Consider the following 288,358-nt stretch of genomic DNA (forward strand, 5'->3'; position numbering starts at 1 on the left):
ATAAATTTTTATTTTTATTTTAATTTTTATTACACTGTGTCCTCAGTTGCCTGCCATATGGTAATGGAATAACAGAGTGAGTTTAAATAATGTTCTGCTGCTAGAGGAAAGAATTGTTCTCTCCAGAGTTCCTGTAACATTTTGAGAACCATGGAATACCTGAGATCTTTCTTTCTCAAACTTTCACATCCAGCTGTTGCCTTTTTCCCTGCTCTTTCAGCATCTTATTTAGGATTTTTTGTTTGTTTGTTTGTTTGTTTTCAAAAAAACAAACTGGTGGGTTTTGGGTTTTTTTGGGGTTTTTTTGGTGAGGAAAAACAATTGTTTGCTTAAGATTTCTTTCATTTTAAGCTGGAATTTTAAAGTGTATTTCCTGTTCTTTCACTGGATCAGCAGAGAATAAATTTAAAGTGTATTTCCTGTTCTTTCACTGTACCAGTAGAGAATAAATTTAAAGTGTATTTCCTGTTCTTTCACTGTACCAGTAGAGAATAAATTTAAAGTGTATTTCCTGTTCTTTCACTGTATCAGCAGAGAATAAAACTGTGGGATACCAAAACTTGAGCATTTTTCTGTTGCAGATATTGCCAGAGGATCCAGGAGCAGGGAAGCTTTAGGGTTGGGTCAGATTTAGAGTTTGACTTGAGGATTTGAGGGTCTTTTCCAACCTAAGTGATTTTATGAGAGGTTTTTTAATTCATTTCACCACCTGGAATATTTAGAAAGTGCATTGAAGCCCTGGGGATTTTTAACTTTTTTTGTCACTTCTGAAAAGAAAGAAAAGTCTCCAAAGCAGAGGCTCTGAGACACCAGAGCAGGGAAAATAATCCCTCATCCTCATCTAAATATGGGCTGAACTTTTACTGCTCTTTAAATCCAGCATGGTTGCTTTTTGGAGAGTGAGATAATTAAGCAGATATGGCTTTTCTGCATATTTTTATTATTCTGAGGCAGTGCAGTAACAGGGCAATGCTAATTTAATGGGAGAGGAGCTTAATTTTAAAGAGGATAAAACACTAAAAGCAAAAATATATAATTTGTAGTTCATCAAATTTTGCAGTTTTGTTTCTCCTCTGTCCTTTTTACAGTGTAATTTCAACAGGAATAATAAAAAGTGAAGACAGGCACATGTGAGACAGATATAAAAGAAGAAATTGCTACCAAAATTAAGTCAATGTGCTGACTTTATGGCAGAAAATTGGGGAAAATATAAACATTATAATTCAGTTTCCCCACTTTGGGGCTGTTTCATTGTCTTGCCCCACAAGTGAGAATATTTGCCTCATTATAATCACCTGATTATTAATGACACAGCCCCTGAGCAATTGAATTGCCAAATTAATAAGTCCCACTATATAAAATTGATGTAATGAGTTCTTATCTTGTACACCCCAAGCAGGCTGGCCTTAAGTTTCTATCCCTTTTTTTTTTTTCACTTCTGATTGCAGAGTTATTAATATAAAATATAAATATGCAATATTTATATTTTATAAATATATAAAAATTATATGTTTCTAAATATAAAATATAAACGTGCAATATGAAACCTTTAATTGGAGGAAAAGGATATGATTAATGTGATATCTCCATCAGGAATAGTCAATAAATCACTAATAAATTATAATATAATATAATATAATATAATATAATATAATATAATATAATATAATATAATATAATATAATATAATATAATATAATATAATATAATATAATATATAAAATATGATATAATATAATATAATTAATATAATAAAATATGATATAATATAATATGATATGATATAATATAATATGATATAATATAATATAACATAACACAACATAATAATAATATAATATAATAATATAATAATATAATACATAACACATATAATATAATTTAATATGTAATTATATATATAATTATACTGTATATATTATTATATATAATAATTATAATTATAATATATAATAATATACATGATATATATAATATTATATAATATTATATAATATATATTATATATTATGTATTATGTATTATGTATTACGTATTATATATTATATATCATATATAAATATATTATATTATATAGTATGTATTATGTATTCTATATTCTATATTATATAGTATCTAGTATGTAGTATGTATTATGTATTCTATATATTATATAACTACAGTATATAATACAGTATATAATATAGTATGTAATTATATAATATATAATTATATTATATGGAATATAATATATTATTTAATATGTAATAAAACAATGTATAATATGATATATATTATATATTATATAAGTACATATAAATATAAATATATATTATATTATATATTATATATTATATATTATATATTATATATTATATATTATATATTATATATTATATATTATATATTATATATTATATATTATATATTATGTAATATAGTATCATATAATGATATGATATGATATGATATGATATCATATCATATCATATCATATATCATATCATATCAATAATAAATAAATCACTAGTAAATAAATAAAGCACACTGCACCTTTGTACATTTGTGTGCATGAATTGGGTGGCACCTCTCTTCCCTCCACTCCTTTCCAGTTTTTGTTGGTCTAGTTAATTATACTCTTCTGAAAAGTGAATTTCCTTCCAGCTCTGTGTTTGTGCACAGCCTGCATTAAAACCCCTCTGGTCCTGATTTGGAGATCACATTTAATTCAGTGAAAATGATGTTTGTGAAATGGGGAGAAGGCTCAGTTTGGAGCTGAGGCCAGGGCAGAGGTTCCAGGGCTGATTCCCAGGGCAGAGGTTCCAGGGCTGATTCCCAGGGCAGAGGTTCCAGGGCTGATTCCCAGGGCAGAGGTTCCAGGGCTGATTCCCAGGGCAGAGGTTCCAGGGCTGATTCCCAGGGCAGAGGTTCCAGGGCTGATTCCCAGGGCAGAGGTTCCAGGGCTGATTCCCAGGGCAGAGGTTCCAGGGCTGATTCCCAGGGCAGAGGTTCCAGGGCTGATTCCCAGGGCTCTGCTGGCTGCACTGAGGTGCTGCTCTGTTCCCACCCTCCTTGGCAAAACTGCTGCTCCAACGCCACACACGGATGGAGCTGCTGCTATTTACCCAACATATTGTCTGATAAATCATAATAAAATTACACAGGGCTTACGTGGAGATTAAATGTGTTTCCCCACAGCAATGTGGATATTGACTCTGGAAGGCTCTTCCTGCCAGGGCAGAAACATGCAATTTTGTTACAGCCTCAGAGGCAAATACTGCTGTTTGAACAGTGCTCAGAAGGAATAATGAAGTGTTTTAGTGGCCCTGTGCTTCATTTCTGTAGATTCAACAACTTCTGTGAGTTCTGATCGTGGAGAGGAAAGCTTTCTCCCCTCCAGAAAATATTCAGTGTTTAAAATGAGGGAATCCTACTGCACTGAAGATTTACGTGATTGGCTTCCATTTATATGGGATTCTTTAACACAAGAAAGTTTCAATTCTTGTTCAACTTTGACTGATATAAATTCTGCTTTCTTAAGAACCTGTCAAAAAAATGACAGAAACTTTATGCAGGTGGAACCTGGATTTCTCTAGGAGGAAAAAAAACAATCCCCAAAACAGTTTCCTTCCTCCACCCAGAGGGAACACAGGCTGGGAAACAAAGCAGGAAGAGTGAGTGGAAGGGGCATTAATAAAGGAGACAGGAGTTTCATTGCTGTTTTACACTAAAACATGTGTAAAATTTTATATATGTAACTAAATCTGGTACAGGAAAAATACACCACACAACTTGGAAGACACTGCCCTGATTTAGAGTGGAATATCCTGATATTTCAGAGCTGTTATCATCCTTCAGTCGGACACAGAAACCACAGGGAATGGGACAGGGTGGCTCATGGAGTAAAGCAGGGAATGGTCAAGGGCAAGAAGAGGTTAAAAGCAAGGAGAGCAGAAGATCCAGTGAGGAGCTGGGCACAGGGAAGATGCAGTGAGGAGCTGGGCACAGGGAAGATGGAGCTGGGCACAGGGATGCAGTGAGGAGGTGGGCACAGGTGAGGAGCTGGGAACAGGGAAGATGGAGCTGGGCACAGGGAAGATGCAGTGAGGAGCTGGGCACAGGGAAGATGCAGTGAGGAGCTGGGCACAGGGAAGATGCAGAGAGGAGCTGGGCACAGGGATGCAGTGAGGAGCTGGGCACAGGGATGCAGTGAGGAGTTTGGTACAGGGATGCAGTGAGGAGCTGGGCACAGGGAAGATGCAGAGAGGAGCTGGGCACAGGGATGCAGTGAGGAGTTGGGAACAGGGATGTAGAGAGGAGCTGGGCACAGGGGAGATGGAGCTGGGCACAGGGAAGATGGAGTGAGGAGCTGGGAACAGGGAAGATGGAGCTGGGCACAGGGAAGATGCAGAGAGGAGCTGGGAACAGGGAAGATGCAGTGAGGAGTTGGGAACAGGGATGCAGAGAGGAGCTGGGCACAGGGAAGATGCAGAGAGGAGCTGGGCACAGGGAAGATGGAGCTGGGCACAGGGATGCAGTGAGGAGGTGGGCACAGGTGAGGAGCTGGGAACAGGGAAGATGGAGCTGGGCACAGGGAAGATGCAGTGAGGAGCTGGGAACAGGGAAGATGCAGTGAGGAGTTGGGAACAGGGAAGATGCAGTGAGGAGCTGGGCACAGGGAAGATGCAGAGAGGAGCTGGGCACAGGGATGCAGTGAGGAGCTGGGCACAGGGAAGATGCAGTGAGGAGCTGGGCACAGGGAAGATGCAGAGAGGAGCTGGGCACAGGGAAGATGCAGAGAGGAGCTGGGCACAGGGATGCAGTGAGGAGCTGGGCACAGGGATGCAGTGAGGAGTTTGGTACAGGGATGCAGTGAGGAGCTAGGCACAGGGATGCAGTGAGGAGCTGGGCACAGGGATGCAGGCACAGATGTAAAAGAGCATCCCTGGTGGCTCTGTGACCTTTGGCAGAACATTTCTCATTCCAGGGCTGCTTCAGCTGAGGCTGGGGATTTCGGATTGTGAACTCACCAGTGTCAGACCCTGATCTCTTTCATGGCTGGACAGTCCTGTGCTCCCTGGCTCACTGCTCACACAGCCTGGGTCCTGTCAGGGAGGTAATCTGAGGTGCCTGTGCCAGGGGGAGGATGAGTTTGGGTCTGAAAGCTCTCAGAAACGAGGGAGAAAATGCTGCTGAGTGAGAGAGCTTTGTGTGGCTGGTGAAGGAGCAGGAATGTGTGCCTGGGTTTGTTCTGGGGGCTCATCCTTGTGGCAGAGTGTGTGTTAGCAGTGTCTGGCCTCAGGTGCAGGATACAGGGTCTGAGGGAGGCAGGTGTCCAGTGTTTGTCAGGGTGTCAGCAGCTGAAGAGAAAAGAAAGACAAGAGAAGTTCTTTCATTTTTCTGATTGAAAGACACAGATATGCACATTGTACAACTCTCAAACAGCATCTCTGCTCTCTACAGGGTGACAATACACCCAAACTGAGAGCAGAATTTAATTCTGAAACTCATTCTGCAAAATGATGTCTACAAGGAAAGAGAGCCCAGGCAGATAACAGATACAGGAGAACTATGTCAAATCATGTTCCAGAAGTGTTGTAGATAGAAAATTGTATCATAATATATTACACATGTTGCATGAAACTAAAAAAAGAAATTGATTCCACTGAGTTGCAGTGGGAATGTCCTTTAGCTGGAGCTCTGGGTACTTAATGCTGACCTCCAGCCAGCATCTTAAAAAAGGGGGCAGGAGAGTGGTGAGCAATATTTTTTAAGAATAGCTTTTTTCCTCCCCAGATTGAGGGCTTCAAAAAACAAAAATGTGTGTGCAAATGCATAGCAGCCCTCTCGTTGTTCCCCTTTCCTTGAACTCTGTTATTTTCAGGATTTTCAGAATCTTTTTCAGCAGTTGTGTCTTCAGCTTTTCTAAAGACTTCCTTATTCTGTTATTTCAGAAATAACCCCCCTGCCCCAAAGCTGCTTTTTACCCAGCTGCTGAGAACCAGAAGCTTCCACTGCTAATCCCTGCTTGGAATTATTTCCCTTTAGGGCCTCCCTAAAGCTTCCTGGGGTGGTTGATGCTCGGTTGTGCAGCCACGCTGGGTTTCAAACCAAAGAGCCTTTTGTCTAGGTGTGGATGGGAGAGGGCTGCTTCTCCCAGGGTGCTGCTGAAGATGTGGGGGCTCTCCTTGAGGCAGCTCTGACTGATAGAGGATGTGGTTAAATCCTGCTGCCTAGGGCTCTCGTTGGAATAAAGCTGCTGTTTGTTCCAGTGTGGAGTTTCCATCCTGTATAAAACCTGGCTGAAACTTTATTGGCTGGGTTCTGAAGCGCTGTGCATCCTCATGGGGGCACGATTTGCTGTGAGAACTGATGTGGGTGCCTCTCCTATATTAAATATTCAGTATGGAATCATGAAAAAAACTTTCTGTGCGCTTCAAACTGGAAGCAGAGACGAAACCACACGTTGGATTTACAGAAAGGGAAAAAACCCAAACCAACAAACCCCAAAACAGGCCCTGCAGCAATGGTGTGAGAATATCTGAGCAGCCCTAGGCCCTGCAGGGGATGATAAGGTAAAGCAGAAATAGCTTTTATCATGATTCTTTATTCCGCCCTTCTGTCATTAGATGCAAAGGTATCAGCCTGCTTTTGGCAGAAACTTTGTTATTTATGGAATTAATAATAATTATTGGATTTTTTTGTTTAAGAGGCATGTTTGTATGAAAAAAGCCTTATACAGGATACATCTGAGTGTCCCTTCTGTCCTAAAGATCAGTGCATTTTTGGCAGCCAAACTGGGAATATGACTGGGGCTGCAGCAAAAGAGATGATCCTTAGTCAGGATTTGACCAAATTTTTACTTGTATTTTATATCTGATTTCACTTTATTGTTTATCTTAAAAAATACCAAAAACAACAACAGAAAAGCCACTTTAGAGTCTAACAGCTTGTGTTTGTACAGTGCCTGGGACACTGACTGGAGCAGAGCTCTTTATTCCCTCTGCTGCAGGAGAAGGTCCCTGTCCCTGTGGGGAGCTGGGCAGCAGGGTGGGATGAGTGGCTGGGTGCCACCAGGGGACTGGGAACTTGTCTTGGCTCCAAAAATGCCTCTGGTTCGTGCAATCCTGCACTGGTGAGGCCAATTCCTGTGTGTGTTGAACCCATTCTGTGCAGACAGTCAGGTTTCCAACAAATATTTATTTTTTTTCCCAGACTGCATTGTTTCCTGCTGCTTTATGAGCTGAAGGATGAGGTGTCTTCACAGTCAAGTAAGATTTAACTACTGATGTGTGCACAGCACACCATGATTTTTGGAGGTAGGGTTACTTGTGTGCTCCTACACTGTCTGTGGAAGTCACAATATTTAACACTGTCTTCAAAACCATCAGCAAGTACCTCCTGAACCCTCCTTGAACAACATTATAACCTGCTTTTTCAAAGCCAGTCAACCTCTGAAAACGTTGGTAATGCCAGAATTCTGGATGTTTGTACCACAGCAGAGAGATTTCCACCTCTGCATTCTCAGTTTGGCAGGAAAAGTATTCCCTAATTTGCTTGGTGTGATGAAAGCTGCCTCATCTCTTCTGCAGCCTTCTGAAACCCGTGTCTGCAAAAGAGAACTCGGTGGGGCCTGAGATTCGGTGGTGCCATGGGCCTGGTGGCTTGAAATGGTTTTTCATTTATGCAGCTGTAATTCTTGTTGGGCAGTACTTGTGTGGTAGCAGCATTTAACAAATGCTGTGACAAATGGCAGTGGGGAGAGGACAGGACTTTGTTCTTCACGAGTTCAGGCTCGTGAGTCACATCCTGGGAGGTCCTGCAGCACCCAGATCATCCCACTGATGTTTGAATAAATATGGCTTTGCTGCACCCCTGCAGTCACAGGGGCAGCCAAAATCCCTGGCTGCTTTAAATTGCACCTCATTTCTCCCAGGGATGGAGAATTTAATGAAATTGGGTAGCAGATGAAGCATTATAGAGATCTCTTTAGACAAAATGAATGGCTTTAGCTAATACCGTTCTGCTGAGATGGGAGGGAGTAAGTGTATCAAAAAGCATCATGTTTAATCTCATCATTTTCCTCTGCTAAAGGCTTTCATGAGTTATTAGGTGGAGCTATTTGGATGGAAAACATGTACATAACAGATGAGGGTTTCACTCAAGTAAGTTATTTAGGTTTGGAGAGGCACCATTGCTTATGATCCTGCCCAAAATGATGGATGCACTCAAAGGGGTTAAAAGCCGCTGTTATGTGAATCACCCACCAAAATCCAATTGCCTTGGGAATGGGGGAAATGTGTAGAATGTGAGGATTCCCATGTGCTTCAAAATATGATCATCTGAGCATGTTTTTCTGTAGCACTGCAAGAGGCATTTCAGGGGTAGAGAGAAAACACAACGCCCTTGGAGCAGCAGCTGGGGAGACACGACAGGGTGGCTGGGCAATTTTTGACATCAACAAAACCCACTTTTCTGGATTTGGCAAGTGGAATTTCTGCCATTGCTGCAGCAGCTGAGTGCCTTAGCCTTGCAGCTGGTGACAGAGAGGGGCTGATGGCAGCAGGGGATGGAGGTGGGCACAGGGGGACGTGGCCCAGCTGAGCTCAGCACGTGTGGCTCACCAGCCCTGCTGCACCCTGATGGATGAGCTGATCAACACAAGCCATTAGGAGAGGCTGCCCTGTTTGATTAATTCAATAACAGGCTGGAAAAAAAACATATGGGAGCACTTGTGTGTGAAGATACAGACTTTGACAGAGGCTGGATATAGATACTCTGGATCTGACAGCCTGAAATCCATTAATGCTTTAATTAAAATGATCTGTGGAGCAGATGAGGAATACATCAGGACCACTCTCACAGGAGAAACAGCACCAGGATGTTTATAAAGCTGCTGTGGTTCAGATTCTGTTATTTTTAAATGGTTGTTTTATGCTCTTATATGGGGATGAAAATAAAATCTACAAATTTGTATATTCTCTTTAGTCCTTCCCTTCTCCCCTGCCCTTGCAGCACCTGAATTCTTTGCAAAAGGATAAAATTTTGCTCTAAGTGGAAACTTAAGGAAACTTATATATGGAAACTGAAGGAGATGAACCCACTACTGCCTGAATACACCAGGAGACAAATGGATAGGATCAAGTTTTATCTAGGATTTCAGACACCAGAAGAAATGCCTTTTTTATGGTAGAACTATGAGCTATTCCTTCGGTGCTGCCCCATTACCTTTTCCAGGGTTACACTGTCTCCATGCTGATATTGTTCTGGGAAAACAATTCTCCCTTCTCCCAGCTCTTTTTCTAGTAATGTACAAGTTGTGGTTCTGCTTTTAAGGCACTCAAGATTTGCCCTTAAACCTGCAGTTGCATTTGAGGAACCCAAGATTTCTTCTCTCCTTCCCCCTCTGATCATATGGCTGGCTGGGTTACACGCTCTTGTCTGGGATAAAAGCTAATTTTGTCTCACTGGTGACGCCAAGAACCACATTTACAGGGGTTTGGTTGTTGTGTGACATCATTCTAGGACAGCTTAAAAATAAATCCTGCCACAGATGTAGGTTGATGTCAGCCAGGGGAGGTCAGAGCCAGGGAGTGGGTGGCCTGAAGTGTCGACTTCTTGTGGTTCCATCACCTAAAAGCAGAACATCTCCACCTCCTCCTTCCGCAGACTCTCACCTCTCCACCTCTTCCTTCTTCTTTCCACTTCCCTTTTCCTCTGGAATGGCTGATTTTGTGCTATTGGACCATTAAATTATTCATGTTTGCTCAAAATTTAACGTGTTTATGAAATATTCAGGGTCAGAATATAGACTGGCAGAGCTGGCAAAAGACAGAAATGGGTGCAATGTATCAGTTCTCTAATTCTTAGCAGAATCATAGCATGGCTTGCATTAGAAGGGACCTTAAAATTCCCCTTGTTTTTTTGTGGGATCCAAACCTTGGATTTGCAACTCATATAAAAATGTTGTGCTGATTTTTATTTTTATTTTTATTTTTATTTTTATTTTTATTTTTATTTTTATTTTTATTTTTATTTTTATTTTTATTTTTTTATTTTTATTTTTATTTTAATTGTTATTTTTATTTTTAGTTTTATTTTTATTTTAATTGTTATTTTTATTTTTATTTTTAGTTTTAGTTTTAGTTTTAGTTTTATTTTAATTGTTATTTTTATTTTTATTTTAATTGTTATTTTTATTTTTATTTTTATTTTTATTTTTATTTTTATTTTTATTTTTATTTTTATTGTTATTTTTATTTTTATTTTTATTTTAATTGTTATTTTTATTTTTATTTTTATTTTTATTTTTATTTTTGTTTTTATTTTTATTTTTATTTTTATTTTTATTTTTATTTTTATTTTTATTTTTATTTTTATTGTTAGTTTTAGTTTTAGTTTTTAAAGAATGCTGTGGAACAGGTTGATCTTTGCTGATCTTCCACTGGAGTCAGTGAAGTTATGTCAGGAGACCAAAACTTTCTTTTACCTCATTGTGATGTTCAAGTCAAGGAGCCTTTAAACTGTCAAAAAAAACAAACAACAGCAATAAAAGCCCTAAAACAAACAAGAAAAAAACCCAAACAACCAAAAAAACAACCAAAAAAACTCAAAGAACAACAAAAAAAATCAAGTGTTCAACATTGACAATGAAATGTCCTGGGGTAGGAGGAGGATGGGAATGTAGAAGAGCAATAAAATCTCCTGGCCTACCTTAAATTGGAAAAATGTGAAAGAAATAACCCTTCTCCCCCCCAAAAAAACTCAGTGGATACAAATTAAAGACCTTTTTTGATTATGAAAGCTCTTTTTGTAGCCACCCAAACTGGTCAGGGTATAGAAGCAGATCATGGGAAGGCTCAGCTCCTGTGTAAAATAAAATCATCCCTGTGTGAAGTTTGTGCACAACACAACAAAACCAAAGCATCTCTAGAAAAATAAAATCAAGTGATTTCTGAGTAACAGCACGCTTTTTAAAAATTTTTGAAAAATATCTGAGTCATCCTTGGTTTTTTCCTGTCAAACCACTGGTGCAAGGAGATATTAAAATGATATTTATTATGCATTTGCTCTGTTTTCCCCAGCCATTTAAATTTGTTTTGTCACTTCTTTGGCTTTTGTTACACTTTTAGCCCTTTTTTTGCTGTTTGTTTCCAACTTTCTGGCCAACAAAAAATTTTGGATGATTGCTGTGGGGATCTGGCACAGATGGTTCAGATCCAGGGCTGTGTGAGAGGGTTGGGATGAGGGAACCATTCCATGGAAAATTCTCCTTCCTCCAGCTGGACATCCATAATCCCAGCCCTGGGAGGGCAGGAGAATTTGGGAGAGCTGCTTTTCCTTGGATTTCCTGCCTCTCTGCTCCTGCCAGCACAACCAGCAGCTCTTCCCCTTCCTCCTCCAAAAGAGCTGAGAGCCACCAGCTCATGGAGGGGAACATCTCTGCATCTTTCACCTCCAAATTCTTGTGGATAAACCCTGCAGGACCAACCAGCTGCATTTGAAACCTCCCCTTTTCCAGCACATAAAATGCAAAGTCCCTGCAGTGCTGCAGTGAGAACTTTCCAGGGGTGCTCACCTTTGATAAAAAACCACAGAAGAGGATTTAGATCAGCAAAACAAACCCATCAGTTTAAAAATCATGAGATTCACACTGGTTTTTTTGTACTGGGAAGGTTTGTTTATTTGTTTTATTTGTTTATTTTGTGTGGCTGTCAGCTGCTGAGATAAAGTCCTGTGGAGGAGGGGAGGGAAAATATCTGGGAAAAAAATCCAATATTTTTTGGTTTATTTTTTTGTTCTGCAATTTTGCCTGCTGTTCTCAGTTATTTATCTGCAAAGTCGTGAAATTCAGTTAAATCATTTTAGTCATCTCTTGGCCGAGGGAAATGTGTAACTTGGAGAGATAAAGAATCATGAAATTGTTAAAAACTCAAGTATCAGCCATGTGAATGTTACGTTTTTATACAATTTCTGCTTTTTTCTCGCAGCCAGACATACACTCAGTTTTATAGGGCTCCCAGAGAGGTTGATTAACATTTCTTTAAATATTAAAACCAAAAGCAGCAAGAGAGGATCCTGAAGAGTTTCTGAAAGAGGAAAGAACACCCAGGAAATTTATTTCCTCTTAGACATTGAAATCTTGCTGGAGTCACTGAGCAATTTGGCTTCCACAGACTCATGGAGGAAAAAGCACTGAACATTAAAGTTATGAACATTAACCCAAGTGTGGCCTGAGAAAACACCAAAAATTACCTTGAAAGCACCCAGCCATTATTTTTCTTGGTAAAATTTTTAAGGAAATATTTTTCCAGTGCTGAACCATCACATTCTTTATTCTAAAAGGGTTTTTTGGAGGGCAGGGAATGTAGGATCTTCTGCCCTCTGTGTGGTTAGAGCTGTGAAATTCCAGCATGTGGCACCAAAAACCAGCGAGCTGTTTGGTAAAAACCATCAGGAAATAATCTCTGTCAGGAAAATAAAACAAATTGCAGCTGTGCACAACAATATAATGCCTCAGAATTTAATTATGAGGTAAAACTCCTCCCTGTTCCTGTCCTTGCATCGTTCATTGGCATTGTTTCCTGGAGTAGATGGAGCAAACAGCTCTGGGGGTTTTGTTTATATGGAAATTATATTTTATATGGAAGCTTTATATATTTATATCTTTTATGTTTTATGTTATATTATAGATATGTTATGTTATAATATGTTATTTATATATATGTGTTAAGTTATATCTTATATATCATATATAATATATGTTATTTTATTTTATTTTATATTTTACAGTGTATTTTAAGTTATATTTATAAAGTATATATACATATATATACATATATAATATTATATATATACATATATGTGTATATGTATGTATAATATATACATATTATATATATCTATATATAATATATAATTAATAATATATAATTAATATAATATATGTAATTATATATAAATATATGTAATTATATAAAATTATAAATTATATAATAATTTATTATGTAGAAGTATAATTGTATAATTTAATATATAATAGTAAATATATATAGTTATATAAATAATATATTATAAATTATGGATTATAAATTATATATATGATTATATTAAATAATATAATTTTTATATATTTTTTTGAAAAAAATAAATTTTTATATGATTCTTCTTCTGCATGGTGGGTGCTGTCTCCCAGGAGCTGTGAAAGCCACAGCAAGGTGTTTTGTGGCAGGATGAGCTCAGGACTGTTGGTACCTCCCCAGTTTGTCTCTGCTCCAGGGCTGTGACCTGCAGCCCCCCCATTTTTGCTTCCACTTTAAGCCAGAGTGGAGCCCAGAACCCAATTTACCCCCAAAATTGCTGCACCAGGTGGGGTGGGCTGACAGTCAGACAAAAACAAGGAGGTGTCAAGGCCATCAAGGCTTTTTACCCACCCAGCATTTCACAACACAAAACAACAAGCTGAGGGAACTATTTCATAATTATATTGCTCATTAATAATATTCACAGCTGCATTTAATCCAGAATGAAACCCCTGCCATGCACAAGCCCCACTTAAAGGGCAGAGATGTTGAGCAGCTGAAGAGATGGCTCACATATGGCAGAAAATCAACAATGATTCAGCCAGAAACCTCTCCAGAAAATATTATGTGGCAAAAAAACACGCTATTTATTTTAAATAAATAGCATCACACAAATGTCCACTGTCCAGACCTTACACAGATTTAGCAGCCAGCACTTGGATGACTCCAGCCTAACTCAGTCTGGTCTTTAGAAAACAGATTTTGTTCTTTTGGCAAACTGGATAAGAATATAATAGCAAAAATCACCTTTAATGGCAAACATAAATTCAGAGTTACACATGTAAAAAGTATTGGGCATATCTGGAAATTAATTAACTGGGAGCATTGAAAGGATATGAGTGTCAGGGAGTGAGGCTGAAATGTGAACTTCCAGCAGCTTTTCCTGTGAGTTCTGAGAACATTTTTCCCCTTTTTTCCTTGGCTTTTGGTGATTTCTTAGTAGAACATTTCCCCCCCTTTTTTCCCCTTGGCTTTTGGTGATTTTAATAGAACTTTTCCCCTTTTTTCCCTTGGCTTTTGGTGATTTTTAGTTGAACATATTCCCCTTTTTTTTCCTTGGCTTTTGGTGATTTTTAGGTGAACATTTTCCCCTTATTTCCTTGGCTTTTGGTGATTTTTAGTAGAACATTTTCCCCTTATTTCCTTGGCTTTTGGTGATTTCTTAGTAGAACATTTCCCCCCCTTTTTTCCCCTTGGCTTTTGGTGATTTTTAATAGAACTTTTCCCCTTTTTTCCCTTGGCTTTTGGTGATTTTTAGTAGAACATTTTTCCCCTTTTTTCCCTTGGCTTTTGTTGATTTTTTATAGAACATTTTTCCCCTTTTCTCCCTTGGCTTTTGGTGATTTTTAGTGCTTCCAGAAGAAGTGGTGGACAGGTGTAACTTATCAAATGGAGAAGAGAACAACCATTAATCACAGAGCAGGAGCCAGGGCAGGGAGGCAGAGTGCACTGTCTGCCAAGCCCTTTTCTGCAGATTACTTGATAACAATATTAAGATTGATCACACACTGCTGATCTTTCAGGTGATGGGAGCTGACCTGCTTTTAAAGGGGGTTAATTCTCAATTTCACTGTACCAAACAGAGATAATGTAATGCAATTTGCTAGCAGGATTCCAAACATGTCTAACCTTAACCCTGTTTTGGGAAGAAAGTATGGCAAATTTGCTTTGTCAGTCCTCTTTTCTACAGGGAAAGATCCTTTTTTGCAGAGCTTTTCAGAAACTATTATTATTATCATTATTATTTTTGTTATTATAATTATTATTGTTATTATTACACTGAAGAAATGCACAGGTGTAAAGAAAAGTGTAAAGGCTTATTACATAATCTACATACCAGAGAACAATTCCTGATCCAACCCACTCCTATCAGGCAGGCAAAGGAAAAATTAGGAGAAGAAATCATTGACAATTACAAATGAATTCTTTACAAATGAATTCTTTACAAATGAATTCTTTACAAATGAATTCTCTCTGCTAAATCCTGAGTCCCTGCTACAATGCATGGTGGGGTATAAAAATTAATTGTGAGCAAAGCAATGCCTGTTGATCTGAGAGACCTTTTCCAATGTAAACAATTTAATGTTTCTGTGTTCTCATAAATTAATTATTGAAATACCTGAACAATCCTACCTATGTTTGAAATTGGTACTGTGACATAAAATCTTAGATTAATGCTCACATGATCAGAAAGTAGATTTTGAAGGGGGAAAGTGTCAAGGAGAAAGGGTGGATGTTAATTTATAGTAGTCATAGCAACCTAGTTCTTGCTTTTGTGGCACTCTGGTCTTGCTGGATTTGAGGGGAGGGAAGAGGGAACGGGTTTTGTTGTGTCACAAGCAGAGTTTGCTCTGCTGACACTGTGCTTTGCTCTGGTTTTTTCTGTAGTTCTGTCCCCCAGCTCCCACTTGCTCCATCATAATCCCCTCATGCCAGCAGGAGCAGCTCAGGGAAGACAATAAACCGAGAGGAGTGCTTGGAAAAGAGAGGGCTGAGCAATCCATTTCCTGCTGTTGTTTATGGGATTCAGTTCCAAGAGGCCTGGCTCTTCCAGAACACTCAGCAAGAGGTTTCAGGTGTCTGAAGCTGTGGGTGCAGGGATGTTCTGGGGGTCTCCTGCCTAAAGCTTCAGCCTGGCAATATTGATGGTTTTAACAGCTCAGGTTCTTTTTGGGATCCATTCCAAAGTGACTTTGCTGCAGAGTGCTGTGTTCATGAGAAGAGAAACCTTGCTCTCGAGGGATGTGGCGCTTTAGGATGTGTAAGGAGTCGGTTCCAAGTCAGAGCTGGGATCAGCATGGGTCTGAAGGGCTGCCCTGCCTCCAGCCCCATCCTCTCGCCGTGCCCTGCATCCTTGGGATTGCCCAAAAACATCGGTGCCAAAAGGGCTCTGCTCTTCCATGGGGAGCTCTTCCTGCTGCTGCTCATCCCCCAGCACTGCCTGAGCCTCTGCTGGAGCGTGGGAGGCTGGGGAAGAGCACAGCATCCTTTTTTTGGATGGAAAAGCTGCTCTGGTGCTGCCGCCTGCAGCTCAGCGCGGCTCCAGCCTGGGCTGGACACTCAGGCTGTGTTTGTCTGCACATCTCTCTCCTGGAAACAGCTCCAAGCTGCTCCTTGAAGGAATTCAAGGTGTTCATCTGAATTCATTTCTTTCCTGGAATGAATTAGGGGCACAAATGGTGCACCTTGGCAGGTACAGCTGAGTTGTCCCCACGTAGAGAAGGTGTTCTTTCTCCCCAGAATGCCAAAATCCATCTGAGAGCAAACTTCTTCAGGCAGGCAAACTGTTTATTACAAATGTACTTAAAATTATAGAAAATAGGAACACCAAGCTCCATACCCAATAATTTAATTAATTAATTATTATTTTTAATAGTACTTTAGAATAAATGCAGCATAATACAAAATAAATGTATTTTCTAGCAATACAAATTCAGCGATTCAGACCAATTTCCAAGGTGTCCTGTTATCCCCACAGCCACAAAAGAGTTTATGTAAATACAGCTCTGCTCACAAATTACTGCTTCAACAACTTAGCCCTTCTGGAAATGCAGGATGCTCTCTGTAAGCCAGTAAATAAATATTCAGCTAATGGTCTAAATATAAACTGAATAAAGAAATCTTGCTGAGAAATCTATTATTTTAAAAGAATATTGAATTGGCTGGCAGTTATATTTTTATATTTTAAACTCTGAAATAAGGAAATCAGCATTGTTTTGGTAGTTCTTAAAATAAAAATGCTAGGAGTACTCTTTGAGAATTCTGTGTTGTAATTACCAGTGAAAATTTGTATTTTAATTAGAGAGTCTTTTACAAATTAGAATTAGTTGTCAACAGGTACTTGGAATAATATATAATAACCTGTTGCTCCTATTGAAAATTGAAATTGTGATATTTTTTTTCCATGACTGACAAAAATAGAATAAATAATATTTAATAATTTATCTTTTTTAATAAAGAGCTTGAAATGCTCTGCTTTGTTAGGTGACTCATGCAGAAACCTTTTCTAAATTACATAAAAATAGACAAGGCTGTTGTTCCTTGACTTGTAAAACCATTCTAATTTTAAAATGTACTTTAGTGTGAATAAAGAGAAAAAAACCTGTTTTGAAATCATTAGCTCATGAGAAATTAAATAATACATTTAAACTTTTCCATTTCAGCTGCAGCAAAAAAGTTTCTAGATTGGTACTCACAAATGAAATTTTTTTTCAAGTTTTGTTTAACCTCCAAAAAGTTGAATTTTTTAAGGTTTATTTTCCCATTGCTGATTCAGAGCTATAAAAACTTTCAGGGAGCACTGTCCTAAGCCTGAAATCCCTGCTGGACACAGCCCAGCCTCTGCTCCCTCGTGCTTTGGTTCCAGCTGGATGTTTTGGATGGAATCCATGCAGGAGGGCAGGGAGCTGATCCCTCTGCAGCACTTGGACATGATCTGGATGGAACAAGCATTTCACATTTTCTTATTTTTGCATTATTTACAATAAAAGCAGGGGGTGTTTTGCTGTTTAATGATCATTGCACGTGGCACAGTGACTCCTCTTGGATGGTCAGAGGCACAGGACATGTGCCCTTATCTCTGATACCTGGCTCTGACACACAAGAAAACACTGAATTTCATATAACACCATGGAAACAATGGTTAAAATTAAATAAAAAAAAAAGTAGGAGTGTGAGTGTGTAAATTAGAGAGTTTTCTTAAGTCACTGGGTGAAACAGTTAAAGGTTTAAGCTCCTTTTAAAAACAAAAAGACAAGATGGATGATTTAAGGTGTTGTCTCTTCCTCCTTATTCTTCCTTCTTCATCTTCTCCTGGAGGTTTTTTGGGTAGCAATGAGTGATTGGATAGAGAATTATTCAGTGCAGCTCACAGGTGTTGGGTCATTGGGTCACTAAGGAAAATAATTTAGTTGGCATTTGTTAATTGGGTAAACAGACATATAAAAGACCTTGAAGAAGATCTTTGTTGGCCATTTTACACCTTTCTATCTTAGTGCACTCAGCTCCTTGTACCCTGTATATATGTAATATAGATAAGAGAAGAATAAATAATGAGTCTGAACAAGAGCAAACTGCCTCTCTCTCATCAATCTCAGTCCTGGGGAAAAGAACCCAACCACAAATGTCCCATCAGGACAGCTCTCCACAAACACAATGTTTCCTGCAAGCTTTTCAAGGAGAAAAAACCCCAAACTTTCCAGACCTGTAAGCTCTGAGCACAGAAGAGATTTTGTGTAGGAGAACTTTGTGATGGAGCTGCCCATTGAAATCAAATCAAACAGGAGAATGGGGCTGCATTTCCCTGCACAGGTTGTTGTGACTCCTTCAGCTTTCTTAGCAGTTCTAAACGCTTTCCACCTCAGAAATCCTTGTCTTTTATCAGGGAATAAAATAATGTCACCACAACTATCAGAGGTGCTTTGCTGCCTCAGCACAGGAAACCTTGCCCAAGAATAAATCAGGTGATGCTCTGCACACAGAGGTTCCTTACTTGGGGTTTATATTTCGTTAGGTTTTGTGGTTTTTTTGTTGTTTGGTTATTTTTTTACCCTGCACACAGCTGTCTGTGCTGGTTTCCAGTGCCATCTAGTGGGATGTGGTTTTATTTCTCCAATAAAGCCATTTCAAGGCTTTTTGTGTGTGAATGTGTTGCTTCCTCTCCGTTCGCTGCTGTGTCCTCCAGGAATGATCCATTTACAGATTTTTATCCTCATTTCTGAGCCTGTAAACTGGAAGCTGAAACGTAACAAAAAAATATGGAACTATATGTTGGCAAATAAATTGACAAAAGTTTCTTTTCCTTCAGTGAAGACATTCGAGTCAGAGTGCAAATATTTTGATTTTTTAAAATATTGCAGCTGCTTGTTTGCTCTGGGAGCACTTTTTCTATTCTTGTGCATCTTTCTTTCTGTGTGTCTTTTTATAAAATCCTATTTTACCATTCATAACCTTTCATGCACTTTGAAATCAAATTTTTCCATTTATAATCTATGTTTTCTAGATGCTGCTTTGGTTCCCTCACTGCCCAAGTGGTTTTAAGGATACTGTAACTAAAAATCTTTTTTTTTCCCCCCTTTTAACTTCTGACTTACATGGATAAAATCAAATGTGATACCTGCAGGTTTAAGAGTAAATTGTGGGATCTGTTTTTTATGTTTTCATCAGCTGTTGGCCCAGCTCCCCTGGCTTATCAAAAGGTATTAATCCTAACCCCAGCCTCATTAGCTGGATATGGGGAGGTTACTTAAGGAGACTTTGGAAATGCATATAAAACATATCATTAAAAAGACCTATCTCAAAAGAAAGAGATAGGCCTTTTTAATGATATGTTTTATATACATTTTATTTCCTTTTATTTCCTTTTATTTCCTTTATTTCCTTTTATTTAAAGTATATATACTTTTTATTTTATTATTTTATATTCTTTTTATTTCCTTTTTCTGCCATGAAAAGGAAGCAAACTGTGAGTTATGAGAGTTATAATTAATTAATAATATAATTAAAATGAAATTATAATTAAAATGAAATTAAAATTAAAATTAAAATGAAATTAAAATTAAAATTACATTAAAATTAAATTTAAATTAAATTTAAATTAAAATTCCAGTGAGGAAGATGAGGATGCTTTTGCCACCTACAATTGCTTTGTTTTGCAGAGCACCACGTGAGGTGGCTGAAAGTGTTGCAATAAAAATATGAAATGGGTTTGCACGTGGAGAAAAGAGCACTAAAGTGCTTTAAATGAAAAGTTATGGGGTTTTGGAATATTTCAGTTGCTACCTCCAGCTTCTCAGCCTGGTTACACTTCAGGTTTGGGATGGAGAGGTTTTTTGGGAACACTTTGGTCACTTTTAGCTGGCTGCAATTCCAGGTAATTGGATTTCTAGAGCAGCAGCTTTGCTGTTGGCCACCCTCACCTCCACCATTTCTGGGGGAAAAAAATGGAGTTTTTTACTCACAGCATCCTTAAAACCACTTGGGCAGTGAGGGAACCAAAGCAGTGTCTAGAAAACACAGTTAGGTTATAAACAGGAAAATTTGAAAGTGGTCTATGTCATGATTTCAAAGTGCATGAAAGGTTGTGAATGGTAAAATAGAATTTTATAGTACTTACCTAAAGAAGATACACAGAAAGAAAGGTGAACAAGAATTAGCAGTGGCACACTCAGACCAGCAGTGCCCCAAAACTGCTCTCCAGTAGCACAAAAGATCAGTTGAAAAATCTTCTTGAAAGATTTTATTTTTATTTTTTATTTATATTTATTATATTCGTATTTGTATATATTTATATTTATATTTATATTTATATTTATATTTATATTTATATCTATATTTATATTTATATTTATATTTATATTTATATTTATATTTATATTTATATTTATATTTATATTTATATTTATATTTATATTTATATTTATATTTATATTTATATCTATATTTATATTTATATTTATATCTATATTTATATCTATATCTATATTCATATATTTGATATTTGTATATATTTGTATTTATATTTATATATTTATATTTATATTTATACTTATATTTATATTTATACTTATATTTAAATCTATATCTATTTTTATATTGTATATATTTATATTTATATCTATATCTATATCTATATTCATATATTTTATATTTCTATATATTTATATTTATATTTATATCTATATGTATATTTATATGCATATTTAGATTTAGATTTATATGTATATTTATATGTATATGTATATTATTTGAATTATTTATATTTATATATATTTATATTTATTATATTTATATTTTTATTATTTTTATTTATATTTAGATGTATTATTTTTCCTTTCATGCACCACCAGGCTATAAAATGTGCTCTTTTAAATAGTTTATCTTTTATTAAAAAACCGACAAGGGTGACAAAATGCACATGAAAGTAATAATCAAATACATTCTGTGATGTTCCTAATTACCCTGTGATTTCAAACAACAAACTATTTGACAAGGACCTTGGTGCAAACAACTTCCAAGTGGAAAGAATGACTGGTTCTAGATATCCTGTTACCTTGAACAGGAGTAAAATGTAAAGAACATAACTCAAATTAATAATTTTATTTTTTTTTTTTGGTCTAGATAATCATATTATTTGAACAGAATCTCATACAGGTGTAAAATTCATAGTAAAGATGTCTTTATTCCAAAATAATAATAATAATAATAATAATAATAATAATAATATAATATAATAATAATAATAATAATGTGTTAGGCAGACAGCTACAAAACATCTACACAAGACTTTGGTAAGAAATGTTCATGGTAGCTTTTTCATAATTCCACAGCAAACAAAAACAACAAAGGAAATCTAAAAAATGCAATCAAACATAAATTTGTTTAACTCATATGTGGCACAAACAGAGTCCTACTGTACATTTGTTAAGCCCCTAACATTTCCTTTTTTTATTATGTGTAAAGATTCTATCGTTTGTATATTAGAAAAAAATTACACACAATGCTAAGATCTGGTAGTTGAGGTCTACAAAAAACTGGTGTGACATCTGTGCTTTGAGTTCAGCAGGATTATCCAGGACATCAGAACTTTTACTGACTGATAACCAGTGCCTATTTCACTACTAGAAACTTTACAGTAACAATGCAAGACTTCTACATATTTTATATCAGAGCTTTTATTTTATTTATTTTTCTGAATAGAAAATCAACCTCTTATTTTTTTCTGTTTGTTTTTCGTTCGTGTTTCTTTTTTTCTTTTTTCTTTTTTTTTTCTTTTATTTTTTTTTTTTACAAAATGTAACAAGCCTAAATGTTTCACTTGTATCAAGTTAGAAGAAAGAAAAGTGATCTTTAAAAGGCTTCAACAGCAACGCAAGTGTGAAAGAGCTGAATGCTAAGCAGGAGTGGTCACAAATTTTCTGAGCCTCTCATTTCATCTGTAACAAGGTGGGGGGAAAAAAAGCCATTTGCAACATTCAGAACTTTAATGAGCCAAAGAGAAATGACTGGAAATCACACTGAACAGCCTTCTAAGAGAGAAAGAAAACATGAAAATAAAAGGATGTGGAGAAGCAAATTAATGAGAAGCACAGAGAAAGGAATGCCAGATTGTTTAAATGGGATTTTGTTCAGAAAGGTGTTGTATGTTCTCTAAAAGTGTATTTGGACAATGTGGCCCTTGGCAAAGGGAGTATTTAGTAGACAAAACAGCTTGATGGATGGGAACAGATGTGAAAATGAAAATACAACACTGGGTTTCATTGATTATTTGCTGAGACAGGAGCGGTTTTGCAAGATAAGCTTGAACAAGTGCTAAGGGTTGACGAGATAAATCTGGTTCCTCAGCTCAGCAAAGTTTTTCCCTTCAGGAGAAACTTCTGCTCCCTCTTCCCCAGGCTCAAGGGCCTTTAAGGCCCTTCAAGGCCTTTAAAAGCTCTCTGGCACACGTTTTATGGCCCAAGATTACTTTTCTGAGTGAGTGGCCTCAGCTGGGACACCTTTGTCAGCTCAGATGTGGCTCTGCCCTGGCTGAGCCCCTGGCATTGCTCTTTGTGGCCTTCCTCTGCAGTTTCTCCACCCAAAATATGCTCGGCTGGTCACTCCCCCATTCCTACATCATTCAGCTGGGTGTTCTTTTGTTGGATTTTCTTTCTTTTTGGTCATAGAAGTGAAATGTGAGGTCCTAAATGCGTTAGTGAGGGACTTGCTGCTATGCTGTGATGGCAGTGCTGCAGAGACATAAACTGCACGATTTTGGAGCAGGCACAAGGAGGCAAACTATCTGAATTAACATTATTGAGTGAGCCAAGCTGTGCAAAAAGTAAAATGTTTGGTTTTAGCATTAAACCTCGTTGTACTCTTTTTTTTTCCCTCCTGGTTTGGTTGGCTATGGGTGTGCACCCGTTTCATTCAGCAGCAGCAGGAAAAGGCTGGCATTGCTGTTGGTTCCATTATTTCCTCGGCCTTTCCTTCATTCCAAACCCACAGAAAGCAGCAAAATATGTACAAAATATGGGATGTGATGGCTGTGGAAGTCCTGAGCAGCCCTTGCAGTGTTCAGTGGAGAAATGCTGATGGAATTAGTGCCAGCAGCCCAACGAGCCTGTTCAGGTACGGAGGATCCCCAGGGTGGTGGTGGTGAAGATGAACAGCTCAGAGGGTTGTGGTGCACAGCAATATTTCAAACCCAGCTGCCTCAGGGTAGTGACCAAGTGTTAAGGAAGTGAATAAATTACTTCAGGCTGCTTTAGAGGCCATTAAAAAAAAATAATTCTCTCCATTCATTTCTCTCAAGCTTAAGAGTCAGCATCAACAACCTTTATTTTCAGTGCTTTGTTCTTACTCCTGTAGAGACACAGGGGTATGCTGCCTTGCCTGGACCAAAAGGTAATCCATCACCTTCCCCTCTTAATGCTAAATTATTACAGGAAAATAAAATTACAAGAAAATTTTGTATTCCAATAGCAAGTGGGGCCCAAGGGTCTCCCTGATTACACCCGACTGTGTAGGGATGAGAGTTAAATTCTGCAGGAGCTGGGGTAAAATAGCAATTAGAAGAGTGAGAAAGTGTTTTCTATTCTCAGGTAGTCTTTTAATCACTGAAGTAGTCAGGGAGGACATTTAACCTGGCTAGGATAGCCACAAATGGGTAATTCTCACAAATTAAGTAATTTTTAGATTGCCCTGTACTCTGAGTAAAAAAAGACAGAAATGACACTGCTGTAAACGTATTCTTGTGCCAATCTATATTTGTTTATTTTTAAAAAGGCTGTCATTGTTTCCTTTCAGAGGCTAATTTCATTTTAAGGGATGCATGAGAGCCTGGCTTACCTTTGCTCTACCATTTTTGTTTTATTATAAACCTGTCTCCCTCTCCACCTGTGAATAAGATCCTTGAGAAGCTGGATCTAATTTTTTAGTGTCTCTCATGTGGAAGACGTCCTGTGGCAGAGCTGTTGAGATGGTCTGCAGCAATTTGTACCAGTGCTGTGTCCATTTTGGAAGGCAGTGGATGGACCCAGTATGGACTGTACACATTTTATGACATTGGCATGTTTGTTTTTCTTGACTGTGATCGTGTCAGACATCACTATTGAGCTGCAAAAATTATTTCCTTTTTATGTTTTGAAGAAAAAAGGATCTTCTTGCATGGACCACAGCATCCATGTGAAGAAAAGTGTTTAGGATTGTTATTATTATTATTCCAATAATAACTATCAGCTCAAGCCAATAGTGTAAAAAGATAAACATGCACCTTTAATGTTATTGAACCAGCATTACTGAAATTACTCCTTGGCATAGTTGTGTAATCACAGAGGCACTGCTTTGGATTTTCTAAATCAAATCTAGAGAGAAATCCTCCCACAGGTGAAACTTTCTGTCACTTGAACTTAGTTTTGTTAATATGCATGCATCCCATGTCTTTACAAGTGATATTTCAACATGGCTATTCCATGTCCACAGATGTTTGTGTATTTTAATTAAGTAACTCACCATGACTTTACTATTTTTATGCATTAAGGGCTAGCTGGAGTACCAAAGGTTTACTCTCAGCATAAATCCGTGAGGAAATATTTATAAAATATTTTTCTTGCCCCAGCAAGACTAAAAAGCAAACCACACTGCAAAAAAATGAAAACTAATATACACTTTATATTTTGTTGTTGTTGTTCTTAAAAAAAAAAAAACAAACCAAGGTTGACTTTCCATTTAGCTCCGAGTGCATCACTTGGAACCTTGTGTTTTGTTAACAAGGATGGACATTACACGCTCTTAGCTCCTTTTTGTCTTTGCAGCTGGTAAATTGAGTGCTTTTGGACCTCTTCTTTACCATCATGTAGCGCTCCTGAATTCCACCTCCACAGAGTGTAGAACATTCTGTCCAAGCAGTCCATGGTTTCAGCCTACAAACTGAATAAACAGAAAAGTGATTCCGTACATTTTTAGTTTTAGGAACCCCTGCTAAGTATAATCAAATTGAATTTGTCAAACACTTGGAAAAGTAAAAAGAAATTTAATATCTGCATTACAAGAGACAGGTAAAATTATGAAATTGTTAACTGTCAGACAAGCACATAGCAAAAATTCCTGTCCAGGTCATGTTAATTGTACCACAAGATTTGTTTTGTTGATTTGAGGAATCAGGACTTGATGATCCTGTCCCCCATTGGAAAAGCAGTTTGAGCAGAGATCTCTTGGAGCAGCCTGAGTCTCAATCAGGCTCCTGAGGTGGAAATTAGTTGTTTTGAAATTCAGAGTCAAATCCAGGAACAAGTATTTGAAATGTTTGAAGCTAATGGGCTGTGAGGATTTCCACCCAGATCTGCAGAAACTGCAGCTACACTTTTGCCAGATGTAAAGTTTAAATTTTTTCACACTTTTGTGTGGAATAGCTACAACATCTTTAGTGGTGGAGCACAGAGAGATGTGAGCCTTTCTCCATGGTGCCCTAAGCTTAGGCAGGGTGATTTTGGTAATGGGCAAGCACCAAAAGTGGCTGTGCTTTATTGCATGGCTCAAACCTTCCCTAGACTGAAGCCCTGAAGACACTCTCACAAATGCAGAAAAGCCATGAACATCCTGAAAGTGGTTTCACACTCACCTGGATATTGCTCACTATCTAAATTCTTCTTTGCTTGTTCGCTTCTCCTTTTCTCCCGGGCCTCCTTCCAGCGCCTTTTCTCCATCCCAGCTCCCCTCAGGCACTTCCTCACCCTGCATTTTGTACGCTGCACGGTCTCAGGGCAAGCTGCTCCCCCAAACTGGGGCTCAATTTTAATCATCCTCGTCCTGATCATGTGGCCCTTGCCACAGGAGGTGTTGCACTCGGACCACTGGGACCACTCCGTCAGCTCGCAGTCGATGGCTGCAGGGAACAAGAAACACCCAAAAAATGACACAAAATCCTGAACACAGAGTCAAAATGAACCTTTACACCCCATCTACACGAGCTCTACTAAAGCCTCCAATCTCCTCAGCAATTGTTTGGAGGCTGCATGTCAAAATTTTCTGAGTCCATTTCTAGCAGAAGTGTTACTTGACACACTCTTCGATTGCTTCCTCAAGAGTGGTGCTGGCAGATCACTAAAATTACAAACAACATATAAATAATTCTCCTGTGCCTTCTTCCATTTTCCCACCCATCTGTCTGTTTTGTAATGAAATGCTGTTGAAAATTGAGTTATATTTAAAAAGAATTTGCTACCTCTGAGATCTGAGCCTTGCTTTGCTGGCAGAGTTATGCAATAAGCCATATTCACTAATACCATTATAACTTGAAAGTTTTCATCTTTCGGCACTGCTTAACACTTACAGCCCCAGTGAATAATAATCAAAATGATATTTCACATTATTAAAGAAAAGCTGAATGAGCAATTACAGTATAAAAGCCTTTTTAACCAATACTTTCTGTGAAAAATAATGTAATTTGTGATAAAACTTCATAAACCAGCTGGCAACAGGATGCCAAAAGCAATCATATCTCATTCATTCAGCAGTGCCTTAGGCTATCACACTTCACAAAGACTGAAAAGCAACTAGAAATTTGTCCTACCCAAGAAGTGAGGGATTTTAATGGAGTAAGGTAAAAAAAATCTCTGCAGCTGCCTCCACACCCTTCAGCAGCAGGTTGCAAAATGGAACCATTCAGAGGTGTATCAAAGGTGGAAAAAGCCTCTTTGGTGCCCTTCCTGAGCTAAAACAATCACACATGTGATTTAAACACACCCTTCCTTCCTTCCTTCCTTCCTTCCTTCCTTCCTTCCTTCCTTCCTTCCTTCCTTCCTTCCTTCCTTCCTTCCTTCCTTCCTTCCTTCCTTCCTTCCTTCCTTCCTTCCTTCCTTCCTTCCTTCCTTCCTTCCTTCCTTCCTTCCTTCCTTCCTTCCTTCCTTCCTTCCTTCCTTCCTTCCTTCCTTCCTTCCTTCCTTCCTTCCTTCCTTCCTTCCTTCCTTCCTTCCTTCCTTCCTTCCTTCCTTCCTTCCTTCCTTCCTTCCTTCCTTCCTTCCTTCCTTCCTTCCTTCCTTCCTTCCTTCCTTCCTTCCTTCCTTCCTTCCTTCCTTCCTTCCTTCCTTCCTTCCTTCCTTCCTTCCTTCCTTCCTTCCTTCCTTCCTTCCTTCCTTCCTTCCTTCCTTCCTTCCTTCCTTCCTTCCTTCCTTCCTTCCTTCCTTCCTTCCTTCCTTCCTTCCTTCCTTCCTTCCTTCCTTCCTTCCTTCCTTCCTTCCTTCCTTCCTTCCTTCCTTCCTTCCTTCCTTCCTTCCTTCCTTCCTTCCTTCCTTCCTCCTTTTTTTATTTTATTTTAACAATACACATTTGATACCCTGCCTATCTAAGAAGTGGTGATAGAGGTTTGATCCATGGATTTTGACACACAATTAGCCTCCTCTTCCCAGGGAATTTTCCAAACTCACGGCATTCTGGCAGCATGCATTTCTCTGCCTGCTCCAGCTCCTCGTTGCAGTCTCCCAGCTCAGCAGCAGATTTCAGCATCCTCTGCCTGGTTCTCATTCCCTTCCCGCAGGTTACACTGCAGTCACTCCACTCAGACCAGGGAGAGAGCAGGCAGGGGATGGTATCTGGTAGGAAATAAAAAGTTTAATAATGAGTTCTTCTTATTGACTATTTCTCACTAGAAATAAATTATGAAGGCATACATTTTGAAAGTATCACAGGTGGAGAACGTGCTATGTTTTATCTGTCATCAGCCAGCTGTACTTTCTTGTCACAAGCTGAATGGTGCTGCTGAAGAAGCTGAGAAAACTTTATATTAAATTGAAAGGCTTGCTTGATTTAAATATCTTTGCTATCTTTTTCTGTATCTAAGTCATGTCTCGGTGCATCTGGGGAATAAGTAGTGTGAGGTGTTATGTTTCAATCATAACTCCTGTAAAAATAAAAAAAAAAGCCCAAACCAAAAAGGATTTTTGCAGTGAGCAGAACTGGAAGTCAACTTAATTTAGTCTAAATGGCAAAATTCCATATTTGATCTACAAAAAATATTTTTAAAATTATCTCTGATGAAAATTTAACATTTCCTAAGAAATTAATAGTGACAGAAAGGCTGTGGCACAAAAGAAACACCTCAATTTCTGAACTTTTCATGGGTTTAAAAGGGGAGGACATTGTTTTATTAGTTTTATTCTAGGCTGGTGGTCAAATAAAGCTCATATTGCACAACCTGGAGCTGTTCAGGTTTGCTCATACACATCACTGCATGGGTCATACAGCAACTGAACCACTGAACATTTCTTTTATTGATGCTCTCATCAATTTTCTAAGAATTTTCTCCTCATTTTAAGGAGGACAAGGAAAAGCAGCCTTGCATTCTGGTTTGGCTGTGTTTGTGTGCTGGGGCAATGTGTCAGAAATGATTCATTTTAGAGCAGGGGAGAGAGAGGAGCTCTCACTCACGGCACTCAGGCATCATGCACTTCTCTGCCTCAGTGGTCTCTGCCTTGCACATGGATCCATCAGCTGGAGTCATCTTGATCATCCTGTGCCTCCTCTTCATCCCCGTGCCGCAGCTGGCGCTGCACTCGTCCCACTCGCCCCATTCAGTGACGAGGCAGCTGCTGGGAGCTGTTCAAAGAGCACAGAAAAATGTTCATGGCTGTCACAGCATCAGCTGGTGGGAAGGGACCCCCAAGGGTCATCAAGTCCAACTCCTGGCCCTGCACAGGGTCACCCCCAAGAGTCACACCGTGACCCTGAGAGTGTTGTCCAAATGCTTCTTGAGCTTTGCCAGGCTTGGTGCAGTGACCACTGCCCTGGGGACCCTGTCCCAGTGCCCAGCCACCCTCTGGTGAGGAACCTCTTCTGATATCCAACCTGCACCTCCCCTGACTCAGCTTCAGGCCATCCCTCGGGTCCTGTCACTGTCACACAGAGCAGAGATCAGTGTCTGCCCCTCCTTTTCCCCCCAGCAGGAAATTGTCACTGCACTGAGCTCTGAGCCCAGTCTCCTCCTGTCCAGGCAGAACAGACCCAGTGCCCTCAGCTGCTCCTCACACGGCTTCTCCTCCAAACCCTTCCCCATTCTTGAGGCCTCTGCATGTTCTCTGCTACCTTTTTACCTTTTTTATACTGTGGCACCCAAACCTGCCCCAGCACTGGAGGTGAGGCTGCCCCAGCCCAGAGCAGAGCAGGACAATCCCCTCCCTTGCCCTGCTGGCCCTGCTGTACCTGATGTCTCCAGGACAGGGATGTCCCTGCTGGCTCAGGGCACTGCTGGCTCCCATCCAGCCTGCCAAGGACCCCCAGGTCCCTTTCCCTGGCACTGCTCTCCAGCCTCTCCTTCCCCAGTCTGTCTGTACAGGTGCAGAACCCAGCACTTGTCCTTGTTAAAATTCATACAGTTGGTGATTGCCCAGTTCTTTAATTTGTTGAGGCCTCTTTGCTTTTGAGGGAGTCAGCAGCTCCTCCCAGTTTTGGATCATCTGGGAATTTGCTTAGAATCTCTTCCAGTCTTGCATCCAAGTAATTTATTAAGGTATTGAAGAGTACAGGGCCTAGGATGGAGCTCTGTGGGACCCCAGTAAGACTCATATAAAAAATGACTTGGGCAGTTCTCCTGCTGTTGGCTGCTGATTTTATGGAGCTGAATGAAATACTTACAGCATTCCTCATTTACAATACACTTCTCAGTCTCTTCAGTAGGCACTTTGCACATGGAGCCATCCTCAGGGAACTGCTTCACGTATCTCTCCCTGGATCTCGTTCCCATCCCGCAGGAGACGCTGCAGGGGGACCACGTAATCCAGTCAGACATCATGCAGGTGGAACCATCTGAAACACAGAGAGCACTCAGGTGTGGGGACTGACAGAGCTGTGACATTTGGGTGCAGCAGCCCTTTTATGCTGCCCTCCACGCTGTCCTCTCCTCCACCCCATCCCTCGCTCCTCTCCTGCAGATCCTCTGCACCTCATGCCCTGACACAGCTGAGATGCAGAATTCACCACTGGCAGCTTCCACTCGTGTTCTCCAGCAATTTTCAGCTCAAGCCATACCACAGCAACCAACATGCCTGAGAACTGGAAAGGAAAAGAAACTCTACCAGGTATTCTCCTCCTCCTCCACCTTCCTCTCCTGGTTACCTTCATCACTGCAGCCCGGACCCATGCAGGGCTGGAAGTCCTGGGTGTCAGGGCAGGGCACACTGAGGTCCAGCTGAGCTTTCAGCATTCTCTGCCTCATCCTCTTGCCCTTTTCACAGGTAGAGGAGCTGCAGGCTGACCATGGCGACCAGTTTGAGTATATGCAGGTCTCAGGGGTGTCATCTGAAAAGTGAGGAAAAGCATCAAATGTTAAAAATGGTCTTCCATTTTCTTCCCTTTTCTTGGCTGATGATTACTTTAGATCCCAATAGAATCCATTATTTCCTTCTGCATTCTATTTTCTCCGTTCAAAGCCAGAAGAAAAAGAGAATTGCCAATTGCCAACTTTCTTTAGGGAAAAAAAATAAATTCAAACCCCAAAAATCTCTTTTATTGCCTTATGGTTATTGTCATCTCCTACATGCAATACATGCAATTTATTTTCTGTACAAGGGAAGGCTAATAGAAGAGACCAGAAGAGATGAAAAACTAAATCACTGTTTGACACTGAGTGGAATTTTTGCTCCTAAGTCAGTTTTGTGCCTTATCTACAAATGGCAGCAGGGAATGGAACAAAATATAAATTATTAGTAACGCACAAACTAATTTGAAACATACCTTCTTCTTTTTCCTCTGGTGCTAGATCTGCCACAATATCATCTATGTTGTCAGGAACGATATTGCACTGCTCCCCCTGCCAAAAAATGATTGTGAACACTAAAGAAAGGAAACTCATCCATGAGGGGTTAAACCAGTACCCTATGAGGCACCAAGGTGTCAGCAGCACCTCTTTATCCACAATTTCCTAGGCATACATAAAGAAAATCCCCAATTAAGCAGATGCAATAATTGCCAGAAGTAGGAGAAATAATACCTTAAAACAGTTTAAATTTCTTCTGCTGTTATCTTTGCTGTGGGTTGGTTAAGGAGTGTAGATTTGGAGGCAGGGGGTGAAAGAATTGATTGGTTTTTTTGGCTTACAAAGAGGATTTTTGTTTGCTTGAGAATTTTACTCATATGTGTTCTACCTTTCGAGCAATTCTCTCAATGACAACTCTGGCCACCAGCTTGATAGATCCTCCTTCTGGATCATAAAATGGGCTTTGAGGGTGATCCAAGCTTGTAAGAGGTCTGATCTTCTCCTGAGGTACTGTAGGTTTGTTAGGAGACTGCAATCAAGAAAGAAAAAAAATATGTTATAAAAGAAATTAATATTTTCTTAATTAGAAATTAATCTGCAGAAATTAAAACTTCTCTGAAATGTTAAACTGCAAAATTCCAATGTAAAATGAACTTGGTGCATTCATACTTACTGCTGTGGGGAATTGTTTTGGTTTTTTGTGGGGTTTTTTTTGGTTCATTTTGTTTTTTGTTGTCGGTTTTGTTCTGCTTTGCTGCAAGAGATAGTTGAAGTTTCCTGTGCCAAACAGAACAGTTGGATTGAAACAGTCCCAGACTGGAGCTGATGCAGCTGCTGATGGCACTGCTTTGGTGGGCACCTAAAGGCTTGGCTGTGACCAAAGCCCTCTGTTTATTCAATAAGTGAATTTAACAGGTGAACATAAATGAGAAATTCTTTACTGTGCTGTGAGCAAGCACTGGAATGGACCACTCAGAGTGGGGGCAGAGCCTCCCTTCCTGGAGATGTTCAAGAACTTCACAGGATCCTGGAATCTGCTCTAGGATGACCCTGCTTAAATACAGAGATTGGACTTGTGCTTCCTCCCAACCTTACCCATTCTCCTGTCATTCTGAATATTGTCCCACCAGTGCTGATGCTGAGGAGCCTCAGGCAAAAACAACCGACAGTGAAGTGTAGTTAAAGGAATTCTATTTCATTTTAAGGAAAATTTTTAACAGAGTGAAAAATACAAAAACATGGGTGGCACCAGCATGGATCAAACTGCCTTCTTCCACTGCTCTGATGTGGTATATCAGAATAAATTACGAGTAGTGCATGGATCAAACTGCCTTCTTACTTACTGCTCCATGATATATCAGAATAAACTATGAGTAGTGCATGGATCAAACTGCCTTCTTACTGCTTCATGATACATCGGAATAAACCATGGGTAATGCATGGATCAAACTGTTTTCCTACTCCACTGCTCCGTGATATATCAGAATAAACTATGAGTAGTGCATGGATCAGACTGCTTTCCTACTTACTCCTCCATGGTATATCAGAATAAACTACAGGTAGACATGGATCAGACTACATTGCTACTCCACTGCTCCATGATATATGGGAATAAACTACGAGTAGTGCATGGATCAAACTGCTTTCCTATTCCACTGCTCCGTGATACATCAGAATAAACTACAAGTAGTGCATGGATCAAACTGCCTTCTTACTGCTCCGTGATATATCAGAATAAACCAGGGATAATGCATGGATCAAACTGTTTTCCTACTCCACTGCTCTGTGATATATCAGAATAAACTATGAGTAGTGCATGGATCAGACTGCATTGCTACTCCACTGCTCCATGATATATGGGAATAAACTACGAGTAGTGCATGGATCAGACTGAATTCCTACTCCACTGCTCCATGATATATCAGAATAAACTATGAGTAGTGCATGGATCAAATTGCATTGCTACTCCACTGCTCCATGATATATGGGAATAAACCACGGGTAGTGCATGGATCAAACTGTCTTCTTACTTACTGCTCCATGATATATGGGAATAAACCACGGGTAATGCATGGATCAAACTGCTTTCCTACTCCACTGCTCCGTGATATATCGGAATAAACCACAGGTAATGTATGGATCAAATTGCATTGCTACTCCACTGCTCTGTGATATATGGGAATAAACCACAGGCAGTGCCCATACCTCATATGTGACTCCGCTGTCGGTGCCAGCATCCCAGGGGATCAAATCCTGCACCACTTTCTGGACCCAGCCGCAGTCCTTGGTGCAGAGATCCTCGGCAGAGAGCCCCACGTTCCAGTCGGGGCTGGGGCCCAGCATGGTGAGGAAGGACATCAGGTGTCGGTGGCGATCCACGGAAAACTCAGCAGAGGGAGCAGCTCTCCTGCAAATCCGGAGGAAGAGTGTGAAAAACTGAGCTGGGCTCGCTGCCAGAGGAAATTGAACCCAGAAAGCTCCAGCAAAATTCAAGGAGCTCTCTGCACTTTAAAGTATGTGTATATATATATATATATATATATATATATATATATATATATATATATAAATATAATATATATTTAAATATATTTTAAATATATTTTAAAAATATATAAATATATACATATATTAAATATAAAATATATATTTAAATATATACATATATAATATGTATGCTTTATAGTAATACATTAATACTGCTTTATAGTAATACATTAATACTCTAATAGAGATGTACAAATACAGAGCTGCAGCAGTGTGCTCATACTTTAGTGGGATAATAATAATAATAAAAACATCTGCCAAAACACTTGTAAAAATTAGGGCTAAAATAGCAGGAAATATCTCGGTTGCAGGGTTTCTTTTTAGCCCCCCCACCAAAAAAAAAGGTAACTATGCCAAAAATTCTTGGAAGTGCTACTGTGAGTGCAGAAAAGAACTAATTGATGGAGTTTTAATGCTCATGTAAGTGAGAGATGAGTGGTCAGTGCCAGCCCTGGAGGGTTCAGCCAAGATTTTTTTGGAACACCTCTGTCATTCCCTGGGGAAGGAATCTGCTGAACGACCCTGTGCTCTCCATGCTGACAGCAGCTCCCACATTCCTGTGCAAATGGCAATAAAATCAGCCCTGACTGGAGAAGTCTGGAAGCTTTCATAGCGTTTTTCTCGTGAGCAACAACAAATGCAGAGTTATTAAAGATCTTATTTTGGTAATTCTGTTCTAAATTCTGCTCTGATGTCTACGCAAATTTTGTCTACGCAAATGTCTTCAGCTACGGGACTTGGGTTAATACAGTCAAGTCAAGGATTTGTTGGTTTTTTTCCTTTTCAGTTTTATGCCAAAATACACTGGTTCAGAGCATCTAAAGACCACATTTATTTTAAATGTCAGACATTTTTACAGTCTTATTTGTCCTTTCTATTTTAGTTAGGTAACCAGTAATAAAGCCCATGCATGCTTAATAGCGCACAGACACTGTTCTACTGTAGTCATAAGGAGTTTGTTCTTCCTATAAACGCTTATAAAAATGTGGTATTTATTTGTGAGGTTTTATTCTGGCTCAAAGCACTCTCAGTACATTAAAAAAAGCAGAACAGCTGAAAGGCAATGATTTTTTTAGTAGTTATCACCAAGTTTCAAAAGTAAGATATCTAAAAGTTAGCGTGTTTATTTCCCCTTTAAGAGGCAAGTTAAGAAGGATTCGTTAATGTGTAAAATGTTCTTGCCACTTCTGTTCCAGAGCCTTTAGAAGTTGTTTCTTGCTGTGTAAATTATCTTACATTGAATTAAAGACTCTGAGTAGAAGAGTTGCTAAGTATTTGATGTCATTAATCCTGCCTTTCCCAGAAAGGAATGCAAATGACTCTTTTTTTCATTAGAGATAGAAGTCTGATTTCAGTTTGTCTAATGCAAAGTCATAAAATAATGAATGACGGTATCAACTTCCCTCAGTGAATGCAGTATCCTGATATATTTGTCGAGCACAGAGCTGTGATTAGTCTTTAAAAGCCTATTAACTGACTTCAAGTAGCTGAAGGATTTACTGCATTATAAGGGTTTCTACAAATTCCCTATAGGAATTCTATATTTCAAACAGGGTAAGAAACACACTCTAAAACTAACAGAGAGATGTGTGTTTGTGTAGCTGATCTTTAGATGGAAAATATGTCTAATATGGACATGGCAGAGCATAATATCCATCATTATATTAATATAATAAATAAATGTGTGTATTTAAATGATAGCTGTATCTAAATTATAACAATATCAGTGTTGAAATCCTGTTAAGGAACCCTTCAGTGTGAGAGTCACTCTGCCTCCATAACTTTGGATGTGTTAAATATCAATAAATTTGGGCCTGACATCATTTTCCAATTCAGGGCAATTTGCCAAAAAACACCTATCTTCTCCTCCTTTTTTAGGGCAGATAGAAAATATTATGAACATTTTACTGTATTTTATCCTGTAACGAGACAGAAATGTGAAAATTCATACAAAAGGAAACCTGTTCTCTTCTCTTCCTTCCTCCACTCCTCTGCAGACATTTTTATATAATATAATAACATTATTATAATATTATTATATCATAGAATATAATAATAAATTATATATATATATATGACATAATAATGTCAAATGCACACAAATTTGACAAATGCTTGTAAGGAGTATGGATACCAAGTTGAATTTGTTGTTTAATATTGCCCAGCATCCAAAATCCAGAGTTCTCCCCGAGCTGCTGTAATTCAGGGGAACAGGACAGATCAAAGACCCATAACTTCTACCCTGCTGTAGGGATGGGCACAGACTGGGTTTATACAAGAACAAACTCTGGGGGGTTTTGTTAGATTTTTAATTATCTGACAAATTTCAGCTGTTTCTAGTATCCACATGAATGACAGATTTATGAAGCTGGCAAGAACCTAAATTCTTCCTGCATCCCTCAGCAACACATCTGCCTCAAATACCCTTTTGTGGACCTCCATGAAGGAAACCAGTGCAAAAAATGTATTCAGCACACCCTAAACCCAACCTTTTTCATTTTTCATTTTTATATTGTGAACACTGTGGATAAAATAGGAATTTGGATCATCTTTTTGCTCTTTAAAAATTTTAGGAAGTATTTTTCTGCAACAGGTTGAGCACATCTGGTTGAGCCCACAGGAAAGCCTGAAGTGCAAATCATTTGTGAGTTTTCTGCAGGAGACAAACGTGTCCCTTTTCCTTGTCCTGCACAAATAAATGCCTAAAACCAGAGGGAAATGAGAGCAAATCCTGCACATTAAGAAAGTGCCAGGTGAGAGCCCCAGGAGCAGGGGAGCCCTGGTTCCCTGGTTGAAACAGGCTGTACTTTTCCACTCAGCAGCCTGCTGGCAATTCCTGTCACACAGCACAGAGTGGGATGCAGCATCCTGCATCCTAATGCTTCCCATCTCCTTTCTTTCCAGCCAGCTTCATTTTTTGTAGCATTTAGGATCTCCAGCTACAGGGATGCCATGTACTGAGCAGTGGAGGAAAATGGCCTTTTTTTTCCTCCTTATTTTTGTGTTTAGTGGTGTTTGGGACTGTGGCTTTTTACCAGTTTCTTCTTTTTCTTTATTTGTTTGGGGTTTTTTTTCCCCTTTTAAGGCTGAAAGAGCACAAACATGATTTTGCTTCACAAGTTTTCTCCCTAAGTGACAAGCTAGCTGCTATCACTGCTGGGGGTGGGGGTTAAGGAAGTCTTTGACAAACCAACAGAAAACTCAGCTTGCTGCAAGACACATTTTTGAGTGTTGAATCAATATTGTTGTGTTCTGCTGAGGTCCACCAGAAAGGTAAGAGAGCACACATGAGGAAGGTGGTTGTGTAGAGTTGCTGAATAAAAATAGCAAAAAAAAAAAAATTTTTGTCAGAATCAAACTTTGTGGTTACTTTTGGTTTAATATTTGATTAGCAAAGTAAAAGAAGTGATTAGCAAGTAAAAGAAGAAGCAAAGGGCAGCCTTAGCATATACTCTTTTTTTTTTTTTCTGGGTAATAAGACCATTTATAGGGTTGAGATTTTTACCCTCATTTGAAATTAAATTCTAATTCAGGCAGTATTATAGATTTTATGCAGGGGTTAAACAAAGCTGATGTATACCATGGACTGAATGACTCTGCAGAGTAAGTTTGGTGGAAATAGCTTACACCTCTTCAAATCTTTTCACAGAGTTGTGTTAAGGTAAAATCACCCTAACCCCATCCTTTGAGTCTGGATCCTAGATTTATTTGAGGGTACCAGGATCTGATCTCACTTGTGCCCAGGATGATGCAGCTGCGTTTTCAAATGGGAAGAAGAAAGTGGAAACAGAAACCATCCTAAGTCTGATCAGAGGCAGGGGGTTGAAATCTCTGCTGTCCACATTGCCACTGCTTTTGTCTCATGGGTCCTGATGATCAGAAAACACTTTTTTTTTTTTTAATGAAGTGTTTAGCTGAATTAAATTTTTAATTAAGTGTTAAACTGAATATTTTCACAGCTACTAAATGGACTTTCCATTCTTCCTCTAGTAACCAAAAGCAGCATCCTTCTTATTTTAGAGACTTGCACCACATCTACAATTTCCAGGATGAACATTCCTGTTTACTCATCTCTGGAACCTTTTGCTATTGATACAAATAACACTGAGAGCGTGGAACACACACTTCACACCCTTGAGCTTCCTACCAGCAGCACCCACACAACCTCTCCTCTGCTGAACACACATTCAAGTCAGAACACCCTGAAAAGTGAAGTAGCTTCTAAGAAAAGAAGAGAATTAGGATTTCAAACTGAATGGAAAACACTCTTAGAAGTCTGCAAACAGAAGAAATTGGATGGAATTATTATGATGGCATCATTTAGATGATGCATTACTGAGAAAACCATTTATGAAGTGATGGAAATCCCTGCATGGACAGCAAAGTTTTATGCACAGGGATCAACACCTGAACATAAACCCAGAATTTCAGGAGGGGGAGAATCTTTAGTTCTGACTAAATGCAGGGCAGCTAAGCACTTTAACCAATGAATAATTTAAAGATGTGTATGTCCCAAAAGGACCAGGGGAAGGAAAGCTACAATAACCTGAGCACTGAAATAACCTGAGCACTGAATCAACAAAATTTGATTGACATCCATACAAAAAGTTGAAAAGTTGAAAAGTTGAAAAGCACATTAATGCCAAGCTGTTGGTTTCTCTGAGCACCAAAACAGAGGAGGTGACAGTAGGAGTTTGGATATTTTATTTCATAGGGAAAGACTGAAGAAAGCCAGAAAACTTCTTATAGATTCTTATAGATTTAACATTTGGAGTATGAAACCCCCTACATAACAACCTCTTACCTTGCTGTGTGACAGCTTTTAAAGTGAGAATGTTGCTATAACCAGTTAAAAGGGGTGGATATGGAACCAAATACTGAACTAAAGGATTTTATCATTTAAACCACTCATCAGACCAAATGCTGCTCTAAAATATCATTAATCTGAGTGTTTTAAGAAAGCATGATGAAAGGAAGGGACCTGGTGCACACGTTTCAGGTGTTTTCATATTGTCCTCTAAGCATGCCTGGATTGCTGCTGCAGATAATAATGAGATATTTCTTCATTAACACATCAACTCTTTGATTTAGTGCCTTCATTCATCGATGGGCATACCTTGATGATGTAATTAACAAATGTGAGCAGGTTTTCCACACTGAAAGAAAACCTCAGGTACCTCAAGTTAGGACTGCAGCTTCTGAAACTGTGGACTTTTTGGTGTCCTTTGCAGTTTGTCACCAAAAAAAAGGTATGGCTATGGTGCTGGCAATATTTCCTATTGTTTAGAAGAACTTTGTGCCACTTCTTAAGTTATTTACTGTGCATTTACAATCAAGCCATGTTTCAGGAGTCACTGGACGGATTCAGGAAATTTCTCTTCGTTTCCCAGGAGCTTTGGGGCTACAAATTTTCTGCCTGGAGTAATTACAGCTGTATTTATTTCCAAAGGGGTGTTGTAAGAGCACTGCTGCTCTGTCTCTGTCTCCTTTTTCACCTGGCTGCCCTGCAAACCCTGCTTCAGAGCAGCTCTTCAACCATCCCAGCCTCAGCTCTGATCCTCTCCTCCCCCTTTAGCAGCACCAGACCAACAACACTGACCCATTTATGCCATGAACTCTGATTTGATACCAATTTAACTCACTCTGAGTATTAGATTGCAGCAAATACCTCTTTTCTCCAAAAGATTCCGTGAGGCTATTGATTGGAATGCCTAAAAAATGAGGATACTCCTTCAAAATCCCCTAAATAATTTTAATAATTAATTTTAATAATTTTAATAATTTTAAAGTAATACTGTCCTACTTCTCAAGGGCATTTAATTTGCAAATATCCTAAGATGGGAATTTCATTTTGCAATTCCCCCAGTCCCAGTGTAACCTCTGAAGATTCCCAGCACCTTAATTAATAAAATGAACATTCCAGTTTATCCAGCATTCCCCTCCATCCAGCCTTTGGGTGGCTGGAGACGGGAACTGGAGCAAACATTTCATTATCATTTCACTAATAACAAAATGCTAAGGGGTAACAATTAGCAGCTTGGGGTTTTGCAAAGAGAGTTGTGCTCAGCAGAAATTGAAGTGGGAAATCACCCCAGATACTCAGAGGGTGTTTACACCAGGATGGGGAGGCAGGATTAGAGAGGACACGTGGAATTGCATGGAAATGATGCTGATGTGATCACTCACCATATCACAAAGGGAAATTATTTTGGCTCAAGGAAAGACAGCAGATGGTTGGGAAATGGACATAAAACTGTAACTACCAATGGGAGGAACATGTAGAGAATGAGAAAAAAGCACGGGATGGGATTCTTGCAGAACGGGATGAGGAAGTTTGGATTAACTGAATGGTAATTAATTTCCATGAACAATAGAACAATAAAGTTCTTGCAGGGATTGCTCTTAGCTAAATCTTTCCTATGGTTTAATACTCTACTTTTTCCTTGCCTAGTGACATTTGAATTTTAAGTAGAAAGTAGATGGTGACAGAAAATGCCATATGTGCTTGCTCTGACAAAAAAATCATCGGTACAATTTTTTTTTCTTTCCCAACAAACACATATGTTCTTACCTAGAACTTTTCTTTCCTTGAGATTGGATTATGAATTTCTTAACGTGGGTGTCAGACCATCTGTCAGACAATGAAGTTTCCCTAGGTCTCTTACCCATTCCACTTAAGACAATTCTTTTTTTTTCATAAGTGTGATGTAGTTCTTGGATTTTTTTTTTATATAAATGGATATAAACTTTTATAAAATTTATATTATTAAAAATTTATAATTTTTTTTAATAAATGGATATAACTCTAAATGGCACTCAGCTGACATGGATTCAGGTAACAGGTCACAGTAGCGTGGGAATGGATGCCAAGAGAGGCAGAAATTTGTCACCTTGAGCTGCTAAAACTCAACTCAGCAGTGTTTTGTCCTGATGTCTGGGAAAAAATAAGAGACTGGGTTATTTTCTCATTTAAATGGAGCTCTGTGGAGACATTGAGATGGAGCAAACAAGTTTTGAGGGCAGTGAGTGTTGTTGGGTTCACTCATTCCTGTTAAGTTCCTGAAGTATCAATAAAATGGGAATTCATATTAATAAAGGTTTTATATTCCATTAATTATCCAAATATATAGACACACTTAAGGCCAATCTCACCCTCTCTCAAATAAAAATGCTTGCTATTCTATAGGGACTTTTAAAAAATGTGTTATCGCTGAGATATATCACTGAGATTTTTGGGTTTGGTGTGAGAGATATATCTACTTTGTGGGGAAAAAAATAGAATTTATATTTAAATAAACCCCAAAAAACACAAATAGAATTTATTCTTTTCAAGATGAAAGAACATTTTGAAGTCAGAGCCTTTTAAAACGAAGGGGCTTTGATGAGGTTTGCTGATGGATGATGTGTTCATCCAACAAAAACTTCTCCTGCATCAGCCCTCAGGGGTTCAGGGACACACCTAAAGCTTCCACAGACAGGTGGGGACCACCTGGAGGACAGGACAGGGTGAAGGAATGAGATGCAGCAGGAAGGAAGGATGCAGCACAGGAAATTTTTTGACATAAAATACAGTTTAACCATGGGCCAAATGCAGAGCTGGAGCACTCAGAACTATTTCACAGCTCCAGAGAAATTCATGTATTTTAATTCACGTTATCAATAGTCACAGCTGACTTTTCCCCCCGTATTTTGGTGTTTTTTATATTGGATTGTCCTTTCTGCATTACTGTCTCTGATTAGATTGGGGGTTAGCATTCTATTTTTGGCAAATATTAAACTCCACTGGACGAGTCCCAGCTATCAATAAAATCACAAAAGGAGAAAATAGCTGGGCCAGACACATCATTGTGTCACCATAGAAACACCAGGCTCTGTCTGGCCTCCTCATTCCTGTCATTCTGTACACAAAACCTCCAAACTTTGAAAACTGCTACCATTTTGGGGAAGGAAATTTCATTTCCAGCGGGATTGACAGATCTCTTACCCCATTTTAGGGTAGGCAGCACGATGTGACAGTGGGAGATGACAAGATGGGGATTCCTGGGGGGGAAAAAAGACCCTCCAGAGATTTAATAATAAATAAAATATATAAAATAATAAAATAGAATATAAAATGATAAAGTAAAATAGAATAAAAAATAAAGACACAGGCCATAGTGGCACCATTGAAACAAAATGTTACCTGGCAAGAATAAAAACAGCTGCTCGATAGGACAACAGAAACTGGGGGAAAGCAACAGAAACCTTTGCAGGAAATCTTAATTATTTTAAGAAACAACTAAAGTTAATCTGACTTTTGATGCTCCAATTGTACATCCACATTCATAAAAGGTTATATTAGAAAGATCAGAGCTGCCAGAACATCATATTTCCATTTTTTCCTGACACATCCTTTTGTGGGAGCGGGTACCAGGGAAGGACTAGAAAGTTCTGGGAGTATTCATTGTGGCTTCCTAAGCTTGTGTCTAACTAGATCTGTTGAAAATCCAAAGCCAGAAATATATTTTTTAAAGATTTCACTCCTGTTCCCTTCTGAGGAGTTGATTGTGGGACCTGAGTTTTTTAAAAGACAAAGCATTTTCATCATCACATGACACCTGGTGAAGAAGCATTTTTGCCACACAGCTATGACAAAAGATCTCACCCAAAAATTGAGTACACAACTCTGAACAACATTTTTACTTTAGTTGAAGTACTTTTCTTTTTTTTTTCTTTCCTATAGAATGTATTTTTCCTCTGATAAATGTCTTCTTTATGCCTTTGTTATATTTTCTGTGAATGCTTTTACTTTAAAGAAATTAGTTTCTGTGGAAATTAGCTTGAATTTATCTTTTTTTTTTTATTTTTATTTTTTTAGTTACAGGGCTTCAAGATTTATTTCTTTTTTTACTTGTAATTGATGTAAGGAAAAATCATTATTGTGATAAAGAATAAGGTTTTTCACATTTACATCTGTTTATGTATTATATAAATTCACGTCTTGATTATGTCTTGCAAGAATAATTCTGCCAGCTGTGATATAGAGTTCAAATGGCAATTCCCATGTGCTGCTTCCCTCCATTTCCTCCTGCAGTTTCACCAAAACAGCTCACTTTAACCATCAGAAATCGCTTTTTATTCCTGAAAGCTTCAAATGTCTCCCCCCTCAGCCTGAGCTCCGTGTCCTGATTTAGTTCTCACCGCGTTTCTTTGGATTTCCCTGTGGCCTCTGCAGAATTTGTGCTCATCCAGTGATGGCATCCCAGAGAAAGTGATTTTCTGAAGGAATAATGAGCTACCAGAGGTTACCAAGCAATCACAGGAACTCAGAGATCTCTGAGAATTCGTTAAACTCCGTCAGGTTTGGAGGAGTTTTTCAACTCATTGATCGTCGAGTCATTTTTCCAGAGGATGGCAACACAAAACCTCAATCAATAAACAGCTATTAGAACATTCTAAACACAAGTCAAACGTTGTATTTTCCTCCAGCTTGGCATGAAAATTTCAATCAAAAACATGTAGGGGTTTAAGTTTGGACAAGACATACAAAATCTTTTTTTAAGTATTCCCAGAGTGCCTTACAGAGTCCCTTAAAACACAGAATTACCATTTTTATTCTTGTAACAGGGTAGCTGGAATTGGAAACAGCCACTTGGGGAATTTAAAAAAAAAATACTTTCAAGCATCTCAAAATCTAAATCAACTCATCTGTCAAGAGAAAAGCCTATCATAACCCTTCAGAAAAAAATATAAATAAAATAAAAAGGTGTTTTCTTTCAGGATAACATCAATCCAGTGAGGTGTCAAATCCAACTACATTTCACTCGTTACAATGGCGAGCCACTGAGGGTGAATTTGCAGCTCAGACAATTCATCAGCCTCTTCCTCCTTGCCATTCCTCACTCCTTTCATTTTGGTTTTTGTTGTTCATGTTGTTATCACTTGTGCAAATGGCATTTCATATGTTTTATATATATATTAAACATATTTATATATTTATATATTTATATATCTATATATTTATACATTTATATATTTATATATTTATATATTTATATATTTATATATTTATATAAATATATATTTATATATGTATATATTTATTTATTTATCTATTTATTTATTTGTATATTTTATATATGTATATATGTATATATTTATATATGTATATATGTATATATATGTGTATATATATGTATATATGTATATATATTTATATATTTATATATAAATATATAAATATATTTTTATATTATATATATTTATATATTTATATATTTATATATTTTATATATTTATATATTTTATATATTTTACATATTTATGTTTTATTTTTAAATCAGTTGTTCCGTTTTGAGCTGTTCATGCTGCCCGCTTTACCCTAGGGACTGATGCTGTTGCTTTTACAGCAAGAGGTAACACTCTTTTTTTAATTAAAAATAACTTTATACATTAAAATAAATTTTAGTTAAAAATAACTGTTCACCACGGACACACCATGAGGTGTGCAATAGGTTAAATGCAGCTATGGAAGAATAGAAAAAACTTGGAAGGCAAGAAAATGCACAAGCTTTTTACTATTTTAAAAGAATTTTACTATTTTACTATTTTAAAAGAATAGTGGAAGTTGAAACCAGATTAATGCAGAAAATGTCTAACAAGTAGCATGAAAAACAGCCTTTATAAGGAATATAAGAAGGAATAATAAATAACAATCTTCCTTATTTTTATGTAACCCTCTGCTGACTCAGTCACACCAGAAAAAAATTACCCATGCCTGATTTATTTTTCTAATCATTGTTTATAATCAATTAGTATAACCAAATATTAATGACATCCAGTGCAGAGATGATTAAAGGACTATGATATGAACTTTTCTTATCCCTTTAGAGACAACAATAAATATCATTTAGACAATGCCCATTACAGCTGCTTAATTGAAGTTCATCTGTATTTTGCCTCTCTGAATGCCATTTAAACCCAAATTCAAGTGTTCATGGTCAAATGTGGGCTTTTGTTGTTTGCTTTTAATCTCAGCTGGGTGGTCTGAGGACAGTGAATTGAGCAACTGGATAACTCACTCATTTCTGTTGTACATTTTTATGGATTACATTTTGATACCAATACCACCTGTTTATGGGCAGCTTTTTATTTCTGCAAGCCAGGAAATAATTTCATCACCCTTAATGGGACAGGACAAGGGTTACATCAACTGAAAACGAGCAACCAACCTCAGAATTTACTCCCCCAATGCAAAACCAAACTTTTGCCACTTCATAATATTTTAAAATAAATAAAGGAAATTTTCAGGTGTTTTAAGGGGATGGATAGGAACTGGTGGGATTTTTTTTTTCCAATGAATTTTAGTTTGCAAGCTCTGAGGAATTTGGTGTGAATAGTTCTATCAATCCTTAATAAGACCTTCTAGGGAGATTAATTCCCAGAATTAACTTACAGACATTGCCAGGTGTCCAGTCTGCAGGGCTCTGGGTAATTCATCTCTGTTTTTTATCTAAAGCCTCTCTGTTATCAGAGATGAAAGGTGCATTGCCTTAAATCTTCCCCTCTCAAAGCTGATTAAAATTTAGTAGAGACCAGCACTCATCCCTGCCCCTGGGATTGCGAGGGGGAGACAGCAAACATCTGGCTCCAGGGGAAAACAGAGGGGGAATTTCTGCCTGGGTTTGGTGTCCCCACACTGAGGCAGAAAATGAGGCACAGCAGCTTTGGGTGGCTCCATGTCCTACGGACACACTCAGTGTCCCTCTCTGGAATTCATGGAGCTCCTAAACTGTTGGGGTCAGAAATGCAAGATATATACTTTTATCTAACTCTGGCACCCAAGAAAGCTCTGAATTCCACACAGCACCATGGGGACAACTGCTAGAGTTAAGTAGAGAAACTGAAAATGTGTGTAAATTAGAAAGTTTCTTATGTCACTGGGTGAAAAAGTTAAAGTTTAGAGTTTAAACCACTTTAGAGAACAGGAGACAAGGTGGAGGATTTAGGCTGTTGTCTCTTGTCCTTCTTCATCTTCTTCTCCTGGAGGTTTTTGGCTAGCAATGAGTGATTGGATAGAGAATTATTCAGTGCAGCACTCAGGTGTTGGGTCATTGGGTCACTAAGGAAAATAATTTACTTGGCATTTGTTAATTGGGTAAATGGACATGTAAAAGACCTTGAAGAAGATCTTTGTTGGCCATTTTACACCTTTCTATCTCAGTGCACTCAGCTCCTTGTACCCTGTATATATGTAATGCAGATAAGAGAATAAACAACCAAGTCTGAACAAGAGCAAACTGCCTCTCTCTCATCAATGTCAGTCCAAGGGGAGAAAGAACCCAACCACAAGAGTCCTAACGAGACACTCAACATCCAAACAAACACCACAGGCTCTGAACAAATCCCTCTGGTCCCACCAAAAGTGTCCTGTCCCTGCAGAACGTGAAAGCAGCTCGGTGGGAAGGTCACTCAAGGTACATTTCAGCACAAATCAGCATTATCTGACACACCTTAAAAGATGTACTGGCATGAACTGCTTAATTATCTGAGCCTTGGCATTGGTAATAAGTAATTCTAGAAATAATTCTAGAAATAATTAGATATCTATCTATAGCTGTATCTATATCTATATCATCTATATCTATATCTATATCTATATCTATATCTATATCTATATCTATATATCTATCTATATCTATATCTATATCTATATCATCTATATCTACATCTATATCTATATCTATCTATATCTATCTATATCTATATTTAATCCATATCTATCTATATCTATATCTATATCTATATCTATATCTATATCTATATCTATATCTATATCTATATCTGTCTATATCTATATCTATAGATCTATATCTATATCTATTTATCTATATCTATATCTATATATCTATATCTATATATCTATATCTATATCTATATCTATATCTATATATCTATATCTATATATCTATATCTATATCTATATATCTATATCTATATCTATATCTATATCTATATATCTATATCTATATCTATATCTATATCTATATCTATATCTATATCATCTATATCATCTATATCATCTATATCTATATCTGTATATCTATATATTTATATCTATCTATATCTATATCTATATCTATATCTATATCTATATCAGATCTCGATCTAGATCTATAGATATAAAATATTAATATATAAAATAATATATATATTATATAAATTATATAAATACATGTATAATATTAAATCTATATATATAATTATATATCATTATAAATAAATAAATGACTCTCTCAAAATTAAAACACGATGCCAGGGAATAAGCAGCTTGGTTTTTACCCAAATCTGAGGCAGCAATTAAACAGGGAGACAGAGGAATCTTTATTTCCCTGCAGTAAAATCACTGATCAAGGCCACAAATCCACTCTGTACATCTGTTTCTTTTTCCTCCAACAGTTTCCACATGGATCTCTCCAAAACAAATCACTCCAAATGTAGGTACAAAAACAAGGTACTGATTTTGATTTCAGCCTACAAATATTTTTTTTTTTTAATATGGGTCTTATTAAAAGAAAAAAGCCAGCTTTATTTGTATTTTATATACATGTATTTTTTTTGTATTTTATATGCATGTATTTTACCCACACATGCAGCTTAGAGAGAAATAGATAATTAACATAGATGAATTGGTAAATTAATTTCTCTAATTCTGCAGACAGACAGATATTCACATCAATTACCTAAAGCCTGAAAAATAAAATTAATTCTATCAGATTTTCTGTAAACCTGAAAAAGATTCCTCAAATCACATATTTATGTTTTAGGACATCACAAAAAGAAATGTCTACTTGAAACTTTGGTTCTAAAGAACTACTCCATTTATTTTGAATTTTATGCAAATGTTGTAATTTTTTCCTATTTTCAGTGGAGAAAAATGAAGTAATGGCAAATCAATTTCAACTAGACACAAAAAAATTACAATTTACTTTAAATCTTTGGTTGAATGGCAACTTTGTGTATTTTTAAGCTGAATTCAGTAAATAAGAGTCAAAAAAAGGAGACAAATCTAAGTGTTTTCTTTTCAAATTTACCTAATTCAAACATTCTGTTTTAAGTGCTGTAAAGAGAGTTTAGAAGGAAGAAAAAGGTGGAAATAGAGCAATTTCTGCTCTATATATTCTATATATTCTGTATATATTCAGGAACAGAATGTGGTGCTGTTGGTTATATTTTTACAAAGATATAATGTGATTAATATCTATTTTAGTATTTAAACACCTCAGGAACTGAATTAGGTGTTTACAGCACAATAAATGGAGCTGATTAACAAAGATGAGGAGAAGGAAATATTTAATTTCAGAAGACAGTGAGGAGTTCCAGCTCTGACCTGGGACATTTTCTATCCAACATCCAACACACCACTCATGGATTTAAGTGTTTTAGGGAAGAGAAGTTTTATGGGCACAGGACCAGCAGCAAATTACAGTGAAGTAAGAAATAAAGAAATTAAAATAAGAAATAAAACCAGCAAAAGTTAAAAATGTGTGCAAAGTAAAAGTAAAGTGAGAAGCAAAGCAGCTCAAAAGCCCAAATATGTTTTTCTTTTTTTTTCCATCATCTTTTCTATAGATTACTCTTTAATTTCTGGAAGAGTTGAAGTCACATTACCTATAAAAATGCTAAAAAAACACACCTAGGAATCTGCTGTCCCATTTCCTGATCTCCTCCATGCAAGCCAGGAAAAACAGCCCTAAAATCTTTGTAGTCAGAGAAAAGAGATCACAGGGATGCAAGACTTGAAATGAAAATGGGATAATTTTAAGGGGTGATGAGGTAACTGTATTAACCTAGAAAATCTGGACTAAATACTTCCATCCATTGGAATTATAAAGGACCAGGCCTCCTTTTCTTTCAGCTAATCTCAAAATAAAGAAAAGTGGGAAAAAATGGGAAAGAGTTGCTGAAATGGCTGAGGAAAAGAGTCAGATGTGGGCACAAGGGGAAGCCACAGGACCATGATAACCCACAGAAATGGAAATGGAAACAGGAGGGGCAATAAGGAAGGAAAGGACAGTTTTTAAACTTCAGATAGCTCAGAATGATACTAAAGAAAACTCCTTTCACTTCAAGGTACATTGATTGTAACTAAGAATGGACTGAGGTAACAAAAAGGTTGGAAAGAAAAAGAGGTTTTGCATTAAAAAAAAAAATCAAGAAGTAAGAAAATTCTTGTGTACACTTGATAAAAGCTAACGTCTTTATGTGTCAGAGACTCTCACCATGCTGCTTAGCAAGATAAAATACCTTGAATTTTTACACTGAAATGTGTTTTCTATAGGTTGACCTACTAAACTTTAACATTTACATCCTGGAGAATGATTTCCATCCTGAGTGGGATCCATGTTTGTATTTATCAGTGGTAGGCTGTACATGGAATTTCAGATTCCACAGTTTTGCACAGGGCTGTGAGCTTCCCTGGCTTACAGGGAATATAACAAAGTGATTAGACAAAAGAATTACAATTCAAATACTTCTCCTTCTGTGTCTCAATAGTGATGCCCAGATTTGAAATAAAAGGAATGAAGGAATAACAAGCACAGCCAAAAAAAAAATAAATATATATATATATTTTGTGATTTTGGGAAAGGGAATTCGAGGCAAAATTTAAAAAGATGCTCTCTCCCAGTGAATTTGATGCATATTAGCTTTAAAAGTCTTGCCTTCTTTATCCCACATTTTTCTGTCATGGCATGTTTATTTTACAGGTGCCAGCTATGCAGATTTGGAGAGCAGTGGTACTATCAGGTTTTGATGTATTTTATCCTCCACACAGCCAAAGGCCAGTGATTTGCAGCTGGGTATGAAAATAAAATTTGACTCTGCCTGAGAAATGGCTGTGAGGAAGGGGAGCAATGAGCTGTGCACTTGTTTATACAAGAAAGATAAGAAAACCTGCTTTGATTTGACAGCTTGCTGGGGACTGATACCAGAGTGCTCAAGGAGGAATGCACCCCCTGTGAGTTCTTTCAAGTCAGAATTTCAGACACAGGACTTGGTGATTCAAACATGAGCAACAGCAAAATGTTTTATTACTCGGTCTGGCACTCATCCTTCTCATGCTGCCAGGGATGTTCCTTCACTTAGGGAGCCATAAAACCTGCACAAAAATCACCCAAAGCTGTCTCCTGTGTGGGAAAAGCTCAGGGGGAGCTTTCTGCAAGCTGGAAATTGAAGAATTAAGAAACTGAATTAAGGGTGGTGGAGATGAGTGGTGAGAATTAAAAATGGAAATGGAAAAGAGTGACAAAGAGAGTCCCCAAAAACCAGAGAGGGAGGTTTGGCAGGGTGCTGTCTCCACGTGGTGGATGGCATGGAATCATGAGGGAAGCTTTGAAGTGAGAGCAGGCTGAATTTTCCAACATTTGGCATTATAAACCCCCATAAAAAAAAATATTATGATGCATTTTCTAATTGTTGTGAAACCATTTGGGAGGGTTTTTATGCTGTGCTTATCATGGCACACTGTAATGCCACTTTGGTACTACTACCACACCCCATCATCCATTTGTATAACCAAGGATTATGCAAAAATTAAAATATTCATGACTTTTAGTTGATTCTTGATTAATAAGATGGTTGTTCTGTGTGCAACAATGGAAAAAAATGTTTATCCTGAGGAGTCATTACACAATACTTGCACAGCTCTTAAGTCCAAGAAGCACAATCCACTATAGAAAACGTGAAATTAACCACAGTGAAAGAATATTGAAAATTTTGTCCTCTTGTGAAGCTTAGATTGTATTTTTAAGTGGAATCAAAAAGCAAGCCACAGTGTCAAAATAAGATAATAAAAAATATTGTTAAAAAAAGACAAAAATCAAACACCACCTACAAAGTGAAGGGTTAGGGGAACCCCTGCAGAGCATTTGAAAGTAAAAAATACCAAGATTTATTCTTTTTGATGTTACTGAAAGGTGAGAACTGCCATAGAGAAAAGGTAAAAATTGACTGTAAAAACACGTGGAGGATGTTGCAAAAATATTTGCAGGCACATCTGTGAAAGAATAGAGAACATCTGAAGCTGCTCACCCTCAGATTTTTGCCAGGTTTCTTGGGGCTGTATCAAATTTGGAATCATGGTTGGGGCAACACACTTTAATTGGCATTAACTTTCGTGATGTGATATATTCGAGATGATGCATTGAGACTTTGGAGCAGGAGATCCTCTCTCCATCTTCCTGTGAGGAAAACACAAAACTGCTCTGTGCCAAAACCTCCCCAGCAGCCCCAGCAGGCAGTTCCAGTGGCATTGTTTGCTTTGATATCAAACATCAGACACGGCTCTTGCGTTAGGACAGAAGCTGGAGTGAGAAAATAAATGGTTGGTTTCACATTGAGGGCTCATCAGAGCAGAGCAATGAAAAAGTTCCCATTTTAAAGCCTTAATTTGGAGTGAGTGGAAGGAAGGCAGCAAGGAGAAAAGTGCTGTCCACAGCTGCAAGCACTACCAGATCCTGGGAACTTCCAGGATCAGCCCAGAAATAAGGGATTATCTATTATTATTTATTATTTACTATTTATTAATTATTATTTATTATTTATTATATATATTTATCATTCATTATTTATTATTTATTGTTTATTATATATTATTTATTATTAATTATTTATTATTTATTATCCATTGTTCATTATTTATTATTTATTTTCTATTATTTATTTTCTATTATTTATTTATTTATTCGTTATTTACGATCTATAATTTATTATTAATTATTTGTTGTTTATTATTTATTGTTTATTATATATTATTTATTATTAATTACTTATTATTTATTATTCATTATTCATTATTTATTATTTATTTTCTATTATTTATTTTCTATTATTTATTTATTTATTCATTATTTACGATCTATAATTTATTATTTATTATTAATTGTTTATTATTTATTGTTTATTATATATTATTTATTATTTGTATTTATTATTTATTATTTATTATTTATTATCTATTATCTATTTTCTATTAACTATTATCTATTATCTATTACCTATTAACTATTATCTATTATCTATCATTTATTATTATTACTATTATTATTACTATTATTAATTATTAATTATAATATAATTATATAATTTGTATTTTTAAAAATAATAATGATAATGATAATGATATTGATAATGATAATGATAATGATGATGATGATGATGATGATAATAATAATAATAATAATAATAATAATAATAATAATAATAATAATTGGTTTTATTATTAATATTTATTACTCTTGCATTACATGTGCCAGAAAAGCCCAACCTGCAGCTCCTGTACAGAGCCCACAAGACTTTCTCAGGGTTAAAATATATTCCAGTGAAGGAAAATCCATCTCATGCTCAGGTAAGCTGCCCTCAAGGTCAGTCACAGTGCTAAAGTCTTTTCCCAAACCATTTCCTTGCCATGGATTTCCTTAGCTTCCATGCTAGGAGGGATTTCACACTTTGATACTTTGGTGTTGGCTTTCTTTTTTCATTTGTTTGTTGGGTTGTGGTTTTTTTCTAGATTAAAGAGGGATCAGCTATCAGGAATCTTTTCACTATTTAAGCTGAGTTCACCTCCTAACCTCTTTTTTTTATTTTTTCCTTTGCAGAAGGGAAGGGATAAAGTGAATAGCTTAAGTCCTAAGCTGCTTAAGAGTTTCTAAGACCCTTTAGGGTAGGGGATGTTTTCTGAAAACTGAACTCTTTTGCAGGTTTGTTGTTGCTTTTTTTTCATCTAACCTTCAAGCTTTCACATACTCTCTGAAATGCAGCTGACCAAATCAGACACTGTGCTTCACTGACTGCTTCCAGGAAATAGGAAACAGGAATATTTTTCCTGTACAGTCTTGTAGTAAACTAATTTCCCTCCTTCTCCACAGATTTAATTTACTGTATATGTAAAATGAATTAATTTACTGTCAGCTCAGATCCTTTTTATTGTGTTCTCATCTTCAGTCACTTCCTGTAGGTCTCACTCACTTGGGTTTGGATAATGAGTATGAACCTGGGGCCAAGTGTTGATAAATTATCCAGGAGCCCTGAGGGGCCAGCAGGAATTTCAGGAGCATCCTCAAAGAGGAGTTTTCTCCCCTCTCCAGCTGGGTGCTGGAGAGCCCATCCAGGATTTTGGGAAGCAGATTTCTGTCTCACTTGGTGAAACAACCACATTTGTCTTACAGCCCCAGCAGGACCAGGAGGCCAGCATGGAGGGTTTCAGATTGGCATTTGGATGGATTAATTAATCCTCTGAGAGTTTTTTGTTGGTGGGTGAGGGTTTGCTGTAGCAGTGCATGGCACAGAGTGTGAGACAGGACACCAAAAAATGCTGCTGCTGCAGAACTACAATGCTCTGTACAACATATTTGTACATATTTGTACATTGTACAACTGCAGAACATATTTGAGAAGGCATGGATGGACCACTGCTGTGATATGATGATCACTGCTCATGTGGGGGACAAATTGTGCTTATGGCACAAACTCCATGATGGGACAGTCCTGCTGCCACACTGAGCCCACCAAAGTGTGTCAAAAACTGAGGATTTCCTAAAGAGGAAAGAAAGAGAGAAGCAGGAAAACAAAACAAAACGACAAACTAAACAAACACACCAATAGAAGAAAGAAGAAGAAGAAGAAAGAAGAGGAAGAGGAAGAAGAAGAGGAAGAAGAAGAGGAAGAAGAAGAAGAGGAAGAGGAAGAAGAAGAAGAAAAAAGAAGAAGAAGAAGAAGAAGAAAAAAGAAGAAGAAGAAGAAGAAGAAGAAGAAAAAAGAAGAAAAAAGAAGAAAAAAAAAAAAGAAGAAAAAAGAAGAAAAAAGAAGAAGGAAAAGAAGAAGGAAATAAAAAAGTTTAAAAACTCATCAAACTCATCTACCAACAAATTTTTGGGTTGTTTCTTTACTCAACACAAAGCTCTTGAGACAGACACTTCCCTACTTACTTACACATTCAGAGGTTGCCAGGCTGGCCACTGTGCCTTGGCCTTGATCACTGTCAGAACCTCATCGCTCTGTGGAGAGAGACAAAGGACATTTTTACAATGAGAGCAATATGTTTGACAGCAGAATAAAAAGCACAAAGCACCAGATCAGCCTGGGACTAGGAGCTTTAAACAGCAGCAGCAGCAGTTTGCAGATGGTGGTGGTTTGGCATCAGGAGCTGAGGGAAAGCTTCCAGCAGGAATTCACCTGCTTGATACCAAGCAAGGACAGAAAAATCACTCTTAATACATGACAGGTCTACAGATAAAAACTAGAGGCAACCCAGCACACCCTGTGATGTGTTATTTGTGTCTTGTTTATTATCTTTATGTCTGGAGGGATGTAAAGGCTCCGTGGTGGATGCACTGCGCTGGTTCCACGTTCTCTTTGCTCTCCATTGATGCCTGTGGAAATCACAGGGTGAAATGTAGCAGCCATCTGTGGCAAGCCCACAAAGCAGTGTACAAAGATCATTTCCTAAAGCCTGCTGTAATCCTTGCCTTGGCACTTTTAAACTTGATATTGCTACAATAAACTGGGGACAAAGGCAGGAGAACCTTAACAAGGCTCTGATGCCCACAAGACATGGATCACACTTCTCCAGAAGCGTGTTCCCCATCTCCCTCAGGAATCCACACCAGGAATTCTCCCTGAGGGACACAAAGTTCACAACTCACTGCCATGATTTCTACTGTCTTTTTAAAAATATTTCCCAATTAGACCAAGAAACCCCCTTCATCTGTTCCCAGTAATTGGCACTTCCAGCAGAGCTGACCTTTCAGCTCAGTGATAACAGTGCCATTTCTTGCTTGGTACCAATAGTTCTGACAGCCCAGAGCATCCCTGCTCCATACACAGCCCATCTCAAGGAAAACACCTTTCACTGCTTGTTTCCACCACCCTCAATATCCTCTCAGCCCCTATTTTTATCAAAGCAAGAGCATTAAGAGCTGATGGGCCCTCTCTGCTGACACAGGAGGCTTTCAGCCTCAGGAATATAAATGTGACATCACCTCCCCCTTAGCCTGGGTGGATGGAAAAGCCACTTTTTTTGGAAATCACTTTTATTGGAAAATCTGTACTGGAAAATCTCTTGTTTGGAAATCCATATTTGTATACAGATGTCTGGAAAAATCCTATAGTACATGAAGTGTGCTGAGCCAAAACAGCTGAAAATCCAACCCTACAAAGGCCAGTGAGTATAAAAATGTTTCACCAGGCTCCCACACTACTGATAGGGGTAGAAAAAAGAGAATTTTGTGATGGCAGGAGCAGAGCTATGGCAGCAGGCCAGGCACACCCTGGGTGAGCCCAACACTCTCTCCTGGTCCATGCAGGAGGGATTCACCAGGTTCATCTAGGGCTGCCCTCTTCTCACCTCCACACTTGCAAAAGAAGAGAGACATCTTTGCCCTCAAAGTGGTTTAAAAAGAAATATTATTAATATTATTAATATTATTGAGAATATTAATATTATTAATATTATTGAGAATATTAAGAATATTAAGAATATTAAGAATATTAAGAATATTAAGAAACATGATTAAATGAATGAAGTTAAAGGCTTGAAGTTAAAGGACATTGTCTTGTCCCTGACAATGAAATTTTCCTTAATTTTTAATTTTCCTTGTTTCAATATCCTAAAACTTTCCATCTTTATTTACTTGCCTCGAGATGAGATTTGGATTCAGAGTGTGCATTTTACATCCCAACAAAAGTCTGCCATGAGCACAGATGGTCACATTTATTAAATAATACACTGCATATCTAATAGCAGGCATTAATGATGTCACTAATATCAAACCCAGACATGTCTGAAAGCATTTCAACACGTGCTATTCTAATTAAAAATTAACACCAAGAGTGGATGAGCAGTGACTAACAGCTCAGTAGTAAGTGCAGAGGGAAGGGAGTAAGGAGCAGTGCATGGTGCATTCAGACATCCCTGAAATTTTAAGGGAGGTGGAAATTCAGATTCAAGCACTGAATTCATGGAAACCTTCTGAATCAAAATTTTAAAAAAGAATTGAAAAAAAAAATTCAAATTAAAAAAAAAAATAAATTAAAAATTACAGAATGTGGTGTTCTGTTGAGCCTGGAGTGAAAATACACATTTTTCATACATGGAGCTCCTTGACAATTACACAGGATTAAAAAACAACTTGATTTAAGTCATTACCGATATTCTAATTATTCAGGTGTCTCTGTCCTGCACATTCCCAGTGTTTCTGGTGAGTTCTGGCTCGGGGAGGGCAGCACCACCTGCCCCAGGTGTGGCCACTCTCCTGCACCTCTGCAGGCTCCTGCAGGGAGCTCCTCCAGAAAACAGTGACCCCACATTTCTGAGGATGAACGTGATCAATTCAAACAGCCCGGGGAAACTGATGTTCCCCAGGAATTCCCAGCCCTGGGAACGATCTGTGGATGGAGAGCAATCTATGGAAAAGGTGCTGGGCTTGGTTTTGCTGGCCAATGTCCACAGCTATAATTATTGGCAGATGGGAGAAGCTGAGAGGATGTGAAATGCCTGAAGAGAAACCCACAAATCAGGAACAAATAACAATTGATGTAACCCAAGTGCCTCAAATAAAGCAACTGCACAGACTTCACATTAGAGGCAAAAAACACCACTTCTATCTTAACAGAATAAAAACATAATTTTATTAACATTTTCTTAGTGCTTGCTGTCCTACATTTGTACCCATTCTACTCTTCTCTTTGCATCCCCAAAGTTTTGCTTTAATTAAAGTAATTCAAGTAAACAAAGTCTCAAATTCCCACCAAAATTTGGAAAAAAGAACTGGGATTTTTTTCCCACTGTGGCATGTTGCAAGTTGTCATCAATTTTGTATTTATCTTGGAAGAAATGACTCAAAGTAATGAAGCTCTTACATCTTGGCAAAGAAAATGTTTGCAAAATGATGGAGTGTCAAAATGTTACGCTGTCAGAAGTTAAAGGGAAGGGCACCAAGGCTCCTGCTTGGAGCTGGTGAAAATCCCTCAAGTGTGGTTAGACATAATCACAGACAAAACTTGGTTTTTCTCCCAAAGCTTCTGCTGCAATTTCAGTTTTATGGATGATTGTAGGATTCCAGCTTCCATTTGAAGAATGGAAGCTTCTCTACACAACCTTGCTCAAGAAGTCCAGAGGAGCCAAAGTGCTTTCCAGATTGACTTTAATCTGATTTGATTTAAAACACACAGAAAATTGCAAACAACTCTCCTTTTCTCCACAGCTCAACAGCTTTCCCCTGTGAAATCTCTGATCCCCAAAAATCCCTGGTGGCATGATTTTAAAGGGTTGATAATGTCATTCAGACACTGACAGCCTTACTGTCCCTCTGAAGTTGGTAAAAATTAATCCTTTGCTTTACATCCATTTGTTCCCCCAATGTATAAATGAATGCTCATGCAGAATAAAGTAATTAAATGGCAGCACACAGAACCCTGTGGCACAAAACCTCTGCAAAGTTAAAACCTTTCACTGTGCACCTGCAAAAGATTAAAAGCCTTCCCTCGCTTCAAGAACAGAAAGTGGGACATGGCTCAAAAAGGCAGCATTAAAGATAGAACTTGATTTGAAATCTTTCTCAGCCAAGAGGACTTAAAACAACACATTTGAAGGGTCAAATCCATTAAAAGAAAGTAATGAAAGCTTTCAGCAAAAGTTTTAAGTGTGATCTGAATACCTTCTGAATGAAAGAGAGATGAGTAGGATCTAGAAATCCCTGGAAGTTATTCCTTGTGCTCCTGCTACTTTTTGGTGACCAAGATGATCAGCATCTATTCCATACTATTTCCAAGCTTTTTTTCTGAAGTTTTATTACTATTTTTATTTTTTGTTTATCAAATGGCATTGATAAGTGTGCAGATCACTTAGCACTCTGCAGTAATGATAATATTTGGTTCAGCTAAACAAACTAATGTGTTATCTGACATCAAAATCAGAGCCAGAGCCAATGGAGTGTGGGAATGAAAAACACCTGGGCTGGGCCAGAGCTCAATTTCACTCATTTCATACTGCTGCTGCTTGGCATTCATCCCATTGTTATAGAATAAAAACCATTTAATTCCTTCCACAGCACCCCTCACTCTATCTGAACGCCTTTCCACAGTGGATTCATTTTCACAAGGCTCTCAAAAAAAGTAGAAAAAGCAACATTATCTTCAGTTCCCAGACGATGAATTGGATGTCTTCTGGAAACAAACCTACATATCTGAGCTCTAAGATAGCATCTTCCCCTGCAGGATCATCCTTCCCCTCAAAAATAATTTGTTGTTAAAGGAAAAAGAGATAAAATGAGCATGAAAAAGTGGATTGCACAGTTCTGTGGGGAACCAAGTGCTGTAAAAATTAGAATGATGTAGTGCTTTGGAGGGATTTTTGGGTGCTCTTAAAAATCTGATCAGTCTTCTAGGATTGCTATAAATTGTCCTTATTCCAGCTCCACTGTGTGCTCACACACAGAAATCACAAAGAAAAAAAAAAAAATCTTGCCTTTAAAGTATTATCTAATACAAAATATCTGGATAATTAATGCTCAACAAATTACAGACTCCCATTACACAAAGTATGGCAGGTTTCCTCCTGCTGGTAAAAATCTGTAGGAAACTTTCCTACCTCATTTTTGCAGATGTATTTGAATGAAAAGGGATGCTGGTGTAGGCTCATTTCTGACATTTGTGAAAACTTTGAAAGAAAAGGGAAGTAGGTGTCTTTTGTGTGGTAACAAAATATTCCTGGGATGAAAGCAGTGCTGAGATTCACTTCACAGGCAGAGATGTTTCTAGGATGGTGTGTACAACTACTGGATTTTTTTTTCCAGTTCTTTAAAAAAAGAGCATTTTTGAAAAGGTGAAGCTTGTAATCACAAATTGCTTCATTTGAGAGGGAAAAACACCCAGAATCAAAGAGTAATTTTTATCATTTGATGACAACTAAATTCTGTTTAAATCTATGGCTGATTTAGATTCAGGAAGATTATACTTAGAGCCAGGAGCACAGGTTTGGAATTATCATAAGCAACAGCAAAAATGCATTTCAGCCAGTGGAATTATACCAGGATTGTGTTTCCCATTTTACTTTGACTTCTCTGTGTTTATCACAGCAATTTTGTGGCAGCAGAGAAAACCACACATATTATAAGATATATAAACATGCCTGAATGGAATTCATTTTTTTTTTTGATCATAGAACCTACAAATTCAATATTTCCCTGTATAACTAGCCATTTCTTTAATTAAAAAGTCTTGTTTGTTTTCTTTGAAAAATAGGTAATGTCATTTCAGGCAATAGAAAATCTGAGTTTTTCAGCTCACTAATTATGAAAGTCTGGGGGAATTTCTAGGCTTTTCATAATAACCAGACAACTGCTAAAAACACAATTTTGGGTTTGAGATGGATAAAGAAATACTGCTGGGGTGAAACTGAATAAAAACAGAAGGAAAGCCAAGCATTTAAATCCATTTCTGAGCAGTTACTGCCTGAAAACATCCCTGTTTCTGGGAAGTAAATAACCCATTGCCTCAGACAGCCCCAGCTGAACTCCTGTGCTGTGCAGGAAAGATGCTTGGAAGTTTTGTGCTCACTTTTACGAAGAAAAACCTCTCTGTCAGGTAATGGGGCTGAGAATTTTCCCCAAGTGTGGGTGTTGTTCATATTTCCCAGAAAATATGGAAATGAGTGTTAAAGCTTCACCATTTGGGGACAGCGATTGCACAGATGTCAGCTGACATTGTGTGCTTTGAAATGAGCTTTCCAAGGGAATTACAGGAATTAGAACTCCTGACTTTTTAAGGAATTTCTGGGATGGGATGCAAAAAGAAGCGTGTTCATTGTTAATCTGAGTTTATATCCCAAAAGCACCGACTCTCTTTGCATTAACAACCTCCTGCCTCACCTGTCCTTCCTTTGGCTGGGGTGGGGATTTCAGGAGGTGAATGTGGGCTGAAATTGATAACAGAGCTGTTGCTGGGGCAACCCTAACCTCAGATGAGCTGGTTTCTCCCCGCCAAGGTGCGGTTACATAAGCTGGGGGATCCCAATAAAGCAATAACTCATGTTCTGCACAGCACAAAGCTCAGCAGCGCGTGCTAATGAGCCCTAGGTGTGCTCTGAGGATCTCAGCTCTCATTTTCTCTGCCTGAGCAGGGTCCTTGGGGAAGATTCTCCCTTGGGAACCCAGTTCATGTTGATTTTCCACTGCACGTTTTGCTTCGTTCTACATCGAACTCTCCGCTGTCTCTAGGACCAGCAGGAACATCCTGGGATCCTAAACCACCTCACCAAACCCAAGGGAAAATCCTTTCACTGCAGTTCACAGTGGCTACTTTTTAAAGCAGGGGATCAAACTGGATTTTGAAGCTGACCCTAAGTGGTGCAGCTCCCACCCTCTGCTTGATGGGTTTATCCAACACTCACCCTTTTGACCTCCCCCTGTCTCAACTTCCCCAGTTCCATCGATCCTTTAGGCTAAGCTAGACTTTAAACCTAACTGCTATAAAGCTACTGCTATTTTCAACTCTCCCAAGATTGGACACCAGAACAGAAACAGGGGGGAAAAAGCCCTAGATAACAATCCAACACAATAAAGCAGCTGCAAGTGGCAAGACAAAACCTGCATTCACTGGAGATAATGGTAAAACCGGTTTAAATCACTAGGCTCACTCTTCAGACTCATATTCAGGTAACTACAGCTTTTTTTTTTGCGCTCAGGCTCCTTGAAATAGTTTCAGAACAGTCAGGGGTGAAAGCAGTGGGACAGGCTCTTGGGCATGCTAGGAATAAGTGAAATTCAACTGCTTAAATCAGCAGGAAAGCTCAGGAGGAGGCTGGGTCTGCTCTGAGAAGCAGCCCAGGGAACAGGGGCACAGAACAATTCTGTCATCTGCTGAGTGCTGGCAGTGACACTCCAGGTGTCACAATTATTCCTCCTCATGCTTTGCTCACACGTTAGCTAAAAGTAGGAGCTTCAGCAGAGGAGAAATAATTATTTGGATAATAGCAAGGGGTTTTAAATAGCTCCAGCAAATTAGCTCAGGAGGTGGGGTGAGCTTTCCTGACCCTGGATAGCACTTTGACAAATCAATGTAAGGGTTTTATTCCATTCAGGATGTATAAATAAAATTTTCTAAGTTTAGAAAAATTAAAAAGAAAGAATTGTTTTAGGTGTACAGAGGCAATCACAACAGCTTAATTTCCTTTCATTAAAAAGTGTCTAAGCCACTCTTCACCAATTCTTCCAAAAAAACCCAAACCTAAACCAAAACTCACTAAAAAAACCAAAAATAAATATAGCTTTTTAGCAAATTAAAGTGTGGGGGGTGAGATGAAGGTTATTTAACTACCAGTACTTGAGCTTAAGGAGCTCCAAGTACCTTTACATCAGTAAATATGGCTTCACTTTACATGTGCCACTGAGTAGAATTAATATTAAAAGAGGAATTGCACAATACAGCATTGTATTAATAATAGTAATTATTATTAGAAAATAATAGTAAATAATAGTAATTAATAGTAAATCATATTAAATCACAGTAAATCATAGTAAATAATAGTAAATAATGTAGGAGATGCTGGCAGAGTGACAACTGCATTCGATATAATGAACGTATTAGGGAAGAACTATTAATTCCATTGTAGAAAGTACTGCTTGAGTCTCTATTTGCTGATTTAGAAATGCAAAAACAGGAGAGAAAACTGAGAGTTTAACCCTGGAGCCACGAGGCTGCAGTAGCCAGATAGAAATGGTTGATGTGGTCTCTGTAACAAGCCAGATATGAAGAAAGGTGTTTCTCTTAAGGAACATCCCTGAAGTGCTCTGGAAAAGCCCATGGACACCAAATTGAGAGCAGCACTCATGCAGTTATTTTATTATTAGAATATTTCTAAGTTAAAGGCCACAAACAGAGGCTTGCACTCTAAAAGTACAAATACAGGTATTTTCCATATTGCACTGTGTTCACAGTGTTAACTCTAAAAGTAGGGAATTAGTGAGAAACAAGCTCTGCAGTGAGGTCAGGATAAATATTTCAGTTTTAGCTGTGAGGTACCACAGGCTGGCAGCCCTAAGGCTGTTACCTGGGTGCACTGCTAAAATCTCTTCTTGTGAGGTGCAGCCTTTGTTCCTTCTCGTGGCTGTTTTGAAATCGTGTGTACGCTGTTTATGTGCTTATCTCTGAAGCTGGTGATCTGAAATTAGGTTTAAATTTCAGAGATTTGCTGTTAGCCATGTTATCATTAAATGACACATGCATCCTTATGCCATGAAACATTTCAAATACTCCATGGCACTTTTAGTCCTGAAAAAGTCACAGTAATTGTTTAATAAACCTTGCTGGTTCTCATTCCCATAGTAAAGGACATATTTCTGTTGTGATCATTTCATTTGTATTCCTTTAGGTCTCTAATAATAAACTCTTTTCTGGTAACTCTGTGATCAGGATTGGCCAATGTTAGAATTGTGCTCAGTTCTCTTAAATCAGGGGCACTGTGTACAGACATTTATTTTCCTTCATCTTTTACTTCCTCTCCCTCAAATCCTCTCTCACACCAGGCTCCTGCTGAGGGATTTCCAGAAGAACACTGAGCACCACCATCATTCACCATTTTATTTGCACCAAAATAAAACACAGGCCAGACTGGTCCCCACTGAATCCCAGGCTTCATTAAAATCCTTTGCTATCCCTTAAAATAAAATTAGGTTGTTTTTTTTTTTATTAATCCCTAAAGAGATTAGAACAGCCACGTTATTGCAGGGCAAATTTCCAAAGGGGTTAATGGTTGGAGCAGCAAAGCCTGGTAAATGTCTTATTACCAAGCTTGGACTCTATTCACTGGAGTGACTTTAAGAACCCATCACCCTGTGGCTAATCAGAATGAATGTTTCCAGCACTCATGTTTCTAATGGAAAAGCACCCAAAATTCCCAGGGTTTTCCCTTCTCCTGGCACTGAGACTGCACACTGAAATAAAGGGATGGAAACATTCGCTCGCAGCAGAATTGCTGAGTTGTCGCCCCACAGCAAAAGGTGGGAGTCGATTAAATATGCAATTACTGCTTCACTCTCTCAAGTCTTTTGAGCTAATTAATAGCACTTTGTGTTTTCATGGCACCTGGCCTCAAAGAATATTAAAATGCATTTAAATGACGGAGTTCAGGAGCTCTCCTGTTGGCACCGTCAGGGCAGGAACCACAGAAAAGCTGGCAGAACAAATACACCCCTTGCAGTTCAGAAAGGAGTTTTTTCCAGGCACCCTGGCAAATGTCTGTCTGTCTGTCTGTCTGTCTGAAGGCTCCAGCACTGGCCTCAGCTCCGTGATGACACTGCAGAACTTGCCAAAATGAGCCTGACAATGGCACTGTCCCTGCTCTGATGTAAAAACCCTGAGGAAGGGACACCAGGGAAAAGTGGGGACACCAAACTTTCTCTCCTCCACTGAGTGACCTGTTGCTCCACTTTCTGCAAACCAAAGCAGCTCCATGCAAACATGGCACCACCCACAATCAGTTGGAATTTGTGGGTAAAACCCTGATTAATCTGGCGAGCACAATCAAGTTGTCTGAGGAACAATTAACTACATTAATTTTCTGTAAGCTAGCAAACAAATAAGGGTAATTTATGGCTCCAACCATGCTTTTCTCAAAGCCAAAATCCATGTAAAAGCAACCTAAAAGGCACACTGCAAACCTGACCCTGAGCAGGCACAGCTTTGAAGAGCAAATGCATCTCCTTTGATATACACCTGGCTAGAACTGGCTTACAAATGAGGACACTTGTCTAAGGAAGGGACAGAAAAACTTTAAACAATTCCTTTTCCCCCAGTACCATCCAAAAAAGCTGGACACCTGCTATCTCTCATCCTGTCCTTGATTCATTGAGTTATAATCTATGCTTGAAAAAAAAAATTAAAAATAAATTAACAAAATCAACCTTCAAAAAAAAAATTCTTTCCAACCATTAATTCACCCTCATCCATCTCTACCCTAAAGTTAATTGACCTTTTGCCTCTCCATTCGGTCTTGAATGTCAAAGTTTTCTGCACACCAATAGACCTCCTACAGAGCTATTTGCTGCTATAAAATCCAAACAGAGCACATAACATTTCACATGAACTCTGCAAATGAAATGAAAGGGAAGACAGACTATGATCTAGGAAGAAATCCTGCAATCATTAAGAAAAAAAAAAACCAGAAGAGTGTCCATTAAGATCTGCTGTGATGGCCAGGAAAATCTAGAAAATATCTTCAAAGGCTGGGAACTCAGATCCAGTATTCTCTGCTGATGAGCAGTTCCTGCTGTCTCACGGGGTTTTCTCCCCCACCACCCAGCTGATTAGTTAATTAAACACACTCAGTGTTCAAACTTTAGAATTACCTGAAATTTTAAGCATTATCTCTTCCTGTAGACTTTCCTCCCATCAGAAAAACGCTTGTGAAAACTCTGGGAACAAAACCCCCTTCTACTGAGCCAAGGTTTAATGCTCTGAACCAGGCAGCTTCAATTTCTCCAAAATGTTCTGCTCCTTTTAGAAATGAAAGCAAATCTCCTCCTCACTCAAAGAACTGAAAAGATCCCAATTGCTCACAGACTTGCACCTTATCAATTATTCATTTTCTGAGTCAGAATTGCTCAGAATACAACAGGCAAGAGCATTTGAAAGGCCAGATATTGTTCATGAATAATGTTACTTTAGTTCTGAAATAACTGAATTATACAAAATTACAACTCTTTTTGATGAAGGAGCTACTTGCTGTAAGCATGACCAGGTGAATCTGAATTTAACACTTTATAAGATAACATCAGACTTCTGAAGTAATTAGGATTTTTTTTATTTGCCACCTGTTTTACATGTAGTTCTTTGTACATTTTCCAGGGGCAGGGATCTCTAAACTGCTCTGAATGCTTCTCTCTTCCTGACCAGACCCAACTGTATCAAAAACTTCTCTTAATCACCGCTTCCCATGGCTCCACAAGAGCTCACAAAAAGCCTTAAACATTTACAGTTCCTTTTTCTGCTTTCAGGTCCACATTTCTTCTGCTTTGTTCTGCACAACTCTTCTGCAATAAATGGCCCAGCATTATTGGTCCCATGTGGGTGCGTGCCTTTCATTTTTGTGAACTAAAATCCAACCATCCTATTGACTGCAGCTGCTTTAAAACACACTTTGGTGTCAGCAGTGATTTACTTTTTAATTATATTATTTTATTTTAGGTGAGTGGTCCTATAGTTTTCTTAATAGCTGCTTTAAAGTGTTCAAATAAATGAAACTTCAGCATCTGAGCAGGGAAAACAGGTTAATTCACAATCCCTTAGCAAAAGAATTTCCTACAATAACATTCCTGGTGAAATTATCACCACGCTTCCCAAATGTTTTACATTTCAGTGTGGTGATAAAGGGCAGCATTTCCCTGAAGTGTGTCCTGGCTGAGCATTCCTGGGAGATTCTTGCTAAAAAGACCCACAGGGATGGTACAAAGATAAGATTATTTTTGTCTCTCTTCCGAAAGCCTGAGAGACTGCTTTCCTGGTTTTCCATTTCAGCTGCAAAGACAAGTCCTGAATCAAATGCTCACCTAAATTAAAGACTGGGGATTGGATCTTAGGAGAAGGTCCTTTTTTTGGCCTCTGATATATGTATGCAATTTGTCTGCAGGAGCAGATTTATGTCTGCATCTGGGAAAATATTGAGCACACAGGTAAGCTGGAATTTCTCCAGGGAGAGATTGTAATCAGTAAAAACAAAAATATCACAATCCATTGCAAAAATGCACTCTGGGCAATGGAAATGCAAGAATTGGTGAATGTGGAAGGTAAAGGTTTATCCATTTTCTGTTGAGCTGATTTTAGGAAATGCTTTATGAAAAAAATATCCTGGCAATGAATGCACTGTATTTTGTTTCCTTCAAACTTACATGAAGCATCAGATATTAAAAATATTGATGCAAATCTATTAAACATTTTTATTACATGGAAACTTTATGACCACAAGGGATAAAATTGTCCACCAGCTCCAGGTGAGATCATTGCTCTCAGTTTCTATGCTGCTGGTATTGTTCATTTTTGCATCTTTTTCTTTTTTAATTAAATATGCAGAATTGAAAAGCAGCCAAACAAAATCTGTGGTCATTGTTTATTCTGATTCTGTGCATCTGCCAAAAAAAACCAGTGCAGCACAAGGGTAGCTTCACAGTGGGCTGTAAATTACTATTATTATTATTATTATTATTATTATTATTATCATTATCATTATCATTATCATTATCATTATCATTATCATTATTATCATTATTTTTATTTTATTTTATTTTATTTTATTTTATTTTATTTTATTTTATTTTATTTTATTCTATTCTATTCTATTCTATTCTATTCTATTCTATTCTATTTTATTATTAATATAATAAAAATAATAATGATAATAAATATTATATATCACATATTATATATTATTCATTATATATATTTATATTCTATATTCTATATTCTATATTCTATATTATATGTTATATATTATATATTATATATTATATATTATAATACATTATTATATATTATATATTATAATATTTTTAATAATAATAATGATGTTGATAATGATAATGATAATGATAATGATGATAATAATAATAATAATAATAATAATAATAATAATAATAATAATAATAATAATAATACCTCTTACAGAATTCAAACTCTGCATGTTTTGGGTTTGCATCTGTTTGTTTACCTAGGCAAGGATGGGGAGAGATATTTAGGATACCCATAAATATTAGATATTTAGGGGCCCCATCATTCTGCAGCCCACAGAAGGCTTTACACATGCTCAGTGCCAGCATTTCAGAATCTACAGCACCCACATTCCACTTAATTCCATTATCTTAACAACAACACTCGCCCTGATGCATCACGGGAGCCTCTAGGGCCTAGAAATGACTTATGAATTAATTATCTGAAGCATAATCATTAAAAAAATAAATTCCAAGCATCATGAATTCTCATTCTATTTCATTAATGTGCTAGAAAAAAAAAAAAAAAAAAAAGGACATTCAGCAAGTTTTCATGGCCATGTTCACAGATTTTTATGCCACTGAAGGTGAAAAAAGAGCTTTGTTTGTGTTGCACTGAATAGAGAATTTCAGTCACGTGGATTTATGATGAATACCATAATGCAGGGTCGTTTTAAGAGAGACAAACACATCAACAAAATGGAATTTTCTGTTGGTAGTGACACAAAGCCAAAGGCAGAACCCATCTCTGTGTTTGGAAAGTTCCTGGAGCATTTTGGGCTCCAAGCCTAACAAAATAAAATGCATTAAGCAGCTAACAAGTGTTTGCAACTTTTGTGCTTTTAGATGGTCAATCCCATCCACACCGTGGTCACCTGAGGTGTTTCAAGTTCAAAGAACCATCTAGGTAAATGTATGAGATGGAAACAGATTTGTAAGCAGGTTAAAGGAATTATGGCAGACCCTTGAAGATCACATCCTTTTCTCCCTTTTATTAAGCCACATCTGGATGCTCTGAGCAGCATTTCAAAATTAATATATATTAAAATAATATATTAATAATTCAAAAATAATTCATAATAATTCAAAAATGATTTCACCTTGATTCAGAGAGGGGAAGAAGAAAAAGGAAAGATTCAGGGAAGTATTGACGTTACTGCTGACATCTGTCTCAGGAAGCTTTAAAAAGCAGAAAAATAGTGGATCCATTCAGTTCAAAGTGATACCTGGAAAAATATTTGCTAGGGATTTCTGTGAGTCAAAAAAAGAAAGGGATTGGGAAAAAGGCAGAACAATCTTCAGCCTCTCAACTGGAGAGCCAGCTGCAGTGGGACATGCTTCCATCCATCAGTCTGACTTCCAGAACCCACAGAAGGCAAATAAAGTCTCAGAAAACACATCTAACAGGAATCACTGTTATATTCACTTAAAAATTTACATTTGCTTGTATTTTAGCATAAAAAGCCCCTGGATGCACCTTTGCTCTCTGGAGAAGCAAGTGGCCCATCTTGTTTGTAGAACCTCCAGTATTTATTGGGTTTTTTTCAAAAATTCAGGCTTTTATTCCAGGCTGTGAAAGTGAAAAGCCTGAGAAGGAATTTGGCCTTGGAAAACCTGGTTTTAAAATCAGCACAAGCTATTGCTGCTGCTATTAAGGTATGATTGAAGGAAGTCCAAGATCGTTACTAGCTTGCAATGCTGGAAGATGAGATTTTCCATTCTAGTGGGAGATAGCTTTTCTCAAAACAACTTCAGTGAAAATAATCAATTGATTATTCATCTCTGGAGCACCATTTCTCCTGGAATACATCAGAACTTCAGGAGTCCTTGTTAAACAGAGTGCCTGAAATAATCCCCTACTGAATTCATCCCACTGATTTCCATCTGCAGGACCATCTCCCCTCAGCAATGGCCACTGATAAATTAAATTAATGGAACTTGTTAACACCTTCTGCAGGCTTATCTTCTCATCCACACATTGCTTCTGCAACCTCTGCCTCAGGGGTGAGCTGCATTTTATCTCCTGGAGGGAAAGGGCTTGTTCTCATCAATGTGTGCAGCATTCCAGAGAACTGAAATTCAGTCAGAGCTTATTTATCAAAGTGTTTGACATTTCTTGGCTGTTTTGTAAGCGAGGAACCAAGCACAATAAAGAATATAACATTGTTATCTGGTAAGAACTTGTCATTTATTCATTATACTCACATATCTGTGAGGCAAAGTTCTTGTCATAAAGTTCTTATTGTCTGGGGAATGGAGAAGTGACTCCTGAATTACAGCAGCTCTTGTGCAGAACAATGTGCAGCACAGTACCTCTAACATATTGCCTCAAAAAGAAAATAACCATCCTAACAGCTTGAGAGATGATTTTAGAAGAAGCAGATCTCTGTTTAATGAAATAACAGAGCAGTAGCCATTAATAGTATTTAAAAGTTAGTGCTGCTGTTATAATTCAGGTGTTTTATATATAAAACATAAAATAAACTTTTCAATAACACATTTAAACCTGCAGTTAAACTGCTGTAATTTCCAACATGCGTTCAGCCAATCTACTTTATAGCATAAACATGTAATTTTATCAGGAATTATAGCTTATCTGAGGGCTTTTATTGAATTGTTTGTATAAATAGGGCTCTGTTTACACACACATGATGCTATTTCAAACAATAATGAATAGAAAATGATTGGCTTCCTTTCCACTATACTTCACATAAGCACTGCATAAATGTCTTCATTCAAGTATTTGCCTTTCTTTATTTATTATAGCAAGTTTGGGGTTCTTTTTTGCAAGCTGAACTTCTTATAAGAAATTCCTTTTTTTGCTATGGGAGAGTGCATGAAAACTGGAAGGTGAGTCTTTGTATTAAGTGAGACAGAAGAAGGGGTAGGCACGATTTTTTTACAGAAATAAAAAGGAGATATTTACTCAATGAACACAATGAATCAGTGAACATGGAGATTTTCTACTCTAAAATGCAAAGCTGCAGCTTGTGTGTGCACACCTCAGATCTGCAGTTCCTGACCTGGCTTCTGCACACCCTAAACCCACAGATAACCCATGCATGCAATGGAGGTGCAAAGATGCATTCACAGGAGGCACAAGACTGATAACTGAGGCTTGGAAATGGGTTTTTATCGCTGCTGGGAGCATTTTCCTGGGCTGGCACTCCAAGACAGGAGGATGGCACCACTGATCCAGCTCCCTGATTGCCTTGACCCCTCCATGGTTGTGCTGTCATGGAGCTCAGGGCTCCCAAGTGACTGAGTCGTGACAGCACTGCAGGAAAAAGGAAGACAAAGAAAAAAATATCCACTAATTACACTAATTGAATAAATGAGATGCAAAAAATTCATAGGATGCACGTGCCAGCGCTCTGAGGCAGAGTAAGAACCGAAGTTTAAAGGGTGCAGATCTCTCTCTGCTGCTGAACAAAGACTGGAGCAGGGATTTCCAGGAGGAGTGGATCTGAGCAGGGAGGCTTGTATAAACATGGCACATGTAGTGGTTATCAAAACAATGCTGTTAGCTGGAATTAACCCCAATAAATTGCACTGCCTTCATCTGTGGAGCCTCATTCCAAGCAGTTCTGTCAGCAGTCCTTTCTGTTTTGAATATGTGCTGCAGTGCAGAGTAAAATGAGATTTTCTGCTTTTTGTTTTAGACACTTCCAATAGCATTAACAATGCTGTCCCTGCTCCCTTGCCTCAGCTAATTAATACCCCAGAACATGATGAAAACACACCAGAGTGGATACATTAACAAGACGGTGTTTGGTGGGTCTACAATGCCCGATGCAAGAACAAGAGAGTCTTTTGTTAATGAATAGTCACATCCTAAGCACTAAAATCACTGCTTTATCCCATAATACTGCAGTGATTAACACTAATTAATTGTCACACGTGGTGTGACAATGAGAGAAATATGAGAAATCTCTCACATGAGAGAAAGAGCAACTTCATCTTCCTGTTTCAGCATTATTATTGTCTGGTTCTTGTACAGGTTTACCTATCTCATTACACCCCATATATTTTTAACACCCTGTTGCTTTTTGACTTGATAGCTGCCTAGGGCATGGGTTATCTCTGTCTTGCATGCCTATGAAAAACATAACACATCTATACCTAGAGGTCTTGGCCAGGTCTTTAAGGCACTGCTGCAACAGCAAAAATCAATAATACGCGGTCCGGCGGAAATGAAAGAAGGTTTCTACATGTGAAACCATTTAGGAATTAATGGCTTTGTAGGTATGGCAACAGAAGTTCCTTCCTAATTGCCTTGCTTTGTCCCTGTTGATGGTCCAAGAGGATTTAAGCTGAGGGGCAGGTGATGCTTTCTTTCTGCAGGATAAATCAGTTTGTGCACATCTCTTTGCTGCCACGGGCAACCAAGTTTGAAGCCAGTTTGGGGATCCGTGCACGAGGCTGTGACCACCAACGAGCAGGGGAGAGACACACAGGCCTCACCTCACAGAACCTGCCTTTGGGTCATCCTTAGGCCCTGACTAAATCCCTGGTTAAATTCCTGTGGGTTTGGAGTCATCTCAGGTCGTTTCAAGCAGCGCAGGGTGTGCCCAAACCTCTTGCAGAGGAAACATCTCTCCGTGCCTTATTCCCCACATTCCCCAGTCACTGCTCAGCAGTTCCCTGTGTGGACAGAGGGATTTTTTAGCCCATCAAAGCAGACCTTGTGCTGTAAAACACCAGCACAGAAAGGGCCAGCCACTTGCACAATAAACACAAGATTTTGCCATTTTTGTTGTCTAAAGCCACAAGCACCCGCTGCTGTCAGGAGTGACAAGTTCCCACCCCAGAATCATGAAGGCTGAGGCAGACAGGAGCACAAGGAGAGGAGACAGAAGAAGAACACGTTTTGATTCAGGCAGTACCTTAAAGCTAAAGGAAATATGTTATTATATATTACATATCCTTTTGAGGTGCAACCTGCTATTCCTTGTTGAGTGGGGTTCACAGCAGAGCAGGAAATTTGGAAAAAATGTCCCATACACTGGGTAAAGCAAGAGTTAATATCATTACAGCTGGATGACAATTTTCCAGTGAAACAACGCTAATTTGCTGAGACCAAAAGAGATTGTAGCAACACACATTTGTTTTGATGAAGCCCTTCCAAACTTGGGCAGCTTTCTGCTGGAAATACACTCGCTTTCCCATCTAGCAAGCTGCTTGGGAGCCTGGGATCTCATTTAATTTGCTCATGGCTGCTACTTAAAGGCCTGACAAATCCAGGAGCACACTGCATGTGCTCCTAGCAGGGACTCAGCTCCTCACTCAAGACTTTTAGGATTGTTTGGCTCCCTGCCCTGGAGTTGGAATGAGGTTGATTCCCTGGCTCTCCGAGCTGCCTGTTGGATGTGGCAGCTGCCCAGAACCGTGGGCTCCTTGCAACACTGGGAGCCTTGCCTGAATTTGAGGCTCTTCCATTTCCCTGGCCAATTTTTCTGGGAGTTGAAGACAGCCATTACTGTCTCACTTTATTTATTTTTTTGGAAAACAAACACCCAAACAAAAAAGCCCCGACAAAAACCAGCCCTGCAGAAGCTGAATGAATATTCCAATTCACTGGAAATACAAATACTGTGCTGCTGGACACCGATGTGGCTGTCTTGGGCTGCCTGTTTATTTCAGGCCGCTCTGAGTTGGAGGAGTATCTTAAAATGCTTCACACATTTTACAAAATCATGTAAAATAGAGTGCTTAGGAATGCCCCCTCTTAAAAAAAACACTACCCTGCCTCTATATATCCATAGCCTATTACTGTTGATGAGGAGATTAAAATGCAAAAAGAAGCTCTTATTAAACAGAAAATGTATTTTGGCTCCATCCCTTAAGCAAATTAGCACCCTAAACAGGATTTCTAAGTGCATTTTAAAGAGAAACAGCTGTTATTAAGCCACTAGATATTTTTGGCTTAAAATTGACTAAAAAGTAGGCAATAGTCTCATTTAAATAGCATGCAGAAGAGATGTGGGAGGCAGGATGATCATCTATATTATGCATGACTGAAAAGCAAGCTCCACTTCTGCCTCTTTGTGCATGTAAATAGTGAGGAGACACACAATTAGAGCCATGCACAAGGAGAAGGTGGGAGAAGGAGTGGTTTGGAAGCTCTGTGGGGTTTTTGAGGAGCCTGTGGCTCTGCCTCACAAAATGAGTGCCAAGCAAGTCCCCAGCCAAATTTCACATGTCTTTATCCAAATGATGCCAAGCTCATTTCTGACTGGGGCTTTTGAATAACCTCTACTTGTAAAAAAAAAATATAAAAATTGCTCTTGACTTCTGCTGATGAAAAATAGTACTTTCAGTACTTAAGCCCACAGAGCCAATTTCCTTGCCATGTTTGCAGTAATGGGGAGTTTATGTAAATGATGTTGTTTTTATGGTCAGGTTATATGTATGCATATGGCAGTCTAGTTGAAAATCTGTCCCTCAGAGAATGAACTAGTTAAATAAAAAGATGTGTGAACTCTGAGGTTGGGAACACAGATTTCCTATGAGTAAAAATCTTAGCGCAAACAGAATTTCACAATTTTCATGTTGGAAAATTTTGTACTGCATCCCTCTGCCATGAACAAATACAACTGTTTTACCCTGTTGGCCCAGACAGCAGAATTTATCACATTTAAATGCAAAATTACCCCAAAAGAGAAAAAATCAGGTTGAATGTTGAATAGGAAATGAGTTACATTCATAGATCCTAACAAATGTGTGCATGCTCGACGATGCGTTTTGTTGACAGTTTTTAAATGTGCAGTTCCCTCATTTGACTCAAAAAGCATTCTGCTCTCTGCAGAAAGGTAAAAATCATTCAACCCTTTTAGCCTGAGAAAAAATAAAATAGCTGAACTCTTCAACTTGATGCTTCTTTATTCTGACTTTATTAAAAACCCACAGAAAATTCTTTTGTTTTTTTCCACAGCTGGTCATTCCCAGAGTAACACAGCAGAACTTGCTCTGCTCTGTGACTGATGAGGCTCCAGAAAACAAACACTGATTATTGCTGTGCACAGTGCTCATCAGCACCCTTTCCCAATTTATCAGATAAATTTATCAATTTATCAATTTATCAGGCGGGGACGTGAGGATAAACGGCAGCTCACGGCTGGAGGTGCCCACAAATGAGATCTGTGTGCTCCAATTGGGCTGTCAATTAAAACATCTTGGATGCTTTCCCCTTGGCAAAGAACTGTGCTCAGTAACATGTTTATAAACAGATTTACATAGCTTTTCATATTCTGTTTTTTCCCAGATGATGCAGTGAACATTAAAATGCATTAGCGACGAGGCGTACATGCAAACGAAATAAACCTCCCAATTAAAAAAAAAAAAAAGGAGGAAAACAAACATAATTAAAAAAACAAAGGAGCAGAAAAAATAAACCAGCAGCCATATGTTGAATTAGAAAATATCTGACTTGCTGGCAGCTGCTGTGACTGCATAATTCCTCTGACCATAACGAAGCTCAGGGATGTTGAGCCTTGGTAAATCTAAGAGTGGAAAACTGCAAACATCCCCCAAAGTCCTTTTTCCCACATTTGTTCTTCTTTCTGTCTGGAATGTTCTTTGCACACTCAAAACTGTAACCAAACACTGAAAGAGCAGGAAGGTTTTGAGGTTGATTTGAACTGTATTCAACCCAGATCAAGTTTTATAGGGATTTTTTTAAGGTTATTTTTAGTCATTGCTTCATTTAAGGGCATTTTTCTTCAGAATTGCCAGTGACCTTAGGGTTCAGTTATTGCTGGGTTTAAGTGCAGCAGTCACTTAACCGTAATGTTGATTTTTATAGTGTTTATTTTGTTGTTACATTATATTTGACTGCTCCATTACAATCCCTTATTGTTTGTTGCAGCATTCCAGGAACACCCCAATGAACTAAGGCTGCTTTCCAACAACTAAAATAACCAAAGGAAGATGCTTTGGACTGTGGACTGAGACACCAGCCACAGACAGCACCCTGAAAAATATTTATAAATCCAAATAATGACAAAAAGCTTCCAGCTGTTGCAGAAAAGCTCAGCGGTGTGAGGAGTTTCCCTGTTGCATCCTGTGGGTGGAATTCTATTATATGCTAAAATACCTAGTTATTTTTTATATTATTTATATTATTTGCTACAAACCCTAGTTTGTACAATCCCTTAATCCCCCACATGGCTCTGCCCACTCTGAGGGTGCCAGAGCTCCTTTAGCAAGCTCAAGGAATGACCGGGTTTGACAGATTTTGCCCGGAGTTATCGCCGATTTCTCAGCTCTTTGTCAGTAACAGCTTCCATTAGCTCACCTCAGAGACACTGGATATATGGATATATGGAGTAATTGGGCCCTGGGGATTCTGATGGCCCTTTTTTTTTTGCCAGTTGTACTTGAAAAATTGAGTATATTCCATCTGTAGGGAGCAGATGGGTCAAGGATCGTTTTTTGCCTGGTGTTCCTACACGGAGCCCCCGTGAGCCTCGCCACAAAAAGAGGGTGAAAAACCTTTAATGGATGTGTCCTCACGTCTGGAAACATCTGGAATGCACACCCAAAAAAAACAACCCAACATTATCTTCTCACTTCTGGAAGTGCACTCCCTGGTTTCTTGTACACGAGGCTTTTTGAAATAAAATTTACATTTCTTGTAAATTGTTTTCGTGTAGGAGCAGCCCCTTCTCTTCCTGGGAATTAAAAATGACCTTTATAAACTGCAATCATGTTTGTTTGGAGTGTCTTTCCTTGTGCAATGAGCAATAAAACAGAAAAGCCTCTTTTTGATGCTCTGGAGAGTGCGAGGTCAAAGTGGAACAATTAAAAAAACGTAATTAAAAAAATATCTTCAACAGGGAAAAACCAAAGTTTTATACATCACCTGATGTATTTTCAAGCCCAGGAAAAGTAGGGCCTGGGAAATGTTAGACCTTGTACTTGCTAAAGATCATGTCAAACTGCACCTGTGTAATCTGAATATGATCATGATACAATTGTTAGATATAATTATTGTATATTAGATACAATTATAATTAGATATAATTATTGTATATTAGATATAATTATTATTAGATATAACATTAGGTATAATTATTGTTTAAAGAACATGAGGAACAATGTTGGGGGGTTGAGGGGGATCACGAGAAATCCATGCTTGGGTAAAATCAATGTATGCAATAGAACAATGTAAGTTTAATAATTAATATGTAAGTTGTATAATGATAGAGTATAAAATATGTTCAGCTCAAAACCAAGCTGGGTCATATTTGGGTTTGTGTACCTCTGACAGCCAGAGCCCTTTAATAAAACACCTTCATATAATAATTCCATGATGATGTGTGTTCCTGAATGACGACAGCAGGAAGGACAGGGAGGGACAGCCCCTGGCTGGGGAGCACAGGCTGGAGAAATGGGCTCTGCAAAGCCCAAAAAATGGAAATACCAAGTCCTGTGCCCCAGGAGAAAAAGCCCCACGCTCCAGAGCAGTGGCTGAGAGGCTGGAAAGGTCTTTTGCCAAGATCCCAGGGGAACTGGGGGACACCAACTTCACCAGCAACCAGAAACCTTGTGCCACAAGAGGAAATAATGGGAGGCATTGCTCAGAACTGCAGCAAGTCTCATGTACTCAACAGCTGAATATAAACCAGTGCTGCTGAAAAACAAAGGACACTCAAAGGCCTCAAATTCACACTTCAGCAACACAATTAATTTTCTTGTCAGCGGCAGGAAAAGTGACATCAACGCAGCTGCAAAAAGGTTACAGACATAGCTGGTGTCTTATGCTCATAATTAAATATTTCATTTACAGTTATTATCAAATCTTAACAGGAATATGTTTCTGTCAGCCTCCTCTAGGATTCCATTTAGCATGCAAAGCATTTCCATCAAAAAAATCGATTTCCATTCCATTGAAGACAACATCTTGCCTTGCATGGGACTGAAAATAATTCTTCTGGTGCTTTTAAACTCCAGTTAAAATTCTAGTTTCTGAATTTTTAACTAGTGTTTCTGAATGCCTTATTCCCATATCTCATGGATAGGCAGGATGGACAAAGATTACAGGTAGCCTGATTTTTTTTTTTTATTATTATTATTATTATTATTATTATTATTATTATTATTATCATCATCATCATCATCATCATCATCATTATCATCATTATCATCATTATCATTATCAATATTACTATTATTATTACTATCATTATTACTATTATTACTATTATTACTAATATTAATAATAGTAGTATTAATAGTAATAATAGCAATAATATTATTATTAGCTACAATAAATAATATATAATATTATTATAATTATAATAATAATAAAAATATTATAATAATAAAATATATACATTTTACATTTTACAATATATGCATTTACGTTTATATACAATAATAATTGTAATAGTAATAATAAGAATAGTAATAGTAATAATAATATTAATAATGGTAATAATGATAATAATGATAATAATGATAATAATAATGATAATGATAACAATAATAATGATAATGATAATGATAATGATGATGATGATGATGATAATAATAATAATAATAATAATAATAATAATAATAATAATTACAGTACAGTTACAAAGCATCTTTGTTCTTCTCTGCCACAACAAAGAGATCTTCATTGGATCTCAGGAGCAATGCATGGAGGAACTTTCACCAACAATCTGGTTCAATTTGGTGTGCAATTTGGGAATATTTTCAATACATTGAAGAGCTGTGAATTAGCTTTGATAACTCTGGTCCTCAGACAACCCAAATATAAAATCCAGCTGGAAAAATCAATCAAGTGTAACTCCTTCTTTAATTATCTTTAATCAGAATTAACTGTTGCTCCAGCTACAGGCAGAGGTTTGTACAGAAAAAAAAAAATTTGTGCTTTTTAAGAGCTTCAAATCTGCAATGGTTCTTAGTGGAATGAATTCCAGAAGATCCAAGAATGGCCATTGTCAGCTGGCTTTTATCTGAATTTATTTACATTGAGAAAAAACTGAAAGATCAAATATTTCTAGCAAACTAAATGAAATTATATAGAAATTTGTCATCTTGAGAATAAGACATAAATTGTAGGTACCCCAGGACAGCTGTTTCTGTTCACATAAAATTTAACAACAAAAGATTTTAAATGACTTTGTTTTATAATTAGAGGTTTTGAGCTGTCATTTCAGTGCAGCTAATTTATGAATTTTTAGTTCAATTTATTATATATTTGGTCTTTGTATAAAAGTTGTAAGAGTATTAATCACACCTAACAAATTACAGCTCCAATGGGCCAGAAAACTCATTGAAATGAAACTGGAATTGCATCTACCAGAGCTCAGGTCAATAAAATATTTGGAACTCTTCATTCTACCTCAATGTAATTTCTGTTATTACTCCCTATAAAACTCTGCTTGAACTTTAATGTGAATGAGTAACCAATACACATTTCTCAGAAAAGCCTCAGATTTCAAAATCCAAGAGCTTTAAAGTTCTCTGCTGATCCAGAGTAATATGAAAAAGAACTCCCAAACCAGAGCAGAGCTGCAACACCAGAGAAAAATGAATATAAATATAGATATAAACATAGATATAAATATAAATATAGATATAGATATAGATATAGATATAGATATAGATATAGATATAGATATAGATATAGATAGATATAGATATAGATATAAATATAGATATAAATAGAAATAGAAATAGAAATAGAAATAGAAATAGAAATAGAAATAGAAATAGAAATAGAAATATGTGAAATTCAGGTTCAGCTTCCCTGTGTTTGAAGGCCAGACCATCCTGCAGATTTAAATGTTGATTAATAGAGTGGAGATGATCCAGCCAATAAATGATTGACTTGGGTTACACATCTCCAGGTAATGGAATGTTATTTCAATCTCTCTTGTGCCTACTCAAAGGAATTCTCATCCTGCATCCATCCTTTGGATGAATGGATCCTTTGGAGAATGTCCTGTGGGGATGAGAATCTGCACAGACGTGGTGTGGGTGTCCCTCAGGGATGGAAAATCCTAAATTATCACAGCACTCCCAGCAGATTTCTTCTGAGAAATTACAAATATTACAAAAAATCCTCTTAGAACTCCTATTAGTTTGTTTCTGTGTCCTTTTATCCCTGATAAAAAGTAGATAATTTTTAGAAACCATAGCAAATGGGAAGCCACTTCCAGCCATCTCACCAGAGTGATGCTGATAAATTTCCTCACTACCAACATATTGTTTGTGTTCGTTATTTTCTGTGCCAGATGGCAGTTTTTAGGCTATTTCACAACATAATGATTATGGAGTACCAATATTTCAGACATGTTTTTACTCTAAAACTGGTTTTTCCACAAGAAGCAGCCATTCTCTCTATAGGTTCCACAGTGTTTCCTCAGAATGTTTCATGCTTTCATCACAGAAGACCTGAGAGGGTATTTGGTTGCCAAAGGAAAATTCAAAGTTTTTCATTCAAATTCAAAGTTTCAGCATTGATCACTCATGCTGGGATCAGCTGTTGTGGATTCTGCTCTCACTTCATGATCTTCCTCTAGAAAATACCCATATTTTCTATAGGAACTGTGCCTCTGACACAAGTAAAGATCATTCTGTTGATTTAAAAGGAACCATGAAAGCTCAGAAATTAGTGCAATCTGTGGGGAGGGGAAGCTTATGTTGGTTCCTTTGGTATTTTTCCTACTATGCTATCTTAAATCTTTAACTGCTGCTTAACAATGAGGTACTGATGCATGTGGACAAAAAAAAAACAACAAAAAACTGAAAAAAAACCAACCAAGCAACACAAAAACCCCTACACACACACCAAAAAAAACCAAAAATAAACCCAAACAAAAACAAGAAACCACAAAAGCCACCAAAAAGCAACTCACACAAAAAACCCCAAATAACCCTGAGATATCCATTTACCCTGAGAAATAATACTTCTGTATTTCCATTTACCCTGAGAAATAATACTTCTGTATTTCTCACAAATGTTCTGCCAGCCAGTGGGTGACTGTAGGACAACAATAAAGAGATAAAACAATAAAGAGATAAAACAATAAAGAGATAAAAAAGCCATCAACAAGCTGGAGAACACGAAAAGGTGGCATCATTTCTCTAATACCCAGTACATCACCAGCCCAGAGCTGGCAGCACCATTCAGAGCAAAGAAATAACTCAACCCCCAGTGCCAGGGGAGCCTTTGTAGTCCCAGAAAGCAGAACAGAAGAGAGAATGAGATTTGCATTGTGCATACTCGACTATTTAAAAATAAGTTGACATCAGCAACTCATTTTAGAGCAGAGAATTTGTGAATCTTCATTTGTGAAGAGCTCCAATTGCTGATAGCTGCCCATTTGAGCTGGGAGTTAAAGTGCTCTGACCCACTTCAGAAACCTTATTATCCTCCCAGTAATAATTAGAAATATTTATAGACACTCATGGGCTTAAGCTTGAAAAGGAGATATGATGAATTAGTGACTTTCCCTTTATTTTCTTGATAAAATGTGGGTTTCTTCAACAAATAAGTTTTGCCTGGTTTATGTCCACACCATGCCTGGAATCAGAAAAAGGATAAATCTCTGCTGTTCATCTCTGGGAGTCCATATGTCATCTAAATGGGCTGAGGGCACACAGAAACACCACATTATTTTACAATCAATTAACTAATTGTTACAATTAATTAATTGTCATGAGGGAGGGGGACACGGTCACACTGTTAATGCTCAACTTTACTCTTAATATTTAGAAGTACCAAGCAATTGCATGCAAGGCTCAGGCCAGACGTTTTCATTAAAAAATTACCGAGGTAAAAGATCATTTAATGCTGTAATTATACCTCTCTTTCCTGTTTTCTCAGAATTTATCTTAATGATTTAACTGCAGGGCCAGCACAGGCTGTGGGGATGGGGTGATTGTGGAGAGAAATCAGAGGTGTGAGAGAAACAAATGTGTGGTTAAGGAAAAGAAATTAAGAAAAAGAGAGAGAATCTGGAAAGCCAGTGGGGCAAAAGGGATATAAAACCTTTTTCCAACTGAGTTGGCAGGATGTCAAGGCCTGTCAAAGCAGAAAGTGCAGCAAAACTGAAATTGTCAGGCCCCGTTAGTCACTGAGTTCATGGGCTGGTGCTACTGGAAGCATTTAAAGGAGGTGTTGGCCTCTGCTATTTAAAAATTCAAAATGCAGCCCCCAGCCCACTGCAAGGCCAGCAGGAGTGAGGAAAACTCACCAGGCTGCTCCTCACTCGTGCCCCGTGGCTCTGCACACAAGGAGGCTGCTCAGGTTCTGAATTTTGGAACCCATGGAATGATGGCATAGCTGAAGAAAAGCATTTTTTAAAGGCCACAAAGAGATAGGACCATTATTTTGTATGTGGATATCTAAATCTGTCTTATATCATTCTTATTTCTAGCCTTTCTGATGCTGGATAATTTATTTCTAAGGTGTGTTATTCTCCTTGTGACCTCGCTGATGAAGACTTCTCAAAAGCGTGGATGGAAAAATAAAAAGGTTTTGAGATGCCACCCATGCCTGGAGCTGCCACTTATTGAGGATCCTACTCCAGTTTCAGTGCGAAAAAAGCTCTAAATAATGAAATATTTATCTAGGTAATAAAGCAGGGGTAGTGGGGTTTCCCTAGTAACAAGAGAATATGGAAATTCCTTAAAAATTGGTGCGAGAGACACTTGCACTTTGGCAAATTATCAATAAAACATGGTGTCTTTGATCACACTATTATTAAAATTAATATATAAAAATGTGTTCTCAAGCTCCATTCTAGGGAAGATTCTAATTTGCTGGCACAGACAACGTGCTCTGATGTGCAGATTCCCTCCCTCTGTGGATCAGAGGCGAGTTGGGAGAAAAATACAGGGAAATCTTGGTAAAGAGCTTTCATATCATGCAAAATTTGAATTTTGGCTGCAGAAAGTCAAGAGCAGAACAGCTGTACTGCAAGGATCACTTGTTGAGTTTGAATCATTCACTGCAGAGGTTTATAAATATGTTAAAATACAATTCCTGGGTTTTAGGAACAAAGGAATGCACAAAGAATGGGAAAATAATTCTGGAAATGGTTTAGGAAACTGCAACTTCTTAACAAAATTAAGCCATGAAGATTACTAATTCAGATTTTTGTGTATAATCTGGCAAATAACAAGCAGGAAAGGGAAATTACAGTGTTTGTCACCTCTCTCTGTGGACAAATGGTAGCACTGGATTCTACATGAAAAAAAAAATTAAAAAGTGGAAAAGGTGTGAGGGAGAGAATTTTTAATTTTTTTTTTTTTTTTTTAAATTCAAAAATATCCAGATAAGGTAAAAAGACCCTTGAAAGTAAAGATTTAGGGCACTAGATTTATCAAATTTCTTTGCAGAAATGCTATGGAATTAATTGGTTCCTGTTTTTTACACCTTAAAAGTGAAAATATTTCAAACAGCAGCTAAAATTATAATCTTTCTATAATTCTATATAATTATAATATAGAATATAGAATATATAATTTCTATATTCTATAATAAAAATTTAGAATCTGCATATCAGATTCTAAAATCTGATATGCAAAAAACCCCACCAAAACCCCACCAAAACAAACAAGATCCCACTGGCTCAAGTAAGAAAACCCTAATTATTAACTTTTGCCACTCTGAAACAACCTCTCCACCTCCAAATAAATTAAAAATGTAACTTTCTCACTTGCAGGTCTTTAGATTAGAAGGAAGTTTATGAATCAAGCAAGGAGCTTCTGGGTTAAGTAATGACAAAAGTGAGAGGGCATTTCAGGGACTGGCAGCAACACTGATGAATTTAAGTCATCATTTTTTTAATTAAGGCACTGAGACATGATGTTGCATGAATTATTGTGGTGGATAATAATCATTTGGAACTGGCTAGCTACAGATAAAAAGGCAGGAGAAGGTTTTCTGATGATGATAAACTATCCAGGATCAACATTAGCACAGGATTTGCTTCCAGGATGGGGTTTAAAACAGCTGCCAAGAGCCAGATGACCTCTGCTGGGGATCATTGACCAGGATAAATAAAAATAAAGCATCTGTGAGGAAAGAGAGGTTATGGGGGTGATTAAAAGTGTGGAGTTGAGAGTTCCTTGAGCACAGGCCTATGACAGGCCTATGACAGGCCTACCAAAGCTGGCACTAGAAAGGACAGGGGGAAAAATAATCTTTTAAAGCTTTGTAGGGATTTTTAAGGAGCTGCTCAGGTCTAATTGGGCAATCTCCATGTTTCTGGGCTGACCTTTTGGCCTGTGAGACCAATAAACCATTTGAGTGGATATATTCCTTCCCTCCCCAGCCAGATGTCCTTGGCAGCCAGAGGTGCCCATATCCTTTCCACTTCTCAGAGTTCAGTGTTAATTTAGATGTTAATTTAAGTTCTTTAAGGCATTTGGGTGTGCTGCTTTTCCCAGCCTTTCCTTTTTTTCCATGCCATTTCCTCCAAAAATCTCCTGCCTACTGCTATGACTTGGCTAATGAGTAAATCTTATTGCACAGAACCTATCTGACATGAATTTTTACATATTTTAGCAGAGGAAAAGAAATTAAAGCTCTTTAAATAGGAACAAATGAAGTGGGAGAACCCTCATTCCAAATCACCGTCCTGCAAGGCCTTTAATTTCAGCCATTGGATGGAAATCACCTTCTCCAAGAATTAAAGGACATAAAGCTCATGGTGCTGGGGTTCAAAATTCACAGAAAAGCCACCTGAATTATTTCAAACCTTTAAATCCTGCCACAGGATGCCACAGGACTCCACATGAAATCATTCAGGAGGAGAAAGGCCAAATCTATAGAAAAGGAATGAATGGAGGGAACCACACAAAGTTTGGGAAGTCATTGTGCTGAATATTTTTGTTTGTTTTGGTTAAATATCTGCATTTTCCTAACATTCTCACCCAGAATGTTATTCACTGATGTTGCAGTGTTGCAATAAAGGATGGGTTTTTCTGAAAAATATATGGGTTTGGAATTTAAAAGCAACAGAATAACTGCAATTGCTGTTGATGGATGGAGCACAACAACCCCTCTGAAAAGGAAGATAATCATGAATTCATCATGATTTCATCATGTGTAAAATGCAAAAATTTTACCAATGAACCAGAATATTCTCTAAATCCTTTTAAGTAGCAATACCTATTTGAAAAATCATTTAACCAAGAAGAATCTAGTGAAATTAAAGCATCTCACTATACTAAAACACTATTATTTTTCTTGGACAGCCATTAACCAAATTAATTACCTGGCTGCTGAGTTAATTAGGTAATATTAGTACATAAATACCCCAACTAATTATTCTAAGCTAATAAAAAGACAAGTGCAGTCAAACAAGTCTGACACAACCTGTATACATTGAATGTAAATTCTCCCATTTGCTTCCCAATCCAAATTTAATTAAAACATTATAAATATCACTCACTCTCATAAATGAGTTTTATGGCATCACAAGCTAATCATTCCAGGAAAATAAATGAAAAGACAATAATCCCTTGCATAATCATGATGCCAGCTAGAAGGAATGAGTTTAATAAATAGCTCATCAAGTTTAGAATTTTAACAGGCAATGTTTGCCAGCCAAACAAGTGTATCTGCAGCCTAATGGCCTGAAAATGAGCCCATAAAGATATGAAAGAAATATCATTTTATTGGTCTTCTAATTGCTCATTTGGGCTACTCCTTTCCTGTTTTCCAAGGAATCATTTTGATAGCAGTAGTTATTAATGCAGACAAATGTTCTGAATGAAGACAAATCCTGATTGCTGTCAGCTTTTGGCCCTCAATATTGTCAAGTTTTGGGGTTTTTTATTGTTTTGTTTTAAAAGGGTGAAGACTCAGTATTACTAGTTTTTGTTATTTAATGGCAGTGTGATTTACAAGATGAAATTCAAAGGTTTAGGGCAATGCTAGTCATAATTCAGAACTAAATGCACCACCTAAAAGCTTACAATATCGATAAGAGTTGATAATAAAAGCTTGACAAAGTATTTTTAAATGTGGGGGGGGTTATGCTTTGCCTTTTTCCAGTTAATTTGAAAATAAAGAGGGTTTTTCTGACAGTTGTATGTTCATAGCCAAGAGCATTAAAAACTCTTTTAGGAAGATATCTTGAAAGTTTGCAAAGAGAAAACTTTTTTCTTTAATAAAGATCCCATGTGGCAGTGTACAGTAGTTTGTTCAGCATATTTCTGCACCCACCATTTAATGAATTACACAAAAGGAAAAAAAAAACTTAAAAAAGGAAGAATTAGCAATGAAATACTATGAGAACTAAGGAAAATAAACCTGTCAAAAATACATTTTAAGAAACATTTGGAAATTCCCATCATTTCTGCTGGGAAAATATTAAACATGTTCAGCAAATACGTTCAAGATTTTCATTAGGAGTTTTAATTTCATTATCTAAATGAACAAACTATTGCTTCCATCTTTTTGTAAATTAAAACAATTTAATTCACTTTGAAAGAATAAAGTGAAATCCTTCTTGAGCTTATCTTCCTTATTTCTCCCCTTGTCTCATCAAATGCTATTTCTGTGATTCAAGAAGCTTAAATCTATTTAAAAGGCCAAACACATTCTCTGCTTGTCACTGACATAAACAAAAATAGGATTTAATTTTTCTGCCAGCGCTGCTGAACTTTTCAACTTGTGACCTAGTCCTGAAAGTTTTATTCAGTTTTTCCAGAGTGTGGCCCTGTGAGCAGGTTGCAATAAACCCCTTCTCCTCAGAGCCCAAACTCTTTGTTTGAAACCTTATCACAAACCCATCTTTCTGTGCATTTTAAGTCATTTTATTATTTAAGCAAGAGTATAATTTGCTCATTAAGGATCTGAGGATCAGGGGATCAAGCAGAAAATGGATGGTGGCGATATCAAGGCAGAAAGATGGAATTGTGGAACATGGTGCTGACATTAGCACACAAAAGCAGCAAGAAAGGGAATTTTATGTGCCAGGGTAGCCAGGTTTGAGTCATGAGTATTTATTGTTTTATTGTTTTTTATTTATTTGAGTTAAGGAGGAGTAGTGAGCCCACTCACTACTAATTAATCAAAGCATGTCTCCTCATGGGCCAAAAATACCCCAAATTTCATTTATATGTCATAAAGAGCTATCAATGAGACTGCCATTTGACCCAAATTTATTTGAAATGCATTCAAATAATTAATCTTCCCCAGAAGTAAGTACCACCTCCATTAATTTGCTTAAAGACAACTCCTAAACAAGCATCTCTGAAAGTAACCTGGAAGCAAAGAGATGACAATCAGAGCAAAATCCACATTTCCCAGACTGCAGAGCTCACCTTTCCAATCCCCAGTGTTCTCTGACATGAAAACCTCTGTGCTGGAGCTTTGGAGAGATGCCCTCCAAAATTCTGGAGCAGGAGTTGTTTTGCTCTTTTTCCAGTTATTCAAGGACTAAGAAAGATTTGCCCACTTCTGGTTTTTTCTGCTTTGTCACCCCAAGTATTTTAAACCCTCCAAAGGGGCTTTTACTTCTCCCACCTCTTTAAAAGAGAGAGGAAAAAAAAAATGAATAAAAATGAGGTGAATGGAAGGAATGGAAGGAGGGGAGGAGTGAAAAGCTGACTTTGCAACAAGAGCATCTCTTTGAGATGTCTTTTGTAGGCGTCCACTAAAGAGAGAGAGGAAAAAATAAGATTAAGACTCAGAGGAATCTTATTTTTTGCTGGTTTCCTGCATTCACTTTTGTATAAGTTTATGCCAACTTTTATATACATATATTTATTTATTTATTTATTTTTATTTTTATTTTTATTTTTATTTTTACTTTTATTTTTATTTTTATTTTTATCTTTATTTATATTTATATTTATATTTATATTTATATTTATATTTATATTTATATATATTTATATCTATATCTATATCTATATTTATATCTATATTTATAATTATATTTTTATTTATATTTATATTTATATTTATATTTATATTTATATTTATATTTATATTTTTATATTTATATATATATTTATATGTGTATATATATGTTTATATATATACACATAATATATAAAGCTGGAGGTGTGAATGCCCTGAATCCTGAACCTCATAGCAGGGGTGGGGAAGCAGAGGGGATGAAAAGGACATGTTTATTTCTCAGCACTTAAGCACAACCAGACTGCATCACGTCATTATTCTGACAAGAGGATCTGCCATGGAGCACTCTGACATTTCTTTGTGGAGCACGAGAAATACAGATTATTTCCAAACTGCTGTGGACAGCATGCTCCCGATTTTATTATAATATAATAAAATATATCCCGATTTTATTAGAATATAATATTAACTTATTATATGAGTTTATAGAGTTAAAAAAATAAATAAATGTAGCAGGAGATAAAGATCCCCAGAGTGTGGCAGCACCAGATTTAATGGCATTTCAGTGCCACTCACTTTTCCTGTGATTATCTCAAGCAGGCAGAGGTGGGGAGCCAAACAGGGAATCCATTTTCCCCAGGCAGATATCACTACAATATCTGCCCCACCATGTATTTATAAAAATCTCCCTGCTGCTCCAGAAACCACTTGAGCATGAAATAGCTGAGTTACAATAAGTTAGAATTTCTGAAATCCAGCTGTAACTGGCTGCAGTAAAACCCTTCTGCAGAAACTTGGTAAAAGAAAATATTCTAGCACAGAGCAAAATTAGCAGCTTTCATTTTGTGCTACTTCTAATACATCTTAAATGTTCCCAGCACTGCATCTGAAAACTATTCTTATATTCTCATATATGTGAAAACTATTTCTAATATTATTTTCTGTTTTCTAGTTACACATAAATCCTGTCTCTCTCTATATATTTTATATATATATTAATTATATATTATATTATATTATATTATATTATATTATATTATATTATATTATATTATATTATATTATATTTATATTATGTTATATTTGTATTTATATTTGTATTTATATTTGTATATATTTATATTTATATTTATATTTATATTTATATTTATATTTATATTTATATTTATATTTATATTTATATTTATATTTATATTTAAATAAAAATATAAAAAATATAAAAAAACCCCAAAATATAAATATAAATATAAATATAAATATAAATATAAATTTAAAGTCTTGAACTTTCACTTATGTGATTCAAAGTTTAAATCTAGAAAGAAAAGCAGCACCTGAAATACTTTTCCTGGCCAGACTCTTCAGCTGAGATCAGTGTGAAGCTCAGGTCTGACAGGATATATTGCCCCTATTTACCAGGCAGATAAGATTCACTGGGCACTTCTTAGTGGTGAAATTTAATCAGTAAGGACTAGAATGTTTGTCTTAGTGCTTGGTTTTATACAACTAATCCAAACTAAAATATCAGTCAGATTTCTATGCTACATCTGCTCATTAGTAAGGAGAAAACACTATTTTCCCATTAGCATTGTTCTTCTCTGAATTCATGAGGACTACAGGGGTTGGCATTGACATTTTCCTTTGAGAAAGAAAACTTCCCTTAGAAAACTCATTTATTTCTTCAACCAACAATCTTCTTCTTCAGTTGGTAATACTGGATATGCTGGTTTGATTGTTATAATCCTCTAAGAAATTCAGATCAAATACAAATGTGCTAAATAGCTTTGAACAGAAAATTAAAGGAGGAGGAGGAGGAGGAGGAGGAGGAGGAGGAGAAGGAGAAGGAGAAGGAGAAGGAGAAGGAGAAGGAGAAGGAGAAGGAGAAGGAGAAGGAGAAGGAGAAGGAGCTACTCTGGGCTGTTTCCAGTTGTCAAGCATCCAAAGGAACCGTGGCCAGCTGCAGTCCCAGCCACATCCTGGCTCCTTCCTCGGCCCTCTGGAGCATCTCAGGAGTGGCTGAGATCCAGCAGCAGCAGCACAGAGCTGCTTTCCTCTCCCCAGGGTTTTGTGGCAGTCACCACCCTGCAGAAACATTCATCCACCTGTCTGCTCCTGGCCTGGGCAGCCCTTGCTGCTCCCACCTTTGGGACAAGCAAGAGCCTGGAGAAATTGGAGCTGAGCAGAGCCTGGAGACTGCAAATCCTCACCAGCAGCAGAGACAGGATGGCAGCAGCCCCTTTCTTCATGCAAGGAGTGCGTTTGGGCACGTTAGGGACTGTGCCAGAACACACACCCCTGGAGATCCTCCTGGCAGAGCTGATTCCTGCCTTTCTGAAAGCTCTGGCATGCCTGTTCCCAGCTTTGGCCAAGGACAAAGCCTCTGGAGACACCCTCAGGCTCCCAAGGGATTCCATGGAAATCTCCTCCAGAGCTTTCCATCCTGACACCTGGACCAGTTCCCTTGGAGCTGGGATCAATGCTGGGTTAACATCTCTGCACAGTGCAGATAGTGGGTTTCTGGACATCAAATAAAGCCCAAAAACGTGGCTTATCCAATCTGGGCAAAAAAAAAAATATAAAGCCCAAAAAATGTCTGAAAGCTGTTGTGAGATAAATTCAGCTCTGAATTCAGCTGTAAATTTCTACCATTAGAATCTACCATATTAAACACGAGAATATCTCTGATGGGGCAGTTTTACTGGAACTTGAAGTATTTGGGTTATGATTATTTTTGTTCAAAGTCGAGGGTTTGGAAGATTCTCTGGGCTGTGAAAACAGATATTAAACAGGAAATAAGCTTTATATACATTTTATATTTTTATATATATTTTATACATATTTTTTGCTCTATAAGGATATCAAATCTTAAGTTAATTGTTATGGTAGGAGCTGTGCAGTGAAGGCTTTCTTCAGGTGAGATGAGAACAAGAGATATGAAATTGGGGCCTCCTGCTTCCCTGTTAGATTACTTCAGCTGTATTTATTCCATGTATTTAAAACTCCCTTGCATCAAGCCTTCTGTTGCCATCTGGGTGCCAAAACCCTCTAAGCCTTGTGCTCCACTGAGCTCTGGAAAACACAGAGACAGAATTCTGACTCCAGAAACTCTTCCCTCTACAGGTCCAAGTTACTGACATTTCTAGGCCTAAATATAAAATACATTCAGCAGCTATTACATCATATTACATTGCATTATAATGTTATTATGGATAATATTATTTCATCTTGCACTATAATTGATTATGTCATGATTTTTTTGCATGTGAAAGAAGGGGACCTGCCAGTCCTAAAGTTTGATTCTCACTGTTCCTCTGCCACCGACACCATTCCCAGAGGGTGGCCAGCTGAGCTGGGGATTTTATCGTTTCTTTATGCAATTCAGTTTTCCCATCTTAACTTTCAGAAGCAGGATGACTCTTGCAAGGCAGAGAAGAGTGTATCACCAGAATTTATTAAACTTTGCCATCTCCTCTGAAAGGCTGCCCTGGGCATTAGCTGTAAAGCTGTGGAGGTGGGTTAGGAATTTGAGGATGTAGAACCCATTTCTCAAATAGTTCAAATAGTTCTCATTTCTCATCTCCCAGCTGATGATGCACCACTTCCAGCATTTCCCAGCACTGCTGCCTTGGCTGGATTCCAGCTGGATCTGGGCCTGTCAGTGGTATTTGCTGTTTTATTTCAGTTTCCTCAGATATCCATCACCCCAATAACACAGTTGTCATTTAATTACCAGTCCCATGTTGTAACATTTCTGTATCATTTCTGAACCCTTTACACAGGCCATTTTACTTCCTATGTGGAAATCAAATGTTATGGCAGGCCAGATCATAGTGAGAATTTAATAGGGAAAAATATAGAAATTTTATAGAAAGTGTATCTCCCTTGCAAATATTTGCATTGCCATCCCACCCCAAACAGCAAATAATCAGTACAAAGGCAGCAAATATCTGCTTCATTTCCATTTCTATTTCCATTTCCCATTTCCATTTCCATTTCACATTTCCATTTCCCATTTCCATTTCCATTTCCTGCTTCCATTTCCATTTCCCATTTCCATTTCCCATTTCCCATTTCCATTTCTATTTCCATTTCCCATTTCCCATTTCCATTTTCATTTCCATTCCCATTTCCCATTTCCATTTCCATTTCCATTTCCATTTCCATTTCCATTTCCATTTCCATTTCCATTTCCATTTCCATTTCTATTTCCATTTCCATTTCCATTTCCCATTTCCCGTTTCCATTTCCCATTTTCCATTTCTATTCCCATTTCCCATTTCCATTTCCATTTCCATTTCCCATTTCCATGCCTTATTCTGCAGTGGCAATGGTGTTTCTCTGCCCTGCAAATAAGAACATAAACACTTGGAACATCTGGATGTTTAATGGGAAGAAGGAGACAGCGGTTCCAAATCGTTCACTAAGTGAATGTTATTCCAGATGCCAAAAATACTTTGACAGATCCCCTTGAAACATAATTTCAATTATATATGCCTCTGCTCTCAAGAGCTGAGCTGTAAACATCTGACAGCTTCACTCAGTGAGTCTGCTTCCCTGGGGAGCTCAGAGTCCAATCTCCTGATTGAAGAATTAAGAATGCATTTTGCTCATCGTTTCTCTTCTCTCAGTTAAAGGTCTGAGCAAACCTGTGCAAAATCTGCCTCTTATTAACAGAAACATTCACAAATTTCTTGTTAGATATCGAGTTAGCTGAACTAACAAGGGTTATAGCTCAGCCAAATCAGGGCCAAAATCTAGGAGAAAAATCAGATTGCTCTGAGTCAAGGATAGTTTTACTTAGGGGAATACGGGAATTAAAGACATGTGAGGCAATGGAAAGACAAAGCCTTTTCTCTACAGTTAGCACATATTGACACAGAAATCAATAACTGAGAACAAGTCCAGGAACCCATCCATATTTCAGAACACAATTTGATTTTAAAAGAATTTTGTAATAAAAACTTGCACAGTGGATGAATGGCAAAAAGACTGAAAACTACAAATACATCTGTGAAAACTGTTATAGCAGTATAACATGTGAACTATGAATCTCTGATGCCACTCTAGAAATTAACTCTCTTTTAAGATGAGTTTTCTCACTTAGATATTGTCTGTGGATAGAAGTCCTAGGTATGGCATGCCTTTCCTTTCCTTACACTTTCCTTACTCCCTTTCCTTACACTTCAGGTGTTTCTGAAATCCACTGAAAACTTCCACAAACCCATTGGAATTTTCTCCTAACACTCCAAATTAAATACATCGAGCTCTAGAGGCTGCTTGCAGAGTGCATGCAGGATGAATCCACTCCCAGAAAATATCGTTAAGACTTACACAAGGAATCTTCAGCAGTGACCTTCCTCCAAAGGCTGAAACATTCCTGAAAATATTCCTTTTTTAAGGAATAGGTAAGCACAAACATTCTTCACATGAGGAACTGCACTGAAAATGTTAATTACAGCCCAGCTGAACAAAAAATGAATATAAATCATAACAGATATGATTCTTCCCCGAGGTGGTTTTTGGGCTGTGCACAGAGGTTGGCCCCAGCATTGGATCATTCACATCCCAGAGTTTAGGACCCAAAACTCAGGCAGCAGCAAAGGGTTAAGGCAGCTCAGCAGGTGTTTGTTCCCAAGCTACAGGTTTTGTTTCTGTCTGCAAGGGGAGCTCTCCTGAGCCCCAGGCTGTTTCCTCAGCCCTGAGGTTGTTAGTTACCTTTGTTAGTGGACTCACTCATCCAGCAGATCTTTCAGAAATTTGTTTAATTCGGGTAGAATGGGTGAGGGAACAGAGGCAGCAAGAGTCCTGAGTCAGTGACTTCACCCTAACTAAATAAAAAGTCCCAGACTAACAAGGCACAGATATGATTATGGGAAGTTTTGTCACTGAAATATCTGCAGACAGTCAATATTGTGAATTAATAATGGGACCATAATGCAGCCTTCAACTCAGGGATACCCTGTGGGTGTGTGCTTTATCCTGTCACCTTGGCATATTTGACCAAGGGGCAAATACAGGAATTTTAGTGTAGGTACAAATGCATACATACATATTTTCATGCTCTGTAATGTCCCTCAGCATCCTTTTGACATCTAGCAATCATTTCTTGGTCCCCTCCCCTGCACACAAGTGCTTTACCAGGGTTAAATTTTACTTTTGAGTTTTCCTTACCCATGTTTAACATCCTTTTGGACAACTCCTGAGCAAAGGCCTCCATTCTGCTCTCACTAAAAACGTGCCAAAGTTTCATTTTTCCCCCTTGGTACTATTTTTACCTTTTCTCTGTGTCAGACTGCTGAAAGGAAGACAGGATCTGCTCTCTGCCTCTCCTCACCTGCTTTATCACACCTTCCTCTGCCCAAAACCACACTGTATATTTGTATATTTGTATATTTGTATATTTGTATATTTGTATATTTGTATATTTGTATATTTGTATATTTGTATATTTGTATATTTGTATATTTGTATATTTGTATATTTGTATATTTGTATATTTGTAAATATATTTGTTATTTGCCTCTATCACCTTGCCTTGCAAAGCAGAGATGGGAAGCACTGAGGCTGCACTTCTTACAATTTTTTTTATTATTACTATTTTTTCTTCTCCATCCCTTTTCTGGAAGCTAATTGTCTTTACCCTACTTCTATCACAGGGATTTATGTCTTAACTCCTGCCTTCCCTCTCTGTGATCAATGTATTGTGCATGGACAAGTTTGGCCACTTACAGGAAATAAAAAACCTGGAAAAACCCCCAAGAGCCCAAATTTTTACACTAGCTACTTTTGAGGACTGTAATTACACCCACACACTTTTTTTTTCCCTGTATAAACAGCAGCTAAAAGAGGCTGTGGAATCATTAATACAGGGAAAATGATATGTGGGATCAGAAAGAAGTAAAAAGGGGATTAGAAATTCAGGCAGGAGGGCAGAGATAAGTCATAAATAGCCTTTCCCATGGTCAACCCCTTGAAATGAGGCCCATGAAATGGATAAGACTGATTATGGATTGGCTTTTAATGAATTGCCACAAATAAAGAGAAATTAATAAGGAAAAACTTTCCATGTAAAGTGAAGAACATATATCTAGACAAAGAATTTGGGTGAGATAATTACCAATGTAATTTTGTTTATTGGGACTAAGGTGTGTATATACATATATATATATATATAAAAATATATATTTTTATTTATATATAATATATTTAAATATATATAATATATATTATATAATATAATATAATATAATATAATATAATTAATATAATATAATATAATATAATATAATATAATATAATATAATATCATATCATATCATATCATATCATATATCATATATCATATATCATATATCATATATCATATATGTAACATATAACATATAATATATATTCTCTAATATATATTCTATAATATATATTCTATAATATATAATATATATTCTCTAATATATATTCTATAATATATAATATATAATATATAATATATAATATATAACATATAACATATAACATATAACATATAACATATAACATATATAATATATAATATATAATATATAATATATAATATATGATATATGATATATGATATATGATATATGATATATGATATATGATATATGATATATACGATATATATGATATATGATATATCTATTATTCTTTTAATTTTTTTATTATTTTTTTTTAGAGAACTGCCATAAAAAACAAAATGTTATTTTTACTCGCAGAGAATCTCCCAAGTGTTCTCTTTGTACCTGATGAAAGACCATACAAGCAGCTTACTGAAATTCACTTGAAGGAATTTAAAGGCAGAATAATAACAAAACTGCTGGAGGGAGGAACAGGAGAAAGTCTGCTGTAAACATGAGAATATAATGGAAAGAGAGTATAAAAAAATCATGTAAGACTACTGTCACCTGGCTCTTAGAAAATGGCATAAAAATAGTAGTGATAGTGACAGGAACAATAAAATGAAACCTTTGTTCATTAATGCTCATTAAGACAGAGGAAAAAAGATGTTCTTCTTGCTGTTACAGAATATTTATCTGTGCAAAGCACATCTGCAAAGCATCATTTCAAACTGCTGCTTCTCCACCACCTATTCCCAAGGTCAGGCTGGTGCCCTCATGTCCCACTGGAGGAATAATCTTGGGGCTGCAACTCATGTTTTTAAATAACAGCTTGAGGGAAACAAGAAAAATCAGAATTCTGGGATATTGTGTACTTGGAATTTACACAGCCAGGCTGGTGAGTGCACTCGGTCACCCTAAGGGAAATGTCCAGAATTGATGCTTTTCCTGATTTTGTCTTTGTGGGATGGAAAGGCTGAAGGGTTGGTTATGGCTCCTTCTTTCTGCTGCTCTTGGAAGGAAACTTCACTTTCATTCCCTGTCCTTTTTTCCAGGAACAACTTCCTGCTCCCAGAGGTGACACATGGAAAATGCCAGGGACCTGCTGGGGGCTCCAGTGCTGGGGTGCCTGAGGTCTGGCTCCCCAGAATATATCAAATTATTGGGAACAAACAGCAAAATGGAGAATTAACATTTCAGGGAATTATACTAAATTATAGAGGAGTTATAATTGTACCAAGTTGTACCAGAAGTTATACATTTCCTCAGTTTCCATGATTTGTTTGAACTGTCTGCCTAAACTTTAGTGGCAATTTGGCTGCTATCTTTTTGTCTAATTAGAACTAAATGTAGGCTGCACTTTAACTCCATTAATTCCCTTAATGTCATTATCTCAAGTTTGCAGAGGTGCTCAGTAGCATCTACACTGGTGCCCCCCTTACATATTACTTTTCTGAGTAATAATGCAGGTTGAGGAGCCAAGGGGTTATTTAGTTGGAGCTAAAAAAGAATAACTTAAATTAAATTAAAAGGAGAGGCTTCTTAATTTGTGCTGCAATTTTTTCCCTTTATATTAGCACTGCTTTTCCATCTCTCCTTTAATAAGATGTCTCTCCCTCCTGGTAAATATCTGTCTGCTTGCAAGGACCTTTGCATCTGTCTCGTCATTCTATTTTTAGAGCACATCTGTTCCTGTTTTGACCTCAATTCTCTTTCATCTGGGGCCTAATTTTTTTTCTGAGTGTTCCCACTGCCAGCTCTCCTCACAGCTGTCAGATCCCTTTTTTTTCCTGCAGAGCCACAGCATTTCTGGTGCTGGTGAGTGCCTGGATCCCTCTCCTGGTGCGGTAGGGGAAGGAGGTTCTGCAGGAAACCCGTTCCACCTCCTTCACCCAGCCCCTGGCTCCCAGCACAGCCAGAGTGGGCAGGTTCCAGAGGTTACAGCCTGCTCTCCATTTCCTCCCTTGTGCTTTTTGTGCCTCCTTCTGTGCTCTTCTGATATCTCGGTGTGTTACGAGTGGAGCTCGTTGGCACGCACGACAACAAACACCGCTTCTGTTCCTTCCACAGGCCCTACCTCATTTTCCTTTGGATCAGTAATGAGGAAATTTGTTTTGTTCCACCTCACTCCTCCCCTTGGCAGCAGAGCTGGGAGCATCAGCAGGAAGATGCAGGGAGGTCTTTGCTCTTTTCCTTCGCGGAAGGAAGGGTTTGTCCTCATCCCCTCAAGCGCAGCCGTGCTGATGCCCCAGCGCTGCCCCAAAGCCCATCCCAGTGCCCTTGGGGATTCCTCCTGGCACTCAGCCCTGCCCTCCTGCCCCAGTGCCTGGGAGAAAGGCAGAGAGAGCCCTCGGCCTCCCCTCCTCATCCTCCCGAGCCCACTGATGCTGTTGTTCATTGCTGGATCTCGGGATTTCCAGGGCTGAGTTCTTTTGGGATATCCCTCATGGAGAGTTCCCCTTATCTCAGTTCTGTGTCAGCAGGGATGCTCCAAAGGGTCATTAGGCTCTTGTTTCTCCTGTTTATTAATATATTATCAAAAGACTTGGCAGGTCTTCCCAGGACTTTCTGCTCAGGTTCAGCCCACACCATTGCCTTATGTAGCTCTTTTATCTTTATAACTTATTTTCACTCAATTAACAATAGACACGTAAATTATTTTCCTTAGTGACCCAATGACCCAACACCTGAGTGCTGCACTGCAGCATTCTCTATCCAATCACTCATTGCTACCCAAAAACCTCTGGAAGAAGAAGAAGGACAAGAGACAAGACCATAAATCCTCCACCTTGTCTTCTGTTCTCTAAACTGGTTTAAACTCTAAACTTTAACTCTTGCACTCAGTGACTTAATAAAACTCTCTAATTTACACACTCACACTCTTAGCTTTTCTATTTAACTGTAACAGTTGTTTTCATGGTTGTTGTATGAAATTCAGTGTTTTCCTGGACATCAGAGCCAGGTATCAGAGACAAGGGAACACTCTGTGCCTCTGACTCTGAGAGTTGTTGCCCCATTTGTATAAACTGAGTGGAAGAAAGTCGTGGCTGTGCAAACAAGGATCAGCTAACATCAATATTTTCCCCTCTTTAGCTGATGCCTTCAGTGCCTTTGTCCCTGTCGAGTTCCCCTGCAGTTTCAGTGCTATTGAACAGTGGTGTAGCACCCAGACACATTAACATTTAAATAAGACACTCAGGCTAATATTTTTTTTTTTAAAATTTAATTTAAAAAACCTGCTCTGTACTCAATGCATTTTATGCAAAGGCCACATGCACCTTCAGCAAATTCAGAGTGAACATGTCAGTTCTAGAAATGTCTACCTCTAATTCCATGTAATATTTTAGCAAAGAGGAATTTGCACTGCAAGCACTGCTCAACAGAAGTGTTAAGAATTATCCCTTCTGCTTTTCCTCCCTCTTAAGGCACAAAGAGAATCTAATTAACATGCTCAGTGTCTCTCCAGAATTCAATTCAAACTCAAAGTATGCTATCAAAGGCTTGAACATCAGACAGAAATGATTTGGGATGACTGAGCTATCTTGAGAAATATATTTCTTTAACTCTAGTGGGTCCTCACGAAAAATGATACCAAATGCAGTTAAAGGACTCTACCTGCTTTTAAGAGAGAACAATGAAGTTATCAGGAATTTTCTACAACCTTCAAGCTCTCCTGCAATTGTTGAGTGTGCTCATTTGGCAAATGCAGCAAATCCCAGGAACTCCTGAGCAGGCTTGCATGTGACATTTTTCCTTTCAGCTGATCTTTTCTCACTGAAGAAAGTGTCCTCCCCACCTTGGGAGAGGCAGAATCTTTCAGGATCTGCAATTTTTTAGGTTCCCTCCAATTTCACCCAAGAGTGTCACTTACAGGTTTTGCACCCTCTTTTCCTTTTTCTGGAGAAAAAAAAAAAAAAAAAAGAAATTTTTGTGTATTGGATTTCAATCCACCCCGATAGCATTTCCCAGCCAAGTCATTCCTTTGATGCAGTATCCTGCACCTCTACCTTGCAGATGATAAATCAGGTTTTAGCACTGTTTATCACGTGCTCAGGGCTGGTGTGCCACTTCAGGAAATGCAGGAGGCTAATCAGCCAAATGATAAAGAGGAGGAAAAGGAACATAAAGATTTTTCTATCAAAATCCCCTTCTGGGCTGCTCTAAAGCAGACCCACCCACATTCAGCACAGAAAAGGAGCAGCTTGCTATCACCTATCAATTTTCTGGTTTATGCAGGCAACTTATTCTGAGCACATTAAAGCAATGTTGATAAGAGCAAAATGGTTTATTTTATTTATTTTTTTTAGTCTAGATTTCAAAGAAGTATTCTTAGGGAGGAAGGTATAACTAAGAAGCTGTGCTTTACCACAGCACTCCTATTAGCATTTCTTCAAAGATGCTTTCAGCTTGGTCCTGGCTACAAAGACAAAATCTGCATTTGAATAAAGATATTTTAAAATGGAGTTGAAAATTGTAGGAGCCTTACAGAAAAGATGGACATAAGCCATAAAGCTGAAATGCAGCAAGGGAAGAAAAGACAGTAAGTGTGCACAGATAAGCAGCTCTTGTGTGTTAGATGTGGCTTCAGGAAGAAGAAAAACATAAGGAGAGACTGCCCATGTTCCAGCAGCTTCCTGCTGATCCCAAAAAAGCAGGGAAATTTCAGTCATTTGACTTGTCACCAATTACCACCAGAGTAATTACTGCCAAGATGACTGGAAGAGAAATTCCAATATATCCAGCCCTGTGTGACGAGAGCCTGCTCCTTCACAAAAACACATAACAAACCCAGGGAGGATAATTAGGCAGCCTCTAGGAGACAATTTTTCTTCATAAGCACAGGCAATTAGGGTTCAAATCTCAGTGCTCTTCTTTTAGTCTGGGCTGTTTAGTTGGGCCAAATGTGTGTATAAAAATAAACATTCGTCACAGGGTTTGAGGTAATTTCTTTAGAAGGGGGCTTAGAAAGGATCATGGCAATGAATTCCACGTTTCCACCACAGGGATGAAAGGTTTGCCAAGCCCCACCACTCCTTTCTAACATTGCTTGTGGGCTTTCTTAGATATTATGTATGAATTAATTAATGATGATTAATTTCTCATATTAACAAAAAGCAAACTATCAAATAAACAAAGTCTTACATCATGTATAAACCTGACCCTTTCAATGTTTTTCTTCCAGAAAGGCAATGGCTCCTCTTATCCATTTTTTAAGCATCCTTGTGACTCCATTCACAGCTTTTCTGTTATAATTCAGGGACAATGATTTATTGTAATTTAGACACACCAATCAGTCTAATCTCCAGGATGTAATACTTAATATAATAAAGTTTCACATAAAATGCTTGCCAAGAATACATTGTCTTTATCCTGCCTGCAGGGAAAACCAAGGAAGAAACTTGGATCCATTTCAGAGGAAATAATATTCAGAGGACTCTCTTACAGAAACATATATTTACAATTTTTTTCCCCCATGTATTTACTTGTTTGTAAAATTCCTTATGAGTCCCCTTGGCATGTTGTACATTTAATTTACTTCAGTTAATGCTTCCATGGACTGCCATCCTTTTTTTTCTTTCATTCAGATTTCATTTTGATTCACTTAAACTCCCTGAGAATTGCATTTCATTATTTATCCAAATGTGTCGTGCTGGCTTTTCACTTCCATTCTGCTAGGGGTTTGCTCAGTTCTTGTTGAAAGAAAACATTAGAGCTCAAACATGTCTGTTCAAAAGGATTTTGTAGGAAAAACCTTTCAGACAGAGCATGAAAAAGATTTAGATGTTACAACCCGAACTAAACCTGTTGAAACATCAGTGGGGATAAGTGGTGAATTCTAAATAGCTTTAAATAAAATCTGACACTGTAAATCTGGCACTGACATCTTTAATATTTTAAATTTTGATTGGCAAGAACAAAAAAAATATCTTTTATTTTTTGGTTGTTCCCCACTGGAACAACAGAGAGCAGGACATTTAAGTAAATTTACTCTTAGCAGGAATAAAACTGTTTTTAAGTTTATTTGGGATCAGGCAGGTAAAACAAGCATTGTTTGTATCCTGATTTCCTAACTGTAAGGTTTTTGCCCACATTCACATATCCTTACACACCACTCAATGTATAAAAATTAAAAAGTTCATTATAAAAGTCCAATATCCATAAAAAATTCAGGCTTTAGTCTGCACCAGCTAAATATGAACGGGTCAGATTTACTTGGAATAGCACGGAATTGCACATCAGGGCAAGGCCAAACCAAAAATAATAACTTCATTTATCTGGAGAGCAGAAATTCAATGACTGGGAAACGCTGCACTACGACAGAAACCACTTGTAAAGATATATTGTTGTAATAGACAAGGCAGGAATTATCTTTGTCAAATTCCACCAGCCAACATTTTCTTCCTTTAAGGAGGTTGGGCTTTTTTGGAGAGATCTTATTCCAAGATATAACTCTGAACACGCTCAGGAGGTACCAGACTGCATGGCTAATGAAGGAAACAAAAGCAGGCAGGTTTTATCAAGGGGGAATTTACATACACAGAGATTATATTCTTACTTTGGTGAGGGAATCAGCATCACCAGTAAAATCCTCAGCCTCTGCATAGCCCTCCTTGGGCTGAACCATTGGCCTGCACTTTACAAGGCATGAACATCCCATTAATATCTGTATTATTGCTTTTTATGAGCTGCAGGGACAGATGATAAAGCTGCACTAAGATAAATATTTGTCACAAAACAAACTGTAACCAACATCATCATCATCCTCATATGCTGGGAGCTGCTGACTCCATCAAGCATTACAGCACCTGCTCTACATGCTTACAGAAAAACAGGAGTAAAGAACAGAGGGAAGAGCCACAATTCCTCTCTTGAGTTCTCCTCTTGTGGCTTCACACAGTGCTCACCTTGCTACCTTGTCAGGCTGCAGATAAATGGAGCAAGTGGGAGCTGAAGCCTAAAAGAGTTTCAAGCCTGGCTGTGCTCACACATTAAGAAATGTCTGGAAGCAGCCTCAGCTCAAGGAGAACAGAGCACTCTGAGAAAAGACATAACTCCAGAAAAACAGTGTACTCTCCAGCTATTCTTTTATTGTCTTTTTTTTTTTTCCCTTCTCCTGCTGTTGTTGAAATGTTAGCATCAGTTGGCACAATTTCTGCTCCCTTCCTGCCAACATTTCAGTAAAACACTGATCATTCTGATGAGAAAGACAAAAAAACCTATATCAGGTTCAAACAGAAAGTTGTATAAAGTTCATGCATGATTCAGTCTCCTGTAGGGCTTTTTAGTCTGCAGCATAAATCTCTAGAGCTAAAATGTAATAAAGAGCAAAAATAGTGGGGGAAAATGAGTCCTAAAACTTTAAAGACCAAACTTCACCTTTGTTATTCACACAGAGCATTACCTAATGCAGTATGGGGAAAAAAAAAATACCCAGCTCCTTTCAAAACAAGCAACAGGGAAAACTTGAGTATAGCACGAACACAAGTATTTTTAAAATGTCTGATCCCTGGCAATGCTGGACCTTTGGCACCAGAGATTTTAATTTCCTGTATGTTACAGTTCTGAGCGTGGGAGGTTTGGGTTTGGAAAAGAATTGGCCCCTCAACGTAGCAGGTGTCAGCTCAACCCTGCAACTCACAATTTTGACTCCCAGTGCTCCCTCCCAGCCCAGCCCGTGCACCCAGCAGAATAAATCTGGATTTATTCAGTGGGGCCCAGAATCCTCCTCCAGAAAAAGCCAGGAAAGACCTCTCCATCTCAAGGCAGAGGCAGCTCCATCCTGTGGCACTTTGTCCCAAATCCAAGGCGCTGAGAACTTCAGTGTCATTCACAAAATCGATTTTTAAATGGGAAAAAAAAAACAAGCTCAAAATAATTTAGAAACAGGAGGCATTGTGATCAGAAATGGCATAAAACTGTCTGATTTTCAATGAAAACATGACTTTGTTCAGCAAGTACTTTGCAGCTCTCCCACTCAGCTTCCTGTGTCTACAATGCAACATATTTACAGGTTTTAATAGTTTTTAATGATTTCCAAAAGAACTGGGCTGCAATGTGTAAACATTGATCCAGAAGTCTAAATCATAAATGGGAAACGCACTCTGAGGAAAGAAATTAAGAGAACTGAGTTTCATTTGTGTGGAAATCAGCTGCTGGTAGGTAGCTTGGTATCTGGCAAGTCAGATAATTTATTTTATTTAAAAACAAAATGTTTGCACAATAGTAGCAGATTCTAGATTTCTCTATTATTTTTGGGTGATAAAAACCTTTTCTGTGCCATCTTTGTCTATTGGAAATTGCACAACTTTAGCTTAGGAAAGCTAAAGAGCTTTTTTGGCATCTGTCCTATTAAGTAATGAAATACATTCAAATTGCAGTATTAAATGTTTATGTAGCTGTCTCTGTGTGTGTTGGGTGGCTAAATACCTACATGAAGCAGAAAATTAAAGAAAAGGAAGATGAGAAGCTCTAAGGACCAAGTTGCAATGTTTTATTCCTCTCAGACGACACAAGATAATTTAAAAAATTAAGAGTTTTCCTCACAGAAAAGCCATACCCCTCCATTTTCCATATGTCTAGTACTTCCTTATAAGGAGAGAAAAATATTCTAACTTTAGATTTCCTCAATCTGTCCTTGCCCCTTTCAAATATGAATGAATCCTATGGAGGAGCCTGTTATGTGGTGGCACCATACAGGTACTGGACACACCTTTCCAAAATTATGAAAAGAAATTATTTCTTTTCTTCAATAATGCAAATAAAGCCCACATTATCCAGCTTTGATGATGTCCTTCAGGTGTCTGAGAGGCTTAAATAAACCCCTCTCACCCTAATCTTTACCTCTCTATGGGTTTGAATAAATATATGAAACTCAAAACTACTTTTCTGCGTTGCACTGAGAGCTTTTAAAGCTCATTTTTCAAGCTACACCAAAAGTCTCTCATTTCACAGCCTACAATATCCCTTTTCTCTTTTTTTTTTACTCTTTTCCAAACCACCATGAACATCCTTAAGACCAAAGGCTGATGCTGAGCCAGCAGGACAGGGTGAGCTGCCCTGCAGGACATCCCCACGCCGAGCTGTAGCTGTCTGCAGCACCAGCCCTGCCCATTTCCTCAACAAAACAGCTGATTTTGGAAACTCCTCCAGGATAAGACCACTCCTGGCTCCACAGAGATCTGGGGCTTGTGGCTTTGGAGTGAAAAGTTCAGTGAAATACATCCCAAACATCCACCACTCGGATTTGCTCTCTGGTTTTGCCTGTGTTAAAGCAAAGCTTATGCCTGCAGAGGACCTCAGGCCTCCTTTGATATCCTCTGTGTTGGCAACAAAAGTTGCTGTAAACGCTCATAATCTAAGTAATAAATAATTAAAACGCTTTTAAAAGAAAAATAAATCATTTTAAATCATTCCTGCATGGGTGTAAGACCTGCTGCTTGCCTGAGGTATAAAACTCCAACCAAAGGAAAAACAATGCTCCTTGCAATTATGTGAGAAAGTTTATGGCTAGATATATAATTATATAAGAAAAAAGGACTATTTGAAAGGGCCTGGCTCCCCTGGGGAGGAGTTTGGCTCTGAGGGATTGCTTTAAGATGTTGGTGTGTGTTTGGTGGTTGATCTTGGATCGGTGGCACGCGTTTTCCAGCGAGCATCAAGGGCTGGGGCATCTCTGGGGACGCTCCCTCTGCTCTCAGCTGTGGGAAATGATTTCCCCCCAGCTCCGTGGCAAGAGCAGGCACAGTGAGAGCAAAGGCACATCAGAGAGGAAAATCCCAGCCAGGCAGAGCTGTTGGGCATTAAATCCTGTGGAAAACTCCCCAGTTCTGCAGGAGGGGCTTTGCAGCCCTCCCTGGGTGCCCGTGCCACCCTCGCAGCACCAACTAAAGCTCTGCTGTCCCTGCTCCACCAGCAGCTCCTCCTGCGCTGCTCAGCACCCCCGTGGCTCCTCTGAATAACTTCAGGCACGTGGGCAACTCTTCCTGCAATTAGGCAAGAAACATATGGCTGTTGGACTGTACCTGTCACCAGCTGCCACGCTGAGTTTGAGGAGCTATTGCTGCTTTAGGTTTCAGCTTTCCCATTTCCAGACCCTGCAGTGCATCAGTAACTCTGAACTCCACACAAAGTGTTCAAGTTCTCCTCACAGCTCAGGCACACACAACAATCCTTCTCCAGCCCCACAGCCAAGGACACCGTGGCAGCTCCGGGCCCAAAAAGCACAAGCAGCAGGGAATTGAGGAGAGCAATCTGGGAGGATGGGACTGCATCACCTGCAGCTGCAATTGGGCAATCCAGCCCAATGTGGAAATGGACCAGAACCTATCAAAGTGTGAAACTCCTGACCCAGGGCCCAGCTTGGGTCCATCTTGGGTGGATCCTCAGCCAGGCTCTTGCCCTGCCCAAGCTGCATCCTCTGAAACCTCTTTAATAAATCCACACTTTATTCCTTTCACTCTGCCCAGCCCCTGTCCCAGGGAGCCTCTCTGGGCATCGCTGTCAGCTGCACCAGACCTGACCCCTGTTTCACCCAGAATGGAAATGTTGAAACTTAATAGATCAGATAGACAAGAAAGTCTAAAATTCCCACTGTACTCCCCTTCCCCTTCTTCTTCCAATTCTTTGGTGTCAAGGCAGGAAAGGATTGTGAATTCCAAACGCCACATCCACGTGAGGGAATCTCAGGGATAACATCAGTGTTTTGGAGAGAATCTCAGGAAAATCACAGCCTCTGCTACTTATCTGAGATTTGCTTGATGGATCTAATAGGATGATTTTGCTCGTAGTGCATATCTGCTCCTAGACAGAAAATGTGATTACCCAAGGCTGGATTTCCACTGTAAAATTAAACTTTCTTTCCCATATGGCAGTAATTGCAGTACAGGATCGCAGTGGGCGTATAAAACAGGGAGCACGAGAAAGATCTATAGCAGAGGCAGGCTCTGCCAGCTCTGGAAACACTTCTATGCAAATTGCAAGCTAAAAGCAGAATTGTGAACAACACAAGTGTATTCTCAGGTTTGGGAATCCAAAGAAATGCAGGTATTTAGTTTAGGCCTATCTGTGCATGGAGCAATCATCTCATCCCTTATTTTAAGAAAATTGTGTGCAACGCAGATTCTAAATAATGCAAGATTATGCAAAGCTCAATAAATATTAAAGAAAACAACCCTGACTCTGTGAAGATATTGGTTATTCCAACAGGTTTTCTCTTCGTTCTTCATTTTGAGTCTTTGTGACTAGCAGCTAATCAATAAGGTAGAGCTCGAGGAATACTGAAAAAATATAATGAAAAGAAAAGGAGATTGGTGCAGTTGATTTTCCTGTTTTGAAGATTTTATGTCAAGAAACAAAAAGAGCAGTTGAGAGAGCAACTACTGAGTCTAGAATGACCAGAAAGTTAAGGTTTTACTAGGAAACAGTAAGGGCCATGTGAGCCAATATAACTTTTTTATGTGCAGTTATGATGAGAATTCTTTTATATATATAAAAACAAGGTCCATTTTTCATCTGGAGTTCTTCTGGGGTGGCATTTGTGCAATAAATTACTTTTTATTACTTCTCCTTGCTGTGAACACTTCAGTGTTACTTGAAAAATGAGAAATACTTTACTTTATCTCACATATTAACACAATTTTTAATAAATAAAGGCTACTACTGCTCCAAATGACGACATGAAGTCATGATACCAACAGTCTGAATAAGCCTCAAGTGATATTTTGGTCTTGGTGCCATTCTTCAAGAAAGAAGTTCAGGACACCATGGGAGTGCATCTTTCTAGCTAGATCTGTATTTATTTGCTAATAAAAGGCATGTGCCTGCTCTATGACCCACCCAGCTTTTCATCTAGTTTTGTTACCGGGTATTTCATTTTTGAAAGGTTAAGACAACATCCTGACAACATTTTTTCATAGTGTCTCTATAGATTGGGCTCCAAAATGATAGTCATAATCATAAATCATTGGGAAAATAAACCCAAAATACACTTTTTTTCCTTTAAATCTTGTTGTAAAATACTTAAAGATTTAGTATTCCTTCAACTCAGATTCTTGTCTGCCACAGGTTCTTTTTTTCACTTCAAAATCCTTTCAAAACCTTTCTAAATCACCATTAGTTTGCTCATTAGAGGTGGATGTTTCCTCCCTTAACTCCAAATGTTAAGATGTGAATCAGAAAGTCTGCCAGACACGAGATGCTGCTCAGACTGGGGATCCTGATCCTGAAATATTGATCCACAGGTAGATCTTTGTCAAGTCATGAACATAATGAAATTCTGTATTATTTCCTTAGAGATGGAAGGGACAGAGACTTATCACTGAATAATATTATGTGTTAAAAAACTCTTTGTTTTGTAAAATCAGAGCTTATCCTCCCTAATTCTAAAAATACAGATGTAGGAAATGCCTGATACAAAGGAGGATACTTCTGAATTGAAAAGATATAAAATGTTATTACCAATCTTCTCCTGCTTCTTTAAATCTTTCCAATACTGGGGAAAAAATGATGATCATTAAATGATGATTAAAACTATGGTTTTGATTCTTCACAATATAGGTTAATTCAGATCCTCCACCACAATTGAAGAGCTTGGAGTTCACCAATATTGTAGAAACACAAGTTAGTGTGCTATGAAGTAAGAAAGAAATAAATCACAGTGTGTCCTCGAATTCTGAAGCCATAAACTCTGAGCAAATGAAAGGCTTTCTGCTTCTCCTGTGTGCTCCTATGGACAGAGAAGTTCCTCCTGTGCTGTAAGAAAATCCTGCAGCAGCTGCAATCTGCCTTCCCTGTTTGCTGGAACAGACTTTGCTGGTTTAGAAACCACAGAAATCCATCCCTGGCTCTGAGAGTTCTGCCTGCTTGCAACAAGCTGGTTTTATATTGGCGCTGTTAAATTCATTTATTGAGACAGCTCCAGGCTCTACAAGCAGAACCTCCCTCCAACCTCCCCTCTGCAAAGTGAAAACAAAGATTAAATAACTCTGAGTGCACAACGAGGATCACAAGTACTTGAAAACAATTGCTGGTTAGGGGAGCAGCTATTTAAAATATTAGTGAATCAGCATGTGGCTCTGCAAAAGAAGACATTTACAGCCTCTCCCATTCCCTTCCTCATTTCTCATTGTCCTTTCAGAAGCAGTCAAGAACAGCATTTGTTTAGCATTAGGAAACAGCCCAGTTTAACTGAGAACCCAGGGAAACCTCAAGCCTAGATCATTTATGAATTTGGTGGGACAAAGAAACCTGTGTTTATCAATAATGGCACCTTCTGAAGAAAACTTCTCTTTCCTTTTTTTTTTTCATTTCCATTTTTGTAATAGATATAAACAACGTTGCAAAGTGAATTCTGAGATCTCAAGAAACCCCTCTGTAACTTGATATTAGGAACCTATTAGGAAAATGGGAGTATCAGTTTTTGGTGATATATAAATTATATTGTATATCATTTATATATATATTAATTTATGTATAATTTATATATATAATATAATTTATATATCACCAAAAACTGATACTCCCATTTTCCTAATAGGTTTATGTGCCACTCTTTAAGGCAGCACACACACAATGAGCATAAATTGTTTATACTGCTCTGCAAATCACTGAAGGAGTTCTATTTAATAAGGGAGTTATATACATGAAATTAACTTGCAAAAGGCAAGGCAAATATTAGAAGAATGGAACAGCAATGCAGAAAAATAAGCCTATTAGTACTGAACTCAGTAGAAATATCCCATTTAGAAGTGATTTAATTAATACCAGTCCCTGAATGCTTGTGGCAACTGGAACAAACAAACAGATTATGATGAGGTGCCAGTGTTTTCCAGCTTAAGTAAATTCTTACACGATTATTTATGATGTTTTAATTGTCTGGGAGGAGAAATTGTTACTTTTGATTTTACTACACACCCTTAATTTTTTCCTGACTTCCCAAATATTATTTCAGCAGTGATGCTGGTAGAGTAAAACATAACTTGAGGAAAACAGAGCTGCTGAGGGCATCTTCCAGAACTGGTGCTGGTGGTGAACAGCAATCAGATAAGAAACAGAGCCAGGCTGCACAAAACATCTCCAGGGCAAAAGATCAGACAGAATAATTCTCCCAGGCTTCTTCTTTTGAAAATAATGCTTTTATTCTCTGTGGTGAAGCAATTAAGAAACATTTTTTACTAATAGCTTTTTCCATCTCTTTGAGATTGCTGCTCTGCACAGTAAACTCTTTATAGCATAATTTCCCTCAACTTACTCATGATCTAACTTCTTAAATATGGCTCTACAACAAACTTAGCAACAAGCACTCTAAGCTGCAAGTAGAAAAATCTATTTTGATTAACTGGCTCAGTTTAATTTTTACACTGCACGAGGAAATATTGATTTCCAGCATGTCCTGCACATTTATATCATTCTTCCTCCATGGCAAAGTTTACATAGATGCTGCATATTTGTGAGCCAAACTCTAGCACTAGGAAGCAATTTAACCAGAGAATGCATAATTCAGCATTCTGGGTAGTCCCTATCAGGTCCCCAAAGTTCTTTGCTCACAGCCACATTACAAATGTTTCTTTGGATCTTTGATAGACAAGTGTGTTACTCCTGAAAATTTCCACGTGCACACAGATCTTTTACACATTTTCAGCACTCCCTTCTTTCTCCTAGGATGTTTTTATTTGGGGTGAGCTGTTCTTTACCACTTGCAGCTCTGAATTCCCAGCTACCCTGACGCTGAATCAATACTGGAATGATTTTCATACCAAGCTGGTCGCTCCCCCAGCAGGAGAAGCTGAGCTGTGTGAGATAAAAATCTGCTTGAACACCTTGGTCTTCTGAAAAACCCCATCTCTATCCCCAGAGTGCAAGCTCAGAATTCCACCTGCCACTGCACTCAGTGCAGGACAGTGGTAGAAAAGAGGCAGGCAGCAGAGACAAGAAGTTCTTTTGAGTCCATGGATGCTGGGATCCATTTTTCCAGCCTTCTCCAAGGGGGTTTCTGGGCAGCACCCCAGCAATTCAGCGGGCTGTACACGTATATATCGTGTTGGCTGGAGGTTTGGAGCTGGTGGATGGAGGTAAAGAAGCAGCAAATGATTCACTTCAGTTAGAAAATGGGACACAAGGGGAGCTCTCCTGAGTCCCAGTGAAAGCTCAGAGGTGAGGGAAGTTATCTGGGTTCTTTTGGATGCTCAGTTTATCAGCGCCTCAGAGGCGTTTTTAAGGTAATGAAACTCAAATTCCTGAAACAAGATCAGCATCAGCTGGAATGAAATCCAGCTCTAAGAAATGGGGCTGCTGCTCTGAAGATTTCCCTCTTGTTTAACTGAATGTTCACAGCTACTCCTCTACATGGGGCACTCCTGCTTATTAAGTACCAAGCAGAACAGTGTTCAGTGCACCCAGTTCTGCCAAGCCACCCAGACAAAACTCAGACTATTTCCCTGAGATCACAGGTCAAACCTATAAAATTTTCCTTTTATTCTTTTCAGGAGGCAGAGATTATATAAAACCCATCTATTCAGTTGGCACTGTCAGACCTCTGCAATACACAGGTGCTTGATGGATGGTTTTAGCTTTCCAGACGTTTTGATACCCTGTCATTCCAATAAGCTACTGAGATTGAAAAGTGAATTGAGAGGAGAGGAGGAAAATGCCTCCCCTCCTCTGACAGCCAAGAGGAATTTCACAAATGCTCTACTCCCAAGGAGGTATCAACAGATAAGCACAAGCTCTATTCCCATTCAGCTGGCACCTGCCCTGTGACAGGAATGAAGATGCATTGTCTTCTTGGGAGCAGCATGAGAAAATGTGTCAGAACATGAGGAGTCACCAAACAAATCTGCATGAACCTCTGTGGCTGTGAAACACTCTGCTCCTGCAGCTGGAGCTGGAGCCCACGTGGCAGTGCAAAGATGGGTTTGGGCACAACAGCAGCATGCAGCTCTTTAGAAGGGTTTCACATCTGGGTGCTTGTGCTCTATAATTATGTCTAGTGGATTAGATGCCGTCAGGAATCTTTGTTCCCTTATGAAGCTGCTTGATTTGAATTTTGTACATGGCTTGTGCTGGGCTGCTCTGTGCAGATTGCCCTGTTTAAACAAAAATGAGAATAATGTGTTTTCAAAGCTGATGTGAAGGTGGAAGCATTGTTTGGTTATCCCCAGCTAACTCAGGAGGGCAGATCCACACACAAACCACACTCAGAATAAAGTCCAGAGAGTCTCTGTGGGAACCCTGTGGTCACCTCAAGGAAATCTCTCAAGTGCCATCTGGGACCTGGCACAGGTAAAGTAACCCTGTCTTCTGAAACAAGCACACCTCAAAGAACCTGCCCCCCAGAAAAATCAGATTTTCATAATTTATCGTGTTGCCTGTGAAAGCTCAAGGTTTGGGTTTGAGCAGAAATTCGTTTTGACGGAATAAAACTGCAAGATGTTTTCCTCACACGAGGACAAAACAAGATTTTGCTTTGTATTTCTATTTTTTCTGGTTAAAGACGAGCAGAGGAGCACAGGCAGCAACAGGCAATGTCCCCCTTGGGCACCCTCCACAGGATCTCAAGGTGGAATATTTTACTGTAAAAGGTTTTTAACTCCTCTAGGTTATAAACCCCAGAACCTCCATCATCCTCATACTCCTCCACTCCTGATGAGAGCTGCTGCATGCCACAGCATGTGTATTCACAGGTTCAAAACAAAAGTAACTTCCTAGCAAAGAACATGGAAACTCATCAGCAGCAGAGAGAAGCAGACAGCCCAAAGAGCAAAAGGGAGAGCATGCAGATGTGAACTGTATCAAGACCACAGCTGACAGCTGAACAACTTGGATCCAACATGCAAGAGCAATGAACTTTAGGTTTCATGTGAAAGAGTGGGAAAATCGATATTGTAAAGCCTCATTTGTTAAAGCATGGTGTGAACTGTGCCAAGATTCAGAATCTTGCATGAGAGAAAAGTTCTTGAATATGAAGGTGAATCAAGTATCACCCTTGAGCTGCATCATTTTGTTGATCACTTTGTGATGCAATTTCACCTGCATCACTTCTTTTAGTTAGCTCAAAAGAAAGTGTACCTTATCTCAGTGAAGACAGACTTTTGTATAATATCCAATTTTTCTGTGTTAAAACAGAATGAAGACGAGATCATGAATGTTACTCCAAATCATGCTCTATACAAAGAGGCAACATCTTAGTGTAACCTTCTATCAATCTTAGTCACACCTGATTGTGAAGAGTTTGACTCATGAAATTTTAGATAGAGATTTAGAACAACTCAGCTTTCAATTCAAGTAGCTTCAGCAGAAACTTAAGAGCAATTAGATAATTGATACATCTACATGATACATTTTAGGAGAACACGTGCAGTGTTCACCTAAAATATCCTAAAAAAAAAGGGCACAAGTAATTTTTTGATGCTGAGCAGGGAGCAGGAAATTTGGATAGTCCCTATCAGAGCTGGTTTTAGAGACCAACCACCAGGGAAAGTTCCTTTTTTGGGGAAGTGCTGGGTTGGGGACTGCAGCTGTGGGCTGTGTGATGGGGCACCCAGCACCCACACCTCTGCTCAGAGCCCTGGTGGAGCAGCCCTCTCTGTTTGAAAATGCTGAATTAGCTCTGCCAATTGACTCTGCTGAGTTTCCCCTGCCCTGGCAGGTGGAGCCAGGGGGTCACATCTACCCAGGCAGTCGCTGCTTTGTGCCACTGGGGTCCCATTTGTCCCCTTTTGTTCCTTCTGAAGTAATCCTCCTCCCCAAGGATCCCCTCCCCAGAGGGAGCACTGCCAAAATCTCCTGGCTGAGCTGCAGCCAGCAGGATTAAATGAATAGGAATTAAAATGAGTTGCTGAGATTTTGGGAGGCAGAGCTGAGAAAAGAACAGAGCAAAGGAATGGGAATTTCCCTGAATTGGCCACCAGGCTCCAGCCCCCCTAAACTGCCATATATTCATTATCATGCAGGGTTTAATATTTCTTTGTTCTGCCAAGATGCTTTAGGCACATTTGAGCTGCTTTATGTCACTGCTGCCACTTTTCTTCACAGAAATTCAGAGAAACTTCCTTGGTGTTCATAGACTACAATAGGATACAGGGGAAAAACAGCTCAGTCCAGATAGCTCTGATGGGATAAAGCTCTCCAAATAAGCTTCCTGCACTCAGGCTAAGGAGAAATCTCCTTTACCTCAAGGATTAGGGCTATCATTCACTGAAAGGAAGCTGTTGACAATGCAGAACACTCTCCTGGCTATGGTCTGAAAATGGATTTTTCACCTAGTTACAAACAGAGCCTTTGGTCACTCGGCTGGTTTTTAATTTTAAAAACAGGAAACTGTGCCTATTAAAATTAAAAATTAAAAGTAAAAATAAAAATAAGAATAAAAATAAATAAAGATAAAAATAAAAATAGAAATAAAAAGAAATAAAAAAAGAAATAAAAATAGAAATAAAAATAGAAATAAAAATAGAAATAAAAATAAAAATAAAAATAAAAATAAAAATAAAAATAAAAATAAAAATAAAAATAAAAACAAAAATAAAAATAAAAAAAGAAATAAAAATAAAAATAAAAATAAAAATAAAAATAAATAAAGATAAAGATAAAGATAAAGATAAAAATAAAAATAAAAATAAAAATAAAAATAAAAATAAAGATAAAAATAAAAATAAAAATAAAAATAAAAATAGAAATAGAAATAGAAATAAAAATAAAAATAAAAATAGAAATAAAAATAAAGATAAAGATAAAAATAAAAATAAAAATAAAAATAAAAATAAAAAAATATAAAGATAAAAATAAAAATAAAAATAAAAATAGAAATAAAAATAAAAATAAAAATAAAAATAAAAATAAAAATAAATAAATATAAATATAATAAATTAAATATAGATATATAAATTATTTATATTTTATATAAATAAATAAAATATAAATATAATAAATAAATATAGAAAATTAAAATAAAAAATTAAAATAAAATAAAAATTAAAATTAAAATTAAAAGACAAGTAATTGCTTGAAAAAATCCCATAACAATAAAAGTTTTGTCCTTAGGTGCGTTGTTGATGCGTTATAATAAATGTGTAAATTAGTTTTGATGTGTTTTTATTAATTTAAACATTGCAATTGTGTGGCAAGATGAAATGGCCTGAACTGTCAGATCTACTCCTGCCAGATTTTCCTCTCTCTTACTTTCAACATATTTTCCTTTTTTTTTATTTTCTTCATGATATTTAAAAATATTGCATCAAATTTGGAGAATAATGAGAATGTGCTCCTTTTTCTTCCGCAAAATAAAATATAAATAATAAAAAATAATAAAAAATAATAGAAAATAAAGCCTCACTAGGACTAAAATAATAAACCTCCATCTTTACAGCATATTTAGCCTACAGAATTAAGCAGTTTTACTATCAGAAATTCAGTTGTTCACTAGATTAGATGCAGGGTTTGTCTTATGCTTGTAAAAATTTGATCAGAATTTCCTTTTTATTCCAAAAAGAAAACAATTTCTCACTTCCCTAGAGCATCCCCTGACAGATATCATAAAATTTCATTGATTCCACGTTTATTATTTGGTCATAAAATCACAGTTAATTCCCTGCATTGTAAAAATGTAATTAATACTAATTAATCCAATGGGTTTAAGTTTTTAGGAATTACCACACCAAATAGTTGGCATCTTCAAGTTTTTTCCTAAATATATCTTAATATATTAATCATTTTACCAGAAAGCCTAATCTACCAGAAGCATCCAACTGTACTGTTTTCCTAATATTTAATTAAGGATATTTTACCCAGATTTTTAATTAACAGTGGATTCCTCAGCATGTAACAAGCACCCCAAAACCAGAATTATCATCAGTTTTTTCTTCCAGTTTATTGCAATTAAAGCTTTAAATTTTATTAATTTAGTGATTTCTACTTACTGACACTCTTAGAAATATAATTTGGTTAAGCCTTAAAAGAGTTTTGACTATTTATTTCACAATTATTTAATTGACCAGATTGATTAATGACAAATGAAGAAATAAGGAACCACAGGGTTGGACTCAAAGTTTTTTCCAACCTAAATGATTCTATGGTTGTAGTTAAAATAAGAAAACAAGATACATATGGCAAAATTTCAGGCTACATTAAAAAAAACAAAACAATAAAAAAAGAGCAAAATGAAAAAGAAAGGATTCCTACTACATCAAATTAATCACATTGCAATTTTTACACCACTTTGATTATTTCTTGCCATGTATGGCTGCAATAATATCATTTATGACTGCATTAAGGTCTCCAAGCAATTAATCTGCAATGATTTCTTCCCTTGCAGGAGGGAAACAAAACCAAGTTATTTAATTTTTTGCCCACAACTTAATTAGAGAAAGCAAACTTGGGTTTCTTAGCACTGCTCCCTCATGTTCTCTTCCCTACCTCCAGATTTTCCTTGTCTTTTTAGATTTCCTGCTCAGACCTGCTTGGAAGAAACTGAGAAAGCAATGCAGGCTGTGAATATTTATTTCCATAAGTGGTTTTGCAAGAAAACTGAGTAAAAAATGTGAATTCTCAATGCACTGAGCATCAGTCTGGCAATCCCCAGCACCCTAACAAAAAAAAAAAAAGTTATTTTTGGCATTTGGGTTAATCTTAGCAGGCCTTCAAATAACAAAAATAAATGTTATTTCTAGAATATAAAGAGTGTCAATGCTAAATAAGTGTTTTGGAAAGGCATAAATGTGCATAAAAGCTGCATTTACAGGTAGTCAATAATCCTGTTAGATAAAGTCTCTGCTGTCTCTTCTAGAGAATCAGGATGAATCCCACCTTTAGTAAAGCACTCAGAGAAAAAACACCTTTATTTATTTATTTATTTATTTATTTATTATTATTATTATTATTATTATTATTATTATTATTATTATTATTATTATTATCATCATCATTATCATCATTATCATCATTATCATTATCATTATTATCATTATTATCATTATTATCAGTATCATTATCATTATATAATCTTATTATAATATAAATATTATATTATTTTAAATTAATCATATGATTGTCATATATTTATATATGTGTGTATATATATTTATATATATGTGTGTGTGTGTGTATTTTTATATATATTTATATATATGTATATATATGTACTCCAAAAGGAGAATTATGAAGACAGCAATAGAGCTTTTGTCAATTATTTCATACAGAAATGAAGCTTCACTGTGTTTCTAGAACAAAATGGGGTAATTGATATAAAATACAACAGATAAAACCAGGAACAAGATAGTTGCTATTCCTATGGATACTGGAGCAGGTAAAAGAGTGAAGGAAAAAATATTTTTTTAAAGGACAATAAATTTTTTTAATTTCTAATTTAAATTGAAATTGTTTTAAAAATTTTAAATAATTTTTTAAAGGAAAATAAATAGGATTGGTAGAGACCTCGTGAATATTAAATGGTGCACAGGAAAACCTGGTGTTTGAAAGTGTCATGGGCTCTCTAGGGCATGATTAGGTTAAGAAATGATCACTTAAAACCAAAATTTTAAAGCTTGTACAACGTGATGATGCCAGGAAAATAAAATATTTCCCATCCCTTTTTCAAGAATCTCTGATTTGAATGTTGGCCATAAGGACGGCAGGACAAGATATTTGTTTATTTCATTAAAAATGACGAGGAGCAGACCCAACACCAGGAGTGACACAATTTTAGGCATGCAGAATGGAAAGCAGCAACAAACCTGAGGTTCCACATTAATGACCAAGAAAGGAAAATTCAAAAAGCTGAGAAAATGAGCTTTCAGTAAGGAAATTAACAGGCTTATTCTAATGAGCAGCAACATTTTAGACTTAACCAGCAAAGCAAATCCTGGACTGGTTTAAATCAGTAACTCACCAGAGTTATATTTTTGCACTGAAACTTTGATCCCCAAACTCAACCATCTATAGGACAGCCACAATCCAGTCACTGGGGAAACTTAAATATTGAGAAAGATTACTGATGAATCTGGGAATTATAACATGACCTGAAAGTGCTGCCCAAAGAAACTCAGAGTTGTTGCCTGAAGCACAAGAAGATAATAAAAGCTGCGCTATGACATTAACATTTGGGGTCCATAATTCTGCATTTTTGGGGTCCCATAATTCTTCAGGAAAATGGGAAAAGTTTTGCTGGTGAGAATTAATGAAGCCAGGCAGTCATTGGCTTAATAAACCAAAAGTCACTGGCTTTAGTAAACCAAAAGTCACTGGCTTTAGTAAACCAAAAGTCACTGGCTTTAATGACCAAAAGTCACTGGCTTAATAAACCAAAAGTCACTGGCTTTAGTAAACCAAAAGTCACTGGCTTTAATGACCAAAAGTCACTGGCTTAATAAACCAAAAGTCACTGGCTTTAGTAAACCAAAAGTCACTGGCTTTAGTAAACCAAAAGTCACTGGCTTTAATAAACCAAAAGTCACTGGCTTTAGTAAACCAAAAGTCACTGGCTTTAATAAATCTAAAGTCACTGGCTTTAGTAAAACAAAATTCACTGGCTTAATAAACCAAAAGTCACTGGCTTTAATTAACCAAAAGTCACTGGCTTTAATTAACCAAAAGTCACTGGCTTTCGTAAACCAAAAGTTACTGGCTTTAGTAAACCTAAAGTCACTGGCTTTAGTAAACCAAAAGTCACTGGCTTTAATAAACCTAAAGTCACTGGCTTTAGTAAACCAAAATTCACTGGCTTAATAAACCAAAAGTCACTGGCTTTAATTAACCAAAAGTCACTGGCTTTAATGACCAAAAGTCACTGGCTTTAATGACCAAAAGTCACTGGCTTAATAAACCAAAAGTCACTGGCTTTAGTAAACCAAAAGTCACTGGCTTTTATGAACCAACTGCTTTATTAAACTGGTTTTAAGGCAGTTAAGGAATCCATATGTCAGTGGATCTCTGACATGAACCCAGTACCCATTTCATGAGAGCATCATCATCTGAACCAGCCCCATCCTTCAACAGAAAGACAGAAACCAGCAAAAGCTGAAGCATTTTCCTTTTTCAAAGATTCGAGTTTCATTAGCCAAATAAAAGTCTGAGACCCCTTTGGTTTGGCTGGGAGATGGGTTTATTTTACCTCAGTCCCTCTTTCCAAAGCCATTCCATGATGGGGATTCATCCTGAGCTGGCAGACTGCAAGGGCAGCAGCTGCTTCTGCATATCAGCAAAGTTCAGCATGAGATCCTGCCTTTATTTATACAGAAAATGGAGAGCAGTGGAAGATGTTCCAATGGCTCAAGCTCCACTTAGAAATACGAGGGGGGAAAAAGCAGGAATCCTTTCACTTCAGGAAAGTGTTTTATACTGTTCTGATAGGAAATATCAGCATAAGAAGTGGCTGAACATGACTCCAGCAAGAAGGCAAGCTCGAAGTTTGCCTCACCAAGTGGAGAGCCTAAAAAAGGAGCATCCCTCTGCGTGGTGCCCTTCTCTCAGAGGAAGGTATTTCATCTGCATCTTTCCCCTCCAACCTCCTGATTTATCTCCACCTAACACAAATTTGTTTCCACTTTCTCCCCTTTGCTCAGTAGTTTTTGGATTTGCAGCTGGGAGATGAGCAGCACAGTCACGGAAAGCGCAGTTTCTTAGGAAACCAATCTAAAAATGAACATCCAGGCTTTTCAGATATTTTAACCACAGTGTGGCGGTTCAAGAGCCCTGCTAAAGAGGAATGAGTGCTTGTGACAGAGCAAAAGAGACCTCCAGGTCCTCTGAGGAGCTGAGTTTGTGCTCCCACGGCCTCTGTAATTGAGAGCTGCAGAACCCAGCGCGTGCCGTGGGGAATTTAAAATCCAACAGCTCAAGGAAGGGGCCACAGAGCACTGAAGATAGATATATATAAAAATATATATATTAAATATTGCAGCCAGCAAGAGGCAAGCTGCTTCCTGGTCATATTTTACCCTAAAATACCTTGTGAAGAACGCAGGGGTCAGTCTTGGGTTTAGAGACTTGTTTAAAGAGTAAAAGGTGCAAAATGTGGACAGATAGGACGTGATACCCAGTTGAAAATCTTGCAGCTGTTACAGCTTTCAAGGTCTTACTCAAAATCTCAAAAGTTGGGTGACATTTAAAATTTTCTTTCATTTTTTTTTTTTAAAGAAAAATCCACTTCTTTTTATTTGTAGCCCAATAACTGCAAATATAAATGTGTAATCAAAGAAATGAACACTCAGAAAGTGGAAATTTCTGGTTCTTTTAAACCTCATTTTCCCCTCATCTTGCAAATTGATTTTGAAACTATTTTCATGATGCTGAATGTTTGGTTTCTTCCTTTTCTTTTCTCATTAAAACTCTATATTAGAACTATATGATTAAGGGTCAACATTAATTTGTTGTGGAATATACAAAGCAACAAATAGGTTTGGAAGATAGTTAAATTATGAAAACAGAGTTAAGGCATTCAATAAATAAAATTCTATTTATTCCAAGCAGTTCTATTTCAAACCATTAACATTTTTTTTCCATTTCACATGATCAGATAAAACCAGAAAAACCTACAATGGCTGAAGACAATAAAGAAATAAAGCCATGGGATCCCTAAATTACATGGCACAGTGAAGTTCTGTGACCAAATATTTCACATTGTTCCCCTGTGAATTATTCTGAATATTTCAAGTTAAGAAATTGAAAAGTGTAAATATTTCTGAAGGGAAAGCAGCTTCATTATAAAAAAAATATATATATATACATATTTATATATTTCTATAAATATATATATATATATATAAATAAAATAAATATATGTATTTATTTGTTTATTTGTTTGTTTATTTATTTATTATTTTAACATTTATGTTTTAAAAAGAGGAACTCAATGCTGAGTCCTCACATTTCACCTCACAGCCAGTGTTAACATCTGTGCTGTGATTTGCTGAAATGAAGAATCAGTGATACAAAAAAAGGACAATAACACTAATTCTAGCCAAAAAAACAGAAAAAAACCTGATTTTGTAAAGCACCTGAGAACTCTTTTTGAAATAAAAGAAGCAGCTTTTGAGGAAAATAAAAGGCTTCCCTGTGAATTACTCTGAATATTTTAAGTTAAGAAATCGAAAAGTGTAAATATTTCTGAAGAAAAAGCAGCTTCATTATACATAAAAATAAATATATTTATGTGTATATATATATATTAAATTTTATTTGTTTGTTTATTTATATATTTATTTATTAGTATAACATTTCTATTTTTAACATTTCTATTTTTAAAAAGAGGAACTCAATGCTGAGCCCTCACATTTCACCTCACAGCCAGTGTTAACATCTGTGCTGTGATTTGCTGAAATGAAGAATCAGTGATACAAAAAAAGACAATAACACTAATTCTAGCCAAAAAAAACAGAAAAAAACTAATTTTATAAAGCACCTGAGAACTCTTTTCAAAATAAAAGAAGCAGCTTTTGAGGAAAATAAAAGGCAGCAGGCATTGCCCTGAATAAAGCTGGCCATGTCTATAATATATGAATTTCAAGTATTGTCACGCAGCTCATTCTTGCAGCTACTTTTTCCTTCCAACTCCCTGAGTGGATTTTGTTAAATCAGGAAGAGCTGTGTCTAACTCAAAGGTTTATTATCCTCTGCTACGTTTTTTCTTGTAATTGAGGCTTTCTTCGCTTTTTGGACAAAATTCATAAATATTAAGGATGGCCTTAGACTGTTTCAATGTAGCTAAAATCACCATCCTCTGTTAATACAGAGTGTGTGACATGATGAGCACATCACTGCCTGAAAGTTGCTCACTCTCAGCCAATTTTTCAATATTCTCTGATAAATTATTGCATTTCCCACCCTCCCAACACAAGAAGCTGATGTGCACCAAGAGATCCCATTTGGAAAATCACTGCTGGGCCTTTCAAATTCATCCACTCTCTGTCCTGACACACCCAAAACACCGCAGGACTTCCCAATTCTGTTTATTTAACTATTTTAGGGAAAAAAAGTTGTGTTTCAGGTAAATAATGCAAAGCAATTTCAGCAGATTGAAGCATCAAGGCACGCTCTGTTCTGAGATAAAGCCAGAGCTGACTCAGGTGATTAAACTTCAGCCTAACTCCTCACTAGTTTTACATTCAAAATGCCAATTATTTCAAAAATAAGGTGGGTATAGCAAAAATCTAAAGAGTGAAGGCATAGATGGCATAAACACCTGAACTTCACAGTCACTTTTATGGTTCAGCATTTTTATGGTTCAGGCTGTTTCCTGGGAAATATGTTTGGAAAAAAACGAATATTCAGCAGCAATTAGGTCCACAGATTTCTGTGTGTTTAGAAATTCCCTGTCAAGGAGGAAGATAAAGTATTTGAGGTACAGACAGGTTCTAGCAGCCAGACAGAATGGGGACGGATAAAGGCATGAAAATTTGCTGAAGTCTTTTAAAATGAAGTAATTCCTCACCCAGTGGTGTTAATGTCCCACTGCTGTTAGTCTGCCTTGTCACCTTAATGAGGAGGGCACAGACAATCCTCAATCTGTAGAATAAATCCTGATGTATTAAATTTTATTAATATTTTATTTATATTTTATATTATATTATACTATATTATACTATATTCTATTCTATTCTATTCTATTCTATTCTACTATACTATATTATATTATATTATATTATATTATACTATATATTATATTCTATTATATTATACTATATTATATTATATTATACTATATATTATATTATATTATATTATATTATATTATATTATATTATATTATATTATATTATATTATATTATATTATATTATATTATATTATATTATATTATATTATATTATATTATATTATATTATATATATTTATTATTATATATTTATTATGTTATGTTATGTTATACTATATTATATTATATTATACTATACTATGTTATGTTATGTTATGGTATGTTATGTTATATTATGTTATATTATGTTATATCTATTAGATATAATAGATATTAATATATTATATATAATAAATATATATAATTTTTAATATATATTTAATTTATTCTCCCAACATGATGAGAAGGAGAGGATGAAAAATCTCTTATTTCCAAAAAAATATATACATAGTAGTGACTCAGTAAAATCTGAGACTACTGCCTAGTCCCAAACTGGATATCTATATTTTATTTTTCTATATTTTTCTATATTTTTTCTATTTTTCTATATTTTTCTATTTTTCTATATTTTAAGGACTTTCTTCTTAACCCCTTAAAACAACTGGGGTCTCCATGAGGTCAAATGGAAAAGCAGTGAGCTCATCTAAGAGGAAAACAAGAGGCAGCCACCAGGACTGCTGTCCAGCTCAAAATATCCCCCAGAATTCAGTTTATTCCATGCCAGCAGCAGCAGTGGGTCAGTAAAACAAAAAGATCAGCTGTAACCATTGAGATATTGAGAGTTTATTGCTTCTCTCAGTCCCCCACATTCCACAGATTTTGTTCTCAGGTGGAAGTTTGGGCTGTGGAAGGCAGGGCTGTGTTAGGTGGACAAGACCCAACCTCTTCCTCTACTAAAAAATTTTCCAGTATCACAGAACTCTATTGTTTTATATAAAGATTTATACAAGATTTTTGTGCTGTTTCATCAACCTGACCTGTGGCACTGAGGTAGGAAAAGCCACTCATTTAACTGTAATATTTTTTTTTGAGGGGGGTGGTGTTTGTGTTGCCATTTTTGTTTCTTTTTAAAGAAACACATGGGAAAAGTTAGAGGTTTTAGTTGCCATCTGGACACTCAAAACCTATTAGAAGTATATAGGAATTCATATCATTTTCTTGTAAATTTGACAGTATCTTTTTTCGGTATACAACTGCCAAAACAAACTGGAATGGAAACAAAAAAGCTGCTGTTTCTGGAACAGATGTTATAGAGACATAAAAACAAAAATAAAAACTGATGAGGGGACTTACAAGCTAGTTTATTATACCTTGCACAGAAACAAGCAAACAGGGTGAAAATTTTTTTCTCATGTAACATTATGGATGAATGAATGGCTTGCAAATGAATTCTTTCACTTCATGTGAACATCTGTTTAAAGGAAAGGATATATTTACCCTCCAAACCCAGGGAATTTCTGCAGTAAAATACAAAAGAATTGGCCAAATAATGGGGCACACCCCGGGAGAGGTTGAATCATAGGTGCTCTTTGAGAGGACCCCAGAATACAATTTCAGAGGTTCACATGTCTTTACTGAAATGATTTTAGTGCAAATAGAGGAGGATTAGAAAGAGAGGGGAGATGAAAAGTAAAGGAGGCACTGAACAGGTAAAAGACTGATTTCATCTAGTTTGCACAACAAAAAACATGAGAACCAGGCTGCCAAAAACATTCACAGCCAAGTGCCAAAGGATCAAATCATCTTGATTATTTGTTGTGAATATAATTCCTGCCCTTGTCTCCAGTGGAGTTCCACTGAGGGGATCCAGGCACTTGTTGCAGTTCTGTGAGAACCTTTGATAGGAGGGGACTGGGACAGTGATGGGCTTAGGGCAGGTGGAGGCAGTTGTCCAGTGCCATAAAAAAGCCATAAAATGCTATAAAAGTTGTCCAAAGCCACAAAAAGACGGTGGGATCTACACAAGGAAGCCAGCAGAGTCTCCAGGAGACTGATGGTGACACTAGAAGAGCATCTCCAGGGCAAACTGGCCTCTTCTGAAGATCACTCTGACAAGAGTGACACACATCCAATCAAACCAAGTGGAGCACAAGTAATCAGCTAATTATCTGCTTTGCATAATGAGCGAGGGACGTGCTTTCACCCACGGAAAAACTGATAAAAGGGAGGAATAACACTTGCCACAAGCATCAGAGGGGCTGAGTTTCCAGCCAGAGACAGGGCAGCCCAAACCTTGGAGAGCAGTGTCAGAACACGGATCAAGGAGAGCAGAGCGCCGTCACCGCGGGCTGGGAGAGGCAGCGGGGCTGGGGACAGAGCTCAGAGCACCTGGGAGCATTTTTCCAGTGATAAAACTGAAGCACTGATGGAAGTGGTTGCTTTGATGGCAAAGAATTGTTTTAAAGGTCAGTTAGCCCTGCATAACCTCACAGCATCTTTGTAGTCCTCCCAAACTGCCTTCCCCTTCTTCTAAAAGTCACAACCTCTCCTTTTTTTCCTGAGTTCCAGCCAAAGTTCTCTGTCCTGCCAGGCTGGTGTTCCCCACCAGCTGATCTTTCAGCACAGCCTGCTCTCATGCCTTTTGAGATTTCCTTCTTGGAAGAGTGTCCAGCCTCCCTGGGCTCCTTTGCCCTTCCAGGAATGCCTCCACAAGGACTCTTTTATCCAGTCTCCTACACAAGGCCTGTCCTTCACAAGTCCAAGGCAGCCATTCTGCTGGAACCCCTCCTTACTACATGAATCAAACATCAAAATTCATGATCACCATTCCCAAGACAATCTCCAACAAAATAAAATCACAGAATGCCTTCATAGCACACCAGACTTCTGGGGAAAGGCTCTTTTCCCTTGGAAGACCTCAAGTATTACAGACATTAGCGCCATCATTAAAAAAAAACAAACAATAAACATAAGCTAGAATATCCCAAAGCTTTTAATTCTTATTCTGAGTATTATCAAATTGTTAATTACTTCAGTAATCTCAGGGTAGACAAAAAAGTGGCCCAGAACCAGCACTGACTGAGAAACATCACACTCAATAACAACCAAAACCAGTGAATATTGACACTTTTCTGAATGTCTGGAAACACTGTGACTTTGGAGCCAGGACAATATTAACCAATAGATAATCAATAAAATAAATCTGGCTGCAATTTCTCCTGATAATAATTACTCAGTATTAATACCATACTTCTTTTACACATTGCATCTAGTTTGATGGGTAGTAAATATGACCCTGACTGACAAGAACAGCTTTGAGTTGTGCTGCTGCATGTATTTGATGTATTTCACACAATTTTTATTTGTATTTTTTATTTTGTATTAATATTATATTTATATTTACATTTACATTTACATTTATATTTATATTTATATTTATATTTATATTTATATTTATATTTATATATAAAATTTATTTTGTATTAATTTGTATTTATTTTTATTTGTATTTTACAACCTTTTAGCATTCAATTACAAAAAATAGAAGTATCCTCTGCCTCCCTTGGTGCCTTTTACCTTTTACCATAAAATTGCTTTTACCATTTGTAACATTCTCTTTTTCTCTCTTAGAAGGAGTGTTGGAGGAAAGTAATGAGGGGCTACAGTGAGTGAAGGAAACACACACCCTTCTTCCAGCCTAAACTTCTAAACATAAAATTTGGGGTTTGTGTCATGATTGAACACCTCTTTGCAAACCAAATTTATGCTTGAACACTGAAAATGAGGTTATTTCAAATCTTTGCATACTCACATTCTCCACTGCTATTTGAAATATATATATATATGTGTAATATGATCTTTGACATTTTAATTAAAACCTATTAAAAAGTCTATAGCAAGCAATAAAGTCTAAATTGCCTCCCTAATTTTAACCTGCATTGCAACTGTGTCATGAATTCATATAACCATGGATAAAAATCTCACACAGAGAAGAACATGGGCAGAGCAAAAAATTCTGGGCCTGGCACCTAATTAAGATATACTTTCCCCTGATGAAGAAAAGTTCCTCATCTGTTCCTGTGTGTTCATGGCTGTATTTAAAGGACCATTAAAAATGTACCTGAAGGCAAAGTCAATCTTTATATTTGACAGCTTTTTTTGCAGTAAGTAGCAAAGTGAATATTTTATTGCTTTATGATCTAATGACCATTCTGCTTAATCTTAATGGAGTAAAGACGAGCAGGAAAATGTGCTTAGGGGATATACTAATACATCAATTATGGAGAGTGGGAAAGTACTTTCAAAAAGTACCAGTAATCTATTGTAAATGAACATCTCAATAAGCACTCCTAGCCACGGGGAGAGCTGAAAGAGATGCATTAAAAATCTACTCAGATTCTGCTCATTACAGATATGTTCTTCTCAGCTCTTAAGTAATGCAGCAATCACATAATTAACTTTTGAAAGGAGAAGCATTTAAAACAACTTGTATCTATGGAACACTGCAGGCTTTCTCCTTATTTTGTTGAGTGAAAATGAACTTTTCCATCTACTTTCCTCAGCGCTGTTGCAAAGGGGCTGAGGCAGAGTGGAATTTCTCCCGACTGCAAAAGCACAAACACAATCCCATGAAACAATCAGACACTAAAGAAACTAAAGACACTTTGGTCAAAAGAACAGGTAAAAAAAGATGAATAAACTCTGTTCCTGCTTAACTGAAAACACATTATCCCATATTGAAGTGGATACTTCTCTCCCCTGGAATTTCACCCTGAAATCACAACCTGGGAGGTTTTGGCTTCTTCAGTAATTTTGGTTTAGAGCTCTGTCCTGTCAGGTGGCTGAGATGAAACAAAAGATCTGTGCATCCCAAACCCACCCAGCAGCTCCAAGGGAAAAGTTCACAGGACTTTCCAAGTGAAATCCCAGGGCCTGCTGTGAAAATGTGAAGAATTGATTCAAGTGATTAAAGCGATGAGGAGCCTCTCAGCTGAATCTAAAGAGCGCTGATACCACGTGCAGTAATTCAGGGGGAAATGCCTCTACTCAGGAGCTCTCAGGACAGAGAACTCTGCATTCTTATCCTCACAGAATGCCTCAGTTAGAAGGGATATTAAATATCACCTCGTTCCCATGGGCAGGGACACCTCCCACCATCCCAGGCTGCTCAGAGCCCTGTCTAACCCAGCCTTGGACACCTCCAGGGATGGAGCAGCACCAACTTCTCTGGGCAGCCTGTGCCTCACCACCCTCTCAAGAGAGAATTTTTTCCTGATATCCAATCCAAACCCACTCTCTTTCAGCTTGAAGCCAATTCCCCCTTTTCCTGTCACTAAATGTTCTTGTAAAAAGACTCTCCCCGTCTTTCTCCTCCTCTGAATTTGTCTCCAGAAGCCCCAGTGATCAGAATAAATCACCTGTGAGGCTCCCAGCTGAATTAAGGAGCAGGAATATCATTGACATGGATGAGAGGTGCACTAATTCTGCCCAACCTTTCATGGAGAGAGAAAAAGAAACAGGAAATATCAAAAGTGGAAGCTGACAGATAATTTACTGACAGGTTTTTTAATCTTATTATTAAGTGTCTACCGTGGGTATAGTTCTTTGCCTATATAACTCAAATGAAACCTTTTTATTTGACTAATAACATAGCAAGCCTTAATTTTAGGGGAGTGATTATTAAAGTGAATTGATATGAGATGTAGAAAAATTGCATTTCCATTTGCAAAATGAAAAAGCCTCCGTACTACAACTCTAAGAAGGTCTGTGTGTGGGATTCAAATTCCTATACGTTAAAAAAAATAAATTAAAAAATCAGTTTTAACTTTTCCATCAACACAAGCTGTTTCCTGAGTATTTCAGCACTAAGTCTTGTATAGCTTAAATAACCAAGAGATTTTATTTCTTTGCAGCATTGTGGATTTTTTTTTTAAGCCAAGGAAAAAAAGAAGATATAGCAATCAACCTCAATGATAAATAATTTTTACAAATTCCTGGATGCCTTTCTCAATCTAAAGATGTGTGCATCTTGGGTTTGAGAAAGCAAACTCTTTGTGGCTATTTATTGATCAAGGGATTGATAAAAGGGGAAAATGTGATGCTCAAGCAGATCTTACACAGTGGATCTGGTTACATTTTTATGTCTAGCTGCAGACTTTTGGTGTAGTTTAGATGGATAAGAAAATTATTATAAACAGTTTCCTCATGCCTAAACATTAAACTATTTATATTAAATGGCCACGTAGGTCTTTGTATGTTATACACATTTGTATACACACATTCTGCTTTGTGTATATTGCTTTTAGCTGATGATGACAAAGATCAATTTCTCCCTTTGGTTTTTGTTTTAAAAGCATGAGCCACACCATGGAGTTTTTGTCAGAATGCACTGCACACACCTTTGGAGGAAGAAAAGCAAAAGAAAATTCACATGTTCTCAAAACTGCAGTGAGAAACCAAAGCTGAGTGTTCAAACTGAGTTAATTGTTTTGGAGGAACAGTGAAATGCTGTGGGTTTGGTGTTTTGAAGCTTAAATGGAAGGAACAAGAAAGAGTCTGTGGATATGGGTCAAGCTGGATTAGAAGCACAAGGGTTTTTCTTCCACCTTCTGCAAACCCATGAATGCTCATTTTCCCTGACTTTGCTCCTCTTACCCTCACAGAAAGTTTCCAGTTCTGATTAAGGTATGCTGAAAACCAAATTCTTCAAGAAATCATCCATTCTCTTCCCCATCCCTCCACCATCAACATTCCTACATGTGCAGGAATATGTATCCAAACAAGAGCACTAAAATCCCACCTCATAGCACTTAAATCATCCTAGCACACTCTAAATCATCCTAAATAATCCTAAATCATCTTTAACTCACTCTTTCTGGACTCTTGCTTGCTTTAGAGGTGCATCTAACAGATTTTCAATAAACAACCCCCAGACCTGTAAATAATATCAATAATTGATCTGGCTTGTGAATTAAAACAACGTCATTAATTGTGTAGCCCAAATGTTCTTTCAGTCTACAATTTCAAAATGAAATAATAGTAATAATAAGAGTTTAATAAACTCTTTCTTTTTTCCACTTTTCAGCAGAATTCAAAAATGAAATTCTAAACAAATCTGTTCTCTGTGTTGGTATTTATTCTCGAAAAAGATATTTTTAAAGCATTGAATGCACTAAAAAGCATTGAAAGTATTCAAAAATTTTGTTATAAAAGAAGGAGAGAATCACTGCATCCTCAGCATCTAAATTAGTATTGCCAGATTACAGGGGAATATAGCACAGACAATTTTAAGATGCATTCCATTTCTGTAAATAGACTAATTTATGCAGTCTCTTAGATAATTTTTTTTGTCCTTTCCTAAGATTGAGGAGTATTTTATAGAGGAAACTATGTTAAGAGGTATAAATTGATTTCTCTGAACTTGATGACTTCCTTTATTGCTAAGGTCTAAGATGTTTAAACACCCCTGAGGCAACTCCAGATATCGTGGTGGCCCCTTCTCACTCACAAGAAAATAAACATTTGAGGTTCTCAGTGTTTATCCAGGCAAAGCATCAACTTCCTTGTTGTGGTACAGCCTAAAATCTCCCTTAAACTTCCACATCCTAATTTGAAAAACAAATTTTCTACTGAATATTTCCAGTTGCCAACATCCCCACTTTGAACCCAACGTTTTGTATCACCTGCTAAAATATTGCCATCAAAAAGGGATGAGTGTCAATGCAAGCAACAACTGGCACAGGAACCTCTCTACTCTTGTTTCCTTTCCAGTAAAGTGTGGTTTGGTTGGTTTTTTTTCCCCCAGGATGTTCCTGGAATAGCAGAACACACCCCACGCTCTAAGTGAGGGCATTTATTTGGAGATTTCACTGACTGAAGCAGGAATATAATAATGAGATGAGTTGAAAGGAGAGAGCTGAATGAGGGAGAATCCAGAAGCATCATCATGAAAGGATTTTGGAGTTTGTAACCAACAGTTCATTACAATATCTGACATTTCATCCTGTGTTAACCCTTGAAGCTGTTTCTTGCAGCACATATTCCAGTCCCTAAACTCAATTTTCCATCCGTATTTGACTGGTGAACCTCAAAGAAACACACAACCTGCAAGCATGTTATTCTTTCCTGAGCTAAAGACTGGTCAAAAACACTAACCCTCACCCCTACAAAAATAAGTATTCCTGCTTCTGGTTTTGACTGACAGGAGCTACAACACATTTGGATTCAGGCTAGAAAAGCAATCTAGGAAAACCAAGTTAAAACTTCATTTAAATACTTATGAATATCCTCCCTATTCTGTGTCTTGAACCAGCTTGATCCACTACAGATTAACACAGGTGTACCATAAAACCTGAACACTTCTGTTCTCTGAATATTAAATGCAGTAAATAAATTTTGAGTCAGACTCTGTGATCTAAATCTCTGAGAAGAGCTGTCTTAGAAAAGGACACAGGCTAAGAAATGTTCATATGAATGATGTTTGTACATGGTATTTTTCTAAGTGCTCAGCTGAAATTTAGGTGGAAATAAACATTTGATACAGAGTGAGTTCTGAACTGAGGTTCCTAAGCAAACAAACGCCCAAAAAAGTGAATCCCAGAATGGTAAACTTGACATTCTGCGTTATTCCCTTAATTTTGGTTTATGTTGAAAATTTGCCTGAATAATTAAGAATTTGCAAGTCAAATGAGCTGTAAGACTCATCAGCCTCAGCTGTTACTGCATGCTGCTCCTTTGAACAATATTTACAATGCAACAAGAGAGAAAACAAGGGAGATGCTGTGGTTCCTGACATGCTGCTAATGAGGGTTCAGACCCTTGCTTGGCCTCTGCAGCATCTCCCCTGCCACTCAGCCACTGCAATTTAATCACAGCTTCAGCCACTGCAGAGGAAAGAGCTCAGAGAGAAACCTACCCCTCCCTAAGTTAATTTTTAGTGCTACTCTGACCCTTTAAAAGCAGAATTTCCTGAATTCCACAGCAGTTTGGGCAGTGTCTCCCACAGGAGGAGGAGCCCAAGGATCTGCTCTGCACTCCTGACAAAACATTTTTGGTGTTGCCTCTTCTGCACAGTGAATTCCTCTAACCAAACTGGTTTTGGAGTGCTGAACTTCTTCTGCTGTCAGAAACGACAGAAGAAAACTTCTTCTGCTTCTTCAAATGCTGGTTTGCCCCTCAGTATCAGCAGCACAAGAAGAATCATCTGAAATTCTCATTTTTAAAAAATACTAGACAGATAATGTTATAGTAATAATAGTACAATTTTTAATAGAGTTTTTATTATATATTTATATTTATATTTATATTTATATTTATATTTATATTTATATTTATATTTATATTTATATTTATATTTATATTATTTTCGTTATTATTTTTATTTTAATATTTATATTTATATTTTATTTTTATTTCTATTCTTATATTTATATTTATATTTATTTTTATTTTTATTTTATTTTTATTTTTATTTTTATTTTACTATTTATATTTATATTATTTTTATTTTTATTTTTATTTTTATTTTTATTTTTATTTTTATTTTTATTTTTCATTTATATATTATTTATCTATTAAATATCTATCAAATATATATTAACTATATATTTATTATTTATATATTAAATATATTTATATCGTTATCATATTTATTATATATTGTACAATTTATTGTATTATAGAATATCTATTATATTTATATCTTTATTACTTTATAATAGTATTATTAATATAATAATAACAGACTGAAGGAAAACAATTTGAAAGTCATTTCATCACATCTTTCCCCTGGATGAATCTGCTGCAGGACAGTAATAATAATTTTGTGGCAGCACGGTAAGATCTAACTGCAGGAAATGAAAAGGCAAGATATTTTAAAATATTAAAATTAGCAAATAATGTCCAGCAATCCAATTTTATTGTCCCAAAAAGGTGACATTTCCTTGTGACTTTTATGTCTCTGTGTTTTTAAAATTATTATTTAAAATTAAATTTAATTTAAATTATTTAAATTTAAAATATTTATTATATATATTTAAAATTATTGCCTGCCACCCAAAGGAATGGATCTACCAACAGCAAATTTTTCAATTGTTTTCTCTCAAGTGAGATTGAAAGAAGGGCAGGAATTTTGATAGACCCCATTTCTACACAATTTACTACCAGAATTCACTGAGGGTCTTTGAGTAAAGCCTAATTTTTTTTTATTCTTGAAGGGTCTTCTGCAAAAAAAAAAATAAAAAATAAAAATGTTTGAAGATCTTTTATTCAAAGAGAGCCTGATTATTGGATTTTCCTGAAAAGGTGTGTTCCTCCCTGTTTTATCAGAAATGGAGGCTCTGTGATGATTAGAAGAAAATAAGCAGCAAGGCAAATTGAGGGAAATGAAGGAGAAATTAAATGTTGAGCTAACTTGACACCGTAAGTCATTGTTTGGTTATGCAAATCATTTCATATCAATTACAAGGTAATTATTCAGAGGGCAAAATCTCAAAGACTCCCATAAAAGTTAGAGGTGTGAAGCCTCTGGAATTCATTAAGCAAGATGAGAGCCCACAAGGTGGGGTTTTAAAAATCAAGGTGCCTTATTGATTAATCAAATAGCAATGGCTGTTAAAAACAGAAAATCAAAGAGAAGAATAAAGATTTATTTTCCAAATATTATCTTTCCCTGTTTATTATCAGAAAGAAAGCCTTCAGCTGACAAGGGATGAGGGAAGGTAGGAAGAAATGAAGAAAAAAAGGCATTATTAACTATTTTTTTTATTATTAAAAGCCACTATTTTGCTAAAGTTTTGACCAAAGGCTAAATAAAAGTTCAAAATTATATTTTGCCTGGTGTTCCAAAGTAGGGAGATGACCACAATAATAAAAAAAAGACATTTTGTACAAAATGTGTTCGACATCTGCCAGCTCTCACAACCCTACAGACAGAAGAAGCACACATGGAGCAACTGAGAGTTCCTCTGTAGCACAATGACATTTTCAGAGGACTCAAACACAAATTTTTCTATTCAATTTTTTATTGGCTGAACGAGTAAAAGTGCATTGAATTATTTTCTGGGCAGTGTTTTGCCCCAGGGAATAATACACCACTTAAAAATGGGTTGTCAGAACTTAATTTTGTGAAAGAGTCGTTCCCTTCAGTGGATTTTAGACCAGAAAAAGGTGTTTTGTGGCACAGAAAATGCAGCATCCGTTCCTTTTTCATTACAGCACATCCCTGCTATCATGAGATACCAAAAAAAAAAATGGAGTTGGGATGAAAATTTTCTTGTTTCTTTGGTTTTTTTAAGGAAAACAACACCAACTGAATCATTGTAATTATAGTTAGATAATAATATAATATAATATAATATAATATAATATAATATAATATAATATAATATAATAAATATAATATAATATAATATAATATAATATAATATAATATAATATAATATAATATAATATAATATAATATAATATAATATAATATAATACAATGTAATGTAATATAATAAATATTTATATATAAATTATATATATTTTTCATATTAGATTTATATATTATATTTATATATAATATATAAATATAATCTATTTTTATATATAAAATATATAATATTTATATAAAAATATATAATAATTTTGTAATATTATAATATTTTATTTAATAATTATATAATATAATACATTATGTATTATGTATTATGCATTATATATTATATATTGTATATTATATATTACATATTGTATATTGTATATTGTATATTGTGTATTGTGTATTGTATATTATGTTATATATTATATTTTATATTTTATATTTTATATTTTATGTTTTTATTTTATATATAAATATTTATATATATATATAAAAATATATATAATAACTGAAGTTTATTAGAAGATGGAAGCCCCACTAGAAGAGGTGTTCTGAGCCCTGTTGCATGAGCTATTTATTGGCACATAAAGCTTCTCTTTATGACATAAGTAGACAACTATTTTTTTCTGGCAGAAATACTTTATGAAATTTAGCATGGTATACAAGGGTTCCAAAACTTCTAATTACCAAAATGCCAGAGATTTTGAATCATTATATCAGGTAAATCCTGCAGAAGGAAAGCAGGATAAATCTGGCATCTAGCCTTTTGAAAAGGCACTAAAAAGTGCCATAATTCACAGCAGAGGTGTGTGCACAGAGTGCAGAGGAGGCAAACTGAGCAAACACAAGTCTAGAAGGCAATTTACGACCCAGCAGCTTGATCTGTCCAGAATTAGAATAAATACCCCATTAAAACCATGCTGGCAGGCTGTAACTAAAGTGGAAATCATGCTGGGACTGAGTTCTGCTGTTTCACTGCTACACCAAGTCCAAAAACACTGAATATTTCTGTGGGTTTAGGAACCTGAAGGGCTTTTTGGGCTGCTTGCAAGAGCGTGATTTTCATATCAGGCTTTGTGGGCACGGTAATTTTCCTGTCTTTTCAGCAGGGAAATGTGAAAATCTGGATGGGAACAAAAATGCCCTCCCTGAGGACTGAGGAGAAAGGGGCTCTGCAGGGATGAAGGTTTTCTCAGGCCAAGGTGAAACATCCAAGGTGGCCAATTCCTGGATGTTCAGGATTCCTGCTGCTTCCCAGTTCTTCCACAGCAGGAATATCAACATCAGCTCATGGCAAAATAATCTAAGCCCCTTCATTTGTTTCAGTCTCCTCCTCCAGTGAAGGCCAAGCCACCATGTCATCACTCATTTTTTAGTTCCTTTAAACAAACACAGACTGAGCTATCTCAACAAAAATCTGTTTTCCCAGTGCAATTCCCAGCCCAGTTCCCAGGTGCTGGCAGGGCTTTTCTGGTCTCTGAGGTGTTCAGGGAGAATTTTCAGCTGTTCTGTCAAGCAAAAGTCAACTGAGTTGGACCTCCCAGGCTGATTTTAACCTCCCTAAGCACACAATAGCAGCTGATTCAGAAAAGCAAATTTTGGAGTTTGTTTCAGTAAACACAATAAGTTGTTATAATAAAAAAAGTGGTCAATATCTTGCAGATTCCTCTCTGTAATTCAGGTGATTTACCAGCTTTAGCCAGGAAAATCTAATGAACCCATTCTTCTGTGGAACAATACAGCACTGCCTTACAAAACAGGTCATAAAATTATATATATCAACTTGAAATTACTTTTTTAACAAATCAATCAGGATGAATCCAATAATGAATTTGCTTTAATTTTTACTCTCTTTTTTTTTATCAAAAAAATCCAAACCAGGACTATTTTGTGAAGATAAATGTTTGCATGGAGTCATAACAATGGCATATTTTTTTTCTGTAGAAGTTTTTTGCTGTTTCAGGTTTCACCTTCAATTTACACACACAATTTAAATTATTCCATGTCCAAAACTTTACAAGCATCTTCCTGGAAAACAGAACTTGCTGTTCTGAAAGGACTGAAGGCACACTCAGCTTTCATCTGAGGATGCTGAAGACGATCTAAAAAGTCACCAAACTGACTGACATTTCACAGGGCATTAAACCAAACCTGTGAGAATGTCACCTCTGGGTCCAGAGGGAGCACACAGAGAGTACAAGCTGCATTTTCTGGAGAAAGATGCAAGCTACAGAATGTTACTCACCTTGGTTTAAAAAAGAATTGCTGGCAAAATGAATGAATATTTATTCAGAAATAATTAGGCAAAACCAATTTCTCTTAAGGAGAGAGATATTTAAAACAATGTTTCTATTTCAGTCTTTTTTTCATCAGCCTAGGATATGAGATTTAGAATTACACTTGACTCCCTCTGACTCATGTTTTAACCATCTTGTTTGTTTGTTCATTTGTTTGAACAGAGCAATCCCCGTTTGAATGCAAAATTTCCCTTTTGAATTCTGCGTTGGTTTCCTACGAGTTTATCAAATAATGGGATGGGGAGAAATGGGGATTTCTCAAAACAGAGTGGAAGGGTGAATATATCTGGCTGAGGTATGTGAGGTCAGTGCACATTCCTCCCCTCACACAATTCCTCTTGCAGCCTTTGTTTGCTCATTTATAACCCCCCAAGCCCAAGGCATGAATTATCCCATTGTACACATCCACCACTTGACAGATTGTTTTAGCAAAACCTTTACGTGCCCTGGCTTTCCCTTCCAGCCTGCCAGGAAGAGTTGAACAAAAAAGGCTGATTAGTTCCTCTCAGTCCTCCCAGATAAACAAACCACAGAGCAAGTCCACACTTTGCACAAGGATCATCCATGCAAAAAGCCCAGACGGGCTCTTGGCGGTGAGGACACAAAGCAGAGCAGCCCAAGGTGCCGGGTCAGGAGGAAAAGCTGCTGCTGATGCAGCATTCTGTCACACAGGGAGCAAAATGTTGGATTTAACCACACCTAATTATTAAGACACTTCTTAACAAAGCTCCTTGAAAGACCTTTATTTTGTTTCTTTGTTTGTTTTAGACACAGTCAATTTTTGGTAATGAAACACAAAAATAATTAGATTTTTTTTTTCCTTTAATAAAACCTCGGGTAATGTCAGTGACAGATGCTGGTTACATAAATATGTGTTTATGTGCTCACCTAAGAAACTGCCTAAGAAATGCCTAAAAAACTCAGCAGATTCCCAAATCCAAGATGGAAGGAGTGCATTAACTGCAGTGGGTGAGCTCCAAGTCCAAGCACCAGAAATTAAAAATTTCCTTTCCTGTGTTTTCAAAAGCATCAAAGCTCTTTGGAGAGAGATTTTAATGAATTGCATCCTCCCATCAACCCACAACACAAAGTTGGTAGGGCAGCAGTGAGGGGAAAGGAAGGTAAAATTAGAAATGGAAAAGGAGCAAATAAATCCTGAGTTTCATTGCAACATGTGGGGAAGGAAACAACTTTACCAAATTCCAAGGCAGGTAGGGATATTGCAAGGGACAGAGTATTAATTAAAAATAAAATAAAATAAAATAAAATAAAATAAAATAAAATAAAATAAAATAAAATAAAATAATATAAAATAAATAAAATAAAATAAAATAAAATAAAATAAAATAAAATAAAATAAAATAAAATAAAATAAAATAAAATAAATAAAATAAAATAAAATAAAATAAAATAAAATAAAATAAAATAAAATAAAATAAAATAAAATAAAATAAAATAAATAATTAAAAGAAAATAATTGAAAAAAAAAGAAAAAAAAAGAAAAATACCAGCCTGATTTAAGGCTCCTGGCATTACTCTGCTGTCTTGGCTGCTGAATTTTACCGCAAAATCCCTAAAAAAAATTAGTGCAGCTTAAGCACAGCTCAGCAAGAAAAAAAGTCCAATAATTTGACAGAAATGCTCTGGCATTTGATGACATTCTGTGCTGGCCTAGGGAAGATGCAGTGAGAACACCAGCTGATCACTTGGATCATCCCAGGAGAACCAGGGGAATTCCTGCAGGGCTGACCCAATCAAACACCCCAGTGCTGGAATTAATTGTGATTTCACTAATTTCCTGCTCAGTCTCAGCAGCCCCTGAAATTGTAGCCATTTATCTGATAATCTAATCTACCTAAAACTCAGGATCTCTTCTGATTTCAATCCAGGGTATAAGCACATCCCCTTTTTGCACATATATGGCACAAAATGACAAAGGAGGCAGATTTGGAAAGCAGAAGCATGATTTTCTTTTATTTTCTGTACTCAGCAGTCCTTCCACAAGTTCACCTCTGCTTTCTGCTCACCCAACACCCTCCCCTCGCTGCCCCAGGAGAAGATTTAATCTTTGTGTAGTCCCAATTCAGATGTGCCAAACCCATATTTATAAATTATGCACCAAGACCATAACAGAAATTACCTTCTTCAATAAAAAATTGCTGATTTTCTTCATTCCACCTGGGCCTACTACAAGGAAATCTTGATTTCCCAAGTAAGCAGCAAAAAAATGATAAGTTACATGTGGTATACACAATGCTCTGCTCCAATTTAAATCCATCTGGGTTTATATTATATTGCAGGGATAAAATCCAGCCACTTTTCTGCATAGGATCAAGGCCTACCTTCCATTTCCACATATACCAAGGATTATTATGCTTCAAAGAGAAAATGTATCCATGATCACATTTCACCCCCAGACTGAAATTGTTTTTTCCCCTTCATATTCCTTTTCTATCCCTTTTATATATTAAGTTATAAGCTGGTTTTATTTTGTTTTTCCTTGGCTTTGGGAATTTCTTGTCAGATACACCAGCTGTTCTCGTGCCATGATTATATACATTTAAACATCACAAAAAAGCAAATTAAATTTAGCACACAAAGCCTTTTGCTACACAAGTTTTCTCAAAACAGTCTTTGAGGTTGTTTTATATTGTTTATATGAATATAATCGAATTTTTTTTTTTGATATCTCAGTGCCACCCTGTATACAACCTACCCTAGAGGTCTTGAAATACTTACTTGAAATAGTGTCCCTTTAACATGCAGCATTTACCTAAAGGGAGAATGATTAATCACCAATATCACCTTGAACTCTGCTTTTATTTTTGCTGGCTTCATCTTCAGAAGCATCAAACACAGGAAAAGATCCACACAAATGTGGGAAAAGTGAAGAAAAGCACAGAGGGTTCCATGCACGTGTTCAACGTTAAGGAATAGGTTATTTTCTTTGTAAAAGGGATTATTGAGGAAAGAATGCTTGTGCCACATAAATAAATGATGAACAGGGAAACAAAGCACTTCAGATATTTGTATAACACAAAATGAGGTGATTCATCAGGAAGCAAAATGCATCACTCTGCAAAGCCAATCAAAATGATAAATAACCATTCACTATTTTAAGGCGGGGGCACTGCTTGCTGTCTTCAAAGTTCTCTTTCCAAAAAACATCTTCACAATCAAGCCTGAAAAGGCGAGTTTCTCTCTGCTTTATGCTTTAGGTGGCACAGAGATTTTCTAAATGCAGAATTATGCAGCTTACTTGTCCTTTCCTAGACAAAAACCTCTTGCCAGGGTGAGAACAAGTGGAGAAGGACGCACAGAACTCTTTCTCCACTGGGCTGGGGATCATTCAGCAAAATTTAAATTGCCTGTCTGAGCAGGCATGGCTGATAACAAACTGCAGGCCAAGGGAGGAGCATTTATTTCAAATTTGTGCTGAAATGCACCTACCTGCTGCCGAATTTCTTCTTCCATCTTCACTGGGGACCCCAGCTCTGCCACTTGTTTGACTCCTTCGCTGGCATATCCTCCATACTCCCACAGGATGTAATTCTTGGAGTGGGAGCTGCCAATGATGGCAGACCAGTGGTTGGTACGTCCTTTGCAGAGGATAAAAATAAAACAAAATAAATAACAACCATCGAGGCAGCCTCAAAGCCAAATTCCTGGCTTCTAATAAAGTTTTGAAGTCCCCACTCCTGAGGTTTTTTTGCTGCTGCGTCTCACTAGAGCAACACTCATTTTTAGAGTAATAAAAACAAAGTGACTGACAGAAATCGAGCATAAAGCAGCCCCTGAAAACAAAATAGGCTTAGAAGAGTTTTTCCTCACCAAAGATCTCGGGAAGTTTGAGCAACCTTTAATTTTAAGTTTCTATGTCAAATATTTTTGAAAAAGAAACCTGCAGGGGAAAGCTTCACTGGTCACCCTCGGTTTTAAAAGCAAATTTTTTTTCCTTACTGAAGGCAGTGAAGAAGTAAATTTTTCTGTATTCACTGAGTTTTCTCGCTCAGATTTCTCATCATGTCAGAGCTTTAGAGATAAGCAAAAGGATTCTTGTCTTGTTGAGCAAAAAAAAAATAAATAAAAAAGGAAAAGTTTAAAGAAAAAAATCTAAGGGAAGTATGATGGAATTGAAAAGAGAATTGAGCAGAAGCAAGGAGTGAGAAGTCCCACAGTCCTGGAAATAAAAATGAATTCACTTAAGTGTCAAGTAACCTTCTGCAGATCTTAAAAGGTGAGAAAATGAACTGCTGACATGAGCAGACAGTCTGGTAACAAGGCAAAGACTGCAGCAGGTGAGGGACTCAGAATGATGGAGTGAGACAATATTGAATGTTTCTCTTTGCGAGGGGAAAGGGAGAGAGCAGCACTAAAAACAGCTGCAAACTGAATAAACGGATGAAAAATGAATAATGAAGTAAATAAAAGGGATGCAAATTTAAGATGTGAGAGGTGGAACAATGAAATTGAAAAGGACAGTGCAGAGAATTGTATACAGTCAGATGCAGGAACCTAATCATGGGAGAGTAGAAAATAGATTAGAAATAAAAAATGAACAACAGCAGGGGGAAAAAAGCTAGAAAAATGTAAGAAGCAGAATAGATAGCTGAGGGATATGGCCTAGCAGAGCCACAAACAGAGCCTTCATCGCTTCCCTAGTCCTAAAATACACTTATTTTGCTCTGAGTTGCAGCAGTCCTGATGTTTTCAGAAACAACTAAAGCAAATCCATAACTGAGACCCAGGAGTGGAAAAAACCAAACCCAAACCTTCCCTCCTCCATAGCTGCAAGGTCAGGAGCTGGTTTCTTGACTTCTAGAAGTTCTTCCTTAAATATATGTTTATTTCTTGTGATTTATTTATTATTTATGTTATAAATATCTGTCAAAGCCCAGAGAGATGTTGTCACTCAGCCCCAGGGATGGGAACTCCAGCTTGGCCCTTCCTCTTCCCTTCACAGGCAGCAGCTCACCCTGGGAGAGGACAGCAAGTGACACCAAAGCTGTCTGAAGGAGAATGGTCCCTCCAGAACAAAAATGTGTCACCACAGCGATGCCCAGAGAGGCTCCCTGGGACAGGGGCTGGGCAGAGTTAAAGGAATAAAGTGGGGATTTATTAAAGAGGTTTTCAGAGGATGCAGCTTGGGCAGGGCAAGAGCCTGGCTGAGGATCCACCCAAGATGGACCCAAGCTGGGCCCTGGGTCAGGAGTTTCACACTTTGATAGGTTCTGGTCCATTTCCACATTGGGCTGGATTGCCCAATTGCAGCTGCAGGTGATGCAGTCCCATCCTCCCAGATTGCTCTCCTCAATTCCCTGCTGCTTGTGCTTTTTGGGCCCGGAGCTGCCACGGTGTCCTTGGCTGTGGGGCTGGAGAAGGATTGTTGTGTGTGCCTGAGCTGTGAGGAGAGCTTGAACACTTTGTGTGGGGTTCAGCTCACACAGCAATGCACTGCAGGGGCTGGCAATGGGAAAGCTGAAACTGAAGGCATCAACAGAGAGGAACCTGAGTGCCTGGAAGTCTTTAGTCCAAAGGATAAGGGATTGTTCCCTGTGCTCCAAAGCTTCTCTCCCTCCCTGCCCTGCCCAGGACAGGAGCACCTGGTGCCTTTGCAATCAGAGCACAGCCTGTTCCACCAAACCCTCCCGAAAGACATCAACTCTGCAGAGAAACCTCCTGGCCCACCCACCCTGTTGGAGTCTGAGACACAGAGCGTGTGCCCTTGGCTCTGAGATCCAGGAGAACACTGAATTTCATAGAACATGACATTTATGGGCATGTTTTCATGGTGATACATGAAAACAACTGTTAAAGTTGGACAGAAAAGCTAAAAGTGTGAGTGTGTAGATTAGAGAGTTCTCTTCAGTCACTGGGTGAAAAAGGTAAAGTTTAGAGTTTAAGTTAGTTTAGAAAGCAGAAGCTAAGGTGGAGGATTTAGGGTGTTGTCTCTTTTCCTTCTTCTTTCTTCTTCATGTTCTTCTCCTGGAGGTTTTTGGGTAGCAATGAGTGATTGGATAGAAAATGTCACAGTGCAGCACACAGGTGATGGGTCATTGGGTCATTAAGAAAAATAATTTACGAGTCTATTGTTAATTGGATAAGAATGAGTATAAAGATAAAAGAACTGCATAGTTCAGGGCCATTTTGTGCATCAGAATGAAATGTGCCAGGTTATGGTGAATTAAACTTGTGCAGAAAGTCTGGAGAGACCTGCCAAGTTTTGTGATAACATCCTAATAAACACGAGAAACAAGATCCTAACGAGCTTTGGAGATTTTGTCCTGACCCAAAGAACTGAGATAAGTGGGACTCCCCGTGAGGGAACATCCCCAAGGAGCTCAGCCCAGAGAAGCTGGGAAATCCAGGAGTGAAAAGAAGTGCAGAAGCACAGCAGCAGAATCAAGAGAAAAATAAGAAACAAAGAATTTTAAAGAAGTTATGCACCCGCCCAAAGGAGCTGCTCCAAGTCCTTCCACAGCCACCCTAAACTTCTCACCAAACTCTGCTACGTCTGCAAATGCTCCACTCCTCACCTCCAACCGTGCTCCTCTCGTGAGAACGGAGAGAAAACTTGATATTTCCTAAGCTTTTTGCTCAAACCATCAAAGAAACCTCTCTGCATGACACGACCTGAGCAGCACGAGTGGTTTGCACCCACTGTCACCAAGCAAGCAGAGCTCTGACAGCTTTCCAGTGCTGTTATTTCACTTCATTCTTGTAGTTTTGAGCAGTTTCTCAATTTCTCAAGATGCTTGTGTGTGTTATTTTTGCAGAAAAATCGAGGTGCCATCACAACCTGAGAATTTATCCTCTGACACATCCCACAGATGTGCTCGTATCACGTCGTGATGAAGAGCACGTGGATTTCTGTTGTCAAAAATGGGTGATACACAAAGAAAATAAATGCTTTGCACGAGGTGCACGTTCTTTAGGGTTTTTTTAAACCAAATCAGAAGATAAAGATGCAAAATATAAAGTTCATGATCTGCTTTCTATTGCAACCTTGTTGATGGTACAAGAATAGAGCAGAATTTTTTATGTGGTGGCTTGGCAAATAATTAGTGATTTCCCACAGTCCACAATGAATAAAATTTTATTTTAATGTAATTACTGCACAATCTCAACATTTTTAAGAATGACACCAATGAATAGGTTTCATTTTTATAGATCACTATATCTGGATGAGATCTGTCCCTCAGCTTTCAGAAATTTTAATGCCAGGGCTTATTAGCTGTTATTGCTGGGATTAATTGTGTAAGTACATAATAATAAATGTAAAATAAAAAAAAATAAAATAATAATAAAAAATAATAATAATAAAAATAAAAAAAAAAAAATAAAAAATAAAAATAAAAATAAATAAAAAATAAAAATAAAAATAAAAATAAAAGCAAAAATATAATAATAATGATAATGATAATGATAATGATAATAGTAATAGTAATAGTAATAATAATAATAATAATAATAATAATAATAGTACCAAAGGTATTTTTTTCACTTTTTCAGTTTAAGTAAAACTTTGATTTAATTCACCATTTTGTATCTGGGGAGAGGCAGCAGGCAAACTCTTGCAACTTGCTTATTTTCCATCATGCAGCCAATACCCTTCATGAGTTCACCAACTTGAATGTAAAAGACCATTTATTCCCAATATTACATCACCAAGCCACGGTAATTTCACAGTTTTCAGTCCTTTTCTCATGGCCTATTTCTAACCAGCAGCTGAATCCATGTAAATAATGCCCAGAAAGTTCACACTCAGCAGATATTTGAATTATCCAACAGCTTAAAAGAGCATCCCTGCAATTATTGGCTTTGCTCATTTTATCTCCCCCTATTTATGCTGACCAATAATATTTGAAGAATGCTGTTAAAACTAGGAGCTGATACAAACCTTTCTTTGAGTTAAATGAGGACATTCTGACACTGTGGCAATAATAATATTTATTTTTAAAAAATCAACATAAAAAAACCCCTCTAATAAACATCAGCCACAGAAAACATAACAAGGTTTAAAGGCCTGTAAATGTGACTCAAATTCTTAAATACTTTCCTTTTTTCCCCCCAGACTGTGGAGTCAGGAATGAAAGACCACGTGCATAACACACAATTTTGTAACTTCAGCTTTTTATAGATGCTTGGCTAACTGCAGAAAGCAAACTTGCTACAAAAATACTGATTCTTCTTTCAATACTTCTTTCAAGTTCAGAGCCTTGAAAAGCCAGAGAGGCCAAGTTCAGAAGGTGTTTTTTACCTGGGTACTCAACCAACAAAGACAAGGAAAACAGAGTATTCTAAATCTATACACACAATTAATATCCTCGGGCAGCAAGATCCAAAACTCACCAAATTTAACCAAAATAATTCAAAATACTTTTAAGTAGAACAAACTAGGCAAATTGGCATGGCTAAAAAAATCAAAATATTAGCGAGTTACCTGTCCTTTGTGGCCTTTTCCTTAAAATCTCATTTTCTACCTCCACATTATAAGCCATTCTGGGCTTATATTCTAAGCTATGTATTTATACCTTAGATATAGATGTAGATATAAATATAGATATAGATGATATAGATAGATATATGGATGTAGATTATATAGATATAGATACAGATATAGATATAGATATTTAGATAGATATAGATAGATATAGATATAGATATAGATATAGATATAGATATAGATGATATAGATATAGATATAGATATAGATAGATTAGATTTAGATATAGATATAGATAGATATAGATATAGATATATAGATATAGATATAGATGATAGAGATATAGATATAGATATAGATATAGATATAGATATAGATATAGATATAGATATAGATATATTAGATTTAGATATAGATATAGATAGATATAGATATAGATATATAGATATAGATATAGATGATAGAGATATAGATATAGATAGATATAGATATAGATATAGATATAGATATAGATATAGATTAGATTTAGATATAGATATAGATAGATATAGATATAGATATAGATTAGATATAGATTAGATAGATATATATAGATATAGATATAGATATAGATATAGATATAGATATAGATATAGATATAGATATAGATATAGATATAGATAGATATAGATGATATAGATTATATAGATATAGATATAGATGATAGAGATATAGATATAGATAGATTAGATTTAGATATATAGATAGATATAGATATAGATGATATAGATATAGATATAGATATAGATGATATAGATATAGATATAGATATAGATGATATAGATATAGATAGATTATATATAGATAGATTATATATAGATAGATTAGATATAGATATGGATATAGATATAGATATGGATATAGATAGATATAGATATAGATAGATATAGATATAGATATAGATATAGATAGATAGATAGATAGATAGATAGATAGATAGATAGATTTGTCATATTCTAAGACAAAAAGAAAGGAACCTTTCTCCCCACAAAGATATCTTGCAAATACAGTCTCACGCACACCTTAGCTCAAAATGTCAGGCAGATCAATAGAATGTATAATGTAATGTATAGTGCAGACAGATCCATTGATTTTCAGTGCTGATTGCCAGCAGGATTCTCTATATGTCATAATTTACACTGCTGAGCTGTAAATAAGTGATGCTGTGCCACACAATCAGCTCCAACCCTCCTCAGGGCCCCTGTGTGGTACAAAAAAAAACAAAAAAAACAAAAAAGGAGTGGTACTCACGTGGAAAATCTTTGGGATGTGTTTTTTCTGACCAGTTTCCATAAAAAGTCAGCCTGTATTTGGCAGTACCACAGGCACAACAGTCTAAAATTGGCTTGTCAGTCACACCTTCCGAGGCTGAGTCTGAAAAAGCATCAAAGTACCCATTGGAAAAGGCTACAACTCCAAAGCAGTGAGGAGAGTTATGATAGCATCCTAATAAACACAAAGTTTATTGTGTAAAGTTTATATTATATTACACAAGGTATATTGTGTAATATTATTATAATGTTTATATTATATATGTAATATTTATATTATACACAAAGTATATTGTGTAAAGTTTATATGTGAAGCTGTCACAATAAATACTCCAGGGAAGTAAATCTGAGTTAAACGTGGTTTGTTTGGTATATTTTTTAGTTTGAAGTTTACTGTTAGACTAAACAACCCTGAATTATCTGTATCATATTTATGAGTGGATGGAATGATTCAAATCCACAATTTTCAATAAGAAGGCATTAATATTTCAGTTATCTTCAGATTCAGAAGGGGTTTGTTTCTGGTTTTTATCTGATAAGGACAAACCTCTGTTGATCTCAAAACACAAAAGGCTTGAAATTTCTGAACAGACCAAGTAAATGAATTCTCCAGTGGGATACAATAAGCAGCTGTAACATTTAGGTTTAGGAAAGGATTAAATAGCCCAAAGTGCCCTGGAAACCAATGGGAATCACACAAAGGTAAAAGGTTTTAATTATCACATTTAGGGGCAGGCAAGGAAGATTTTATGAGATGGAGAATATGTGATAAGGAAAAACATAACTGAATGGAAGATCCCAAATCTGAACCTGCACGAAACTGTCCAAGACCTGCAAATTTTAGTTTGAGACAATGGGTTAAGAGAAAAATGCAAAACACAACGAGGAGGTCAGAAAGATGTTTTACTTTACCTTACCTTGTTCACAAATTTTTTTGGTGAGGGAGCCCTCATCTTGAAAATAAATTATGCGCTTTTGCACAATACTGGCTCTATAAAGGGGAGAAAAAAAGAAAGTTTGAAATGTTTATTTCTCAAAGAAAAAAATAAAATGGGTGATAAATGACTGCCTAAGACATGGTTACACTTCTCTGTGCTGACAATATAATATGGGATTACACATAAGGTATTTTTATTTCAACTTGTAATTTAATTTCATCCCATTTTACAGAAACCTGAGATATATTTACCTCTAGAGAAGCGGTCATAGGCATATGGTGAGGACCTGTGCTCTTGAAATGCATGACAGTCAACTGAGCATCCAATATTTCAGTCAAATCTTATATTAAAATACTGAAGTTGCATTCAATTTCAGTCAAAGAAAAAAAAACCCAGCAGAGCTGTAGTGAGCAGCTGTTCATAGGAAATTACACAGCATTCCAAAGAGATAAGTACTTCTGATATATGACAGCAACTCAAATATCACGCAAAACAGAAGTTAGAAAAAAAAAAAAAAAAGCTGGCATAAGGTAAAGTCTTTGAAAGCAATTCACAGGTTCCAAAAGACAAGCTGCTTTAACATTAATTAAATCTGGAATATTTTATTCAGGCTTGTAGTTCAAACAAAATGCAAATGTCTAAGCCTCGGTGCCTCAGTTCCTCAGCTGAGGGGGCTGGATATGTTTAGCGCCAAATGAACTTTAACCACCTTCTTTGGCCATTTTGTAACAATTTAATTCATGTGCAAACTTGATCTTCTTTCCATAAGGAAACAGAATTTGGTTGAATTGAAAGCCAATCTATGGCCAGAGCAGGCTTTGGGAGCTGGCACTCCTCCTTGTTTACCAGAACAAGTTCTTCCAGCAACATTTTGTACCATCACTTGTATTTAACACTCCCAACAGCAAGGGCCAGCTTCTTTTCTTAATTCACTATTAGTCAATTAATTATCTTAATCTTTCTAGAGCCATTCCTCACTCATGACAGCTGAGGTGAGAGGAAAAATGAGACTGCATGTGCTTGGATGTGCTGTAGCAGCCGTGAAACCTTCCTTTGACAACATCCCACCCATAAAATTATCAAAAATAAGATGCAATTCTCCTGTGCTGTCTTTGGCAAAGATGCAAAGGGAGGATGAGATGAGAGAGGGAGGAATCCTTCTTCTCACCTTACAAAGCACCAGGGAGAATAATTGGGTTTTGCAAACCTCTTAAAGCTCCATCAACCTGAAAAGGGTGCAAAAAACTCTTAATCTTTTCTGAGAAATCTTTTCCAGGGTTTCTAACAAGAAATAAAAGGGAAAAGAAATTTAACAAACATAACCAGCAGAGCTACTGCTAGGAAGAAAAAGAGCCCAATGGCCAATCTGTGATAGTGGCAGCTCCTTAATGTTTTCAGCCTTCAAACTGAAAGCCAAAGCCAAATTTAAAGACTTTTTGGATGCTACACCACGAGGAGACAGAAAGAAAGCAAAGCCATGCAGATACAAGAGAAACCTCTCTCACAGTGAGGAGAATCAAAGAGATCTAACCCTGGAATGGGCTGCCTGGACAGTTTGTGCAACATCCATCTCTGGAAATATCCAAAACTTGATCAGATCCATGCCTTGGCAAGCTGAGGGAACAACCAAACTGATGTTCAACACCTGCTTCGAGCAGGAGAATGGACTGGATGACTTCCAGAGGTCCCTCCCAATCTAAATTACTCTGTCATCTCAATCCAAACAAACCCAAAATCAGCTGTTGGATGAAGATCTCAGTTCTGCAGATAACAAAGGCATTAAGGGTATTTGAGAAGCAGCCACCAGTTCTTTTAGAAAAAAAAGAAAAAGAAAATAGAGAAAGATGGTTTGAAGCCTGAAGTGCACTTGTATTATTCTTTTTGCTGCAGTTAGCTTGTCACTGTAAAATGTCAAGGGAACAGTTCCCTTTTCTAATAACAAAAGCTTCACAGCTTTCTGAGTCATTGTCTCTTCAGCTGTGTTTGAAACTATATGGTGAGCCAACAATTTAAATGGGAGGTTTTGTACTGATTCCAAATGCACCAGGATGGGCACATTAGATGGTGCATAAATATCAAAAGCAGGCACAGAGCTCTGCAAACACTCAATCATAAATCATTTTAAAATATTAACTGTTTTAATAATCAGCTTCTAGACTGAACACAGACAAAAACATCTGCTCAGTGCATTTTCTAGCTTTTATAGCTACTTTTCTTCCCTTATTTGATTCATTTTTGGACATTATTTTTATTACTCTATAGAAGTTCTGACCTCTGGACTAAGGATTCTTTCTTTTGGCTTCGAGGCTTACAAAAAAACAGCTAAAAATGGAATGGCAAACTTCTAGAGAGAAGCAAGAAAGCTGTTAAGAGTTTACACAAGGTACACATCTGTTTAATTTACATAAATCCTCCCACCACTTCAAAGGTCCAGTGCAGTCTGAACTTCATGGGAAAGGAGCAATCCAATTGCTTTCCCTCCCATATTAATGTATATAAATGGATCTTCAATTTCTTGTTATTCTTGCTGACATTTTCCTCTCTGACTATCAGAAAATGATGGGTAAAGGCAAAAGGAATTAAATTTGACTCAAGAAAACCCTGTTTGTTTCCCATTTTCTTCAAGGCAAGGCTTCTGGATTTGTGCTAAAGCTTTTCCATCACCAAACTAAGGAGCAAGACCGTAAGGCACAGGCATTCCCACACCTGACAGCACCTGCTCTAAGAAGGAAAACCAACCAAATGGATTGTCCAAAAAGTGCCATTATTTCTGGTTTTTTTCAGTTGTCACATGAAAAGGAAAGAATATCTGAATATCTGGTTACTTGTGTCATATTTGCTTTGGCAGCACCACTTTGGAACGTGCCTGTCCTGGCTGGGTTTGGACAGGAGACACCTGAGGGCAGAGGGGAAAATCTGCCTGGAAAGAATTCCAGGGAAGGAGGAAGAATTCCATTCATGGGAATGAAACTGCAGCCCAGCTCCACAACAACTGCACCACCCTGCTGGGAAAAAGCTCTGCCAAACACACAAAAATTGCATTTGGGATATTAAGAAACAGGAAATGTCATAAACCATAAAAAAATTCAGGCCAGCCTTGGGAATGCTCCAGTTCATAACCAGAAAGAGTCAGTTTGGGGTTCTTTCTTTTTTCCTTTTCTTTTCTTTTTTTTTTTTCCATAGAAACAGCTTTAGATTGTTTCCCTCACTCCTTTAGTCAAATCCTAGCATGAAAAGAAATACTCTTTATTTTAAATTACCTCTGTGGGTGTAGTGATGTGACAAAAGTAAGGAAGAGGATTTGTAAGAATTGTTCCTATGACATTTTTTAAGCTTACATCAAAACCATTAAGCACAATATTAGAGTTACATTTGAATAAAACAGGTTTTGTCAGAACTGCTGAAGATACTCCAAGTTTTACTTGGATGTTGAGAAATAATAATAATCTACTGAGTTGCAGATAAGACATTTTTCCTGCTCTGCATTACCTGTGAGATAACCTTGTCTTGCCCTTCTAGCTATCAAAATTATTTTCTTTAATTATTCCATGCCTCACTGATTTAATTACAGTATGATAAGTTGTTCTCCCCACCCCCAGAAAGCTGCTGAGAACAATTAACAGCATGTTAATTTTGTTTTCTTTTTTGGGTTTGTTGGTTTTGTTTTTTGGAGAGAAGGAATTTCTAAATATACCATTTATTTTAACACTAGAAAAGGATGTGAAAACCATGAATTTACATCTGCTGTAATTTTGTTGATGCTACAGGGTTTTGTCATTTGAATGTATTATTTAGGATATTCTCATTTTATTTCCTTCTATGTTGTCTTAAATAAAAAAAACAACTCTGTTTTTGACAAGCACTTACAAGGTCAGGGAAAGCACAAACTCCCAGCAAAAAATTACTTCTTTTTCTAATATTTAAGAGACTTTTATTAAAAAGAAATCAAAATTCCTCTGGAGGCCTATACAACCCTTTAGCCAATCGATGTCCAACAATTCATACACTGTATATTTGTATATTTACATTTATTTGTATATTAATGGTATATTTGACAACCAAATTCTACAAAGTAATTTTCAGCTAGGACAAAAAATTTGGAGCAAACTGCTTCTTTCTTAATGCATAAAAAAATGATTATATTTTTATGCCTTAAAAAAGCATCTTTCATTGCCATTTTGTGTTGTTTGCTCATCAGTTTGCTTTTAAGTGTGTTGTTAACAAAGCTTAAACAAACCAGCCACACTTGGTGTTTGATGTTGGATAAAACACAGCAATATTAACATGAATTTTACCAGTTTTGCCATAATTCCACATTTACACCCCTGCATAGGATGAGAACCTTTCCTCCTGTGGATTAATCCCACCAAAAACAATAAAACATTCTCACTTCTAAAATCTTTGTGTGCAAACACACACACACAGCAGAGCATCCTTCTTCAGGTTGATTTTTAAAACATTTCACACGTGCTGTCAGAAAATGCAATTCAGAGAAACTCCACAGCAAGAGCAGAGCACTAAAACTTTTATTCCTAATTTGACCATCATATTCAATATATGAATATGATACAACAAAAAGCCCTGGGGGAAAGCACAGCTGTATCACACGCTGCTATCTTGTATTTTTCCTCAGAAAAATCTCTCTGTTCTTTGCTTGAATGGCCACAGGACATAAATATTAAATGAGAATCTTCAGGATAAAAAGTTGTGCTGACACGATAATTTCTGACAGGAGCGCTACACCTGTTACTTGTAAAAAAAAAACAAAAAAAAGCAAAGAAACTAAAAAAAAAGCAACATCACTTAAAGCCCATTGCTGTTCATGGGCTGTATCTTTACCAGGGATTTGGATAGTCCCCACTTTTTGCAGCAATCTCTTTGAATTTCAGAGCTAAGCATTATAAATCACACTGCAAAGGAAAGTCAGAGCAGGTTGGGTAGGACTGGGTGTTTGGAGGGAGGATTTATCTCCTTGTTCTAAGCAGTGTTTTTGTAGAGTAGATGGAAACAATCTGCCAAAGGGGGGATTCCAGGGGTTTTATTTCAGCTAGTGAGCCCAAAGTCCAATTTCCTGATAGCTGAGCTAACTTGTGTGCTAACAAATCCTAAAAACAAAATGAAAATTAAAGCAAAATCAAATAACCCTTATCAAGCTGCAATTTATTTCTGATTAAGGTCTCTGTATAACACTCACCCACCTGCTCAGGGAACTTAAATAATTAATTTGCTGTTCCAACCATGCCCCTTTGGCCAGCCTGTTTTATCTGGCATGGCAGGATGGGGAAGAAAACCAAACTACACAGGCAAAAGCCACAGCTCAAACCTTCAAATATGTTCCTGCACCTGTCCCCAGGTTCCCTACTTGACCTGAGGTCACTCTTATTATTTTTTATTATTTTTTATTATTTTTATTATTTTTATTATTTTTATATTATTATTATTATTGTTGTTGTTGTTCTATTATATATTATATATTATATATTATATATTATATATTATATATTATATATTATATGTTATATGTTATATATGTTATATGTTATATGTTATATGTTATATGTTAATGTTATATGTTATGTTATATGTTATATATGTTATATATGTTATATATTGTATATTATATGTTATATGTTATATATTATATATCATATATCATATATCATGTATCACATGTTATATATTTTTTTTTATTATTATTATTATTATTATTATTATTATTATTATTATTATTTTGCCATTATTGCACAGCCCATGGTAAAAGCATATTTTCCCATTTACAGCATTGCTTTTAATCTTTATATTCTCCCCATATTCCCCTCCCCACTTGAATCACCTTCTCACACTGCAGGTTGGTACAGTAAAAAAAGAACTACCAAGTTTTTTTATATATTAAAAATAAAAAACAAACCCAAAAGAATTAAAATCTAAGCATGACCATGAGCACCCAGTTAATGACACCAGAAAAAAAATCCCAAAACTTTAGAAAAATTGCTCTAAATGTTTAATATTTATAAGGGATGAAGTAAAAGAATTTGAAGATAAAAGAAAAAAATAACAGAGCTGTCATTCCTCTACTATTTTTTTTAAATTCTTGTTAACTAACAATATATTGAAATTATGTTTAAATGAGTAAATTATTTGTTTGTACAGAAAAAAAAAAATTATTTGTCAAAAGCAACATCCTAACAAAGTCAATCCATTCAGCAAATACTGATTAGTGGATAGTCAGCAGCAGGAATCTAGACTGGAATAAAGTATTTGATGTCTCCAAATCCTAAAAAAGTCTTCACTTCATTTGACAGGAGCCTGAAGGTGAACTCCACAATTAATGGAACAAATTAACACCCAGAGATAACTTAATTTAATATTAAAATGCTTAATGCTGCCTCTTCAAAAAGACCTTCCAGTTCTGAATGTATTTCCCCCAGGAAGTTTTGGATGCAGTGTCTTTAGCTCTTGAGGTTAAGGAGTGGAGCTGGAGCCATCAGAGGAGAATTGTCAGTTCTTCAGTGCAGCTGAGACACAGATTTGGTGTTTGATGTTGGATAAAACACAGCAATATTAACATGAATTTTACCAGTGTTGCCATAATTCCACATTTACACCCCTGCACAGGACGAGAACCTTTCCTCCTGTGGATTAATCCCACCAAAAACAATAAAACATTCTCACTTCTAAAATCTTTGTGTGCAAACACACACACACATCAGAGCATCCTTCTTCAGGTTGATTTTTAAAACATTTCACATGTGCTGTCAGAAAATGCAATTCAGAGAAACTCCACAGCAAGAGCAGAGCACTAAAACTTTTCTTTTTAATTTGAGCATCATGAATGAATGGGACTGCAGAGGCTGCTGAGCATTCAGCCACATCATGCCAGGGGAGGCTGGGTGTGGATGCTGAAGGGCAGGAGAGCAGAGAAAAAAAAGGAAATAAAGGACCAATACCAGCCTTGTTATTGGCAATTTTTCCACTCCCCTCATTCTCAAGGGGCGGAATTTTGGGAAGAAGGGAAAATTCAAATTGTACTTAAGAAATAGCTGTAAGACCACCCTGCTCATGCAGCAATTATCAAAGGAAGATGGAATTAATCCATGAAATTCTGCATTGTTAGGGCTGGTTTCAGCAAGCTTCTCTGCCTCCCCATTGTTTAACACCTGCCTGTGGCTAAGAGCAGAGTTAGAGCAGAGTTTCCAGCTCAGACAATCCTTCTGCTTGCCAAAATCGCTCACAGCAGGCATTTGTAGCAAATATTGTTGGCAGCCTTCTCTCCACGGGTTTTTGGAGAGTGCAATGTACCTGTACATCACTTTTGGAGTCTGAGATACAGAGTGTGTGCCCTTGTTCCTAATACTTAGTTCTAGGATTCAAAGAAACACTGAATTTCATGTAATATGAAATTCATGGGCGTGTTTTCATGGTGATACACGAGAACAAATGTTAGAGTTAGATAGGAAAAGTGTAAGTGTGTAGATTAGAAAGTTTCTTGAGTCACTGGGTGAATGGGTTGAGGTTTAGAGTTTAAGGTAGTTTAGAGAACAGAAGACAAGGTGGAGGATTTAGGGTGTTGTCTCTTGTCCTTCTTCTTTCTTCTTCATCTTCTTCTCCTGGAGGTTTTTGGGTAGCAATGAGTGATTGGATAGAAAATGCCACAGTGCAGCACTCAGGTGTTGGGTCATTGGGTCACCAAGAAAAATAATTGAGTTGGCATCTGTTAGCTGGGTAAATGGACATATAAAAGACCTTGAAGAGGATCTTTGTTATCCATTTTACCCTTTTCTATCATAGTGCACTCAGCTCCTTGTACCTTGTAATGCTGATAAGAGAAGAATAAACAACTGAGACCGAACAAGAGAAAACTGCCTCCCTCTCATCAATCTTCAGTTCAAAGGGAAAAAGAACCCAAATCTAAAAGTCCCTAATGAGACACATCAGGTCCTTTGGTCTTCCCACTTCAGGCCTAAAAATGCCAAAATCACACAACTTTCTGGTGCCTGCTGCCAGCACCAGCGGCACTGACTGCGCTTGGGCAACAGCAGGGCGAGCAAACGGTGGAGCAAGCATTGCTAAACTCGTGAAAATCAGAAAAATGCTCTCAGGGATAAAGAAATAGCAGTGTTGAAGGGTACAGATTAGAAAATGGATCAAAACTTGCCCAAGACACACACGGGAAGGGTGAGAACCAAGTCCAGGCATATCTCTGCTGCAGCAGTGGATTGCCACGCTGGGGGTGTGATTAACTTAAAATTATAAACATTAACCCCCCTCCCAAATCACTCAGGGGTAATGAAACTCCTTGCAAGATTGTGACTCCTTTTCAAGGTGATTTTAAGCATTTTCTGCACAACAACACACAGCAGCAGGGAGAGGAAAGAAACCCTACAGTCTGAAGGAGCTTTTTGCCTCGGTGGGGTTCCCAAAGTCTCCTTGATCCGGATAAAGGTCAGCATTTCACAGAGGAAGAGATTACAACCCTGCTTAGAGGAGCAGGGATTAAGCCAAAGATCCAGAGTCTGTATCTCCCTCAATCATCAGGACAAGGAGAGCACATGAATAAAGCTATTAAAGGAGCATTGTGAACAGTAGCAAGCAGTAATGACGGGGATTAGAATGATAAATCACCCTTTATATTGAGAAGCTGGGCATGGACTAGGAACTGGAATTCAGCCCTTCCACGTTTTATTTGGAACAAAAGTGCACTTAATGAGATTCTTAACTTCATTAGGAGCTCCAAGAGGGAGATGTTTTAATGTGGATAATTGAGATACAGCAAGTGTGATTAGAGATACAGGAGGGAATAGAGCTTTCCATTGTCCAGACTTGGAGAAGAGCCAGGGTGATCCCTCAGGGACCTGGATGGGACACAGGTGAATCCATCCTGGCTTTGAGGATTTGTCAAACTTGATTTGACAACCAAGCAGTGCCATCCAAACATTTCCAAATGTTGGCTTTGAAACCGAAGCAAGAAGGAAAACGAATTTCCTGATCTTCTAGAAATAAAATATAACTATGTGACTTTGATTATTATAGTGGGGAGCCATTTGTTCCTCCCCAAACATTCAAACTGAAAAAGAGACAGGGAAAACCTGCATGTTTTGAGAAGTAAAAATAAAAAATTACCAGGCACACTGGTGGGGAGGATGTTTTGAAAACCTCGACGTGCCCCACAGACTTGTGCTCCTGTCGGCTGACACTGCAGTGACACTTGACTGACCTTCTCCTGAAATCAATTACCAACTTCACTTTCACTTAATCAGAAGGGAATTGCAGCCTGAATTTCTTATGAGGTGTGAGTGGCCACTAGAAAACCAGGAAATTATAAGGACAGCACTTGGAACTTTATTCTCACTGAGCCAAGTTGCCTACTGAAAAAGACAATGCAGACAACACATATCCAAGTTCCTGTTAAATTTACCTCCTCTTCAGTTCAGCTTTATTTTACTTTATTTTACTTACTTGCCTGAACATATTTAGCATTTTGTGAGTAGAACTGTGTGGCAGAAATACAGATTACTATCATAAAAGCAGGAAAAATGATAAGTATTTGTGTTTCTTTGCCATACTGAAGACAATGTTTTGGCCATAATGAATTCAGAGAAATTAGATAAATGCCTTTCACTAATTTTTAGATGTCTAAATTAAACCTGATGAGCAAGAAAACTTCTTTATGAGCAATCATGAGATGGTGGTGCCTCAATGTGCACGTGGAACATGTTTTTTATAGGAGACATCTACTTCAGCCACCACTGCCAGGGTGAGAGAGCACAAATTTATTTCTCTGTATATAAAACTAGTAACTATTCCATTTTCAGAGAAATCTATGGCAAGAACCCATGTGACAGGTAATCTGTAAGACTTGAATGAGTTGGTTCAAATTGGGGTTATCACACTGCACACCCAGCAGTGAGAGAGCATCAAGCTCATTATCCCTGTAACGAGCAGAGCTGAGTCCCCCCCACAGACACAGGCCTTTAACCCAGCCCTTTCTGCAGCAAATCAAACCCAGAAACCATTAAAAAAATAAAAAATAAAAAAATCAAATGTGTTTTCTGGCGCATTGCAAGACTTCAAACTACATTCTGCTGGAGCAGTGAACTGATGGAGCAACAAATCCATTTCTTGGGGAAAGCAGGGCAAAAAGCGTTCAGGCTGCTGCTGTTCAGATAGCAGAGATACTTAATGCATGTCTAATGATGTAGAAAAGATGGAAAAAGTGGGCACCTAATTACTGCAAGGAACAGAAAGGAATGGCCCACCCAATTACTGGTTGAATTTAGTGTTTCAATCCTTTCACAATAGCCTTAAAATTGTCAAGCCAGGTAACGAGAAAGACGACAACAATCAATTCCACGGCCGGTTCACACAAAGAACAATTCCTTTTCTGGGTGCCTTTTCTGCCTTTCAGAATTTCTAAAGAACTGCAATAATATAAATAGCTGCTCCTGTAAGGAAACAAATCAGAATTGATTTTGTGGTGCTGCACATGAAGCGAAGAATGAAGATAAATACAGCGTTCAGGTTCTGAGACCCTTCCTGATGTTACAGGCCACACTTTGGGGTTTTGTTTGCAGAACACAGTCATGAAATACTGATTTTTGTGCTATGGGGAAGCGAGTGGCCAGCTGTGCTGATAGTAAAAAGGTTTTAAAATCATAGAAAATTTGGGGAGTTAGGAAGAAAGTTAGGCTTGGCAAGCCCTGGGGAAAGTGTTAAAAGTAGGCCCTGGGAAATGTTAGGCCTTGTGCTTGCTAAGATCATGTGAAACTGCACCTGTGGAGTCAGTATATGATAAATTATATAACTGTTAGATGTGATTAGATATAATTATTGTTTAAAGAATCATGAGGAACAATGTTGGGGGGGTTGAGGGGGATCACGAGAAATCCATGCTTGGGTAAAAACAATGTATACAATAGAACAATGTAAGTTTAATAATTAATATGTAAGTTGTATAATGATAGAGTATAAAATATCTTCAGATCAAGACCAAATTGGATCAGATTTGGGTTTGTGTACCCCTGACACCCAGAGCTCTTTAATAAATCACCTTCATATAATAATTCCATGATTATGTGTTCCTGGACACTAACAGAGCCACATTTATGGCTAACTTAGACTTTGTACCATCCAGGGATTGCCAATGTGATGTAGGATTGAGAATATTCACTGCTCATCTTCATTCTTTCATCTGGAGTTTTGGATAACGGAGGATCTTGCCAAAATCTTATAACAGCAGTTTTTTTAAAGCCTCAATCACTAGGCATAAACTGAACAAAATGATTTGTTACTAAAACTAAAAATTATCTGCATTACACTACTTATCTTTTTAATTACCTCCTTTCATCACTGCTGTACCAATTTGCCCTTCACATCCACTGATGTGCAATGAGAACACGTCACTACAGCAAGAAAAACTTATTTGGGCAGTGTTGGTTTCAATACAGAGACCAAAATCTCTTTATCTGTGACCTGTAGAAATAGTATGACATTTTGATTCATGAATAAAATCCATATTTTAAAAATGAATCACATTACATTAAAATAAAGCCTTTAGCTCCTGACACAAGACAAATCAATTCTTTAACATGAATTATCATGCACAACTTCAGGCAGTTATTAAAAAACCTATTTCAAACATTTAACTAAAAAAAAAGACACCACTTCTGATGCCACCAATAGTGACTCTCTGTATGTTTTGAAAGGAAATCAAATCATGACTATCATTATTATTGCAGCACTATTATTATTATTATTATTATTATTATTATTATTATTATTATTATTATTATTATTATTATTATTATTATTATTTTCTCTCTTTGTTTTCCCCCCACAAAATGACAATGGCCTTGAAGTCAAATTAAACATCTGTTTGCAAAATAAAGCAGAGTGCTACTGACAGCTGTTGCAGAATGGCAAATGTCCTCCAGCTGTCGGGCTCCTAAATTAACAATGATTTTCATTAAAAACAGCAAATTGCAGAGCTGATTTTTTTTTCCCCTCCATCCCACTATTTGAAATTTATAAAAATGCAGACTCTCCTAGAGACTCAGCCAGAAAGAAATCGTAGTTTGCTGTTTTATTTCCCCACTTGCAGGGAGCAAAAAGTCAGACAGAGTAAGATTGCAATGTAAGATGCTTCACAGAACTTCCCTCCTGACATGTCTTAAATCCTTTTTTTTGCATTTTCCTCTAGGATATGTAAATAGAATTAATAATTCATTGAGGATTTATCTTCCTCTGATGCAAATTTTGTCAATAAGGAAAACTCTTGAAAAAAACATTTTCTTGATCTTTCCTACATTTATTTAGATTTGTAAATACACAGGTGCAGGGAAAGTTTGATCATACCACACCCTATTATTATCCAGTAAAATATCAGCCAGAAAATGCAAAAAAGTCCCTTCTGACATCACTTTTTTGGTTTCCTAATTTATCTTCAAGTTTGGGATCAGAAAGGAGGAATGTTGGAAATCACTGATCCCCATTTTCTACTTCTCATGACTTTTTTGAAGTGCCAAGTTTGGCCACAAAATCATCCTTAGGGCAGCGTTGAGAACCTGGAAGGACCGAGGAACTCGGTGTGGATAAAGGTTAGGAAATAAAAATGAGAGTTTCAATTGAAAAAATTACAAGATGAAAAGATAAAAATGAACGACAAATGAAAATATGAAAAGATAAAAAAAAAGAAAAGATGAAAAGAAGAAACTATTAAAAAATTTTAAAATTTAAAAATGTAAAAATTTTAAAAATAAAAAATTTAAAAAATAAAAAATAAAAAATAAAAAATAGAAATTAAAAAATAAAAATATAAAATATATAAAAATTAAAAAATAATAATAAATAAAAATAAAAATAAAAATATTTAGAAATTAAAATGTAAAAAATGAAAAAAGAAAAATGAAAACATGAAAAAATGAGAAAATGAAAAGATAAAAAAATTAAAAATTAAAACGAAAATATAAAAATATAGAAAATATGAAAGAATTAAAAAAAATAAAATTAAAATATGAAAAAAAAAATAAATGAAAAAATGAAAAAATGAAAGTTTCAAATGTCCCATGTGGTTTTGTAAAATGCCAAGTCAGGATGCAGGTGAATTCCAACTGGTTTTCTGTGTTTGTGTCCACTGTTAACCTGGCTAATTAGTTTTTACTGAAGTATTTCCCCACAAAATCTGGAGAAAACACAAAGATGATCCAAAATGTGACTGATGTCAGTGTCTTGTCATAAAGCACGTGGAACTTTCCCAGTGCCTGAATTCCTACCCCACTGCACACCAATCCACAATCCTTTTTCACAAAACAGCTTCTTTTACAAAAATACAATTTTGAAAAAAAAAATAAATAAATCATATGGACCGATGAAATAATTGCACATGCCTTCAGGTTTCCACAAAATTTACCATAACACTGATTTTTACTTTTATTTTAATATGAAATTATTGTAGGCATTTTTGAGGTAGAGTGTAAAAAAGGTTTTAATTTTTTTTTTTTTTAATATAAAATATTATCTTTCATAACAAAACCACGACAACATTCTCCCTGCTGCTGGAGAAAGACCATCACCCTTTTCTTTACTCTGTTTTTCTCATTGTTTTCCTTTTGCTTTGCTCACCTCAAGGAATAAACCCATCCTTGAGGAGCAAAACCATTAAGCTGCTTTGCATCTCTACAAACAAAACACCACATGAATGAACCTAACTAGATTTTATGGGATTAATTTAATTATTGCACCATAAAATAGATTATCTAGAAGAACACAGAATTCTAAGAAAATCCCTTTATAACCCTTTCCAAATTCACATGCTCCCACTGTGAAGTGAAAGGAACAATATTAAACCTGTGAGAAAATGAAGATGGAATGGCTTTTGGGTTTAAATGTAGATGTGTCAGTGGATCCAGGGGGCTGCTAACATATATTGAGATAAAATATTTACGTTTTTACACCTAAATGTAGAGTAAATATAAATATAAATATAAATATAAATATAAATATAAATATAAATATAAATATAAATATAAATATAAATATAAATATAAATATAAATATAAATATAAATATAATAAAAACTAAAACTAAAACTAAATGTAAATGTAAATATAAATATAAATAATAAGAATGCAGGTTTCTCTTTCTTCCTAACACAAGTAAACTCTCTGTAGGTGTTTCACCTATGAAATAAAATATAGGGTTCTGAGTTAGTTTCATTGAACATTTTAAACTTTTGTCCTATTTGTTTAAAAAAAAACCAGATCAATTGCTGGATGAAGAAAATTTTAATTTATTTTTAAGGAAGCAGGACAGCAATACAAGTTTTTCTATCCTGCAGTGGTTTATAAAGAGTCACTGGCCTCTGGCTTCTCTTGAGAAAACAGAAAATTAAAAAATGAGTTGAGCTGTAGATAATATCCCAGTGCTGAAGGACAGGAATGGACCCAAATCTGCTCATTTCCAGTCTATGCCCCTGGACATTTAGAGCTGGGCACGTTTCTCTTACATCCCCTAAAAGTGAAGAATGGGGCAAAATGAAGGCACATCAAAAGGATCTCAGATGGAAAATTGCACATTTTCTGTCTTTCAGAGGTTGAATTTGTTCTCTGGACTGTTGGGATGTACAGAGACATCTTAATTGTGTAGAAATACCTCAAGTGTCTCTATAAAATATTCTATTGAAGCTATGGAATATTAAGCTATGCTGCTATTATCCCTACAAAAATGGAGTTTAGAAGATGCTGGGAGTTAACTGGAAGATAAAGATTTTGATTTTTTTAAAGAAATTTTACAGAAATTATAAAAATTTCTCTGCATGCAGAAGACTCATTGATTCCACTAGGAAAAAGAATAAAAGTTATTTATAACATTCAAACTGGTATCTTCTGTTGTCCCATAAACAGAGCTCTTGCTAGGCAAGGAGGGCAGGTTGATTTCTCTTTTTCCTTGGCTGTTATATTTACTGACAATGGAAAGCTGTCACTAAATGCTTTACTACAGTGCTCGATTACTCCACTATTAATATTCTAATTAACAGGTAAAACTGGTGTCATGCCTGATTCAAACCAGCAGGGTTTCTGTGTCTTTAGTTCTTACATTTGGAAAATTTAGAGGCACAATTTTATAGTGAATTTCTCATTGGCAGCTGGGTGAGAGTGTGTACTCCTGTGCTTCAAAAAAGTATCTCAAAAAATCCAGAAAAATTCTGTTTTTTGGGGTAAGTAGAGCCAAACAAATAAAAGGAAATGTTTTAGTGGTGAAAATGTCTGAGAGGAGTAAAGAACCTATTTAGAGAACATCATCACCTTAGTCAAGTAACCTGAATAAATTCAAACCATGTCCAACTTCTCTTCCCTGTGCCAGCTGATTGATACTGATGAGGGATTTAGGACAAGCATTAAAAGCAGCAAACTCATTTTTCAGCTGTAACTGTGCATAATTCTTTGTTCTTTATTGTTTTTCTAACTCTGTGATCATCCATCAGACGTTGTTTTTATATGACTGGCAAGAGTTTCAGGACTTCCACCCATGTAAAGCAGTCTGGAAACTGGAACTTCTTTCTGTTAGAGGCGAATTTATACAATATTGCTTTTGTGGGAGTCACAATTTTAGCAAGAGAGGTTAAGTCTGAAACACACTTTTGTTCTGAGCACCTCATTTTGGCATTCCTCATAAACAGTGTTAATTTCTTGGGCACGCATTAATCCACAAAGCTGTGAATTTTGGGATTTGTTATCCAGCTGCCACATGCTCTGTGACCCATAACTCATATATCCATCATGAGTTTGGAGAGATGTGGCTGCACACCAAGGCACCTTCAGGATGTGGATGTGGTTATGAACTCCTGAGGTTTTAGGATATTTGGTTCTTTAGTCTCTTCTACAGCTGATTTCAGCCCAGAGCAAACGCTCAGGGATTCCTCAGAGCAACAGGCCAAGTGACTGCATCAACAGGATGCTTGAAGTCACAAGAAATCAAAAGGAAAACATCCAAAAACTGGAGTTCATTCACCCTCAGAGCTTCAAAGCTCGAGAGGAAGAGGATGGTCAGAATCCACAAGGAGGTTGGAAACTGGATGTTTCACCCAAGGCCCATGAATTGAATTTAGAACTGAATTTATCCTCATAGACAGGACAGCTTTGCTCCAGCAGAACAACTATCTAAAATATTTTGCTTACACTAATACACACTAAACATGCCATAGCTTTTATTTAGATGGCTGCAATTCTTTAAAATTCCTCTGCTCTCTGATTATATGCAAGCAAGAGCCAGTGTAATTAAAATCATGATGATAATTCCATATTCAGGAAAACAAGAAGCCCCACACTTTTCCTCAAGAACTACAAAACATTTCCCTAGAGATGGCTCAGAACACATTTGCAGAAACAAAACAGCAGAGACACTGTGATGAACACACTGCATTTCTGCAAGTCCTAATGGTAATGAGCAGTATTTACAGATAGCAGATTTTAATTTGTTGGTTGTTTAAGCACGATATGCATAGCAGAAATAAATAACTTGACTGCAGGAACTTTGGCTACATTTACCATACAAGTCACATGAGTTGTCTGAGAACTCATTAGCTCAAGAGCCAATCACAAAAGCTGCATTTTCTCCTCTAAATGGTAAATTGAATATAACTTATCTGCATGTAGCCATCATTTACTGCATTTAACAATTAATCTCAGCCTGGGTGAAAAGTAGCAAATGCTAAAGGAGGAGAAGATAATTACCATCCCACAGAACTCCACTCCTCATGAGATCTACCCCAGCTGACAGATTTACTCAATTTGGATATTAACAAGATACTCCCTACCATGAAATTTTAATTTGTGACAAGCTGAGAACTTGAAAAATTTTTCTTTGCTCTTGTATTTCATAACAGAATTGCAAAGGATTTGCAGGAAACTTTTTGTTCTGTATTTCCCACCAATTCAGACCTGCTCAGCTCCACACTCAGCTGAGACACTGACTTGGGGAACACAACAAACAGCTGAATCTAGAAACCTGGGGCTCAAAGCAAGCTAAAAGAGGTGATTTTCCATCACTGCTAAGAAGCTTTCAATAAACATTTATTACCCTTTTTTTTTGGTCAATGGGAAAAATCACTATTTGAAATCCATGCTTTAGACTTTCCTTGTTTAACAAGATAAATTTCCATTACCTGGAGGGGTTTTTATAGAATTAAGCACAGTCTCTGAATATTAGCTGTCAGATTAAAATTAATCAATCAATCAATCAATCATGTGTACTGTTCTGCTTTTTATGAAAAGCAGAATATGCTACACCAAGCATGAAACTTTATATGTAGAAAAAAGGGTGTTTCTTAAAACAATTTTCACCCACTTCAACAAAATATTTAAACAGATTGACCAAGACAGGGTTCCAAACCCTGAAAATTTCTCTACTTCATTGTGATGATACAAACACCACCAGGATCGGTCGCTGCTCTATTGTCTGTGTAATTATTTTCTGTATAATTGCACACTGCAAAAATAAGAATAAACTTTCCTCAAGGAGGTTTTAACAGTGGGTTTTCAAAGATCCTAGAAAGCAAATGCATTCTGAGGAGATCAGAAACCTAACAGGTGAATTTTAAAGCAGAAATTTCTATCAGAATAGGAAGGAATGACCTGGACTTCCCATCTTGATGTGTGACACGTTGGAGTGGGATGGGTCCCAAGAAAAAAGGGAAGGAAAATAGGGAAAGAAAGGGTGAAAAGAGAACATGGAAACTGCAATGTGAGCATGGAAACTGCAATGTGAACATGGAAAACTGAACTGTGAATATGGAAACTGCAATGTGAGCATGGAAACTGCATTGTGAACATGGAAACTGCAATGTGAGCATGGAAAACTGAACTGTGAATATGGAAACTGCAATGTGAACATGGAAAAACTGCACTGTGAGCATGGAAACTGCAATGTGAGCATGGAAACTGCATTGTGAACATGGAAAAACTGCACTGTGAGCATGGAAACTGCAATGTGAGCATGGAAAAACCTGTGAACATGGAAACTGCAATGTGAGCATGGAAACTGCATTGTGAACAGGGAAACTGCACTGTGAACAGGGAAACTGCACTGTGAGCACATGAGTTGTCTGAGAACTCATTAGCTCAAGAGCCAATCACAAAAGCTGCATTTTCTCCTCTAAATGGTAAATTGAATATAACTTATCTGCATGTAGCCATCATTTACTGCATTTAACAATTAATCTCAGCCTGGGTGAAAAATGCTAAAGGAGGAACCTGCCCGTCCAAGGTGCTTTTTTCTTTTCCCAAATGAGTTATGAGAGCTGGTGGCAGTCAGCTAATCCAGCTCTTTATTGGCACTTCAGTGTTTTTTGGCACTACTGACGCACACCCAGCAGCCTGAGAAGGTTGTGGTTCACTCTGCACACTCTTTGAGGCAGTGGCAATTTCATACTTTCATGTGCAGAACATCAGAACTGCTGTTCTGACTGTTCCATTTTGTGAGAGCTGCAAGGATTTGAGTACTTCACAGAAAAAAAATCAATGTGGAACATCCAGCATGACCTGACCAGCAGCGAGGAGAGAGAAGAAACACTTATCAAGATCCTGCAGTTGGTGGTACTTTACTGCACTCCTTCTCTGAAAAGTTCCAGCAGGTCCCTGAACCAACTTCAGCCACAGATGTTTCAGTTTCAGTGAGAAAAATATAGACCTTAGTGGCTTTGCTTTTTTTTTGTTGGTTTTTTTTTGTTGTTGTTTTTTTGTTTTGTTTTGTTTTTTGTAATGGCAATTTTATTTAGGACATTAATGAAAAATAAAATAAATCCATCAGCTTGTGTTGTTGAATAAATTAAAGTTTAAATCTTGTCTCTTTAAAAAAGCCATATGAAGCATCATCACCTTATTACTGATTTACTTGAATAGCAATTGCCTCAAGCAATATTGGTTGTGCAGCTAAGAGGGGGTCAGTCCTGGGGGGAAGACCAAGGAGCTTTGCTGATAAAAAGCTCAGCAGCACCCAAGGAATCTTCTGGATTGCCAAAGGAACTCTCAAAAAATTCCATCCACAAACATAACACAACTTGGGTTTTATTGCAGCCTGATGTGCACTTGTCTGAGTGTGCTGTGAAGACTGTGAGTGTGTTCTTGGGCTGCTTCAGTGCACATTAAACCAGGGGATTCTTAAAATGATCCTGCTGAAACCGAGAAGCAGCCAGTAGAATCACACTGAGGATGGTTTGAGACTGCTCCACAGGCAGAGCTGAGTCCAAACAACCCTCAGAGATGTGGAAGAGGAGATTGTCTGTCTCCTGGCCATCAGCAGGAGGAGAAGTGAAGCACAGGGTGAAAGGAAAGCAGCCACAGGCCAGTTTTGCTGGTGGCAATTCCACAGCCTGTCCAGAAACCAATTTCTATTCTAATAAAATATTTTTCTGAATTGGTCTGAACTACCCTCAGCACCGCCCTGGTGACAGCCCTTCCTCAAGAGCCTAAAGCCACTTTCCCCAGCACTGAAAAGCCTGTCTGAAATACTTTGGTCTGCTGCAGGGCACATCTCAGCAATTTTTAAGGCTTCTCCCAGGCATGGATTCAAAGCAGGAAAAAAAGCCCCAAATGTCCATGAATATTTGACCAATCTGTCCAATTAAATACAGCAAACAAAGTCTTAAGAGACAAGAAACATTTCTCTGGCACTTTTTAGTTCTGCAGACCAATGAGTGACTCTAAAACCAAAGTGAACATATATAGAGTTATCTTTATTTACTGCTTGAAAAGCATGATTCCACCTGAGAGTGTGCAATAACAGTAAAACATCAGTAAATGATCACTAGGTGTAAAATGAAAGCATTCCCCTCTAAACAAATGGATCTTGTTTTTCTCATAAAGGTCCATTTAAACAATCATGACTTTGCAGAACACTCCTAAAATCCATCTCAACTAACAGCATGTTTTTTTACTCACCAGAGGGATGCAATTTTGGTCTTGAAAATTATTTTTTTTATTTATTTTCTTTATGTGAAACTTAAGGCTTACAAGTTCAGGTTGCTGACTCAATGGTTATTGAAGTCTTGGAGTTCCTTTTTAATATTTAGTCTTTAAATTGCTAACATTTCACCATGCAGGTAGAACTAAACTTGGTCAAATGTGTCCAAGGAGAAAAGAGAATTAAGAATTCTATTGGTTCCAATAAATATTCGATTTATTAACTGAATTTTACTTCAATATGCCATAAAATACTTACTTCAGGATCACACAGCCTGTCCCAGCGGGAGGAGCTGTCCAGAACACCTGGATTCGTGTTCTCCTCCGAGGTGTGCTCTCCGTCACAGCCACAGGACAGTTGCTCATGAACTGGGTTTCCTCTTCATCTATGATCTAGGGAAACGTAAAGAGAAAAATGGGAAAAGATAAGGATGTGCACAGCCAACATCTTTCATTTTGTCTTTTCTTTGGGTGGAATATTCACCATTCTCTCTGCTTAGCTCAGCACTACTCCAGTGAATTTCCTCAGAACATGCAGACTCAACTGAAGACCAAAAGCTCACAAAATAAAGACAGGAGAATAATTCAGTTCCAGCTAAAGAGAATTCAGACTTTCCAGAGCATGGCTGCAAATATCCATCCTTTTTTGTGGATGCTGATTACTGGAGCTTCCTGTAAATATTCATGAACTGAAAATAATAAAATATTCATCATTTCAGATGATTGGGAATCCATTATTTAATCCAAACTGCAGATATTTTTGTTTTCTTGATTGACTGATGGTTAACAGAGAAGTTCAAATGGTACAAGTCAAAAGCCAGAGAGGCAGATTTGGAGCTGGTGTTCCAAGGATTTTACTCAAAGGTGTCGTGTCAAAACAGCTTTCTCACTGCATATGTGTTTCATGGATTGTACTTTAAGCCTTCTGTTCATCAGATCTCAAAGAAATTTCATCAGAAACTGTTGAGTTTTATCTGGAAACAGGCAATGCTCTGAAATTGCAAAATTTCTCTTCAAAATGCTCCCTGGTCCTGTTTCATTTGATGGAGCCACAATTCACACAGCATTGGGTCAACATTCAGGCAATGAATTACAAACCTTACCATTTTGAGGAAAAAAAAGCTTTTTATATAAAAAGTTATACATAAATTTATCAATTTATAGCAAGATTCAGCTCTGGAGGGGCTTCTTCAGAATCCTGGTTCTGACAACACACACACACAAACGTACACTTCTACCAATTAAAACTATAAAAAAAACCCCAAAATCTTCTGGCAGTAAAGATAAGATTAAACAAGTATTTTGACAAAAAAAAAAAAAAAGCTCCTTTGCATTCTAAAATAAGAGAGGCAATATCTTTAATTGGAGCAGCTCCTCTTTAGTGAGCAGCCACCCTCGTTATCTCACTCAAGGATACCGCCAGCATTCCCAAACATTTTTAGCCAAGCCAACAAACATTTCTGTATTTCCATGGCAGAATGAAGTGGCACTGGCCCAGAGGGGTGCTGAGAAATTCTCTTTAGCTGGTCAACAGGGCAGTGGCTAATGGGTTTTAAATTTGAAGCCGTTAATACGCTTTAAGTTTTTTTTAACGCTTCGTAGGATCTGTGTAACCAAACACAACGTGAGCATTTGCTGGGTTTTAATTAGCAGGAAGCAGTGGGAAGTGTGGGATCCAGTGGAGGCTTCAGCTGACTGCAGAGTTTCTACTTCTGCTGGATACAATTTAATGTGTGTGAGTTGAGCACCAAGAAATCCCTGACCAGCAATTCTGCTTCGGCCACCAACTGCATTTATTCCGGCTGCCTTATTGCTGCATCAGTAAAATAAAGAAATAAAACTGCCTACTTATCTCTCAGAAAGGTTGTCTCAATTATTCCAGGACCATATCAATTGACCTTTTATCCCTATCTCGCAGTAACTCATCCTCAATCAAAACCCAATTTTGGTGGCAGCTCTGAGAGAAGAATGAGTGATTTGATACCATCTCAAACACAATAAAACACCATTGCAGGTCATACAAAAGCGTGATCATTCCCATTGAAAAAGCTCTTAGGAGGTCATCAGAAAATTCTTTAAAAGGACAGCTTTTCTAAAAAAATGGAAATATTACAAATTACTGTACAAATTGCGCTGGCTCCCTTGTCAGATACAAAGTGCTGCTGCAGCATAATTCACATTCTTGGCTAAAAACTTGAAGAATATGTTTAATCTAGGTGAATATTACCTAATTATGTGTAAGGATGAATAGGATGAATCAGATACAAGCTATTCCACAATGACCAATGAAACATTTTCCCAGTCTAGTTGAGTTTGTGCCTGGCACACGCTCCACCAATGAATGTTCCTTGAGAAGCCCAAGAATTGGTGCTCTCCAAGAATGAAATCACTATTTTCAGTTAACTCAGCTGCTTTCATACCCCTAAAGATCATCGTAGACCTAACCATGTGCATTTGCACGTTAAGTAAATTCTTATTCCAGCTGAATCCATCCTACTTTTTGTCCCAACAGTGAATGGAATCACAAGGAACCCCAAAACCAAACCCTGCAAGCAAAGGAAGGAGTTGTGAGCAGCTGGGAGTGGTTATTACAAGCCAGATTTATGACTTGCCTGCAAAAGCAGGAGCTGAAATGTTTGGATTCTGGATAGAAGTTATGTTATAGCCCATCCTTGTTCCAGTAAACGAGCACAGAAATGTTTTCTGCACTTCCATTGCATATCAAATTCCTCCAAATTAGCAAGCAGAGAGTTTCCTCAAGTATTTCTAGACTAAACTAATTTGAAAGTTCTGGCTGCATTTTAGAACATGATCCTGGAAGAGCAGGAAGTGGCTGAGCCTCAAGGCTACATCCCCATTCCCTGCATCACTAACCATCAAAGCAGGAGACTTGTGCAATGACTGTCTGCTGGAAAACACTGAGCATAAAATCACAAAGTCTTCCAAAAAGCATTCCTTTGAAGAAAAATTGGACAGAAGCTTTCTCAGGGAAGGCTCCTGATGTTGACAGAGTACAGCACAGAACTCCTAAACTAGTTGGAAAGGCTCAAATGCCACTTGATTTGAGATGATTAAATAAAATCATTTTGCAATACATAATAAACCCAAGAATTTTGCAGATTCTAGCATTTCAGATAAACCATCTCAAATCTATTTGTTAAAAAGATGGGGGGGATTTCTTTCTGTATCCATGGAGGTTCAATTCTTTATAAAAAGTTCCTTAGGAGAGATAAGGAGGGAATATGTATTTATACTCCAAGATTACAAATGACACGATACCTTAGGGTGGTGGATGATATTATTACACTCCCAAATAGGAGAAAAGCAGTGGTATCCTGGCCAAAATTGGGGGGAAAAAAGAGATATGTAATACAATCCTGATTTTTTTTCTGGAATCAAGTCAGACCACATAGGCGTGAAGGAAAGATTTGGCAGGGAAAAGGCACGCAGATTAAAACGTGGCATTTGCAGAATTACAGCTTCTAAAACCCCAGGTTATCTGTAATGGGAAGCCTTGCATTTTCACAAATGGGCCAGAAAATTACCCACATGTTGGACAAAAATCCTAAAACCAAAAAATAAGCGCTTAGCTCAAAGAATCTGAGCTCTCAGAGGGAGGGATCTCTATGTGACTTTTCCTTTAAAATCCACATATGTCATGACATTAAATTTTAATATTCTAGTTATGTTTTAGAGTGGGGTTCTTTTGGTTGTTTTGGGTTTTTTTTTGTTTGGTTTGTTTCTTTGTTTGCCGGGTTTTTTGTGTTTTTTGTGTTTTTGTCAGGTTGTTTGGGTGTTTGGGGGGGTTTTTGTTTGTTTTCTGGGGTTTTTTTTTTTGTGGGTTTATTTTTTTTTTACTTTTTTTTTCCCATTGTGATTGTGGTATTATCAGACCAATATATTCCTTCAGGGAAACTAGCATAAATCCTGAAAAAGATTCTTGGAGTTAACTGGGATACAAATGAGTGTCATAAGTAGAATTTGGCTGAAGTGGGGTAAATCTACAAACACAAATGTAAGGATACTACAAGGGAAATTTATCAGCTCCAGATTCAGTCTTACTTTCTTTGTATATCCCAAACACTGGTGAGGTTGAGGACAAGTTTTGGGTGTTCCTGAAAAGCAGGACTGGAAAACTGTTTAGTTGTTAATAAAAAAGAAACAATTATTTTTTCTCAGAACTGGAACATTTCATGCTGACTGACAAAGCTTGCTGTTTCTGGTTTCTATAAACTATTCGACAAATAAACCAGGCAGTCATACTCTCTTATCCTTAAATTTTTATCAGGAATGAAAAGAAATGTTAAAAAAATTCAAAATACCATACATCACAAAGAAAGGGATTAGTGCTGAGTACAAAAGGAGATGAAGTTACATAAACCCTCCACTGGCTTGTGTCCACCTCCTTAGCTGAAAACACTGGCTGGGACCTTCAGCACCATTTCTTGTTCTGTGGACACATCATCACTTTCCACTCACTGAAACAGCTGCATTCTACTGGAACAATGGAATTAAAGGAAATAATAAAAAAAAATAAAAAAAAATAAAAAGAACACAGCTAAAAGTTCACAAGCCTGTCGTCTTAGTGGGCAGATTTCTTCTTTGGAAGGCTAATATAAATGTTGCAAAGCTGCCTTCTCCTTGAGGAAACTCTCCAATTATAAAAAAGAACATTGGATGCATGTAACAGCAATAATATTTGGCCTTTAGGGATTAATCTAGAACGCAGTTTATTATATGGAAGGTAAAATTAATGATGTACAAAGTCATTCTTAAAACCTTACCTCAAAACCACATTCTCTGACTAAAGGACACAGCAATGCTCTCAGGGTCCGTGCTCAGGAGCAGAAGAATCAGAACTGGGGCTTTTCACGTGGTGTCAGTAATCAGCCTGGCTGCAGAACATGTTCCAGGGATGTACAGAACCCCTGAGCACTGCTGGGCTCCCTGGGCCATCCTGAGCAATGCACCACAGGCCTGGAGCTCTCTGATCAGGGCTGGGGTTAGGACTGGATAAGGGTTAGGGTCTGGAAAGGGTTGGGATTTGATAAGGGTTAGGGTCTGGTAAGGGTTGGGATTTGATAAGGGTTATGATTTGATAAGGGTTAGGGTCTGGTAAGGGTTGGGATTTGATAAGGGTTATGATTTGATAAGGGTTAGGGTCTGGTAAGGGTTGGGATTTGATAAGGGTTATGATTTGATAAGGGTTAGGGTCTGGTAAGGGTTGGGATTTGATAAGGGTTAGGGTCTGGTAAGGGTTGGGATTTGATAAGGGTTATGATTTGATAAGGGTTAGGATCTGGTAAGGGTTGGGGCTGGGATTTGATAAGGGTTAGGGTCTGGTAAGGATTTGGGTTAGGATTTGATAAGGGTTAGGGTCTGGTAAGGGTTAGGATTTAATAAGGGTTAGGGTCTGGAAAGGGTTGGGATTTGATAAGGGTTAGGGTCTGGAAAGGGTTGGGATTTGATAAGGGTTATGATTTGATAAGGGTTAGGATCTGGTAAGGATTAGGATTTAATAAGGGTTAGGGTCTGGTTAAGGATTTGGGTTAGGATTTGATAAGGGTTATGATTTGATAAGGGTTAGGGTTTGGTAAGGGTTGGGGTTAGGATTAGGATTTAAAAAGGATTAGGGTCTGGTAAGGGTTGGGATTTGTTAAGGGTTAGGGTTTGGTAAGGGTTTGGGTTAGGATTTGTTAAGGGTTAGGGTTTGGTAAGGGTTGGGGTTAGGATTTGATAAGGGTTAGGGTCTGATAAGGGTTAGGGTATCTCTGAATCACTGAGGAAAGTGCAGATTTAATGAGGAAAGGCATTGCTAAAACACCTGTGGGTATCACTGTGCTCTGGTAACTTCTAGCACAAACTCCACGTAGATACCGGACAAAGTCACAAATAGAAATCAAATTTAGTTCTGTAATCATCACCTGAAGGAAAAAAATTTTGCTGTCAAGAATCTGCTGTGTTTTGCTGTTGAGTCTAAACAAACCTGAGCTCTTTTATTCCTGAGCTCTTTTATTCTTTTATACCTGCAGGGTCCATTTCAAGGTGCAGCTCAGACAAAAGGAGAAAGAAATCAGCTGAGGGTGACAAGAGCTCGAAATTCAGTGAAGACACAGCACACACACCACCAGCTTTCACACTAAACAGCTTCTCCTGCCCAAGCCTGGCTGTGGGAAGCTTAACAAAATAGCTCTCTCTTCTTCCCTTAATATATACAAAAATAGTAAAGAGATTGTGTGCATTGCCAGAAAGAGGTGACAGTAGCTTGACAGCATTCAGTAAATGTAAAATGCTGTACTGTATGTTTTCCTTGCTTTGGTACCACTCTTAGTTAACTTAAAGTTATAAAAAGCTGAATTATAAAGTTTACATTGAAGGCTGATGCTTGTAAAATTAAAACAGCCAGTTAAGCTGATGCTGTCAGTAAAACTCAAGAGATGAATGAGCACAGGCTGCTGGGAATTGAGGCAGTTTTCATCTGAGTAGTCACTAAGAGGGGACTTAAAGTCCAAAGTTTCATCTTTGTTTCCCATGAAGTTTCCTCCTTGACTACATTAACATCTCTATGAAAACACTCTGGTAAATTGACTCAAGCAACTTTATCAGGCTGCATTACTGGGTTGGCAGATAATCCAGTTTTTCCCAGATAACATTATTTTTATCATCTCTAACAGAGAAACTGTACCAGGCAGAGAAAGCTGTCATTATTCTCATAGCTATAAATCACACTGGGTTCTATAGATAATTTCCTTTAAGAATTAGTCATTTCAACTAAGGAAAACTCTTCCATTTCATATTTAAAAAAGCAATTTGCAAACACAAATTCCCAGCAGGGGAAGGACAAAATCTTTACAAATTCTGTCATCTTTTGAAATCCCTTCAAAGATTCCAGCTCCTTAGCACATCCAGTGCTGTCCAACAACGCTCACCAGAAACTGGGAATTATTTTGAGCACTGAACTTGCTCTTCACACCCAAAGTGCCCCAGCTGGCTCTTGCCAAAAAAAGTACCCTGGCACGAGCATCAGAGCATGGAAATTACTCCCAGCACCAGGAGCACGAGGGAACTTGGTACAAAAGCAGAGAATCACTCTGTGCCTTGCATGACAAAGACAAAAAAAACTTAATTTCCTCTGTCTGGTGCCTACACAGCAGCTTTTGCAGTGTTTGAAATGATGCATAGGGATTCTGGGAAAGAGTGAAAATTTTAGTTCAAAGAAACAGGACTTTAGGCCCACTTTGATGTAGAATTTAATCAAGTTAAACCTAAATCTAGAGTAAATTTACTGAGGTCAGACCCTGTGCTGGCCAATTCAAACACATTAATTTGTGGGGTTTTTTTCATTCTTTTAGCAGTAGCTAAAAGAAGTGGATTTGCTTTTCCATGAAATGAGAAAGAGTTTTATGGTCTAAGCACAGTTTAAATTAAGAAGCAAGAAACAGCAGAGGAAAAAAGAGTAAATTTTATGATTGTAAAATGAAAATTAAGACATTTTACTTCCAAAAATCTGCTTCAAGGATTAGGAAGCAGAGCTGTCCCATTGCAGCCTTAAAAGAGGTTAATAATCAGTGAGGATGATGGGGACACTGATGAAGGCTGTGCTCTGATGACCCTTAGCAGTCCCCTGCAACAGTCAGCATTAGTCAGAGCAGTTCTCTGGCCAGTTCCCAACACCAAACAGCAGGAAATTAAACCCAATATTGAAAAATAAAAATTAAAAAACCCCCAGAGTACGGCCACTTAAGGCTCTCACTGGCTCTCATGGATTTCTTATTTCTGTCTTCCATGTAATGGAGAGATCAGAGTGTCAACAGCTCTGCCAAGATGACAAAACTTACACACTCAATTCAGACGAGAATATAACCACAATAAACTTCAAGATCCATGCAGGGGTCTCTGTGGAATACTTCCACTGAGACATTATTTATTCTCAGTGCTCTGTTGTCAAACTATTTCAGTGTGAACATTATTTATTTGGCAAAAAATAGCCACTACGCCAATCTGGTAAAAAAATAGCTTTTGATAGATGATGTCTCGAGTGCTTTACCCTGGGAGGAATTTTGCTTGCTGAAGGGGACACTTTAGAGAAATCAACAATTTTTAGCTAAAAATCACTCAAAAGAAGTAAAAGTTTAAGGATTTTATGTATTTCTTGTTCAGTCTGTACAGTTAGGACCTTTCATTCAAGTCTCTAACACACACATTTTTCTGGAAAGAGAGAAAACCGCTGTTAATTCCTAAATGCATTTCCCACCGCTATACCCAGATACGTGTAACACAAATTAGCTGCCTCACACCAAAGAGTGCCTTTTAATCTGATTTTCTAGATAGATAAAAAGCTTTGGGAAGTTGTTTAAAGAGCAAAATGCTTTTGCAGCCTCATAAAAGAAAGTGATATAAAGCAAGGCAATGTGCACACAAGGCTCGGCTGGGAGCCAGACGTGACTTGGATGGCTGAGGAGCTTTTCCCAAACCACACTGAGGAGTCTGGGAAGCAGGGATAGAGACACTGAGCTCCTTTTTCAAACCAATATATATTAAATTCTCGATGAGGACTTATTATCCTGAGCAGCTTGTCACACCTCCAATTGCTCCCAGGCTTGGTGAGTTTTTTTTGGGAAGAGGTTAAATCTGAGATCCCAGATCTTCAGGCTCCTCTGTGATGAGCCAATTGCTCAAATTAAATGGAAAAGTAGCTTAGGGAGTCAACTAGAATTTAAGCCAGGGAAATCCATGGAAGACACAAAGTTGGAGTGGCCCCCTGTGTACCAACCTTTTGTCCTGCTTTGGTAGAAAGAACAGCCAAATTCTCTCAAAGATCATTGATGCTCACAGAACCCAGGAAGCAGAACAAAAACAAACCTGGCAGAGCTGCAGGTTGATGGCTGCATCTTCTCCACCCACAGCACTTTTCCAGTGTTTCCAGGGATTTCCAGGGCACAATTCATTTAAAAGGAAATTTAAATAGTGCTAAAAAATAAGAAGCTTAGTTTGTGGAAAAAGTGGTTTATATTTTCATTTGGCTGTGCAGTGGGATCAGAAGACAAAACTTATTTAGTTATATCTCTTATTTATCCTGCAAAAAGCTGGAGACATTCTATTAGAGTGTGCTCTGGGACCAGCACTGGACTCTGCTTGTGAGATGGAAGAGGTAGGTTCACAAATCTGTCCTGAATTAGGCTTTTACAAAAAAATTTTACAAAGAATTTAGGATTTTATAAAAGGAGTGGCCTTCAGCCAGTCCCTTCTCTGAGCTGTTCCACCTCACACATGTCCTGAACCGAGGGGAAACTCTGCCTTGGCAGCCAGGTAATGAAAAGCACTGATGTGTTTTCAGCTCTCTGCTCTGTTTATTTTGATGATTTTCCCCCCAGGTTTCTGAGCCAGCCTCGTCCCTGCTGGCCCAGTGAAGTGTTTTACTCACTTTACAAAGCAGAGGGATGCAGCAGGAAAAGGGGCTGGGTGAAATCTGTCCTGAAGGAGGCTGGTGCTGTGTTTAAACCCCTCTGGTGCAATCCTTGTTCTAATGGCTCAGGCACCTGAACCTTCTCCTCCCCATCCAGGTATAAATCCTTTTCCTACTCCTGCTGGATCTATACTTCTGCCTGGAAATTATAACCAGAGGAAAAGTTTTCCCACCCCCAAAAAATCGTGAAAATTGATATATTTCATTGAAAGGGTCAATATATTCGTGTTTCTTTCCAGGGAGACCAAAATGTTTCCCCAAAATATTAAGAATTCCTTCTAGCATTGGCTTGCTAGCCCAGGACTGCAATTGCATCAGTTCTAGGGGTGCTACCACATAACTCTTTTAAATGTTCAATCAAAAAACAAACCACAAAACTCCTTTTGCATTCATTTCTGACCACCACAAATGCTCTTATTTAAAAAGGGACAAAACAGGGCTCTGAGCCTCCTCCCCAAACCCAGCCTTCTGTGTTGTCTTGAACATTTAAACCAAACTCTGGCAGTGTATAAAGCACATTTCAAACACATTTTCCAAATGGTGAAGAATTCATTCAGATTCTTTCTGTCTCAGCACAAAGCAAAGATTTATAAATATGAACCTAAACCAACTTCCAGTTGCTAAACACACAATTTAAAGCCATGAAAAAAGGCCAGTGCAGACTGCTCAGTATCTGGCAGGACTGAAACCAGGATAAAGAAGAATTATGTTTATGGACATGTGTGTGGGAAGCTGAAGGACTACCTAATTTCTGTGAGCAGAACTCAGCATTTTAATTTTTGCTGAAGGCAAATTAAAATGTTGTCAGCACCTCCTTAATTCATCAAAACAACGTGAAACTTTTCATCCCAGGATTTTACTCAATTTCTGCAGTGACTGTCATTATCTGCCTGAGCCCATGTGCCTTTTTGCTTCAGTCAGTGCACAGAAGTTTTTGCACAAAAATGCCATTTATAAATGAGTGAAAGAACTGTGACTAATAAATATTCCATTAGTAAGGACCTCCAGCCACCATTCAAGTCCAGTCAATAACACATTTTAAATCCAGAACTTCTGTTCACCCTGAAAACAAGCTTCAGGTACACACAGAGTTAAGAAATTTAAATAAGGAAATAAAAGATGCTCTCACGTTCATAACACAACAATACTTGAGAGAGAGCATGATGCAATCCCAAATCCAATATTCTTATTTTCAGTTCTAGAAAGCCTGACTGAGGGCAGTCCAGAGAACGTGACCATCCTATCAGGACAAAGCACAGGCCTGGGTGAGAGTTGTTACTAATTACTGCAGCACTTTCATCATGTCAGGGTTAAATGTTACTGCTGAGCTGTCTCTGCCATTTGAAATAAATTCCACTGTCATTTTTTGATAAGATTATCTTTCCTGCATTGTTGTGTCACCAACACCTCCAGCTCTGGGGTGAGCAGTGCATGAGTAACGTGGGTGCCAGAGGAAACATTTGCTGTGGACTCACACAGAGGACTCACACATGGACCTTATCTTCTGCTCACACTGGCATTTCCATTTCTGTGGCAAGGAGCTCCAGGTTCATTGACTATTCCATTTAAAACTCAGGAAATGCTGTTTTTATTTCAGGAACAAAACCCCAGATAAAAACGCTGTTGCATCACCAGTCGATTGGGGGGGAAAAAAAGAAATAAATAAAATTTAAAAAAAAAGGAATGTTAAATTTGAGGAGGCACATAAAAGATCTGATAAGGAAGAAATTTGGTGGTGGCTGGTCAAACATATACAACTGGAGCATTGGAGGCACCTTCCTGGTGTCAGGTGCTCCCTGCACAGGGATGATAAGGGACTGCTTTCCTCCCTCTCTTTTCCATTTGTCAGAGCATTAATTGCCAGCCAAAGGAGCCCTTTCTAATTACAGCTTTGTGGAGTACACAGTCCAACACAGACCTAAGGGTTTCTTTACAAATGTAATCAATAATTATATTATTGTGGGGATGACACTTGTCTCTGCAATACAATGGGCAGCAAAGCACAGCAGAATTGCCTCTCCTGCTCTTAGAAGTGATGAAGGTCGTTTGAAACACACAGTAAAATGTGAGTCTGCACATTTTCCTGGATCAGCATTTCTCAGGCTCTCAGTTTGTTCAGGCTTTTCATCCAACCTTCATTTTAGGCAATATTAGACTACTCAGCATTATCACTGTAGTGCCAAGAATAGCTACCTCACTTGGAGCTCCTCGCTTAGGAAGGGATTTAAGGATTACAGAAAATACATATTTTTAATAGCATTATTGTCCTGCTCAGTGCTGGAGCTTTAAAGCATCAGCAGCTCTGGCACATGTGCTTTTCATGTTCCTCCTGAGTGTCTCTGTGCCAAAATATACATCCCAACCTAGCTCAAGGCGATTCCACACAAATTCTCGTAGCCTTTGGATGACTGTGTGCAGAACATAATCTATCTCTGAGAGACTTAATCCACTGCTAAAACCACATTTACAGCAGGAATAGCAGCGATCTGGAACTCCAGGATTTGTGCAGATAAACTTAAGAAGGCATTTACCTCCTTAAGAAAAACCCTGTCAAATCTTTTGCTGAACAATTTGCATCCACTGCTGGGTCAGGAATGCTGCTGCTGCAGAAGAGCTGCAGGAAGTCAGGGTGGGCTTCTGGCAGCACTGGCAGGAGTTGTGAGTAATTAAAAAGCCACCAGGCTTTTTATGTGCATGTGAGTGTGTGCCTGAACATCAGACAGAGTCAAGGGATAACAATCCAGGCTCTGTCTCTTTGTACTTTTGAGATGGACTTCATGCACAGCTTCTCCAGTTCCTCCCTTCCTTGGGGGGCATCACAGATTGTATGTTCTATCCACCACCAATTCCCCTGCCTGCCACTTTTTATAAACCCAAACTTCATGTTACCTTCAGCACCTTCCAGCAAATCCAACCTGCAGGCAGAGAGTTTCCCAGAAATCAAAAATGTTCTGCTTCCTCCCCTCCAGCATGAGAGGGTTGTGATTCAGGGAGACACACTGCTCTGGACAGCAGGAAATCCATAGTTTGGCAAAAAGGGGGTTCTTGTGGGCAGAAGAGATGTTTTTCAAGGGTTTGGTAAGCTCTCCTCAAACTGAAGTCAGTTAAGTGCTAGACTAAAAGAAAAGCTGGTGAATAAACATGGTTTAGACACTTTTGGGAAGAGTGTCTTGCACTAAATGTTCATTCTGGGAACCTAAGAGTGACATGAGTAACAGAAAAGTAACTAAAAGCCTCAGTGCTTGTATCAGTCTGTGTGTGAGCTTGTGTGTCAGTGGTTTTGTTTCATTTTGAGGCTCTTTTTGGATTTTCCAAAGAGCTTTTCTACTGTTTTGAATACAGCAGTGTTATTTCCCCATGGCATTTATAAGATGTCTTCTGGAGGAAATAGTCATGCAAAAAGAGATTCTGAAACAAAATAGACCAACAAAGAAATTGAGTGGAGGTTTCTAATAAAATCCTTAATCTCTCTGCAAACTGAGCTATTCTATAAGCAGAGCTGTAAAATGAAATGGTGGTGCCTCAAATTCTACTTTTACACAGATCAACACTGTAATAACTGAGGCCACACACTGAATAAAATGTTCACTTGCTGGTATTTTCATGGGCCACGAAATTTCTCAAGACCTTGGCATAAAATAATTTTTTAAACCAAATAATAAAAAGCAGTGATTTTCTTAAATGTGCTTCTGACATTTTTTACATGTTCCAAATTAAATTCCATGGCAGGCTGCATAAGGAACAGCTGATTTCTGAAGCTTCAGAAGAACCTTATATAAAAGCATTAGTCTAAAGTTTTCAGCTCCTGCTGCTTGGGCACATTTTTTGGCATATTTGAAATAACAGTTTTCTTTATATATGTCAATTTTGTGACTGTGGATAGACTTCCCAATTAAAAAATTGTACTCTCATCTTGCCATACATGCATATGGCAACAAAAAAAAAGCATTTAGAAAAAAACCACAAATTTATCTTAGTCTTGAAGGGATTTAATTCTGATGATTATGGGGTTTTTTTTCCAAAATATAAAGCTGTTTTATTTGAAACTTCATTAGGATGAGTAGAAATTCAATATATGCAATTACAGACTGAGAGAATGGGAAACAAATTTTCTTTTGGGGGTCTTTTGCAACTCAGAATGTTCTATGATTCTATAAAAAAACCAAATTTCCCAATGGGATTAGTCAGTCACAGGAACGTGGGGGAGTCTCCATCCCTGGAGGATTTCAAGAAGTGGCTGGACAAGGGTGAAAACAACTTGACCCAGACTCCCATGAATGGTTGGATCAGATGATTTTTCAAGGTCCCTCCCAACCTGCACTGCTCCACGATTTTATGAGGTAGGAATTCAATGAATTTCTGCTCTGATTTTTTTTCTATATGCAGTACAAATTGTATCTTTGCAGCTTCTTGACATTTTTTTCTGACACTTGACCTGCTACAGGTGATTTTTCCAACCTGGAACAAAGATGACTTCATTTTCTCACTATGCTTCTCTCCAAAACACTTGCAGATAATATAATAATAAAATTAATAATAATATAATATAACCAAATATGAGCCCAGACAAAATCACCTTCTCAAACAGATGAAGTGTTGGTGTGTAGGAATATAAACAGCTGTCCCTTTCTTCTTGGCTCTCATGTGAGGATCTGAAGGGTATAACTGTGAAAGTTTTTATCTGAGAATTTCACCACGAGGGGCAGAAATAATCTAACCCATCTATCTAAGAATTTGCAGGATGTGAGCATGGAAGAGGGAGAAATAACTCATATTTTCATTGCAGAAACTGAATATTGCCCTGCAGGTCAGCTCTAACTCATGAGGAGGCTCAAGCCATCTCTTTCTCCTAAAGCTGAATTTTGGTGATAAAGGAAATCTGTCTCAGGTGTTAGGAACAATCAATCACAGCTTTGTTTCTTTAGAGGCATTTGATAGTTTCAATATTATTCTGAATTATTCTCAATAAATTTCAATGAAAAGCTGTTTAAAGCTCAAAGCCAGAGCCTTGGATCTGTTATTTTTCTGTGCTTTTCCATCGTCTGGAGACTAATCATACAAATTCTGCACAGGTACTTGAGAAAATAATTCTATAAGACAACTTGAGAAAAAAGGATAAAAACAAAAGCTGGTTCAGAAAGGGAAAAACAGCTCCTGATGGTGAGAAATTCAACCACATCTAAAAGAAAAGTTAATTTGGAGGAGATACCAACGTTTGATAAATGACAGCTAATCTCCAGAATATGAACTATGTAATTAAAGAAGGATTAAAATTAAAGGCAAGGAATCATATTTAATAGATGAGATTCTTATTACTTCTTATTTTCACTTTAAAATATAAAAAAAAAACCCCACAACACTTCCATGTTGTACGGAGCACAGTGGGCATCACACCATCCAGTTTAGCAGTCCAAAATACATGTAAATGTTGCTCTTTCTGATTCTGTGCCAAACAACAGGAAGAACTAAAAATTAGTATGATCCAAACACATGTATTTGTTGAAGTGACCAAGCCTGGAGTACTGAGAATATTTGGAGAGGTTTCATCACTTTAATCCTGTAGTAGGAAAGAACTAATTATCTTTTTTGACACATGCCAGGACAACAGCTGTTATTACTGGAATTGTTTGTACAGTTCCTATTGAATATATAATATACTATAATATACTATAATATACTATAATACACTATAATATAACATGTAATACATAATAAGTAATATGTAATATGTAATACATAATATATAATATGTAATACATATAATATAGTATATAATATGCAATATGTAATATGTAATATATAATACATAATATATAATATATAAGGTATAATATATAATATATAATATATAAGATATAAGATATAAGATATAGGATATAAGATATAAGGTATTACATATTATGTAATATATTATGTTATATCTTATATGTTATATATTTTATATTATATTATATATTATGTTATATTATATATCATATATCATATATCATATATTATATATTATATATTATATATTATATTATATACGTTATATATTATATTATATATTATATATGTTATATGTTATATGTTATATGTTATATGTTATATATTATGTATTATATATTATATATTATATATTATAAATATATATATATATAATATATATTATGTATAATATATTATGTCTACTGTATAATGTATAATATATAATATATAATATATAATATATTATGTATTATGTATTTTATATTGTGTATTGTATATTGTGGTATATTGTATATTACATATTTATTTTATATTTTACATATATATAAATATATATATTATGTGCTTCCCTGTTTTAAAATCTCAGTATTATATTTCACACTCGTGATTAGAAGGTTACACATTTAACAAGCATTTTTTATTAAATGCATGGACAATATCTCCATGCAAGGAGGGGGATGATGACTGAAACACTCCTGACATGGGAGGTGAACACTTGCATGTGAAGGGCAGAACCCCTCAAGTTCAGTCATGGCTCAAGTGTGATATGTAATCTTGAGCAAGTCCCTTCAATGCTTTATATTCTGTAAAATGAATACCATAAATTCATATTCTAGGACAAAATATTTATGGATTTTAGCTCATGTAAAAACTTTGAAGTCTTACTCAGAAAGACAATATAAAAGAATATTTGAGAGCAGGATTATATCCATAAACGTGCAAATGTGAACACTGACAAAGGAAAATAATTAGAACAAGACTAAGTAAATTTTACTGGAAAAACATTTAGCTGAGACTTCTGAAAATCCAAGAGAATTTATCAAGCACCTTGACAACGAGTTTAGCATTTTATCCTGCCTTTATGTGTTCAGCATGTTTTTAATCCTGCAATATTCCTTTCTATATGAAGAGAAGAGAAGAGAAGAGAAGAGAAGAGAAGAGAAGAGAAGAGAAGAGAAGAGAAGAGAAGAGAAGAGAAGAGAAGAGAAGAGAAGAGAAGAGAAGAGAAGAGAAGAGAAGAGAAGAGAAGAGAAGAGAAGAGAAGAGAAGAGAAGAGAAGAGAAGAGAAGAGAAGAGAAGAGAAGAGAAGAGAAGAGAAGAGAAGAGAAGAGAAGAGAAGAGAAGAGAAGAGAAGAGAAGAGAAGAGAAGAGAAGAGAAGAGAAGAGAAGAGAGAAGTTTGTATTAGGCTCAGGCATATCCCAGGTTTTCAGAGGATGTGTATAGATGTAAAAACACGAGCATAAATGGTAAAACTCCAGCTTTGGAGGTTGTCTCAGGTTTTCTCCTGCCAAGAAAAAACCCCAAATCTCCCTCACAGTCAGCAGAGAGAGGGCAGATGTGTTCAGAAGCCCAAGAACACACTGCCATGTACAAAATGTTCTTCCTGTGATAGCTGCCTGTTGCATAACATCTGCACCACACACAAAGCTGGTGCTTTAATTCATTTTGCAAGTAATGTAATCAGTGGAACATCAGATGAACTCAGAGGAAAAAAAAATAAAATAAATAGACAAATAGAGAGTTTTGAGAAGATGCCATATGGGTCTTTTTCATCTTTTGGGGAAATCTTACACAATGTCTGAGAAATTATTGTAGGCCATTATATAAGCCCAGTGTCTAAATAAATCATAACCCAATTCTAATTCATGCAAGCGCTTTGAATAACCTTTATGGACAATAAAACTGGGTTACTGAAAGATTCTAAAGGAAGCCAAGAAACTTTGCACAGTCCAAATCCCCACTGCAGCTAATACAGACAACATTTATGATTATCTTAATCTGGGGTTTATCACAATGTGTGGGCAGATTTGCTTAACAGGAAGGATTAGTGAGGGGGGTGATTTACTGACTGGAGGGTTTTCCTCTCCTCCTACGTGTGGGATTCCCACAGCTCCATGGAAAGAGAGGCCAGAGTGAAAGGACAGCAGGAAAAGGCAAACTGCTGCCTTAGCAACCATTTAAAATTCCTCCCTGAAGCTTCCAGAAGGCATTCCTCAGGTAATGGTATTAAATAGGGAGTTCATTTTCCTAGGAAAGTAACCTATTGCTCAAGAGAGGTTGCAGTGAAAAGTATTTCTCCATTTTCATTATTTGCTGGCTGCTTTATGACCCCTCTCCCTCCTCTACTCTTTATTCTTCCTATTTAAAAGCATTCTGTTAGCTAAAATAAGTCTGTGATAAACTGGCCAAAGAGAGCAATAACAGGTGTAATTAAGTCTCCCATACAAGCAGAGTCAATGTTACTCATCCAGCTGAAATTAGGAAGAAAAAAAAGAAAACAAAACAAAAAAAAAATAAAAGTAAAAAGAAAAAAAAATTAAATGAGTTCTAGGAGAACAAAACCCTGATGTGTGCCTGACAAATAATGAATAAACACTGGCAGTGCCCCAAGGAACCTCTGCTACACTACTGGCTGTATCAAGATATATAACCATTAAAGTTAGAGAACACCAAGTACCTCTTCCATTCTCATTCTTTTAAATGTTTCTTTTGAAAAGAAAAGCAGGTTCAAACGAACTGTGCCCACCCACAAGGAGAAAAAAAAAGAGGCAAGAGCAGCAACAGTGCCTCAATTCACATAGATGTGAATAATTGGAGCCCAGTTCAATCTGTGAAGTAAACAGAAGCAGGATGAAGGCTTTTCAATTTACACCTACAGCCTACAAATTAGTAAGCAGTCTGCTAGGATGAGCTTGCCAGGGATTGCATAATAACCCTACCCCAGCAACAATGCAGGGAACAGGGAACAAAATGGTAGCTCTATACCAGCAGGGAATTTCCCTTTCTAATTACTGACTGCTATGAAAAGCATTCTCGAGAGCCAAACGTCAGCTTTTGTGCAACTGGATGGGGAATTTCTTCATTACTCTTGATTTATTCTGGCCTGAAAATTAATTTCAATGGTGTTTCAAGAATCAATAATCATCAAAAATGCAAAGTATCTTCTGGCAAATGTTGTTGGAGAATTTAGTTGGTAAAATAATTATTTTTGTGCCAAAAGTTCAACAGATTACCAGTGACTATGGCTGGTTTAAATATCTTGCCTATCTCAGTATTTATTGTATAGTCACTTGTCTGTATCCATTGAAAGCAAAAGGACTAATGCAGAAAATTCTGGTTTTGCAGAACATGTTGTGTGCACTCACATCCTGCCTCTTATGCAACCATGAGAAAAGTGAAGCTGAATCTATGATTTGCAGTTTTTCTCACAGCGAGTGAAAACGGAGACAAAAAACAGCAGAAGAGGGAAGGTTTGAGGTAAATAGGTTAAAAAAAACCCCAAAAAAAAAACTTTTTCTGAGGAATACAGTTACTCACAGGAAAATTTTCTGTCCCCTTTCAATGATTGCTCAGATGTAAACTTCAACTTTGTGTAACTCCCAGTGCCAGGTCCTTCCAGAGGCTACTGGGAATAGGAGTCAAGAATCTTTTCAGAAAACAGAACTGTGTAGCTGTAGTGGCAAGTGGTACATCATTTCCAGGTAAATCCTGGAACTTTCAGGCCTTGATTATTAAGTTTTCTCCTGTAAGCCAGTCCCTTCAGCAGGGAACATCCACAGCATGGCTTGAGGAACAGCCTGGCTCAGAAGGGGCTGTGGTGGGGCAATATCTGCCCCTGGCTGCTGTTTCCCTGCAGCTAAAGGACACAGAATGATTCACACAAACACTTCTCAGTGGGATGACAGGAAAAAAGACTTTATTTTTCTGACTCCTGTATTTATATCTTGACAATGACCAGGGACTGGATAATTAATTTACCACCTTCCCAATCACACTGGTCCTGCAAAGCATCCATCAAAAGATGTTTTTTCTTCTAGGAAGGAATGCATAAACATCTATGTTTACAGTTACTTTCCTGGGAAAGCAGCTAAAACTATGAAAAACAAGATCAGAAGGCTTAGTTTTCAGGGTGACATTTCCCTGCCAGAGACACACAAAGAGGAGAGGTGAGGAGAGCACCTGGCTCAGCCAGTTTAGAAGGCAAGAGTGCTCCTGGTATGGAGGGAGCTCAGAGGAGGGGGAAGGCAGAGACAGCTTTATGTCCTGACTGAAGTGGAAGATCTCCTGCCTCTGTCTGCTGATTAAATGCCAGTCCTGCACAGGTAGCAGGGCTGTCAGAACAAAGTTCTCACCTCACCAGGTGAGAAAGCATCCATGAAAGCATTACCCTTAGAGCAGCAATGCCCAGAGCCAGGAAAGCCCCACAGAGCAAGGATCAGGGGACAGGCTGGGATCAGAGTGAGGGATTAGAGGAAAGCTCACAGAATGCCAGGATGTGCTGACATGGAAGGGATCCACAAGGATCACTGAGTCCAGCTCCTGGCCCTGCAAAGGACCATCCCCATCATCCCCATCACCACAAGCCCTCACCATCATCACCTCACCACCAGCAGCTCCGTACACCAGCAGCTGGGGGAGTTTAGTTTGTGTTTTAGTTTAGTGTGACAAACCAGGGTTGGGTCACACTAAACCTGAAAAATATCACGATGTAAAAGTTGATTTTTTTTTTGGCTCATTCATAGCACGAGCTGAAACAAGAACAAAAATGGAAAGAAGCAAAAAACTGCTCAGTTGGAATCCAGTTTGGTTTTTCTCCAGCCTCATCAGTAGCAAGTAATGACTATCAGAGCTGCTTCTGTTCTGTTCTGCAAGCTCCTGGTGCTCATCACTCACATATTAAAAAATATTAATTTTCACTGCTCTAAAGTGAGGCATAACTATCTCCTGAGATGATTTCTTAACCAAAGAAGAGCATTCTCCAAATGCTTCCTGAACTCTTTCCCTAAGGGGAGGGCACCTCATTCAGGTGATAACTGAGCAGAGGTGGACAGCAAAGACTGAAAGAAGTCAGGATGTGGGATAACAGGCCAGGAGAAATCCTGATGGCTGAATTTGGGCTGAAGAGAACCTTCTGTGAAAGGACTTTCAGCTGCAGCTTCCTTACAATCCCAGACTTCACGGAGATGAACAAGGTCAATTCTCCTAGAAGTGATCCAGCATTGTGCTAGATGAGATGAGTTCTGGAAAAGTATGAAAGAAAGAGCAAAACTGTGTGGCTTTTTTGGTCTGGGACTCCAAATAGCCTCAGCCTGCTCAGGATAAAAATGCATCTTAAAGCTACATGCCAGCCTTACTGCAGAGTTCTCTGGGGAAACAGACCAAAGGGAAACAAAGCATCCTGATGAGAAACACGTCTGCAGAGTCTCTTGAGGAAAGGCTAGCACTGAAGCAAAACATGAGATTAGGATGAGAGGGCAGGTTTGTGTGAGCCCCTGCACATCATTCTGAGGACACATCAGGGATCTCCATTCATCACTGCATGAAGTGAAGTGACCAAAACCATCTCTGAAGGCATGTGAAGACAAAGCACCGGGAGGCAAAGGTGCTGAATGCACCAGAATCCAAAGATAAGCTCGTTTCCTGAGCAGGTCCTGTGTCATTCCCAGGCAGGATAAATACAGTGATCAGATGAATAACGAGCCTGGGCTGTCAGGTCATGAGAGAGACTTATCACAGCAAGGACAATAATCAATTACAACTGCTCAGGGCAGCACTGGAAGCTGAAACAATATCCTTGGCAAACACTGAGAGCTCAGTACCTTCATTAGAAAGGGAAGAGTTGAGGAGGAGGAGTGCCAGGGCAGTCCACAGCTCGGTCTGAGGAGGCTGCATGTGCAGTCTGGAGTGATGGGAGCTAAAAATATTGTCACTTTAATAATGCAAAAGGGCCTTCTGAATTCAGGAAGCAGTTCTCGAGACAACAGGCATAGCCAGCTGTACTTTTAGTCCAGCAGCAATTAATTCAGCTGTGAGTTGCAGTGAGAGCTGACCAGGAAGCCTGGAGGAAGGATTTTGCCTACAGCAGCCATTCCTGAACGAGTCAGGTGGGTAAACTCCTGAATTTAAAAGAGCCATTCTGCTTCTAGCTCACCAAAACCTCTCAACACAGTGGAGAGAGAAAAAAAACCATACAAACAAACAAATAAAAGCACAAACAAACAAAAAAAAACCAAACCACAAAATAAAGAATAAATAAAGAGCACAATTTAAATTTAATTGGGAGACTTTCTACAGGCATCTGTGTAGTTTCAGAAGCCCAGAGGATTGACAACAGGATTTTCTTATAGTTCATATAACCTGGAGAAACTGTCAAGCTGAGCCTCAGCTTTTATCATCAACTTCATTCACCCTTTCCTCTCAATCCCCGATTCACATGATGGGAAAAGGGAACACAGCATGAGAAAAGACTCTCAGGCACAGACAAAATTCCATATATCCACTGGCTGCCATTGTGGGCTGGAAGCTGACAGTGCTTATGTGGAGAGAAGTGGAGGAATAATAAATGAATAATAATAATAATAAACACATTTTCCCAGAACAAGCCTTCCTTTTAAAGCCCTGTGTGGTTCTGGGGGTAGCAGAGGTGTCCAGATCCATCACAGTGAGGATTCCAGGCTGTGATAGCTCAAACAGTCCAGAGCAGCAGGGAATAGCTGATAAATGCTTTCTAACCTGATGCAAAGTGGAAGTGCAAAGAACAAACACTTGTTCTAAGGTCCCATTGATTGGAACTGACATGCTGAAGGTTTCCTGATGCTGCAGAATGGCAAATTAGATCAGAGGTAATTCTTGGAGCACTTCAGGAGGGGATGGGAGCTGGGAGATAAGCCTGCTGATCTCTCTCAGCAGAGAAACAAACCCCAGCAATTGATGCCTGCCTCAGATGAGGCTGCTGAATTACAGGTGACAAAAAGGGAAATCCAGGAAGGGAAGCCTAATGGCAGCATTACAAATGAGGAAAGAGCTGCTGAAGAGATGTTCCAATGAAGCTGGAGCCTACCTGCATCCAGAGTTATAACCCACAATAGCTGCCATATGGCCCCTGGAAAACATCTGACTGCTGCCAGAGGGGTTAAATGTCTTTACTGAGATTTCTCACAGCCCAGGTGCCACCAGCTGAGGGAAGATTATCTGAGAGGGGAATAACAATGGGCTAGGCAGTTTACCTGGGCTGGAAATGAATGGATATTAGGAGTAAATCTCTTTAGAGTCACTGAGACAGATAAGTCCACTTAAACACTGCCCTGGGGAGGAGCACACAGCTTTTACTGACTGACAAAACAGGGTCAGAGGGATCCAGACTTTGTCTCAGGGTGAGACAACTGCAGATGCAGAACTGGCCTCTGGATTGGAAGCAAGACCTGAATAGAGAACCCTCCTGGGGCACCAATAATCCCAAACCCCAGAGGCCCAGAAGGGCACTCTGATGTGTCTGAGGAGCAGACTGGAATCTCCAAGGCAGAAGGGAACAGTGCTTCCAGTGTCATTTCCTCTCTTGAGGATTGATTTGTTAAGTGCCAGCGCCAAATTCTAGGAAACAATTCTTTAATGAGTCTCTTTGGAAGCCTCTTAGAAGGAGGAAGTCTTGCAGTTTAATGTTAATCCAAAGAACAGAATAAACTAATAGATATTTTTCTTGAGCTTTCTTGTTTTTTTTTTTTGGTTTTACTGTTTTTAGAGGGTTTCTCTGGTTTGTGTTTTGGCTGGTATTTTTCCAAAACAGAACTTGAATCATCACAAATTAAATATTTGTTTAGGCAAAATCCATTCCAAAGAACATAAGCTCTTACTGAGACACAATCATCATTCGAAGTCATTCTCAAGAGAAAGCATTTCTCCAGCAGGCAAAAAAAACCAAAACAGAACACAAAAACAAAACAAAATTTAAAAAAAAAAGAAAAGAGGAAAAATAAGATTAGATTAAAGAAAGGGGACTAAATATTATGTGGCCAGAAGTTAGATGTTTTTTTCCACAGCAGGGAGATAGGGAAAGGGTAAAGATAAAGAAATGTCAGAAGATGAACTAAAGCCAAATTAACTAAAAAAGTTGGATTTTAAAGTGATGGTAGTGCCATAGCAAGAAAACCCTCAGAAAATTGACAACAGAGTGAGCCCAGCCTGAGACACTGAATCCCCTTTTCATTCAGCAGCGACCTAAGTTACACTGCAATCACAATTTCATATTTATTTCCTATTTATACCTGAGTTAACAGTTCAAAGATCCACTGTAACACAACACATAACAAAACAGCATTTAGAAATTCCTTATATTTTCCTATTTTGGCTGTGAAATGATACAGTTTGAGTCATTTATTCCAAAAGACACAGCAGCTCTGTACACCAGGAGCTGGGGGAGTGCCCAAGGTGTGACAAACCAGGGTTGGGTCACACTAAACCTTAAAAAAAATGTAAAGATTTCTATTTTTTTTTTGGCTCATTCATAGCATGAGCTGAAACAAGAACAAAAATGGAAGGAAGCAAAAAACTGCCCAGTTGGAATCCAGTTTGGTTTTTCTCCAGCCTCATCAGTAGCAAGTAATGACTATCAGAGCTGCTTCTGTTCTGTTCTGCAAGCTCCTGGTGCTCATCACTCACATATTAAAAAATATTAATTTTTACTGTTCTAAAGTGAGGCATAACTACCTCCTGAGACAATTTCTTAACCAAAATCTTGTCTATAAGTGGTTCATGTTGAGTTTTTTCCAGTGCAACAGAGATATTTCTATTTAATCTCACTTGAAGTGCTCACATTCTCCACTCAGTGCTAAAACTGGCAGTGGCAGATACTTTTTTAGAGGGGATTTTTATTTTTAAGCTCATTTTTAATCCCTGAATATCATGATATGGAGCTTGGAGTTCTAGAAAAATGTGTGAAAGTGTTCATCAAGGTTAAACAATTCCACCCTGCTGGGAAGGTGAACTAGAGTTTGGTTTTCCATTATAACTTTCAGGGGTTTGTTCCTAGAATAATATTCACAGTGATTCTTAGAGAAAGAAAATTTGGGAATACTCTTGCAAATGCAAAAGGACAAGAGATTTAAATTTGACAGACTCAGAATTGATGTCTACCTGCTTAAGTCTACAAATCCTATAGCTGGCACGTTCTGATTCCTATTTAAAATAGGAATTTTATAATTTGTATTTATATTTATTATATTTTTTATTTTATTATATGTATATATAATAATTTTTTATTCTTTTATTTATATGTAATAAAATAAATAATTATAATTAATAATTAATTTTATAATTATTATATATTATATATAATATAATTATAATTATAATTAAATATTATAATATATTATAATTATATTTATAATAATATATTATATTATATATTATTTTATAATTATAATTAATTTTATAATTATAAAATAATAATTATATGTAATTGATGTGAGAACCACATCAATTCATAAATCTCAGAACAAGGTATTTACAAAGTAGCATGATGAGTTGATAGTGGGATACAAGCTTAAAAAAAACCCTCAAACATACAAGCCAAAAAGAACATCAAGGTGACCCAAGTATAACTGAATTTTTAATATTAAGACATTTTAATATTGAAATTTTAATATTGAAATTTTAATATTAAAAATTTTAAGCAGTTAATATTAACAGCTTAAAAAATAACTGCAGCCATTAATTTAAAAACCATAAAACCACCTTTGCTTATAAATACAAGAATAGATCATTTGAAGTGGCTAACAGCCTTTTAAGGCTGCTTCTTTCAAAATGCACTGTATCAGGAAGATGTAAGGTTCCTATAAAATGCTGGAACACAGCATTAGAGGAGCAGCTTTTCTAAGAGGCTGTAAAAATACCTTTTAACCTAAATGCCTTGCTGAGCACATCAGTCAACTAAAGAGCAGCAAGAGAATGAGGTGACCAAAAACAAAGGACACTTCTGGGCTCTGGTTTCAGCACCTCTTACCTTACTTAGCTGTTTATTCCAATTTCCCTGAAATGTTTTCTCCTTCAGCACAGCCCCAAGCTTTTATAAATCCCTTTAATGATTTATATTTATAAACACCTTTAATGAAAGCTTCATTCTTGCTGCTGCTGCTCTTACTCGCTTTCCCACATTGCTTTTTTTGCACAGCTGGATCCTCAAATTCAGGGTTAAATTAAGAATTCTTCTGGTTCACTCTGGAGTTAAAATAGGCAAAAGGACACCTCCAGGAGAACTCCTACGAGGAAGGCATGCAACACTAAATTATCACCAAAAATGAAGGTATGAGATACAAATTTAACAAGTGATTACGCCAAAGCACAATCACAAAATTCCTCCTTCCTTTTGGAGGAGTGGATGGCACCTTGAAGGTTGGAATTCCTTGATAAATTGGATGAAGCTCTACATTAAAAAAAGAATTAAAAAAAAACACAGATTGAGAAGATTCTTCCTGAGCACCAGGCACTCCAAAGCTGTGCTGCTCTAGGGATTGCTCTATCCAAATTCTCTGATTTTATGCTGGGAGTGCAGATCCACTCCTGAGTACAATTCTGAGGAAAGTGAGACTGGAATCTCCACTGCAGGAAAAGCAAAGCTGGAAGAAGATGGCCCACGATGAAAATATGAAAATTTGAATGAAGAACAGGTAGAGTGTGTGTGGAATTGGAGGGAGAATAAAGGAAACTTCAGGCTGCCTTCCTCATAAAGTATCAAGAAGATTCTTAATTTAGGAAGACAATTTCATAAGGGAGCAATTTAACCACCATTAGTGAAGATTCAGTTTGGATATTAGCAAAAAGATCTACAAAGCTGAAATTTCCTATTAAATATAATATATTCAAGTGTTTAAACTTGGAGAGATGAATTTGTTCTTCTCGTTGAACACTTCAGAACAGATTGACAAAACATCCACCAAAAAAAATTTCTGGGAATATTTCTCCTAACTCAGAGAACAAGGAGGATAGATGAGATGAGGTTCAGCGCTACATTTCTAATATTCTGCATTATTTATCAGACAGAATCCATAGGGTTGCACACATATGTTGATTGAAATGGCCTGCACAGACACTTTTCTGTAGTCAGTCAGTGGTGATTGCTGCCCTGGGCTTTCATTTGCCTCAGGAGCAATTTGCAGAGTGTTGCTAAACATGGCAAAAAGGAACGATCAGCGCTCTGCACGACCAGAGCTGGGAATGGTTTGTGTAAAGAGGCCAATGGGACAGATTCCCAAAGCTTTCAGAGGAACTCACTGAGCTCTACAATTACTACTGGCATAAGGAACAGCCCTATTGCTACATCCCCAAATTTCTACGGCTGACTTTGGCACCTTGGATTCCCCAGCTATATTTAATTTAGCCATTTTGCGGTTTTGGGAGATAAAGTGATTTATTTTAAGGCTGGATTGTGTCCTGTGCATCCTACAAGGACAAAAAATACAAGGAAGTTTGGCTGCATTAAGTAAACAAACAGTAAAATCGAATTTTAAAGTCTCAGTTGTCTCAGAGGAGAACAGATCTGGAATGGTGGGGATCACACCACACTTCTCTAAAGGTCTCAAGTATAGGGGTAACCAGAAAGTGCACAGAAAAAAACACCTGTCCAAGCAAGAATTTTACCAGCTCTGCTATTTATAGGACCACAACCCCTTATTAACAAGATTGACTGTTCCTGGTGACCTGCAGAGCCACACAGGAGCCATCAGGAGCTTACAGCAGCTGCCTACTGCTCCTCCAGATGGGCTGCAGCCCCCTCCTGCTCCAGCTGGACTGTGACCCCTGAAAACAGAGCTTTCCCCTCCTGAATGTACTCCATCCACATCAAAAACCCGATGTTAGCCCTCCTCCACCCCCTGGCTGCTCCTCAAAGCTACAGAGCTTTGAGACGCTGCTCAGTCTAACACCGGGGCTCTGGTCCTGAGCACAGGGTGCAGCTGGGTTTCCTCCATGGAACCTGGTGTAACTCACACTCCACAGTCTGAAAGTGGCACCCAGAGGCTTGCAAATCAAGTGCTTTATGGTGTGTAAGTCATGGAAGGAAAGTCTCATGTGGGCAGCTCCCGTTTCGCTCTGTCCTGGTGGAAGTTTTGTGACGGGAGTGAAGCGCTTGCTTCGTGCACTGCTTTGCTCTGACTGCTCTCTGGACATTGGAGATGTGTCCCCATGGAGGCAGAGGTGCAGTCCCAGAGCAGCAGAGGGTCTCATGCCACTCTGAGGGGATTTTCCCCCAGTTCTGCTGCTCTGGGGATGACAGATTCTCTCTGACTCCTTGGATGACACAGGCTCCACCTGAGAGCAGGTACACACAGTACACACAGCTCCTCCTTACCCTGCACAGCTGCTCAGCCCCCCTTGCCATCCTCACTTCTAATGAAAACACACTGCAAACATCTTTTCTTTTGTCTTGGTTTGGAAACAAACATCTTTTTTATTTTTTTCTTCTGGTTGCTAGCACCCAGCCCCGGTACAAGGGGGCCTGTATTTACCTTCAAGCGTTCTCTGGGTACCAAAATGGGATCTTACATCTGTATCCACAGAGGCAGAACAGGCTGACACCATCTGAATAACCTTCAGGGAGCTGTGCTAGCGTGGGATGAGCGTGGTGGGTTCTGCTTAAACCACAGACACACAAATTTAGTTGTGGGTAACCTTTGGGACTCCCACCTGCCAATAAGAACGCTGAGTTCAGACTGCAACCCGTACAATGCACTTAATTAAACAATCTTCCCTCAGCTGAGATCCACTGGGCTTGAATTTTTTATTTTTTTTTTTTCCCATCTATATAGAATTTCCATTTGCTTCCCACTCAGCTAACTTCAAAATGCCTCTGTACTTCAGCAAAGCTTAGTGAGCTTCTCACTGTGAGTTAGACCTGAAGACAAAACTCAGGCCAAATCTTTCCCATTTGCCACAACCACAGAGAAATTAACAGCTGAAATGAAGAAATTAATGGTGACAAGCTTCTTTTAAAATAGATGAAGCATCACTGTTTGTACTTCTTAGCAGTAGCTGATCGTTCAGTACTAGCTTATTCTTTAAAAAGCCAACTTTGTTAAAAAGTACATATTAAAAAGATTTCTCTCAAATAGGAATTGGTTTCATTTTAATGGATTTATTCCACCCTCAAGTTCTCAATCATTTCAGATTTTCTTACAAGATGTATGAAAACCAGACAGAGGCCTCTAAGCAAACTCAGTAGGAAAACTGGGCAATTATTTACTGAGTTTGCACTGAATTTGCTGTATGCAAAAATAAAGAAGAAATATAGGGAGAGATGTTAATTTCTGTCTCCTTGCAGGTCACCAAAATTGGAACTTGAGTGTTTCTCTTGAAAACCTTGAAACCTGAGGCAAGTGAAATCTTCCACCTAGAAATTGTTGTTAAAATTACTATCAGTATTACTGCACATCCTGTAAATTATAATCAATACAATTCAACTGCATTTCTAAGCCTGGAAAGTCAAACAGCAAACAATACCTCTTGTGAGAATCAAACCTACATACATCACTTCTACCTTCTTTCATAAATATGATATATTTTCTCAGTTTCCAGAATTCCCCACATGGAGTAGCTGAAAATACCAGTTTGTGAATCATCCTTCTGGTTTCTAATCCTTTTAATACCAAACATTTCATCCCACTGGATGTGTTCATTAAGTCAAGTACTACTGAGCATAAATAAAACAGCAGAATCTAATTTATGAATGATAAAACAGTCATTACAGCCACGGCAAACACTTCTCAGAGTCGAATTCTACAGCTCAGTGGACAAAAATATTGAGGGAAAGAAACACAAAAAAACCAGAATGTGAATAGAACACTCTTGATGTTCACTTTGGATGAAAGGTTCAGGTGTCCTAGGCTCTAGTTCAAGTAAGTGATGCTCGTTTTGAACTGTGGGGATGTGGGAAGGCAAGCTGAAATCCAGGTACAGGAGCCTGGGGATATAAAACATGCTCTGCTCTCCTCACGCCAACATCCACAAACATTTATGTTTAAACACTCTCTGCATTCTGCTGTGCATATAAAAAGCTCCCTTGGAGGCAGGCAAACACTAAAGAAGACTCCAAAGGGGAAGTTCTCTCACCTGGAAAGATCCTGCATGGTCTTCCTCTTTGTCACCTTCCTTTCCTTCCTTGAGGGCGATCAAGGTGAACCCTCGGAAGTAGGCAGGAGTGGCAGCAGAAAGCGTCACTGGGGTGTGATGAGCAGAGAAAGAACCAAGAGAGACCATTAATTGTGAAGTCAGCCACTTGCACATCATTTCACGAGGTGTGTGCTCTAAGCTGGCATTGACTAAAGCACCGACAGCAGGGAGCCAAGCCAGCCACAATCCAAAATGTTCACTCCAGGTTTTCACATAAACTCAGAACCACTGGCATGAAATAACTCAGCTTTTTTATTTCCCCCCCACTTTTTCTTTTAAAGCAGATTGATAATCTGCTCAGATCTACAGGAGGGTTTATTGGTGGTGGTTTGGGGGTGGGGACACATGTGCAAGGGTGTTTTCTACTTGGGGCTTTTTCTTTGTGAGGGCTTTTTTTGGTTTGTTTTGAGGGGTGAGGGGGTGTTAAATGTACAGGAGCATCCCTAAATATTTGAGTTCATTGTTTTGTCCAGTTCTGAGCACAGACAAAGTAATTTAGTGCACAGCAAGTCCCTCTGTAAAGCCAGATGTCCACGTTGCCTGTTCCAGCTCAGCTACACTCAGCACAGCACCCCAGCTTCTAGAAATGGGGGATCTCAAAATATCTGCTCCATCCTCAGGGCAGAACAGGACACAAAACTAAACTCCTGGCTGATAAAACTAAACTCCTGACCCCTAAATCTGTGCTGGATGCTCTGATTGCCAAAGCAGTCCTGCACAGCCCTGTCCTGAGCAGGTAAGGCAGGGCTGGCTGATCTGATCTGACCCTGCTCAGCAGCAGGATTGAACCCCTGATCTGATGTCCAAAACTCAAAAACCTGAGTTCACAGGATTGGGATATCCTGGGAATGCTCCCTGCAGGGATTGAGCCCACATTTTTAGCACCAGGCTCTAACCAGTTAATTAATTATTAGTTATAGTTATAGTTAATTATTAACCCAGATAATCTCAGGGTCCTCATCTTTGAACATTATCAGAGCCACAGAATGAGGCAGAACTTTGAGGCAGGACATTTGAAGTTACCAAACTCTCTTCAGCCACTAATATCAATCCTTTCCTGAAACAGAGGTAAATTTTAGGAAAGAAAAAAAAAGTATTCTAGAATTAAAGGGACAGAAAATTGAACTCTTAATGTTTTAAGTGAACTCATGTTTTCCTTTAAGCATAGTGCAAAAAGAGTCACTCGTAGTACTTTTTATTGTCACACTCTCCAGCCCTGGCAGGCACAATAAAAACTGGAGACCACCCACAGTTTTCAGAGCAAACTGCAGCTCCCAAGGCTGCTCCATAGAGGAGTATCCACAAGAGATCCTTCTCACACAGATAGGCTGAGAGGGGTTGGATCACATTGCTAAAAATCACAGATTGCCCTTAGAAAATATGGATTTCCAAATATGCCCCAGAGTTCATTTGGAACATACAGAGAGCTCTTTGATCTAGAAATTCAGTAGCAGAAAAATGTAAAATAGGCTATTTGAAGGTTTCTAGCATTATGCAGCTGCATTTGGGGTTAAAACTCACGGTGTTTGTACAAATACCTAACTTTTCTGACTATATGTGGAAAAAAAAATAAAAATATATTTATTTCCATTTTCAAACTTTTGTGTAAGTGCCATGCTTTGACATATAAACCTGCAAACACCTGTACAAATTGTGATGGCACAGCAGCAAGTCCTCCAGCTCTCAAGATTTTCAACACTCTTCTCATCCCACGGAACCTTACGATGAGGCTAAGTGTCGTGATTTTGGGGGAGAAAGAAAACTTCACGCATTATATTCCAAAATAAGCCAGAAGAATAACGCCATTAAAATTTCTGCTTGCTTTAAAAAGCATTGCTCCAATTCATTAATTCATTTTCTGCCCAGCAATTAGCATGGTTAATTCCAATGTTGAGAACTTCTGCAGCTCTGGCTGAATGGAAAGCCACGGGCAGCCTCTCTGGGAACAGCACGCTGCTGAACCCAACAGAGATGAACACATTACTCCTGCTTCAACAGTGATTCTTAGAAATTTACTGCCATAAAAGTCTCTTACATGCAACAATTTTTTCCATATCATATGCAATTAAAGACTCTGAATCACTGTGAGTAAGAGGTTACACCAGGAATATTTGAGTATGCGTGCAGAGAATCCAGCTGTGAACTGACTCAACAGATTTTGTTTCCCCCACAAAGTTACAGATCAAACCAAACAGCTTTAGAAATTCCAAACACCTACCCACAAAACAGAGAAGTTCTGAAATGCTGCAGAAACATCAGAAAAAATAAAAAAAAAAATTAAAATAAAATTTAAAAAAATATTAAAAAAAAAAAAGGCAAAAGGAAAGCAATTCCAAAGGCTGACTCATAGTTTTTGAATGCCTGGGGTTAGCAATACCCCAGCTGTGGTTGCAGTCATTTGAACCCCGAATAAATGCATGTTCTCTCCAGGAGGAGGGATGCTGCTGTGCTCTGGGCTCGGGAACACTTCCAGCCCAAAATCCAAAGGAGCCAAGGGCAGATGGAGGGTTCGGCCGTGTCCGTCCCTGTGTGACGGCTGCGGGGACACACGGACACAGCAGCACAGCAGGACCCGGGCTCTGTGCTCTGGGATTTGCACTTTTAGGGATGCAGGCTTTGGAACAGCCCAGAACAGCGAGCTGGGAAGGTTTCTGTCAGTGCCCAGAGCTATCCTCAGGTGACACAGGGTTTATCCCAAATCCCAGCTCCTCCTGAGCTGCTCCTGGAGCCTCCGCACGGGCAGCAGTGCCAAGCTCCCAAACCACATCTGTTCTTCACCAGGGAGAGGCTCTGGGTTGCATAAGAGTTCTTGGGCTTAACTCTGCCATTTGGAGCAGCAGCTGTGTCCTGCTCATTAACTTTCACTGAATAATATGAACTTCCTGCAGGGATCAGCTAAACCTCAGTGCAAGCCTCAGCCCTAAGGATCTCACTTTAAAGGGAAGATTGCACACCAGCAGTTACTTTAAATCTCTAATTGCTTTACAAATTGGGCTTTGGCACACGACCTCACTCTTTCCCGGTGTCCCAAGCCCAAGGTGGGATGATCAAAGTCGCTCCTTTGGTTTCAGGCAGGAAATCAGACTTTTCTCACCCTACACGACTGCACATCCCCTGCTGCACCTTGCACAGGTAGCAGCAAATGCAAGTTCCAAATTCCATCTGTATTTTGTGGAACAGCTGATGTAGTTACAGAATGAGAGCTTTTTTGGGTTTTGTTGGTTTTTATTTTGCAAAGTTGTTTGCACGTTGAGGGGAGATGAAAGAAATGGAGAGAAAAAAACTCAACATTCCTTCAAAGAGAAGTCCCCAAACCAATGCAGTGGAGCACAACTCCTTAAATGAGCTTTTCCTCAAAAACTGAGAAAGTGAACTGACCTACAAGTGGAAATTCCATTAAAACCAGGAACAGCACCCACACAGAGGGTATATGTAAGGGTTACAACTAGCCTAGTGCTCCTTTTCTTCTTCAGAATAATAATTCATGATCTCACAGCAGAAAGCATTTCTACTGCATGTTAGTGTGTCCTGCTCCCTTTTGGTAGAAGCAAGTTTATTTACATTTTAATAGCGTGAAACTCACCTCATTTCTTCATGGAAATCTCATGCAATCATTAATCTAACTGCACAATCAATAAAGCCAGGACTGAGTCTTTTCAAGGATCATTACCCTGTATCACCACCCAAACTTGAGGCTCATTTGTGCCTCTGAATGAGAGCTCTGACCTTCAGTGGAGGCGAGAGCAGCTCCATCACCAGCGAAGGAACCCAGCAGGGGAGGAGAGGACCTCGACCCTAGCGTGGTGTGCCCTCAAACCTGGTCCTACAGGAACACATTTGAATTGTTCCCACTCAGACAAGTTATTCAGTGCCCAGTGCTGATTTCTATCACAGCTCCAGAGGTGGAAAACCGAGGCTTCACAGCTCCTTGCACACAGATTTTTTGCCCTCAGGACAAATAGACTGTGATGGATCTAAAGGTGAATAACTGCAGGGCAGCCATAAAAACTCCCCCAGAGGCAAACAGCAGCTGGGAGCTGTGGTCTCCTGACTCCCACACTGCAAACTGAGATATTCCCAGATATTCCCTCCACTCATTGCTGCTTGAGAGGCTGGTGTGTCACATCAGCTGATGGCATGAAGATAAAAGGATGTCCCTACACTTTTCTGGAGTACATTTGCATGTACAGATAATTCCTGTGCTATCCACCTTGAAAATGCAGCTTTATTCCAAGAGGCCACTAGGGAAGGTGCCAAGGATCCAGATTGCATCAGTTCCAGCAGGGGCCATGGGAACAGGAATATCTGGCTCCAGAGCTAAGGAGGTCCTGCAAGTCTTCTGCTATGTTGCACACAGGGTAATTTGCTGATAAATAAATACAAACAACAAACAAAACCCCACACACCTGTCATACCATCTCATTTTTTTATTTTTTTTTTTAAATCATTAGTCGGATTTTCCATCCTTTGCATGAAACAGTAATAAAGTTGCAGCTGGACTGCAGAAATGCCTTTGAGAACAAGCTCCCAAAATTTTCTGTACATTGTCAGTTTTGACTACTGCTATGTTAAAAGCAACATTTATTTGTGTCCTTCCCACCATTCAGGAATGTGTCCTTAAAGAATGATCTACACACCCCAATGTGCCACCTGAATGCTTCAGTCCTAAGTATCAGAAAGAAAAGCACATATTCTGTTCTACATTTTAATTTTTTTACTATTAGCTGTAATTTTCTCACTTCCAAGCAGCTTATAATAGCCTAATGTGATTTTATTAAATGAGTTCCTAACGCCAAGACCTAATATCTCCACAAAATTAGTTCTGCTAATTCATCTGGGAGTTTCTTTCTTCCCACATTTCTGTGCAATAGAAACTTCCTTGGGAGGTGACTGAAAATGTCCAGTAACGTTTTCACAGAAGTGAATCCCGAAATTTTTTAAAGAACGTTTGCATTTGTGGCTATCAAAAAACTTGGCACATCTTTGTCCTGCTCAGTAGATACACCAAGCTGACATGCCACATGAATTCTTTCAGACTCAGGATACTAATCCTCCTGTCTGGAACTTGTGGGTCATGTGCATTTCCTCACACCATCTTAAAATAAAATTATTTTTATTTTTATTTTTGGGGGAAAAATAAAAATCGAATCAACAGCATGCAAAGTTACAGACTGGTGCTCAGAACAGGTGAACCTGCAGATGTGTTTCTCAGCCTTTGGAGAAACAAATTGATTATGTTCCATGCCCACTTTTTTCTCCCTGTACACACTGAGATTCCCATGTTCATGCAATGGGAAAACACTGCTCTTTACCCTGGATCTAAGAAACACTTGGAAGAATCTCCCAATATTTTTTTTTTTTTCCCTAAAAGTACATCAGTTAAAAATGTCCAGACTCTTTTTAAAGTGCTTTTAAAATGCAAGGCAAACAGCACATTCCAAGAAGGTTTATTTCTCAAGGCACTATATAGTGAGGCAGGAAAAGTGACCAAAACCTGTCTTTGTCTATTAATTAGTAAAACACACCCGAATGAGCTTTGGAAGTTCATTCCAAGGATTGTATGTGACATGCTCAGGGAAGAAGGAATCTCTTATTTACAGTGGTCGTTAGCACTGTCTCTGCCTCTTTCCTGCTTGAGCCATCTGTTCATTTACCCAGAAAAAAAAATAAATTAGAAATTTAAAAAAGGGTGGGATAGTGGGATAAACGTAAGTGGAAGATGTGGGAAGTTGGCAGCGTGCTGCATCATGTTTGCCCATATGCTAACTCATTATATTAACATTCATATTTCAGGGCAAGAGCGATTAGCTCCGAGTTTCCTCTCCCTCCTGCTGGATGTGGAAGCTTCTCCCATGGGTTCAATTTAAAGGGATGGGAAGGAATCCCACGGAAGAGGGCAAACGGGGGAAGAGTGAGCTCCGCATGGCTGTAACTTGTGTAACTGAGCGCGTACAGAGGGCTCCTAAATAAAGGAAATTCCTCTCCATGAGGAGCGCTCGGGAGGAAAGTGAGACACCGAGCCCCGGCTCCCCTCTCTCGCCATGGAAGCATCCCCAACAAAGTGATGCCAGGGGGTGCATTAGGCTGCCCTAACCCACCCCAGACGGCAGGAGGGATGCGGAGCTGACAGGCAGACACACGCTACAGCTCCCGAGGCACTCATCCCCCCGGGATCGCGCTGCGGGATGCAGAGGATGCCCCACTTACCCCGGTAACTGTTCCCAGGCTTGTAAAATTCTGGGTCGCCCTCCACCCTGAGGCTGAATTCATTGTACCCTTCCCTCCTGGTGCCTTGGGCTCGCAGGATCCGGCTGCAATATCCCTCGGATTTGGAGGCTTTCTCCAAGGTTTCGTCGGGAAAAGCCTTGGCCACCAAGGGGAAAGTGAGCGCCAGGAGCCGCAGGGCCAGCGGCTGCAGATGCGCTCCCATCCTCGCAGCTCCGCACAACTTTTGGCGGCCGGGGCGGCGGTGGAAGGCTCCGGGGGGCTGGGCAGGGCTGGGCAGGGCTGGGCAGGGCTGGGCAGGGCTGGCAGGGCTGGCTGAGAGCTCCCGGGCAGCCCCAGCCGGCAGCGGGAGGCTGGTGGGAGCGGAGGGACCGGCTGGGCTGCTGCCGGCAGAGGGAGGGGAAAAGCGGGGAGGGGACGGCTCAGAAGGGGAGGGGAGGAGGAGGGAAGTGTGATCTTGCCCAGATCCCCGAGTGCTGTTTTCTCTCAGAGCGTGTGATTAGCGGCTCGGCAGTGTTTATTTAGGCGGGCTGAACTGGCAGGGTTTGGTGACAGAGCGGAGCAGGGGACGCTGCTGCCCCCCAGACACCAGCCCTGAAATCAATCACCCGCATTCCTGCCCAAGCCTATAGTTACTGTAGGGATAAGGAGGCACACAGAATTCCCCGACAGCCCTCCCGTGTCTCTCGGAAGCAGCAGACACGATAAACATCAGCAATGAGCAGCGCGGAGGGAGCGAGCCGGCCCCGCCCGAGCGAGCGAGGAGCAGCGGCCGCAGCATCCCGGGTACCACCGAGGGATGCAGGGGGGACACGGGGCCGAAAACACGAGCAGGGCAAAGCGGGCATCATTATTTCGCCTTCATGCGAGGCACGCTGAGGCTCGGAGGCGCTCGGTGATTTACCGAAATCCGCCAAAGATTACAACGGTGGAAAAAGGAAAGTGAGCCTACACCCCTGGGGTTCCTAACTCCAGGGGTTTGGTCCTAAAATGCTCTTCTTCTCCCTCTCTCCCTCCCTCCGCTGTTTTGGAAGAGGAGGAGAAAGCAGGGAAGGTGTTCAAGCAGGACCTGGATACTTTCAGGATGCACAAGAGGGCACAAATCCCTTTCCAACCCCTTTCTCCAGGATAGGGCTGTAGCAGATGGATGGATACAACTGCATTTAGGCACAGCTTCCAAGAAGTGTGGGAAACAGCAAGCAGCCTCAAGTCCTCCTGGACCCCACTAAGGCATTTCCCAGCACCAGATTTGCAAATTTTTGAGTTCCAAGCTTTGGAAGTTGATTGAAGCAAGAACCTCACACTGTGTGTCACATAAAGGTGTTTATTTAAGGTGTCTGTGAGGATGCAGGACCTTTGCTTGCCAAGGGCTTTGCTGCTGTGAGCTTGTTTATATTTCAGCCTCTGTTACGTGTTTCTAAAGAACACAAACTGTCCCAGCTTCAAACTCTCCATTCACTACAGATTGTGTTAACAGAGATGGGATGGGTTGGGTGAGATTTCAGCTTTTGCTGCAAACACAGAGCTACTGGCGATGTCTCTCCACGTCTGTGAAGAGGTGGCAGTCAAGCTTTGGTACCAAAATGAGTGGTGAAATCCTATTTGTGAGACAGACACCTGCTACAGTGGCTGGGGCTGACTGCAGACACTTCCAGTGCTGAGAAAAGAGTTTGATTAGGGAAGGATAAGAGGCCTTTGCAGCACAAGATGCTTTTTCTGTTCCTCTCATCCTGCTGGAGGAAGGAGAATGAGCAATCCTGACTTCCCAGTGTAATTCATCAGTCCTCTGCTTCCACCCAGCCCTCTCCTTTCACTGTTTGCCTCCCACCCAACCTGCCAGTATGAGGGTAAATCGATCCATCATCTTTAAGGCAGCATTATTCAGCCTGCTTTTGCTACTGAAGCCTTGAGTTGGCACAGTTGTGCAGAATATTTAGTTTCATGCTTCCAAAGACCCATGTTCATGTGGGTAATTAAGTGACTACAGTTCAGCAATGTCATAAACTCTTGGGTCTCATTTGACCATGATCTTCACCTCATTCATTTGTGAGAACAAGCTTTGCTTTATGCAGGTTCCTCAGTCAAAGATGCCTGTGAGTTTGATTAATTCTCCATATTTGACTTCTCATTTCTTTTGCTGAGATTGATTGAAAAGCAATTACCTGACTAAAGCATTCCTGACAGGAACTGCACAGGCTTCTGCACAATCCACCTTTGTTTTGAGCCAGTGTTGTGTTCTAACTCAATACTCCTCAAAGTGGTTTTAGTCCTTTCCAGGTTTCTTTTGGGGTTTTTTATGGTAACTAATTCATCAGCATCTATTGACTCTTAGCTTCCAGTAGATTTATGTCTCTTACTTTTTAATTCCTGAAATGACCTGCTCTGTTGCTTCTGGTATTTTTTTTTGTTGTTGTTCAAAAGCATTGCAAAGTTTCCTAGAAAGGCATAACACAGCGTCCTGCTAAAAGCAAACGCTTCAAGTTAGCAAGTGATACAAATTAACCTGCACTGCCTACAGCCATCAAATGAGTAATTTGTTGTAGAGACGGTTTAGAGCATGGGCAGTGTCATTAAGCATGGGCATCCTCGAGGTTTTCTATTTGCTCTGCTAATTAGTGTGTGTTTGCCTAGAGCATCCAGCATGATGCATCAGTCAGAGGTGCAGGCAAACTGAGCCCAACCATCCGTGGCAAATTTAGCAGAGGAAGCCTCCTGTCCTGGAGACTGCTCTCCTTTGTGCTCTTTCTGGGGTGAATAAAGTTGCTGTCCATGACTATTAGGCACAACAATCATTACTGGGATAATATTGCATCTGGTGGAGCTGTGAGGGTTGGAGGGAGCTCTCTCCTCTCCTCCCCCTCATCTTCACCAAGCAGGCTTTCCCAACAAACAAAAGTCATTCCACAATGTCATCTTTGCTTCCCTGCTAAAGGAGCCCATTGTTTTCAAGTGGCATTTTAGAAAACTGCAGAATATTCCTGCAGTGGCTGGAAGGTATGATAGGGGGCATTTAATAGATTATTTTATTTTTTTCCTTCTGCTTCTGTCGTTTCAATTAGTTGTTTGAAGTCTTGGGAATTGTCTACAACAATGTGAAATGCAATGCTTGGCTACACAACACCTGATTCTAGAGACCCTAGACCTCAAAGTAAACAAGTGCCTCAGGTAAACATCTCAGCTGATTACATGAATATTCAACCCATTAAAAGAGGCACTTCACAGAGCAGAGGCCAATAATTCCAGCCAAAATACAACATCAGGGTGGCAGGTGCCCTAAATCTCACAACCATCAGGTGCTTGATAACTTCTCTGGGCTGTAGGATTCACCTCCCCAACCCCAGGAGCTTTAGTATTTTCTATAAATAAATACAGTAATAATAATAATAACAGGGAAATGCATCTCTTTCACCAGGTGTGTGGCAGGAATGTTACCTGCCCTTCCACAGGAGCTAATGATGAAAATATTCCTGTAGAATGTCAGGGGCCCATGAGTTTCCACTCCTTGCTTGGTTTGCAAGTCCTCAGAACCTCATCTCTCAGGAAGCTGCTCATTGTGAAAATTTAAATCTCCTCAAAGCACTCTGAGTCCCCCATGGAAAATTTAGACTTCTAAAGGTGAACTGAAGCTGAAATGAGAGAAAGGAGATTGAGGGTGTTGTATCAATTAGAATGGATTTTCTGGAGACAGATCTAGAGTTCCTCTTCCTTCTCCTCCTCAAACATTAATTGTACTGGGATCAAAAACTCTCCAGGGGCTCAGGTGATCACCTACCATCAAAAATCTGCAGTGAGTGCATTCTGAATAATTCCTCTACCAACTTAAGAGACATAAGCTGAGGAACATCACCAAAAGTCACTTCTGACTTTTCCTCCTCAGCTAAATATTCCAGTGCCCACAGGTGCCAGGGCAGAGGAAGCTGCTGTGCAAAGGAGGAGTGCTCTGGAGGACTGGGGAACAGCACAATCTGCAATAAAACCTTCAGTGACTGGCTGGACAAGAAGGGAACACGAGGACTGTGTTTTCAAAGGTGCCCATCTCGTTTTCACACCTTTCTGTCCCACTATAGATTTAGCTATTAGTCTAATTTGCATCTCTCCCCTTTCCCACTGCTCCAGCAGTCACAGCCAGTTTTTCTTAACCAAGATAGAAACTCCCTCTATTGATTTAGATGGAATAATAACCCTGTTGCTATTAAAATCCTCCTCCATCTCCAGCAAGAATGAGGCTTTTCTAACACAGTTCATGCTGTCTGCAGCGTGTTTAGAAAGGGATCCAGAGATATCTGCTGCCCTATTAGACAAAGTAAAGAGCTTGGGAGACGCTTAAAATGATTTTTTACTTCTCTGTAGCACTGTTCTCCACTTCTTTTCTCTTAAGAATGCGAGCAGTGACGAGGGATGACAGCGAATGTTTGCAGAGGTCTGTTTGCCATTTACACCACTGTCAGTCAATACCATGAATCTCCAAAATTAAACTTCCCAGCAGCTCGTTATATTTGACTGTTCAGTCATGCATGCCTTCAGCATGCTTTCACACTGACAATGCAGAGAGTTTTCATTTCCAGGGCATTTTATGGAACTGTTTCGTCCCTGACACGGTGGGAATAGCTCCATACATTTTGCTGGAGCTGAGAGAAGCAGAGGCAGAGAGAGCAGCTCTGTTCAGCTTCCTCCTGGGCTTTACTGGGGAAAAACCTCAGTGGAGCTGGGAGACTGTGGGGCAAAACACATTCTGAAACACAGATCTAGAAAAATCTGTCCAGCACTCTGGATAACACAGGCAGGATGTGATTTAAACTCAGGCCATGATTGAATGGGTTTTTCAAGATCAGAAGTTGACAGAAGCTTATCTTCCACACAGAATCTATTTTGGGGAGGAGGTTTGCTAAGGAAAGACCCAGGCTTCCTGGAATATTTAATTCAAGGGTTCCTTCCAATATCAGAAAATAAATAAGTTCTTTAAAAAATCTCTCCCTTTATCCCACACAGCTACTCAAGATCTATCTTGGGAATCCCTGAAAACTCCCAAGAGCAGAATAAACAACCAGTTCCTCCAAGCCCAACATGAGCTTCATTTAGCCCTAAGAAAATTCACTGCTGCAAACCTGGAGCATTTTTAGGTCTCATCCCCTCCAGTTACACCCAACTTTCCTCCTCAGCAGCCTCTGCCTTTAGGAACTTTCCAGTTTTCATGGACAGAGCAGAAAAAACCATGAAATCTCCCCCCAAAATTTCAACTCTGTTCCTTCCAACCAAGCCACACATTAACTGCAGGAGTTTGTGTTAAATTAAAACCTCAAAACCGACCTAAAATTCAGCATCTTGGCAATTTATTGAGTCACCTGTCACTGATTTTACATGACTGCACTTTCTTCTGTATCTGCCTTGACCTCAGTGACTCTAACTTGACTACACCTGGTTGAAATATGACCATAATCAAACCAAATTCAGTTTTCTGGCATCTTTGCTATTCAGAGCCAGCTATCTGAATATCTGAATATTAGATCTGAATATAAGTGTTTTCTTTTCACCATATTTTTGTCCTTGAATTGCTCAACACCTGTAGATTGGCTGCTTTCACCTGTTCACCCTTTATTTGTGTTTCTCAAAGACATGAGGTATGTGATAAGGTTCCTTTTTTTTGCAGTAGCTGAGCTCTCAAAGTCAGAATATAAATTAAACTTTGCATACAGAAGAAAACCTTTTTATACCAAATTTTAGGCTGGATGTTTTTCTAGGAAGAATATAAAAAAAACCCTACACTGTCCAAGAAAATAAATGGTTTATATCTAGACAAATCATTTATAAAAAGATACTCACTAAATCTTACACATGGCTGTTATTTATTCAATCAATCCATCCTCTTTTTCAAAAAGCATTTTTATAGTGATACAGCAATTAAATCTTCACTCAGCTCTGGTTATAACAGGACTTAATTGGACTGCAGATATGGAAGGGAAATGTGCAGTCACACATCCCACGAACACAACAGGATCAAAAAGCAAGAATGACATCATCTTAAGAGATTAAAAAAAAATCAAAACCAAAACCAGACAAAAAAAAAAATCCACAAAAACCCCAGAGAGTAAAAACAACAAAAACTCAAAGCCAAGCAGATAAGGGAAGGATGAAAAATTGTTTGGGATTTCTGGCACTGACCATGAAATCAAGACAAAAACAAGAATAAATCATAAATATAAGGTGATGCCATCAGTGAACTCGCTGACTTATTTGGGAGCTGGGGCTGTTCCTCAAGAACTCTGATATTTGCAGAAAAGAATTGTCTCCCAAACTCTCTTCACACCAACCTCCTGCTACGCTTTAGGAGTTTATTTTACCCAGGTTCTCCTGCTGTATTCAACAGCCATTCCTTTTAAAGGAAATATTCACTGTACCATGCTACACACTGCATCTTCTTTCATTTTTATGAAATTTTATTTCAGGTTTATTGGGAGCTCAGGCTGCCAAGTGCAGCACTCCTGTGGTTTGTGGGCTGTTGACACTTCCCTTACAAGACCCATGGTCCCTGGGAATCCAAACCAGCTCCTTCTGCCTCCACTAATTTAAATATTTGGAAGTGCAATGGATTCTAAAGGGGAAAGTGTTGATCTGACACCACGTCCTGCCAAGGAGAGAGCACGGACAAGCTGAGAACGCAGGACTAAGAGGGGGTTTGGTTCCAGAATTTGTCCTGATGGGACATTGGTGGTTGGGTTCTTTCTCCCCTTGGACTGACATTGATGAGAGAGAAGCAGTTTGCTCTTGTTCAGACTCATTATTTATTCTTCCCTTATCTGCATTACATGGATACAGGGTACAAGGAGCTGAGTGCACTAAGATAGAAAGGTGCCAAATGGCCAACAAAGATCTTCTTCAAGGTCTTTTATATGTCTTTTTACCCAATTAACAAATGCCAACTAAATTATTTTCCTTGGTGACCCAATGACCCAACACCTGTGTGCTGCACTGAATAATTCTCTATCCAATCACTCATTGCTACCCAAAAACCTCCAGGAGAAGAAGAAGAAGGACAAGAGACAACAGCCTAATCTTCCATCTTGTCTTCTATTCTCTTAAACTATCTTAAACTCTAAGCTTTAACTCTTCCACTCAGTGACTTAAGAAAACTCTCTAATTTACACACTGACACTTCTAGATTTCTATTTAACAGTTGTTTTCAGGATGTTGTATGAAATTGAGTGTTTTCAGGATGTCAGAGCCAGCTATCAGAGATAAGGGCACACACTCTGTGCCTCTGACTCCAAGCAGAATTCATTCTGCCACTGAGGTCACCACATCTCTGTGGAGCTCAGCTCCTTATCAGACAGGGTGGCAGAACATCTCCAGGTAAAAACATCACCTAGGAACAGACAATGCCTCGATTACTGCAATGGTGAAAGCCCTACAAGTATTAGAAATTTGGTTTCAAAGCAGTTTTTGCACCACGAAAGGTTTTTGGAAAGTTTCCTTTCGGTTTATTTGCGCAATTCGAATTATGCCAAGTATTGCTAGATATTCCTGTGGCTCACCAGGAGCTCAGACAAAGAACAAACAGTGACTGCCCAGAGAATCCCTGCAGAGACATTCTGCAGCTGGGGATATTGGGGGAAAAAAAAAAAAAACCAAAAAAAACCAATAGTTCCGGAAGAAAGTTTCTTAAATCTCAGATTTCCACCTCAAATATTAAAGGAGCTTTGGGAAATCTTCTGAAGATATGCAGGCCCACATCTTTTTTATATCAAAGGAAGTTTTGTGTCTGTAATTTAAAAAGGAATCTAAACTATCTGACAGCAAGTGGGTAAAATACACTTATAGGAAGACATTTCAAATATCCATATACATGGGGGAAAAATTATTGCAGATGAGAAGTTATCATTTCTTGCTTGGTAAACAGATGGGAGATCAAATAGGCCAAGGTATGATAACAATGCACTTCATTGTGTGTTCTGTGGACATATTTTAATTGTCATCAGCATACAAGGCTAAAATTGCAGGCTGGTAATGCAGAACAGGGTTTGTGGGAGGAGGAAAAAGCTTTTCCCAGAGCAGCTGGTATGGCTGAAAAAAAAATAACCTTCAAGTTTCGAACACAGCAGCCTTTCTGCAGGTCTGAAAATGAGTTATTTTACAAAGCTAAGTGCGTGTCCACAAGGATTTCTCAGGGTTTAGTTGGCTGCACATTCATCAGAAGATTTCTGAGGGGAGAGGTAATTGGTACCTGTGGAGAAAAGAGGATGCTGAAGGGGAGGAAGGAGGGAGGTGCCAGGGAGAGAGGAGGGCAGGGATGAGTTGGTGAAAGAGATATTTTATAGCCTGCAGAATAAAGGGGGGTTTGTGTGGGAGAGCAGTCCTGGAGAATGCCAAAAAAACAACATCTCCAGCAAGCTCCTGGCTCCTGCTGCCCCAGATTTTGCTCGGGTTTAGTTTGCAGGCTCAGCTTTGGAAAGGATTCCCCAAGTTTTCCTTAGCAGAGCAGAGAGAGGCAGAGAGGAGCTCGGCTGGGAAAGGTTTGGGAATGGCAGCTGGGATCTGTGGGGTGAAGGATCTCCCCAGAGGTTCCCTGGTGTCCTGGGAAAGAATATCCCATTCCCTGACACACAATCCCCCAGTGAGGACTGGAAAATTGTCAGCAAATTACTTCTATTTTTTTTAATTTTATTTTTTTTTCAGTATTTGTTTCCCTTTTGCCTGAGCAGAGGATGAAGTCTGACAGGCTCCATCCAGATCCTGGCTCTGAAAACTGACAGAAATTCACTTGGAATGGTTTTGGATGAAACAGAAGGGTTATCAAGGGGAATTCTGGACACAGAATTATGTGTGCTGCTCTAACCCCGCTGTACAAAACATAGAATCCACCACATTTACAGAACATATCTTTTTTTGGTTCCTTTTTAAAATCAAATCACAGAAGCAACGACAGGACATGGATTTCTCAAAGTACCAAGTGTCCTGCCTTCCCCTGCCCAGAGCAGAGCATCACCTAATATTTCATCAATTCCCTTCAGAAATTCAGATTTTTTCATTACTGTCACATAAATTTAAGTGTAAAATACCGGTGTCCAAAAAAAATCAAGTTTTGTATCAATACCTTTTCTTTTCTATGCAGACAACTAAAAGATTCTGCTGTTAGTAAAATATGCTTAATTTGCTTCTCATCCTTCAAAATGTTGCTCCATTTCACTTCTGACCTCTCTTTCAAAATAGTCTGTTTCATTTCACTTCTACTCTCTCAAATAATGTCAATGAATATAATTTATAAGCATTGTATTCTCCCTTATGAACAAGTAAAATCACTTTTTTTATATTTTTTTTTTTTATTTTATTTTATTTTGGTTAAAGTCAAGGTTTTCTCACAGTGAAACAATTCCACAAGAAAATAAATATTTCAACATCTATCATATCTTATTCTAATATTGCACATAACATTTGCATAAACGAGGTCGGTTTTATTTTTTATTTTTTTTTAATTTTTATTATTTATTATTTATTTTATTTATTTTATTTAATTTATTTAATTTATTTTATTTATTTATTTATTCTATTTATTATTTTATCTATTTTATTTATTTATTTTATTTATTTATTTAATTAATTTATTTATTTTATTTATTTTATTTATTTCATTTATTTTATTTATTTATTTTATTCTTTATTTATTTTATTTCATTGCATTCTGGATATTTTAGTTATAAATCACAGAAAATAAGCTAAAAAGGTGTGCATATATGCACATGGACTTATGTTTCACAGAATATTTTGAGTTTGGAGGGACCACAAGGATCCAAATCTGAAGTGATTGGTCCATACAGGGATCAGCACCAGGCTCTAATTGAAATAATCTCAGCTATCTCCACAAAAAATTCATATCACACTGAAAAAATTGTGGCTTTTCTGCTCCATTTTAAATCCAGACTCACCTAAAACTTGTCTTCCATTCAATGTTATCACTTCCAATGGGATTCAAATAGGGCAGGAGTTTTCCAACTGAATTAATTATTCTGGGGCCATTGTTGATCAAAACCAAATTAAATGTATTTCTTATCAAATATACCTGGCAATTATAAGGGAAGTGCTCTGTGTGTACTGTGACATCACTTTGAAAAGCATTAGCAGTGAAAAATAATGATATTATTTATTATTTTATATTATTATATTTTATATCTTATTTTATTATTTTATACCTCATTCATTTTTACAGAGACCTGCAAAACAAACCATTAAAAATGCTATGAAATTGATGCATTTCAGTATTTTTTTAAATTTCCAGTATAAAACAGACTTCTCTCTATCCAAAAAAACAATTCATAGATTCACCTGGATTTCTTCAGCAGAACTGCAGTTAAAATTTTGAAATTACATTAACAGCAGCATTAAAAATATTTATTAATTAATAAATCTATAAAAATTATCAATTATAAGCAATTGGTTATTATATAAAGCAATATTATTTTATATTTACATTCTATAATAATGCATACATTTTATTAATTAAGTTATTTCTAATAGTTAATTTAAAATAATTAATTGCAGATAGCTAACTTATAAAAAATAATAATTAATGACTGCAGTTAAAATTACAAAATTGCATTAACAAGTGTAGTTGAAATGACAAAAAAAAATTAGAAAAATTTACTGGAGTTAAAATTTCTGCAGACTAAAAATGGCAGAGGCTCATTTTATTATTTTAGTCAGAACAGATTAAAGGGAAATGGGCCTAAAACAGTTTTTGTAGAGACTGCTCTTCAAAAGTCCTTATAATTGTCAGAAATCTGATCCAAAATTACCAGTCAAGTGAATTTGTGCTAAAATAAACTTCATAAGATGGCAGCTGCCCAAATTATTTGAATGAAGACCTTGAAAATCCCAAACTGACTTTAAGATATGATGTTATCACAGGGATAAAATCCATCTACAGTTGGGTTGGTGCATCCTTCTCCCATCCTTGACAGTTAAATGATTTCATTAGTAAAATGTGTGAAAAGAAAATGATCTTCACACCCAAAAGTTTCATTAATTCTCTAAGAGGTGCATATAAATATATCTGCTCTACTTTTGGATCCACTCACTGGATCCATTCTTTAGAACTCACAATCATCCCCTGCTCCTCACCACAAGTGACCTCAGACAGTAACCCTCAAGCAAAAAGTGAAATTTTTAGTATTTTGTGAAAAGAAATCGGTTATGTTCTTCCACTCAGTGATATAAATCATGTCACTGCTCACTCAGATCCATTCAGGAAAATTTTGCAGACCCATTTTAGGAAAAATTAATCATGATGACAATTATTGGCAAGTTATTGATGACTGTGATTGGATCCCTATCCATAGGAATAGGAATCCTATGAACCCTCATGGCAAAGAATGCACTGCTCAGGCTTTCAACAAAGCTTTCAACAAATTATTTTGAAGTGTTAAGATTTATAATAACATGCACAGAAGCACTTTTCTTGTTTTGTCACTAACTGAATCCCAGCTAGCCCAGTAGGACATTATTGTTTTCCACTGCTTGATAAGGAAAATAAAATTACATGCAGTTTGTTTATTACAAGTTCTAGATGTATAGAGAAGAGCTTTTGAAAATTATAAAGCATTTGGAAAAGGAAATACATTTTAGCTTGTCCCCAGAAATTATTTGAAAATTGAAGCTGTCTGAAAACATAGCAAGATGCTTTTGTAAGATATGTGCACAAAGGTAATGGCACCAAAGGTGATTTAAACTTGTAACTATGGAAACCATATCCTTTTTTAAAAAAAAACCAAAGCTTGAGACTACAGAAATTGAGAGAAAAATAATGAAATAAGCTGGTTTTTTTTACCTGGACATTTCATCAAAAGACAAATAAAATAGGGAGACTTCTCTGGAACAAAAACTGTCCCACACCCTGAAAATGCAGGGGGAGATTTTTGGGAGTCAAAATGCTTGGCTCTCCCGAGACACTGAGTCCTACTCCCCCAAATTTCAGATGAAAGGTCAAGCCACATTGTGTAAATTCAATATCTTCATTTGGGTATCTTAATACCTAGTGGGAAGTGAAAAGATGAACAAAAGCACCTGTGATTTGTTGGTTGGGGCCTGTTCCACCCTAATTGAAAGCACAACGACATTTCTGCATCTTACAAACCCTCCCAGCCAAAAAGGGAAGGTGTTTCTGAAATAACAGCAGGTTATTGGAGCAGAAATATCTCACACACAGGAGAAATCTGAATTATGCTTGATGAAATGTGACATTTTTTGAGAAATTACTGAGGAATATTTAGAAAAATCTTTGCTCATGAGAAGTCTTTGCATTGTGAGGAACAGCTGGAGACAAAATGGGTCACTCATAAATGCTTTTCTGGGAGAGGATTAGACCCAAAATTACTGCCTGGAGTGGCAAATTCTTAGAGTATTCCTTTGCTCTACTGATTGCAAGAATTTATGGTCACATACTGGTGCTCACAATTTAATTTATGCAACGTGTGAGGGCTCATAGGAAACACAAAATAGGCTTGAATTGCAGCTGCTGGAACACGTTGAGGAAAAGACAAACACCAGGATTTCACAAGCAGAGAAAACCCAGCACTTCATGATTTCCTGAGGAATAGACAATCAAAAACAAGGAACTGTAAAGAATAAATAACACCCACCTGTGTGCCTGAAATTAGTGGCCATAAGTAAACTAGGGTTCAAAAATACCTTTAAAATTACATATTGGAAGAGTTACAGCTTTTTGAAACCCTTTTATTATAATAAGATATTAATACAGAAGATATAAAGATATTAAGATATAAAAATATTAAGATATCAAGATATTAAGATATAAAGATATCAAGATATTAAGATATTAAGAGAGTATCAGGAGCATGGTCATGAGAAGTGTCAGGATAAGACTCGAGCTCCTGAAGCTGCAAAGACATCAGCAGGATTTCCTGAAAGAATGAAGAATATAGCTCTGGTGCTTTTCTTTTTCTTTTTATAATCTCATTTTTTCATTGTTTTCTTTGAGCAACCTGAGCAAGATGCTGAATTATGGACTCTTACACACACAAAGCCTTAACTATTTTATGAAAATATAAAGCATAACCTTCCCTTTGTAAAGATATCAGCATTTACTACAGCAAGTGCAGCACGTTACATAACTGGTCATTAAATATTCATTTATTACCATGAAAATCAATAAATTTAGCATTTAAAAACAGTTTGAATGTTTGTTTCATAATTTATTTTTTTTCAAAAGACAGAAATAAATATCACACTTTGATTTTACCACAAATAACACACCAAATAATAAAAGGTGGTACCACTGCACATTAACCATTTAAAAATTCAAAAGACAAAAACATGACTCTGGGGAAAAAAAAAATAACTAAAAACCCTTATGAGTTGAGGAAATAAGTTTTTTTAAGCAGCACCTTGTAACTGTGTGGCTCTCAAAGCCTCATGTCAAGCTGGCAAACACAGAACAAGAACTTGATGAAACATATTTATAAGTGATCTACAAAATGATTGTCAAAAATAAAATGAAGTATAGACTGGTGGAACCAATGGCAAGGTGAGATAATAAGAATAAGAATAAGAATAAGAATAAGAATAAGAATAAGAATAAGAATAAGAATAAGAATAAAAATAAAAATAAATAAAAATAAGAATAAGAATAAAAATAAAAATAAGAATAAGAATAAGAATAAGAAAAAGAATAAGAATAAGAATAAGAATAAGAATAAGAATAAGAATAAAAATAAAAATAAAAATAAAAAATAAGAATAAGAATAAAAATAAAAATAAAAATAAAAATAAAAATAAAAATAAAAATAAATAAACATAAAAATAAAAATTAAAATTAAAAAATTAAAATAAAAATAAAAATAAGAATAAGAATAAAAATAAGAATAAGAACAAAAATAAAAATAAAAATAAAAATAAAAATAAGAATAAGAATAAGAATAAAAATAAAAATAAAAATAAAAATAAAAATAAAAATAAAAATAAAAATAAAATAAAAATAAAATTTAAAAAATAAAAATAAAATAAAAAATAAAAAATAAAAAATAAAAATAAAAATAAAAATAAAAATAAAAATAAAAATAAAAATAAAAATAAAAATAAAAATATCTAGCAGCCCTGAATATTTGGTGCCAGGACTCCTTTGCAGTATCTGGGTGATCCTGCTGGAGTTGTGGGTGAGTCAGATATGAAATAAAGGAAGACATGGCTTTTACAAGATTCAGCTTCAGTGTGAAAAGATTCTCAGAAGAGAATTCGTGTCAAAGTTACTTTGTGATAATTTTTAGGTCACTGTAGTCTCAGAGCCCCTCAGAGAAAGAACAGATTAATAATACACAATAATCTGAAAACTATGAAGAAAGGTCTCTGGCTGGACCGTGTCCCATTCCAGAAATAATTCCAAAATTATGGCCAGACCATCTCCAGATGAATGTGAGAGATCCCATTCCATTCTCATAACTTAAAGACTCATTTTAAGGCTTTTTCATATGTTTTTGTGCTTGATCAGAAGGCTCTTCCTGGAAATGGAGGGAAGGTGAACTGTCTCGTTAGGGACTTTTGGGTTAGGTTCTTTTCCCCTTGAACTGAAGATTGACGAGAGGGAGGCAGTTTTCTCTTGTTCAGTCTCAGTTGTTTATTCTTTTCTTATCAGCATTACAAGGTACAAGGAGCTGAGTGCACTATGATAGAAAAGGGTAAAATGGATAACAAAGATCCTCTTCAAGGTCTTTTATATGTCCATTTACCCAATTAACAGATGCCAACTCAATTATTTTTCTTGGTGACCCAATGACCCAACACCTGAGTGCTGCACTGAATAATTCTCTATCCAATCACTCATTGCTACCCAAAAACCTCCAGGAGAAGAACATGGAGAAGGACAAGAGACAACAGCCTAAATCCTCCACCTTGTCTCCTGTTCTCTAAACTACTTTTTCACCCAGTGATTTAGGAAAACTTTTCTAATCTACACACTCACACTTTTCCTATCTAACTTTAACATTTGTTCTCGTGTATCACCATGAAAACATGCCCATGAATTTCATATTACATGAAATTCAGTGTTTCTTTGAATCCTAGAACTAAGTATTAGAAACAAGGGCACACACTCTGTACCTCTGACTCCAACAGTGAACCACCCCTGAGAACATTTCCCAAAGGCAGGGGATCCACACCAAGATGTTTTAAGGAGCTGTGTTTAGGAGCCTGCCTTGGTGGATGCAAATTGCTTAGGTGGTAAAATAAGCCCAGTAAAAATTCCATCTTCTCTTTTTGAAAGGTTCTGGTGAGTCAGCTGTTGAAGGATTGCATATTTTTTGAGCTACAAGAGATATCAGGACATCTTTATACTACTGACGGCTCCCAAAGCTAAGGAATAAAATATATTTCAGGAAAGGTGAAAAATTAAAGGTCAAAAAATGGTTATGACTCAATAAAGATGGTGCAGCAACAGCCCAGTGTCCAAATCACCACTCTTTGCATATTTATTATATGATTTATTACAATATATGATAATATATTTATTATATCAGCTTCCTTCTAATTTTAAAGTATTGCAATAAACAGATTGGCAAGAGCAAAAATAGAAAGAAGAAGACACTTGTAGCTTGTGCTAAAGAAACTTCAGTCAGTCCTGACCTAATTAAGGATATTTTTCAAGAGTACTCCCTCATAATGAAAATATAAGCCTTCCCCTGAAATGCTGCCAGGGAAACCTTCCTCCAGGATTATAATTGTCTACAGCAGCAGAGAATTAGTCTGGTGCCCCAAGTGGTTTCCCACTAATGAATTGTGCTGCTTTGTTCCATTTCTTGTTTAGATGTTTAGATTTTTTCAGGTCTTTGTCCCTCCCCCAGAACATTTGTCCTGCCAAACGTGGGGAAGCTGCATTTTGGGTTGAAATGGCAGGGAAATGCTCCATCCCATGAGTTAAAACCTTATTCTTGTTGCAAAGGGAACTTGAAGTGCACACTGAATGTTTGGGGAAGGCAGAAAGCAACACTGAATGTTGTAGAAACAGCAAGGCAACAGAATATTGGAAAGGATTAGATATGTTCATTCCAAAAGTATGTGCAGGAAGTTAATCAAAGGGTTTATACTAAGCTACAGAATAAAATTGTGGGGCAGAGGGATGCTACAAATGGGATTTCCTCGGCGTTTTAAGCCTCCTTCATGCCTGGCTAAGGTGGCTCTTGAGCTCAGAGCTGTCCACCACTTCAGCCACAGGTGCCAGAGTTTGGAAAGTGTCAGAGTCACTGTGGCACCTGCAAGAGAAAATTGTCAAGATATCTTTAAATCCCCTGACAAGTTCATCAGCAGTGACTGATCAGCCAGAGAAAGCTGAAACCTCTCCACATCAAAGGGAAATGTTTTCATCAGATCTCATGTACTCTTTTAAAAATCTACCTTCTATCATCAGATTTTTAAATTAAAATATCTAATTACAACATTTGGTAGGTGTACATTAGGTCACAGCTAAGCAGAAATGCACATTCATCTGTGAGCCAATCTCTAATTCCACAATTTCCTTCTTTCAGATGGCTCCTTCTCATTTTTTTTATTTTTGTTTTTTTTTTTTAAATAGAAGACCAATGTATTCTAAGAGGAGGCATAACTTTGTACCCTTCTGTTGTAATGTACAGCTTTGTACATTATTTATGGGTTCTGTCACTTCAGGCTCCTATACAAAAACGGTGCTAAACCCACAGGGTAACTTTAGTGCCAGAATTACAGAGTCTCAAAATCCTCAGTCAATGCCACCCACCCACCAGATGCTTAAAGATGTCTGGTTATGAGAAACAACACAGAATAATAAACAACCTTAATATCACAACAGATTCTTAAAACAGTGCAATTCCACCAGGAATTCATGCAGGAAAGCTCCAAATCAAAAAAAGGCTGGCACTTGTCTCTCCCCAGCCACTGGGAATCCGTGTGCCACGTGCTCTGCACAGTTACTAGACACCAGGAATATCTCAGTTTCACCAGAATTTATTTCAGTTTGGTGTTGTTGAGTGCATATGGCAACTGCTTCCTAGCTGGAAGGTGCACAGACAGGAATCTATAATAATTAAAGCAAAGCAGGCTGAGGAGGGGGAATTAAAATCAGCATCACAGGGTCTGCTTGAGGGGGGCGTTGGGGTTTTTGTTTTTTAGCTCCTGTGAATCTTTAATACACGTCAGTTTTACAAAAGATCAATGTGGTTAAAAATGATCATCTCTGAGTGGTTTTTTTCCCTCTAATACAAATTGGTTTTAAAATGGAAGAATGTACTCCCCTTTGTGAATAAGGATGTGCTCCATAAAAACACTTTTGAAAGATCTGTGCATTTTGCTTTGTGTCCCTTTCACTTTTTTAATTTAGAAATCCTCCAGCATTTCATTTCCAGGCAAAGGTGGAAGATGCTGGAAGTGACAATATTTAGATAAACCTTGATGATCAAACCTTGATGCTGACTTCCCCCAGCCTTCACTGAGCTTTGGCCCCTCAGTGACTGGGTCAAATTTATAAAATGTGATTATTTGTCACACACACGAACACACAAACACACCAAGGCAAAAACAGGGCTCATAAAACATCATTTAGAAATTGTGTTTCAGTTCCAGAACTCACCCCATTTCAGAGAATCTCTTAATAAGATACAATAACCTTCACTCCCTGAGCTCTTTTTGGGCAACCCCAAATTTATTTCCACAGCTCAAAGCAGTGCTGGGGTAACTCAGGTCATGTGCAAAGTGGGATTTTATTTCACTCTGGTGGAGTTTGTGCTCAGCATGAGAAACACAAGGCTTGTTTGAGGCAGTGCTTTCATTTCTAGGAACCAGAATAAAATTTCTGTCTAATCTTTCCAGATGAAGGTGTTCAATATTACCTAAATTATTAATTTTGCCAAGTGACAGCCCATACTTCCTGTATGACCCAAGACTTCTTGGGCTACAGAAAGGAATTTTGAGCCCCTGCCCAGTTCCCAATATTTCAATTTAAGCATGGACAAGTTCACTTAGACTCCTTTGTGTTTCAGTTCTTTCAACATCAGGATAAGATACTATGAAGAAGCCAATTTGCAATGTTTAGAAATACTTTATGACAATTTTATGATATATTTGTCTCAAAAGACAGTATTTCCACAAAAGACTGTGGGCATAATTTCAAATAAAGGAGCTATTGTAACAGTAATAATTCTTTTTTTTTTGCACTTCCATTGTTATTTTTAATTGCATTTGTTCTCAATGTCAGAGTGTGTAGGTTTGTGATGTTACAAGAACAACATAATTTGTGTTTCCCTGCTCATCAGAAATGCTTTGACAATAATCACTCATTTCATGAGGATGAGCTACATGCACGAGCAGTTAACTCCAGCAGCTCTCGTGGACAGATTGTCACCATGGTGTTCTCACTTTGATTCTGTTTATCATGCAAGGGAGAGCAAGGGCTCCCTGCACATTGATTTATCCATCCCAGTGCTCATTGAAGTGCTGGTTCAGGTGCCTGTGCTCAGAGGGAGATGCTGGAGAAGAGCATTATTTGGCTCATTCAGATTCTGAATATAAAATGTAATAAGTGCATACACAGCATTGTGGAGGGATGCCAAGGGAGAGAAGTGAGCTGCAATAAAGAGCAATTCTCTAGCTCATCCCTGGAGCCTGTAGAATTAAGCACACCACTGGTGTGGATTTGCTTTTAAACAATGCCAGTTTTATTCCAGGAGCACACCACCCACAGCAGTGGCTCCCCACACAGCACCCCAGCATTTCTGCTTCCAGCCCTAGGTGGGCAACGCAGGAACAATCAGGGAAAGGCAACAGTTATTCAACTTTCAGAATACAGCTGAGTCTTCAGACAAATCCCAAAACCCAGCCTCAAAACCCACTCTAACTCCTGCTGGAGCTGATGAAGGTTATACCAGAAACAATAATGAGCTTTTTCCTTTAAACCCTCATTTCGTGTTCTCACTCAAAGGTTGTCTTGATGCAGGAGACAGTCAGTGGCACTGGTGATTGTGCAGAGCTCCACAGAGTTCATTCCAGATTTTTATCTGTGCTTTGCTTGACAAGGAGAGCAATGGCAGTGTCTGTTCTGAGTCAGCTCCTCAAATCTAGAATTTCACAGCGATATTTTAGAAACGAGATTAATGTTTAAAAGAGCCTGCTCCTGAAAATCAGAAGCACAGGAGTGAAACTGGATAATGGCATAATAAACTACCTGGGTTCCAGTGAAACCCAGAGCAATAAATTAATACATGCTGTAATGTTGAGCAGGCTGCATTGATTTCCAGTTTTTTCTCACAGTAAATACTCTCCCTGCTTCATGCATTAAATAGAAACTGAGATCATGGACCCAGGGGCTCCAAATAATAACCAAGCACCACAAAAAAATCCACTTCTAAAGTAAAAAACTGATAGACTTGAAGTATCTTGTGCATTTGAAATAGTTAACAATGTTATGAATATACACTTATGCCATAAACATAACTGAATAATTCTCTCTGTAAAATACTGTTTCATCAGTTTGCCCCACTAAGTTCTATTTTCTTGATACATCATTTATCCTCTTTATTTTTATTTTTTTGTTGTTGCTGTCATGCATCGGCCTGAAATATTTAGGCAGAAATGCAAATCCATTCCAAGAGCAGCCATTGCCCAAAGTTTGGTGGATTAGGATTCTTTGATCCCAAGAAAAGCAGAATGCATTTCAAAGAGCCAAGGACCACAGGGCTCCAGCTGCAAAAATGGCATCCTGCACTGGGAAAAGAAAAAATTCTGTAGGTTTTTTTCAGATAAATCCATTGCCAGACTGAACCACAGATAAATCTATTGACTGTCAGGAAAAGAATAAAGATATAAAAAACATATGTATTTTAATTTTATGCTGAATTATATATTTAGCTCATGCACCTCTACAAATTTTTCCCCACTGAACTGTTAAAAGCATCTTCACAGTGACCTTCACTGCTGTATTGCCACAGTGCCTACTAATGATTAATTTTGTCATATGAATAATGTAATTTCTTATGGATAGCAAATTTCTACCTGATAATCACTTCCAGTTATCGAGGATTTATGCTCTACATCATCAATCAGGAAACAGCAGAACAAGGGGTTTGCTAAAATCCAAGAAAGAGCAGTCAAGTCTTCCTAAGTCTGCATTTCCCAGGGATATCTCTAAAAAGTGGATAGGTGTGAGGTATTTAAATAAATTTTAATAAATCCAGGTCAATCCTGGATTGACTACTAAAATGTAACATCACTTTTTTGAGAAAATTCTTAGGGAAATCATTTTGGGAGAGTTACTACTCAAAGAATTCAATATTTAATGCTATCAACCCTATTACTTACATTCTGCTTGTCAAAGTAATCCTGAAATAACAAGGAACAAGTACCCTTTTAATTACATTTAACTTCTGACTATTCTTCCTTTGATCAGGGAACAAGGAGGGACCCAAACTCCTACTGTGGTTTTATGAATCAGCATTTAGCACAAATTGCCTACTGGCTTAGAATTTAACTTCTCTGACTTCCCCAGTTCCTAGAAAGGGCATTTATTCAGGAGGCAATTAAGTAATTTTTCCCTTAATTGTTATATCAAAACTATAAAACACAAGAGCTAAGCAGCAGCTTATTTCCATACCAAAAGCTGGAGGCTGGTCTGTTGAAAAGTGTGTTAAATCCCCCAAAGCTTTCAACAAAGACTAAGCTGCAGCCTGAGAAACGTCTGAATCTATTTAGCACTTTCAGAGGAAAGCATAAGGAGCAAAGAAAAACCGAGGAAAATGTTTGGATTTCAACTTCCAGTATTTGGGTTTGCAAATAACTTATTCTAGAGACCAAGTGCAGCTCTAGAGTACAAATGTTCCTGAAGCAGAGAAATTCTGGGCTTTTGTTTGGATTCCCCAGATGAAAAGCCAAGCTCGGATTTAAATGTGCAAATATTGAGCACAATCAAAGCATTTCTATTTCCTTGAAAATTTAATTCCCTGAAGAAATATTACAGCTTTAGGGATATATGCTAATTCTAATTGCATTTATAAAGCAACTGAACAAACCAAATTTACCCAAAATGAAAAAACTACTCAGGCATTACAAAAATTTCAGCAGATAGACCTCAATTAATATGCAGGCCTAACACAAGGCAATTTTAGCTAATTCTGAGGAGTGGGATGCAGCAGGAAATCTCCATTTTTAGGTGAATTTCAGAAAAGGTATTTTAACAATTAGTGCCTGAAGTTTCCAGGAGGTTTATGAAGCACCAACACAGCTCTACACCCTTGTCCCACAGCGGGAAGATGATCTCCCTCATTAAGGCTTCCCCAGGGATAATTAAAGATCCTCCAGGGGGAACTGAAAATCCAGAAATTCTCACACAGATATTTAGGACAGGAATAAATTCTGTCCTAAACTCTGATGTCAAATTTCATACTTCCTGAGGACTGACCTAGAAAAATTGTCATTGTGAATTGAGGAGTTGGGATTGAAAAATATTATTGAAGTATGAAGACAACAACATTTAGGCAACACCAGCAAGTCATGCACACACTCACACACCCAACAGAATCTTTATTTCTATTTCAATACAGAGATATTTAGGCTGGTCACAGATAAGAAGCTTTTTTTTCCTTAGCCCCATAGTCACATCTATCATTATTTGACCTGACTTCATTCAACCTGATCTTCACCTGACTTCAGACTTAAGCTTTCATATTTTTCTTTTCTAAATGTAGAATGAGACCAAAAAAAAACCCCAAACCAAAAACCACCCAAAAAAGAAATACTATCTCTATTGAGACTCCCCAATCTCTCTCTTCTCACTTAGGGCCTGACAGAACATGAAAATTTCTCAAATTTTAAGATAATATTTATGGTGTGAAGAGGGGAAACTTCTAGCAGCCCCAGATCTGTTGACAGGGATGAAGTCCACTAATGCTTGAGGGATTCAATGCTTCCAAAACAAGTCTTTATTTCTGGCTGAGGAATTCTGTGCCAGAAGCTGACAGCCTCCAGAAGCTCCAGCTTTCTGCTTAACAGAGATAAAGTTATCTACCAAGCAAAAATGAAAGGAATCCGCTGCACTGGGAAATATTTTAGTGATGTAGGAAGCAGGAATCAGTCACTTGCACTTGGAATTTTCCCCTCTTCGATGTCTTAGGACATCATACCCAGGACATCAGATAAATAAGCAACTCAGTGGGAACCATTTCAACAAATCTGCCCATAAAGCAGTGAAAGCTAAATTGTAGTTCAGGTGCAGTATTTGGAAATTTGAATAAGTCTACCACACCAAGATTAAAACTGTAGGACATTAAAATTCATCTTGTTTTCAAACAGTTTGATTATCATTTTCATCCTTTGCCTTCAGATCTGGACATGTTTTTAAAATATCAGTTAATTGTTCTGAAACATCTTTAAGGGGCAGATAGAACAATCTGGATTAAAAAGAACAACCAGAATTATAGTTCATGACTAAATATAATTAATTTGGGAGACTTACTTAAAATTTTCACATCTCTAAAAAAAACTATGATTTATGTCCATCAAACAAATTCTTTTTATGAGTTACATAACTTTCTGATTCTTCAAGGTGAGAACAGTTTTGTGTCCTCTACACAGGACTAAGGTCAGATGATAGAAGTACAAAGTAATTAATCAGGAAGACATAAAATTATTTTTGCCAAAATTTTTTCCAGTCATTTCTTAGATTCAAACATATTATGCCTGTATACTAGAAGAGATTTTTATCATTCTTACCCTGACAATCGACCTTGTGCTTACCACTGTGCTGGATCTTTAAATTTTTACCAACATTGGTGTAAAATCCCAAATTTTCATGGCTTTGTTCTCTGGTAAACATCTCGTACAAATTGTACATCTGTAAAAAGCTTCAAACAAAAAAACTTCCTTAAGTTTTTGGGGTTTTTTTTTAACAAAATTCAATTTGTGTTGGTCCACGCACAAAAGAATAAGGTTTTCCAAAGCAGACAACTTATTCTTCTAGATTAGACATCTCAGTTTTATTGAGTAATCCCAAGAGGCTTGGAATGATCCAAACAAATGAGATTTGGATAAATGAGCGTTTATCCAAATCTCTTATTGCCGCAACTCTGCATAAATATTAGAGGTCAATTCCCCAAAGTTATCTATTTCCAATATATTAATTAGGTGCATGAATACCTTTGAGGAGAGTCAGATTCCTGCCATCTTTACGTGTATTTATGTAAAACACGACAGCAGCTTCCTCTCCCTCGGTGCCCCCAACCCCGCAGCTCTGTGAACCCGCAGCGCCCGCGGGGCTGGCGGTGAGCGACAGTCCTGATCCTAAAGGGGATCCCTGGGACAGGGACTGGGCAGAGTGAAAGGAATAAAGTGTGGATTTAATCAAAACCCTTCAGAGGATGCAGCTTGGGCAGGGCAAGAGCCTGGCTGAGGATCCACCCAAGATGGACCCAAGCTGGGCCCTGGGTCAGGAGTTTCACACTTTGATAGGTTCTGGTCCATTTCCACATTGGGCTGAATTGCCCAATTGCAGCTGCAGGTGATGCAGTCCCATCCTCCCAGATTGCTCTCCTCAATTCCCTGCTGCTTGTGCTTTTTGGGCCCGGAGCTGCCACGGTGTCCTTGGCTGTGGGGCTGGAGAAGGATTGTTGTGTGTGCCTGAGCTGTGAGGAGAACTTGAACACTTTGTGTGGGGTTCAGCTCACACAGCAATGCACTGCAGGGGCTGGCAATGGGAAAGCTGAAACTGAAGGCATCATTTCTCCCCTTTAGAGGCTTTTAAATCTGCAGCAAACCAAGAGAAAATCAAAAGGAAGGAACAGCAGGTGGCAGCGTTTCCAGCGCTGCCTTCGGATCCCACATTCCAAGATTTGGGAATAGCCGGGATCTGCTCTCCTTCTTGTGTCTCTTCTGTCCCCTGGCAGACAAACTGCCCTTCTACATCAGCACAGCTCATACAAACCTGGCCATAAAGACTGTTTATTAGGGAATAAAAGAGAGAGGGGGAAAAAAAAGCATTCAGGTCCTGGTTTTCTGCCTTTGGAAATGTAAGATTTAAATAGCTGACGATGCCGTGGTGTTTCCAAACCTCAAGGGACTTTGCATACCAAAAAAATGAATTCTCTCATTGTGAAGAGAGATGAGTTTCTCCTCCATTGACTGGCGAGGTTTGTAGCCCTCGAAATCTTTTAGCACCAGTCCCTGAGTTTAATTTATCCATTTATCCGTCAGAGAGGCACAAAGGAGAAATTGCTGAAGGAAATTCCTTCCTCCCTGAACCAAACCAGGCTGAATCTGCAGCATCTGTGGGTAAAACCCATCACTTGTAAAAGCAGTTTTGTATAAAACCAGAGGCCCTGAGCTGCTGCCTTGGGCAGGTCATCAGCTCCCATTCCATCCCTCTTCCAAATCCAGCTTTTCCTTTTCTACCCTCAGGACTATTTCTGATCCTCTACGTTGCTAAGAAATTCTTGGTTTCCATCTCAAAAATACTTACTTAGTCTTTAGATAAATTTCAGGTGCTTATGAGCCAGATTAGCAAAAATGTTCAAGTGTATGAAGATGTATAAAAGGATGTACCACAATTAAATCCTCAGTGGGATGCAGTCATTTACTTAATCTGTTTATAGGATTTTGAATTCTTGCAAATCCAAGTATATCCACGTACCATCCAAGCCCATGTTACTTGCTTAGCTTTATTATTGTCAGAAGATTAATTGCTAAAGAAGAAGTATGAATGGCCTTGAGAAATCATAGCATGCCCTAAGATCTTCCAGTCCATTCCTACATTTCTGATCTGCAGACAGAACAGATCACAAGAATGACCTGGGGTGAAAAACCTTGAGAGTTTTACCAGAAAATTTCAGGACTGCTCTGCTGGCCTTGAGCCACACGGGAGGAAATTCAAAGTACATGAGACAGTTTCCATGATACTTCTGGTTTTTGTATTCATTGGTGAATTTAGACTTGATGTTCTAGTCATAGAAACACTAAACACCACTTCGGATCCTTCACATTTCTTTGTGCAAAAGGTCTTAGATTGTGACAAGAACAGGGCCTGAGAGATTTTTTTTGGCCTTTCCAATTGAAAGAGAAAAAAAATCTTCAAGTAAGACTTTCACTTTGCTTCGATCCTGACAGCTATAACTTGAAATTTGAAAATAGTGGTGTCTACCAAAAAAATAAAAAAGTAATGAAAAAAAACTCTACAAGGCCTAAAAGCTCAAAAATTAGTTTATTCCCTATAGATGCCTAGCAAATGAGTTGATTTGATTCTCATTTTGTTCATATGAGTTCATTCAGATAATTTACTCTGAGCAGCACATTTTCTGTGAAACAGAAGAGAGATTTTATTATTTTTTTTAATCAGCTTGAAAAGAATAAAGCTTTACTCACACAGCCATCTTACATTAACAATGATAATAAAAGCCAACCTCAATTAAAGTCACTTGATCATAAAAAAAAAAAAAAAAGAATGTTGCAGTTGACCAGTGTAGCTTAATCTTGCATTAAAATGTGATCATAGAAATGATGGTAGAGCCCCTCCCTTGCTTTATTCAGTCATTCTTTAAGAAGGAAACATTAAATCTAGACCAAAACATCTCTTTTGAAAGTTCCCACAGAACAGTCTGGTCTAGAAACACGAAGGGTCAGGAAGTTCTGCAGCCCAGAAAGGGAAATTGCAAAAGAAAAGTCATTATAGAAGGGTATGCTGAGAACACCCTGTCAACCAGCACAAGTGAAAAAATCAAAGCTTTGCTGTCTGAAAAAACAAATGTAACTTCCAAAAAAATGACTCTTTTAAAGCCTGTTCTTCTCCAAGAAAAGTCTTCCAAGGGAAAGAATGTAATTCCCAGTATTTTCTTCTGTGGAAGAGGCAGAAATAAGATCTTTTAAGAAGAACAGGAAAACCTGGCAATTCTAGAGCTGCCATGAAACTTTCAGTCATTTTTCTATTCCAGCTGTTAAGAATTGAAAAAGTGCTTGTGAAAGGTAACTTCCCATTTTTTATTGCATCTCAATACCTTTCCCAAAATGTTTTCATCCAAGGCTGCCCCACAAGATGCTCATGCACATCCTTATTTCCATTCTTGGGAATTATTTCCATTCTTGGGAGAATTTTCTTCTTTTTAGCCCCACACCTTTTTAAAACCTTTTTAAATTTCCTAATTTTCAGGCAACTCGCCAGTGACTTGATAAAAGCCTCAGGAGGCTGGGAAGTGGTTCAGGAGTTGAAGGAACTAATAATAGAGTTCCTAACACCTGCTGACATTTGCTTATCACTAATCACAGCCTCCACTCAGGGGATTTACCTTTTTGGAGATGCCAAGCTGTAAATAAGATGATGCAGAAAAAGTATTGCAGATCAAAACTATTACAGTTGGGGTTTTTTTTAATTTTCCTTTCCTTCTGAATTTTTATGTGTCTTTTCAGACCACAGTTACATTTCACATTCATTTTCTGAAGCTCAAACAACGCAGTAATTCAAATATTCATATGAAAGAGAAATTGTATTGGGCAAAATTAAGTCATTTAAAAATTAACACATATTTTTCCTGGTTTTGCTCTTTGTACTCATCTAAATAGAAAAAAATATTTAGAACTTCTTTGACAGTCAACCCTTTTATAACCGATACTAGAACCTTCCATATTTGCTTCTGAATTATTCAACCTACAAGGCCAACAGTAAAATTCATGTTAAAACTGCTCTGTTGACCAGCTTGCCATGAGATTAGACAATATATGGAATAATAAATGAGATATTTGCAAAAAAGAATAATCAGAAAAAAAATACAAAACAAAAAAACCCAACCAAAAACCCAAAACAAAAAAAAAAAAAAAAAAAAAAGAAAACAAACCAAAAAAATTCCACAGGAGAACCATAAAATTAGGAAAAGGTAACAAGAAGTACTAAAATCACTTTGCTGTTTAAAAGGGATAAATATGATATATTTCCACACAGGTATCCCACATATGTGAAAGACTTAAAAACCTTTTGCCTGTAAACAAAGCAATAAACAATTGCTGAAATAATTTAACACCAAAAATGAATCCTTATTGGACTTTCTGAAAATTCAGTTCTTCTCATCAAGTTATATTTAACATTATTCTAAAGCAAAATTCTGCTTACATATTCTACATAAGGAAACATAACTTGTATTATCATTAATTACTCCAAATTAATTAATACAAGCTTCAATATTTTTTTTTTCCCACATCCCTAAAAATTTCACAATCAATCTGTGACAGCTGCATAAAATAAAATGTTATTCTTTTAATGGGCTGCAATTTAGTTCTCACTGAAAGATTCTTTTTAGTTTTAATTCCACAGAAACCACCACTGTCTGTTTATGAAAACTTCAGCCTTAAGAAAGAAAGATTTTGCAAAAACAGAGCATTGCCAGTAATTATTTTTAACCTCACAATGCTACACAAAATATCATGACTGCAATCAGTTTGATAAGGTTGTTAAAATTAAAAAAAAAAAAATTTAAAAATAATTTTAATTATTTTATTTAATTATTAATTTATTTTATTATATTTTAGCATATTTAATATATCTTATTATATTTTCTTTAATTATTGATTTAATTTTAATTAATTTTAATTAAAATTTAAAAAAATACCAAACAGCATTCTCCCTACGTTGCTGGAAATAAAAAATCTCAAATTTTACATTTGTTTATATTTGTTTATAATATATATATTATATATATATTTATGTATTATATATGTATATATATGTGTGTGTATAAATATAAATATAAATATAAATATAAATATAAATATAAATATAAATAATATAAATATAAATAATATAAATATAAATATAAATATAGATATAAATATAGATATAGATATAAATATAAATATAAATATAAATATAAATATAAATATAAATATAAATATAAATATAAATATAAATATAAATATAAATATAAATGTAATTTTTTTTATAATTGCTAGAAATCCCATAATATAACATAACACAAGAGCCCCCAAAAAGACTAAAGGAAAGTTAGAAAATTAAGTTTAGAAATCTTCAATATTTAAATTTATTAATAAACTAGAGGAGTCTTGGGAACTGTAGAAATATTTCTGTAGAGCTCTCTCAGCTGTAAAACAAAGTTTCATTCAACATTTGGTAAATATATTTTGTGTTTGGGTAAATTTATAATACAAAACCTGATGTTGCATCTTTGCATATTGATCTTGAATTAGAAGAAAATGTCACTATTTAATACTAATTATTAACTATTAATAGAATTATTATCATTATTAATTTCTATGTTTAAAATAAAAGAACTCAAGTTGTTCATTGCAGTGGAAAAGTTCTGCTAAGCTTCAAATCTTTAATAGATTTTTTTTTTCCCTTTACAAACTTTGATCTAATTAGTTTTCCAAACCACATGGGGGACATTCACCTTCAGAATAATTTAGCATTTGCTTTTGAAACTCTTTTAGCTGATCCCAATCTACTGATCCCAATCTCCCTCTGCTTCTGGAGCAGGAGAGCTCAGCTAAATCCACTGCAGATTGACAAGAAGAAAATAATAAGAAAGGCATAAAATCAGAGGGGAAAACCAGATATTAAGTGAATAATTTTAATTAATTTTATTTAATTTTTAAATTATTTAATTTATTGAATTTATTTAATTATTTTACTTTAATAATAAGTGAATTGTTTGCAAGAAACATTTGCAGTGGGAACAGTTATTTGCTACACAATGTATGCAACCATGTTTGCTTTAAAATTACCATTGTATGGTAATTACCAATTACCATAAAGAAGGGTTTGCTCTTTTTTTAACCTGCTCATTTATAGAAATTTGTGTTTATTTCAAGCTTTTGTTAAGGCAGTCTTAGTTTGTCTTTGATTTTCACCTGTGTAGGCCATAAAGAATCTTTATGCCATTTTTTCATTAAATTCCTAGATGAGCCCGTATTTAAAAAGAAAACATTTTTTAAAATCTAAAAAAAAAATTAAAAATTTAATTTTTTTAAGAAATCATCACAGTTATATAAATTATCCCCACTTTGGTTGCAGGAGAAGATGGGTAGCTCTGTTTTCTCCCTTAAATACATGATCAATAATCTGTTAAAAAGCCTTTGAAGGACTGAAGGATTTTTTGGGATCATTTTTTAGAAGGGGGGAGGTGTTTTATTGGGTTTTGGGTTCTAATTTTACAGCTTTGGGGTTTGTTTGATTTTTTTTTAACTCTGAAAATACTTCTGCCATTACTCTGTAGCTGAACAATCACCAATATTCACAGTTTTGATCTTGGAATGAACCAGGCCACCAGGATTTGGTGCTGTAAAACAACTGGCTGCTCTCCTCCTAAACTCTGTGAGACCCATAATGTCATTTATTCTGTTATTTTATTTATAATGTTATATATATAATACCTATATAATATATACAATATACAATATACAATATACAATATACAATATACAATATACTATATACTATATACTATATATTATATACTATATACTATATAATATGTTATATATAATATATAATATGTGATGTGATATATGATATATAATATATAATATACAATACATAATACATAATATATAATATATAATATATAATAATATAAAATACATAATATATAAATGTTAGATATTAAATATTAAATAATAGATTAATATATAAGATATAAGACAAAATATTATATATTACATATTATATACTATATATTATATATTACATATTACATATTACATATTACATAGTATATAGTATATAGTATATTATATGTTATACATTATATCTTATACATTATATACTATGTATTATGTATTATATAGTACATAGTATATATAATATATATAATAATACAGTACATAGTATATAGTATATAGTATACATTATACATTAGATATATTAGATATTAGATTAGATTTTAGATATTAGATATTAGATATTAGATATGATATGTTAGCTATTAGATATTAGATAATAGACATCATGTATTATATATTATGTATTATATATTAGATACTATATATATTATATTTTAGATATTAGATATATTTTATTATCTATAATATTTTATCATATATCATATTTATATTACTATAATAAATATAGATATAAATAAATATAGATATAGATATAGATATAAATATAGATATAAATATAGATATAAATATAGATATAAATATAAATATAAATATAAATATAAATATAAATATAAATATAAATATAAATATAAATATAAATATAATAATTATTTATTATTATTACACCATGGCTGGTGTAATACCTGCCCTCTTCACCATTTTCCTGCGTGCCAGCTGCAGCTTAACCTCATATGTAGCACACGTCACTGCAGTAAATTTCCCTGGGAAGGAGCTGCAGTACAAAGTAATTAAAATTACAGCAGGATTTGCCTTCTAAACCTTAATAAGCAGTTCTGTAAGTGTCCAAAATGCAACATTGAACATGTTGACTTCAAAAAATAAAAAAAAATAGGGTATCTGCTTAAAGCTGATTTAATTTTCAGAATGACAGAAAAAGGTTTGCTTCCATTTCTGTGATTTCTAAAGAACTTTCCCATTGAAGCTACATCAACATTTATCTAAAAAATTCATGTATGAAAATCAGAGAATTCCTCACATGGGCTATACAGTTTAATCTCAGTATTTCAGCAAAAATGACAGTAAATTAGAAATAGAGAAAGGCATGGAAGTAAAAATTTAAAGATAATTTTATTAATGTCACATGTTTCAAGTACAGAAAAACCTCATTCATCCATTGTCTGGCTTCTAAATCTGATCCTGTTTAGATTAAACAAAAATACATTCATTTTTTTAATAAAGCCTTGTGCCCATGTTTTCCCTCAGTGAGAAATCCTAAGGAAAGCCTCTGGGTTTGTAAGTACTGCCTGTAAAGGGAACAAAGTTTTCCAGTAGGAAAAATAGTTTTTAATTTATTTAAAAATTATTTTAAATGTATTTTAAAATTTAAATTTAAAAATTTAAATTTAAAAATTTAAATTTAAAAATTTAAATTTAAAAATTTATGTAAAAATTTATTTAAAATATTCCAAACAATTCAGAGAAAAAGCAGATTGTTGACATACATCAGACTGAGAGGAAGATTTGTGTGGACATCCCATCCAGAAGGATGTGGAGAATCCAAAACTCAGATGTTTACTAATCACTGATTGTGTAGAGTAGCTTTAGCAAGGGTTCCTTCCAACAAAACATGCATTGGAACAAATACAGAGCAACTGGAGAATGGTCTCCTGTAGTTGTTCATCATCTGTTCTAAAAGTAAAATATTTAAGATTTCCAATTATAAATACAGAGAAAAAGTTACTGTTGTGGAAAGTCTCCATATAAACCAGAATATCCAAATATTAGGGTCAAGTCCAAACCCAAAGTGTAGCCAAAAATAAATATAGAAGCAGCTGATGATGCTGAAGTGCTAAAGGAAGACTCACTACTCAAATAAAATCTTCAAAATATTTATTCAGAAGGAAATTTGCAGCTCATATAAGAGAGAAACCACTTTTATTTGCTGTGAACAGCACTGCACCTGGGAGAAAGAGCTCCCACAGACCAAAGAATAATCACAGCAATCCACAGCCTGCTCTGCATTTCCATTTTCATGGCACTTCGTGCTTTAAGCAAGTGAAAAGTGCTAATTAATCTCTAATGAAGCTGTGAAATGTCAAAGGCTCCAGATTCTACAGAAACATTGACTGGACACATTGAAGAGAATTTCTTGTACATTTTATTACATATTTGTGGGAGTGTACTCATTCTTAATTCATAACTATCAACAGAAATAAGGAGAGAAGCTCCTACCTAGAAAAGTCAAGACCAGGATCATAAACTACACCAAATTCTGGATTTTCAGAGCACATTTCTGTGCTGGCAGAACTCAGCCCCTACAAGATTCAGCGTCCAACATAAATCAGCTGCTGTGAGGATTTTGCTGCCTCTCTCTGAATATTTTCAACAACAGCAGCATCTTTCTCAGTTTGGATGAAATGAATCAGTCAAGACTGAATGGTGGGGAAAAAATAAAATAGAATGGGGTAGAAAGTTGTGTGGGAAAGGAACAGCTGAAAGAAACCTCACCCATTTTGGGTTCTCAAAAGCTCTCTCTCCTCTCCCCAGTGACCTCAGTGATCCCTCCAGTCCTGTGGCAAACTCTATCCATTTCTAACACAAAAAGACTCATTTTTTTATAGGTTGTATAAATCTTATCCAACAATTTCTAAGACAGGAATGAAGTATTTCATGTCTGTCTGATTAGCACTTGGTATTTCCTGAGTCATTGAGTAACATTTTCCATCCCAACCCCCTTCCCTTCCAGGCCCAATTTCCACATGGAACACAAAAAAATATATAGAATACAGAAGCAGAAATTAGGGAATACACTCAAATATTGTGTCTTCCTTCCCAGCACCTAGTGTTACCTCCCTCTGGATATTTTAAAAGAAATATATTCAAAAATCCAGCACCATTTATGGATGAACATTTCACTTAAATGCTAAAATCCACCCAGGATTATTCACAGAGCTGCTACCCCCTGTTTGAATAACTTGTTATATTACCTGGCCAGACCACAAATTGTTCTCTCAGGATTTTTGGTAAGGGGATATGGGACCAGAAATTAATATTGAGTTTCACAAGTTGCTGAACACACTTTCCATCTATTCATTGCACCTCAAGAAGAATAAATATAGAAAATAACAAATAAGGGATCACACTGAGATCAATACTTACTTATAATTTTTTTACTTGAATAATCAAATTAAAAAAAACACCTAAACCCTCAGACACATTCCCATATTTCTGGTTATTTGGTCAAAACTGAGCTTCAATAGATTTTTATCTCCAAGATTCACCTTCTGATACTCTCAGTCTTTCAGCACAACTTCCAGATATGTGGAAAAAACATGCAATAACTTTAGTTTTTGGAGACACCAGGATCACTCCCACTGCAGCCAGCCTGACTTGAGCAGTGCTGAAATCAGAAAGTTTATCAGATAAAGGAAATCCCACTTTGGGATTTCATGCTCTGAAATCCATTTTTTTGTGGGGGAGGCCTCAGGACAGAGTTTTTGTCAGAAAAGCAGCAAGATCAGCTTCTTAGATAAGGATGCTAATTTAAAACTTCATCATACAGCTTTGTTTACCTACTTTCTGATAAACCTTTCCAGGTTTCAGCTAGGTTATTCCTTAGGTAAAAAAAAAACAGTTTTATTAAAAATCCAGTCACTCACAGCTAGACTAACAAAGTGAATGAATTGAAAAGAATATTTCATTGTACAAAGAACCAGAAGAATCTGACAGATGAAGACTAAGGCATTAAAATGTCACTCCCTCTGAAAAAGGTTCCAGTCTAAAAATTCAGATTGACAACAGCAAGGCAGCAGTTGCTCTATAATGACACAGATTTTTAAAACATAGGAAGACAAATGATCAAGAGTGCCTGGATTGCAGAATCTTAAAAAAGTCAGGCTTTTTATAATGAGAAAGGAAAGAAAATTTGGGAAAGCACGAGGAGTGCAGCTCACTCAAACAAAACCCATCCACGTAAGTAAGAAATAAACAATAAAATCCCAAAGAGCACAGCCTTTTAAAAAACATTCAAGTACCAACAGTTCTGCATGGCTTTGTTTTCCAACCCTTTAAAACACAGTATGTTCATTAAAGAACATCTGTTCCTATTACAGCACATTAGAATAACTGCTAAGGAAAATATTTTGGTTTAATTATTAACAGATGCAGCATGCTTAGAAATGTTTCTTTGAACATATAATTTCTCTAAAGGTGACTAATTATTGTGACTAGATTCATTCATTAATCAAGGCAACACAAGCACCATCAGCAGCAAATTTGTGGCCAGGAAGCTGCAGCATCCATTATATATATTATATATTATATATGATATATGATATATTATACATTATATATGACATATGATATATTATATATGATGTATGATATACTATATATTAGATATTAGATAATATATTAAATATGATATATTAGATATTAGATATCAGATATTAGATATTAGATATCAGATATCAGATATTAGATATTAGATAATAGATATTATATGTTATATGTTATACATTATATGTTAATGTTATATGTTATATGTTATATATTATATATTATATATTATGCTATATATTATACTATATATTATATTATATACTATATATTACATATTACATATTATATATTACATATTATCTATTATCTATTATATACTATCTACTATATATTACATATTATATATTTATTATATATCATATATCATCATATTTTATATATTATACATTCTATTTTATATATTATTTATAGTATATATTATCTATTATATAGTATGTAATATCCAATATGTAGCATATAGTATAGACTATATACTATATAATATATAATATATAGCATATTGTATATACTATATACTATATTCTATATTATATTAATTAAATTATTTACTAATTATCCTATTCTATTCTATTCTATTCTATTCTATTCTATTCTATTCTATTCTATTCTATTTATTATTTCTATATCTTATCATATCATTTTCCCAGACAAGGGCAAGAAAATAGATTTATTTGCCTTCTTGGGCATCACCAGAAGAGTTACCCAATGAGTTCAGGTCAGTTTTACTTCTGCAAGTCCAGCAGCACAATTTCTGCTGCAGAACTCTTCCAGCATCAGTGAAAGTGGATTTAAAAAAAGAACAAAAAGCATGCAGCACTACAATGCAGCCTGAGTTTTCAGATATGGGATTTATCAAGCAACACTTTCAACAGTAAATATACTTGACATTTAGTTGCTGAAGAAAAGTAAATATAGGACCCAATGGTGTCATTTTTATGGAGTAGAGCTACACTTCAGAGTAGATGTCAAAAGTGAAATTCATTTAACCAAGCTGAAAAGAACCGTCTAACACTGACAAGGGATATGAAAATGGGTTGATACAAACATTTCAAAGATTCTTTTACAAGGTATCCCTGAGGAGGAGAAACTGTTAGACCATCAAAGAATATTATCCTGCTACCTACAGAGACTCTTTGTGTCAGGTATTACATTTATGCTGCAAAGACTTCATTGTCCATTAGAGTAATTTTGATACTCATGTGTTGTTTCTCCAGTGATATTCCACTCTCCGTGTTTGCTCATTAATTCCCAACATTTATTTATCAAGAGCATGTCAGCAAAACAAACCTGGAGTTCAAATTTAGACAATGAATATGATGGAGGGGAAAAAAACCCCAAAACATTGAATTCTCTGTCGCCTGGTGTGAACTCATCCCCGTGCATTTCCATAATGTTGTTTTGGAAGGAGCTGAAATGACACTCTGTTTCTGGAGCTGCTCTTTCTAGGAGGGATGCAGGTGTTGTTAAGGAATGGCTGGATTGGGAAGAGCAGCCCCAAACAGGCTGAAAATGAAGGATGGAGCACAGCACACCATGAGGCTGGGCTCCACTGCAGCCCACCTGTTATCATTTTTTACTTGAATAATCAAAGCAAATTAAAAAACACCAAACCCTCAGACACATTCCCATAATTCTGGTTATTTGGTCCAAACAGAATTTCACCTAAACATCCTGATTTTTATCTACAAGATTTGCCTTCTGATACCTTCTGATTCCCTTTCTGATCAGGGCAAGCTGTCGATGAGCTCTTGCTTCAGCTGCAGGAAGCATCACACTCCCAAGCTCTCCCCATGATGTGGGATTTCAACCACCCAAATATCTCCTGGGAAAGAAATACAGCTGTCCAGGAAAATGAGGAGAAAATTTTTCAGGTTCAGGTATGAGACAAACCAGAGCAGGAGTATTACTGGAGCTGGTGCCTCAGGCATGGATAAAATCAGAGGAATTAGGAGTGGAGGCAGCCTGAGCTGTGGTGACCATGGCCTGGCTGAGCTGCTGAGCTCAAGGAACACAGATCTGGCAAAGAACAAAGTCAGGACCCTGAATTTCAGAAGAGTGACCTTGTAGTTGTTAAAAGCGAAGCATAAACTTTGAAGAATTTAAATTTAAGATATTAGAAAAGTTAAAGCCGTAATTAAAATTATTTTTTGCTAAATCTAAAAAAAAAAAAATATCTAATCCTTGTTAAATTTAATTAAAATAGAGAGGCACTACTAGAATTAGGAGTTAATCATTAGCCAATAACTAATTTTCTGTCAGCCTTATGTTTGTTCAGCTGGGCTTGTAATGAGAAATGAAGAATCTGGTAAGGAACTTCAAGAACATAAGAGAATTGCAAACCAGAAACCAATTGGAAACATGAAACTAGGAACATGGCCAGGTGTTCATTTGTCACTTTGGATTGAAAAGGTAGAAAGGTGAGAATGAGGAAGAGATCTATTCCTTCCTCCCTTTTATGCACTCCCCATAACGAGACCACCAACTCATTTCAAGGGACAAACTGAGCATGCTTAATTGCTTTTTCTTAATTAGCATAATAAGAGGGGAGCAGGTGGGAACTGGGTTATGAATATGTATTTGTATTCAATATTTTGATAAATATAAAGTTGGTATTCACCTGCATTTGGGGCTGTGTAAATTAAGGGGTGACCCTGCACATCGGCCCAGCACTGCCAATAAATATAAACTTTTTAACCCTAATCAGTTAAAGAGCATTTGTCCTTTTCAAGTTGGACACTGATCCTAGATCACATCCATATTTTAGCAAATCAAAAGAATGAATGATGAGAGCTCCTGGGAAGCTCTCCTTAGAGCCAGCAGAGCTGGCCAGAGCTGGCCACATTTTAGGACCACTTTTCTTAGGAGCACATGGGCTCTCCATCCTGCTGTGTAAGAAATCAAGCAAGACAGGCCAGAAACTCCTGCTTTTACCAAGGGAAGAAAGAAACACCTGGGGAAATACAGACCTCACTTCTGTGAAGATTATGGAGTAGATCCTTATGGAAGCAGTATTACGGCATGTGCAAGACAAGGAGATTAATCAAAAGGGAACTGCAGCTATAAAGAAAAGCCTTCTTGAGGAGACTTGCAATAGTAATTTAAAGGGCTCATTCTGTCCTTCAGAACCAACCCTGCAAATTTCTGCTCCCTGGGGAGGATGAAGCAGAACAGGTCTGTGTCTTCAGGCCATTTTATTTGAGTGTTTCATGCTAGCATGGCTAGCTATTTATATTCCTGGCCATTAGCCATGGATAAGTGGACATGAACCCTTTTTTCCCTAGACAAATAAAGAAACACCATTATTGGGTTCTGGCACTTTGGTATTTGTTCGTTTTCCTCACCTTGGGGCAGTAAAGCTGGGAACAGCCAAGAGGGAAAGGAGGAGTGAGGGATGGGCTGGGTGGCCTTTGGACTTTACAAGAGCAGCTTGATTTTCCTACTGAAAGGATTAGTAACAGCATAACTCATGTGATGCATGGGCAGAATTGGGAAGTCAGCATAGGGAAAATCAGAAATTAACACTGAATAATTTTTGCTTCATACCCATGTAGTGTGTGCCCACTTGGCCAGCTGAATTCAAACTTTCAACACAGTATGATTGTGCTCTCAGGCTGCAGAGCAGCTTGGTCCCAGTTCATGCAAAAAGAATGATTTCCATCTCTAGAAGCCCAAAGAAATCACAACTACTTTATTATGCATGAACCTGTAGAAGGAAAAATTGGTTACTTGTAAACATTCACAAGCAATCCGTGCAGTAAGAGATCAGAATTCAATTATATTCAATATAATGCCTTACTGCAGGAAAACAATTAATCTTGTATTCAAAAAGATTGAAATGAACTCGAAATATTTTGTTGAGGAAGCAAACTTTTCAAAATCCTTTGTAATCAGCTCTGTAACTAAAAGGGAAACAGAAAAAAGAGCAAGAAAAGGAATTCACACCTGGGCTTTCTAGCAGCTAGCTGTATAAAATAACTGAATAAACAAAGCTGCACATTTGAGATCTGATCACCCACTTTAAACACAATTTCTGAAATAAATTCAGCCACCTTTATGAAGTACATTAGCTGATATGCATTATTATCTCATTTAATTCATAATTTGCAGCAATTTCCTCTTGCTTCACGTCAGGGGGTCAGACTGTAGCTTTCTGTACAATCTGGTGTCATTTTCAGTTTATAATTCCTCTTTCATTTCTCCTGTGTTTTTTGGAAACTCTGTAGCTCTTGATCTCTTTTATTCTTGTGTATTGCTGTCAGTGACTGCATGCTCAGCTCTCTCCATCCTTCTTCCTCCTTACAGGAAGGAGTTTCCACGAGCTGGGCACATCGTGGTGGCTCATAAAACTCATACTTGAAGCTAGCAGGAAGCCAGAACACTCCAGAGAGATCAAGCCCAGGTTATCACACCCTGTACTCATCAAGATTCAGCATCTCTACCAAATGTCAACTCTGTGGTTGTCTCTCAGCTTGTTGAATTGAGTTGTTCTACTTCACCCTGTTTAATCAGACTCCACATTCATAGGGTCTCCTCTAAATCACCTCTTCAAATCCACCTTCTTATCGTCCCAAACAGAATTTTGCATGTTTCTTCAAAGCAAGAATTGATTAAATGTTCTGGTTCCTTTGCTTCTGCTCACCTTCTTTCCCTTCTCCCACCTTTACCTTCCTGCTCTCCTCTCATTCTTGCACTTGCTTAGTGACATTAGGCTGTGATGGTTTGGGCTGGGTAATTTTAAATTTGGGTTAATTTTCTTTGCAGTGGGGCTGTGTTTGGGTTTGTGCTGGACACAGGGTTGATAACTCTGAGATGTTTTTGTTGTTGCACAGAGCCAAGGCCTTCTCTGCTTTTGGTAAAGCCACTCTGGAGAGGGAGCTGGGGGTGCCTGGGAGGGTGGGAGGGGACACAGCCAGGACAGGTGACCCCAAGTGACCAAAGGGCCATTCCAGAGCAGGGGATGGCACAGAAACTGTGGGGAAGGAGGAGGAAAAGGGGGACATTTGGGGTGGTGGTGTTTGTCTTCCCAAACCTCACCTGTGATGGGGCCCTGCTCTCCTGGAGAAGGCTGAGCTCCTGCCTGCCCTTGGGAATTAATGGAATTAATTCAATTTCTTCCTTTCCTTCTGTGTCTGTGGCTTTTGCTTTCCTTATCAAACTCTCCTAGCCCGTGTGTTTTGTAGCTTTTACCCTCCCAATTCTCTCCCCAGCCCCAGTGTGGGGAGTGAGCGAGTGGTTCCGTGGGGCTGGGGTTAAACCACAACCCCAACCTGCTTATTGAGGTTTCTCTGCTTTTTAGGAATAAAGTTTTTCTTTATTTTACTTTGTTCTGCCCGTCCAGCACGTGAAACAATGCCTGGCCCATGGTCAGATGTCATTACAGCTATGAAAATAATGTCTCAGCACTATTAGCTTTGTTTAGAAGAGAAATCGCTGTTTTCTCTGAGACAAAGTAGATCTGGATTTGATTAATGTCTGAATCTCCTGCAAAAATATTCCAGAAAGCCAAGACAAACTAGGGCAGTTCATTCCATGAATTTCTTGGAAATGTTTAACATAAGCTTTTGCAATTAGAAGTCCCACAGAATGTGACAATGTAATAATTAGTATTAGCTTCTCATTTTCTTTTAAATTACGACGTCGTGTAAAGGAATGTTTTTCTGCAATTTTTAAAGACTTTATTCTTTTTAAATTTTTGGTAAAAAAATCTCTCATGTTTAGTTAGGCCAAAACCTGACCTACCTTTTTGCCAATTTGTGAGCAGCAAGCCTTGAAAATGAACATGTAAATAAAGGAGGCCACAAATAAATGCCTTAAAATCTACCTCTAAAAAAGTTCTATTTATAAAAGCAAGAAAATTAACTAGATACAAAAAACAGTGGGATTACCAGCTGAGCTCTAATGACCTGGACCATTCAAAGAACAGCAATAATCTCAAGGTTACTTTACTAACTCATCTATGACCAGAACAGAACTATCACACAGTGAGGCAGCCAAACTCTTTTGTCTTCCAGACTCACCCTAAGTCACCTTAGGGGCCTCTTCTGTCTTCTCTGGATCTCACTGATATGGTGAATCCAACATATACTATCCCAAATATTCCTCTCATTACTAAAAACTGGTTTCTAAAACATCCAAGAACCACAGGTGGAACTGGAAAAGTCTTGCAATTCATCCATTAAAGTGATTTTTTTTTCCCCCTTGAAAATCTTGATTTACAATATTCCAAAATTGACAATTATTGTTTCAAAACAACCAGCTGTACTCATATAAAATTCCAGCCACAGGCCAGGAAGTGAGAATTGATATGTGGCACAAAAACTCACACTTATTATTGTGTGGTTTATATATAGCTGAACAATTTCAGAGTGCTTAACACTGTAACACACTAAGCTCTCTCTAATTCCAGCACAATATTTTATGCTCATCAACAATCAGATTTTTTTTTCTTTTTATCCCTCAGAAAGTCAAAGGTGGTGCACAAGAAGTACTCAAACTAAAAGCTTAAAGTAAGAAAGGATCATCATGCTATACATGTTCCATTCATAACTCTGGTTTTGAAGGATGTCTGACACAGGTTTGTTTCATATTTGCACACTGAGCTGCTTCCTCCTTCTCACTTTTTTTGCTGAGAATATCTGGCCCAAATTATGAGATTTCATGTCTATTTTAATATCAGTTCCTTGTTCCACCCATCTCCACCTCCGTCCCAGGGTATAAAAATGGCTGTAAAAAACAAACCTTTCCCACAGAACACCCTTCCTTTTGGAATCCTGATCTGTTAATTACACCAAACTTCCTCTCCAACACCTATGTCTCTCACCAGCTATTTACAGAACTCAAAATAACCCTGGTCCAACATTTATTTAGCACCTCAGAACAGCACACCTCCATCTTCCTCAGGCACTCAAGGATTCTTAGGATGCTCCTCTTTGGATGTTCACTGCAGACTGAGAGAAGAAGTATTTTATTTCTGGGAATAAAACCATCTCCTGGGCTCTTTCTGAGCTCCTGGCCTTGTCCTGCCCCAGCAGAAGTCCCCAGGTGATGGACATGCAGGTTTTTGTCTGCCCCAAGGCAAAGATCACTCACTGTTATTGTTTTTTTCTCTGTCAGGTGTGTTTGTGCCTCTCCACAATGACAAATTACTTCTGTGAAGCTTTGCCCTTCCCTCTCAGGCCCTCAAAACCACCACATAAATGCAATTTGTGGATTTTTTTTTTTAATGATTTGTTCTGTTCTCTCACACTTGAAATGTATTATTGAGTGAATCCACTTTGCCTCTCCTCCCTTTCAAAAGAACACCAAGAACTGCTTTTCCCAGCACAGAATATGTGATTGATTCTTTTCCTTTGACCAATGTGTTGCCATGGGGGGCTGGTTTGCTCTTGTTGTCAATTAACAGATAGTCCTTGGAGTGCATAAATATTCAAAAATACTCAAAAATCTAGAAACAGGAATCTCTGTGTCCATAAAGGGTGCACTAAGTGACCTGAAATACATAGAAAAAAACAGAGCCAACCCTAGCAGCCTCCCCAGCTTTTAATTTCTTTGATGTTTTAAACCAGAGCATAATTTCTGACACTTTTCTTTCACTTTCATTTTCTTGCTCTCCAAAAAAAATAATTTAGCAATTTTTTTCCCCACAGATTTTTACATTATTTGAGAAAGTCTATGTAAATATATAGGAAATGAAAACAGCAGGCTGATGGGAATACTTTGGTAAAATTGTACATGAATAAAAGATGTGAAATCATACTGTTATAAATGTCTTCATCCATTAAGTTTTAGTATCAAGTAAATTTCCAGTCATAGAAAGCTGATCTCTTCATCTTTCTTTTCCTATAGAAGTCACAGTTCACATTTAGAATATTGATATTTAGAATATTAATTGAAAGAAAATGCTATCAACTCTCAAAATTTTCCTCCAAATTAGTAAACCAAAAGAATTTAATTCCTCTGGAATCAAAATATTTTGTTCATGTATGAACAATGGAAACTATTAATATGTACATTTCCAGAGTTATATTGGAGCCTCTATTCATCACAGAAAGCTATGCTGTAATTATAAAATTTTCTTTCTTTTTCCAATCATGTCATTACTATATGGCTAAATATATTACATTCATAATTAGGATTAGATGACTTGGTACCTTACAGCATACATTATACACATTGTTTTATATATAATTTACTGTATAATCACGCAAACATTGAATTATTTCAATTTAAGCACTTACCTTGGACTCATTGTAGTGTGCAATTTAATCACCAGAATTGTCTGAGAGATGAGGAAAATGGAAAATTCAAATGTGAAAACGAAGGCTGGAAAATTCATTGAGTGCAATCAGATTTGCAACCTGCAATTCCCTCAGGCTCAGAGAAAATCATTACCCCAGCACTGCCAAATCCCACTAAACCACGTCCCCAAGGGCCACACCTAGGTGTGATACAAATCCCTCGAGGGACAGCGACTCCACCGCCTCCCAGGGCAGCCCACTCCAAACCTGAGCACTTTTTTCAGTGGGGAAATTTGTCCAAACACTCAATTTCAGCCTTTCCTGGCACAACCTGAGCCGTTTCCTGCTGTCCTGTTTCCCGTCACCCGGGAGAGGCGAGTGTCACTTTTGGACACAATGTACAGGCGTGGGTTCACAGCACACACCAGAAGGAGCTGCAAGGAAAAGGGGGCTTTATTCTCTGAACTTTTCAGTTTTTATAAAGTTTTACACTACAGGGTTACCATGATTGGTCAAGGGGATCCATTGGTGGGACAAGAGAAAAACACACTATCTACAGTTAGGCAGAACTGTTTTGAGAGAGATCATTTACAAATGTTGTCCTTGAGTGTGAGATCTCCCAATGAACCTTCCCTTGGGAACAGATCAGCCACTGACAGCCTGCAATTCCCTCAGGCTCAGAGAAAATCAGGTCCACAGGTGAGCAGGCTTCACCTTGCTACAACCTCCCTTCATGGATTTACAGAGAGCAGCTTTCCCTCCCTTTAAAACAGGGAAAATTGGGGAACTTGAACCCTTCCCTTTAAAACAGGACAAATTGGGGAACTTGAACCCCTCCCTTTAAAACAGGACAAATTGGGGAACTTGAACCCCTCCCTTTAAAACAGGGAAAACTGGGGAACTTGAACCCCTCCCTTTAAAACAGGACAAATTGGGGAATGTGAACCCTTCCCTTTAAAACAAAAGGAACAAATCAGGGAACCTGAATTTCTCCAAAAACTGCTTGATTCCATTTGCAGGTCAAGCTTTGGTTCCCTTTAATCAACAACCACAGAACCTCAGTGTAGAGCATCTCTTCAGGCTGGAGACTTCCCCTACATCTGAACCAGGGCCTGCCACATAAAGAAAACCAAACTGGTACTCAAAAATACAAATCTAGCCAAGACTCAGTGGCAAACTTCAGAACCTAAAAGGATATTTAAAAAGGATATTTATACAAGATCTGCAAGACTTCAGTAATGGAGGTGAAGCTACAATTTGGTACCTTACAGCATACATTATAAATTTTATATAAAATTTTTTGGACGTATTTCCAAAAAGCAGGGCCAAAGATGGACAGTGAAAGACATTTTATTGCCACTCCAGCATGTCCAGATTTTACTCAGGAGATGTTCATGGGCTGTAGCAAGGATGATAGCCTGTGAGGTGGCTGCTGAATGCCTCCAGAAGGATGAAAAAGCACAGCTCTATAATAATAACCCCTTTTATTCTATAAGAATAACCCCTTTTACATGCACAGCCATGAGCTGTCCCAAGCATTAGGATAACACAATAATAATTAGAAATTATTTATTATTAAAAATATTTCTATTTAGAAATAACTAGAAGCAGCAAGGCATTTCATTGATCTGTCAGAGAAAAAACAAAAGTGTTTAGAAATTGTTCTCAGGTTGCATAAGAACAAGTTGTTTCTTCCTCCACATTTTACTAATCAGAGGGAAAGAAAGTTGTTAAACTGCAAAGTCTGTTTATATCCATGTGATAGACTGGGGGGCTGGGAGAGGGGGCTTGTTTTTATTGTAGAGGCAAGAAGACACAAAATTCTGGCATTTGCTGCTGCCAGGTTCTAGGGGAGTTCTGAGCTGAAAGCAAGGTCCATGTGCTCACTGTGTAATAATGACATATCAACCATGTACAAACTCATTTTATAAATTTAAAATGCTAAAAGTTTATTTAAAAAATAAAAAGTTTATTCCAGCCTTAGCTGGAATCCAAATTCAGTTTTACCAGTTCAGGTCCCTCTTCATAACAACAAAAAAAGCCATCACATAAAATTACATAAAATTTTAAAGTTACATAAAATTTTCCTGCAGAACTGAGGATGGGAAATGCAGAAGAATTGAGATGACATGGTAATCAAAACACACAACCTACACCCCCAAATGTCTGCATATCATGCTCCCAAGCCCTGCTATTTTAATTTCAGAAAGCTAAAAATAATTGCTTCCATGTATATTTGTGGTCTTTTAAATTACCTGATCTGCTAAGAAAATGAGATATTGTCTGTTGCTATTTTGGAATTTCTCACTAATGATTGTTATTCAGAATATTTCAGAGGATTATCTTAGAGTTCATCACCTGAGAGTTTCTATTGAATGACACAGGCAGCAAATGAAGTTTAGTTTTCTAATCAATTATGTTATAGAGCACTGCCTAAGTTAATTATTTTAGAGAGTGTACAGCTATGATCCAAGAATAAAACATTAATGAACTATAAGTCATGACCAACTGGCAATCACAGTGTCATAAAATATTCCCAACAATAAAAATATGAACAAAAGCACTTTTTTTTTTTGTTTTGTTTTCCAATTTACCACTTCCAAACTCCATGGAAGACCTATAAGCCTCTTGCTGCCTTTGCAAGATTAATGTTGGTTGAGGGAAGATCAATGATTCCTTAGCCACCAGCTAAGGGAAAAAACTTTTCATTTTTATATCCCACTTGTCAGTTTGTCACAGGTAAGAGTGAGTATGTATTTGGGTCCAATAGGCTCATAAATAAAATAAGTAGTGACAAGAGCAATATACTGGGAACTGCTAAAAATGTTTTATTTTTATGCCTGTTTCTTCCCTCATTCCAATCTCAAAAACACCTCCACAGGATCTATAAATTTCCAAAAGAAAATGTGCAAGACCTCCTACAAGATGATGTGTCTCAGTTGTCATGCTTTGACACAAATTAACCTGGCACACAGCTTCCCAAATTTTTTTTGGCCGATTTTAGAGTTCATTAGCCTTTGAAAAGGGCAATATACTGAATTTACCTGGCTGTTCCTCAAATAAGGAAGGAGAAATTTCTTCATTTATTACTAAGCAATAATATGAGCAACCTAGAGATTGACTTTTAATTAATAATTCAATTAAATTAATTCACAATACTTACATCACAAGTTTTTTGTGGTTTGTAAATACTGAAAGTGTGATGTAGTCTCATGGCAGACAACAACAGTCACTCCCAAATTTAAAAAACCATTAAGGCAATAATGTGGGAGAAAAAAAGACATCAAATACACAAGAAAGAAAGAAAAAATATTATAAAAATAACTATTTCTTCTCATATTTTTTAACAATCATTTCATTGTTTTATATATATTAAAAAAGAATATTTTAAAGAAGATCTATGGATAAAGCCTAATGACAGAGAGCTCATTGATGAGGTTGAACAGAACATTTTTTCCATCACCTGAGATGGAGGTTGGGGAGCAGCTGTTGGAAGGGAGACAATAAGAGAACAAAGAACAGGTCCTGATAGCAATTGTATCATTAATTACTGCCTTAAAAATATCTGTGTGCTTTCCATATTATTCTTTGTTATATTTGTTGATATCAAAATATCCATGTGTTTTGGATATTTTAGGATCCAGCAAGAAAAAAGGCTTTGATGAGAAGTAGTATTTAGAAATAAACAAAAGTTTTGCAGGAAGAATTTTTTCCCACAAAAGCATTTGAATAAAATCATAAATTTTCCTCATAAAATTGATATTTTGACAGTGATCACTTCAAAGAATTAAAGCTAAGTATCACTTCCAGAGATTCTGGTGGAAATATCAGTTGAAGGCTTTCCATCATTAGAAAATCTGCCTTTCCTATCTTACTCAACCCTAATTCTGCAGAACTTTTGGCTACAATTTCAAAGTTTATTACACAATTTATTTATATGTTGGGATGTAACTTGTTAAATCTTGCAGTGCCATGTGTCTGTACGGTTTTATTACAATTTGGTAAACAAACAAAACCAAACAAAAAAATTCATGAGTCCCTCTAGTGCAACACAAAGAACAAAATACAGAAGATTTAATAAGATTATTGGTAACAGTCAAGTATCAAACATTTCATGAAGGAGAAGGGAAGGGTTGTGAACACTTCTGAAATCCTCTTGAAAAGTCAACACCTGCTGCAAAGACATGGATTTATTCCTCTTCAGAAAGTGCATTTAACCTTGGAGCCTTTTCAGTCATGTGCAAAACAAAATTGCCCAGTAGTTCTTTCTCTTAAAAAAATTTAAATATATATTTCTTTATCATCTCTATATCTTTTGATCTTAGAATAAACTTAGAGATTTTTGAGGCCAAACCTGTGTATGTTAATTATTAATTCCTATTATTAATTTATTTTTTTACTCTAGAAAACTTGAAGAAATTACTTTTAAACCAAATACCTACAAAACATCCAAAAGCTTGTGCACATGATTCCGCTGAGTTTGGTAATACAATATCTCAGGGAAAAATATTTTCACAAAATATTTCACAAAATTTCACAAAACAGACCGGTGTTTTTCAGCTGAAAATGGCAATTCTGGGCCACCTCCATTGAAAATCCATTTCAGCCACCTCCACTGAAAATCTCTTTCCATGGAATAAGTGCAGTGGAACAGGTCATGGGCCTCTGGGTGACAACCATGGGTACCTGAGCATTGCAACACAGCCAAGAAATGGGAGCCATCGATTTGAGAAAGAGGAAAGTCAGTGTAGGATGTGGAAATAAAAAGGCACTTCCACCTCTTGATGGAGCGGGCTGTGCAAGAGGGATGTGGCTGTGGCAATCCTGACACTCGAGACAACGCTTAGAGCACGTTTTCCCAAGGGCAAGGAAGAAGCATCCAGGAGCAAGAAGATGAAGAAGTGGAGAAGCCCCCATGCAAGCTGCCAGCAGCCAGGCTGAAATGGAGTGAAGCTCTGCAGGCCATTCCTGAAGGGCAGAGCCTCCTCAGGAGCCTCATTTCACCGCATTCTCTCAGCCCAGAAGCTGCGGCTGCCCAGGGCCCCAGCGTTGCCCAGCCCGAGGAATCCACGCGTGGAAGCCCCGGCTCTGTGAGCTCACGGCCGGGCTCGGGGCTGTCTCCAGGGCAGCAGAGAACGGTGGAGCCCCGGGAGGAGCGAGGGCAGCGGCACCGGAGAGGCACAGCCGCAGCTGGGGCTGCTCTGCTGCTGCTGCTGCTGCTGGCACCGCTGTGGGGTGGCCGAGCAGCGGCACCTGCAGCCTGCGAGGCGCTGGCAGCTCAAGGCACAGCTCACTGACCCACTTGGCATCGCTCTTGACACCGCACACGGAGAAGGGATTCTGTGCTCACGGTAGGTCTGGCCCTGCATTGCCCCTGCCCAGCCCATGGGGGAACATCTGGCCAAGGGCTGCAGTGGCTGCCTGCAGCCAGCCTGGGGGCCCTTCCTGTCCTCCCCCTGCTTGGGCCACCGCGCTTGGCTTCTTCTGCCATCCTCAGTGCTCAGCTTCTCCTCCCCAAACCTGCCTGCTCAGGCTTCGTGTCCCTGCGTCTCGCACCTTCCTCCCCTTCCTCCTCCTCCTCCTCCTCCTCCTCCTCCTCCTCCTCCTCCTGCCCAGAGCTCACGGAGCTCTGCTCTTTGGGCAGCTGCCTTTGGAATTGGAATCACCAGGCCCGCCCTGAGGAGCATCTCCGGCCTTCCTGCAGGGCCGGCAAGGATGGCCGGGCTTTTGTTGCGGCGGGAGCTCCTGTCGCTTCTCTTGCCGAGGAGATGCGGTGTGAATGCGGGCTCTTTGCTCCTGTCTCTCCCTGTGCAGGAAGCAGCAGCCATGCCGCAGGGAATCGTGCGGATGTGCCTGGTGCTGATGGCCGTGGCGAGCGTCAGGCTGCCGCTGCAGCCCAAGGCCCAGCAGGAGATGGAAAGCCTGCAGAGGATGAAGGAACGCGAGGCTCGGCTGCGGCTGCACCGGCTGCTCTTGGAGAAGGAAATAGCAGCGCTGGAAGCTCTGGAAGCCCCGCAGGAGGCTCCGGCCCCAGCGGCAGAGCAGCAGCCGGAGGAGCAGCAGCGGAGCACGGCAGCCTTGCTGGCCTTGGCCGGGCCTGTGCTGCTCGTGCTGGGCCGGCAGCGCCTGCGGGGAGCCGCAGCACAGCTCCCGGGCCAAGGACACGCTGGCCCGGGGCTCCTGGGCACAGCCTGCAAGGGAATGGCCCTCCTGAGAGAGCTGCTGCTGCTGCTCAGGGCCATGGCCATCTCCATGGGCAGAGCCCTGCCGGAGCTGCGGGGAGCTGCGGCCGCCCTGCTCCCACTGCCCATCCTCGCTGACACCAAACAACACTTGGGGCTGCACTAGGGGAAGCCATTCCCTGCTGCATTCATTGCTGGGAATGCTTCCTGGGACTTGTTCTATCAGCCGTGTTCATTGCTAGGAATAGTCTCTCGAGAGTTTAAATAGCCTCTGTAATGCTTATATTCTTAGTAGTATTATATTATATTATATTATATTATATTATATTATATTATATTATATTATATTATATTATATTATATTATATTATATTATATTATATTATATTATATTATATTATATTATATTATATTATATTACATTGTATTGTATTGCATTGTATTGCATTGTATTGCATTACATCGTATTACATTGTATTACATAGTATTGTATTACATTATATTATATTATATTGTATTACATTACCTTAACCATATTATATTATATTATATTATGCCATATTTTATCATACTATGCCATATTATATTATATCTGTATAATTGGTATATTGCTAGAAATACTCCCTATTTGTTGTAAGAAATACTCTGTATTGATTGTTAGAAGTAGTCTCTTTATTGATTGATAGAAATACCCTGGATAACTCTGGGTGTAACTAATTTTATAACTGGATAACTAATTTTATACTCTTCTTACATTTTTATACTCTTCTTACTTTTTTATACTCTTCTTGGATTTATTCTTACAAATAGTCTCTGTGGTTTTAGAAATACACTGTATAGATTTTATACTCTGTTTTATACTCTATTTATTAGATATGGTCTCTGTATTGATTCTTACAAATAATATCTATTGAGTGTTATATTCTCTGTATTAACTGGTAGAAATAGTCTCTGAACTGATTGATAGAAATACACTGTACTGGTTTTTATATTCTGTTGGTTGCATTGTCAGAAATAGTCTCTTATTTGATGATTAGCAATACTATTTATAGCTTTTTATACTCTCTGTATTGATTCTTAAGGGTAAGATGTAATAATATTATATAATAAATGTAATAATTGTAATAATATTGTTATATTCTCCTTATCAACTGATAGAAGGAATCTCTTTATTACTACTTTTAAAATAAGTTTTAGGAATTCTGAAATATCATTTAGATTGTTTGTTATACTCCATTTTTGACTAGAAATAGTGTCTGTATGGATTAAATAGGCTCTGTAATGGTTCTTAGATATAATCTGTAGAATTGGTATATCCTATTGATTGTTAGAAATACTCCCTATTGGTTGTAAGAAATACTCTGGATTGATTTTTACAAGCAGTCTCTGAATTGATAGAAATACTCTGTGTAGTTTTTTATACTCACTGGATTTATTCTTACAAAGAATCTCTGTGTTTTTAGAAATACTCTGTATAATTTTCATACTCTTTGTATTGATTGTTAGAAATGCTCCCTGTATTGATTCTTACAAATAATATTTATAGATTGTTACGTTCTTTGTATTAGTTGGTTGAAATAGTCTACCCAGTGACTCTTATACATAATCTGTATTGATTTTTATACTCTGTAGTCTGTGTATGGATTGTTAGAACTACTAGGCTCCTTTTAAGAAGATAGATTCAAAGAAAGAATAAATTTAGAGTTGTTTGCTTGCAACCCCACGCCTTTGTCTTCTTTCTGCCCCTGCCATTGTCCTTGCACCGTCAGTTCCTCTTCCAGGCCCAAACACAAACTCCATAGAAACAGAATTTGGGAGCAAAACTAAATCTTGTGAGCTGGGGGTGTGCACCCTGCAGATTTCTTCTCTCTTGGGAGGATCTAGCAGAGCATTTCATTCCTTCCATGGGTACATGGCTGGTGCTCTGTACTCCTGGCCATCTTCTATGCACAGAAGCCCTTTTTTTTTTCCTTAAATAGAAGAGGAAAATATCACTGCTGGGTTCTGATGCTTTATTGGTTTGTTCTTCTTATCTTGGGGGCAGTAAAGTTGAGGACAGCCAAGAGATAAAGGAGCAGTGGGGGCTGGACTAGATGATTTTTAGAGATCCTTTTCCACCCCAAATGTTCTGTGACACTGAGACACTTCCACCACTCACCCACTTGCTGTTTGGACAACCTCTCCAGAGAGGTTTGCTCCCTTTTAGCTTCTCACTTTCCATTTCTGCTGAGCTTTTTAAGTTGGAAAATCTTGCCTGACAACTCTTTCAGTTTTTATTTAGAATGGCAAATGAAAGCATCTGGGACATTTTTGACTTGAGTGACATGTTTCATAGAATTTTAAATGGCACTTCCCCTCAAGATTTCTTTAAATTGCTTACCTATTTTAAACCACATACAGAATAATGTATATAAAATCCACTATTATTCTAGCCCAATATTTATCCTTGACAGATTGCATTGCATAGCACAGCCACAAGAAATAGGAAAAAGTTGTCAAAAGGTGTCAAAACCACTCAAAAGCAAGTCTTTAATCATTGCACCAAAAAGTTCCAGAAGTGTGGAAGTACAAAGTGAAAGCTCTATGTATAGCTTAGTACAAAAGAAAATTGCCATTTAATCAAAAAAACTGATTGACATAAGTTGAAAAGATAAGTGCTACAACAATCACATCATTTACTTTTCAAAAGCTCATTGTGGAATCATTAAATATGAAGTTTTCTCTCACAAGCCACAAATTTACACAGCTGGACATGTAGAGGAAAATGCTGCTAGACATAATCCAGGGACAGCCATGAGATGGGAACAGTTCTCCTGCCTTACACAAACATCTCTGATGTTGCAGTAAAGCCAAGTTGAGACTTTTTAAAAGCTGTTAAGCCTGTGCCCACTTAGAGTCTCAAAACGGAGATAATTTTGTTTAGAGTACTCAGGAAAGGGAGGTTTAAGGACTTAAATTTGTGTTTAGAATAGGAAGAGGCCAGATTTTGTACTGGAATATCCAACTCTTGGGGAATATCAGCATTAGCCCGCTGTCTGCTGTAACTTTTGTGGGGTAAGGGAACGTGGCATGACACCTTCTCTTGTTCTGATCTGAAATTCTGCCTTTAAATAATGGCTGCAGTTCTGCCAAGATTTGCTTGTTTGGAAATTTTCATTTCATTTTGAAATGAAGCAAAGTCTTGTGGTCAAAACAGAAAATTTCTCTTCAGCTGCAGAGCTCATGATGTGACAGCAAGAAGAAAAATTTCCAAACTAAAGCCTAATACAAATGTACCAGTCTATTCCTTGATGCTTGCTTATGGATACCTGTTACTGCTGCTAGACATGACACAAAGCATGTGAAAAGGCTTATTTAGAAATCAAGAGGCTGAAATCCATCATCCTGGACACCAGTAAATCAAATAATTTAAAATATAAACCTTAGTAGAGAGGCAGACTCCTAACAGCTTCCCCCAGGCAAAAATGGAGTTATTTAGTGACCTGTGGAAGTGTAAAGCCTCCAAATCAGACTCACCACTGGGCAGTCAACAAAGCCAGTGCCTGGAACACAGCAGTGGTTTTGGGGTGCCAACAAAACTTCCAGCAAATCTGCTCCAGCTTTTCTGGCACTGTTGGCACACCTGGATTCTCCAGCACCTCCAGGCAGAGCTCCAAAGAGAAGCTGGAATCACCACATCATCCATTCTACCACCAAGCACTGCTCTGTTTATAATTGCTGCTGGAAATTAATCTGCATAATGTGGATTCAGACCTTTATATTAAAGTGTCAAGGAATACAGCAACATATCTTAGGTTTGCACTGAACTGTTAAATGAAAAACCTCTTTATCATATTTTAGCTATGTAACATTTCCTTTGGTACCATTTCAAAAAATCCACACACAAGGACAATCTCAATTCTGTCCAAGCAAATGTGGGTTTTTCAAACACAAACTTTGTGTTCTTAAACACAACAAAAGCCTCACAAAGAATGTTTTCCTTTTTTTTTTTCTGTTTTCTTTTTTAAGATATTTTTAAAAGGCTTCACACCTCTATCTCCCCAAAAGCATCAGTGTGTTTTTTTTATAAGATAAACTGATTTATCTTACCATATCTTTATGTGCAATGGCCATGGAATGAGTCCACGAGATGCAAGCTATAGCATGTACTACACAATATATATTCTGCAAAATGAACACATAAATTAAAGTCCAGGTAGGCAGACTTTTGAAAACTCAGGACAGTTACCCAAAACTGGTATCTGCTGAGAGCTGTGGAATTCGGGTGAGCAATTACTCTATTTGTCCAGATAGGTCTACAAAATACAAAATACAAAATCCATTCCCACGAGGGTGCACAAATTGCAAATGTTCTGAGCAGTTCTCCTGTCATTAGCAGCTCACTAGAGAGACATTATTCCTCTCTGAAAAGAAATTAAGCTAAAATCATGCATGTTAGTGTTTTCATAACATCAAAAGAAGAAAGTAGATGCAAAACTCGTAACAGATTTCCACATTTGGCATTCTCTAATCAATACCATATTAAAGTATGAATTTGATGATAAATCACTTGTGTCCAAACTTTGAGAAAATTATTTAAAATATCCAGACATCCCTCTGGCTTGGCACCACAGAGCTCCAGCAGTGGCTTTAAAAGATCCAGGTAACACTGAAGAACATGGGAAGTTTACTCAACATTCCTTCCTCAAAATATGCTCCCCACAAATAAAGTGGACTGGAAAAGTATCTCTGGATATGATAATCTCACTTGATTATTGTGCTTTAATGTATGAATTGAAAACTAAAGATACCTACTGGATATGTTTATGAAATAAAAATAAACCAGGTTGCTCAGAGCTCCATCCAACCTGGCCTTGAATTCCTTTTCTAACGTGTGCATATTTGCAAAGGAATAAGAAAACAGACAGCAAAAATTGAGCTAAAATAATCAGCCTTGTGAACAATAAAGAGGGAAGGCACTGTAGTGCCAAAACAGGTGGATAAAGACATTTAGTGAAGCTTATCTTTGTAATAGAATATAAAGTGCATTAACTTTCCTAGGTTCCATTTTCAAGAATGCTTATTAATAATGCATCATTTAATTTAACAATGCTTTTTAGTAAGAAAGGAAAGGTTAGTGATTACAGATTTAGTGCTCCTAGATTATGAATGTAAGGATAATGCTGAAGTACCACGTACAGCAAAGTGCTGCAGCTATTAATATAATCTCTGAAGGGTTACAGATTCTGTCTTTTAAGCAAAAATACCAGTGGCATTTGGAACTGTTTGTTTAAAACTGCAGACTGACAGAATGGGGACATAAAAACATACGGCACAAGAGAATAGATGCACTGAAGTTATACACATCTACTTGCTATATTGATTTTTAAAATATATTCCTTGATGGACATACTTTTCTCTGTTTTCACAAATTATTTTTCTGTAAAGTGCCTGCTGTGGTAGAAAGAATGATAATTTGACTTATTTTTAACATAGAAAGTATGCACTTAAATCTCTCCTCATAGTGTGATGGTCTTTTTCTGGTAAATTGTAGAGCTATCTGCCAGTTGTCAGAAGCACTTTGAAGTCTTGAAAACTTAAAGTCATGAACCTAAGATAGTTTAAGAATGTTTCACATTCCCAAGTTTCATTGTGTGCCACAAACTGAGGACATGCTACTAGTGAACCAGCTAATTAAAAAAAAAATAAAATATGGTCAAATAAATAAATAAAATAAATGTTCTTGCACAGGGAAATGGCTCAAAACCTGCTCTTTACTAAGGTTACCACTGTTCATTTTACTTAGCTAGGTCCTGGAATATGAAGCAGGTGAAGCCACAGAGATGGATTGTATTACCACAACATTCCTTTCTCCCTGGGTCCATGAGCTTGTGCAGGTGTGAGGTTGGTGTAACCTGTGAATTACACTGTCTCAAGAGATGAGCATTAACAAAAAAGCAGAAATAGAAAGTCAAATTTCTCATAAACCCAATTATTTGATATTTCCTGTTTTCTCTCAGTTTGCTTTCCTCTGCTGAAAGCAATTTTTCCACTCAGAAACAACAAGCATGTTGAAATTTCTATTTAGGAAGAACAACCTGTGAAATTCTAAGTCTTAAAGACAGAACTGAATTAAGGGTCTGCCTTTTTATTGCCAGCAAACCTGATTTTGAATGCAGATTTTGATGTGAACCTGCAGCTTGAAGCCACGTTTATTTTCTCCTGATGACTTTCCTCGTGGTTACAGTGGATAGTCACATCCTGCACTGGCATTGATTCTTCAGCTGATGGTGCCTGCAATCATTAAGAAAAGGTTTAAGATGCATTTTGCACTCATTTTTAGCATTCTTGTTTTTTCTTTTGGGGGAGTTTTCCTTTTTCCTCTAAGAGCAATATCTCAAAACCAAGCTCAGAAAATTCCTTACCACAGGACAGGTCTTGGAGGGTTGTCAGGGAAGCTGAAAGAATAAGTTTAGAAAAAGAAAATTCTAAGCTCTGTAACACCATCTGACTCAAGTAAACACAAAAAAACCCCACCAACTGCAATTGTTTTAAAGACCTAAGGAAGAAGGGATTTATAATAAAATGGTACAGAAACACTTAAAACAAATTTTAAAAATTCTTGATTTACAAATGGAAGGGACAAGGCACAAGACCAGTAAAAAGATTCAAATAATTATCTCTGCTCTTGCTTATGGAGACATCCATTATTGTTTCAAGAAATCCTAGTTGATAACAAAAAAATAAGAACATCTCCAGCTGTCAGGTACCCTCTTTAATAGAGATTCTAGATTAAGGGGAAGCTGGAATGCAACAGAAAGATTTATCAAACAGCAGTTGACACCACCTGGGCATATCTCACTCCATTTCTTTTGGCTGCTGCAGACCCTTGACAGCAAATGCATCCTGATCCCTGCTACTCAGTGTGTTGTACAAAGTAATATCTCCCAGATTAATTGGCATAATTTACTTTTTTACTGCAATCTTTGTCTGTAAAATGGGGTATCTGGATGAAATCTAACGGGCTGTGAGATGTTAGATAAACCTAATTGTTCTTTCCTCTTCTGAACTAGGAAAAGAGGCATTGTGTAATCAGCACTGTTTACAGGGCTTATGTAACACTAGTTTGACAGATTTCAGACTAGTAGAAAAGTTACTAAAGGTAAGATATATGCTAATAATAAATACAAGTTCAGAAGTCAAATGAATGCTAGACCCTTTCAAGCAGGCAGCACAGATGCTGGCAGAATTGTCATCCCCTGAAAGTAGGAAAACTTGTGTATAGCTCATCAACCACTCTCTTCTTTCCCTTTTTTAATTGTCTCAACAGCACTTTAAAAAAACCTCTCTTTGGCATATTTCTTTTATTGTTGTAATCTCATCAATTTTCTTCCTGACTTCCTCTGACTGGTTCTTAGCAGCCACTGGGATATATATCCAACAGAATGTCATTTTTTCCTTTCTGTCCTCACATCACCCCACCTGAAGAAGGTCTCTCAGGCACAGAGTTTGTTTCTGCACATCCATAAAAGTGAAATGGGCTTGATAAGGATCTGCAATGATGAAAATAAGGTGTTCATTCTATGTCTCAATAATTTATTTAAAACTACAGGAATATTTCTTTTATCCCAGTGGACTTTATGTACATATTACATGAATATACATATTCTTTAAACATCTACTTTAATTTTCTTATGCTTAATCATGGTGTCTGAAACAAGGATGCAATGATGAAAAGTTAGCATTTGGACTTATGAAAAATCAAGCAAAATCTACTAGCTAAAGAAAAAATACCTTAATTGAGTACTACTTTTTTGAAGTAATAGGCAGTACAAATGTTTTTCTGGAATTTCTGTGAGATTGTTAAAAAATTCATCAAAGTGCTTCCACACAAAGCTGGGTTTTGAAATATGTAATCAAGCTCGGTGTAAGTACAGATCTCCCTGCTCATTTTGAGCTTGATTGCCTAAGGAAGCACAGAAAACATGACCACCCTCTATGCCAGACTCCTTCCTCCAGCCCCTACATTTCCAAAACTGTTGGCCAGTTTCCTTCAAAGAGAGAAAAGCATTAAAAAGGCTCAAAAATAACAGTGTTTTCCTCAAGTCTGAAAAAATGTTTTCTAGGTATAGAACAGAGATTAATGCTGTAGACATAATCACATCTCGTGATGCAAGTACCTTTCAGCTCTAGCTGTCTGTAGTATCTTTGCACCATTCATATTTGTTCTGTTGGATATTTAATTGAAACCTGGAACATCTACAGAAAAAAGCAAACCACTTTATGCATGGCAAAAATGAAAAAAAAATACTGAAAACAAATTAAATACTGAAGGACAAAAAAACCCAGTCCTGCTTCCACAAATCAATAGAGTGAAAAATTCTCCATGTTGTGGATGAGCTCTCGTAAACCACGCAGCTCAGCAGCCACATATTAGATTTTTCTGGGCAGGAATATACTGAAGAAGAGACTTGAAGGCAAGTGCAGCTGCCTTGAATGTTGGATAAACAAATTTCCTTAGCAGGACAGGGGGAAAGATATATTATAAATTACAACTGACAGTTCCTTTACTTTGAAGGCATTCTCAAAATCTGAACATCATCTATCTAGTTTTTCCTGAGAAGAAAGACTACTAAATAATCTTTTAGAACCCTTTATCTGTTACATTTTTCCATAGGTGTGCTGAAAACAACAGGAATAACCCGTGGTTTAAATTGAAAGCTACCACAGAGAAGATTCTCCACTGTAATAAAGTGGAAGAAGTGAAGAGGTCGATAGTCTCGCATTGCCCAACATTTAGCACAGCTGTAATGCTTCATAGCCTGATGCAATTAATCAGATCCACATTTTCAGAATTAGATTCCTGGCTGTGCTCAGAGGGCTTCACCTTTAATATTCACTCACTGCTAATTTTATAAGCAATTATTTAACCTGCAAAAACTTACAAACTTAAAAATTAGCTTTTGGCCAAAAATTGCATAAATTGGATTTCTAAGTAATTAATGTTCCACTGCAGTTGGATTCTCACAGAAGCTACCTGAAACTATTTACCAGGTGATGGTTTGCATTGGAACTGCCTTTGGTGGGACACAGGTGAAGGAATGAAGATGAAAGGCAAATGAAAGAGGAAGAACTCCTTTAGTTCTGTTTTTCTTCCTGGAATTGCATGCTTTCAGGGACCAAAAGTTATGGGAAATAAAAGAAAGAAAAAAAAAGAAAAAAGAAAAAAAAACAAACAATAAAAACAGGAAACCTCAAACCTCAAACCACCACCAAGATAATAAATAATATTTATAATAAAAAGTTAATAAAATCTGGCTACCTCTACCAACTTCTATTTCAGCTTGCTCCACAGCTGTGTCCATTGCAGACAGAGCTTTTTTAACCAACCAAGAGATTTCCACAGCGTGCTGGTTCGGGAGGAAGGCACTGCCAATCAGTTCAGGAAACTTTCTCCACACACAGCACGGCTGACAAGAACATGGGGAAAATTTTTCACCCTCAGGAACTTGCCTGTGACTGGCAGCTGATGAAAGACTTTGTGAGAATCACTGAAGAAACATGTACTCCATGTGGCAATCTGTCCCCTCGTGTTGTGCTGAAATAAAACAAGTATGTTTGCACAGAAATTATTATGTTTTATCTTTATTTTTTATTTTTTTTTCCTGTTAAGGTTAGATTCTTTAGCAACAGGCTTATGCAACTTCTCTGACAACAATTTTTGTTAAGTTTGAGAGTAATTCGATTCCATGTCCAAGGTCTTGACGTGAAAATAAAGTGGTGCAGTACTTTTTGTCACCTCCTCCTGAAAATTCTTTGCTTTGACTTGGCAGAACAGCCCCAGCAAAGTGTGATTGCTGGTGTACAAAATGAGAGCATTTGTTCCAAGAACAAAGGGAAAACAGAGCCCTGCAAGCTCCCTGCTCTGCTGAGCTGCTCTCTGGGTATTACTCAGAAAAAAAGCAACAGGACGTTTCTACAGCGTTTCAAATTAAGAGTTTTCATTTGAAACAATGTCATCTGTTTCTGTCAGAGGGAGTCATTTAGAGTTTCCACAACCTGCCTCAGGGTGCTCCAGTCCTGCAGGCCCTACCCAGGCAAACCAGGATTCTGTTTCAATCAGGACTTTATCATTCACCCTGAAGCGCTGGGTCCCGCTGCTGCAGCCCCTGGATATGGTTATTCCATGAAAAATTCATTCTGCTCTACTAGGCTGTCTTACTGCCTCCTAGGAGTGAAGCTGCAGGCCTAGGCCATTTGTATTTTGCCTTGCCTCACTTCAAAAGATTTCCATCAGAGCTTGAATATTGCCTTCTGATACGAACATGGAAAACCGCCTAAAGCTATCTGAATTAAATTTGGCACAAAACAGTGCTCTGAAAAGTATTATTTAACTACTTTTAGCCTCCAGCAAGGGCTTTACAGCCAAGCTATAAACTCCCTAATAATAAGATGCCTAATAAAAGTGCTGACAGACCATTCAGAGCTTCAGCAGCGCTCATATAGAATGGAACATTCTCAGGATGACGGATTTTTGGTGCCCAGGAACACCCAATACCTCGACAAAAGCACATTTCTCAGCACAGGCTCGCTCCTTCTCTCTGGACAGCTTGGAATTACATTACTTGCTGAAAAATAATGATTTTGGCACTGAATATTAATGACCTGTTTAACAACTAACATAAAATCATATCCTACCTCTCTGGAAGCACATGCAACTTTAACTAATATTTCTATAAAAATTGCCATCAAAGGAGTGTTTTTATTGAAGTATTTCATTATGGATTGCTTTGCTTCAGGGCTTTATTTTTTCTGTGTGTCCTAACGCTTCATTTTTTTAATAAATTTGTTTAATTTTCAAAATAGGTCCACTTGCTACAGGATTTCCCTTTATTCATGCAAGCTATTCCTGTTAAACATCAGGAAAGGACATAAATCTTATTTTCTTTTCTAAAAGCCACATGTTCAAGCATTTTGGATACACAAAAGTGGTTTGGTACTTGCTCCCAGGAACAGCAAAATAGCATCCAGACTTGGATTAGTAGCCTGCAAACACTGAAGCTGGAGGATTTTTAGTTCTTGTGGAGGGAATTCCCAAAAGGCAGCAAACAGAAACCTCACAGAAGTTTATGAGATTTTTGAATTTATTATGAAATTACAAATTCGTAGTGGAATTTATGCTTTTGCTTATTGTTACCTCCTGTTCAGAGCAGGGATAACTTCAAGGATAAATTAATGATAACTTCAAGGATGAGTCAGCTTGCTTTTTATGGTCTTGTCTCATTAAATTTTGGGTTAGACTAGAGGTCTCATCCAACCCCAACTACTCTGTGGCTCTGTGAATTCTGAGTGTCTCAAGGAAGGAGGTCCTGCATCTCCCTTTGGAAAAGCTTCTGGCAGATTCAGACCCACATTTTCCCCCTCAAGCCCTAATCCTTTTGAAAATATCTTTGACACACACATAATCACTAAATCTTTATTGAGCTCTAGGGAAAGGGCCGAGCACAGCGCTCCCATGAGAGCCCAGCCCCAGCCATCCCCCTGGTTCCAGTGACTTTGAGCAGTTGGCATGAATCTATTATCAATTTAATATCAATTTAATAAAATGCCAAATTAATGCTGAAGCAAGAAATCCCAAGCTAAGTCCTGGAATTCACCTGCCACTGGAGCCATATTTAATCTTTTCATACTCTTGTTAGCCCATGCAGAGTAGGATATAAATCAAAGGAAGTCCCACTGCCTCCTTCAGTCACAAATTCCCCCCAGGTAACCATCACCTTAAAACACAAATGGAATTTTGACACAAAGCCTTGCTGGCAGGACACTGGTCAGCAGAATGTTTCAATAACATGAAAGGTGCAAAGAACAAAAAAGAATATTGGCTACAGAGCACAGGTAGCAGTTTACTACTTAGATCTCAGCATAAGTAAACAAATTCTTTAATTCAAATGTATATAACCAAAAATATTTCTTGCTATAAATCTTTTCTGGTTTAGAAAAAGCAAGGCTTTTTTTATTTTTTAATTGTCTATAAAGCATCTGTTTTCCAGCATGAAAACATGATTTGTCATAGCAATTACTGATCTCTACAGAGCCTCTAATGGGACTGGCACTCACAGAACCACAAAATTTTCAACAACCATAACATAGCCACGGGAAATATTTCTGCTTTTACAAGGCACTCTAGCCTGAGGTACCAGGTTATTTGAAACATCATTTCTTAGTGGGAAATAGCTGTAACATACAAGGATCCAAGCTGTCAGCTGTCAACAACTTCTTTTTCATTTAAGAACTGAGTGACATGTACAAAACATTCTTTTTAACCAAACAAGTTTTGTTTTTTTTTGTTGCTCAGGAATGCCTTCTAGAAGCCTGGACCCAGCGCTGCCCAATGTTCATGCTAGCACAATTCTGTAGGTCAGGAAGTTCTCCAGACATTAACTACTCCACTTTTATGGTGTCCCACCTATTCAAGCTCTCTTATTTAACTAGCCCATGTATCAGCTGAGAAAAATCAGACAACAATTAGAGAAAATTCAAATGCTATTAACAGATGTGCTATAGAATAGTCAGAGAAATTACACTCTCATTCCATGTCATGAAAGACCTCGAGAATGCAGGGCTGTAAGAACAGATCTTCAGCCAAAATTCTGGATTTTCGTGCCTTATGCATTTCTTCTCTTCATCTTAAACTCTTGGATGTTTCTAAGACACAGAGATATCTTCTGTAGCCTCTGCCAGTGTTTTATGTGTTTTAATACAGCCAGGACAGTATTTTATACCCTTTCTCTGCTTTGTGAGACAGGTCATGCATTCTCTCATATTTCTGACTATTACTAAATCCTTTGCTAGAAACCAGAATTTTTCCTACAAGAAATCAAGTACCCAAGAATGTAACCCCTTACTACCCTATCCATTACCTCATTACAGATTTTAGTTCCTCTTAATATGTGTTCTAAAAAACTTCCCACTTTGTTCTCAGAAACCCTTTGCCAGGAAAAAAATATGAGATTTCTGATGGACTGTCAGCTTTTTGCAGTCTGAGGTCTAAACCACAAGAGATTCAACGTTCATTGGACTCAGATTTGTGCTACAGCTGTCAATTGTTCTCTGGTTCAAGCAATTCTTTCAAGTTTTACTGATTCAAGGTCAGAAATCTTTCTGTCAGAGCTAAAAAACATTTGCAGCTGATCACCACTAGAGAAATTGGAGTTTTATGCCTTATGAGAAAATGGTGGATAAAGGCAAGAAACTTCAGGCTGTTCATGTATTCCATAAATAAAATTCATTAAAATCTCCTGCAACATGGGATCATCTCTGTTACTCACATTAATGAAAGTCTAAAAATTTAATTAAAAATATTTGCAACTGCAATTCAACTACTTTTTTCTTTCATCATGAATTTTTGATCCTTAACACACACGGGCAGAGGCCCACCTCTTTTGTTAGAAAAGAAAACAAGAAAACTCAAATCTGTGGCATCCAGTGAATCCCAGGAAGATGCAGTTTCCCCCTCATCTGCACACATTACCATGTGGCAAGGTCACAAAAAACAACTGATTAATTTATCAGATAAATTTCAAATCAGAAAAAAACAAAAACAAGCAAAGAAACAACAAAAAAAAATCTGCCTCAAATCAATTTTTAGTTGATGCAGTTCTAGCTGACCCAGTATTTCAGAGCATCAGATAATAAACCAAAGCCTCTGCACAAAATCTCTTTAACAGCCTAGCAAAAAAGGAGTTGTAAATTAAGATGCCTTAGGGATAGATAAAAGCAAGCAAAAGTAGATGAGAATGACAAGCTTGTCAGGCTCACTTGGAGTTTTCCAAGGCTGGACAGGCCCTCACTTTTATAAAGCTCAGGTTAAAGTTGGAGAAGAAAAGACCACAGAAATTTTGAGCTGACCTGTCAAACTCGAAGGATGCATTCTATAGAAAATTAACAAAATCAGATATTAACTATTAGCACTGAAACACACAGGATTTTTGAGAACCTAATCTCTGACATTTGAGACCCCCCTCCAGAACACTTGTTTCAGAGCTTTTTCAGGGCATCCAGAGACAAATGTCCATCATGAGACATCAGTCAGACACTAATCCTTTATATGAGGTGGTGCTTGATGTGTGAGAACACCCAAATTCTGCTGTTACAACCACACAACAACGTGGTCCCACAGGGACAGGTGTTTGTCACAAGATCACGTTGACACTGAGACGTCTCCTCCACCATTGTTCCGCTGCCAAACACACACCAGCTACTGTTTGATGATGCAAAATGTCTGTTCCACAATAATGCTCCATGCTCCAGCCACCAAAACAGCCCATCTAGCTCAGTGCTTTGTGTTTCAAGTGTCCCGTTTTGGGGACAGCAGGAGTAAAGCAGAGAGATGGTAGGAGTACCATGCCAACACACTGTCAAATTCAGATTCACCAGAAATTTACCTCAGAATTTCTCAGCATTCCTTTGTTGATCCACATGCAATAGGCTGAAGAATTGTTGAAAGGTGTATTTCTAGTTTCAGATTGAAACTACCCCTCTTGAAAAAACCTTCCTATTATTCTACTCATAAAATAACAAAGCATTAATCCAGCTGAAATTAAAATCTCCTTCCAAATCCTAGGGTTTATCTATAGGTACAGTTTTTAATATACAGAAGATTAAAAATGCACGATACATAAGGATATCCCTGTTGGAATGTTTCACTGGCATCTTATCAGGTGAAAGATATTAGAAAGTACACCCTTGCCTATTCCCTTGGTGTCTTTGCATGGACTTGCTGGCCACAGATTTGAATCTGCCTCCACATCCTCCTTTGGCAATAAATCTCAGAATTCCAAGTGCTTTCTCCTGAGCTTTAAACCAAACTCCTAATAGTTTCATCAATACACTGCAGCTCAAACGTTCCAGGATAGGGAAATAACAACTCTGTATTCATTTTACCCATGACCTTCATGATTTTGTGAACATTGATCATATCAACTTTCAGGCTTATTATCTCCTAGCTGCCTTTTTTCCCAGCCTTGTCTCTTCCTTATAAAGTGACTGCTCTGTTTCTATTCATCATTTTGACTCCTGTACACAAATATATTGTGAAAATCATTCTCCACGCAGACAGACATAAATAATGCATGAATTTCCTCAATACCTCTTGATCAAGACTCAACTTTTGTGCTTGGTAAAAATGGAGATGGATTTTGCTGAATCTAGCCCCCACCCCATGGCAGGATTTTATCACTGATTTGCCAGATAAGGCATAGCAAGAAGAATGAGAAGATCATGCCACAGGTCAGGAGAACCCTGGAAATTTTAAGTGCGATACAGACCTTTGTCACTGTTGTCAGCAGGAAAAATTTAAAACTCATAGCAAATGCCACCTGGTTCTCCCCTTTCCCACCAGACATTTGTTTGGGTATGTCCCCAAATAAATCACCACCAAAACCAAGGAACTTTAATAGAAATAAATGATATGTTGGTGTTAGGAAAGGCAGTTTTGTAGGGCAGCTGCACATGCACAGACTTCATTGTTTCATCAAGTGTTTCCTGCTCTTCTCTTACTTCTTTTATGAGCTTTCCCTCATTCAATGTCCTGAAGGATTACAAAAGGGCAGTGGACTCTTCTCAGAAGTACCTTTAACTGAGAATCATTTCTAAACAGAAGTGAGGCTAACTATAGTTCATAGCATTTGCAAAATTAAAGCCTGGCTGCAGAAGTATTGATGCCAAAAAACCCCAAACCAACTGGTGCACAGGAAAGCAGAGCATCTCTGGAATTTTTTTTTTTTGTATTTACAGGATTTCAATTATTTTCTTTTTAAATAACAAAAGCTTTAGGCCTCCTTTAAGTGCAGTACTACTTGATGTAACACAGAGTCCCTATACACTTTCTCCAGACTTCAAGAGTGGGATGTTGTCCACTATCACCACTATTTCACTGAAAAAAAAGGATACATTTGGAAATTCTTGTCTTGCAGAACTTGAATCATAGCAGAACATCTTGCTTGGTTTTTTGTCTTGATAGATGTAATTTTCTCACTGTTTTACATAACATAAATCTGAAGAGTAGCTATGCCTCACTTCAAAATAAATAAGGGATCATTTGAACTGCCAAAAGAAAAATGCAAAACACTACTTTCTTTCAAGCCTGTAAACTGGATTTCCTTAACAGCAGAGCTGCATTTTGGTTTGAGTCATAAATATCTTTGCAAAAATATAGAGAAACACAGAATTCTGGAGTTTAGATTCAGATGAATACAGCACTACTGATGGTGCTTAGACAGGAGATCATGGCACTCATGTTTCTGAGAATGCCTCTTCAGAAACAGAAGCAGCACACGCAGTTATGTTCACAAGCCTGTAAATATTGTCTCTATTTTTCAAGAAGCAGCCACTGAAAATTAAAATTGTAATGACACATGAAAGAAATTTTTTTTTTTTGTGAAATAAAAAACATCAACTAGAAACAGGCAGAATGTCAACTGAAGTAATTATTTTCATTTTATTTGTATTTTGGATTACCTGCTAGTACATTCTTGCTCACCAAGACCCCACCACTACAATCAGCAAAAGGAATTTAGGTACTCATAACTGGGAAAAGGTGCTGTTCTCATGTACTTTAGAAGTTTTCTTGCACAAACTCTGCTTGCAGCAACCAGTTTCCTGCAAAACTTTTTTGCCAAAAGATCAAAGTGTGTAGTTTTATTCAAACAAAAGTCCCTGTGAGAATTCTACTTGATTAAGGACAGATTAAAGACGGAACCCAAAGGCTAAAATTTTCAAAACATGCAGATAATTTAGAAACCCTTTTTCCCATCAGTTTTAATCAATGATCTGCTTTGAAAATTTCAGTCCAATTGTGTATTGGGATTGAAACAGAAGAGCCAGCTCCTGAGGCAATTTGTAAGTGCATCAACAGATTTAAACAATGCCAAGTGGATAAGGAACTGGCAGCAAGGGACAGAGCTTTCAGGAGTGTTTATTCATGTTCTTCATTGGATCTGATCACAAAACTTCCATTAATTTTAACGAAGCAGAGTTCAGACAACATCTAGTGTGCTTCTCCAGTATTACCTGATTTATAATGGTTGTCTATCCTTTGTAGGATGTCTTCTAACTTGTCATTCCAATGCGTTCCTATCCTTGCTTTACAGCATCTTATAGGTTCACAGACCAAACCTATGTTAGAGTTTAGAACTGCTAATAGCAGAGCAGGATGGATCCCTACCCAATTATTGCCTCAATCAGAGCCAGCTTTGGTGCAAAGTCACCACACACAGCCTCTGTGAGCTGAACACCACCAATAATGGTTAAGAATCTACAAACAGTTAAGTCTGGCAAGAAGTTTGTTTTTTTTTCTGGTGCCCCACACAGTCACCTAGACCTGTGCTACCCTAGAAGCAGCACAGCACTTCAAATCCTGATTTGAATCTTTCTTAATGCATTCTTTCATCCAACTGTGAAATAACACAAGTTACGCCAAGGTTTCAGTTCCAAGTGTTACCATGGTAAACAAACAGCACGTCCTTGTTCTATTTTGTACCTAAGAGTCAAAATCTACTTAGCTCAGTATCTTTCAAGAATTCTTATTTCCTGGTGTTGTAGGTTCATATAGGTTAAAAACCCAGCAGATTCTCACTCAGAGCTATCAAAATCTGAAGAAAACTTGGTAAAATTTGCTTTTCCAGAAAACATTAGCATATTTTCATTCTACAGGAATTTTATTATTTTAAGATGGGTCACAAGAGTTTACATGCCAACACTTTAGCACTTACACAGTAAGCAGCAGCAAAGCACATAATCCCACCCAGCTGCTTATGAAAGGCAAATCACACTTCTCCAATCATCCAGACTTGGAGAACTGAATTCCTCACTGACATCCCAAATGCAAAGTGCTGCTGTGGAGTTCTTGGGACTCACCTGATATGTCACACACACATCTGGGTGCCAGAGCTGCTGCAGGTGTTACTGAGAGGGACATTCATACAGCTGGCAGGGCTTTCCTGAGCTGCTCCTAGAATAAAGGAACTGAGTTATAAAAAGCCCCCAGATTGTACACAATTGTCCTGATTGGACTCTCGTGGTTGGGTTCTTTCTCCCCTTGGACTGATATTGATGAGAGAGAAGCAGTTTTCTCTTGTTCAGACTCTTGTTTATTCTTCTCTTATCTACATTACAAGGTACAAGGAGCTGAGTGCACTAAGATAGAAAGATGCAAAATGGTCAGCAAAGATCTTCTTCAAGGTCTTTTACATGTCCATTTACCCAATTAACAAATGCCAAGTAAATTATTTTCCTTAGTGACCCAATGACCCAACACCTGAGTGCTGCACTGCAGCATTCTCTATCCAATCACTCATTGCTACCCAAAAACCTCTAGAAGAAGAAGATGAAGAAAGAAGAAGGACAAGAGACAACACCATAAATCCTCCATCTTGTCTTCTGTTCTCTAAACTAGTTTAAACTCCAAATGTTTACTTTTTCACCCAGTGACTTAAGAAAACTTTATCATTTACACACTTACACTTCTAGGTTTCTATTTAACAGTTGTTTTCAGGATGTTGTATGAAATTGAGTGTTTTTTTGGATGTTAGTGCCAGGTATTATAGACAAGGGCACACTCTCTGTGCCTCTGACTCCAAAACAAAATGTTCTACTGAAAGCAACACACCAGCAGACCTAAAGTCTAGATAAATATTTCCACGTTTTCTACCAGTCATAAGTGATTCCTAGGACAATAATATTCTCTCCTTAAGAACTCTGTGAATGTGATTGCTATTAGGTTTCTTTGCTTTTTGTGCTGTGATTGCAGCTGGTATCATTTTTTCTTTTTATTCTTTTTTTAGGTAATCATTACCTTGCAGAGAAAAAATGAATTGGTTCTCTTGCCTGAACGTATTAAAATCAGTCAGTGGAGCACACTTCTGAATGAAGGGCCCTTGAGGAAAAGAATAAGAAAAAGGATTTTTAAAAAGGGTTTAGCATCTAGATTACAGTTCTAAAAAGAAAGAAGTTTGAAAAATTTTCTGTGAACTATTTAATATCTCTAAGCTCCATGACAGCAGCTTCAACTTAAGAGTTTACAAGACCTGGCTCACTTGAGCACAATTTTAAATAAGTTTTTTCAGTGACTTCAGAACTTTTTGGTCAGTCATTCCATAGCTACTTAAGAGTAAAACCACAGACTGTGGCCAAAAGTCTCTGAATAAGCCCTGAGATACCGGCACAGAGATAAAAAAGTAATTTCACCAGTGTACATCCTAACATGCAGCATCATATATCCTTACAGATAGCTTTCAGAGTGACACAGAGCTTTACATCATTTAAAGACACTGCTGCCTTCTGGGACTTTTCCTTTCTGTAGTAGAAGTGACTTGAAGTAACATTCATTTATGCACCAATCACCCAGAAAGAACAAAAAAAGAGGAATTTCCTCACACAACCCTCTTTTATGAACATTTGAAAAAACACACTTGGCTAAAAATTACCCATTTTCCAATGCAGACTTGTTCTGTTTTGGGGGTTTTTTTTAATCATTATCAGTGACCTTTAATTCTTTCAGAAACATAATGATACAGTGCTTTTTATATCAGCAAGTCAGTTTCAATACACATTTGTATCAACCTTGATGAGGTTTGGTTGAAATATCTGTATATCTCATCAAGCTCTAGTCAGTGCCAAAAGCACAAATTCCTTTTTGTCTGCTCTACCCTATTCATTAAAGAGTTTATCTAAACAGCTGTTTCACCATATTTATATATCAAGATTTATCTACTCCATCACCCCTTTTTCCCTCCTGTAATTGTACCACTTGTACTGCTCCTAAAGTGGTCTGTGGTTTCTCTTCACAAAGTTTATGGAGATACTCAAATATGAAACTTGCTTATCTCAAGAACTGCAAGCTTTTAGTTCTTTCTTTCTGCAGCTTGTGCATTCGAATAGCACACATTCCCTTGGTGTTTTGAGAAAAGACAACATATTAAATCAAACCCCCTGCTGTGGAACTTGATAATGTCCCCAAATCACTGTTTGTCCTGAACTGCTCCCTCCAAGCTAAACAAACTCTGCCTAAATGAAATAATATCTCTTGTCTTGTGATAACAACAGCTATGACTGTACACTCTAAACAAACTCTGCCTAAATGAAATAACATCTCTTGTCTTGGGATAACAGCAGCTACGGCTGTACACTGCCACCCTGAAAGCCCTGCAGGAGCATGTGTGCGACCACTCCTAAAGCATTTGCAGTGAAACACTTTACAAGAGATAAGTAATTTCTGCTGTACTTGTGCTTCTGACACTTCTGTTAGCACCTAAGTGTTCCCTGGAATTTTCTGAATAGTTAATAGCAGGAAAAGGTTATTTGGTCCTGGGGATTTGGGAAGGTCTACACGTGACAGGGAAGCATGAAAGCAGTTTATCTATGAGCACCTGGTAAATGGAAGTCCCAGGTCTTATCCCCTAGCTGTTATTTTTCCTGTTTGGGGTCAAGGATACAAAACACTGGATACTTTAATAATATTTTGTTTACAAAGACAAGAGATGACCTCTCTCTGTATGTATAAATATGTGTGACTGACTTGTTAAAAAACAACGATTACCCAGTGGCTTTTTAACCAAAACCAAGACATGTTAACAATCACAGCTGACACAAAAACCTAACAGTTAATCTTACTAAGTTCAAAGTAGTTAAGAACTCTTCCCTACCTTAAACACTCTCAAAATCTCTTTCAGCAATAACTCTAAAGAATGGGTTCTTCATGCCACAGATATAAATGCATGAAAGAAAAAAAAAAAAAAGACATTAAGAATAGGTGGATTCAAACACAGGGAAAACAGATTCAAATTAGGTTGTGAACACCTCATTCCAAGCACACCAGGAAAGCGCCCTGAGAGAGATATGAAACCGACACACATATTCTTCTTTCACATTTGAAGCTGATCAAAGCTAAACCGTCCAAAGCTCTATGTAAGCTAAGTGCTAGAAGATTAAACAACATCCAGAACAAAAGGAAACACTTTTTTTCCTGAGCTGCTTTGTCTGACCAGAAGGTTATTTCATTAGGCCTTTTTCCATCTCCTAGTTCAATCACAGCATCGCCAGAGTAACTACCTGAAGCTGTGCCTGAAGAGACTGATGCCATTTTTACAGCTCAGCTGCAAATCATGCATCTAAGACAGCTTTATGATTAGGTGTGAGGGGATGAGGAGGAAAGACAACTAATATATCCACATTTTAATATGGATCTGAGGTGCCTAATGATGACAACATGTTGATTTGAACAGCTACTCGCTACAATCTTCTAATTTACTGATGGAAGAACTAATTTATTTTATGCAAAAAATTCAAAGGAAAGTTCAAGAAGACAGCCTTCCATAAAAAGATACCTACTTTCAAATAATTGACACTGCTGCAGCTGTCTGCAAGGCACTTCCAGCAGATATTGATTTTGTTGATGTAAGTGCAATTCATAGATAAACATTGCTCCACAGAACACCCTGTTTACAGAATTTTCTATGAGACTAAGAAGAAAAAAATTTTTTGATCAAGTAAACGACTTAGGAACAAATCTTGCTTTGGAAAAAGTGAATTTTTTTTCCCCGTGTCTGCCTGTTTAATGAAAACATTAAACTGACTGGTGAAATATGCATAAAGTAAATGCATTATCAGGGAAAGTGAAGAAGAAGAAGATAAACAGTGATTTCCTTCCCCCCCCAATAGATTAAGAAATATGAGATATCACAAAATTTGGGGGGAGTGGAATATATATTTAAATTAGGTATTTGTTTCTGGAGTTTATATTTTTATTTGTTTGGTATTTGCTTTGGTTTTTTGAAGATGAAAAAGGAAGCACTTCCTCCCTCCCAACAAAGATGCTGGTTTTAAGTGGATGTCCCAATATTGTTTCTGTCGGGAGAATGGAGAGGTGATACACACCAAGGCCTCATCATTTCAATCAGAAATATAAGTAATTAATATATTACCATATATCTTATGATCAATTCCAGAGCTCATAAGATATCACAACTTTTCCCCACAGCCTCAGTGTAGAGAGAAACCCGGGAGCACAAGCAATTGCTCCCTTTCATAGGAAAAACCATAAATTTTACCACTTTTAAGGGATAAGGCTTAAAAAACGAAATTCCAAAAATGTATGATAATTTTCCCTTTTTTTATATTTTATTGTCTTTGGAACCTGTGCAGTGGGACATTTTGAAATTAGCAGTTGGAGGGGCAAGTGCTGTGTTTTTATAACCAGGCCCTGTGTGAGGCCTGTGAGGGGAGCCCAGGCCTGCCCGGCCCCATGGGCTCGGGAGGCAGAGCCTTGGAAAAAAATTAAAAATAAATAAATTAAAAATAAAAATGGCCACCCAGGGGTGAGGGACAAGTGTGATAAGTGGCCGTGACATGGAGGAGCAGGAAGGGAAGGGACAAAGCGTAACTGAGCAAGGATTTCACTGCTGACAGTGCTAGGAGAGCCTGAAGGAGGAGCTGCTTCATGGTTCCCTATCCCCTGCTCTGCTTGGAATTAATGCTTTAATCTGTTTTTTTTTACCTCACCATACAAACTTATTTTCATTGGAAATAGTTTAACCTCCCCAAGCCTCTTTTGCCCATGATAGAAATGGGTGAATCCATGTTTTCTCTCCCTGTTGTGCTGAGGATGGTGAAGAGCAGAGGGGCAGAAGCCGGGCAGCCGACCAAGGACTCCCTCCACACACAGATTGCACTTGTGCTAAGGATAAAAAGGAACCTTAAATCCATAAGAAGCAAAAAATAAAAAATATAACTGAAAAGAGCTGAAATGCTAACAGTGGGAGAACTCTCCACCTGCACAGAAGTGTGACCCCAAATAACCTGATCATCCCACTGCTCTATTTAAGTGTCCATCTCACACATTGCTTGAAAATGCTGCTGTTCCAGCAGCAGGGCTCAAAAAAACTTTGTGGGGTTTTCATTTGTTCTTTATTTTTTTACAAAAAGCGTGTTTGTCTTTGTCAAGAAGGCTACAAAGTCACAGCTTCTAGGGGTAAACAAAAGTATGAATTTCCCTCATAAACAAATTTCATTTTAAAAACTGTGTCTGTGTCTTTTAAAAACTGTACTGTGTCTTTTAAAAATGGAAATTTAATCAACATTCAGAATGATATGCTGAGAATTCATGAGAGCTCTAGTTAAAAGCAGTGCCTTACATTTTATTTACTTTATTTATTTGCGATTTTTTTCCCCTCACAAAAAAGAAACCCATGTTAAAGGTACTGTCCAAGTACTTACTCCTGTTAAGTTTGCTTCCTTAAAACAGTTTAAATAATGTTTTATATAACAAGATTATAGCATAACTACTCTTAACACTCAACATTTGTCTTGCTTTAGAATTTGATGCTGAATATCTCCATCAGCAGAGTTAGGACAGGGTTTGAAATGCCTGCTCTTACTTATCCAGAAGTTAATTTTTGTATAGTCTACAGCAATTAAAACTGACAAGAAAAATACCTGTTCTGAAGAATGAATTAACAACTCCATTAGCCCTGATTTAATTGCAGGGAGAGTGACCAGTGTCCCTCTCCTTTGAAAGGCAGCTCCAAGTTGGGCAGGAGGTAGGAATGCCTCTTCCCAGCTCTGTAAGTCTGGACACATGGACAGGGAACAGCCTCCAGAGCTGCCACTTTGGGGACAATTTCAACACACCCAAAGCCATTAAGAATAATTTGGAGTGAAAATCACTGACCCTGAAAGTTAGATCCGTGATTAATTTTATTGCCAGTCATTGCATTTTAAAGTAATGTTGTTAATAAGGAATTGTACTTAAAATGAAGCACATGTGCAAGTCTGAAGACCTGGATGCTGCCCAGAAGAGACAAGTATTTTTCTTTTGTTTCTTCACTATACACAACTTAGACAAAACCACAATTCCTCTGAGGAAAAAAAACCCAACGTAATCCAGCTGCCTTTATAGGCGCAACCCTTTATTAAAAATGTAAATTGAAACTCAACTGCCCATGTAACCTTTACCTCCCACTGCTGAAATATCTGTTCAGCTGCTGTCTGATGGGATAAGCAAAAGGCTTGCTTCTCATTTACTGGGTGACTGAATAGCAGTGCATACAATTTCAGTCATTATAATTGCAGTGTTGGGGGGTTTGTTGTTGTTTTGTTGTTGTTTTTTTTCCAAACAATGCAGAATCATCGATCTGCCAGATACCTTAGAGAGCAAGCCCTCTTAAAGGAATGCTTGCATAACCGTTTCAAACTCAATTTTAATTAATTGACTATGTTTTACTTCCACAGAATGACAGCATGAATAAAATACAGAGTATTCTTCTCATGTCATTCTTTAAAAAAAAAAGTATCACACAGCATCAATGAAGTATCAAATATCAGAGTCACACTCAAAGCTTGGAATATTCCTCTTAGAGGTAACATGGTCCCCAGGAGTTTATTCCCTGTAAAATGCACACTCAAGAAATAAAGCACATTGTCAATTCTTTGTTTATGTATTTAGTCTTGAGGTTATGATGTCCCTAGGCAATAATCATGTTTTATTCTGCCCAGACTGGCAAAATAACATGACCTTTTTATTTGATTTTATGCTGTAATGGATAATTAATCCAGATCAGATGGTTTAAAGCAAAGAACACTTATTTCAGCATGTATTTGATCTGTTGACAAGACACTATTTTAACTACTCTTCCTGGGAAGAAAGTCAGCCTGCAGTGCTGACACATAAAAAAATCCAAACTTTCTACCTATGAACTTTCATTTTACCTTCCAGTTTTTAAATAGTAGCTCTGAAGTGTCGTTACACAGATGAATATAATAGCTAAATTTATCACAAAGCATATTTTACAAACACTAAAAAAACTTGTAGCACATCGTTAGTATGAAGACTCTAGGAAAAATAAAATGCATTTTTGAAGAAAAAATGTTGTCCCATTTTATTTTTTATCAATTTGCATTTTTGTAAAGGCTGCATAGCATGGGTTGGCGGTGGAAAAGGTATAAAATAGAATTTCTTTTTTCTTTTTAATAAATAACTCATAAATTGATGCTTGAAGCATATTCTTCAAAGGGTGATTGTAATGGTAGCAAAGATGTTTTGATTAAAGATCTTGGGATTCACTCCACTGGAGATACACAAAGCTGACACTCGCTGTGTTGGACACTTCACATGACGAGTTATTAGGATGGGGATAAAACAGTGAGAAAAAGACAAAGCAGATAATTTGCAGTCAACTTCTTCTCCTTGCTAATATGCATCTGTGAAAGGAAGGAGCACAAAGGAGGGGGACAGATATTCAGAGGCCGATACTGCGTGTGAAAGTGCCCTGGGAAACAGACTCTCCTCATTGTCAGTGGAGTTCCAACCACAAGAGATCTTTCCTCCTTGGCTGGCTTCCTCGAGATGAAAACGTGACAAGAAGTGGATGAATGTGTACAAATGATGTTTGACATCACTGAATTCAAGCCATTCTCTATAGGATATCAAGGAGGAGGAAAAAAGAAAGCAAACCATACTGTTTACCCATTTTAAAAGTAGGACGTTGTGACCTATTCAAACAACCAGAGTAGAGAGGATAAATTGCCAGTTTGTCTGTATGAAATAAATATCAGCTTAGATTCAGAATCAATAACAGTCAGTGCTGTAAGGGTGTTTCATGAAATAACTAAAAGTTGTTTCACAATATAATGATGCTTTTGAAAGTTTTTGAGATTCTTATGTAACTGTATTTCCTTTATACATCTAGAAGGTTTTCAGTTACCAACTATCTTCATATTGTCAGAGGGATTAGAATATGAGCACTACTCAAAGTTCAAAAGCACAAGGAGGCTTTCTAAGATGGGTTTTAGGGGTTTTTTGTTCCATGTTTGGAACTCTGAATCTTAAGAGAGCTCACTTGCCTCTAATATCTTCTAAACCCATGAAGTTTTTTTACAGCCTGAAAGGACTTCTGTACATAAAACAATATTCAGAAAACAGTGAAATTGAAAAGAATTCTTTGAAATCACACAGGAAAAAAGAACCCTCCAAGAATTCATGAAAGCATATTCTTTTACCCTCTTACCCCACCTAAAACCACCAGCAACACGATTAATATAAATCCTCAAATAATCCTGTAATATCAGTTTCTTAAGAAATGGCAAGTGTCATGATTGCAGTTTGGATTTCTTATTAAGATAGATTCATTCTACATTTAAAAACTACTCTTTCAGAATGGTCATTCAAGGACGACTGTAAAACACAGATCATTCTGATTTCTCTTCATTTTAGTCAGTGTTATTTTCTTGAAACAGTTCTCCATGAAAAACTGCGCAACATGGATGAGATTTTGGATTTGTTAATTCTGCTTCCAGGAAAAGACATTGTGTTAGAAAACATAGCCCCCATCAGTTAATGTGCTCGTGTCAGGGAAAGTCAATTATGATTCTGCAAGAGGATTTACAGTGTGTTACACATGCAAACATGCAAAAAAAACCACCTCAAAGCCTTTTTAGGCTGACTTTTTTCTGTGTTACCACTCACATTTAGCAACTTGTTGATTAGCATGCTGTGTGATGGGGTACATTTCCCCTGGAAAAACTGGCTAATGGGTATTCCTTAAATCTGTGTTCTACACAAAGAAATTCTTCCTTCATGGAAAAAGGTGCAATGGGAAAGTCATTCCCTGCTGCCTCTTAGGAATTTGGAGCATCCTGTCTTTTATACCTGTATAACATATTGGCTATTTTTTACCCTCCTTTGTAATATACTTAAGAATTAATACATGGAAACAATGTCACGGGGTTTTCAACACTTGTTAGAAAGAAGAGGGCTAAATTTTCACAGGTAATAAAGCAACCAGCTTCAGGCATGTAAATGAACTCTTTTTCATCTATACAAATATGTTCAGCTATCATTTCCAAACCTTTGTGTTTCTATAAAGGTATTGAGCTTCGAGTCTAAATCTCATTTTGATGTCGCTGCTTCTCACAACTTCAGCGCCAACAGTGTCATAGTGCCAGTTCAGAAATTGAGAGAGAAAACTACAGCAGTGGCTGGGATAGTCAAACTCCTCCCAAAACACCTGGTAACAGACAGGAGTAGTCATATTTTCACAGAGGAACATGAGGAGGAAGGTAGCCAGAAACTGTGAAAAAGAAAGGAAAAGGTACTGTCAATATTTTGGCCTCTAAGGTGGAAGTCTGAATCTTGTCCTTCCCATCACAAAACAGCTGCACATCTATTTTGGAGGCAGCCCTGGCAAATGAAGATGTTAGTCCCTACCAGGAGTTAAATTACCACAGGAGATTACATTGAAGGCAGCCAGGTTATTTTAAATTGACACTTGAGGTATGCTGTGCTCATCTGTTTTGGTTTTGAATCAAAACAGATTAGAAACATTCAAAGAATCTGTTAACAACAGTTTGGCTTCTCAGAGAGCAGAATCCAGCTCAGTGGCAGAAATGAAAAATTGTTCCAACTGTAATTTCAACAAAATTCTGTGAGCCTTCAGAAATGGAAAATAAAAACTAACATAATGAGCAGAAATTTTCCTAATATCAATACTCTGAGCAAGGTGTGTAGTTTTACTGGAAAACAAAATACACATGAGAAGATAGTTTCTGCAATCCCAACTCAAGACACTTTGATGACAAAGGCTTCTCTGATGTTTTGAGACTACATCCTAGATCCTAAATCCCTCCTAAGTCTGGTCACCATGGACCAGACATCATTAAGTGAGAGCAGGGTCACTGTTTTGCTAATTGTCACAGAAAAATCTGTTGGCTCTCTATTTTAAATGCAGTAGCAGAGACTATTCAAGATGTGAGAGATATGATCTGGTTGTCTCTCTTGTCCAAGTGGAATAGTATTGAAGGATAATTCAAGTTCCAAAGGACCTCAGGAGGTCTCACAGAGTAAGGTCAGCTAGGAAATCAGATCTGGCTGCCCAGCACTTTATCTTGTAACTTTAAAAACTCCAGAGATGGAGACCACACAGCACCCCCAAAGAATTGATTTCAGTGCTTTCACAGAATCCTTGTGAAGAAGTTGTCTCATGTCCAGTGCCTGTACTCGAGGAGAGTTCAGAATTCCTGCAGATGCCTCACTCCAGCTGCACTGCTGCAGGGTTCTTGCAGAGTCGACACTCTGCAGCACAGGGCTGATTTCAGCCTTATTCTCTAAGATATTGTCATTAACATAAAGCAGCCTCTAAATATCCTTTGTTCTCAGTTCAAAATCTCTGCTCCAGGATGGAGTAAATTATCCAGGCATGCTGAGAAGAACCAATTTCACAACTTATAGATTCTTTATGACAAGGGTACAGAAATTACAAATTTGCCTTAGGCTACACCTGACGCAAATGTGTGGGTGGAAATGTTATTTAGGTACTTAAAATAGGGAGTTCAAGCAAAAACATGCCACCTCACAGGAGTCTTTCTTGCATCCTTTCTCAGCAATTTGTCTAAATGGAATAAATTTTCTCCTTTTATGTTTATGCTTTTTACGCAGAGCTTCTTTGATATAGAGGACACAGATGAGGATGGAAAATGATAATATTTTATTTGTTCATTGTACTGAGCAGGAAAATGCTTTCAAGACCTGTAAGTACTAGTCACATTTACAAGGATTTTAAATCTTTAGAGAGATTACATGATTTTCCAAAGTCTTCTAGTGAGATAATGGTTGAAACAAGAACAGAACTACATTACTTCATCCAGTATACCCAGTTCTAACCCATCTCCTGATTGAATTCATCCTTCTAATAGTAGATATTAAAAGTTAACAGGCTCAGAGAGTAATGACCATGTTTCTGGAACAGAACCCAGTGAAGATGACTTAATGCACAGAAACCACTCCTGGATGAGGAAGGCTCTGAGACACGAGGGGTTGGGAGACAAGGAGAGGGCTCAGGTGAAGCATCATCAGTGTTTCCATTCTTCCCCAGCCTCCTCTGCTTGGATGCTGCTGGATAACAAACACCAGGTGAGATGATCTTTGGCCTGACCAGTACAGCTATTTATAATTTACCTCCAGAATGCGTGCTAAGCACAGAGAATTTGATAAATCACTAGATCACCAACAAAGGAGATAGTGCTGGAGAAATAAGACAGTGGGAACATTTGGCTATGGGGATGGCACAAGAGGCCAACTGTTTAAAGAGTTTTGCCTCAGATTCCTAGACTTTGGGAGTTACTATAACAACACATCAGCAGCACCTAAAAAATGTTTTCCCTCCTTTCTTTCTTATATATGCACAAGACTAAAGTGTTTTAGAAAATCTGATCTAATTGAGAAACCTCTGAGCAAAGAATAATGTTGACCAAAGCTGGCACAAGTTGGCAATCTCACAGACAGGGCTGTATTGCACTGCTTGGTCACTTAATTTTCATAAAAGGGTTTTAGCCTTGCATCCTATTTCCCAGGATCCTCAACAGCAGTGGAGGTTTCTACCTAGATACAGAGGAATTCACTGGTGGACAGCTTTGGACAGTGAAGAAAGAGCATCTTCATTCAGCAGTGAATGAAGGGAAGGGAAAGCTTGGAGCCAAGAATGGCCCAGAATAACAACTCTGTAGGGACAGGATTTGCATATTAACAAGGGTGGGTGCAGAGGCTGTGCCTTCAGAGCAGTTTTGGCCCCTGAGGAACGGGGTGTTACTCTACACATCTGATTACGTGTGGATCACAGCAATGCTCTGCTGTTCAGGGAAATCAAGAAGCGCTGAATATGTAATATGATTATTTTATGTGTTTTAAATACAATATTCCAACAAATAGCCTGGCTGATCCTACTGAAAATGGGAGAGAAAAGACATGAGAGGCTGCCTACATTATTAAACTGCTGTGGAAGCTGCAATGAATTGTCAAAATACAAACAGTATTTACCTTCTTCAGATATACAATTGTTTAATCTCCATGGCTTGGCTCTGATGACAGGCATATAACTCACACAGATGGAAGAAGCCACACTGCTGGAGCAGACATGGTGCTGACCTTTCCCTGTGATACTTAATTCTTATACTTGTGAGAACCTTACTTGTTATTTTCTGCTGTCTTAACCTATTGGCCAGAAAGAATTTCCACATAGTCTGTACTGATAAATCAACTGATGCTTTAAGGGGGAGTTTGCTGCAATATTATTTTATAACAAAAACCTCTAACTGCTCTTAGTACAATTTAATACTCGGGCTCATCGGTTAAGAAAGAGAGGAGAGTAGAAATAGGCTATAAAATAAGATACATTACTAAAACTCACTGTAAAGTTCTTGTGTTTATTTATTTAAAAAAAAAAAAAAAATACACTGCACTTGTCTCCTGCCCACATACTGCTCTACCCTTGGAACTGAAAAATACATTTTTCAGACATCTTATTTGATGTCTAACTGGCTGTGTTATATATTCAGAGCAGATAGTGTGAGGCAAAGAACAAAGGCTGCATAATTTGAACTTTAACTCATACTTCACAGGTCGATGCCTCACTCAGCCTGTAAGAAAAAGCAATTATTGCACTTGAGCTAACAATATTATAAAAGGGGGTCAGTGACACACCATTTCATTGGCAAAAATATGTGTAGTAAAAAAAAAATTAAAGTAAAAACAATTAATTTTCTTAAAAACATTATCATTTCACCCGCACGACTGAAGAACTGTTCAAAAGCATAAAGGAACACACGGATTTGACATTAGCTGCTTGAAATCTTACCCTGAAGTACTTCTGAATACAGTTGTGATTGAGCCTTTTTTTAAATTTTAATACCACCTCCTTCCCTCTGTGTTGCTAATTAGATGCTTTCTTATTGACAAAAATTTTAAACAACGACAGCTTCAAAACAAATAGGGTGTCCTAAGTAATGTTAATTTAATCTTATCCACTTTTGGTTAATTCTGGTTTTTAACAGTGGCTGCTTTCATCCTCGCAAACAATTGCTGTGCCTTTTGGAACAGGTAAATTGCTCCAGTGAGTGACAAGTTAGTCCTCTTACTGTGAGACTGTTCCTTCCATGGAAATAACAGATTTTATGCTTCACCAAGTTTTGTCCTGCCTGTATACAAGAGGACATTATCTCACTGCTGCCACAGCTATGGAGAAAGGGAAAAAGGCGCTGTGTGACTGATGTGCAAAGTGCTCAGCCAGAAGCTGCTGCTTAATGAGGGGGACACGGGAAGGACAGAAATCTCCTTTCAGCAGCTCCTGCTTGCTCTGGAGGCAAACACTCCAAAACACAGCACAAAATTTAGGTTTTGGAATAGGCAAGCATCCCCCAGCTGTTCCCATGGGACATTCTTTTCCTTGAAGTCCCTGAATTGAATCATGTCCTAGAAACGTTTATGGATTGTGGAAATATTTGACCTAATGTAAGTCGAGGGAAAAAATTCTCTCACAACTCCCCAGCTCGGTCTCATTTTGCATTTTCACCTGTTAATCAAAGTGAGGATCAAAACACTTAATTGAAGCCTTTGAACAAAAATCAACTTGTAAGCCAAGGCACTTGCTCATGCTTAGCCAGGTCTGCCCCAGCCTCCCATAAAGCACTGCTTTATTTATCAGAACAGACTAATTAGCTGCTTGTGCTGTGTTCAGCTTTGAGTGAAGCAAAAGAAGCTGGAGAACTGCTAGAGACACATTGCAGCAAATGGAAAAGCAGCTGGGGCAGTTACACAAATTCATGAAGTGTGGGAAAAGAAAAGTTTAAGCCAGTAAATGCAGTATCAGACAGTGCTTGACCTTTGGAACTGTGTGTCAGCCTTGGTGGGAAAACAAATATTCCACTTGTCATTAACGGGCATCTCTTCTACAAGGGAACAACAGGCCATTGTGCCACAGGAAAAAGAAATGTCCTCAACATCTTACATTAATCCTCCCTTGGGGGAGCACAGGGAGAAACGGGAGGTGGGGGCACACACACAAAACAGTTCCCAAAAGATCAATGCTGCCATTGTTTTATTTAAATAAAAAAAAGAGAAATCACTGTAACAAGTTCAGTTTTAGGTTCTAGGTTCCAGGAGACCCTAAAATCGAGGGTCTTTGAAATATTTAAACTTACTACATGTGTATAATCATCTAAAAGCTGTGAGGGTGAAAAGAGAATAGCTAGGAACTAAGTGATGCAATCCAAATCCCTGGGCAAGAATAGCACAGAAGAAATATCTAAAAAAACAACATTGTCCTTGAATTTCTTCCCCTCCCAACTTTTTTTTTTTTTTTATTAATTTGCAGCTAATGACCAACATCACAAATGCTAATTTAATTTGCAGTATTGTTTTGGAAGGTCAAAGACTGTGCACAAATAGCTTAAGGTGAAATAGCATAAAAATGAGAATGTTACTCCAACTCTAATACATCTGCTGAAGCATAGTTAGACACTGAATTGACTCTTCTCTTTTTGAGGACACCAAACACTCTGTGATGTCAGGATAAATAATCATGTTGTATTATTTATCTAGCATTTAAAAAAAAAATCTTTTACCTGCACCTTGATAAGAAAATTACTTTAAAAATTATATTAACTGATATGTCGCTGTTGTCATATCACAGGAAATAAAGCAGTTTACTTCTGAAATCAAGCATAAAATGCAAGTGTCTCAAATGATTAGTTGGCTGTGTATAAAATGGAATGTGTGTCTATTTATATTACCTGATAGGTTATATGTATGCACTGCAGAAACCATATTAAGAAATAAAATCAAATCAAATGAGAATACGACAGCTCTTGAACTGATCAGATCTCCCAGTTTCTAACTGCAGACAGGCCAATCTGCTTGATCTAGAACATTCCAAAGCAAGTGTCTTTCTTAGACCCCTCCAAATCAGATAAACTATGGATGACAACCTTCCAAGAGCGTTCCTGCAATAAAACACATGGGGAAAAATGAACCTTCTGTCCAGTTTTTACAAGAGCTGCAAGGAAAATAGCAGAGATAAAAATCAGAGATGCTCCTGAGCACTGACTGTTCTGATTTGTGGAACTGCAGCATTTTGTGTCAGGGGGTTCCTTGCCTGGCAGTGTTCCTTAGGAGACTTTGTATCAAGGCACTGATGCTCTCCATCTGTTTTGAACATATTGCCGCCGTAAATCAGCTTAAAGCAAGTTTATCCACCCCTCACAAGATTAGGAGAATCCTCATTTGGCACGAAAACGTCAATTCCTGTGTGGTCCCTTTTCCAGGGATGCAAAGCAACTCTGAAAGGAGGCAAGCAGATGAGTGCAGAGTGCCAGTGTGTTCCCTTCTGCCCACAATTCTCCAGGAGCTCTAGGTCACTGCATTTACACCTCTTGTCTCTCTCAGCTAAGACAATGTTAAAGTGCTTTTATTCTTTGTCACCAGAAATCTGTGGTGTGGGAACTTCTGCCCTCTGTGGAGCTGAATTGTGTAAGTAACCCATAACAGAGAGGTTTTTTGCAGGGTTTTTGTAGCTATAGTCTGTCTAACTTTTGCCCATTTACAAATCCACTTAAATCACACTGTGTGCCACCACACAGATCAAAACCTGGCATAAAAATACAACAACTAGCAAAGACTCTAATTCGAATTTGATGAATTACAAGAATTCTTGTCCTACCCTATACCTTTTACATTTTAAACTGAGACTTGAGGGAGAGCATGCAGAAAGAAAATCCACATGGAATTTCATTCTTATCCACTAAAGAAACAACACAGCATTCCAATGAGTGCTGCAAAGGACAAAGGCTGCAGCTTCAGCAGATAAGGGAAAGGATTCATGTCCACTTTTAATGAAGACATGGTTTTAATGATTCTTTTAAACAACTTTTTTCCTAACTTTTGATTTTTTAAAGGTGAAGAATTATTAAAGCTAAATGTGCTTTATATTTGCTTAATATGCTATTAAAGGTTTGGGAACTAAAAATGTGAACATTTTTGTCTATCATCATAAAAATTTAAGCCAAATCAGTGTGTCTGTTCATCAACTCAGAAAAATGTATTGAAATAAAATATTCATGATACAAAACCCTCAATTGGATTGCTGGACTGAGCATGCATGGCAAAAATAATCCATAAACATATTTTCAGATTTTTTATTTTATGTTTCATTTTCTAAATTACAGCTTCGTTAAGGAAGAAGATTTCCTGTCCACTTCAATACTTCTGAATCACATCAGACTTAGTACAAATTCTTTTGATATTTATAGAAGTGAACTGGAAAGGTGTGTAATTTCCCTGAAGCTGGAAACAACCACACTCAAACAGAGCAGTGCTGGGTGTTCTGTCTTCTCCCACCCACTGCAGAGGTGGAAGACAAACCTTCCTTTCCAAAGTCTCCAGTCCACACAGATACAAATACTTGAGGCTGCACTTCTAACAGCCAGACCACGCTCTGTTTTACAAATAAGCAACTTGTCTCTTTCAAGCATCTATTAATTAAAGTCTCCAATATAGATTTTCCTTCAAAGAAAACCTTCATGAATCTACTACACTACTGCTTACAGAATTCCAATTTATGCTTCAGGACCAGACAAGAAAGCATTGTAAAGTTTCTTTTTCTTTAAACTCCAGTTCCCTTCTGTTTATTCTCCTTTTATTAGGTTTTTTTTGAAACCAAATTTGAATTATTTCTTTTTAAATGGTCCAGGTTTTTATATTTATTGATAAGGTTAATGTGATTAAGATGATTAATAACCTCAAACAGTTTCCTGATGGAAGGGATGAACAGCAAGGCAGAGATTCAGCAAGAAGTATTCTTAGTTTCCATGTGAGGCCTCAAGTTGCAGTTTAAATATTACTTACTTTTTGAGCTCTGCACTGGGAGAAATTCCTCTTTAGGCAACAGACTTCATTTTATAGGTTTTGGGTTTTTTTCTGCATATTCTTAGATTTACTTTTTCCCTGTTATCTCACCCTATTTTCTGTAGAACATTTTGTGAGAGACCTCAGGGAGACCCTCTGCTCATACCCATGTCTGAACTAACTTTTAGTGTTCTCATAGCTTGGACAATGTTTTCATGAGGTGTTTCATGTCCACTGATACCCCATAAACAATTCTGGGTCCTGCTATTCTGTTAGAATAAATCAGCACAAGCTCCTTGCCTACAGAATTAAACTGGCTCACATTTGCTGTAGATTTGGCCAACTTTTTACCTAGTGATTTTATACAAATCTGAATCCAACTGCTGAAACCTGGAGCTGCATAAAATGCAGTGACTGTGCAGAGACTCAATGATTCTCAAATTTAGGATTGATACAGTTTAACTCTCCAAGTTTGAGGTCTGAAAGGATCACAATGAATTCAGTTAAAATGTAACAAAAAACAAAAGAAAACAAAACCAAATTGCAAACTCCACATAACTTTCTGCCAAAAGCTATACAAAACTTTGAGTTTAATACAAGGTCAAGATAAAAATGGGATTTAGTGACTTTTTACCAGTCTGCTTATTCTCTATTTCAGTTAAAGAAGAGAGGAAGGAAGAGCAAAGCACACAGAAAGCATCCATGATAAAAGCAGAGGATGAGGGGGGGAAACAGAAGCATCACTCAGCCATGATCCACTACACCTGGAAATACACAGAAGGATAAGGGATGGTGGCAGCTCCTCCCTGGGGATGGTACCTGAGAGGAGGAACAGGGCAGGGCTGTCCCCACAGCAAAGGACTCGGCTCAGAAAGAAACACCCAAAACAGGAGATGCCCATCTTTTTATATCTGTGACAAGTGCTGCAACAAGTTTGTTTAGAGGAAGAGTCACCCACAGAAAGCCCTGGATTCCCACAATCTGTCCAGAATATCAAATATCTCAGACTTGAGTGTCTCAGAATAACAGCTCTGGCAAGCAAGTGACCACATTTGTAACAGGCTCAGCCCAAGCCGCTCGTCACCATTTGCATTCCCATTCTCGGGATTTCAGCTCTCGTTGATGTGAGGAGCCCTGAGCCAGGAACCAGCACTGAAATTCACACTTTCAGAAAGCCCAAGTGGAGGACTGATAAACTGTGAGGTGGTGCCTGGATCCTGGTGAGCACAGACAGAGCAGCAACCCGGCTGCCCCACATGTCCCACCCGCATTGGTGACATTTGTCACATCACCTGTAGGACCTTCACTTCTGCTCCAGGATAATGCTGAGTAGCACTCACTCCTGAGTGAGAAACTTATGGTCTTCTGTGCTTTCATCATCTCTTCAGCCAGGCCAGAGTAAACCAAGGAGAAACTGGAGTCATATTTTTAGATTAGAATAGATGTGGGAGTTCTGGTTCCCCTGATTATGCACACATGCCCCCACACAGCACCTATGATGTGAATAAACAGCTGTAAATAAAGATTTGCACTTTGAGGAAGCTGTGCTTCAGACCTTGAAGCACTGTGCTTCCCTGAGCTTGGCAGTGAGCACAATTTTTCAGGATCTGTGTGTTTCAGGTCAGCAAATACAGAGAAGGATGAAACCAGGATGTACTGCAAAAAGGGCAAGCAGAAAAACAACTGAAAAACTGTAAAAGAACTTTTGGGGAAGAAATTTACAGAAATGGAGGAAAAGAACAAGTAAAAATTTGGGATTGTAAAAGTGCTTCAAAAATCTCAGTTGATCTAAAATGTCATAGGATTCAAAGAAATGATTTAATCAACTGTCCCTGTGTTTGCTCCATCTTCCACTCCTTCTCAATTCATATTTCTGCTGCATAACCTCCCCTTGGTCACTAAAAGTGTTTTACTGGGCATATTCTCTTCATACTTATTTGATGGGTTAAATACCATGAAGTTTCTACATATTACATACTATCTATAAGTTCATATATATGCACACCAAATTGGGTAAGAACAGTATATGACAAGCCCAGCATTTTCCATTACAGAAATAACTTTTCAGCTCATTCCTGAGTATGTCACTGACAGAACCATACACAGAGACTTTATTGCTTCACTCAGCTCAATGATTTCTGTGAAAAAAAATCCTAAATTTTTTATTACTTTGGATCTTTTCCATCAATAGCAGCTATTCAGAATACACAAACTGAGGAATGTTGACAAATCTGCCATCAATTTATAGAAAAAAAGGACTATCTGCTTCTTCATCTTGTTCTAACTCTTAACACTGTTTAATCTCAGACTTTTTTCAGCAGCTGATAATGATAGCGAACATACTTCGCTATGAAGTTCTCAGCTGCAATTTCTTCAAGGTTATTCACAGTGTTTTACTGAATCACCTTTAATATTAGTTGATTAGTGCAGTGTAAAATTGATTCCTGACAGATCAGTTTCTAAAATGGTCTAGGAATGGTCTAATCACAGGCAAGAAGAAACCTTCTAGGGCAGGCTCCAATTAAAATCAAAACAATACCATCCTAGCTCCATACTTAAATGAAATTACATTTCAGCTTCTTACAAAAGCATGAATTGAAATTACATTTCAGCTTATAAAAAAGAATTATTTGGCAGATCAGTTACTTACAATCGTTTCATTCCTAAATATTGTGCCATTCTGTGTTCTGCTGCTACCAAACTATCAATAAAACCCTCATCTCTTATAATTGAACTAAAAAACTCTCTGCCTAAATGTGATCTTTTTATACCTTGCTTTCAAGTGGACTGCAAATCAACTTATCTTAGAGCTCAGTTTGGGTTCAATCAAACCAAAACTTCAAGGACTGTATTTAAGCAGTCCTGTTATCTAAAAGCTCATGGAGAAATAGCATCAAAATCACCTTTGGCATTTGCAATTCTCCTGACATTAAGGCTTGCACACATGTACTGGCCTAAAAGCTGTAGCATCATTTATTTAAACTGTAAAAATGAGAATCTGAGCTTTCTTGTGAGAAAAATTTGATCCAATACGTTTCCTTCTAATATGATGTTATGCAAAGAATATAGGACTAGAGGAGCAAAAACAGTTCATTTCACTGGGTTGAAGGTGTTGGCAAGTTTTTATTATTTTCTGCAGAATGTGGATTTCTTCCCCACCAAGAATTGCAACAGGAAGGAAGTACTCAGTGAGCATCCCACTCAAGAGGGCAAATGTGTCTAAGCAATTTAGAAATGTTTATTAGAAATTAGAAATAATATTTCATCATTATCTGCAAAGCCTCAAGCCTCAACAAAACAGCACAAAACAAAAAAAGAAGTCTTGCCAACTCTAATTCAGACGCAACCTCCTTCTTCCTTACCAATAACTGAACAGCAAGAAAATGTTTTTCAGTAAGAAACAAGCCACCTTTGGAATCCTGAAAAACAAATGAGGGAGAAAAGCAACACCCAAGCCCAGCAGAAAGGTTTGTGGCTTTTTGGGGAGTGTTCATTTCACAATGAATTTCTTCACAACAGAAAGCACTTTACCTCAGTCCAAAAACAGACAAGGAAAACTGCTTCCTCAAAATCTCCTACTCACTTTGTCACCATCACCTGCTTGTTATTCCCTTTGTTTTCATGCTCAATTTGAGATTTTGTCCTGTACAAAGGAAGAGCAACAACCTGTCTTCAAATTCTGCAGAGGCTCAAACCCTTCCTGTCCTGTCATGGTAATGAAAAAGCATCACAGTTGCATGCTGATGGGAAGAGACAAATTCTGTCTACAGAAATATATCTGGCTGCACTATTTCCAGAGGAACTTGGTGTGTTGGGCTTCTGTGACGAGGTTTTGGCAGTGGGGGCTGCAGGGGTGACAGCAGGAGCTGCCCCACCTTGGGAAGAGCCAGTTCCAAAATGCACAGCTGAATAAACAGAAATTGAGCCCATTTTCCCAGCTTTCCTCCATGGTCTGTATACCTTGATACATTCTACACACACCAATAATTACCTTCTGCATCTCAGAAGAGGCAGTAGCATATTAAAATTCCAATGTTTCAGGGGAGTTCTTTTCCTGACTAAATCCTGGCAGGAGTCAGTGTGGTGCTAAGTGAAAAACAAGCCTTTGGAGGTTCCAATTGTTATCTCTGGAAAACTGTAGCAAGAAGAGTAACAGTGAGAGTGCTGCAGATTTTCAAAGGAGAAAAAGCACAGTTTTACAAAAAATATGTACACATACATGTTGCACATGTTCTACCTCCTCACAAAATTGTGTATTTTCTTTCTTTCTGGCAGCAGGAATCACAAATGTGAGCATCCTTCCTACCACATTAGTATGAAATCAGCTCTGAGGAGGCAGTGGCAGATGCATCATTAAAAATGGGAGCTCGAGTGCTGGCCCCAAGCTGTCCCTGGGTTGTGGCACTGAGGTCTCCCATAATTAGTGATGAAGCAGCTTTCAGCAGCAAAGCAGGTGGGGAAATCAGTCACATCACTCCTCCTAGAATTTTTTCCAGGTTTCTTATTTACAGCAAAATTCTCCCTCTGTGCTGACAAAACAAAACAAAGCCACAAAGCCAACATTCACACACAACACCACTGAGAAATCCTTAAACGCTGCACTCCAAGTTGGAATCTCTGCTTTGTAAGTCCTTAAAAGATCATTCATGCCATGAATTGAAATTCATGCATTGAAATCAGAGTTGAGGCACCGGGGGTCCTGAATCTTCCATGTGCTGTGCATGAGCATCCTTTCCACAAACAGCAACACTAAAATAAAAACCAAACCAAGAAACCAAAACTGAACTGGCAACGATTGCAAAAGGTCTATTAATGGCATTACCAGGAGAATTTCCAAATCAATATAAAATATGCCAGAAATCTCAGGGGATTTGGGGGTGTAGCTGGTTGTTATTTTGTTACAAGCCACTTTTTATTCCTCAGGAACTCAAGTTTACAGAGTGCTGAAACAGTTTCATGGCTTACAGGTACAGTAACAGAGGCATCAGGTCTCTTAACTGGCATAGGTGACAACTGAAGGAGCTGCATCATATCTTAAAGTGCCAATTTTAATGAAAGCTTACCTCACCTCATCATCTTAATGACAGGTTGTGTAGTTCTGTGTTAAACCCCTCAAAATGTTGCCTGGCACTAGAAACATGTCTCAGCTATCATTACCTTCCACTTTTCAGGCAGTGATTTTTATTCTCATGTCTTTTTATTTAGTCAACACTCAGGCTTACCTGATTTCCTCTACATAAAACACAAGGCTTTCAACCACCAGCAGATAGTTCCCTGGGCACATGTTCTGTAATAAAACATTTGCATGATTGTTTTGATTTATTTCCTCTTGCCTCAGTCAGGTTTCAGGAATTGAGCTGCTTGTACTCCTGCCCTGTGGGGAATAACTTAATGACTGTCTTTGTTCAATCTGTTTTGTGCATCCCAAAGTTAAAGTGATACAGTGAGAGCTGGATGGGGGTTGGGGAGAGGATAAAAAGTCAATTATTTCACTAATAACACACAAGTAGAGACTGTACAGAAACTGGTTGGACTGTCTGAGAGCTATTTTATGCTTGTCCAGCCTCTGTCTCCTGAAAATAATATCCCAGTTTCAGTCCCAATCTTTTGTCACTGCACTTGCTCTTGCTGAAATACAAACACACCCATTACAAATAATTTTCATTGTATAAGCATATTTTTCTAGAAAGCATAATAATACATCTTAAATTAATTTGTCTCCTCCTCACCACACCTGAATGAAAAACTTCAATTCTCCAGATAATTATTTACTTGCTTACAGGTTGGAAGTGGGATATGGATTTGTAGAGGCGCAGAGAAGTTGATTTT

General features: G+C 37.6%; 2 protein-coding genes and 2 long non-coding RNA genes across 5 annotated transcripts; 1 reads left to right on the plus strand and 3 right to left on the minus strand.

The window, feature by feature from the left end:
* Positions 1-22,701: 22,701 nt before the first annotated feature.
* On the minus strand, positions 22,702-199,989 carry SPON1 (spondin 1). Its single transcript, XM_023929157.2, has 16 exons — positions 199,485-199,989; positions 193,218-193,324; positions 164,165-164,298; positions 143,933-144,006; positions 142,996-143,118; positions 136,710-136,858; positions 53,302-53,366; positions 32,992-33,193; positions 31,175-31,315; positions 30,765-30,840; positions 30,147-30,329; positions 29,667-29,837; positions 28,464-28,631; positions 27,464-27,628; positions 25,660-25,923; positions 22,702-24,968 (listed from the first exon to the last, which is right to left on the minus strand). The coding sequence occupies exons 1-16, from the start codon at positions 199,705-199,707 to the stop codon at positions 24,805-24,807; spliced, it is 2,409 nt and encodes an 802-aa protein (XP_023784925.1). The 5' UTR covers positions 199,708-199,989; the 3' UTR covers positions 22,702-24,804.
* A 40,270-nt stretch (positions 199,990-240,259) lies between these two features.
* LOC111930422 (uncharacterized) lies at positions 240,260-242,743 on the minus strand. The gene is made up of 3 exons (XR_002865153.2): positions 242,628-242,743; positions 241,646-242,079; positions 240,260-240,355 (listed from the first exon to the last, which is right to left on the minus strand). It is a non-coding gene; the product is annotated as an uncharacterized LOC111930422 (long non-coding RNA).
* Positions 242,744-242,976: 233 nt separating this feature from the next.
* Positions 242,977-249,545, plus strand: LOC147652365 (uncharacterized). Its single transcript, XM_086893239.1, has 3 exons — positions 242,977-243,065; positions 246,620-246,996; positions 247,460-249,545. The coding sequence occupies exons 1-3, from the start codon at positions 242,977-242,979 to the stop codon at positions 247,963-247,965; spliced, it is 972 nt and encodes a 323-aa protein (XP_086749365.1). The 3' UTR covers positions 247,966-249,545.
* A 4,328-nt stretch (positions 249,546-253,873) lies between these two features.
* On the minus strand, positions 253,874-270,515 carry LOC111930467 (uncharacterized). Of its 2 annotated transcripts, XR_015288090.1 has the most exons (8): positions 270,359-270,515; positions 269,194-269,324; positions 268,509-268,557; positions 266,660-266,740; positions 265,723-265,816; positions 257,320-257,404; positions 255,987-256,065; positions 253,874-254,100 (listed from the first exon to the last, which is right to left on the minus strand). It is a non-coding gene; the product is annotated as an uncharacterized LOC111930467 (long non-coding RNA). The 2 variants fall into 2 exon arrangements; XR_015288091.1 differs by lacking the exon at positions 270,359-270,515 and having other exon boundaries at positions 269,194-270,323.
* Between the last annotated feature and the right edge of the window lie 17,843 nt (positions 270,516-288,358).

Source organism: Cyanistes caeruleus, chromosome 6 (assembly GCF_971803275.1).
Source record: "Cyanistes caeruleus chromosome 6, bCyaCae1.hap1.1, whole genome shotgun sequence".
NCBI classification, from domain to species: Eukaryota; Metazoa; Chordata; class Aves; order Passeriformes; family Paridae; genus Cyanistes; species Cyanistes caeruleus.

What these genes read in the sequence shown, in the direction of transcription:
- SPON1 (XM_023929157.2), bottom strand. Translation starts at nt 199,707, where the DNA reads ATGGGAGCGCATCTGCAGCCGCTGGCCCTGCGGCTCCTGGCGCTCACT. An exon ending in ACCAGAGGAAAAAGAAGAAG is followed by an intron (nt 30,330 to 30,764) that starts GTATGTTTCAAA and finishes CTCACTTTTCAG; the next exon opens with ATGACACCCCTGAGACCTGC. An exon ending in TCCGGGCTGCAGTGATGAAG is followed by an intron (nt 29,838 to 30,146) that starts GTAACCAGGAGA and finishes TCTGTGTTTCAG; the next exon opens with ATGGTTCCACCTGCATGATG.
- LOC147652365 (XM_086893239.1), top strand. Translation starts at nt 242,977, where the DNA reads ATGGACAGTGAAAGACATTTTATTGCCACTCCAGCATGTCCAGATTTT. An exon ending in TGTAGCAAGGATGATAGCCT is followed by an intron (nt 243,066 to 246,619) that starts GTGAGGTGGCTG and finishes CCATTCCTGAAG; the next exon opens with GGCAGAGCCTCCTCAGGAGC. An exon ending in GAAGGGATTCTGTGCTCACG is followed by an intron (nt 246,997 to 247,459) that starts GTAGGTCTGGCC and finishes CTCCCTGTGCAG; the next exon opens with GAAGCAGCAGCCATGCCGCA.